General features: G+C 48.2%; 3 protein-coding genes across 4 annotated transcripts in view; 2 read left to right on the top strand and 1 right to left on the bottom strand.

The window, feature by feature from the left end:
• Positions 1-32,606: 32,606 nt before the first annotated feature.
• LOC147729462 (uncharacterized) lies at positions 32,607-38,335 on the bottom strand. The gene is made up of 2 exons (XM_086953999.1): positions 35,444-38,335; positions 32,607-32,662 (listed from the first exon to the last, which is right to left on the bottom strand). The coding sequence occupies exons 1-2, from the start codon at positions 38,208-38,210 to the stop codon at positions 32,607-32,609; spliced, it is 2,823 nt and encodes a 940-aa protein (XP_086810125.1). The 5' UTR covers positions 38,211-38,335.
• A 28,409-nt stretch (positions 38,336-66,744) lies between these two features.
• LOC147729461 (uncharacterized) lies at positions 66,745-220,308 on the top strand. The gene is made up of 8 exons (XM_086954332.1): positions 66,745-66,864; positions 68,675-68,780; positions 79,886-79,972; positions 112,689-112,796; positions 114,416-114,490; positions 148,694-148,792; positions 190,986-191,081; positions 214,295-220,308. Exons 1-8 carry the CDS (start codon positions 66,841-66,843, stop codon positions 215,392-215,394), a joined length of 1,695 nt encoding a protein of 564 aa, XP_086810458.1. The 5' UTR covers positions 66,745-66,840; the 3' UTR covers positions 215,395-220,308.
• A 25,099-nt stretch (positions 220,309-245,407) lies between these two features.
• The window catches only part of LOC147729460 (uncharacterized), a 229,076-nt gene continuing 186,125 nt past the window's right edge, over positions 245,408-288,358 (top strand). The window contains exons 1-4 of one of the 2 annotated variants that reach the window (XM_086954330.1): positions 245,408-245,943; positions 252,701-252,827; positions 267,279-267,371; positions 280,576-280,686. In XM_086954330.1, coding sequence (XP_086810456.1) covers positions 245,920-245,943; positions 252,701-252,827; positions 267,279-267,371; positions 280,576-280,686 — 355 coding nt within the window. In that variant the 5' untranslated portion in view covers positions 245,408-245,919. The remainder of the gene's footprint in view (positions 245,944-252,700; positions 252,828-267,278; positions 267,372-280,575; positions 280,687-288,358) is intronic. The other variant, XM_086954331.1, reaches the window with a different exon arrangement.

The raw sequence follows: 288,358 nt of genomic DNA, 5'->3' as shown, positions 1-288,358 counted from the left end.
GGTACCATCCAGCCCTCGACCCTTGCTTTGTTGCAGTTCCCGCCGGAACTCGAGCGACAGAGATCAACGAGATCAAGCTTGCCTGCCTTCTACCTGCCCGATCCACAGTCCCTGCAGAGCTGAGACCAGTGGAGGCGACCAGAAGCGTGGGGCACGCCATCTTGAAAAGGCCACGAGACGCTGACCGTGCAGCCCACGAGTGATCCTCGAAGCTGTGCACCGGGGTTTGAGAAGCCCCCACCCCGAGCTACACTTGCACCAAAGCTACCCCCTCCACACTCGACGAGTGCTGCGTGGGGCCCTTCTGCTTGTGGCGGCTCGACGCGTTGGCCCGGTCACTTGCCAGCTGGGTTGTGGCCCCTGTGCCGACGAAACTTGAAATACGACTTGCTTTTCTGGTTGCTCCAGATCTGCACCAGCTCCTGTGAAAAGGAGCCCCCACTCTGACCCTCCTGGTTCGAGTGATAAGCAATCTCCCGGTTACGCGTGGATTGCTTTTGCCAAGTGCTGTTTGCTGCAATCTTGAAGCCGACGGTGCTGACGGCGAGAGCCTATGTGGGACAGATCGTGACCCGCTCCTGGACATCGCAGATGCCCCAGAGCCCACGTGACAGCAGAGAGAAGCATATCGACAACCACCTGATTGCGCCCGACATTGCCTGGTTCCGTCCTGGTTCCACCCTGGTAACTGCTGAGTGACCCAGACTCTGTCCCCTCTGCTTTCAGGTACTTTTCTACTTCGATCCACCCTTGGATCGCACCGGACACTTCTGCTTCACATCGCCTGCAGCTGCAACAGCTCCAAGCACCAAGAGCCTGCGTGTCAAGACCCGACGCCACTTCGACCCTGTGCACTCACGGCCTGTGGGTGAGGTAACATTGCAACGCCGGTGTACATACACTGGTACACACCTCTAGGGTCTGTGTCTAAAGTTTTGTTCCTCTAGGTTCAGCGGAAGTATCTTTTAATTCACTTTATCTAACTTTTACGCACCATTGACATTGCATTGGTGCGCGCTGCACTTTCCGTGCTGCACCCGTCTCCTGTGGGCTACTCCCGACTTCAGCATTGCTAGTCCTGACTGCTCCCAGCGAATCTCTAGGCCCTAGGCCTAACCACTGTTCGATAAGTGTTCCTTATACCACTTTTTTAGTATATGGTCTGAGTGGCCACCCGCCCTCATCCATAATTGTGCAACTTTACATGTTTTACTGTGCTTTTGATTTAACGCTTGTGCCCCTTTCCTCATAAAGAGTACTGGGGAGTAATTTAGAAATAAATACATATATTTTTATAATATATACTTGTGTGGTGTCCTTTCATTTGATTACAGGATTGTATGTGGTAAAACAGCTCGCTTAACACGACCTCTTAAGTTAAGCCTTTAAGGCTGCTTAGTCCATGCTACCACTAGGATAGCTTGTCTAACAAGGTTGACTTACAACCAGACACCTTTGGGGTTTGTTTGGACTGATACCAAGTGGTTCCAGAATTGGAAACACTACATATCAGGCCAACTTCTCACAAACCGTATCGCATACCGGCAGCTAGAAGACAAGCAGTGCGAGAGGAAGTTAGGAGTATGTTGGATTTAGGGGTCATACGTCCATCAAAGAGTGAGTGGTCGTCCCCGATTGTCTTGGTACTCAAGCCAGATGGGTCGACTCAATTTTGCATGGATTTTAGGGGCCTTAATGCCATATCCAAGTTTGATTCCTACCCCATTCCCAGAATCGATTAATTGGTAGAGAAAATAAGAAAGTCACTTTACATCATCACGTTTGACTTACCGAAAGGCTACTGGCATGTCCCCCTCAGAGAGTCCGATAAGGAGATCGCATATGTGACTCCTTATTTTATTTTATTTATTTTAGAAGTTTTATATAGCGCTGGCCTGACCCGATGGTATCGGAGCGCTTTACAGAGGATATATTGCAGAGATTACATCAAACGAGACAAGAGAACGACACAATAATAATGCAGGGCGCTGTTGAAGGGTCTGCTTCGTAGTCAAGGGAACATCTGTTTCGTAGTCTCACGGACATGATGTTGGAGCAGTGCTGGGTGTCCTATCCTATTCCGAATGCTCCTATCGACTCCCTAGGGCAAGATTGAGGAACAGGATTTTGAGTTGGCTTTTGAATTTTACAAAAGAGGGAATAGTTCTGATGTGAGGGGGAATGGAGTTCCAGATTTTGGGCGTGCTTCCAGCGAAGGATCGTGCCGCAGTTTTTAGTTTTTGAGTTTTTGGCAGAATGAGAAGGAGGGAGTTTGAGCTTCTGAGGTTTCTGGCCTGACCGGCTTTTTTGAGTTTGGCCGCCTGTTTTGAGGTGTTTATTGAAGTGCATTTTAGTAATGTGAAATATTTGGTGCGTCGCTGAAGGAAAGTGAAAATAATGTACTAGTGGGGAAAGCCTACATGCTACTTGCTTGGGCTACACAGACACAAGCCACTAAAATCAATACAAATTAGATGTAAAGTTCTTTTGGCCTTGTTCTAGTGTTTTAACAGAAGAACGTGTCCTCTTACCCAACAGGGTTCTTTTCAATGGCATTCCCTCTGCTTTCTCTTTCGTCCATTCTCCTCTAATCTCTTCTTCGCAACCGAGCTTCCCACTCCCTCCCCTACTCCTCCCCTGCCCCATTCTTCTCTAACCATCCCTTTCTCCCTGTCACTCACACACACTTCTCTCTAAACACGTTTTTGCTCTATCTGTCTCACACAGCATATCCTGTTCTGGTATTTATTATTTATTTTATTTTAAGAATTTGTAAAGTGAAAACTGTCGCCATTGCAGGCATCCTGGCGCTGACAGAGCCTGAGGAGGGTTAGGGGGTGGGACAGAGGGGACTTGGGCTAGCCCGGGAAGAGCCAAGTTTTAACTTTTTTTCTGAAAGGTAGGAGTTCGTTGGTATGTCTGATCTCGGTGGGGAGGGTGTTCCAGAGTCTAGCGGCGGTAACCTCAAAAGATCTACCTCCGGATCTGACCTTCTTGAATCTGGGGGTGACTACCAGTTTGGCATCCAAGGAGCGGAGTTGTCTAGTAGGGGCGTACCACACAAACTTGGATTGTAAAGGGGCTGGGCCGGAACCGTGGAGGGCCCTAAAAACAATACAGAGGGCCTTTGTGGAACGGAAGCTGCACCTACCTCTTTACGGCGGTGTCCGAGCGGGGGACTCCTGTCTCCCTCGCTCGGCCAGTTAACGTCCCGGTCACCCAGGACACCCTCTCTTTCTCATCCCCTGCAGGTGCCGACCCCTGAGCGCGGAGAACCGGAAACCCTCACCAGCGATCCCGGAAGCGGAAACAGGACGACCTCTGTCAACCCGGAAGTACCCGCCCCTGACCCCGGAAGTGGACGGACTGTCAACCAGCCGGAAGATAGAAAAAGCCCCGAGGAGAGAGGAAAGGCGTTCGGAGCAACCGACTCGTGGCAGGAGGCAGCGGAGAGCGACGAACCCCCGACTGAGAGCGGCGCAGCACGGCTAGATCGAAGCGAGGAGGAGGACGAGGACGTCTGGACGGAGGACTGGTGGCGTCCTCAGGAGGAAGCTGGAGAGCGGCCGCAACTCGGACGAGAGTTGCGGCGGGGCACGTGAGTACACGTCACCCTTTCTCAGTGCCCCTGTACATAGAATTGTATATAGATACCTGTAAATATCGTAGGATTCACGAGCACCGAGTCACTGTATATATATTAATAACCCCTGTTTCACGCACACTGTATAGAGCCCAATCACTGCCCAGCACCTGGCACCTCTTTTCCTTCCCGTCTCTTCCTTGCCTCTTCCAAACCCCGTTACCGCCCCTCCCTCACCGTCCTCTTTCATACCCCCTCACGCCCGGGTGTAGGTGGCAGCATTCCGACTGTGTTACACGGACTAAAGCCCTTACGCTTCTCTCCCTTTCTTCAAGCCTCCGTGGAGCCCCAGCGCCATCCCGAGGAGACGAAAGGCGAAAGCGGGAAGCAACACCTGATCCAGGATCCCCCTCATCGAACCGGGTCATCAACCAAATCCATCATCCCTAACTGCACAGTGACTTTGTATTTCCATCCATCTGTTGAATAAAAACCAGAGACATAGCTCACTATATTCGGCCTCCCCGCCTGTTATTCCGGTCCGCACGTTCCCCAAGTCCACAGCCTTGAATTGCACTCTCTGTCTAAGAAAGAGCCAATGCAATTGTGCCAAGGCGGATGGTCCATGGGATCTCCTCGGGAGCCCCAAGGCCAGCTTTGCAGCCGCAGATTGGACTATTTGGAGCCTGTCGAATAGATAATCCGGGGCCCCGAGCAGGAGGGCATTGCAGTAGTCCAGCCTGCTCAGGATAGTGCATCTAACTACTTGGGCGCGAGCCTGGGTGGGTAGGAGGGACAGAACTTTCCTTAAAGAGCGCAGAATGGCTTAGCAGCAGGCAGAGGTTTTCTGAACATGGGTCTCCATGCTGAGCTTGTGATTAAGCATGACCTCTAAGTTGCGAACAGAGTCTGCAGGCTGTACATTAGAAGCAGTTTCCGGGGGCCAGAAGTTGCTAGGGAACGGACAGGGGATCCTCGAGCCACTGTTAAAAAGCACCTCAGTTTTCCCTGCGTTGAACTGTAGTGAATTGTTCTTCAGCCACCTTGATGTCTCCCGCAGGCAATTGTGTAGGATCTCTATGGAGATAGAGTCCTCTCCTTCCAAGGAGAGGATCATCTGCGTGTCTTCAGCGTAATTAATGGTTTTGATGCCGAAGCTTTTGATCAGAAGAATAAGTGGCCTGAGGTAAACATTAAAAAGTATTGGGCTAATGGCAGAGCCCTGTGGGACTCCGTGCGTTACCGGAGAAAAAACAGATTGGAAAGGAGGTAGAGATACTGCTTGTTGCCTGTCCAGCAAAAAAGAGTGGAACCAATGCAATGCCGTATCCCTCACTCCTGCCTCCCATAGGCATCTCAGTAAGATCTTGTGGTATCACGCTCTTGAGGAAAATGAAATTTTACATGGCCAATGTGTCCCCTGCGTGTACCCCACGTTTAGTGTATGTGCATATCGCCCATGCATTTTCCCTTTGTGGCCTGAATAATGAGGCCTCTGCATTTACGTCCCACATTAGAATGTCAGTCACCAAGTCTTTTATGAAAGAAATGTTAATTCTGCACTGAGGCCCATGTTGCCCATGTGTTTGCATTGTGCACTTTTAAAATCGAGATGAACCCATTTTGTGGGTCAGCCTGAGCCAGTCTCCGAATTAAGGTTTCAAGGTTTCAGGCACTCTGAGAGCTGCAGCTACGTATCCCTGACCTCGCATACTTTTGTCTAAGCCGAGAGGGGCCCAGCCCGGGGTGCCAAGACTGTATTTTGCACAACAGTTATCTGCTTGTTCTACAGAATCACATTCCTGCCTGGTGAAGAAGGTAAACAGAACCCGTCTGCAGAGATAGGGCCTAGCCTTTCTGTCTCCGTTTAAGTGATTTGCAGCGCTCGCATCCATAGAAAGCCCAAAGCCCCCACGCAATGAACGAAGAAATATATGCCCACACTGGCTCTTGGTGATGAGCGACCTTTTGCTTCAGATAATACATCCCCGGACCTAAGATATCAGATAATACCAGACGTGCAGGTCGTCCTGACACTGAAGGCTTCCCTACTAGACCAAAAGTCAGCTTCCCCCCAGTTACACGTCAATTGCACGTCATGATCAAGTTGCGCACACAAGTAGGGCAAAGGTTCCAGCTGGCCATGCGACCCCCTCCATGTATCCACCCACCTATGACTCACCTATGACTCCTCAAGTGAACGCCCTCATGCACACCCACATGCTCTTATCTCTATCTTTCTCTTGCTCTGCCTGGAGCGCTCCTCCTTCTCTATGCAATTGAATGTATAAATATTGTACTCTGTGAATAAAGTTTAGAAGACCCTTCCTGAACCTTAGTGGTAATGGAACCGATTCTCCCTTAACTCGAGTTATTGAAATAAAGCCCTTTTGAATCGGACACCACGGACTCTGCCTCTCATTTAATGCATGACCCTTTGTTTAAGTATAGAAATTATGACAGGGTAATACTTTATTTACCACATAAATCTGGCGCCCGAATAGGGACAAACCCCCTTCCCCACGCGCCGGAGATGTAGGTCCAGCCCTTGCCCCCTTCTACAGCCGTGACGGACTTCAATGTGCACACTCCAGCGGGACTTCCTGCTTACTCCCTCAGGCCCACGAGGAGGACGGACTGCGACCAGGCATCCACACGAGGCGGTGAGGATTGCGGATCATCCCAACCAGAGCCCAACCCGTGAGAGAGCAAGGTCCGAGGTTTCCGAAGGTCCACCTGTTCCGCGGCGCATGCGCAGTATCAAGTTTCCGAGGCCTTCAAGTTCTGCTTCCCGGTGAGTACCACTATTGGGAACGCATAAAGTTCAAGACGGGTTCATTTATTTGAACTCGGTAAAGACGTGTCCGTTCACACGAACACGGTAAAGACGGGTTCACGGTAAACGTGGGCACGGTAAAGACGTGTCTCTTTACGAGACCGGTATGGTTGTACTGTATTCCAGTGCATAAAGTTAACTGTTTTCAATTACATGTATCAGGTTAAACTGTATCTGTTTTAGTGTGTAATGTTTTAGTGTTAATGATTGTTTCAGTCAGTCTGTTTTTGTGTGTATTGTGTTTTCCTGCTTTCCCCCGCTTTTTGTGTTTTCATTGTGTTGGTTTCAACATGCCAATGTTTTCAAAGTTACGTCAGATAGGGACCAGGAAAGGAATATTAGAAGAGTCAGTTAACATCCCGCCTAGAGACACACCTGGTCATTATATGTATAATAAGCACGGGCTAGATGCCATATTGTTTTTAGACTTATGGGTAGATTACACGAAGGATTTAGAGGAGAAATACAGATGGCCTGCCTCGGGAACATGGGATTCTGAATGCATTATGAGAGTAGAGGAAGCGCTATGGAAAAAGAAATCAAGCCCTCTCAGAAAGATGCCATTGAATTATGGCGCAAAGAGTCACATAGGAGAACAGAGAAATAATTCCACCAAGCAGAGAGAAGTAAACAAGCAGCAGAAAAAGCCAAAGAAAAAGAACTGCGGGAGGAGGGGGAATGGGCAGAACAGGCTGATAGAGGAAGAAATGCCGTCGTTGCTGGTATTTATCCCGTTCTCTCAGAAGAACTAGCTAGAGTGACCCCCTCAGAAACACCCCGTAGGTCGCGAACGCCACCACCTGTACCCTATAGAGTACGTAGAATAAAGCCGACAGCATCAGAGGCTTTTATTTCCTCCTATCTAGAAGAGTCCGCACCGGACTACGTAAACGCAGATTTCCCTCCGCCCCCACCAGCGGATCAGCTCCAGCAGCTCGTGAAAGACGACGTAGGACAAGGGGCCGTAGGGGGAAGGGGGCCAACACCTACTGTGGATGTAGCAATCCCTCACTGTAAATACGATCCAGAACCAGGAAAGGGCTCAATGCTCATGATTTCACTAAGACTAAGACAGGCCGTCGATTATTTGGACACACTACCAGACATGAAAGAGCACCTAGATAATATATATCGTTTCATTAGGACGGGGAAGGGACCCGAGAGTATAGAACAAGCCATGGAACACAGAAAGGTGGGGGTCAAGAATCACATTCTCCGTTTTATTATTAACTACCTGATCAGGGAACAAGATGAAGGAGACGGGGATGTAAAGCCTGGGTTGATAGAATGGAGTGATAACATAGATGCCGGTCGGCATGATAAACAGGGACAGACAGATAGCATGTACAAGAAAGTACGAAAGGAAATATTAGCAATACACAGAGTAGAGTCTGACGAGAAGAATGGGTCATCAACGGAAGAGTTAGAGGTAAACGAGGCGAAGGACAAAATGAATTATGTAGGCAAAGCACGACAGTTTGACAGGCCCAAGTGCCTTGACTACCGTAAACAGGGGTCGGCTATAAAAGAAAGATATTCCCTTGAGAATCTATTTCGAGCTACTGAAAAAGCCCTGAAACGACGGATAGAGAGCGAGCGATTGCACACCCCACACGAAATGGAATTGGCCCAGTCAGCCACCCAGTGGGTGTCCAATTCTAACATATATAAAAATGACATAGTGGCCCAGACTTTCTTGAGCCTTCCGCCGAACGAACAGCGTTTGGCCGGTATTTACATGGTCCAACATTTAATAACGTTGTATGAGCATCAATATTCTGATCCTGCTCCATTGTATAAATTACTGAACGACATACTTCTAGAAAGATGGACAGGCCTGGGTACTGACTTAATGAACGTCATCTTGGATCAACGACATAAGTACTTCAATTCAATTCAAATTCTTTTATTCGATTAAACGTTTTGTTAATCATAAAAAGTACATCATAGTTTTTAAAACATAGTCTCATAAAAAAACACGTTATTGTTATTACAATGTTACAGTACAATTAAGAAGCATAAAAAAGGGAAAATACACTTTACATCAACTACGTAATTAATACAAAATTTCAAGGATTTAGGTCTTCATTTCTTATTGCTTTACGAATTGTTAAACATGATTTCAAATACATGGCTAAATTCTTTGCCACGTATTGTGATTCGAGCTGTTGCAATGCTAGAAACGCCGGTCGGCAGGTCCTCAGCCCCATCTGACGCAACACTGGCAGAACCCAGCGTTTGCGTATTATGGCGTAAAAATGGCAGAAAAAGACTACATGCATGGTAGTTTGGGACGAGACCTTGCCGCATGGGCATTTCTCCAAGTCATGAGACCAATTTAATGGGTTTGGAAAAGTCACCAATCGAAAAAACAAATTAAAACGGAACCTGGTTAGTAGGTATTTTTCGTGGTTGGACAAATGGTATGTGAGATAAGGCTGTATACCTGGTGACACTTGGACCATCAAGATGTGAGCATTTGTTTGCTTGGGTACTTCGCCGCTCAAACGAAGTTCCCTGAGATGGTTAAGACAGTGACACTTGAGGGTTTTTCTGCTTAGCTCACTGATTAGTGATGGCTCTATGACATATTGGTTAAGATCCAAATCTTTCAAAAAGTTGACAACATATGCCAACCATGGAATATTTTTCCAGGATGTCAGCCCTAAGCAATCTAAGATCAAGGCACGAGTGAGATGGCATTCAGGCTTAGACCAGATACGGTGCCATAGGAGCATTGGTTGACATTTGATGTAATCAGCTAGATAGTCAATCCCAAGCTCAATGTGACATCCATAAGTGGGGGCGCTCTGAGGGAGGGCCAACAGGTATTTTGCAAAGCCATTTTGGATTTTTTTGGAGTTCAGTCGTGTTTACATAGCCCCATACACCGGCTCCGTATGTAGCAATGCTCTGGCATTTGGCTTGGTGAATTTTAAGTAGTACGGGGGGGATGGTTTACCCATTTTTCTGGAAAATGAAACAAGGGCAGAGGTGGCACGTTGGTAAAGCAATTTTCTAGTTACCAGTGCCCTTTTCCACGTTAACTCCTCATCTATTAGGATACCCAGATAGGGGTATTCCCTAACTCGTTCCAGTTTGGATTGCTCGATGCAAAGATGTTTGGAGCTTTTCACCTTGGGCCCTGTTTGCATGACAAAGGTCTTGGTCTTATTCACCTTTAACCCAAGTGAGAGCATATAATTACAATATTTGTCCAACTGTTTCTGTAGCTGTACTAGGGACCTAGCGAAGATTACTGAATCATCAGCATAAAGCAATGCTGGGATAGGGCGGTGGTTAATGGTAGGTAAATCCTGACTCCCTTCAAGCATGGCTGCTTCCAAACCATTGGTGTATAGATTAAACAAGAAGGGAGCCAGGACACAGCCCTGTCTAACTCCGCGAGTTATTGGGAAAGAAGATGTTAATTCGCCACCTGTTCCAAATCTTACGCAAGCCGAAGCTTCAGAATAAAGCTCGCGCAGAAATTTGATGAGCGGCGGATCGACTCCCAACTCCTCCAGGATAGACCACAGCTTAGCGTGAATTACACAGTCAAACGCCGCGCTAAGGTCGACGTAGACCATGAATAGGTTACCCCGTTTGACTCCCACATACTTTCCTATTAGAGGTGTCAGGTTTAAAGCCTGTTCTACGGTACCCAGTCCCTCCCGGAATCCGTACTGGAGGTCGGTAAAGATGTTATTTTCTGCTGCCCAATCCTGTAAACGATCAAGAATTAGGCGGCCCGCGACTTTACCCAGTGAATCCAGGAGGGAAATTGGCCTGTAGCAGGCAGGGTTATTTCTATCCCCTTTTTTAAAAATAGGGAGAAGTATGGAGGAGGACCAGGAATCCAAAAGGCCAGTGCTTAACACTGCCGCCATTAGCTGGGTAATGATTGGGGACCATAAATCGATGTTAGAGACAAATATATCTAGTGGGACACCATCCGGGCCGGGAGCCTTTCCAGTTTTTGAGGAGGATAATGCACTTATAACCTCCCCCAGGGTGAAAAATAGATCAATTGGATACACCCCTTTTCTTGGGCACCCAGTTGCTTCGTTGCGTTGCGCCGCGCTAACCGGGGGGAGATCACTAAAGATCTTGGAAAAGTGAATCACCCACTCGTCCGCGGTCACTGCTACATCTAGGTGTTGATGGTTGTTGGCCTCAAGCATAAATGGAGATTTGACTACCTGCCAGAACTGGGAGCTGTCCTTTGTATGGCAGCTCTCGTGTAGTTGGGCCCTCAGTTTTTTCTTATGCTCTTTTTTACATCTGATTTGGGCCTGCTTGTATTCAGATCTTAACTTGGCTACTTTGTCCTTGTCTCTAGTTGGGTTATGGAGTTCTTTCTTTAGGGCGGTTAGTGCTTTCCGACATGCCGTGTTGAACCATCTTGGGTCGGGATGAGTTCCTGATTTGTGGGTTCGAACTAACTCGTTCTGAATAGTTTTAAGGATTTCCCCAAAACTGGAAATAATTTGCTCGGGGGTAGAATCCTCATCAAGACAGGTGTTTATCCAAGGGAGTGCCTTAGTTACAATCTTACTTGATGTTACTAGTGGGTCTACCCGTGACCATTTCACGGAATAACCATTGGTTCTATCCATAGTTAATGCTTTTTGGGTCAGTAAGCTCTTCCGTGAAGAGTGAGGAACATTCATAGATAGCTTTAATACAATGCTGTTAGGGAAGTGATCGCCTAATACTTCTGTTCCTGTAGTGAACTGAAAAAGTGTACCCTTTAAAGAATAAGAACACAAAATAAAATCTATGGTGCTAAAACAACCCCTACAGTGAAAAGTAGATTTGAAATCCACGGGAGGGTCTACAAGTTCATTAGCGTACAACATTTCTAGAGACATTAAACTTTCATTAAGGGAGTCTCCTACCGGGGAGTGGGTAAAATGTGTCAACGGGCAATCATTTTCGTCTAAAAGGCCACAATCAGTTTTCTTATAGTTTGGACACAGTTGTACATTGAAATCACCATTACACAATGTAGATGAATGTTTAGCGCGTTGTTCACTTATAGACATGGTAATTGCTGACACAGTTTTCATACATTCTATCTGGGATAAATTGTTGTAAAAATTAATAATACTGTATGACGTACCATTTTTAAAAATAACCAGAAGAATTTGGTAATTCGGGGTAGTACATAATATGGAGATTTTTCTTACTGCGAGGGTAATTGAGATGTATATGTCGAGGCCCCCCATTGGTCTGCCATGTATTGATGGGCAGGCCGGAGAGTGGAATGTTAGGTAGCCCTGTATGTGCAGTGGGTCGATTGTCCAAGTCTCTTGCAAACAGATTATCTGATGTGTGGTAACAAAGTCCAGCCAGGATGCCAATAGAATCTTGGTTCGGAGACCTGCCACATTCCAAAACAATATTGATACTAAATGGAACGACAAGGTTTCATTAGTGGGTACAGATCTTCCTTTCTGTGCTGGAGTTTTTGGGGATGCACAGGAAACGGTATTAAGGGGGGAAGGCAAAGTTACACCTTGATTGGAATTAGTAACAATAGTGCATGGCAGGGTGAGGTCACATTGGTGGAAATCTTCAACCTCTGTGTCAATTATATCTGTTTCAATTATATCTGTTGTGGTTGTTGAAGTTATCACTTTGGCCAGTGGACTTAAGGGTTGAGAGAGGCTTGATAGCATTGAAGGTGATAAGCCAGGTAAGGGTGAGATCCCATTATCCGGTCCCTGGACTGCTGGTGGTCAATCCACCATCTCCAGACAGTCAAACCTGTTATAGGTGGAAACACCCCTCCAATCTGGAAATGGCATGGTTTCCCTGCCTCCTTGTCCTGACCAGGTTGACCAATTCATTTTACTGTTCCAGTTGCCTACCTGGGTCCAGTTCCACTCGGGGCCTGGTGGTAGGGATTTAGCTGGGGGGTAGAAAAAGGCTAATCTTTTTGTGGAGATTCCTTCAGGAGAAGTTTGAGGCCCCCATGAGGAAATAAGTTCCACAGTTTGGGGATCTTCAAAATTTATTATTATACAGTCCCCTGGGATCAGTTTTGGCTCCTTCCCTACCCAGGGAACTCTGCGAACTGAAACAACTCTATTGTTAGCATAGGGGGGAAGTGGTCGGTTCATTGACAGCCAGTGTAGTACCTTGTTTTTTAGGGACCATCCAGGCTCATCGGAGTTAATGTGTAGCTCTGGGACCCCAGTCATAATGATAACATATGGTGTTGCTTCTGGGGGGAGGTAAGCTGGGGGCGCTCCATTGCGTCTAGTGTTATAGGCTGCGTTCTTTGGGGCAGGTGTCTTTTTAGGAGCTGAGGTCTTTTTTGGGGCTGGTGTCTTTGCTGGAGTTGGAGTGGCTGATAGGTTGGTGGGTTGGCCCTCTGATGCAGGTGGAGCAGGGAGGGAAGAAGTAGCAGAAGTGGTAGGCTTTTTTGCGGCTGTATTGGCTGCTGTATGCTGCAGGTTTGCGGAAGTTGTATTTGCTGGTTTTTGTTGGACCGCCATTGTGGTATTCACCACTTTGGGGGCTTTGAGTGTTTGTGGAGGATTTATTCCCCCAGGGTTTTTTTGCTTTGGGTTATGTATTTGGGCCACAGAAAGTGAGGGCGTAGGGATCGAGATTTTCTTAGTTTTTAAGTCAGATGTTAGTATAGCTAAAGATTTTTCGATTTTTAATGGAGATGCTGTTTTATTAGAGCCTCTATAGAGGCCAGTATGTGGGTATCATGTGTATTTGGATCCTACCTAATACATGTGTTGCCACTCAAAATAAGATTGTGCATGTCAGATGAAAGGTTTATCATTTCTGACGTTGAAATAGTGGTCGGCTGTTGGAACTTAGCCGAGTGAGTTAAAGCTTGGGCTAAAGAAGGAGAGTTTTCAACAAGTTGTGGCGGGAAATCCTGTCGTGTATTACTATTATTTTGTAGGGATTTCTTATTTCCTTTTTTTTTGCCCTTACTCTTTTTCGGGATAGCACCTTCTCTCTGGCCCCTCGTGGTGGGGGAGGGAAGGTCCTCATCTGGAGGGTTTATGAACAGAGTCGGAGTTCGCTCAAGTGATGGGGGAAGGTGAGATACAGAGGATTGGGATATTTGTGTTGTGGAGAGGTCGATAGACACCGAAAAATCTACAGTCCCAGGGACCATTGGGGTCTCTTGTTGTGTACCAGGGTCTAAGATGCGTTGAGGTGTTACAGCGAAGGCCAAAAGTCCCAATGAGGAACGCCTGGCTGCAGCTAGGTCCTGCGAGACCCTCCTTTCTAATAGGAGGACACCTTGATTGATAGCATCGTTCGCCTTGGCAATTAATTGGTCTATTGGCCCTATAACCTGGGCAGTGTGAGTAAATTTGCTATTTCAGGTAATTCTGGGTGACATTGTAACAGAATCGAAGGACTCAATACCAGAGTGCAAAGGAACAACACCCGGGTATTAATTTTAGTAGAACCACAATAAATGAAAAGAAATGTCAGGGGGGTGGCCCAGTCCAGTCTTACCCGGGCTTGAACGGGATTAAACGGGCCCGCCCTTGGCCCGGGCTTCGCCCGGCGTCCCGCGAGACGGGGGTGACTGGTAATTTATGCGCCTTCTGGCGCGCAATTGACGCGGGTTGCGTCCCGAAGGCTCTTGGGAGTTGTAGTTTTTAGCCACCCCGCACTCCGCTCGGTGGCCTCACCCCGAGGTGGGACAGGGGTCAGGCGGCGGGAGGCGGGTGGACAAGAAGCACAGCAGGTTGCAGGGTCAAGAAAAGGCTTTCAGTTCAGCCAAAGGGTCCAGGCAGCAGCGGATCGCCTCACAGTAAGTCCCCCACTCGACCGGGGTGACTGGTAATTTATGCGCCTCCTGGCGCGCTATTGACGCGGGTTGCGTCCCGAAGGCTCTTGGGAGTTGTAGTTTTTAGCCACCCCGCACTCCGCTCGGCGGCCTCACCCCGAGGTGGGACAGGGGTCAGGCGGCGGGAGGTGGGTGGACAAGAAGCACAGCAGGTTGCAGGGTCAAGAAAAGGCTTTCAGTTCAGCCAAAGGGTCCAGGCAGCAGCGGATCGCCTCACAGTAAGTCCCCCACTCGACCGGGGTGACTGGTAATTTATGCGCCTCCTGGTGCGCAATTGACGCGGGTTGCGTCCCGAAGGCACTTGGGAGTTGTAGTTTTTAGCCACCCCGCACTCCGCTCGGCGGCCTCACCCCGAGGTGGGACAGGGGTCAGGCGGCGGGAGGCGGGTGGACAAGAAGCACAGCAGGTTGCAGGGTCAAGAAAAGGCTTTCAGTTCAGCCAAAGGGTCCAGGCAGCAGCGGATCGCCTCACAGTAAGTCCCCCACTCGACCGGGGTGACTGGTAATTTATGCGTCTCCTGGCGCGCAATTGACGCGGGTTGCGTCCCGAAGGCTCTTGGGAGTTGTAGTTTTTAGCCACCCCGCACTCCGCTCGGCGGCCTCACCCCGAGGTGGGACAGGGGTCAGGCGGCGGGAGGCAGGTGGACAAGAAGCACAGCAGGTTGCAGGGTCAAGAAAAGGCTTTCAGTTCAGCCAAAGGGTCCAGGCAGCAGCGGATCGCCTCACAGTAAGTACTTAAATTCTCTGAACACATGCATGCTTCCCGCCCCACACCACGACAGAAAGCGCCTATACATAGACAGACAGAACCCCCTACAAGAGGTACATCCTGTCAAAAATGCAAACGGTGAGCTTCAACGAGTGTATGTTTACACCCCCTTGACGAAATTTGAAATACTGGAAATGAAGAAGATGTTGCCCTGCCATGATAAAGATCCGAGGGGGTTTCACTGAGAATTAAAAGACATTCTCCACATCGGAGATTACACGTACGCTGACATTCTGAAACTATTGAAAGTACTGTTGCCTGCAGGTATTTATGAAAAGCTTAAGGAAAAAGATTGGGAGGTGGGAGAGAAAAAGTTAAGTTGGACAGAATTGGAAACAGAGGATAAAGCCAGGCTTCCGGGGGTTGGTCTTGGGGACAAAGCTAAAGAACTACCTGAACACCTAATACAGGTTTTGCCGAGATTATTGATTACTAAAAAGGAAGATTGGGATGCTATTTCAGCCTGTAAACAAAAACAAGACGAGGACACAAGTGATTTCTATTCTAGATTCGAGAAATGCTTTGCTGTTAATAGTGGCCTTAAGCCCAGTAGCGAACCATACCCTCATCTTTTCGTGAGCAAATTAGTAGAGAATTCACTACCCCAGATCAAGAATAGAGTACTGAAGGTTGAGAGTACTTGGCAAGCAAACAGCCCCTCACAAATGTTGCAAATGCTACAATATCACCAGAATAGGATTAGAGAAGAACAGGATCAGGAAAAGAGACGCATGAAAGAGACAAAAATGAAAGTGCTGGTTGCCCAAACGGTACCGGCAAACACGAACAAAAATGGCACGATACCTGTCAAGGGGAACTGTAATTATTGCAAACAACAAGGTCACTTTGTAAAGGATTGTGCTGTCCTGAAACACAATATAGCTACAGGCAAGACAAAAGAACGACCACACATTCCTAGGCAGAATGGTACGCAAAATAGCACCCAACAGAACACCCAACAGACAGTAGCGACTTTTCCACCGCCACCACCGCCTGTTCATGCCACACAGCAAATGTATCAGTGCACACAGTCAGACTATCCAGAATACCAACCGTTCTCATGAAACAGCCTAGAGAGGGAAGTTGGCTTGCCCCTTATTGAGGTTCCTGTAGATCAAGAGGGTCCTTATGTACATAGTCGTGTACTGGGACAAGACAGAAAGTTTCTGATTGACACAGGGGCGAGCAGAACTACCATCAGCCATGACGAGGTTCCAGGGGCACCTCTCTCGGGCTCACAGAATGTTTCCCTGGGATTTTCAGGAAAGCCTATTGTTAATGAAGTATCGAAACCAGTCTCCTTGGGGTCGGTCCACTGTCACGTACCACAGACTTGCTACTTACTAAATCATATCCAGAAAACTTGCTTGGTATAAAGACATTGAAAGAACTAGGAGCAGTTATATGTTGTTCTCCGGAAGGAGTACGACTGTTCTTACGTGATTTTAAGGGACATTATGTGTTGACAGATTTTGACCACAGACTCCAGAATGTACCACAGCATCTATGGGCACAAGGTCCGACTGACGTAGGTTACATGAACATAACACCACACCGTGTTACTCTCAAAGCAGGAGTAGTACTACCACGTATACGCCAATACAAGTTACCACCTGAGGCCGAAGAGGCCTTATTGAAAATTATTGACGAACTCATTGCACAAGGGGTGGTGGTGGAGACTGACTCGAATGTATGTAACTCACCTGTCATTCCTATCCTTAAACGATCAGACCCTGATGCACCATCAGTTTACAGACTAGTTGTCGACCTTCGAGAATTGAATAAATGTGTAGTCCCTCAATACCCAGTGGTCCCAGACATTTCTTCATTACTGACTGCTATTGATTCTGAGGCAATGTTCTTTACAGTCATTGACTTGAAGAATGCTTTCTTCAGCGTTCCAATTCATCCTGATAGCCAATATCTTTTCGGATTCAGTTTAAATGGACGCAGCTTTAAATTCACGAGAGCACCACAAGGTTTTACAGAGAGTCCTAGCATTTACAGCCAAGCATTAAAAAGACAACTGGACAGTATTAATATGCCTACCAACACTGCACTGCTCCAGTACGTAGACGACATCCTAATTACAGCACGTTCAGAAACAGAATGGTAAGATGCATCACTGACGGTTTTACACTTTCTGGCAGACAAGGGGCACAAAGTGTCCCCTTCAAAGTTGCAATTCTGTGCACAGAAAGTGGTGTACCTTGGACACTTGCTGTCCAAGAGGGGTAGACAGCTGACACAAGAACGTATTCAGTTAATTGCTAACCTTACACAGCCCAAGACACAAAAGGAAGTGCGGGCCTTCATTGGCCTCACTTCATACTGCAGACAGTGGATTCCCCAGTATGCCTATCTAGCCAAACCACTCATGCAGTTGAGAACACAGGAGGCAGCGTCTTCGACTGTCCTCCCTTGGACACAAGAACATACCCTGGCATTTGAAGAATTAAAAAGAGCCTTATGTCAAGCGCCAGTTTTAGCGACTCCTAGTTACAGCAAACCTTTTATGCTTTTCGTAACTGAACGGGATGGAACAGCATTATCTGTCCTCACACAAGATCAAGCAGAAAAACACAAGCCTTGTGCTTATTTTTCTAGTACACTGGATCCAGTGGCCCAGGCTCTGCCTGCGTGCCTGAAATCAGTTGCAGCAACAGCCCTAGCCATAAGACAAAGTGATTCGATAGTGTTGGGACACCCCGTGATAGTACAGGTACCACATGCAGTGGAAGTTCTCTTGAACAGGACACAGACACAACACTTGACTGTAGCGAGACTGACAGGATATGAACTGACGTTATTTCAGCCACACATAGAGATCAGACGATGTAACATTCTGAACCCTGCTACACTTTTGCCCTCAAGTACAGTAGACACCGCACCACATGACTGTGTGGAAGTAATGAATATAGTGACGAAACCAAGACAAGATCTGACAGATGTTGCACTTCCAGACCCTGACCTAACACTCTATGTAGATGGATCATGCATGAGAACGAGTGAAGGAGAGTTAGTGGCAGCATATGCCGTGACCACTGCTACTGAAGTCATAGAGACACAAAGAATAGACATACTGTCAGCAGCATCGCTCTGACACAAGCCTGCATAAGAGCTAAGAACTTGAAAGTGAACATTTATACAGATTCGCAATATGCTTTTGGCGTAGTTCATGACTTCGGAGTCCTGTGGAGTGAGAGAGGTTTCTTGACCTCTCATGGTGCCAAGATTCAGCACGGTCCGCTTATTCAGGCCCTGTTAGAAGCAATACACTTACCTGCAGCCATAGCCATCCTGAAATGCAAAGCACTCACCAAAGTTACAGACACCATTTCCCTGGGTAATGACCTAGCAGACCGAACTGCTAAACTTACAGCCCAGATACCAACAGATACGACAAAGACAGTGGTACCATTACTGACAAAAAGTATGACAAAAAGTATGACAGTCAGGGATCCTTCTCAAGATGTACTCGACATACAGACACATGCCACTTCAGATGAAATAAAGAAATGGACTGAACAAGGAGGGGTCCAGACTGAGCAAGGTTGGATGACTAAGGGCAAAGCTACATGGTTTCTTCCAGATTCTATGGTACAAGTGATCATAAACACAGCACATAGTCCAGCACACTTGGGAGAGAAGGCAATGTTAGACAGCTTACAGAATATCTGGTTTAACAAGCACCTGCGTGCAGCAGCGAAACAGAAAGTACAAACATGTATGATCTGTTGCCAGTTCAATCCAGGTAAAGGCATTTCGGTAGAACAAGGCGGATTTCATCCTCCTGACCATCCTTTTGAGGTCCTCCAGATGGATTATATCCAAATGGACAGATTTAGAGGTTACAAGTATGTCCTGGTAGTTGTGTGTGCTGTGCACTGACTAGATGGACAGAAGCGTATCCAGTCCCAGATTATACTGCTGTGAAAACAGCCAGGCAATTGGTGCGTGAATTCTTCCCTAGATACGGATTGCCTTGTGTCGTGTACTCAGACAATGGTCAGCCTTTTTCTTCTGAATTAATGAAACAAGTGTCCCTTCTGTTAGGATATAGTTGGAAGTTTCATTGTGTACGACACCCTGAAGCAGCAGGCCTTGTAGAAAGGCATAATCAGACGATAAAGACGAAATTAGCAAAGATCTGTGCAGAAAAAGGCGTGGATTGGATGGTAGCCTTGCCGGTTGCCCTCTTTTACATGCGTATGGTAGCTCATTCCAGAACAGGCCTATCACCATATGAAGTGGTTTTCGGTAGACCGCCGAATATGTGGGGTACGCCTATGCCTAAGAAAATAACTGATGTTGACAGTAACATGCTGACAGATTACCTGGCTTCCTTGATGTCTGCACTACTCTCTTGTCGTTCACAGGTTGCCGCCGCCTTTCCTGATAACACCCAGGTCAAGGAGCACGCCATAGTCCCTGGTGATTTCATCCTCGTCCGGAATTTTGATCGATCAAGCCCCCTTGAGCCGCGTTGGAAGACACCGAAATTAGTGTTACTGACCACGAGGACAGCGATCAAGGTCGAAGGGAGAAAAGGATGGCTCCATGCTCATCATTGCAAAAAGTACTTTGGAGACTCTGGAACTTTGATAAAGAACAATGACATTACAGACTTTGAGCCCCCTTTGCTAGAAAAGACTCCACAGCAAGAGTACAGGTCCAAATTACGATCTAGAAAGTCAGACAGCGTTTAATTGTTTAAGTCCACTAGGTGGTGAATCGGTTAGACAGGATTTCTGACATGTATAGGATCGCGGACCAGAATAGTAAAAAGAGCAAAATGAAAGAAAAATACTGCAAGATATTACGTAGTAGATGTATAGTAACTCTGATTTTTCTGTCTCTTCTGTGCATCACTATAATCTGTATAAGCTTAATACTACATGTTTTCTTTCCTCCTATTGCCTCACGTATACACTCTTCCATTAATGACACCATAGAGCATACATTTAGTGATCTGCCACCCCATGAACTGTCATATCGACTGGCCCTGCGCAACAATTCTTTTATTCGGATGTTGCACCGTTCTCATCAGACCAGCAATGCAACAGATTGCTGGGTATGTGGCCGACTGCCACCTTATCAGAAGACGAAGGGAGTTCTGCCCCTCGTCCCTTTTCCGTTCTCCCACAATGGTTCGTGCGGAGCATGGTTTGCCTTAATGTCATCACTAGACAGAAAGTCCATAGTTTACCAGGGTGACTGGATATACGGAAATTTGAATAAAGTAATGAATGAGGCATGTTTTCCAGACGAAGACGGACTCCCCCAAAGGAAGGGGACCGATCTAGAAAATGAAGAGTACGAGCAAGGAAATGTTTCCCTCAGCTTTATGATTCTGAATGTTCAGCCCATGCAAAATGCAGGTCCACCGACTATTTCAGTCCTACCAGTCAAAGGTGATTTGTGCGTTAGAAAGAAAGTATCAGTACATATGGGACACAGCGAGTGTAATGCTGTAGTCAAGTTTAATGATAAAGGAAAGTCTTCTTTCAAAACATCTCGCCATACCTATTTCATTTGCGGTCAGACAGCCTATGTACATCTGCCCTTAGACTGGGAAGGGACATGCTATATAGCGTTCCTGCTGCCACCCGTCTTTCTGGCCCCATCCAATTATCATCGAGATTCACAACTTGTTAGACACAGGAGAGAGACCGATTCCCCAGTGATTGATCAGACTGAGACAGCCTGGGAGCAATATACAGATTTCAATAGAGGATTCTTTTTCTTCATAGGTCCCGTCCAAAACAGTAAACTCATACGCAGGTTAACAAGAACTCTGGAAGCAGTAGTGAATGAGACTGCATCTGCCCTGGCGAACTTGACCCAGGAGCAGTCTGCCATGAGACTTGTCATTCTTCAGAACCGCCTTGTTCTTGACGTCATCCTGGCGGATAGGGGTAGGGCTTGTAGAGTGATCGGCTCCAGTTGCTGCGTTTTCATTCCTAATAACGCGCCATCTGTGTACGCAGCAATAGCAAAGCTCCACAAAATTGCTCATGATATACATCAAGACCCAGGCACATGGACTTGGTCCAGTTGGCTCTGGAGTGTAATATCGGCATGGGGATGGAAAGTGTTGTCGTTCCTAGGAATGATACTGATTATGATATTCGGCTGCTGTCTCTGTCTGCAGTGTGGCCCGGCCATTTGCGGCCTGTGTGCCACTGCCTGTGTTCCACATCCACGTATACAAAAGATCAAAGAGGAACAAATGATGCTGTATGATCAAATATACGGTCTCATGAAAATAGATGTGTCCTGAAGGGTACAGTAGGGGACAAGGAGGGAATGAGGAAAATGAAATTTTACATGGCCAATGTGTCCCCTGCGTGTACCCCACGTTTAGTGTATGTGCATGTCGCCCATGCATTTTCCCTTTGTGGCCTGAATAATGAGGCCTCTGCATTTACGTCCCACATTAGAATGTCAGTCACCAAGTCTTTTATGAAAGAAATGTTAATTCTGCACTGAGGCCCATGTTGCCCATGTGTTTGCATTGTGCACTTTTAAAATCGAGATAAACCCATTTTGTGGCTCAGCCTGAGCCAGTCTCCGAATTAAGGTTTCAAGGTTTCAGGCACTCTGAGAGCTGCAGCTACGTATCCCTGACCTCGCATACTTTTGTCTAAGCCGAGAGGGGCCCAGCCCGGGGTGCCAAGACTGTATTTTGCACAACAGGTATCTGCTTGTTCTACAGAATCACATTCCTGCCTGGTGAAGAAGGTAAACAGAACCCGTCTGCAGAGATAGGGCCTAGCCTTTCTGGCTCCGTTTAAGTGATTTGCAGAGCTCACATCCATAGAAAGCCCAAAGCCCCCACGCAATGAACGAAGAAATATATGCCCACACTGGCTCTTGGTGATGAGCGACCTTTTGTTTCAGATAATACATCCCCGGACCTAAGATATCAGATAATACCAGACGTGCAGGTCGTCCTGACACTGAAGGCTTCCCTACTAGACCGAAAGTCAGCTTCCCCCCAGTTACACGTCAATTGCACGTCATGATCAAGTTGCGCACACAAGTAGGGCAAAGGTTCCAGCTGGCCATGCGACCCCCTGGATGTATCCACCCACCTATGACTCCTCAAGTGAACGCCCTCATGCACGCCCACATGCTCTTATCTCTTTCTTTCTCTTGCTCTGCCTGGAGCGCTCCTCCTTCTCTATGCAATTGAATGTATAAATATTGTACTCTGTGAATAAAGTTTAGAAGACCCTTCCTGAACCTTAGTGGTAATGGAACCAATTCTCCCTTAACTCGAGTTATTGAAATAAAGCCCTTTTGAATCGGACACCACGGACTCTGCCTCTCATTTAATGCATGACCCTTTGTTTAAGTATAGAAATTCTGACAGGGTAATACTTTATTTACCATACTCTCTCCGTGCATGCATTATCCCAGACCCTTGACAGCAACTCAGTCATGATTTTTTAAATTCCTTTTCCCATTGGTGTCACTTATTTTCCACCACCCTTCCCTCGTAACCCATTCCCCATGTTCTGGTTCTCCAGCACTGCAAATACATATGAATGTAAACAGCACTATGCAAATATGATCACTCCACTGCGAACAAAAAAAACAAAGAAAAAAAACTGTAATTTACAATGTCAACGGGTCTAACTTTCACAAATGCCAGACCTGATTGCATTGCAAATACTTGTTGACAGTTTAGGTCAGGAGTTTCCTACATCCGTCAGTGAGAACTACGGTATTCCTGTTATTAGCTTACCCATGCTGGTGCTGGGGGTGGATTCCCTGCTGTGGCGTGCAGCGAGAAGCAGCTATGAGGAGTTCTGAGTTTAGAGCTCACAGGGTGAATGTTTTAATCTCCCTGTAGATAGAAGCAGGAAAAGGTGGAGCTAGGTGGGTCTAAAGTGTCTCGCGGAGGGAGGGTGTGGTGAAGCGAAGGGTTGATGGTTAGAGGGAAAAGTCGAGAATGGCAGCAATTAAGCAGCACAAAGGAATGCATTTAATATTTCCACTCGCCAGGCAGCCGCTGCACCTGTGCATTACTTTAAAAATGTTATAAGTAAAGCGCGGGTGCCGCGATTATACTAAAATGAAAGAAATAGATGTTTTTTCTATTTCTTTCATTTTGGTATAATCGCGGCACCCGCGCTTTACTTATAACATTTTAAAAGTAATGCGCAGGTGCCACGATTATACCAAAATGAAAGAAAATAGAAAAAACATCTATTTCTTTCATTTTGGTATAATCGCGGCACCCGCGCTTTACTTTTAAAATGTTATAAGTGGGAGGCGTGGCCAAGATGGCGGCGTAGACGGTCGCACTCCTCGGAGCTCCTGCCGTCGGCCCTCCAAAGCACAGGCTCTGGAGCCGCGGAGCCCCTACTCAGCGACCCCAACGAGCTCGCCCGGTGTTCCGGCACGGTGGGGAGCCAGCTGACCAGCCTCGGACCAGAAGGGACCGCCCGGGAGACGGGCCGACGAGCGGCGTGCACCGCGGCCTTAGCCCGCGACCGGAGCTGGGGGAGGAGCGGCCAACCAGAGACGCCGCGGCCGAGCTGGAGGCGCGAAACAGTGCACGACCCCCCCGCCTCGCCTGGTGAGTCTTCGGCGGGTCTGACCCGCGCCTACATTGGCGCGAGGCATCGGTCGTCTCCAGGACCGAATGCTTCTGCAGACCCGCTGCCACAGTGCACATGCGGAACGTGGTGGGGCGGCTGGCGGACTCTGGGCGTTGGAAGGCGGACAAGGCGGTGAGCTCCCCTGTCCCGCGCTGCCTGCGGAACGCATACTAACTTTGGGACTCAGCGGGGCCCGGGGCCGGGGTTACTGACAAGGGACCCTACTGTAGAGGCACGAGGAGCTAGGGGCCCACGATTCGAGGCGCCCCCACACTGTTGTGCGTCCATGGTGGGCCCGGCCCACACAGGAGTGCTGTGTGAGGCGGCAGGCGGGAATTGCGCCTGTTGCTGCTGCGGGCCTGCGGCAGAGACCGCCACGTGAACGGGGCGGCCGTAGCGGCCTGTCCGGGAGCTGGATGCAGTGGTGTGTGCCACGTCGCTGCCCGTGCTACTGAACGGTTTACGCTTCCCGGGGAGCAGGAGTTGGGCCCACAATAGGAGACACGGTCCCGGCCTGGTGCGGTGGGGAATTGTGGGAGTTAGAGCGGACCCACCTCCGGAGGACAGCTCGGGCTGCCGCAGCCTTACGAGATAGGGCCTAGCCGGGTGCCATCTTGTTGAGAGAGGCGAGGAGGCCACAGACACGTGCTCTACCGGCCGGTGAGATCTATACACGCTAAACCGTCGGCCCCGGCTTCGCCCAAGAGGTGAACCCGCCACGGAGCCGCTATCATGTCACAGGTCACGAAAGCCCGTAAAGACAGGACTGTGAAAGATATGTTCGCGAAGACCCACTCGCCCACGACGGGCAAAGAGGCCTCTGGTGCCGGCGCCAAACAGGGCACGTCAGAGGCGGATGGCGCAGAACCCATAACAAAAGCCTTCCTCGAGTCCCTCTTCACATCCCTGCGGGAGGACATCCACGCTCTCAAGAAAGAGTTTGCGGCGGAGATTCGGACGGTGCGCTCAGACCTGGACGGCGTTGGAGAACGGGTGGCAGAAATTGAGGCCAAACAAGATAGACGGGACACAGAAACAGAGGCTCTCCAACAAGAAATTATACGCCTCCATGACCAACAGGTAGATTTACAATCGCACCTAGAGGATTTGGAGAATCGCTCCAGACGACACAACATACGCATTCGGGGAATGGCGTACTCCGATGAGGACAAAGACCTGTTCAAGTTCACGAGGGAGCTCTTCAATCACATACTGGACCGACCGGAGGACACGGTACTCCCGATCGACAGAGCACACCGGGCAGGCACCAGACGTACTGGGTCAACTTTCCCTGCGGACATTCTGGTCTGTGTCCAAGATTTCCGCACCAAGGAAGACATACTTCAGAAAGCGAGGCAGAAGCAGTCCATCTCCTTTCGTGGTACCAACCCGACGCTTTTCCAGGACCTCTCCGCGCTTACACTGCAGAAACGTCGCTGCTTTAAACCAGTTACGAGCCACCTCCAACAGCAGTCTATACCGTATAGTTGGGGACACCCCTTCAGGATTGTATTTAAGCTGAACAATAAACTCTTATCAAATTCGCTCCCTGAAGGAGGCCTGTCAAGTGCTGGACATAGAGCTGCCGGCAGAGGACGAAGAGCAGCCGTCCCGTACAGGAAATTCGGGAGAATCCTCATCTCACTGGCGCCAACAGCGGAGTCGGCGCCGCATCAGAAGGCCTCCCAAAACTGAGATTGAAAGTGGTCGCAGGGCAGCAGTGGAAGCGGTCTCTGCGGACCTATCATCACAACAGCCGGGCGGTTGATGCCCTTGAACCTTTCAAATGTGGGGTCTCAAATGTTCTTTTGGAGGGTCGGCGGGGGGGGGGGACGAATGAGTGAATGGGCTTCATTTTCCCCCTTGTAACAGTGTGACCAGTCATCTGGGAGAGATGATGGACAATGGTGTACTTTTCTGGCACGTTGCCTTTTTGGTTTCTAACTCTGGGATGCTGGGGAGGGAGGGGGGAGGTGGGGTGGAGAGGGCGTTGGGGCTGGGCTGGGGGTCGGGGTGAAGTAGTACGATGTTGCGGGATGGAGGGGGAGGAGTGCCAGGTCCGGGAGGGTCCGATACGACAGTCTATTGAGCACTTCAGGCGCCCTGTGGCAGGCCACGATTGGACACGACTTAGAATGCCGGGAGGGCCATCTTGGAGCGGGGTGGCGGGCGGCCGGGGCCAGCGCGGAGGCATGGAGCGGGAGGGGAAGAGGGTGACTCATGGCTCCCACTGAGGTACGCATTCTCTCCCTAAATGTACGGGGGCTCAACAACCCCATCAAACGGAGGGCGGTGCTATCCTGCCTCGAACAGGCACAAGCTGACATCTGTCTCCTACAGGAGATGCATTTACTTCAGAAAGATTGCGCGAGGATGAGAGCACGCAATTTCCCGTAGCAGTTCTTCTCATCCGCCCCGAACAAGAAAGCCGGGGTCGCGATCTTAGTGGCACAGAGGTTCCGGGGACGGGTGTTACGGAAGGGAGCGGAGATAAAGGGGAGGCTGTTGTCATACCATTTCTCTCGGGGGGGGTCTGAGTTCACGGTTTGCTCCGTATATGGCCCTAATGAGGGACAGGAAAAATTCTTTCATGAAGCGCTTAGTGTAGTAGCGGCATCTGAAGACAGGCATGTGCTTATGGGGGGTGACCTTAACCTTGTGTTTGACACCACACTAGACAGGTCAGCGCAGCGCTCCCCACAGGCTGGGTCCTTGTCTGAGGGGGGACTGGCGAGACTAGGGGAGCTAGGTTTAGTGGATCTCTGGCGCAGCTTTCATCCAGGCACTAGAGCATACTCATACTTTTCGAGCGCGCATCGCACATACGCCAGACTGGATTACTTCCTGGCCTCTACCTCCCTACAAGCGCTGACATCCAACGTAGAGATAGGTGTAGCGTCCCTTTCTGACCATGCTCCCCTTTTAGCGACCTTCCTTTTCCCACCTGTGCGGCGACCCACCCGGTGCTGGCGCCTCAGGGACACGCTCCTACACAGCAAGGAAGCACATGAGAAAATAGTCAGCGCGATCACAGTTTACCTACTACATAACAGCCCTTCTGACACTTCCCCGGCTACACACTGGGCAGCGTTAAAGGCGGTGCTTAGAGGAGAATTCATAGCTTTATCCTCGGCGGAAAACAGGGCGCGGGCGGAGAAAAGGGAAGAGCTGACACAGAAAGTTAGGGAGTTGGAGGGCATGCACCAAAGGACATGCGCCCCGAGGATTTGGAGGCAACTAACTCTGGTTAGAAAACAACTGAGTGCACTAGATCAGGACAGAGCGGAGTTCGCAGCATTGAGGGTCCGCCACATGTATTACACCGGGGGAGACAGGTGCGGGCGTCTGTTGGGACGGGCGCTTAGAGAGAAACGTCGGCGTCAAACAGTGAAAGAAATTAGAACGCCCGAGGGAAACCTGGCTACAGAAGATGGTGAGATTGCGACCGCCTTCAGCGATTTCTATACCTCTCTATATACAGGGGAGACACTGGATCCGGCAGCGGGTGAAACATTTCTCGACTCTGCCCCACTCCCATCGCTCACAGTGGATCAGGCTGCGGCCTTGGACTGCAACATTAGACCTGAAGAGGTCATCTCAGCCATCTCCAGGCTCTAGCTGGGGAAGGCCCCGGGGCCTGACAGCTTCACTGCCCTGTTTTATGAAAAGTTCTGTGCGCAGGTAGTGCCGCTGCTTACCACTCTCTTTAATTACTTTTCGGAGCCGGGCACGATCCCGGAGGACCTTCTGGACGCCACCATATCAGTGATCCCTAAGCCGGGTAAAGACCACTCGAGGTGCGAGGCGTATCGGCCCATCTCGCTACTCAATATAGATCTGAAACTCTACACAAGCATTCTCGCCGCGAGACTCGGCCCGCTAATGCCAGGATTGATTGTCCCAGATCAGGCGGGGTTTATCTCGGAACGTCAAACCGTTGATAACACGAAAAGGGCACTACATCTTATAGAGAAGGCCACGCGTACGAAAGGGGAATATATGCTGCTTTCGATTGACGCGGAGAAGGCATTTGACCGTGTCCATTGGCCGTACCTGGAGCAGGTCATGGTAAGGGCCAGAATGGGGGATCGGTTCCGCACCTGGGTCTTGAACTACTACTCGAGGCCCTCAGCGACGGTTCGTGTCAATGGGTACTCCTCGCCCCGCTTATCGATAGATCGGGGCACGAGGCAGGGATGTCCACTTTCTCCCTTGTTATTTGCCCTTTACAAGGAGCCCCTGGCACAAGCGGTGAGACTCGCCCCAGGAATTCACGGAATCAAAATGGGGGCTTTTGAACATACCATAAGTCTATACGCGGACGATGTTCTGTTGTCACTGTCCTCCCCCCGCGTGTCGCTCCCGGCCTGTGTTGCGATTAGGGAGGCCTTCGCAGAGGTGGCCGGTTTCAAAGTCAACCTCAACAAATCGGTAGCACTCGATCTCTCCCTGGAAGAGTCCACGAGGGCACACTTACAGGGACTTCTCCCCTTTCCATGGGCGTCTGAGGCTGTCCCCTATCTGGGTATTCAGTTAGCAGCTACCCTGCAGGACACGGTCCGCCTTAACTACGCGAGACTCCGGCGAACGATCGGGTCGGAACTGGGCAGATGGAGACACCTTCCACTATCGTGGCTAGGCAAAGTAGCGGTGATCAAAATGACAATCCTACCACAAGTCCTCTATGCGTTCCGTGCCATCCCTATGAAACCCCCGAAGGGCTGGATCCGTCAGACCCAAGCTGAATTAGCACACTTTATATGGAATGGGTGACGCCCACGAATGAAACTCCGCTTGGCGATGTTGCCTCCTGAGCACGGGGGACTGGGCCTCCCAGACTTGTTGTTATACTACCAAGCAGCGCAACTACGCACGCTAGTGGAGTGGAGTAAATGGGAGTCCGAGAAGCACTGGCTCTTCCAGGACCAGGCAGTGGTGGGCCGCACCCTTCAGGAGGTTCCTTTCCTGCGATGGCGCACCGACCCCCTAATCTCTATGCCTCATTCATCACGAGAACACCCTTGGAGGTGTGGGACCGGGTGAGCACAGCACACGAACTGACGTCCTTCCCTTCCCCACTGACGCCTTTGCTGACCAACCCGGACTTTGGTCCTGGATTGGACATAGCGGCATTTGCGAAATGGGGCCCGGTGGGATGTAGGGTTCTTTTCCACATTTACGCGGAGGGAGGGGCCATTCCCTTTGACGCCTTTCGTCGTGAATACGGCCTGCCTGAGGAGGAGCGCCTCCGTTACCTCCAGGTGCGCCATTGGGCACTCCACCCCACTACCAGGGACGGCGCAGATCGCAGACTCAGCAAATACGAGTATTGGCTACTCTCAAGGAAATCTTACCGCAAATTAATCTCAGATGTTTATCGTATGTTGTTGGGGAGGTACACACATGTCCACAACGCAGGGAGGGCAAGATGGGAAAGGGAATTAGGGCGCACGCTCAGCAATAAGGAATGGGAGGGCATTTGCTATAGGGCCCGTCATTCTGCTCATCACATGGGCCTGACGACACCCTCACTAAAATTGCCACATACTGGTATTATACCCCAGAAAAGCTACACGAGATGGACCACACGCGAGACACACTATGCTGGCGGGGGGTGTGGGGAGAAGGGTACACTAGTACACATTCTATGGGACTGTTCTCGTCTACAAGATTACTGGAAGCAGGTGTTAGACGAGGTAGACCTACACTTAGACACCACCCTTCCAAGATTCCCCGCTTATGTGCTGTTGGGTTCACCCAATCCCATTACCTACCCGCTGCGTTCCCACCGGGGTAGACTGATCGCCATAGCCCTGGGATCTACGTTACAAAACATTCTCACTTACTGGCGCACCGCACACATCCCCAACTTTCAGGGCTGGTTGCACCGTCTCTGGAACGTCCTGGGTATGGAGAAACTGTCGCTGATTGCCAAGGGGGAGGGAGACAAATACCCGGAGTTGTGGCGACCATTCTTAGCGCTCTTGGCCACTGAGTTCAGGGAGGTGACTTGTCCTAGATATCTACGCCTGCTGCGACTGTTGAAGGACCCACAAACTGAATGATCATTACTATGCGGAGGGCAATTGGACCTGGAACAGGGGTGGTGGGTTGGTAGGTTGGGGGGAGGTGGGGTTGGGGATTTAAGTTTCAATGCTGTTTTACTTCACGGACATTGCTATAAAGCATTGACACAGACTCAAAAGACATAAGCATAGCCTTGTTAGTATATTCTGCGACTCTGAGCCAACGCCAGCGGTACTCAGGAGATCTTCTCTTCGCATCTGGTCTAAATATCCGAGTCTGAGAAACGCACTTCACTATGCATGTCTATTCCTTACTGCTGTGGTTTGGGTTGGTTCCTAAAAGCTGTACCGTCGCTGGGTAGGCCGAATGTTGACGCCGAACCAGCTTGTAAAGCATGATGTATATCAGATTGATTGTGCAGCGCAATAAACACAATTTAAACATAAAATTTTATAAGTAAAGCGCGGGTGCCGCGATTATACTAAAATGAAAGAAATAGATGTTTTTTCTATTTCTTTCATTTTAGTATAATCGTGGCACCCGCGCTTTACTTATAACATTTTAAAAGTAATGCGTGGGTGCCGCAATTATACTAAAATAAAGAAATAGATGTATTTTCTATTTCTTTCATTTTGGTATAATCATATCCACACAACCCAAACCACTTCAAGCAGAACTTCTCACCTTCACTTTTCAGTCCGCCCCTTCCTCTGCGAATGCCGCTCCAACGCCGGCTACGTCAAGCGCAATTCAGGAGATGGTGATTTGCAACTCCTCAGTTAAAGTAAACGCTGCCAGTAAACATGTTCAAAACAAGAAAGCGGCGAGATCTCTCGAGTCCCGGCGTGAACCTCCTCATGTAATACCACCGATTAATGGGCAGCGCCAGGCACTACTCTGATCGGGGGATTAGCGCATAGAGCTGACGCCCGGGTTACAATCACGCAGCGGAATCTGGACGTCAGCAAGCGCGAGGAGGGGGAAACAGAGTTCTTGCGAGGAGGGAGCGTTGGGGCCGAACTTACTGCTGGAGTAAAAGGTTCCTTATCTTCCTTATGGGGCGAAACAGATAGCCCCTTAAAGAAGATAAGAAAGATTTTACGCCACCAGTAAGACAAGTAAGACAATCTGAAAAGGACGGGGCTTAAAGAGAAAGAAGAACATCACTGGAAACTCTTCTCCAATGGCTGGACGCCGTTTAGCATGAACGGTGACGCCAGCCAATGGAAAAGAGGGGCGGGGTTTGACCTAGCTAGTGAAAATCCCTCTATCTCATTAAATCTCGCCAGCTCGACTGCGCATGTGCGCAGTCTTTCGCAGGCCGAGACCTAAAGAGCGTATAGAAAAATAAAACCCGCTCTACATTATTCTCATGTGTCGGTCTCTCCTTGCCCATCCTTACACAGTGATAAAATTCTTACTCCACTGACCATGCCCATGGTTTGTCGCAACTTCCCTGATAGTCCTTAGCAAGACATTGCCATAGACATTGTTGGGCCACTTAGTGGAGAGCATATTACTCCCTATTTAATAGTTTTGATTGATCTTTACTCAAGATGTGTGGAAATAAAACATAGACTGTGGAATCAGCACCCATCAACAAAAATTTACAATAATAGTTAGTGTCCTTCAATCAATAGTTAAAGTCCATTTCAAATGAACAGGTCCGAACTTGATAGTCGTGTATTTTCAATTCTTTATTGTCTTTTTCAACAGTAGAAAAAAATGGTCCAATTCACAGCAGATTTTCTTTTCTTAGCCAACGCGTTTCGTCTCATCAACTGAGACTTCTTCAGGGCTAAAAAACATACAAGATTCCTTTATAAATTCACTTCTATATACATACACATAATATTTACAAAAAGACATTTCAACATCTATATACAAAAAGTTTTTTTTCTCTAAGACAAACTAAATCAGTCCAAGTTATTCCAAATACAAGGTGGACTGTATTGGTTCCTTTTAAAAACAAAGCTCATCTTTACATTTAAAAAAATGTATTACATACTTGGGACATGAATGATTTTCTGCACAAAACTTACATGTCATTTTCTAAATTCAAGGTGGAGTGTATTGGTTCCTTATAAAACAAAGCTCATCTTTACATTTTAAAAAATGTATTACATACTTGGGACATGAATGATTTTCAGCACAAAACTTACATGTCATTTTCTAAAATAAGCATCAGAGAAGAGAACAATGCAACGAATTGGAAACAAACATTATATGTAGATTGCAAATTAACCACGTGTTGAAAACCATACCTCAAACACCTGTCTTTGTAGAATATAGTGTGAGCAGGAAAGTTTCATTGATTCACGCATACTTTGGAAAGGTCTGAAAGTGTATATAAGTTATATTAAAATAATGAGTCTATCACAGGTTTTGTAATCACAAAATCAATATTACAGTGATTTATCTAACAAGCATATTTACGATTTCAAAAGTTGATATTTACATGTTTCTACCAAAATAATATACTTTTAAAGCTGTCGAGAGAAGACAAAAAATGTGCACAAGCATATATACAAACAAGTAAACCAGATTTCAAAGTGCAACTTTTCTATCATATAATCCTATGTGGAATCAGAGAACTCATGGCCTAAGAGGCAAGAATCTGTCGTCTACCCAAAACACTATGGACATACCTTCTCAATATGGATTGTATCATTTTTATTACAAATGACGTTTATTTTTGTATTGGATAAGATTCTCTTATTATTCCAGAAAGTTCTATTGTAAAGAAATCATCCTAAATCACCTAAATATAGAAATAGCGATTGCAATGTAGCACAGATATAGAAGTAGCGATTGCAATCTAGCACAGATATATACCAGCCATACATTTAACATTATCAAGATCAAAAAGCACAGCTGATATGGAAAAATGTTAATGAGCCATGTAAAACTATTGTTGCAAACATATTGAGAAAGCAACTGCATCTAAATGCTATAGGAAGCAAAAGTACCTGTCAAATCCGATGAATATTCAGAAGGGACTGTTAACAAAAGAGAAAATATAAACATCTATCAATGTGTACTAGTGAAAATAAAAATAAAACAACCTAATATCATAAATAATTTCCCTGAAATCAACTTGGGTAGGTGGACAGTTTCTTATAGGTTATGGTTCGAAAATATCTCAGTTCTTTGCAGGTTTAGAATAAACGATCATGTATAACTGGCTAGAAACTCAAGGAGATTGTTGGACACATTTTATATAATATAGGGCATAGTATTATGAAGCCTCAATCTAAAAGAACGTTCATTCCAAGGGGAAACCTTTCTCATTGCGCTCACTCAAAGCTCATAAAGGCTGTCGGCCAACTAGTGACTGTTTGCTCACTCACATAGAGCAGCCTAGTATGGTGAGAGTCATTTAATCAACGATTCTAAACTATACGAGTTTAGAAGTGTGAGGTGGGTTCTACAATCCAAAAGCACCGGCTTGCGAAGAATTAATAAGCAGCTATGCAAGTCATGCAGCGTTATATTCTAAAACGGCACTGAATGTAACCCTCGTTAGATCCATGGGAAAGCCGATCAATATAAACCGACTCAAAAACCCACTTAAATTGTCGGACATCTTGTAAAGGCTTGTTAATCAACACAGTGCCTCCATAGAGTTAAAAGGACATGGGAAAACGCTTGAGAATATTATTAAATCCAAAAAATCAAGAAAGATAATTAAATTACAGCAACAATATGTGCAAGGGTGAACAGAATAAAATTAAATTAAAATCTGTCCTCGTAATATTATGGTAGAGCCTGTAGTCAAATTTACCCAGAAAACGGCATGTTGACCTGCGAAAACGAGCGGTGTGAGGTTTAGCAGTGACGAATAGCTAATGGGAAAACCACTGGTTTATATAGGGGATGAAAAATTGTCTAGCAGACGCGACAAAGAATTTTCAATTCTATTAAGGACACGGAGGCGAGGATTATGCTTCTCTTCACTTTACTGACATAAACAGCAGCCAATAAAAAACTTTAAACTGGCATGACCCCGGAAGGACAACCCCCTCCAACAGTATGCACCAATCACTATCAAGTCCACTGTATATCTGTCCATGTTTATCAATACGACCTCCTCTTTCTTTGCGACACATCATCAGTCCAACAAGACCGGAGGCCAACGTGGCAACCATCGCATCCATCGTCGAGGAAGGCACCTCCTGCACCACGTCACAGATTTCCAGAGCATAGACTGTTCACCTCATGTCTGCTTGTGCTGATCTCCTGAAACAAGAACATAAGTCGTAATGGCCATTCCCAAACTTGGAAAGACAACAAGCCAATAACAATCATTCGGGTGGGTACAAGAATTCATCAACCATATAACATTGCATGAAATACAATCCTGCAAGCCCGGGTGGGATAATCCTCGCCTCCGTGTCCTTAATAGAATTGAAAATTCTTTGTCGCGTCTGCTAGACAATTTTTCATTCTATGTCAGTCCACGGAGGCTCAGATTATGCTAGTTTAAAGTTTATCCACCACCACCGAGGCCACATCCACAATAGGCTTATGATAAAACACTTTAAAGGTGGAATCAGAAGACCAATCTGCCGCAGTCATGATATCTTGAAGCCGGGAGCCGGCACCAAAGGATTTTGAGGCCATAGCCCCTCTCACAGAATGAGCCCCAAATATAGAGGTATCAATACCCGCCAGGCCCAACAACCAGGTAACCCACCTGGCCAGAGTTGCACTGGTGACTGGGCGGAAAGATTTCTGTAATGAAATCAACAGTTGACCAAAACCAGTTCTAAATTCCCTAGTACAATCCTCATATACCTTCAAACATTTGACCACACATAATTTACTGTGATGAGGAAATGCAGGATATGCAATACATTTTGTATGCGTTTTTGTACGCCTAGAGATCGTAAAAGAAACTCCCGTGGGCGTGAATACTCTACCTGATAAATCCAAGGCCCGAATATCCGACACTCGCCTGCATGAAACCAGGCAGAGGAGAAGTGTAAGTTTAGCTGAGAGCTGTTTGCGAGACAGACCCTCATTAGCCGGCCAGGCCGCCAAAAAACGTAGGACCACTGACACGTCCCAGAGTTCAGTATACCTGGGTTGAGGGGGCTTCACTAAGCGGACCCCCCTGACTACCCTGCACACCAAAGGGTGTTCCCCAACGGGCTTACCGTCAACATGCGGGTGCCCCGCGGAGATCGCCGATCGGAAGTTATTCACTGTGCGATAAGCCAGACCAGACCGCGCCAGTTCCGATAAGAAATTCGCTATGACAGTAATATCGGATCCCATCGGATCCCCCTGCCGTTCGTTACACCAACCAACCCATCGTCTCCAAGCTGACTCATATCGCTTGTGGGTGGAAGGTGCCCATGCCTGAGATAGGAAAAAGAGAGTGTCCTCTGAAACTCCCGGCATTTGCCAACGTCGCCGGAAAGTCTCCACGCCATGAGGGACAACTGATTCTGAAGGACCAGCGGGTGGGGAAGACCCACCGGGTCCGTGAGAAGATCCGGGAACGTCGAAATTTGCACCGGCGCTGCACAGGTGAGACTCATTGCCACCGGGAACCACGCTTGTGCTTTCCAGCACGGTGAGACCAAGACCAATTCCGCTTTCTGCCTCCGAACCTGAGCCAGAACTCTCGGGATCATGATAAAAGGAGGAAACGCATACAGAATGCCCGTCGTCCACGATTGAAGGAAGGCGTCCGAGCTGATCGCCAAGGGATCCGGGCGCCAGCTGTAAAACTGGGGAAGTTGCCTGTTGAGCCGAGAGGCAAAAAGGCCTACCACACACGGACCCCATTTGTGGTTCAATGCCCCGAAGATTCGAGGGTGCAGTCTCCAATCGCTCGCATCTCTCAAGTATCGAGAGTTCCAATCCGCCGTCACGTTGGCAGACCCCGGAATATATTCCGCCGTCACCGAAATTTGATGGGCCAGGCAATAATGCCAAAAGTCCTTGGCTATCTCCGCTAGGAGACGCGACCTGGTGCCTCCCAGGCGATTTATGTAGCGTACCGCGGACACATTGTCCATGCGGAGGAGAATACAACACGAAACTCCCTGAGGGGACAGAGTGCGGATCGCAAAAGAACCCGCCAGGAGTTCCAGACAGTTGATGTGGAGACTCAACTCCTCGCGGGACCACCGGCCCCCGGTCTCCACCGAGCCGCAACGGGCTCCCCAGCCCCACCGGCTGGCATCCGACTCTATCACCACTTCCGGGGTGGCCGCGAAAATGGCTCTGCCGTTCCACGCATCCATATGCTCTAACCACCAGTTTATCTCCGTACGTGCCTCCGCAGAAAGAGAAATCTGTTGGGCATAGGTCAGTCCCTTGCGCAAATGCAAGGCCTTCAAACGCTGCAGGGCCCTGTAATGCAAAGGACCCGGAAAGATCGCCTGGATCGAAGAAGCCAGAAGCCCCACCAGGCGTGCCAACGTCCTCAACGAGATTGTCGGAGAGACAAGCGCTCTCCTCAACTCCTTCCTCACCGCCACCCTCTTCTTGAGGGGCAAGAGTAATTGAGCTTTCACCGAGTCCACCTGGAAACCCAGGAACTCCATCACCTGAGAAGGCTGCAAGATCGACTTCTGTATGTTCAGGAGAAAGCCCAAGTCCTGAAGGAGGTGGATCGTCCACGACAGATGGAGCGACACCACCTCCGGTGACTGACCTAAGATCAAGATGTCGTCGAGGTAAATAATGAGGCGAACACCCCGTTCCCTCAACGTCTGCACGATGGGTTTCATCAGCTTGGTGAAACACCATGGGGCGGACGACAGTCCAAAGGGCATGGCGGAAAATTCGAACCACCGATCGCGCCATTGAAACTGCAGGAACCGCCTGTGTGGGGGATAGATGGCCACTGCTAAATAGGCGTCCTTTAAATCCAGACGCACCATCCAATCCTGTTCCAATAGTATATCTCTCAGGAGGTGTATCCCCTCCATTTCGAAGTGTCGATAAACGACCCAGCCATTGAACTCCTTGAGATTCAACACCAGTCGATACCCTTGGTCCTTCTTCGGGACCACAAAGACGGTGCTGACGAAGCCTAGCTCGTGTGGGGAGGATTCCACAATCGCCCCCTTCTGGATCAAGGAGCATATCTCCGCATCGATGAAACTCTGCTCTGCTTGGGAAAAACACAGTGGACCTGGTCTCCGCCGCTGCATCGGGGAGGCATAAAATTCTATGTGGAAACCCTGTATCGTTTGTAACACCCAAGGGTCGTTCGTAAGTTGGCGCCACCTGTGGAGAAAAAGTGACAGTCTGCCCCCCACCATATGCTCTGATGGGCATAGAAGTCGTACCTGAGTAGGAGTAGTCTCCTGAGTTCGCCTGTTGTCCACGATAGTCTCCTCTTTGCCCCTTGCCACGACCTCCTCTATCACGGGAGGGGTAGAAGTTGGGGCGTCGATTACCTCTGCCCCTCTGCTCTGCTCCACGTGAGGTCTGTGCATAACCTCGGCCGGACCCTCGACCTCTTGGGCGTCCGGCCCTATCAAAAACACCACCATGGAGAACCCTCTTGATGTTGGACTGGGCCCTGTCTAATGCGGAGAAGGTGGCAACATATTTGCCCATCTCCCTGACAAATTTGTCTCCGAATAGCATACCATTAGCTAGGACACCAGGTTCGGAAGGGGCCATCTCCGCCAGCTGGGAGTCAAGTCTCATAAGAAAAGAGCGCCTCCGCTCTGTAGACACGGCCACATTGGCATTACCTAAAAAGCACATGGCACGCTGTGCCCATTCCAGAACCTCCGACACATTCAGCGGCACATTCCTATCCTTGGCTATCACCGCCGCGTCCAGAATCTTCGTTAGGGGACCGGCGACATCCAACATTTTGTCCTGGACACCTCTCCATGCTCTATCCAGCCCCTTCTTTGGATCCTTCGCAAACTTGCGCATAAACGCCGCCATTGTGGGATCTAAATCCGGTGTGTCAGCCACCTTCCCTGTCAAGGATGGCCTGGGGCATTCGGAGCGCAACGTGGCCCTCACTCCATTATCGAAACCCTGACGCAGGTTGTTGCTCACATATTGTGCCACCTCAGGGCACGGTATCCACTCAGTGGACCGAGGGTGCACAATATTGTTTGGGTTAAAAAGAAGATTCCTGGGTACCTGACCATCGTCCGCCTTTTGGGTGTGCTTCACCTTCCTAGATCTCTTTCTGGGGGCCACTGATCCCACCTCCGAATCAGATGAATCCGGCGGAGTCGGGGAAGAATCCCCAGACGTGTCATTCGCCATTGAGCCATGGTCCTTCAGGACATTCCTGGCCATTCGGGCCAACACCTGGGCCGAGGACTGAGAAGAGGTACCACCCATCCCGGCAGATTTGAACTTTCTCTTTCCATAATTTTTAAGGGGCTTAGCAAAAGGCTTAAGAGCCTGGACTAGTGCAGTCTTCACTGACCCCTGGACGTGGGAATCCAGGGCCTCTACCAAATTCTCCTCCAAATGCTCTTCCTGTGGCTCATAGTCTACATATTCATCGTATTCTGCCCACTGGTTATCCTCCTCGGCGTAGTACGCCATAGCTCTGAAGCAGGGAGGTGTGGAGGAGCTTCAAGGGGGGGGAGTAGCCCAGGGGAGCCTCCAACACACACACAAACTTAAATAACCAAAATCACTACAGGCAATGAGGCTGAATATTAGGTGGAAGGAGACCCCTATTTTGCACACTGTAAGCTCCCCTAGAGCAGAGCTCTAATGCGGATGCGCTCCGTTTAGCGTTCTACTGAGGCCAGGATTGATGCAGTCTGAAAGCGCGATGCGTGAGGAGCCGGTAAAGTGAAAAACGAAAGTCGGCTCCTCGCGTATGCGCAGTGCGTGTGGGGGCCGGGTTCGACTGCCTCCTGCGCGCGAGCGTCTCGCGTCTGCCTCCTCCTGCTCCACCGCCCCCTACCGGTACACCGCCGGTCGCGCTACGCGCTGAAAGCAGAAAACGCCCGCGCGGGCCAATAAACAATAAAACTTGAAAAAAGGCAATAATCACAAAGTCACCAAAACACCTCAACCACGAGCGGAGGTCCGCTCAGCACATATCATCACTGACGCGCGCGCCGTCTACAACCACCGCCCTTACACACATTACCCCCAAGAAAGAAGTAAAATAGAAGGGCACTTAACTCGCTGCTGCAGCAGCAAAGAAAGAGGAGGTCGTATTGATAAACATGGACAGATATACAGTGGACTTGATAGTGATTGGTGCATACTGTTGGAGGGGGTTGTCCTTCCGGGGTCATGCCAGTTTAAAGTTTTTTATTGGCTGCTGTTTATGTCAGTAAAGTGAAGAGAAGCATAATCTGAGCCTCCGTGGACTGACATAGAATTAAATGAGTTGATTGATTAAACCTGTGAGACACGAGTTCTCGAACATGCGAAACTGGAAATGAATATCGGTATGGGTTATAAAGAGTAAACCCAGCGGCCATCTTATAACGTCAATTTGGCGGATTTGTATCATTCGTTTTACTTAATTATATTAGACGAAAGAAATGAAAAGAGGAAAAAATGAAAAAAGAAGGCAAGCCGAATGAAAAAGAATTCCAACAAGTAATAATTGAAAACAAAAAATGAAAGATTCCTTTAAATTCAAAATGCCTCGATTTAACAAAAGATAATAACAAGAAATGCTGTCAAAGTAGAAGATGGAAGGGTTTGGAATCTGAGTCGTGTGGAGCTACTCAAATCGAATCTGGAAATAGAAAAGAATGGAAAAGATAAGTTTCTCAGAGAGGTTATCACGTCCTGATGTTAGACGAAGAGGGCGTACCACCATCTTATCTTAAAGATTATATTAATTAGTTTTCTTTATTGTTTCACCCAGTCTCATGGTTCTCTTTTCTTTAAACATTGTAATTTAGTGCGTTATTCTAAAACAATATATGGTACATTTCATTCTTGCTTATATTAGATTTCCATATATTTCAATATAAGAAGGGAGTGGTGTGATGTCCGTCTTCATTACATGCGGTTAGTTCCATGGAATTCTGGCAGTTGTTGGTGGAGGTGCTTTCAATAAACCGCTATTTGGATCCTATCTTTGTGTGCCGCTTCATCATTAAGAGGATCTTTCAAGGTGTGCAGAGACCCCCCCCCCCCCCCCCCCCCGGTCCATGCGTGAGTAGGCCCCCTTACAAGTGTAAGCCCCTCTATAAAGCCTCCTTGTGATCATGATACTTGGGCGCCGCCCCGCTTCTCCTCCTGCCCTGGGGATAACGGCCTGGTTATTCATGCCCCGCTTCTCCTCCTGTCCTGGGGCAGGCGGCCTGGCTTTTCATTCCCTGCTTCTCCTCCTGTCCTGGGGCAGGCGGCCTGGCTTTTCGTGCCTTGCTTCTCCTCCTGTCCTGGGGCAGGCGGCCTGGCTTTTCATTCCCCGCTACTCCTCCTGTCCTGGTGCAGACGGCCTGGTTTTTCGTGCCTTGCTTCTCCTCCTGTCCTGGGGCAGGCGGCCTGGCTTTTCATTCCCTGCTTCTCCTCCTGTCCTGGGGCAGGCGGCCTGGTTATTAATGCCCCACTTCTCCTCCTGTCCTGGAGGAGGCAGCCTGGATTTTCATTCCCTGCTTCTCCTCCTGTCCTGGTGCAGGCGGCCTGGCTTTTCATTCCCTGCTTCTCCTCCTGTCCTGGGGCAGGCGGCCTGGTTTTTCATGCCCCGCTTCTCCTCCTGTCCTGGGGCAGGCGGCCTGGATTTTCATTCCCTGCTTCTCCTCCTGTCCTGGGGCAGGCGGCCTGGCTTTTCATTCCCTGCTACTCCTCCTGTCCTGGTGCAGACGGCCTGGTTTTTCATGCCCCGCTTCTCCTCCTGTCCTGGGGCAGGCGGCCTGGCTTTTCATTCCCTGCTTCTCCACCTGTCCTGGGGCAGGCGGCCTGGTTTTTCATGCCCCGCTTCTCCTCCTGTCCTGGGGCAGGCGGCCTGGATTTTCATTCCCTGCTTCTCCTCCTGTCCTGGGGCAGGCGGCCTGGCTTTTCATTCCCTGCTACTCCTCCTGTCCTGGTGCAGACGGCCTGGTTTTTCATGCCCCGCTTCTACTCCTGTCCTGGGGCAGGCGGCCTGGCTTTTCATTCCCTGCTTCTCCTCCTGTCCTGGGGCAGGCGGCCTGGTTATTAATGCCCCGCTTCTCCTCCTGTCCTGGTGCAGACGGCCTGGTTTTTCATGCCCCGCTTCTCCTCCTGTCCTGGGGCAGGCGGCCTGGATTTTCATTCCCTGCTTCTCCTCCTGTCCTGGTGCAGGCGGCCTGGCTTTTCATTCCCTGCTTCTCCTCCTGTCCTGGGGCAGGCGGCCTGGTTTTTCATGCCCCGCTTCTCCTCCTGTCCTGGGGCAGGCGGCCTGGCTTTTCATTCCCTGCTACTCCTCCTGTCCTGGTGCAGACGGCCTGGTTTTTCATGCCCCGCTTCTACTCCTGTCCTGGGGCAGGCGGCCTGGCTTTTCATTCCCTGCTTCTCCTCCTGTCCTGGGGCAGGCGGCCTGGTTATTAATGCCCCGCTTCTCCTCCTGTCCTGGTGCAGACGGCCTGGTTTTTCATGCCCCGCTTCTCCTCCTGTCCTGGGGCAGGCGGCCTGGATTTTCATTCCCTGCTTCTCCTCCTGTCCTGGTGCAGGCGGCCTGGTTTTTCGTGCCCGCTTCTCCTCCTGTCCTGGAGCAGGCGGCCTGGTTTTTCGTGCCTTGCTTCTCCTCCAGTCCTGGAGCAGGCGGCCTGGATTTTCATTCCCTGCTTCTCCTCCTGTCCTGGGGCAGGCGGCCTGGCTTTTCATGCCCCGCTTCTCCTCCTGTCCTGGGGCAGGCGGCCTGGTTATTAATGCCCCACTTCTCCTCCTGTCCTGGTGCAGGCGGCCTGGTTTTTCGTGCCTTGCTTCTCCTCCAGTCCTGGAGCAGGCGGCCTGGATTTTCATTCCCTGCTTCTCCTCCTGTCCTGGGGCAGGCGGCCTGGCTTTTAATGCCCCACTTCTCCTCCTGTCCTGGTGCAGGCGGCCTGGTTTTTCGTGCCTTGCTTCTCCTCCAGTCCTGGAGCAGGCGGCCTGGATTTTCATTCCCTGCTTCTCCTCCTGTCCTGGGGCAGGCGGCCTGGCTTTTCATGCCCCGCTTCTCCTCCTGTCCTGGGGCAGGCGGCCTGGTTATTAATGCCCCACTTCTCCTCCTATCCTGGAGCAGGCGGCCTGGATTTTCATGCCCCGCTTCTCCTCCTGTTGTGGGGCAGGCGGCCTGGTTTTTCGTGCCTTGCTTCTCCTCCAGTCCTGGTGCAGGCGGCCTGGTTTCTCGTGCCCTGCTTCTCCTCCAGTCCTGGGGCAGGCGGCCTGGTTTCTCGTGCCCTGCTTCTCCTCCAGTCCTGGTGCAGGCGGCCTGGTTTTTCGTGCCTTGCTTCTCCTCCTGTCCTGGGGCAGGCGGCCTGGTTTTTCGTGCCTTGCTTCTCCTCCAGTCCTGGTGCAGGCGGCCTGGTTTCTCGTGCCCTGCTTCTCCTCCAGTCCTGGTGCAGGCGGCCTGGTTTTTCGTGCCTTGCTTCTCCTCCAGTCCTGGTGCAGGCGGCCTGGTTTTTCGTGCCTTGCTTCTCCTCCAGTCCTGGTGCAGGCGGCCTGGTTTTTTGTGCCTTGCTTCTCCTCCAGTCCTGGGGCAGGCGGCCTGGTTTTTTGTGCCTTGCTTCTCCTCCAGTCCTGGGGCAGGCGGCCTGGCTTTTCATTCCCTGCTTCTCCTCCTGTCCTGGGGCAGGTGGCCTGGTTTCTCATGCCCCGCTTCTCCTCCTGTCCTGGGGCAGGCGGCCTGGTTTTTTGTGCCTTGCTTCTCCTCCAGTCCTGGGGCAGGCGGCCTGGCTTTTCATGGCCTGCTTCTCCTCCTGTCCTGGTGCAGGCGGCCTGGTTTTTCGTGCCTTGCTTCTCCTCCTGTCCTGGGGCAGGCGGCCTGGCTTTTCATGCCTTGCTTCTCCTCCAGTCCTGGGGCAGGCGGCCTTGTTTTGAAGCAGTGTTCGCTTGCATCCTGCCCCTAGTCACCCATACAGATGGGATCCGCCCTCCCGTCACCCCACACGCTCTTCCTTCCTTCTTGCAGCCGGTGCACCTGACCTCCATCAGGCACGCGCTGATACGAGTTAATAAGGTTGGGGGCGGGGCGAAAGGAGACCTGCTGATGCCCGGCTCTGACTCAGTTATATCTGCCGGTGTTCTAACTAAATTCGCACCCCCGTCGTTTTGTACACCCCCTACGTCAGAGGGGTGCCGATTTATGCAGGTTCTGCCTGTATATTCGCGCTGCCCCATCTGGTTGTGCACCCTCTCCTTGCGCATCCGTGAACATGCCTGTAGCGCTCTAGTGCTCCGAGGGTCTCAGGTTGAGCCCCCGGAAGCACTCCGCACAATGTATCACTTTCTGGCCAGGCGTGGCCAGAAAGCTTTAAATAAAGGGACCGAAGTGGCACGGCACTTCCGGTCCACACCAGTGCAGTAACGTGTGTGTGTCCACTCATTGCGCTCCACGAGCATTGCAGCGCTGCAGGCCTAGCTGGGCCCCCAGGGCCTCACACTGGCGACGAGGGTGGGATACCCATAAGTTAAGCAGCGCCCACCAGCGGCATTTACCTGCCCGTTCACCAGCTGACTCGATCGCCCAGCCGCGACACCGGAGAGGAACGTCAGCGACGACGGCCACCACCACCGAAAGCAGAAGCTACATCCCAGAAGCTACACACACCGGTAAGCAGCGTGAGCAAGGAGCTGCGTGTGGCACCGGCGGCAGCGACAGCAGGAAGGCCCAAGACGAAGACGCGCGCCGAAGGAAGCAGCCCGGCGGCAGGCCCAGCGGTGCGCGCATGCGCAGAAGGCGAGGCGCCGTCACCAGAGGAAAGAACCCGGGGAGAGCGCGAGGCCGAGAGGGCGCCTCAGACAAATCGAGCGCGAGGCCCCGTGGACACGAGGAAGACCCGGCGAGGCCAACCACACCACGAGGTGACGCAGCAACCCCCAAGCGAGCGCAAGCAGCACCCCATCAAGCATTGGCCAAGGCAACAAGGCGAACCACACAACAAGCACCAACAAGCACAAGCAAAGTCAATCAGCCACCGATTACACACCGGACCACACAAACGAAAACAAGCACAAGCAAGTGCAACCAATAGCCAGACAATCAGTGACTCACACAAGCACCAACAAGCACGAGCAAGTACAACCAAGCACACAATAAAGAGACGTTCAAAAGGCAAGCGCCCAGTCACCGCCCAGCGTCAAAATGACCACAAACCCTGGAGGGGCGTCTGGGGGAGCCAGCCAAGCTCAACAAGCGGCACCACCAGCAGTAAACCTCGGCACTCAACCACCAACGTCGTCAGCCCACTCACAAATCCAGGCACTACCACCTTTCAGCGAGCTGATAGACCCCGGGACAGCGGCCCCCAGATGGGCTGTGTGGCTAGGGCAACTCAACAACTACTTCACTGCCACCAGGGAGAAAGATAATGAAGTGAAGAGGTCCCTGCTGTTACACTTTGGGGGCACAGAACTGTATAAGCTATTCAAACATCTCCCCGACACAGGAGATGACAAAGACTATGACGCTGCGGTCAATGCGCTGAACGCCCATTTCGACCCCCAGCTGAACCCTCACTATGAGCGCTTCAAATTTCGCCAATCCAGACAAAGGGAAGGAGAAACCATGGATGCGTTCCATGCACGACTGAGGGATCTCATAAGCACGTGCACGGACGACGACGAAAAGAAAGAAGTGACCGCGCAGCTCATTCAAGGTTGCCGCAACAAACACCTAAGGACACTCATTCTAAGGTAACCACGAATCACCCTTGAAGAGATACTGATCCTGGCCAGATCCCACGAACTATCGGATGCACGCGCAACAGCAATGGAAGCAGCTTTGAACCCACGGGCAGAGGCAGGAACCGTGGTGAAGACAGAAAGGGTGGATGCAGTTCGCAACACCAGCCGAGGAAGCAGAGGAAGATGGCCGACCAGGACGCCACGCCGAGCGTCGTGTGGATACTGTGGCCGAGACGAGCACAACCAAGATGGCTGCCCAGCACGTGGCAAGACATGCTCAAAATGCGGAATACCTAACCATTTCGCAAGCGTGTGCAGGGGTGGCTCCCGAGGAAGAGGGACGTCAGGAAGAAAACCAATCACAGGAGCAGTAAAACAGCTGTCGCTAGACGACGCGACGTCATCTCAACCACACAGACCGCCGAGGTGACCCCAGTTTGATGACTCTCCCTCAGAGGATGAAGATGAATGCTACTACGTATCATTCGTAAGTGAACTAAAAAAGCGACGGAGACCACAGCCCAAGTGCCAAATACACATCGACGGGTCCCCAGCATATGGCGTCATCGACACAGGAGCCACCATAAACGTCATGGGAATCCAACACTATAAAGCACTGAACCCAAGACCCAAACTAGTACCTTCAAAGGCGCGCATACTAACGTACGGTAGCCAGACACCCCTCCCACTACGAGGGAAGATGACGGTCCAAGTAAAAGCAGAAGACAACGAGGTGACGACAACGTTCCACGTGATAGACAAGGAAGCAGACCTACTTGTAAGCAGCAACACGGCAGAAGACCTCCGCCTCATTGCGTTCGCAAACGCCGTCAAAGCGCTACAAACAGAAGACATCCTGGAAATGTTCCCCACACTATTCGAAGGTCTCGGCACAATCAAACGACCACCAATCAAACTACACATCGACCCCGCAATCCAGCCAATAGCCCTAAGACACAGAAGAATACCCTTCCACTTGCGCGCAGCCGTAGAAAAAGAACTCAACCAACTTGAAGAACAGGGGGTAATCGAGAAAGTATCGGGGCCGACGCCGTGGGTATCCCCAATGGTGATAGCCGAGAAGCCGCGCCAGCCAGGCAAAATCCGCATCTGCATAGATATGAGGATTCCCAACAAAGCCATTAGACGGGAGCGGCACCACCCCCCAACGGTAGATGACATCCTGACGGATCTGAATGGGGCCCAATGGTTCTCTAAGTTGGACCTTAATGCAGGATATCACCAGCTCAGGCTAGCAGAAGAGAGCCGCTACATTACAACATTTTCAACACACCTAGGGCTGAGACGATACAAGCGACTAAATTTTGGCATCTCATCCGCAGCCGAAATTTTCCAAAACACAATAAAAGAGATCCTAACAGGACTCGATGGAGTGCTGAACGTCAGTGACGATATTTTGATTCACGCCAAAACCAGTGAAGAACACCACCGAAGACTGAGGGCCACTTTACAAAGACTCGCGCAGTACGGCGTCACTTTACACAAAGACAAATGCCAGTTCTTCAAGAAATCAATAGAGTTCTTCGGATACGTATTCGACTCAGACGGAGTAAGGGTAGATCCCCGCAAATCGCACGCCATCAAGAACGCTCCAGCACCGTCAACCGCTTCCGAAGTAAGAAGCTTCTTAGGAATGGCGCAGTACTGTGCCAGGTTCATACCCAATCTGGCCACAATCGCAGAGCCTCTGAGAAACCTAACGAAGAAAGACAGCTCATGGAAATGGACGGCAACAGAAGACAAAGCATTCCACCGGATCAAAGAAGCCCTGTTAGATAGCACAACGATGGCGTACTTCAACACTGCAAGACCCACCGAAGTACTAGTGGACGCCAGTCCAGTAGGCCTGGGAGCCCTCCTGTCGCAAGAATCCGAACCCGGGGTGTGGGCCCCGTTAGCGTTTGCAAGCAAAGCCCTGACAGTGACAGAGTCACGGTACTCGCAAATTGAGAGGGAGGCACTGGCAGTAAAATGGGCGTGCGCCCATTTTCATCTTTACATCTCCGGCCACCCTTTCAGAATGGTGACAGACCACCAACCGCTGATCCCGTTGTTCCGTGGAACTGCTCCACACCCCCCGCCAAGGATCGAACGCTGGGCAATCCAGGTTCAACAGTACCAAATGGACCTAGTGTACCGACCAGGGGCGAAAAACCCGGCGGACTTCCTGTCGCGCCACCCCCCCGCAGAAGAATCTGGCAATGCAGACCCAGAGGTCCAGACCGAGGAATTCATCAACATGCTAGCAACGGGCGTGTGCCCCTGTGCACTGACCGCCGACGTCATCATCTCCCTCTATGACAACGATGCAGTAGTCGGAAGGGTGAAGGAGGCCATACAATCCGGAACGTGGACAAACTTCCTGAAGGATACCAACGGGTGGAACGAAGCAGACAGAACGCGCCTACAACAGTACTGGAAGGTTCATGACGACCTCAGCTGCGCTGACAATGGCCTCCTACTGAGAGGGACTCGCGTGGTCATTCCCAAAGCACTACAAGAGAGAGCAACCACCCTGGCACACGAAGGACACCAAGGCACCCGCAGAATGAAAGCGAGGATGCAAGAGAAGATATGGTTCCCAAACATGGAGGAGAACATCGAAGCCTGCGTACGAGAGTGTCGAGCATGCCAAATCACAAGCAGCCCCGAAGTACCAGCCCCAATAATCACAGAGGAACACGCCCCATCACCATGGGCATGGCTAAGCCTGGACTTTGGCAGCTTCCCGGACGGGAGAGTCACAGTAGTGCTGGTGGACAATTACACTAAATACCCCATCGTGGAAATGGCGGCGTCAACCAGTTTCGCGAACATTCGCCCCATTCTCACCAAAACCTTTGCTCTGTTTGGCATCCCAATGGTCATCAAAACGGACAATGGGCCCCCATTCCAGGGGAGCGAGTTTAAGGAGTTTCTAGACAACCTTGGCATAAAGCATCACCGAATCACCCCACAATGGCCGCAAGCCAACGGTGAGGTAGAACGCTTCATGAGGACAATAAACAAAATACTGAGAATATCTTCAGCGGAAGGGAGTGACCCGGAAGAAACACTGCAAGCGTTCCTAAGGGAGTACCGCAGCACGCCACACAGCACCACCATGCAATCACCATGGGCACTGATGCTGGCCGGCCCCAGAAGAGATCTGTTACCCATGGCTGACAGTTGGACTCCCACACCATACTCACCGGCAAATACCCAAGAAAGGAGAAGGAGAACAAACGAGAAGGCAAGTTGTAAGAGAAGAGCCCAAGCAAAGACCCTGAACCCGGGAGAGACGGTGCTCATCCGGACAAGAAGGCCCGGAGGAAAATTCAAGACCCCATTCGAACCGGAGCCCTGGGTCATCAAGGAAACCCACGGAACAGCAGTCACTGTCAGCCGAGACGGAGAAGAAGTGACTCGCAATGTATCGTGGTTCAAGCAGATACCTGCTCCGAAAGGACAAAGCCCAAGTGGCGGCACACCTGTAACGAGGGAAGAAGGAGAGAATGCAGCCACAGATGATAACTCGTGCCTGGCCCCGGACACTGCAGAACAACCATCCCTGCCATCACCGGGACCTCCTCGGGACCAGATCCCTCCGAGAGGCAAGTGGCAGTATAATCTCAGATCCAATCCACGGCCCAATCACAGGCTGGCAGATTTCGCATGTTGAACTGACTGTTATAGTTTGTTTTGAAAAATCCAAGTTGGGAAGGGATGTAGCGCTCTAGTGCTCCGAGGGTCTCAGGTTGAGCCCCCGGAAGCACTCCGCACAATGTATCACTTTCTGGCCAGGCGTGGCCAGAAAGCTTTAAATAAAGGGACCGAAGTGGCACGGCACTTCCGGTCCACACCAGTGCAGTAACGTGTGTGTGTCCACTCATTGCGCTCCACGAGCATTGCAGCGCTGCAGGCCTAGCTGGGCCCCCAGGGCCTCACAATGCCCACTACCACCACGGGGCATGGAAGCCAGGATGGCAGAGCATGCAAAGGCAGCGCCGCTGCTGAGGAGGTGGAAAGAGGCCTCTTCAGCAGCGCACCTGGCCGTACTATGCTTTAAAATGCCCCTTGGTTCAGCTCCCCCTTCCCTAGGGGGGGGGCAGGAGGGTAGTGATAGGGAATGGAGGCAGGGAAGGAGCTGGACCAGCAGACCACAGCACGGGGTCTGCTGAGTCATACATTTCATCTTAGGACTTCGGCAGGGAGGGACGGTGGGTCATTGAAGCTCAGGCGTCGGTCACAGGGCCCTCTTCCTCCTGGGAAGTGTCCCAGAGAAGAGAGGGGCTGCGGCTGCATACTGTGAGGAGAGGAGGGGGTGGGGTGGGATGAAGGGGGAGGAGCAGGGTGAAGGGGTGGGAGGGAAGTGGACAGCTTGCAGGGGGGGCTGTGGAAAAATGTGCAGAAAAAAGCGCCTGCCACAAACTGCACTTTCATATCACAAAACTGACGTTTGGTTGTCAACCTTGAGGACTAAACTTTATCTATGTTTTTATAATTAACAATTGAACTTTGTGAGGACATCTTCCTGTGGGAATTAAGTCACCGCTTGCCCAAAAATCAGGACAAGAAGCACAGTCATTTTAATTTCCTCCAAGATCTTGAGGTATCGTGCAATAAAAGCATTGTTGGGAAATAATAACTGTAACATGGTTGTCACATGAAGACTGCAATTGGGAGCCCAGCCTTGCAAGCAGGGGCTGTCGTCATGAAGTGAACAATGGCCAAGCTGAGCAGAGGTGAACTGCAGTTCGAGTGCAAAGCAAGTAACTCAGCGCCATAAAGAGATGGCACCTACCATGGTGTAGAGATGGGTGCTGAAGGTGGCACCTACCATGGCGTAGAGATGCGTGCTGAAGGTGGCACCTACCATGGCGTAGAGATGGCTGAAGGTGGCACCTACCATGGCGTAGAGATGGCGTGCTGAAGGTGGCACCTACCATGGCGTAGAGATGGCTGAAGGTGGCACCTACCACGGCGTAGAGATGGCGTGCTGAAGGTGGCACCTACCATGGCGTAGAGATGGCTGAAGGTGGCACCTACCATGGCGTTGAGATGGCTGAAGGTGGCACCTACCATGGCGTAGAGATGGGTGCTGAAGGTGGTACCTACCGTGGCGTAGAGATGGCTGAAGGTGGCACCTACCGTGTGGCTCTCTTGTTTCCACAACTGTAAACCAGGATGACTAGTACTGTGGGGTGGGGGGAGCTGGAGGGCTCTTTTCTGCTCTTTACATTTCTGGTCCTGACAGGATTCCGCGGAAGCGTCTGATCCTCACATGCGGTCGGTCTAACACCGCTTACACATCAAGTTTGTCCAGAAAAGGGCAGCGTGTGCAGTATTTTTATTTCTACGTCTCGTTGCTATGATGAAGTCTGTTTTCGAAGGGGAAAGTGAGCGGCTGTCCACATCAGACAGGACCCCTCCCAAGTCCAGAGGCCGCCGTGCCTTCGATGGTACAGATTCCTAGGTGATGACAGGTCCCAGGCTGGGACTTCTTGCAGCCACAGGTGTAGTGACGTTTGGACACCACTCTCTCTCCTCAAATGTCTTATACGTGATAACGCGCCCGAGTCGGGCGGGAGACTCCCGATTTTTACAGCAGGAAATACTAAACTTTTTGTTGCTTCACACCTGAAATTGCCTTCACTACAATGGAAGTCAGTGGAAAAAATAAACTCCCCCGTATTTTCTACAAAACTTTCCTCTTCTCAAATGTTGGCACATATGTCAGGTGCACGATTTTCTGGTTGCAGGAGAAATCTAGTGTTTGGTCTGGTGGCGCCTCAGGCAGCGGCCACTATTGCCATAGAAAGGGGCATGTATATGGCTGCAGGTGAATTTAACTGGTTTTCGCCTAATGTGGGATGATGAAATGCGGAGGGTGGTCGACATAGGGGTTTAACCCTTTGCAGACATCTGTGTGCTACTTGGAGGTCACCGGCTCCACATATCTGGTGGTCCTCAGTCTGAGGTGATAGCGTGCCACTGGGGGTGTAAAGGCAACACCTGTTATTTACAGCATTACAAAAACGCCGCATCCATGATGACAAGCATCTTATGCCGAATCAAACATTTAGTTATTCGTCACAGGAGGTCATGTTGAGTTTTTTAGTGTAGGAGTATATAAGAATATTCAGAATCTGTAACTACTACTTGAGGTACACCGGCTATTTTACTCAGCTGAACATACTCTTAACCCCATTGCGTCCAAAAGGTGGACCCCATTTTATTCTGAAATTGATAAGGAAACAAACCCTTAGAAGCTTTAAAGGCAGCTTTTTGGGGCGCCTTTTATGGCTACGAACCCCTAGAGGTCATATGGTGGCATAGAGTTGTTACCTTGGCTAAGGCAAGCCTTTAGCTGTATCCAGGCCCTAATGTGACTGTGTCTGGCCAGCATCATGGATCCTTTTGTGCACCTTAAAAACCAGCATTGCAAAAAGCCAATGCCAATAAATCTTAAAAGTTGGGGCATTCCCTCCTTGCTGCTTCCCTCACAGAGGGCCGGCTGCTTTTATGAAGCTCCCAAGACACGTGTTCCCCTGTTCTTTGTTTTAGCTCCTGTGTATCAGTGCACCGTGTAAGCACACGCATACCCTGCTCTCTCTGGAACACTCACTCTGCAGAGTCACTCTCACTCTGCAGTCACTCTTACTTTGCCGTCCCTCTCACTCACAGACGGCTGGTGGTGTGTGTGCCTGGTGAAAGCGTGCAATGAAGGCTGGTGTTGTATGTGCTTGGTGAAAGCATGCACTGACGGCTGGTGGTGTGTGTGTGTTCCTGGTGAAAGTGTACACCGACGGCTGGTGGTGTGTGTGTGTGCCTGGTGAGTGTGTGGTAATGAGTGTTTGTGTGGTGTTGTGTGTGTATGATGTTTGTGTATGTGTGGTGTTGTGTTGCGTGTGTGGTGTGTGTGTGTGTGGTGTGTGTGTGGTGTGTGTCTGTGTGGTCTTGGGTGATCCTCTGTGAGACACCGGGGTCTGTCGTGTGGAATGGAAGCTTTGGTCAGATGGGGGAGCATGGAAATGTTGCGCTACTGTGAAAGAGCTGGCAGGTGATTGGGGTCCCCCTTAGTAGGCAAAGACTCTGAAAGCAGTGCCCCTGTCTTTAACACCACCACACCAGTGTGCCTCAAGTAACATGTGCCAGGTACAACCCCCAGAGTTTGGTTGTGCTATTGAATGGTCAAAGATCCTCTGTTCAATGGTACTCATTTTATCGACCTCAGAAGGATGAAAAGCTATGTAAAGTCATGTGGAATCAAACAAGTGAACATGTGAGTATAGGAGAGCAAACACAGATCCTTGGAGTAGGCACATTAGCTCCTTGGGCCACCAGTGTAATACATAACTGTTACCATACCACATGTCCCAGTAAGATAGCGGTGTTCGGACAGTGTAGTGACACACACAGTAGAGTGTTTTACTGCTACTGCCTGTCTTCAGAGCAGCCTGTGACCGAAAAGGGGGCTCTCTGTAAGCTATATAAGCTATATAAATATTCCATTGAGGTCCTAATGGAAGCAGATCCTTTGAAAGTCAGCAGTATAGTATTATATTGATATAGCTCTCCCTACCAAGTGCGCCTCCCTGAACCTGCGGCGCCGGTATATAGTAGTGCAGCTGACTTGCTGTGGCTGATATTAATAAATACAATGAATGCTTCAATCGTTCTGAGCTGCCTGTTCCTCTGCCTTTAGTTTACTGTGTTGGAGAGCTGTGCAGCCGCTGCCTGGCTCCCTTCTGCTCCGTTTTCAGTTACCTGCCTTGGCTGGCAGTTATGTGGTTAACGCTGCTCAAGCAGGAGTAGTGTTCGCCGCTGGATCTTGAAAGCGCATGTGTGCAATCACACGCATGTGCAGTAAACGGCCAGGAGAGTGGGGAGCTTAAAAATTCATGCAGCCAAGACATGGGGTTTCCACGCATGCGCATAATGCGTGGAAACGCGGGGGTGTAAATACAGATGGGGTGGGTCTATTGATAGTACACCCCTGTTCTAACTATATTTCCACCCCCGTCGTTTTGTACACCCCCTACGTCAGAGGGGTGTCGTTTCATGCAGGTTCTGTCTGTGTATTCGTGCATCCTCGTCTGGCTGCACACCCTACGAGTGTCACTCACTGTGCGCATGCGTGCGTCGGTTGATTGATTTTATTTATGCGTTTTTCTCTCGTGACATTATTCCCATTTGTGCGGGGGAAAAATAACCCAATCTGGCAACACTGGTTGCAGCGGAATTTATAATTTATTTGGGGTCTACTGTCACTGAGTGTCACCAAATAAATTATAAACGATAAATGCCGCCGCAACGGACCTCGAGTGCAGCGCGGCCGCCCCTCAATTGTGCCGCCGGGGGCGGACCGCCCCCCCCTAGCTACGCCGCTGAGAGGATGGTTGTGGTAGCAGCGGGTGCGGTGAGGCAGGGCTCCTTGTAATGTCTTCATGTTTTATGGGGCCACAGAGGGTAACACAGTCACGTTTTGAATAACAGGCAGACGTCACCTGCACCAGGTGTTCACTACAATCCAATGAGTCTCAGTAACTGAGTGTTTACAAGACTGATGCAACAAGATGAGGCATTAAGTATGTTCACACAGAGAGCACGTGTGCAGAGATGTCAGGCGGTGAATGCAGCTGAGTGCCACAGTCCTGCGTCCTGAGTTCCCGAGACCCCCGCCTATCACTCCTGAAGACCTGGTGTGCAGGGCTCACTCAACCAATACTTCACAATAGGAACAGAAGTGAAGCATGAGGAGAAGATTACACGCCAGTATGTTACAAAAGCAAACGTTACATTACTTGAGACAAAAGTGACTATCGTGAGCAAACAAAATACATGAGGAGCAAACGGTGCACAGGAGGAGAAAGTGACGTGTGCAGCGAACACAGTACAAGCAAAGGCATAATACTGCACCAGAAACCGACGGCTCGACCGCTGTTGTCCACACATACTGAAGTGCTCGGTCAGTGACACAGGGTGGCATCTGCTCATGTATCTAAACATAGCTCACTCAATCCTGACTCTCACTCAATCCTGACCCTCACTCAGTCCTGACTCTCACTCCTGACCTGGCACTCACTCACTCCTGACCCTCACTCAATCCTGACTCTCACTCCTGACCTGGCCCTCAATCACTCCTGACCCTCACTCAATCCTGACCCTCACTCAATCCTGACTCTCACTCCTGACCTGGCCCTCAATCACTCCTGACCCTCACTCAATCCTGACCCTCACTCAATCTTGACTCTCACTCCTGACCTGGCCCTCTCTCACTCCTGACCTGGCCCTCACTCACTCCTGACCTGGCCCTCACTCAATCCTGACTCTCACTCCTGAACTGGCCCTCACTCACTCCTGACCCTCACTCAATCCTGACTCTCACTCCTGACCTGGCCCTCACTCACTCCTGACCCTCACTCAATCCTGACCCTCACTCAATCCTGACTCTCACTCCTGACCTGGCCCTCACTCACTCCTCACCTGGCCCTCACTCACTCCTCACCTGGCCCTCACTCACTCCTGACCCTCACTCAATCCTGACTCTCACTCCTGACCTGGCCCTCACTCACTCCTGACCAAATGCCTGTTTCATGTTGAAGAAGTTGCCTTCTTAGGTGTAGGAGTACAAGGAAAGAAGAAACACAAGCAGAGAGGGAGGGCGAAGGGCTAGGTGAGGAGGAGGAGAGAGGAAGGAGAGTGAAGGGGAGAGCAGAAGCGAGAACCGATAGGTGGAAGATGAAAGAACTGAGCAAAAAGAAGGCAAAGAGGGCAGGTTGAAAGCAAAGGAGAGTTAAAGTGTGACAGAGGGCAGAAAAGGCAGAGAGAGGAAGAAGGGTGGCAGGAGCGAAAGGAGCTGAAGAACAAACATGGCGAGGCAATCGGAGAGGGAGAAGGGCATAGGAAGGGAGAAGAAAGGAGACGAAGTAGACGGGTAAGACGTGACGGGTCAAGATAAGAAAAGGACGAAGAAAAGATTATGATGAAACTGACGAAGAGGGAAGGGGAGAAGGGAGGGGGGAGTGTGAGCAGAGGAGCATTCACAGCCATAGAAGACACAAATGAAACTGACGAAGAGGGAGGGGGAGAAGGGAGGGGGAGTGCGAGCAGAGGAGCCTGATTACAGCAATAAAACACAGATGGCAGCTGTGCATGTGCACGCGCTCGTGAACACAAGCTGGAGGCTAGCAAAAGCCTCTGGTGGCACTTTTCAAACCCACTTACTAAATGTCTCGAAGAGACAGCATGCGCTGTCTCAGGCAAGACCTAACAAGGAGAAAGTATAAAGAGAACAAAAACTACATGGAAAGAAAACTGAAATAAGAAACCAAAGTTTAAGTAATATAAATTTCAAGATACTTAGGTTTGAACCTTTGTCTGGTGCAAGAGGTATCCAAAGTATTAGAACAGCTAGGTACGGAGGATCCTTCAAACCTGCACGTGGCTTCCTTTGACAACATTTATTTGGAAGATTATAGGTTAGAGTCTGTTTGCTGTAAGACATTTTCTTGCACATTCTCTTGCTCAACAACAACAGAAAAGTCATCTGCAAGCTTAGATAGATCATTATGAATCAGAACACTTTTCTGTAAAAGATCATATTTTTGTACAGAGTCAGGATCTACAGACACCTTCACATCAAAAGGAAAATTAGACATTCTTTTGGGACCATTTGTAGAATTAGCGCTGCAAAGAGAATCCGTAGAAGTAACAAGGCTAGTTTTGGGATTCATACTTTGAAAAAAGCCAGTGGAGGTAACAACTCCACCTTTCACTTAAGCAACATTCCTTTTACTCCACCACTTCCCACCAGAGACCATAACAGCATGTTTACTGATTTTCCCAATTTGTGTATCAGGATAGAATGTTGAGCCTCTTGTTTTAAATGGTCTCCTTACTCGGACACGTTCAGCCACTGTGAAATGATCCTCTTTAACATTGTTAGATAAGTCATACCTGATTTGGGATTTGGGTGGACTCTCTTTAGCTCTTACTTGATCATAATGAGGAACGTGGTTGAGACTATCAGTATTGGTAACGACCCATTCAGTAGAGAGTTCATTAAGTGATTGTCTACCCCTTAACATGGCAAAAGGAGTCACTCCAGGAGTGGAGTGCGGAGTATTATTATAAGACCAAACTCTATCAACCAACAACTCTTGTACATGTAGGCCAGAAGAGGAAGCAAGTTCAATGGACTCTTTCAAAATACAACTAACCCTTTCCACCAAACCATTGCCTTGTGGACTATAGAGGGCAGTAGTGAGATGTTTGACTCCAAGATTGTTAAAAAAACTTCTCATATTGTGTGATATGAATTGTACACCATTATTTGACACCAAAAATGCAGGTATACCTTCAGAACGAAAAAGTTGCAGCAAACATGTAATAACATTTTCAGTGTTGGGATCTTTCATAAATTTAAATGAAACCCACTTTGAAAAGTAGTCCACAATGGTTAGAATATATCTGAAACCATCATTAACTCCACTAATGGGACCTACAAAATCAATGCCTAGTTTTTCCCAGGGTCTCTGGGATGGTTAACCGGGCGTAAGGGAGAGTTGTGAGTACGAAGAGCTTTCTCTGCTTGACTACATTGACTGCAATTACTTAAAATAGTTTCAACCAAAATGTCCATTCCGGGCCACCAATAATATAAACGTAATCTTTTTTTCGTTTCAGTGATACCTGTATGTCCTTTATGTGCTAAAGTAATGAGTTTACCTCTTAGGATAGCAGGAGGAACCAGTGAGGAAGCTCTCATAATGAAATTACCTTCTACACTTAGCTCATCTTTAACCTTGAAGTACGAGATTAACTATTTTCCAATTTGACCTTCTCTGGGCCAACCACAAGAAATAAACTTTTTGAGGGTGACCTGGCAAGGGTCAAATGTAGAAGCTTTTTCCCAATCAAGCTCAGAAATAACTTCCTTAGTCAGGACCAAACCATCAAGAAACCTGTAGGAGAGTAGGGTCTGCTTTCCTATGGTCACCCCACTTTTTGCTTTTTGCTTCACTGGTTTTCGACTTAGATGTGGCTGTGGGCCTGCTAATCAGAACCACAGCCCTGCTGTTCTCGCTCTAAATTCACACCATGTACTTTAGGTACATCATCAATTGGGAATTGGGTCACTCTTATGAGTCCCTGTACAGTGTACCATAGGTACCCAGGGCATAGGTGCACCCAAGGCCTACCAGGGGCTGCAGCATATCTTTTGCCACCCCTGGCTGGCCATCCAAACTGACACAACTGGCTGATCACTCAGCTGGGGCAAGGTCGTGTAATCAACCCTTGCTTAGGTATAATATTCCTATATCTAACCTTATATCTAGACACATATACACCTATAAGTCACTCCTATGGCAGGCCTTAACAATCCTGAAGGCAGAGTGCTTGGTTTTATGTGAGATGAGGCTCTAGCATGAGCTGAGCCAGTCTGCAGCTTTCGGAACCATGTCCTTATAGCTGTTCTAGGAGATTGCCATACCATATACTCTTAAGTGCATTATGAACCTCGCGGTTAAATGCTAACTTTGGTTTGGCTTTATCAAAACATGTCGTGTAAGGTGTCATATGCTTTGGAATACTACCCCCTCGCCAGTTCTGGCGACAGGGGTAGCATTCCACCCTTCTAGAGGGAGAAGACATGTTGATCCTACTAATCCCGGTTAAAGTTAACCAGAGCCTCAGCATCACAAAATGGATGCTGCTGCCACAGACACAAGTCTGACCTCCTGCTGCTGGGAGTCCTCCCAGTGAGGGAGGCTTGGACAATAGGTTTCCTGTCTTGGGAGGTGCTAGCACCACCCCAGACAGGCCATAGTGTATTGGGGCAGGGAGGGCTGAATTAAGTGAGACACTGCCTGGGGCACACAAGGTGTCCCATGCATAGTCCAGCTCAAACCGGTGCTGGGGCACTCCAGCCCCAGCTCTGGCACGAAACTGGACAAAGGGAAAGGGGTGTAACCACCCCCTTCCTGGGTCCCACCCATAGGAGGGACCTAGCAGGTAATCCAGCCCCTAAATTTGGTATATAGGTAGGAGCTGAGTCCCAGGACTTTAGATTTATCCTGACTGAAACTTGAAATGAAACTCTGGACCTTTGACGTTCTACTTGAAGATAGAAGACTGAAGAATCTCCCTTGTGGTCAAGGAGTGACCACCCTGGGCAAGCAGGCACCATCAAGCGATCAACGGTTTGCTTTGTCGACGCTCCCGCTGGAGCCCGAGTACCGAGCCTGACAAGACCTGGACTTCCAGACTTCCAACAGCTTGATCCACAGTCACAGCAGAGCTGAGTCCCAGGTCCCCACAGACTGTATCCTTCCTGCGCCTGTCTCTTCTCTCTCAGGCCCCCACAGACTGTCTCCTCCCTGCGCCTGTCTCCTTATAGGCTCCCACAGACTGTCTCCTGCCTGCGCCTGTCTCTTCTCTCTCAGGCCCCCACAGACTGTCTCTTCCCTGCGCCTGTCTCCTCACAGGCTCCCGCAGACTGTCTCCTTCCTGCGCCTGGCTCATCTCTCTCAGGCCCCCACAGACTGTTTCCTCCCTGCGCCTGTCTCCTCACAGGCTCCCACAGACTGTCTCCTGCCTGCGCCTGTCTCTTCTCTCCCAGGCTCCCACAGACTGTCTCCTCCCTGGGCCTGTCTCCTCACAGGCTTCCACAGACTGTCTCTTCCCTGCGCCTGTCTCCTCACAGGCTCCAACAGACTGTCTCCTTCCTGCGCCTGTCTCCTCCCAGGCCCCCACAGACTGTCTCCTTTCTGCTCCTGTCTCCTCCCTGCGCCTGTCTCCTCCCAGGCCCCCACAGACTGTCTCCTTCCTGCTCCTGTCTCTTCTCTCTCTGGCCCCCACAGACGGTCTCCTGCCTGCGCCTGTCTCTTCTCTCTCTGGCCCCCACAGACGGTCTCCTGCCTGCGCCTGTCTCTTCTCGCTCAGGTTCCACACAGACTGTCTCCTCCCTGCGCCTGTCTCCTCACAGGCTTCCACAGACTGTCTCTTCCCTGCGCCTGTCTCCTCACTGGCTCCCACAGACTGTCTCCTGCCTGCGCCTGTCTCTTCTCTCTCAGGCCCCCAGAGACTGTCTCCTCCCTGCGCCTGTCTCCTCACAGGCTCCCACAGACTGTCTCCTCCCTGCTCCTGTCTCTTCTCTCTCAGGCTCCCACAGACTGTCTCCTCCCTGCGCCTGTCTCCTCACAGGCTCCCACAGACTGTCTCTTCCCTGCGCCTGTCTCCTCACAGGCTTCCACAGACTGTCTCCTGACTGCGCCTGTCTCTTCTCTCTCAGGCTCCCACAGACTGTCTCCTCCCTGTGCCTGTCTCCTCACAGGCTTCCACAGACTGTCTCTTCCCTGCGCCTGTCTCCTCACAGGCTCCCACAGACTGTCTCCTGCCTGCGCCTGTCTCTTCTCTCTCAGGCCCCCACAGACTGTCTCCTCCCTGCGCCTGTCTCCTCACAGGCTCCCACAGACTGTCTCCTGCCTGCGCCTGTCTCTTCTCTCTCAGGCTCCCACAGACTGTCTCCTCCCTGCGCCTGTCTCCTCACAGGCTTCCACAGACTGTCTCTTCCCTGCGCCTGTCTCCTCACAGGCTCCCACAGACTGTCTCCTTCCTGCGCCTGTCTCTTCTCTCTGAGGCCCCCACAGACTGTCTCTTCCCTGCGCCTGTCTCCTCACAGGCTCCCACAGACTGTCTCCTGCCTGCGCCTGTCTCTTCTCTCTCAGGCCCCCACAGACTGTCTCTTCCCTGCGCCTGTCTCCTCACAGGCTCCCACAGACTGTCTCCTTCCTGCGCCTGTCTCTTCTCTCTCAGGCCCCCACAGACTGTCTCCTCCCTGCGCCTGTCTCCTCACAGGCTCCCACAGACTGTCTCCTGCCTGCGCCTGTCTCTTCTCTCTCAGGCCCCCACAGACTGTCTCTTCCCTGCGCCTGTCTCCTCACAGGCTCCCACAGACTGTCTCCTTCCTGCGCCTGTCTCTTCTCTCTCAGGCCCCCACAGACTGTTTCCTCCCTGCGCCTGTCTCCTCACAGGCACCCACAGACTGTCTACTGCCTGCGCCTGTCTCTTCTCTCTCAGGCCCCCACAGACTGTCTCTTCCCTGCGCCTGTCTCCTCACAGGCTCCCACAGACTGTCTCCTGCCTGCGCCTGTCTCTTCTCTCTCAGGCTCCCACAGACTGTCTCCTGCCAGCTCCTGTCTCTTCTCTCTCAGGCTCCCACAGACTGTCTCCTCCCTGCTCCTGTCTCTTCTCTCTCAGGCTCCCACAGACTGTCTCCTCCCTGCGCCTGTCTCCTCCCAGGCCCCCACAGACTGTCTCCTTCCTGCGCCTGTCTCTTCTCTCTCAGGCCCCCACAGACTGTCTCCTCCCTGCGCCTGTCTCCTCATAGGCTCCCACAGACTGTCTCCTTCCTGCGCCTGGCTCATCTCTCTCAGGCCCCCACAGACTGTTTCCTCCCTGCGCCTGTCTCCTCACAGGCACCCACAGACTGTCTACTGCCTGCGCCTGTCTCTTCTCTCTCAGGCCCCCACAGACTGTCTGACCCCACGTCCATAAGAACTCCATCCGCATCTCTACCAGCTCAGACGTCAACCTCGCTAGCGCCGAACACCTTCACTTCCAGATCCACACCGACCCCAAGACCACACTCAGAGGCACTCTCCTCTACAGACCTCCAGGACCCCGTGCAAAATTCAGCGACGTTATCACTGACTTCATCACCCCACACGCCCTCCCCTCCGAGGAATACATCCTACTGGGAGACCTCAACTTTCATTTGGAAAAGAGCAACGACAGCAACACCACCTCCCTTCGGGACAATCTCGCCAACCTCGGACTCAAACAACTTGTCTCTACGCCTACCCACATCGCAGGTCACACACTCGACCCCATCTTCACCTCCAGCAAACATGTCTCCTTCAGGCACACCACTACCCTCCAGTGGACGGACCACAGCTGCGTTCACTTTACCTACAACAAGACCCCTACCAACAACCATCCTCAACCCACTCTGCGTAGAAACTGGAACAAAATCACCATCGACCAGATCTCCTCATCGCTTCTTCAAAACCCCCCTGCCCACTCCTCTCACCCCGACCAAGCAGCGATTAACCTCACCCAATGGCTATCCAACAGCGCCGACATCCTAGCACCGCCGAAAAAACGCCAAATCAAACTTGGCAGCAAAAACGCCTCCTGGTTCAACGATGATCTTAAGAAATCGAAGAAACTCTGTCGCTCCCTCGAGAAGGCCTGGAAAAAAGACCCAAACACCAGCACCAGGGACGCCTTCAAAAACGCCACCCGCATACACCACCAACTAATCCGGTCTGCAAAGAAAGCCGCTTTCAAAGACCGACTAGACAACAACGCCCACAACAGCAAGGAACTATTCAACATCATCAAAGAATTCACCAACCCCTCAGCCAACTCCAATGATATCACCCCCTCTCAAGCTCTCTGCGACTCCCTAGCCTCGTTCTTCCACAACAAAATCACAGACGTCCACAACAGCTTCGACAACCAACCCAGAGACCATCCCACCCAATCTTCTGCCGTACCTTCACCCCCCTTGAACATCCTTAACGACTGGAACCCAATCTCCACAGAGGACACCATCCGCCTGATGAACTCCATCCACTCAGGATCCCCCACAGACCCGTGCCCTCACCACATCTTCAACAAAGCTGGCTCCATCATAGCACCACACCTCCGAGACGTCATCAACTGCTCCCTCAACTCCGCCACCTTCCCGGAAAGCTGGAAAGACGCCGAACTCAGCGCCCTTCTGAAAAAACCCACAGCGGACCCCACCGAACTCAAAAACTACCGCCCCATCTCGCTCCTCCGATTCCCGGCCAAAGTCATCGAGAAAGCCGTCAATAACCAGCTCGCCGCCTTCCTCGAAACCAACAAATCCCTCGACTCCTCACAGTCCGGCTTCCGAGCCAAACACAGCACGGAGACCGCCCTCATCGCAGCAACAGACGACATTCGTACTCTACTGGACAATGGAGACACAGTCGCCCTCATCCTCCTAGACCTCTCCGCAGCCTTCGACACAGTCTGCCATAGCACTCTTCTACAGCGCCTCAAAAACATCGGGATCCAAGGAAAGGCACTGGAATGGATCACCTCATTCCTCACCGGAAGAACCCAGAGAGTCCGCCTCCCACCATTCAAATCCGAGGCCACTGAAGTCATCTGCGGCGTACCCCAAGGTTCATCACTCAGCCCCACCCTCTTCAACGTATACATGAGCCCCCTCGCGACAATCGCTCGCCAACACAACCTCAACATCATCTCCTACGCAGATGACACCCAACTGATCCTATCACTCACCAAAGACCCCAACACCGCCAAAACCAACCTACATGAAGGTATGAAAGAAGTAGCAGAGTGGATGAAGCACAGCCGTCTGAAACTTAACTCAGACAAAACAGAAGTCCTTATCTTAGGCACCTCCCCCTCCGCTTGGGACGACTCTTGGTGGCCAGAGGCCCTTGGAAAAGCACCCATCCCGACGGACCACGCACGGAACCTGGGCATCATCCTGGACTCCTCACTCTCTATGAACAGACAAGTCAACGCAGTCTCATCTTCATGCTTCAACATCCTCCGCAAGCTCAAAAAAACATTTCGCTGGATCCCCACCGAAACCAGAAAAACAGTCACCCATGCACTGGTTACAATTTGCCTGGACTACGGGGATCTATGACAGAATTTCGACAGACAGAATTTCGACCTACACAAATATCGGCGTAATTATATCGATAGCAAAAATATCGACGCCCTATGTACAACATGGTAAGTACCAAAATATCGAAAATTTAATATCGATGTAAAAAATATCGTTGTTAAATATATCGATTTTTTTTAAATTTAAAATAACATAAAAAAAACTGTAAATAATACATAATAATTACTTAAACATATTTAAATATATGTAATAATTGTTAAAAAAAATAATAATGCATATTTAATAAAAAAAAAAAATCATATATAATATATAATTACTTAACAATAATTACTATTCCCACTCCAGTGGGTGCAACAGTAGGGAAAACTGACCCTGAACACTAAAAATACCCCTTTACCCAAAAACCTAAAACTGACCCTGAACCCTAAAAATACCCCTTTACCCAAAAACTGAAAACTGACCCTGAACCCTAAAAATACCCCTTTACCCAAAAACTGAAAACTGACCCTGAACCCTAAAAATACCCCTTTACCCAAAAACTGAAAACTGACCCTGAACCCTAAAAATACCCCTTTACCCATAAACTGAAAACTGACCCTGAACCCTAAAAATTCCCCTTTACCCAAAAACTGAAAACTGACCCTGAACCCTAAAAATACCCCTTTACCCATAAACTGAAAACTGACCCTGAACCCTAAAAATACCCCTTTACCCAAAAACTGAAAACTGACCCTGAACCCTAAAAATACCCCTTTACCCAAAAACTGAAAACTGACCTTGAACCCTAAAAATACCCCTTTACCCAAAAACTGAAAACTGACCCTGAACCCTAAAAATACCCCTTTACCCAAAAACTGAAAACTGACCCTGAACCCTAAAAATACCCCTTTACCCAAATACTGAAAACTGACCCTGAACCCTAAAAATACCCCTTTACCCAAAAACTGAAAACTGACCCTGAACCCTAAAAATACCCCTTTACCCAAAAACTGAAAACTGACCCTGAACCCTAAAAATACCCCTTTACCCAAAAACTGAAAACTGACCCTGAACCCTAAAAATACCCCTTTACCCAAAAACTGAAAACTGACCCTGAACCCTAAAAATACCCCTTTACCCAAAAACTGAAAACTGACCCTGAACCCTAAAAATACCCCTTTACCCATAAACTGAAAACTGACCCTGAACCCTAAAAATACCCCTTTACCCAAAAACTGAAAACTGACCCTGAACCCTAAAAATACCCCTTTACCCAAAAACTGAAAACTGACCCTGAACCCTAAAAATACCCCTTTACCCAAAATTAATTAATATTACAAATAAATTACTTCCCACCCTATTCCCCTATAAACCCACAACCCGCTCCAGTAGTAAAACATATAATTTAGTTAAAAATACACATAAATTATCAATTAATTAATCAATTAATCAATTAAAATAAATAATTGCCAATTAATATTTAATTGCAAAATAAATTAATAATTGAAAAATAATTATTTAATTACAAATAAATTACTTCCCACCCTATTCCCCTATAAACCCACAACCCGCTGTGGTAGTAAAACATAATTTAGTTAAAAATATACATAAATTATCAATTAATTAATCAATTAATCAATTTAAATAAATAATTGCCAATTAATATTTAATTGCAAAATAAATTAATCATTGAAAAATTAATTATTTAATTACAAATAAATTACTTCCCACCCTATTCCCCTATAAACCCACAACCCGCTGTGGTAGTAAAACATATTATTTACTCTTTTAAATTATAAAAACATATTAAACACATATTATAACAATTAATTTAAATACTTAACTTATATTTCTAACACATATTAGTAAATCGAAATTACTTACATCGATATATATGCTATCGATATTAGTAATTTCGATATTACTTACCTTAGGGTCGATATTCTGGCCATCGATATTCTGGACATCGATATTCTGTCCCATCGATATTAGCAACTCGATATAAGTGTAGGTCGAAATTAAAAACTCGATATTTTGACTGTTTACCGGACTACGGAAACACCCTATACGCCGGTATCACGCAAAACTCCAGAAAAAACTCCAACGCATCCAGAACGCATCAGCCAGACTAATACTAGACATCCCCCGTAAAGACCATATCTCTAACCACCTGAAAAACCTCCACTGGTTCCCCGTCAATAAGAGGATTTCCTTCCGCCTCCTAACCCACGCTCACAAAGCACTCTACGAACTCGGACCCGAATGCCTCAACACACGACTTTCCTTCTACACCCCCCCTCGCCAGCTACGATCTTCCAACCAAGCCCTTGCTACCATTCCTCGCATCAATAAAACCACCATGGGAGGTAGATCCTTCTCCTATCTCGCAGCTAAAACATGGAACTCACTCCCCACTCACCTACGTCGCACTCAGAACCACCTAGCATTCAGAAAGCAACTTAAAACCTGGATATTCGACAAGTAATTCCCATCCCTTCCTCAAGCGCCTTGAGACCCTCTGGGTATGTAGCGCGCTATATAAATTTCTGACTTGACTTGACTTCCCTGCGCCTGTCTCCTCACAGGCTCCCACAGACTGTCTCCTCCCTGCGCCTGTCTCTTCTCTCTCAGGCTCCCACAGACTGTCTCCTGCCAGCTCCTGTCTCTTCTCTCTCAGGCTCCCACAGACTGTCTCCTCCATGCTCCTGTCTCTTCTCTCTCAGGCTCCCACAGACTGTCTCCTCCCTGCGCCTGTCTCCTCCCAGGCCCCCACAGACTGTCTCCTTCCTGCTCCTGTCTCTTCTCTCTCTGGCCCCCACAGACGGTCTCCTGCCTGCGCCTGTCTCTTCTCTCTCTGGCTCCCACAGACTGTCTCCTGCCTGCGCCTGTCTCTTCTCTCTCAGGCTCCCACAGACTGTCTCCTGCCAGCCCCTCCTTTCTTGTTTTCCTGAAGCTGTTCTTCTCTTTGTCACTCACTTCAATGTATTATTTCTCTATTTCTAACTCTTCCACTTCCTTCTTTCTTTCTCATTGGTGAGACCTTCATATGTTTTGAGTACTTACTACCTAAGGCTTTTGAGAGTAACGGCCAAGCCATACCTGCCTCCAGTCCCCCCATCTCTCTGCTCCTTGTCTCTCTTTCTTAACGTTATTTATTTCAACTATTTAAAAACTGTGCTTTCAGCTTTGGCTGCCTGAAAGTGCTGTAAAGAAATTGGTGACAAAAAGGTTGTACTGATAAAGTACGTGTTTCCGCTTGAAAATAACTTGCTGCTATGAAAGGAGAGCCTTTGAGAGCAAAGCTCCCAAGGAATGTAAAGGCCTCCTGTCCTATCTTTTGTTAGTAATATTAACAGGATGAAAACAAACACAAATCAATCAATTAGCATTTGTATAGCGCAGCACTGTCATCACTAGGGGTATCTGGGCGCTGTGTGTTGTTGAAAAAGCCAGGTCTTCTTTATTTAATTTTGATTGATTTTGTCAATCATAACCCATACAAAAGTACATCACACTGCTCTTACTGTACTCGGGGCGGTTACACAACATATTGTTTCTTATACAGCATAGAATATTCATGGAACTGGCCGAAAGATCAAACGTTGGGTAAGCCATCAGGTGAATTTTCGCATTGATTTGCCAGCAAATATGCACTAAAGGGGGCCCAAATGTCCTTCGGTCTGGACGGTCCTGGGAGCCCCTCCACATACTGGTTAACTGATCCCTACACCATGTGATATCCACTAACGAGTGCTGCAATTTGGGGACACCTCTGCCCTCGCAGTTTAGACCACTTTCCTCTTTGCTAGCAAAAGTGCACCTGCCAGTCCTGTGGTTTTAAGTGTCCAATAAGTCCCAACTGACACAATAGCAGGTGCAACGCACCGCTTCCAGGATCGTGCCCAAAACTCTTTCACAATACCACGTCAGGTGTGTGAGCATCGCCTACAGCGGCCAGCTCTCTCAAACCAGATCTGTGCAGATGCTTGGTCATATAGGACAGCTCAGCTGTATATATTTAATATGGATAAGACGTAAATTACAGTTAGCTGTTAAAGCGCAGCAGTGTTCCCAGTTCTCTCCTGCTCGTGTAGGCCGTCTCTGCCTACATTGCGTTATATCATTGTGTTTGAGTTTTTCTTTTTAAGTCTGCTTCCTGCGAAAGGGTGACTCCGGTGTCTGGATCTTGAAACTGAAAGTGCAATCACGAGCATGCGCACTAAACCGGCAGAAGAGTGGGGAGCTTAAAAATACATGCGGCCAAGACATGGACCATAGTGCGGCTGCGCAGACTTATGCGCATGCGTGGAAACGCGGGGGGTGTAAAGACAGATGGGGTGGGTCTATTGATAGTACACCGGAAGCGGAAGCAGTGTCCACCTCTTTGCGCACGCGCATATCCGCGCACCTTTGACACATGTTCATCACGAGACCCGCGCATGCGTCCGTAGAGCGCTGTGGTGCACGTACGTCAAAGTGGCTCAATACCTGAGAGCGCGCAGTGTGTCTGGCGCGAAGAACGCATGCGCGTGGTCTGACATACCTTTGTGAGTGCGCATGCGCTAATGATCGCACTTCACCTCTGCGCATGCGCAGTAGTCTCTCGTACTCACCCTGCACCGGCTCTACTGGGAGGAAGGTGTTTTTGTCTCTCGGGAGCTGCAGGAACCTCGGACCGTGGGCCCCCTCGGAGCGAGCGAGAGAGCACCCGAGCACAGAGCAGCCATGCCCCGGCAGGACCCAGACTCGGTGAGTGTCAGCTGCTCTTCCCCCAGTCTCCAGAGTCATCCACCTTTATGAACTATAAGGAGCTCCTTTGGAGATTTCAAGCCTGGTTTATCAGTCAACTTGAACAGGCCTCAAACAGTGCGAGAAACCCGGTCTTAGTGACAATAGCTACTTGTCTCCAGGTGCTTCGGTCATCGAGATGAATCCAGACACAGGGCATCGTTCAAACCAGTTCAATTTTAGGGACGTTCATAAAAGAAAGTCTTGCACTTGTTGGTGTTTGGTACATAGACCATAATGTGGGCTTGAAGTGACTTGCAGTTAGCTCCAGCTCATTTATAAACCGCACATAGCCATTCAATCGCTTCTGAAGGCCGAGTGTAGTCCTAGCAGTTGAAACTGCATCGTCTGCGAAGAGTACACATCATCTTTGACATCAACCAGGTGACGCTCAAGACTGTTAGTATAAAACATCAAAAGGGGCGCCAGTACTTAGCCTTGTTGTACACCAATGGAAAGTAAAAACCTGTTGGTGTCCCCCCCCCCCCCCCCCCCCCTAGACCGACCTGACTGTGTGTTTGATTCAGTGGCCCAGTAATTGAAATCTCCCACTATGATCCATTTGCAGTGATTGATAATCATATCCAGTAAGGTATGGTATGGGGGAAATCGCAAATATAATATGGAAACGAGAAGAAAAGTGAAGGTCAGTGTCTCTGATCAGTTCAATTGACCACTCTGTTATGACAAGGAGACTGTTTCGGAATTGCTTCGCCTTCCCCCTCCTCCTTTATCTGTGGGGCGATTCTCATTCAATCTGAAGTACCCTCTGATCGCTGCTAATGGCAGAGGAGTGGATATGTAAATTGTGTACTAAAGTCACTGAATGTAGTTGTAATGTAAATTGTGCAGTAGAGTCGCTGAATAGGGTTGTAATGTAAATTGTGCAGTAGAGTCGCTGAATAGGGTTGTAATGTAAGTTGTGCACTGCTGTCTCTGAATTTAATTGTTATGTACGTTTTGCACTATTGTTGAATGTAGTTGTAATTTCAGATTCGCACTAGAATTTTTTAATGTAATTGTAATGTAAGCTAGTTGTGCACTAGAATTGCTGAAAGTAGTTGTAATGTAAGCTACTTGTGCACTAGACTTGCTGAAAGTAGTTGTAATGTAAGCTAGTTGTGCGTTATGGTTGAATGTAGTTGTGCAGTAGAATTGCTAAATGTAGTTGTAATGTAAGCTAGTTGTGCACTAGAATTGCTAAATGTAGTTGTAATGTAAGCTAGTTGTGCACTAGAATTGCTAAATGTAGTTGTAATGCAAGCTAGTTGTGCACTAGAATTGCTGAAAGTAGTTGTAATGTAAGCTAGTTGTGCACTAGAATTGCTGAAAGTAGTTGAAATGTAAGCTAGTTGTGCACTAGAATTGCTGAAAGTAGTTGTAATGTAAGCTAGTTGTGCACTAGAATTGCTAAAGGTAGTTGTAATGTAAGCTACTTGTGCACTAGAATTGCTAAAGGTAGTTGTAATGTAAGCTACTTGTGCACTAGAATTGCTGAAAGTAGTTGAAATGTAAGCTAGTTCTGCACTATGGTTGTTGAATGTAGTTGTAATGTCAGTTGTGCAGTAGAATTCCTAAAAGTAGTTGTAATGTAAGCTAGTTGTGGGTTATGGTTGTTGAATGTAGTTGTGCAGTAGAATTGCTAAATGTAGTTGTATTGTAAGCTAATTGTGCAATAGAATTGTTGAAAATAGTTGAATTGTAAGCAAGTTGTGCGGTAGAGTTGGTGAATATAGTTGCTAAGTATTGTAACCTTTCTGTTCATTCACAGGTTTCCACTTATTTCTCCAACGAGGAGTGGAAGCTTTTGCACAAGTGGCAGCGAGATCTGTACAGGAACGTGATGAAGGAGATCCACCAGGCCTTGATGTCCCTGGGTAATGATACATTATTGTTGGTCTTTACCAAGTGTTCTTTAGAGTCTCAGAAATGGACTGTGTACTTCAGATGCACAGAATGGGGTCAGACCTCCTATCCCTGGCATGGCATAACACATTGGCTCACACAAGAAGCCTTTGCTTGTCACACCTTCATCTAGAATAGGTGCCAGCGAGTGTTCTGGGCAGAGGGAGCAGCTGCGTCAGATGGGCTCTGAGGGGAAGCCTGCGCTTATCTGCGAGAAGAGTAGGTGTAGAAAGTGTATGGGTACTGAGCGGTAGCTTGGGTTCCATAGGAAAGCTGTCCTTCTAACAGTAGTCTGCAGGGTACGTAATCAGGAGTGTACTGTGGAAATAGAAGGTGAGGCGGTGGCATTGCTTCTTGGGAAAGCCAGCCTCATCACATCTGTGCGAATGGAAAGTGTTAGGTGATGTCCGGCTGAAATAAAGTAGCATTGTCAGGATTGTCTTGAAGTAAAAGCTCGTGCCATTGTAGCCTTGAGTGGAGTAGAAGATAGGGAATGTACTGCTACCGGGAAGGAATTGGAGACTAGACTGTCTCCACGAGGATCTGGTGCACATCAAACATCTGTAGAGCTTGGATGATGGGCAAGGATCTGTGGAAATGGTGGTATCAGGGACCAAGAGGAATCTGGCCTATTACGGCTTTGTAAAGAGTGGATGATAGCGAGAGAGTGTTGGGATAGTGTCAGAGATAAAACACTTCTTCATCAGAGCTATGTGTAGCGTAGGTGGAGGGGAGTTGTTAGACTTGGTATCTTTTGGGATGTTTCCCCTGTCTTTTTGCTTTCTGACCTCCTTGCCGGGTTTTTGCTGGTTTAGTGTCTCTGCGCACATTTTTACTGCTGATCAGTGTTACCCCTGACCCTGCTTGCAGGCCAGGTCACCTCCCTGCTGCCCAGCAGCTCCACTTGCACCACTGCCAGCCCACTCCTGAGCCGATCGCGCCAGCAGTGTCCTGGTTTGATTTGCCTGGGCGTGAAGGGCCACGGACTCCTTGGAAGTAAAGGGCTGTGCGTGAAGGGCCACGGACTCCTTGGAAGTAAAGGGCCTGTGCGTGAAGGGCCACAGACTCCTTGGAAGTAAAGGGCCTGTGCGTGAAGGGCCACGGACTCCTTGGAAGTAAAGGGCCTGTGCGTGAAGGGCCACGGACTCCTTGGAAGTAAAGAGCCTGTGCGTGAAGGGCCACAGACTCCTTGGAAGTAAAGGGCCTGTGCGTGAAGGGCCGCAGACTCCTTGGAAGTAAAGGGCCTGTGCGTGAAGGGCTGCAGACTCCTTGGAAGTAAAGAGCCTGGGCGTGAAGGGCCACGGACTCCTTGGAAGTAGGGCCTGTGCGTGAAGGGCCACAGACTCCTTGGAAGTAAAGGGCCTGTGCGTGAAGGGCCACGGACTCCTTGGAAGTAAAGGGCCTGTGCGTGAAGGGCCACAGACTCCTTGGAAGTAAAGAACCTGGGCGTGAAGGGCCACGGACTCCTTGGAAGTAAAGGGCCTGTGCGTGAAGGGCCACGGACTCCTTGGAAGTAAAGGGCCTGTGCGTGAAGGGCCACGGACTCCTTGGAAGTAAAGGGCCTGTGCGTGAAGGGCCACGGACTCCTTGGAAGTAAAGGGCCTGTGCGTGAAGGGCCACGGACTCCTTGGAAGTAAAGGGCCTGTGCGTGAAGGGCCACGGACTCCTTGGAAGTAAAGGGCCTGTGCGTGAAGGGCCACGGACTCCTTGGAAGTAAAGGGCCTGTGCGTGAAGGGCCACGGACTCCTTGGAAGTAAAGGGCCTGTGCGTGAAGGGCCACAGACTCCTTGGAAGTAAAGAGCCTGGGCGTGAAGGGCCACGGACTCCTTGGAAGTAGGGCCTGTGCGTGAAGGGCCACAGACTCCTTGGAAGTAAAGGGCCTGTGCGTGAAGGGCCACGGACTCCTTGGCAGTAAAGGGCCTGTGTGTGAAGGGCCACGGACTCCTTGGAAGTAAAGGGCCTGTGCGTGAAGGGCCACGGACTCCTTGGAAGTAAAGGGCCTGTGCGTGAAGGGCCACAGCCTCCTTGGAAGTAAAGGGCCTGGGCGTGAAGGGCCACGGACTCCTTGGAAGTAAAGAGCCTGGGCGTGAAGGGCCACGGACTCCTTGGAAGTAGGGCCTGTGCGTGAAGGGCCACAGACTCCTTGGAAGTAAAGGGCCTGTGCGTGAAGGGCCACGGACTCCTTGGAAGTAAAGAGCCTGGGCCTGAAGGGCCACGGACTCCTTGGAAGTAAAGAGCCTGGACGTGAAGGGCCACGGACTCCTTGGAAGTAAAGAGCCTGTGCGTGAAGGGCCCCAGACGCCTTGGAAGTAGGGCCTGTGCGTGAAGGGCCACGGACTCCTTGAAAGTAAAGAACCTGTGCGTGAGTTGCCATGGACTCCTTGGAAGTAAAGAGTACTGAGGAGGTCCGCGCTAATAATAACAAGCATTTGCAATGCAATAGGTCTCGCAGCATTAAAGTTTGAGTTACTGGCATTGTCTCTGACCATGCTTTGCATAACTTTTTTTTAAAATTTACAATTGGTGAGGCCCTCTGTAAGGTAGGCCTCAACTGCACATCAGGAGTGCATGGGCCCTGGGCCCTATGCATTCAATCAGCATTGCAGCCTTCCGATTTCAGTGCAAATTCGAGTATATGAGCCGTGCAGTGCTCTAGGTCTGTGAGGGTGTCTGTTAGCAACAGCTAACCACTCACAAACAATGTTTATATACCAATTGTAAATTTAAAAAAAAGTTATGCAAAGCATTGTCAGAGACAATGCCAGTAACTCAAACTTTAATGCTGCGAGACCTATTGCATTGCAAATGCTTGTTTTGGTAGTATCTGAGACCAAGTATTAGTAAGGGAACCAACTGGAACTCGACCTGCTTCAGTACTCCCAAACCAAATAGGTCTCTAGAAGCAAGCATATTTTGGCTCAGATTTCCGTCTGCAACCTTAAGGATTGCTCCTTTATTAGCAACTGCATTGAGCCCCTATGTGAGTGGGGTAAATGTACATCATCACAGAGGACTGAGCATGTGTAGTCTTTCTTGGACGTATTGCTTCACCATTCTACAATTTGCAGTAGTGTTACTTGGCACCCAAGTCTTGGTGGAATAGCCTTACCGTCCTGGGCCATATATGGACAGTGTAAGAGTAAAACACTCAAGAGACCAGATTTCATCCACATATTTCCCACTCTACAATTTCTCTGCTCAGTCACCTACTACTCACAGCTGGTGTGTGACCATTTAACCTTAAGGATGTTGTTAGACCGAGACCTGGAGGGTCGGCCGAGTACAGGGGGAGAGGCCTCCGGTGAGGACCGTCTCCTAGCGATCGTACACACAGGTAACTTCCCCCCCACAAATGGACACCACACAAGGATGCGATCTGCACACTTTATATAGGTTTCTTGAGGCAAGGTTATCAACGATACAGTGGGGGCAGGACACGAGGATCCTCCCAATTCTAGTCTCTGTAGGATAAGGGGTAGCGGGACAGTCTTGGTACCGGTGTGGTACAGGGGCGGCCAGAAGGAGCTCACAATCCTCGAGCTCAGGTGTCGGCAAGGTCGGGCCGCGGCAGCGCCAGCAGGCTTGGATGATAGTTCTCAGCACGGAGGGCCGCACCAGCGCCAGCAGGCTAGGATGACTTCACGTTGCAGAAGGCAGCGGCAGCACCAGCAGGCAGAGCGATGATTCTCAAGGATGGGCCGCGGCAGCGCCAGCAGGTCCCGATGAAGATGCACGTTGCAGGGGGCCGCGGCAACGCCAGCAGGCAGAGCGATGATTCTCAAGGATGGGCCGCGGCAGCGCCAGCAGGTCCCGATGAAGATGCACGTTGCAGAGGGCCGCGGCAGCGCCAGCAGGCTTCAGAGATGGTTCACAAGGCAGGGCTGCGGCAGCGCCAGCAGTCCGTCAGGGATGAGTTCTTCAAGGTGTCTCTCGACTCCAGGATACAACTGCCTTCCTGCTCTGGAGCTGCCACAGTTATAGGTCTGGTCTCCTTTGATGTCCGAACCCTCGTGCTGGGCGGTCGGGAGGTCCGGGATGAGGGAGTCCAGACACCCAGCAGGGGGGTGGAGCCAGTGCCCGGGGAGGCCGGGGGCGATCGGCACCTGGCGGGGGAGAGCCATCGACACTCCTTTCTCCCATTGACCTGCCAAGTGGTCTCTTCACCTCCTGGGTGGATGGTGGTGCCTCGATGTCAGGGCCTGGCCAGGCCCCGGGTTGGGGTCGAGCTGAGGCCACGCGGCCTCGTGGTGCAGTGTCCAAGATGGCGGCTGGGCCGGGGCGATGGTGCTGAAGGAGGCCCGGGACAGCCGATGCTGGGATGTTTGGGAGCAGGCGTCCCGTTGGGGACTGCTTGCGGGTTGCTTCGGCGGGTTGCCGGGGTGGTTCTTTCAGGGGGTACAGTGAGAGCCGGTGTCCGGGCCCTATCATGCGGGGAGGGAGCGGGCCTTTCACGAGGCCTGTCCAACAGATGTCCTCATTTTCCATCCGGGTCAGTGCGCATACTGACTGTCTCTCAGGCAGAAGAATTCAGCCACTATAGATAGTCTGTCTGCTCTTCGCTGCAGTGGTCTTTCACAAGGGCCTGCCCCTGCTTTACCACATGCAAGGGTCTCAAAGGACATTTCTTCCCCGGTCATGAGAAACAATCAGAAGGTAACCCTATGGTAGAAGGCAGCGTACTAGTGACATATATGACTACAGTGCAAACAACACTGCTTCCCAGGCATGAACCTCGACGAGCCAAATGTCCAGATAAAGGTACATCAGCACTAATAGCAAAAGTAGATGTGTGTCTCCTTTATTTCCGCAACTCTAATCACTTTTGTGAGGTGTCATTATGAGGCTAAAAGACAGAATGTTGACTTAAAATGTCTGCCTTCCATGATAAAGTGAAGTTACAGTAAACCAGGATTGAAACCCCATATTACATTCTTCTCCAGCACTTCTTCAACGGAATATACTTTAGGTTATTTCAAGGCCTCTCTATTCCTGAATTTAGTAGTTGAGGCAAAGCAGAACAAAAACTCCTGAAATTAAGCTTTAATCGCTTTTTCTTTATTAGTAGGAAGACCCACCGGATCAGGATCAGCTCTTCACATAAAATATATTAAGTATTTAGGATATGGACATAGCATTCCCAGAGCCACACCGGATGTTGTTCCCAAAGCTTAGGCCACTGTATTTTGTTTAGCCAGCTCTCTACAAGTTAAAGGTTTTGTGTCCCTGGCATTCTCCCAAAAACATGATGCCTACAAAACTTAAGACATAAATCACTAGGCATCAATCTATAAAACTGCACAAAATAAAAGGGCTCAGAAGTAGCCAAAATACCTAGCTCTGCATGTACTTCTACATTTCTGGGTTTTAGGCATTTTGCCACCAAGCAATTTCTTTTTGTCCTGCAACCTGTCCCAAATTAAAATGTTTATGCCCTTGTAAACTATTACAACCACAGCTAAGAGGCGTCCATCCTCTTAATTATCAGTCAACAATGACAAGACCATACTCAAAAGTAATACTGGTATTTTGTGAGTTACTGGCTGTGTATCTGGATGTTAGTGCCAGTGACTACAACACAAAAAGACTTGATAGCCATGAAGTCTCTTCTGTTGGACTCTTAGAATGGTTGTGAATGCATTAGTTATGAACCGGACACTGGCTGCAGGAACGACTAGTGGTTGAACAGTGAACGTGCAGAAAGGTTCAACTTGCATAGGCCGCTTCTTCTGTCAAGGTGTATGTCAAATCACAGTTAAAAAAACGGTTTCTTCCATGTGTCAGCGATCAGGACCTTGAAAGCCTCAATTAAGGTATGAAAGGGTTTCTTACACCAAGGACTCTAACGTAAAAATGTTATAAATTTGTCAAGGATGTTCATAGATGGTCCTATCTGCAATGTAGAAGATGCACTCCGCAGGACAAAAATCTATGAATTGTTGTCATATGAAGATGTAAGCACTATCTAATTTCTCATACTACCTGGATCAGTCCTGAAGTACTTGCTGGATGAAATCCCTGCTAAGATACATTCACCTAATCACTTTCTTCCCCTCTCCTCTCTCTGTTGTGCAGTGTAGAGGTATTTAGATTTTTTTTAAAGGACACACTCTTATCAAAATTATGCTTAGAGGCAGAGGAGTTATCTCTAGGATAAGGCACAAACTTTGGACTTGACTTAGGCTTGTACATTTAAGACGACGGTCAAAGGTGTCAGAAACAGGATATGTTAAGTCCACAAAAAGCACCACAAGATGCCGCCTCATGGCTGCAGCTCTGTTGCCCTGTAACAGTTTTCACTATTAAGCCTGAGGCTCAGACTAGAGCCAGTCAGTGGAAAGCCTCTGCAACTAGGCAGAACTCGGATGACCCAGTGCTTCAGCCGTAAAACCCACAGAAGACATTCATTTGAGCCACTGCGGAAAAGGATAATTCTCAGAAAGACCCAAAGGGTCCCACTAAGGGTGAAGAATTCAGACTGGACCTGATACTCCCAAGTACATGCACCAAGTGCTGCAGTTTAAAGTTATTCACCAAATTGCTCCAAGACAGGCTCGGTCTTCCCCATAGTGTGTATGAAAGGAGAACCCATTGTCCTAATCTAGTCAAAGGAATCACTATGCATACAAGGCCGCAATTCAATACATGTCCAAGACTTCTTGTTATGATTACTTGCCACCGCCTTCTTCATCCCGACCCCCTCCTCAACCAGGTTTTCTAAGGAGGGATTGCAATGTTCTGCCCACTGGGGACGAACTAAGTGCTATTACATTTCTCTCTCAATTGCATCTTATCTTCAATGTCTTGCTGAGGAGACTATCACACACTTGACCGATACTCAAGCACCACATAAAGCAGTTATTAGCGTTAGTTTTAAAAATCACCTTTTGAGTGGAGATACTAGGGGCGGGAATGGAGAAGGTGTTCTCAATTTTTTCTTAATACTCGCGGGTCACGTAACGTGCTCCAGTTTCTGGGCAGTGGAGGTGCGCGCGCAAAACGAAACCTATCGTGGGGCGGGACTTCCGTTTTGTGAAGCCCGCGCCCACGGCGTGCCTGGAGGAGCACCGTGGGAGGGAGGGGGAGCACTGAGGGAGGGAGGGAGGGAGGGAGGGAGGGAGGGAGAGGCCAGCGGTCGGAGGCTGCACAAGTCCGGAGTGCCGGTGAGCGGGGAGGGGGGGGTGCCTGTATGTGTGCGCGTGTGTGTGTGTCTGTGTGTGCGACGGCGGGGGGGGGGATGTCTCTCCGTGCGTGTATGTGTGCTTGTGTATGTGTGTGCGCATGCGTGCAGGGGAAGGTGTGTGTGTGTGTGTGCGATGGGGGTCTCTGTATGTGTGCGTGTATGTGTCTCTGTGTGTGCGCATGCGTGCAGGGGGAAGTTGCCTGTGTATGTTTGTTGCGCTTCCCAGGAGACAGCCAAGGCAAGCGCGTTCGCGCGCGCGTGGCCTGCGCTGATCGCCTTTTGAGAGATGCGCGCGGCCAGGTGCTGTCTCCTGGGAAGCAGAGTCAGTACAAATAGATCTCGGCGAGTACAGCGCTTACGCGCTGTATCGCTACGAGACCTAAAAATTAAGCTGCATTTTACATGTCTTGTGAACTCTTCTGTCTTAAAAGAACACCCCGCCCCTCCCCCAGATATCGAGGCTAGTCTGCACTTTTTTTGAAGAAATACTTGTTTACTGACATAGTGGTTTAACAAGCTTCTTATATTTATTGGACAGTTTACCCAATTAACTTGTGAAAGAAATACATATTTTAATTATTTAAATGGGAGACTGTGTGAGAGATCTATACAGACAGAGGCTTAATTACCAAGCAGTGGGGGGGAGAGGAGGCAGGTAGGAAAAGAAGCTGACTGATTGCCTTGGATTTCCTGCGCACCATAAAAACGTGCCCGCAGGAGACTTCGGCACTAGGATGGGAAGCCCATAAACATATGTGCGCGTTCATAGAAGGATAATTAGGGAGATAAAGCACATGAAAGCAGGAACAACCTTAACACACCCATACCGGCCGGCAGTGCAAGAATCCTACGCTGATGCATGTAAAGACCAGCGTGATGGTCACTCATTTTCACTTAAACATGTAGGCTGCTTCCAGCCTTTCCAGTCGGTCTTGTGAAATCTGTTATGTACTTACTTACTACATTATATTTCTGGATTCAGAGGAAGCGGCTTTGAATGAAGGAAAGTCTGAGTTGTTACTGAAATTGTTAATCTTCCTGAAGAGCTTTAGCCCAGGACGGAGCAGGATCTTAGGAGTGGGGGGAGGAGGTGGAAGAGCCTGGAAGGGCTGGTGTTGAAAAAGAGGACTAAGGGGGGCGGGGGTGGTGAAGGGAGAAAGTCACGAAGTTCGGCTGTTGCTGCTTTAGGGACTGGGACATAAGCCAGGAAATCTGCATCTGAAAACGCTGGGGCGCAGAGGAAGAAAAACAAAAAGAAAAAGCATACAAGTGCGTACTAAATAAACAAGCATTTGCAATGCAATAGGTCTCGCAGCATTAAAGTTTGAGTTACTGGCATTGTAAATGACAATGATTTGCATTAATTTTTTTTAATTTGCAATTGGTATATAAACATTGTTTGTTAGTGGTTAGCTGTTGCTTATGCTAAGCTAAGTTGGCAGTAATATAGAGTGCTAGTCTTGCTTGTTATAAGCATGCTGATTTAAAGCGCTCTGATACCTGCGGAGGATGTGAGCACTCGTCTGGCTTCTGTCACGACTGCAGCAAGCTCCTATCAAAGGGACCGTGCACTCATCTGGTCTGTATACGCCCTGAATGTCAAACCAGCTGGCCAATAGCCATACAACACCATGCCCTATACGCGCCCCCCTGCCCCCCGTAGCCATACATATGAATGGGAAGGTGTCCTGCAGATCTGTGCTGTGCTGCAGTGCCGCATAGAAGGTCCTCGGAAGCGTGGGTGTCAGTGGTGCGGCAGGTGCAGTGACACCGGGGACTTTCGGGGCCATCTGCACCACCCCTTTCACTACACAAACAGGTTTGGAGGGGTCACCTTCCTCGCTTGCACTAGTGCTCACTGTGACACCCTAGTCACTACGACAAAAAAAAGAAGGGACTAGTACATCGCGAGGTCGCATGCTTTCTGGACGGTGAATGAATCCCAAAGCACGTGCACAGTTTGCAGCGCCCACTCTTTAAAGTTACCAGGAGACGTGTTTTCTGCTGCAGGCTCTCGGTGTATAAATGACGGCACCCAGGCCAAGGTAAGAGTGCAGCTGGCTGCACAATTATTGGGCGGCTGTGCCCAGGAAGCAACTGACAGCGTAACGTATTGAGTGGACTTGCCATGGTGCTATTTAAAGTACTTATGGTATGTTGACATGCTCGAGCTGCCTGTAAGTGTACGTGTGGCACTAGAGTTAAATCGAGGCAGGATCCGCACTCACTCATAAATACACAACTTAAAAACTGAATTTGCAGCGACTGGCTAAGTAGACAGGCTGTATACATCCCAGCCACCCTCTTTCATTGGCGGAAGGCATCCCTGGTGTGAGGATCCCTCTAAGACTGCTGCTGCACCAGAGACAGGCGCGACCTGGGACTGCTACTGCGGAATAGACCGCAGCTGCTGCACCCGAGACTGCTGGCTGCACCGGGCACTGCTACTATGGAAGAGACCTCATTTGCCAGCACCAGAGCCAGTAGCTACTTGGGCCAGACTGCAATTGCGGAAGAAACCTCCGCAGCTGCACCAGAGACTGCAGGCTGCACAGCTACTGTGAAAGAGACCGCAGCCAGTTGCCGCATCCAAAACTGCTGCTGCTTGCACCACGCTGCTATTGCGGAAGAGACCCCAGCATTTGCACCCGTGACGGCAACTGCAGAAGAAAACGCAGCTGTTCTACCCGAGACTGCTGCTGCACCAGACACAGTCTCTGCCTGCGAGGAAGGAGCGGGGTTCTGGCGAGATTCAGAGGCGATTGCTGCCCCGTGACCGCCGATATGTAGAGCGGGATGGGGCTACCGCACCTCATGAATGTTTGGAAGGGAGGGGGGAGGGGTTCAGCAGAGAGAGCCGGTGGAGGAGCGAGGTGAGAGAGATGGCAAGGAAAGACAAGCCGCGCGTCGTAAACTCTCTAGGCAGAAGCACACGCGCGACCCAATCCCAAGGCGCGCGTCGGAATCCGACTCTGCCATGCTTGTTAATGGTGCGCGTGGCCAGCTCTTGTCTCCACTCGTTGTCGGCTGAGCCGACAGCTATAGTCCTCGCAGCGAGAGCGCGCTTTCGCTAAGGCTCGACCTAATAAATGAAAGGCCATGAGGATCACCGCTCGATGCAGTTTGGGAGGTGGGAGGGGTGTACTCTGTAGCCTGGTAAGCATAAGGGCGCCGTATCAAATAAATAAATAAATAAATAGAGGATACAGCGATCGCCCCTTGATGGTGTTTGGGAGGTGGGAGGGGTGTTCTCTCTAGGCAGGCAAACAGGGATAAACAAAAGAGTGCTTACCAACTAATTGAAGGAGACAGTCTAATGCCGCAGTTAAATTATCCAGTCCTGATGGGCAGTCCCAAAAAGAGACAGGGCAGTAAAGAGGCTGGACTAAGAAGCCTAATTTTCAATTGGAAGCCAACGTTTACCATGGAGGATGATGCCAGCCAATGAAAATATGGGCGGGGCTTCCACTCCACTTCTAAATCATACCCTTCTACAATATGCCTCGCAGAGCGAGCAGCGCATGCATGCTGAAACGCTAGGCGGGATATACAATTATGAATCTCTTATCTTTGTTAATGGATGTTTTATTTGATGGTGGGCTGTATTGTTTACAATATTTAGTAATCAGCCAGTACCTTGTACTGAAAATATTCTTTTTCCATTGTTTTAGGTCTCTCCCTGCATTATTCTATTGTTTAGTTTTCTCTCTGTCTACTACTGTGTTTCATTTCCATTGTTTACCACAGAAGACACTTCGGGTGCTTGTGCTGGATAGTACAGGCTCCGGTTGGCTCTGCTCTCTCGTAACAATATTTGACACATGAGTAACAAAGAGATCATGATTGCTGTTAACAAACCTGTAGAGTCTAAAAGAATTTGTGTTCTTACATTTTCAGGACCTCTGATTACGCACACTGTGTTTTCATTAAAGGCAAGTGAAAAGGAAGAGGTGTGCTTCTCCGACAACCAGGAGTCCCCACAAAGTAAGCAAGCTGTGCGATGTCCGTGACGTGCAATATTGTTTTGTTACCTTGCTTTCTTTTAAAAAGCATGATCTCTGCTTTTTTAGAGGATCTTGTGCTACAGGATGGCTCATCGCCTTGTGATGGGCAGGCCAAGCTTGAGGCTGTTTGTTTGTTTAATATTTGTTTTTAATTCTATTTAGGTTTTCACACTAAATTAAAGAAACACCTTTACATTGCTGCTTATCCATAGCATAAACGGAGTGACATTGAGGATTGCTCGACTTCTTACTACTGTTTTCACATTTCATGTCATACCAAGCATACACGATTACTACTATTTCTTTTCATTTATGGTTTCCATATCCATCAGTGAACAAGACCAGATGCCTTGTAGTTGCCACCTTACTCTAAGCTGAATTTCGTTTTTTGCATCTTTTCCCTGGTCTTTGAGACTTGCTTTTGGAGGTATAGTGATAGTGGTCTGCATACATCCAGTGGGTGCGCCGTTATCGGGGTCAGTGTTGCATAGCCTTCAGCTGCTTCATTTCAAAAGATCCGATTTTTAAGTCCTGCCTTAGCAGTTGGAAATGAGCCTCTTCCCCAGTGTACTCAAGGGGATGATGGACGGAGCGCTTGAACAAATCAAACACTCGCCCCCAGTCAACTGATCTGGGTTTAATCCATCACCATTCTTTAGTTCACTCAGCCACCCCAGTTCAGACATGGCTATATGCAAATAAGTCTGACCCTGTGCCTCATGGGAACAGTCCAGCCCGAACTGCCAAGCCATGTCTTCCCTGGACCGGAAACCAGCATCCCGAGACCGGTTTCGGATTCAAAATCCTCATCAGCCAGGCTATCTTGAATCCAGTGGCCAAGTGAACAAGGGACTCTCGTCTGAGCATACCCTGCCACACTTAGGGCGAACAAAGCGATACAAAAGGGGATGATGGACGGAGCGCTTGAACAAATCAAACACCCCCAGTCAACTTTTCTGGGTTTAATCCATCACCATTCTTTAGTTCACGCAGCCACCCCAGTTCAGACATGGCTATATGCAAATCAGTCTGACCCTGTGCCTCATGGGAACAGTGCAGCCCGAACTGCCAAGCCATGTCTTCCCTGGACCGGAAACAAGCATCCTGGGACCGGTTTCGGATTCATAATCCTCATCAGCCAGGCTATCTTGAATCCAGTGGCCAAGTGAACAAGGGACTCACGTCTGAGCATACCCTGCCACACGGCGAACAAAGCGATACAAAAGGGGATGATGGACGGAGCGCTTGAACGAATCAAACACTCACCCCCAGTCAACTGATCTGGGTTTAATCCATCACCATTCTTTAGTTCACTCAGCCACCCCAGTTCAGATGCTCCGTCCATTACCACCCCCATTTGTACCGCTTTTGGCCGCCATAAGTGTGGCAGGGTATGCTCAGACGTGAGTCCCTTGCTCACTTTGCCACTGGATTCAAGCAAGCCGGGCTGTAGACGGCTGGAATGCCAGAAACCGGTCCTTGGAAGCTTGTTTCCGGTCCAGGGAAGGCATGGCTTGGCAGTTCAGGTTGGACTGTTCCCATGAGGCACAGGGTCAGACTGATTTGCATATAGCCATGTCTGAACTGGGGTGGCAGAGTGGGCTTAAGAACGGTGATGGATTAAACCCAGATCTTTTGACTGGGTGTGAGTGTTTGATCGGTTCAGATGCTTCGTCCACTACCACCCCCTTTTGTACCACTTTTGGCCGCCATAAGTGTGGCAGGGTATGCTCAGACGTGAGTCCCTTGCTCACTTTGCCACTGGATTCAAGCAAGCCGGGCTTAAGACGGCTGGAATGCCAGAAACCGGTCCTTGGAAGCTTGTTTCCGGTCCAGGGAAGGCATGGCTTGGCAGTTCGGGTTGGACTGTTCCCATGAGGCACAGGGTCAGACTGATTTGCATATAGCCATGTCTGAACTGGGGTGGCAGAGTGGGCTTAAGAACGGTGATGGATTAAACCCAGATCTTTTGACTGGGTGTGAGTGTTTGATCGGTTCAGATGCTTCGTCCACTACCACCCCCTTTTGTACCACTTTTGGCCGCCATAAGTGTGGCAGGGTATGCTCAGACGTGAGTCCCTTGCTCACTTTGCCACTGGATTCAAGCAAGCCGGGCTTAAGACGGCTGGAATGCCAGAAACCGGTCCTTGGAAGCTTGTTTCCGGTCCAGGGAAGGCATGGCTTGGCAGTTCGGGTGGACTGTTCCCATGAGGCACAGGGTCAGACTGATTTGCATATAGCCATGTCTGAACTGGGGTGGCAGAGTGGGCTAAAGAACGGTGATGGATTAAACCCAGATCTTTTGACTGGGTGTGAGTGTTTGATTGGTTCAGATGCTCCGTCCATTACCACCCCCTTTTGTACCTCTTCCCCAGTGTACAGCTAATCTTCTCTTTGCTAGAAGTAGGGGCTGAGAACCACGTAATTGAGGCTGACGCATCCTTTACATAACCCATTGATACAATAAGTGGGGAGGGTGTGATTTGTCATTTCGCATATGGTACTGAATTTGATTTGCTAAAATATCACTTTTACCAGATGTAATGGCTGGATTTTCTGTTTAGATGGGATCAGCCCCCAGGGGCCCCTGTGACCCAGCCAAAACGTACTCACCTTCCCTTCTTAGATCGTATTCACAATGAGTAGATATACAGATAAATATACAGATCGCACCTAAGAATGGGGAATGACAATATACATATATGGATTTTCTACAATATCTTATTCACATCGGTTGGCCTCGCGGTCACTCTGACCCAGACCGTTCTACCCCAGGGCAGATCTGACACACAATCCGGCGTGTCTACACACGGGCCTGCAGAACCCAATGCTCCCTTTTCCAAATCGTTCGCGATCCTGCGAAACCTACACGTCAGTGTCCCTCCTGACGCTCTCATTTATTTTAAGCCACAATCTGGTGGATTTACACGACGGTGTCCCTCCCGTCGCTCTCATTAACGCCGCATATCAACGACGACCACATTCCTATGAAACATTATTGGGATGATATCTCAGCAATCTACTTAGGATAAAACTAAAATAATAACTTTGGATATGGATTCAGATTGTATAGTGTACTCCGTGCTCATGACATCAAAGGTCCACTCACTTCCTCTTTATTTGGTTACCATTCGTCTGATCGGGATTTCTCATCCGTTCGCCTAAACAGTGCCCAACTAGAAATGCCATTTACCAAGATCGAACACAAGCACCAGGTACACGATAATTCTATATGAATTAGGATATTTATTAACAATAAACATAAGTCACATTACTATGTAGCATTACATTTGCAAAGGGAATAAAAGATAAAGGTTAGGGTGCACATACTATAAGAATCGGTCGGACTTCACCTGGTTAATGGGAAATCGGGACTCGGCAGTCATCTAGGCTCCTGTCTCGTCTCTGGGTCCTGGCTCGCCTTGCAGTCACCCTCAGCCGTCACAAGTACACGTCTGCACTGCTAGGCTCAAACTCGTCTGCTCTCCCTCAGGACCTCGGAACCTTGCTGTTAATTAGCTACCGTCTCTCTCTCTCTCTGCATTAGTGCGCTCCGCGCCACTTCTCGTTCAGTCTATCTTCAGAGAGTTTCGGTCTTAAATCTTTCTCCGACTTCAAAGATGGCGACTTGTCCACCATGAAAATGAATAATGGTAGAGATGCTAACGGCTAGATGCCGCCTACGGACTAACTGACTGAAAGACTAACACCTTCGCTAATATCCAAGCCCGTTCCTTCATGGAAATTCACGGCCAGTAACCTGCCGCCCACCAAATTCTTGTACCTCCCCGTACCAAGGACACTTTCCCAGCCGGCCGGCCTGAAGTTGTGTCTTCGGAGTGGAGAAAAATACATTCCTTCAATAAGGGTCAGCCTGAACCGGTTCTCTCCAAGCGAACAACAGCTTGAAACTAAAACATCACTCTTAACCTAGAAAGCCTTCTCGAGCTACCAGGCAGAAAGCAAAATGGAGTCTGTCTCGCTTAAGGCCTACGGAGCCCATAATATGCATAGCTCCATGAGAAACAGATCGGCATGTTAGCAAATGAGTAAATCATGACTAATACTTATATATCTAACCCCTCACTTAAATTCATAAGCCTTACTCTAAGGGAAATGGCACGAAAATGCCCTTATATCTGTAAGACAGGGTCCCTGTCTATCGGCCTAATCCCTATGCTATGGGGGTGATAGGCTGGAGTCACTCTCCATCATTCTCCTTCTCCAGAGAGCTGGCAAAAAGACAGCCATAACATTACACCCCTTGACTCCAGTCTATTAACCAGTAACTAAATGGAACTAACGTCAGTAGACGAATAATATGAAACAAAACTAACTGATCTACGACTCTTCGTAAGTCTAAAAAATTGTAGCAGGGAAGGGATACACTGAATAAAGCAGCAAATCGCTATAAGGATGCAGACAATAATAATAACCCCTCCCAAAATTTGTCGTAAAAAATGCATGTCAGGGAGCCAATTAAAAAGCCAGTTAAAGAAACCCTGATCTATGTGTTCTCTGATTTCTGTAGTCAAGTCGTGGAGTTTATTAATATGGGACTGGATATCTTTAGAATGGTCAGACAAATTAAAACAGCACAGACCTTCAAATTCAGAGCATTCATGCCCGTGTTTTAACAACAAATAATCGATTGCTGCACGGTTTTGCAAAATAGCTCTACGTTCACCTTGGGAATCTAATAATAAATCTGACAAAACAGTAGAAGTTTGGTTGATCGATTTGACCATCCAGCAAGCCATTTTGCCGATTGTTTTGGCATTGTAAACGGCCAATGCTGGAACACCAATAATAGAAAAAGCTAAACCAAGATATTCTGATCTGGAATAAAGATGAACAGAGGAATCACAATCTTCATGCAATGACATAGAGTCTCGAACAATACGGGAATGGGAAGGAGGATGTGAAGAAAACATTAGCAAACTTAATCTAGTGATGGCACATGGGCCACCAGAAATATTCGCAGGAATATAGGGCCAAGATGAATTCCCGCAAGAAAAGAGCCATCCAGCTGGTAACAACATTGAACGATAATGGCTAGTGGCTACAACCAAACTTTTACAAGTCATATTGTTCTTCACTGAAAGGCATGAGTTAGGAAGTCTTTTTGAGCATAGCAAACGTTGATGAAATGAAAAACTAGTAGCGGCTTGAAGTTTCAACCGCAGACATTCAGAGATGGCTTTAGGATTGCACGTCATGATAAAACAAAGGTCACCAGGGGTAATATTAAAAGTAGTAATTCTGGAATTAATGAGGACATCCTGGTCTGGAAGAAGAGTACATGAAGGACAAAATTCATGGGCCAAGAAGTCGCCCAGAATAACATTAGGTCGGGCATTGGATACATTGAAGATATGGTGCAGAGTTTCAGTAGATGCAGGGACAGCAACCAAACAGGTCGATAAAATGTCAGTGACAGACTTCATGGGGGTAAGGCAAAAATGCGGAGAGTTCGTCACTCGCTTAGCGAGTGTGATCCAAAAGTTAGATGATGTCCGCCACGCAGATCGCGCAGCTCTTGTTATCCCATCACTCGGCGTCGGTAGATCCTCTCCTCTCCCGGCGTAGCAGGCCAAAAGGAGTCCAACGCCGACACATCCTGCAGCAGCAGTCCAGAGAATGATCTGAAAGAATACAAACACAGGCCTTAATCATTCTCGTAAGTAACATTTATCAGCTGGGACAGCTTCCCAGCCATCTTTCCCTGGCTTCATCACCAAAACGGTGTTGTCATGACCGGTCGCAATAATGTCAGCCTGTTCAGGAGGATTTTTAGGCGATTGCACCCATATTTTAGCTCCAGGAAGATCAGATGAACCGAAGCCTTTTTGTCCTCGCACAGTTAGCAACGTTGGGGCAGAGCCTTTTTTGATCTCACCACTGAAGACAGGCATAATCAGTAACTGAGCAACACGGTCAGACTTTTTGATAAACAAATCCGTCTCACTGCTATTAAGCAAGAGAACCTTAATCTCTCCCTGATAATCACTGTCGATCACTCCTCCGAGTACTTGAACACCTTTCAGGGCCAGGCCAGATCTAGGGGCAATTAATCCAAAACTACCGGCAGGTATAGAGACACCGATGCCAGTTTCAACAATTATTCGATCCTTTCCTGGGAAGTGAGCATCATTTAATGCATGCAGGTCAAGGCCTGCGGAACCTGGGGTTGCTCTACATGGAGCCATAGCACCGGAGGTAATTTCCCAATATGTGACAGTAGTTCCAACAGAATTAGGTTTCGCATCAACATGTGGAGGAAACAAACGCATCAAAGGAGATTCAGAATGTAACAAGGGACGATTGTTCAAAATAAGTAAAGCTTGAAGTAGGACATCTCTCCACTGGCTGTAACGATCATCAGTCAACTTGCGCAACTGTTCTTTCAACAAGCCATTCATTCTCTCAATCAGTCCTGAAGCTTGTGGATAATATGGAATATGAAACACCCAATCAATATTGTTCTCCATACAGAATTCCTGCACCAATCTTCCACGAAAGTGGGATGCATTGTCTGATTGAATTTGGAATGGGACACCATAATACAAAATAATTAGCTCCAGGGTTTTAATTGTATTCACTTGGGTAGCATTCTTGCAAGGGAAAGCGACCAAAAGGCCACTATAAGTATCAACTACTGTACAAATGTATTGACAATTTCTGCTCATGGGGAGCGGACCAATATAATCAATCTGCCAAATTTGGGCGGGCAATTTACCTCGATGTAAGTGGCCTCGAACAATTTGAGGCACCTCTTTCTTTCTAGAATGCTGGCAAATGGGACAATGTAGAATGGCATCTTTAATTAAAGAAAAGGGAATATGAATTCCTCTATCAGCAGCCCACCTGTTAGTGGCTTTCTCTCCAAAATGTCCTGCTTTCTGATGGGCCCATTTCGCCAATCCCGCCAAATCAGAATCTTGCATGTCAACCACTGCCTCAGAAATTTTAGACTGTTCATCTGCAATGTTATGGAAAAATTTGTCAAGGGAGTCGATTGGAGTATGAGCATCCACGTGAAAGATTGTTACAGTACTCTGCGGAAGCAGTTCCCAAATTTCTTGCCACAATTCTTTACCCCACAACTCTTTGGAGTGCAATTCCCAATTATGCGAGTGCCATGTAGGCAGCCACACCGCTAGTCCATTTGCAGTGGACCAAGAATCAGTGAAAATATGACATGTACCTGGTAACTCCTGTTTCAAAACTTGGTAAACCGCATAGAGTTCAGCATATTGACTACTCTTACCGTCTCCAGTTGTGCTCAATAATTTCTGTGTAATCGGGTTATAGGAGACAGCTTTCCAATGTCTCTTGTCACCAATGAACTTCGCAGAACCATCCGTAAACCACACATGTTTTCTATCCTCCGCGGACAGATCATCAAATGATTTACCCCACCTCACGGGAGACTCCTGCACTACGGGAACCGAACACTCACTTTCAGCCTCATTGGAGGGCGCCTGCGCCACTCGCTCATGTAAAACCGCCACACCTTTCGGACCCACACGTGCCCTGTCCTGAATGTACCATTTCCATTTAATCACACTAGCCTCCTGAGCATGTCCAATTCGATGGGACTTCGGTGAACTCAAAACCCACTGCATGATGGGAATTTCAGGCCTCAAAATCACAGCATGGCCTAAAGTCAATTGCTCGGTATCCACCAGAGCCCAATAACAAGCAAGCAACTGTTTTTCAAAAGGTGAGTAACGTTCACCAGCCTCTGGCAACTTTTTGGTCCAAAAACCTAATGGCACTTTTTGTCTGCCCTGCTTTTGCCATAAACTCCAATTGGCATACAGACCTTCCACGGACACATTCAAATCAACATCACCGTCACTCACAGGCCACAAATCCAAAGCATACTGGATAGCTTCTTTAGCCAAATTAAAAGCAGTCTGTTGAGGTTCACCCCACTCAAACGCATTCTTTTTACGAGTGACTCGATACAGTGGAGCCAAGATTTGACTCAAATGGGGAATATGTTGACGCCAAAATCCAAACAACCCAATAAAGGATTGCGCCTCTTTCCTATTTCTGGGAACAGCAAAATCAAGTATTTTACGTTTAACTTGTGGGATCACCTCTCTGTGACCCTCATGCCAATTAATTCCTAAAAATTTTACAGCTTGGGATGGAGTTTGTAATTTGTCAGGATTGATCTCCCAACCTTTTGCTCGCAAACAGTCAATAATCTGATCTAAATGAGACTGTACTTGGTCTTGCGTTTTACCTTGAATCAAAATTTCGTCAATATAATGACAAATCTGAACTTGTGGAATCGTAGGCACTTCAGATAAATGTTCCGCCACCAGCCGGTGACAGATCGTAGGGCTATGCACATAGCCTTGAGGAAGACTCCGGAACGTCATTTGACGTCCATTCCATGTAAAACTGAATTGTTCCTGGCATTCGGGGGCAATTGGAATCGAAAAGAATGCATTAGCAATATCGATAGAAGCATACCATGTACCCGGATGCTTTTGAATTCTCTCAATCAGTGTAACAATGTCAGGCACTGCCACAGTCAATTTAGGTGTATGTTTGTTCAATTCTCGATAATCAACAGTCATGCGCCAAGAGTTGTCACTTTTGCGCACGGGCCAAACAGGATTATTCCAAGCAGATGTGACCGGAGTAATGACTCCTGCGTCAACCAAATCCTGAATCGTAGCTGTAATTTCTTCATGACCACCTGGGATGCGATATTGTTTCTGAGAAATCACTTTCGTTGCTAAAGGGATCTTAATAGGTGGCATGCGTAAACGGCCAACCCGTACGGGTCTGGTCGAAATGTACTGTCTAGTACCAAATTGATAGTAACCATCATCCAAATGCAAAGTCATACCTTTCAAGATGTCAATTCCAATAATGTATTCCAAAAGTGGCACAACCAACACAGAGTATTCTCTACGAGGAATCCTACCAATTTTAATTTCAAGTGCAGTTTGAACTGCGGGTGTTTCCTTACCACCCAGCCCGGTAATTGTGAAAGACTGTCCATGAAATTTTCTTGACTTACCATGAATTAAAGTGGCCTCCGCCCCAGTATCAACTAACGCTCGGGCCCTTTGGATATTACGATGTTTCCAAAAAATCTCAATATCTACATATGGTCTGTAATCTCTGTGGGCCCACCTGCGTACCGGAGCTTGACCTATTTCCTAGTCATTTTTCCCGCGTTCCGTCAACCAAGACAGATCAGGGTAAATGTTTTCAGTTTTCTTTGGTATTAGAATTTCTTGTTCATATCCGTCTCCAGTACGAAATGGATTAGTGTCAGGTTCAAAAAGTTGTGAGTTACGGTCAGAGAGTCTGTTACGATCCTCCCTCCTTCGTACATCAGGGGAAAAACTCCTTGCATCTCTACGTCTGCTAGAACCACGATCATCTCTTCCCCTTTCACGATCATCCTCTCTCCCCCTCCCATCACTACGACGGGGGGAACCACCGCGTTCATAGCGCCGATCATCACGGCGATCAGAATTCACACGTCGTCTCTCATAACCACTGTCATCCGAACCACGATCATAATCATTCTTTCGCACACGACGGGCACCTTCCTTTCGATCCAAACCACGCTTACGAAACATATCCCATAGGATATTATTAGGTTCACCATCGATCTCTTCCCTTTTGACACCATCAGCAATGAGAGCCAGAAACATGTCACGTCTAGAGAACTTATAGTCCCCACCAGTACGACCCTCAGGTCGGGATTGTCTTTCAGGTTTAAACCATTCACCCAGCTCACCAAGCTGACGAACAGACTCAAGCACAGCAGACAAAGGGTTGCCAGTTTGGTTAATCAATAATGTCATCATGACCTGCTTGTAAGCAACAGGAGAAGTACGTATAATGCGGTTACGCACGGAAGATGTTAACAAACCATCCAATAACCTGTCAGCAGTACTAAGGAAGATACACGTTTTCATGACTTCTTCCTTTAAACGTTGCGACGCATCGCGCAGAGTGTACCACGGCTTTTCATCAGAGGGCCAATCAGACTCTGTTGGATATTTATGATTACAGCCATCAGACGCAAGCTGGAGCAAAGAAGTTTGGACATTACCATTAAAATTCCGAAAATGGTCCTGAATAGTAGAATCAGAACTCAAAGAGCAAAATCGTAAGCAATCAACAGCATCGAGCATAATACCAGAAGCGCCAAGCTCATAAAGACGCACCATCCAGGTAAGCAAGGCCTCACCAGGCCGTTGTTTAAATCGTTGCAGGATGTCACTAATCTCCTGCTGAGTAAAATCTTCAATACAGTCAAGAGGGATACCACCCGGATTACCAGGGGCTTGTTGTAATTTCCGTCGAAAGATCGGGTGAGCAGAAACTGCGGGAAGAGCTTCCGAGGAGGCCCGCATCTTAGATTTAACAGAACAATCAGGGCAAGCTACGTCATCCGCACGGGAAGAACGAGCACGGTCACAATCGGGAGTCAAATCAATGCAAGAAGCAGATTTACAATCACGTCCGGAGCGAGAAGCCTCGCGCTTGTCACCCTCCTCTGCCGAGGAGTCAGAAGTATGAGAATCCCAGATATTACCGTCCCACTCATCGGGGTTCCAATCCATTCCAGCTTTAGCTACAATCATACGCACTTTGCGTGAAGACACACGTCCACGACGATGTTTATACTTATATCGTGCAATACGGACCGCAGCTCTTTCGGCAATGGTCTGATATGTTTCAAGTTTGTCGGCAAGCAGTTTATTTTGACAACGCAAAAGAGTATGCGCATTTTGCAACTCAACACACTGTCCTTCCGTATCTTTAAATTGTTTCTGTAGTTGAACAAACTTCTCATGCAATATTCTGTATGCATTAAGAATAATCCACCCTCTGCGTCCTAAAATAGGAAGCTCATCACCCTTCACTATTGGCGCTTTCTGTAAGCATGAAATCACATCGGCAGGCTCCGCCTGCTCCAAGCATGAAGACCAATTTTCACTCAAACCAGTAGAATCAGCCCACTCGCGGGCTAAGGCCTCGTAAGGCGTAGACTCCCAGCCGGGAATCTGAATCGGTAATTTAAAAACCGACGATGATTTTTTCGGAAACATAATAACACGCAAAAAATTATATACAAAATTATAAACAAAATTTTATACGTACAAGCCGAGCGCAAACCAACTAGATTAAAACAACACAATGCACACAGGCTTCGTAAACAGTTCGTGACGCCAGATGTAATGGCTGGATTTTCTGTTTAGATGGGATCAGCCCCCAGGGGCCCCTGTGACCCAGCCAAAACGTACTCACCTTCCCTTCTTAGATCGTATTCACAATGAGTAGATATACAGATAAATATACAGATCGCACCTAAGAATGGGGAATGACAATATACATATATGGATTTTCTACAATATCTTATTCACATCGGTTGGCCTCGCGGTCACTCTGACCCAGACCGTTCTACCCCAGGGCAGATCTGACACACAATCCGGCGTGTCTACACACGGGCCTGCAGAACCCAATGCTCCCTTTTCCAAATCGTTCGCGATCCTGCGAAACCTACACGTCAGTGTCCCTCCTGACGCTCTCATTTATTTTAAGCCACAATCTGGTGGATTTACACGACGGTGTCCCTCCCGTCGCTCTCATTAACGCCGCATATCAACGACGACCACATTCCTATGAAACATTATTGGGATGATATCTCAGCAATCTACTTAGGATAAAACTAAAATAATAACTTTGGATATGGATTCAGATTGTATAGTGTACTCCGTGCTCATGACATCAAAGGTCCACTCACTTCCTCTTTATTTGGTTACCATTCGTCTGATCGGGATTTCTCATCCGTTCGCCTAAACAGTGCCCAACTAGAAATGCCATTTACCAAGATCGAACACAAGCACCAGGTACACGATAATTCTATATGAATTAGGATATTTATTAACAATAAACATAAGTCACATTACTATGTAGCATTACATTTGCAAAGGGAATAAAAGATAAAGGTTAGGGTGCACATACTATAAGAATCGGTCGGACTTCACCTGGTTAATGGGAAATCGGGACTCGGCAGTCATCTAGGCTCCTGTCTCGTCTCTGGGTCCTGGCTCGCCTTGCAGTCACCCTCAGCCGTCACAAGTACACGTCTGCACTGCTAGGCTCAAACTCGTCTGCTCTCCCTCAGGACCTCGGAACCTTGCTGTTAATTAGCTACCGTCTCTCTCTCTCTCTGCATTAGTGCGCTCCGCGCCACTTCTCGTTCAGTCTATCTTCAGAGAGTTTCGGTCTTAAATCTTTCTCCGACTTCAAAGATGGCGACTTGTCCACCATGAAAATGAATAATGGTAGAGATGCTAACGGCTAGATGCCGCCTACGGACTAACTGACTGAAAGACTAACACCTTCGCTAATATCCAAGCCCGTTCCTTCATGGAAATTCACGGCCAGTAACCTGCCGCCCACCAAATTCTTGTACCTCCCCGTACCAAGGACACTTTCCCAGCCGGCCGGCCTGAAGTTGTGTCTTCGGAGTGGAGAAAAATACATTCCTTCGATAAGGGTCAGCCTGAACCGGTTCTCTCCAAGCGAACAACAGCTTGAAACTAAAACATCACTCTTAACCTAGAAAGCCTTCTCGAGCTACCAGGCAGAAAGCAAAATGGAGTCTGTCTCGCTTAAGGCCTACGGAGCCCATAATATGCATAGCTCCATGAGAAACAGATCGGCATGTTAGCAAATGAGTAAATCATGACTAATACTTATATATCTAACCCCTCACTTAAATTCATAAGCCTTACTCTAAGGGAAATGGCACGAAAATGCCCTTATATCTGTAAGACAGGGTCCCTGTCTATCGGCCTAATCCCTATGCTATGGGGGTGATAGGCTGGAGTCACTCTCCATCATTCTCCTTCTCCAGAGAGCTGGCAAAAAGACAGCCATAACATTAGACTACGAATTCGCAATATAAAATAGCGCAATTTGTTATATCAAGAGATTAGGGTTAACTGCATCGAAAAACGAGGAATCTTCTTTTGCACTATAAGGAATGCAACAAAAACTATTTCTGATAGATAATGGCAAAACACAATCCAATCCAGTTATTTTGTCCCGAGGAAGACCTGTTTAAAGTCTTACTGTGGGTCAACGTGTCGCTTGATTAGCTCTTCATCACTCATTGATTGTGGACAATATATACCCCAAAACCGATGTCTTTATTGAAGGAGTCATATGTCCAGTATAAGATCCCCACCAGGAGCAGGCAGCATGCTGCTCAGCCCCATCACAACTGTCACTTTCCAGTAAAGACACTCGACCTTCTATATGACATCAAACTACGATTCAAGAGGCAGGGCATAAGATGAATCCAGGCGATCCCGTGACAAGTAAGTCAGGGCGCGCTTTAGAATGCTTGCTTCTGATTTTAAACTGCGCAGTGACAGTTTAACCAATCTTGTCATAAAAAAATTATTAGTAATAAAAAAATTAACTCACCAAAGCTGGCTCCTTGAAAAATGAAATGACGCTCGTGAAGACACCATAGAGGGTCAAACGTCACATAACACTCGCAATTGAATACATATGCAAACTCCGCGTTTGCATAACGCCGGGTTGAAAACACAAGCCCTGGAGATAACTTGAGTACTTGACACAAGAACCAATGAAAGTTAGAATCTCATCCTCTTGAAGCAAAACATAACCCGCAAACACGGACAAGTGGCGTCCTCGCGTCAATGCGTTGAAGATAGATTGATAACATGAGCACTACGATGTGTACTGGTATCTTCCATTTACAACCAACATGAAAATGACAGTGAGCTTGTGAAGTCCATGGCATCCAATACAGTGACGTTAGTCAGGTTTGAAGAGATGTTTGTTGTGACTGAACCATCGATTGTCACCAGGCTTGTGAAAAAAACGTACTTTACTTGAAGACAAAAAAAGAAATTGGCTGAAATCCGTAAGAGTGTCAAGACACTAGTGAAACACCGCCCCGTTGTTGAAAACAAACTCTTGTCCATGCCACTCCAGCACTGCAAGTCACTCCTGACTACACTTGTTCCCAACAAAACACAGCACGTAGGAAAGCAGCAGGAACTAGTAGGCAGCGGGAACTGGGAGCTATCAAGAAAATTTGGTTGAACTTGATATGCGCAAAACTCGAACACCTTACTACGCACATGACACACTCTGGCAACCTCCAGTTTCCTTCCTTGTTGAGGTGCTGCTGTTGTAGTGTTGAGGTTGGAGTAGTGTAGAATTCTCTTGAAGTTGAAGATGTTGAGCACAACTTGAGTTGATGAATATAGTAAATAGATCTGGCATGTGTAAGTTGAGGGCGACCGGTGTTGTGGTCACTGGGGGGGCTCAGATGCCAGAGTCTTTGCTTGAAGATGGATGAGCTTATTGAATATCTTGCCTTCTTGAAAACGGACTTCTTGAGTTGAGCACGTTGAGGGTAAGATCAAATCGTCACAAATAAAATGTAGTAATTTACTCCAGGCTGGTAGAGCTATTTTTGAAGTATTTATTGAAGGAGTCCTATGTCCAGTGTAAGAGTTCCACCAGCCCCATCACAACTGTCCCTTTCCAGTAAAGACACTCAACATTCTATATGACATCATCCCTGTAAGATTCTAGAGTCGGGCATACGATAAATAAAGATATACAGACATGGACAGTAGTGTGAGATACTACACACTCATTGATTGTGGACAATATATACCCCAAAACCGATGTCTGGCTGGGATCTTGATTCATTTGTTTCTGTGATCATTGTATATTTTGTATAATTGTTTGTGCACTCTTCACTTTCTGCGCTGTTTCCTTTGCATGTCTCCTACACCAGGCAGCTTCAGTTAAACATTTTTTTTAGTGGGGTTGATTAGTCCTGCTGCCAGCTTCTGTACTGTGCAGGGGTTTAATGGGGGGCGGAGGGAGGAGTCATAGCTTTGTTGATAAGCTCCTCTGTGTCCAAAAGTTGCAACTTCTTAAACTTGGACCATAGAATATCTTTCTTATCTTCCAGTTCAGCTTGGTTAGGAGGCGAGAAGGGTCTTGATTTCTGTTTTTGTGATGAAGATCGAGCCCCGCATTCCTGGAATTGCAGACTGGTGCTTACTAGGTGAACAGGTTTAGTAAAGGAAGATATTACTTTGAAGCTCTGACTTATTGAGTTAGCGCCCCATGAATTTTATTTTTGTAAAAATTAGCTGTGGCTTTTTTGATTGCGTGGTTGTACTTGTGCACGGGAGCAATGAATTTGATTTTGTTCTGCGTCTGGCTCATTTTTCCTCTACTGACATTCAGCTTTACTCCGACACAGTTTAAGTGTTCTAAGGGACTCTGAAAACCATGAATTGTGGGGTTTCTTGGAACTTTTAGTGTTGTTTTTTTTGTTTTGATTTACTAGAATTACTTCCTTGAAAATCTTACTCAGAAGATAAGTGAGGGAGCATACAATTTTATTGGGGACTATCTTCTACACATGGTGATTGTCACCTTGGCTGAGAAGAGTCTCCATTGTCATATCTGTGTTGAGGGAAGCACATTCTCTCTTTTTTGTCCTCATTCTGCCATCTCTCTTGTTTGGACTCCTCTTATCACTCTATACCAAATTGTGGAGACCCTTGGGAAGAGTGAGAGAGCGGAGATTCCACGCAAAGACAGTGCTGTTTCCACTTGCATCTCCTGTTCACTTGTGGGGGCCATCGGAAAAGTACTGGAGAGGCCAGGACCAACAGGATATTTGCCTTATTTATTGGACTCACTTGTCTTCTCCCTCCAGTCCACCAGTGCACTCCAGATCTTACCTCTGCTTCTTGGGTCGCAAGCCATGGCTCATTCGCTTTGTGGTAAATAAAATTACCGGGACTATTTTTCTATACATTAATAACAACAAGAATAGCTCATAGAAATGAGTGGCAGAGTCCGTGGTATCTGAGTCATACGGGCTTTAATTAAGATGACTCGAGTCAACGAGAATCGGGTTCCATCACCCCTAAGGTTCAGGAAGGGATATCCAACGTTTTATTAACATCACACATTATATATAGTAAAATCGTGCAATTGCAATGAATACAGTAGGCGTAACAAGTGCAGAGAGAGATAAGAACACATGGGCGTAAAAGAAGGCGTGTAAGGAGGCGTACACGGAGGTGTGTACCAGATGAGTCACAGAGGTGTCATAGGTGGGTGGATGCATAGAGAAAGTCTGCAGGGTCAGCAGAAACCTTCACCCTACATGTGCGCGCAACTGAACATGACGTGAGATTGACGTGTAGCTGGGGGCTTGACTTTAGCACTAGTAGAGGAGTCTGGAGTCTGGGATGTCAGAACGACCTGCACCTTTGGCATATCTGATATCTTGTGTTTGGAGGATGTGTTGTCTGAAGTAAAAGGTCTCTCGGGCAGAGGCCGTTCATCACTGAATGCTAGTGGGTACATATGTTTCTTCGTGCAATGCGCGGGGCCATAAGCCCACTATGGCAACGGTTCCAGTAAATTACTTGCAAGGAGACAGGAAGGCTGGGCCCTATGCTCTGCAGGCGGAAATATGTTTACCTAGCTCACTAGACTGGAATGTGTTTTTGCGGAGGCTGAGCAGATAACTGTAGGCAAAATACCGTCTTGGCAGGCAGGCCAGGCCAGGCCGGGCACCGCTCGGCTGGGCAAGAAGTAAGGTAGAGGTCAGGGATGCATACCTAAACTGCAGCTTTCAGAGACAGAAAAGGCTCGGAGCCTGAATTCAGGGCCTGGCTCGGCTGAGCCACAAAAACGTGTGCTTCGCGATATTTAAAAGTGCACCATGTAGATGCATTGGAAACGTAGGCCTGAGTGCGGAATTAACATTACATACATGGAAGGCCTAATAGCTGACATGCTAACATTGGACGGAAATGCAGGGGCATTACTATGACAGGCACGGGAAGGGAATTACATGATAACAGGGACATACATGGGGCATAGGTACATGGATAGGGTGCGAGGGGGGGACACACTCACTACCTAAAAATTTCTGTTTCCTGTGTAAATAATGTTCTTTAAACACTCAAAGGCGGGGGGATTTTCAGATTTCCAGAGCCTATATATCTCCAGTTTCGCTAATACTATCACATAAAATATAAGCTTTAAACTAGGTGCATTCAACAGGTAAACATGTGTAAGTCCAAAGAATATCAAGCAGGGGCTTACCTCAATTGACTTCCCAAGTATTTCCTCCAAAAAGTTGCACACCCCTGCCCAGTAAGGTTCAATTTTTGGACACTCCATAAACAGATGCATATAATCTGCTACAGGATACTTGCACCTTGGGCAATTATATATATTTCCTGTGATCTTTCATAACTGCTGGGGAGACCAATAGACTCTGTAGATAGTATATAGATGATTTCTCTAAAGCGATGCAAGCTTTACTACTGTCTGCGACATACCAAAGGAGTCAGACCAGAGTGTCTAAATATCTTCATCCCTGAATTCTCTACCCCATAAGCTTATAATTTCGGTTTCTATGTTGTATTCCGCTTCCAAAAAGGCCCAATGCCAAATTTCTTTCTTCCACTTATCTTTTCTTGTTGCTTGGTCCAGTTTTGAGTTCTCCTCCTGGGGCCAATTTTGTGTAGCCCACCAGGAGCATAGCTGGTAATATTTGAACTTGGTCTGACTACCTCTAGTAAGGTTATTAAGCACTTCCCAGCTTTCCAAACTGAAGTCCTTTTTTAGGTCTTCCCAGTAGTATATGCCTCCTGCTTTCAAAGGCTGACTAAGTTGATCTCTCAGGCATTCAGGAGTGCACGGAGATTCCTGCCATGAGTAGCATGGAATTTTCAGTCTCTTCTTTATGTGAACCCAGGTTTCTAACGCAGACCTTAAAATCTTCATCCTTACTTTTTTTTAAAGTTTGGATCACTGTATTTATAAAGAAAATGTTGCTGACCTTGGCAAACGTCCCCTAACATAGCTTCAAATAATAGTCCCAGTTTATAAGCGGCACCTCCTGCTCTTAGGTCTCACGCTAGCGAAAAGGGATACCGCCAGGGCTCAGAAGGCACCCAGGGCTCCGTCAGTGGCCGCATGAAAAAATGGGCTAGATTTTTGTATGGGGCTCGAACAACCTGTTTTCCTGGCCAGAGGGTGCCCGCGCAAACATTACAAGATATGGAAGAGGTGGGCCGACTACCGGGTTCTAGAACTGGACCCGCCACGCGAGATGGAGGCATGCTTACTGGACTGATTCATATGCGGTTTTCATGTTTAAATGGTGGCGGTGCGGGACGACCTGGAGGGTCTGTGATTTCCGGGTGTGCAGTTGCTAGGTGGATGGAATTTTGTGACAAGGGCGCAATCTGCAGGGGAGGGGGAGTTGGGGGGGGGTGTGGGGGGGCGGTGTTTGTTAGAATTTTATTTGTCTATTATACATAAAAGTATTTGATGTGTGCAGTGGCCTCTGGAGTGCAGAGCCCTGCAACTTATGTAAGACTAGACAAATAAAATTTGTTTAAAAAAAAAAATAATAGTCCCAGTGATGATCTATCGTACTTATTAGCCAACAGGCGAAAAATTAAAAAATGGAAGGCATAACAATAAGTATGTAGATCCGGTAAAGCCAATCCTCCCACCCGAAGCCCTCTTCCAAGCTATTTCCACGCAATTCTTGGGTCCTTCAAGGACCAGATAAAGCTACCGATTTTACCCTGTAGCTTAGCTATGTCTTCTTTTCTAAACGATAGGGGGATACAGTTATAGAGGAAAGGTATTTTAGGGAGAATTATCATTTTTAGGTTTCGCCTGGCGTTCACTGCGCAGCAGTGTTCGCGCAGGCGAAATCTTATGTTTAGCAGTACGGTGCTTTGTTCCGCCTCTCTGTTCCATTGGCTAGCTCCATAAATGGAGGCTAGCCATTGGAAAAGAGATCTGTCCGTAATTGTCGGAGCAGATTCGTGGGCGATCCAGTGATTTTTTTTCGCTCTCCGCCCCTCTGTGAACGTCATTGTGGCGGTGGTTTATTTATTTTTTTAAGGTTTGTTTTGGTCATTTCTCCGAAGATGGCGGCTGGGCAGTAGCCTACTTGAGAAGCTCCGCAGTACCGTCTTAAACCAGCGGACGTGGCCGCTCCGGGATGCCGTTTTGAACGTTTTGAGTTCCTACGCCGTGGGCTTCTGTCAGCTTCGATAGAACGTGCCCAGATGATATTCTGGGCTGACCCAGCTGTTTCAGGCGTGTGGTATTGCTAACATCGAGCATAGCTTCAGTCTGCGATGCCCGCTGTCCGTGTGCCCGTTCCCAGCTCATTACATGCCTCTTGTGTTTAAAATAGGTTCTGCTGAAGTTTCCTCATTTGCTCCGGGAAATGTCCTTAATACACCTCGGAATTCATCTCAGGAACCCTGAGTGCTCGTGTTTGCTAATCATAAGTCACAGTGTCTCACGTTGATACCTCTCAGAGAGCGGCTCTAGTGGGGTGGCCCAACATCGCCACTTTAATGAGCACACTGCAGCAAGCGCAGGAAAGTTCATCTGAGGACACGGCGCTGATTCTCAGAAACCGTGTAGCTGCTGGAACATTGAGCTCTCATTCAATGCTGCACGTGAGCAACCTGCCCCGGATTGAGGAGATCCCGCCTCAATTTTTGCAGACACATAAAATGGGGGTGGGTGTGTTTGGTGGGGAGAGGGCTGTGCCAGAATAAATCAAAACATTGCCTGATAATGTGGAATCTTATGAACACGCTGCTTCTGCTGTCATGCGCCCAGGCATCACAGTGAACATATGTGGACTGCAATCGCATTACGTCACCCATCCAACGTTGTGTAACAGGACCTATTGGCGTTTCATTTGTTATGTGAATAAACAAATAACATGATCAATGTCGAAGCCATTTCAAAAGCCACCATATGTCTTTATAAGGGAATGGCAATACATAGTATATGGATTTCACCGGTATTCGATACATCGCGTTTCGAGTGAGGAGACGTATTCAGAGCGCTGCAGCAAGTTAAACTGCCTCTATGCGCTTGCTGCAGTGCCCAGTGGCACGTAATCCTGGCGTTCACCCTCTTTGCAAGTACTCCCAAATGTTGGTATCAATTGGAAAATAAATGAAGAGAGAAAACGTAATTTACCCAAGATCACACAATTTGGTCTGGTGGTTAAACTGGGAATAGAATTCACATTTCCTGGTTCCTATAGCTACTGGACAGCATTTCTTCTTGTGCGAGGAAGTGATTTAATGCATTTGCAGTATCTGGGTCTGGGCAATGCCCTGGTTAATTGCTGTGGAAAAAAGAATTAGGCGTGAGGTCCAGGGGCCTCTTCAATGGGTAAAGGACCAGTGGGGTTAGTCATTTAGTTTTTCACACCTTACGTAGTGTATGGACAAAATAGAAGACCCGTTCCCAACCCCCCCACCCCACGTCCTTGTGTAATAGGCACATAGAAATGTAATTAAACCTCACCCAACTTCTACTCCTGAATGCATGCCATCCCAATAAACGTTTTGAAGGCATACTTCCCCGCCCCCCTCCTGCTGTCTGTGTGCCCGTTCCCGCCCCCGCTCTCCGTGTGCCTGTTCCCGCCCCCCCCTCCTGCTGTCCGTGTGCCCGTTCCCGCCCCCCCTCCCGCTGTCCGTGTGCCCGTTCCCGCCCCCGTCCCGTATTCGATACATCGCGTTTCGAGTGAGGACACGTATTCAGAGCGCTGCAGCAAGCTAAACTGCCTCTATGCGCTTGCTGCAGTGCCCAGTGGCACGTAATCCTGGCGTTCACCCTCTTTGCACGTACTCCTAAATGTTGGTACCAATTGGAAAATAAATGAAGAGAGAAAACGTAATTTGCCCAAGATCACACAATTTTGTCTGGTGGTTAAACTCGGAATAGAATTCACATTTCCTGGTTCCTATAGCTACTGGACAGCATTTCTTCTTGTGCAAGGAAGTGATATAATGCATTTGCAGTATCTGGGTCTGGGCAATGCCCTGGTTAATTGCTGTGGAAAAAAGAATTAGGCGTGAGGTCCAGGGGCCTCTTCCCTGGGTTAAGGACAAGTGGGGTTAGTCAGTTAGTTTTTCACACCTTACGTAGTGTATGGACAAAATAGAAGACACGTTCCCAACCCCGACCTCCCCACCCCCGTCATTGTGTAATAGGCACATAGAAATGTAATTAAACCTCACCAAACTTCTACTCCTTAATACATGCCATCCCATTAAACGTTTTGAAAGCATACTTCCCTGTCCCCCCTCCCGCTGTTCGTGTGCCCGTTCCCGCCCCCCCCCTCCCGCTGTCCGTGTGCCCGTTCCCGCCCGCTGTCCGTGTGCCCGTTCCCGCCCCCCCTCCCACTGTCCGTGTGCCCGTTCCCGCCCCCACCTCCCGCTGTCCGTGTCTCCTGGATGTGCAGTGGATTGCAGTTCACAGCACTTGCCTGGCCCAGTGTACTGTAGTGATGACTGTGTATGGTGGGTGACAGCTGGCTGTGTAATTGGACTATAGGTGACAGCTGTACTGTGGACGGCGGGTAAGTGTGCTGCTTATGACGATTGATTGTGCACTGTTGGAAGATGGTTGGGAACAGTTACTGTAGGCAACTCCTAGTCGTACATTTTACAGGTGACAGCTGGCTGTGCGGTGTACTAGGAGTGATAGCTGATTGTGCACCATTAGTGACATCTGTCTGCACAGTGGTTGTCATCCAGCTGTGCATACTATGATATGGGTGACACATGGATGTACATAAAGTAAAGTAACAACTGCTTGCATTGTACAGTGCATAGCAGGTTCCTGTGCAAAAATAGTAACAACTGGTTGTGCACCGCGTAGAAAAGTTAGCAAGAGCAGGCTGTAGTTTGCTGTAAGTCACACCTGGATTTGCGTGTATCATGTATGACAATTGGATTTGGTTAGTTTGCGACAGATAGCGAGCAGTTTACTGTATGTGATTGCATTCTGGTTTTGTACTCTAGGTTGATATGCGTAATGCCCCATGGCTGTAAGCTGAGTGCTCAGTATGACACAGATGTCAGCGTGCTCAGAAAAGTATTGTGGTTGGCAGCTAGGTTTTTGTTTTCCAGCTGGTGGAGCTAATTTTGCACTGTGTATCGTGGGTGACGGGCCTGGGCATGCAGTGTGTTTTGGTATAAAGCTTCATGTGTAGGGTATGGTCGTTGAACTGCACATCATAGGCTACATAGGTGGGTGCTTGCAGTGTGTTTTGGTGACATAGGTCTGCTCAGCATAGGTGACATAGCAGAGTGCTTACAATATGTGAACGAGCTAGGTTGAATATATATGTACAAAATAAGCATGCATTCTTTACAGTGTACAGCTGCCTGCAAATGTGTACTCATTACAGAGCGTTGGTGCAGTCCTCAACTTATTTTCTGTACTGTGTGTGTTGGGTCTCTGTGTGTTGGGTCTCTGTGTGTGTTGGGGCTCTGTGTGTGTTGGGGCTCTGTGTGTGTTGGGGCTCTGTGTTTGTTGGGGCTCTTTGTGTGTTGGGGCTCTGTGTGTGTTGGGGCTCTGTCTGTGTGGCTAGCTTTTTTTTGTAGGTGGCTCTGTGTGTGGGTGGCTCTGTGTGTGGTTGGCTTTGTGTGTGGTTGGCTTTGTGTGTGTGTGGGTGGCTTTGTGTGTGTGTGAGTGTGGGTGCAAATGCAGTAAGTCTCGCATTTGCGAGAGATTAAGCTATTGGCATTGTAAATGACAATGCCATTTATTTATCTGTTTTCAAAACCAACACATAAATAAAAAATGTGTCATTTACAATGCCAATAGCTCTAACTTTTACAAAGGCGAAACCGTTGCATTGTAAATGCTTGTTACAAGGTGTACCCTCCCATAGATGTTTAATGGTAGGTTCGCCCATCGTGACAATAAACTTGTTATCTCCTTACTGACTTTCTTCCAATTCACTATTGGAATATCCTCCAATCTCTTGAGATATCTGTACACCTAAGTACCTCATTTTGTTTTTGGCTCCCAGGCTCATTCACCTCTGATTCTATTCCATTATTTCTGTTTTTCCCATATTAACCTTCTAACCAGAGATTTTACCAAAACTTTCAGCCTTCTTCCTTAAATTGGGAATTGCTTCTTGAGGGTTTGTAGAATACAGAATCCGGTCGTCTGCATATAGGGCTAGTTTTACTTCAAACTCGCCAGAGCTAAAGGGAGAAATTGAGGGGTCCGCCCTGATCCAATTAGCAAAGGATTCTATATACAAATCAAACAAAAGCGGGGACAGGAGGCACTCCTGCCTGGTCCCCCTTGTAATACTAAACCAATCTGTTAATTCCCCATTGACCAACACCTTTGCCCTGGGGCTCAGCTATACATTTTGAACCACCTTAACCATGTTTCTCGGGAAGCCGAAGCCGTTTAAGGTCTCCCACAGATATGGCCAGTTCACTTGATCAAAGGCTTTGGCAGCATCTATTGCCGCGGTAGTTAATGGGACCTCTCTAGTTTCTGCCATAACTATAGCCCCCATTATCTTAAAGGTTAGTTCATTGAGCTGTCTCCCTGGTATAAAGCCCCTCTGGTCGGAGTGGACAACCCCCTTTATGACCTAGCAACGCGTGATGCCACGATGCTTGAGAATATCTTAAAATCTATATTTAAAAGAGATATATGTCTATAAGAGTCTATCTTCTGCGGATCTTTATTTGGTTTTAAGATTAGCATGACCATAGCCACAAACTGGCACCACTCTATCTATGACACACCGATTTATCTCCACTGGCAGACCTTCCGGTCCGGCTGCCTTTCCCCTTACCATTTATTTTTTTGCACTGTGCCCTGACTTCTTCTTCTGTAATGTCTGCTTCTAGAGCTTTCTTCTGTTCCGTTGTTAATTGGGGGAGTATTATAATTTTTAGCCAATTCTCTATGCTCTCTCGACCTGGTGTTACGTCTGCACTATACAAGTCGCTCATAAAACTTCAGGCTTCTTTGCAAATGTCTATATCCGCATGAAGCACTTCTCCAGACCCTCTTTTGATTAGATTCCTTATTATATTTCTGGCCTTATCCAAATTCTTTCACTTTCCAAACCAACAAGGAACTGCGCGTATCCCCGTATGCGTAATGCTGAAGCTTGCTTGCTCTCCATCTTTCTAGTAGCTTTTTATCTAGTTGCGCCTGAAACTCAGCCTGCCGACTATCCAATTTCTTCGCCAACACTGGCACATTACTTAGGCCTTCCATCAATGCTTTCTGCAATCCCCTTCTTTTTCCTTAATTTCTGATTTTTCTCTCTTCACCTTGTTTCATAGCCTTCCGTTTTCTCCCCGATATGGAACTGAGTATCCACCTTAAATATGCTTTAAAAGCATCCCATATTATCTGATCTTTAGCTGAGCTCATATTGAATTGAAAGTATCCAGAACTGTGCGGCCCGTCAACTTCTCCAGATTCACCGGAGACATTCTGCGAAAACAGCGATAAGGAGCCTCCACTGGCTCCCAATCTCGGCCAGGATACAGTTCAAAGCCATGTGCTTGGCTGATAGGGCCCTTCTGAAGTCCGGTCCAGTCATCACTCACTCCCTTGTCACCCCCTATCACCCTGCCAGGAATCTCCGTTCAAGCCTTTCCGTCCTGGCTACTCCGGAGAAAATACGAAGAACCAGATGGGGGGGCCGCTTCTTTTCCTTGAATGCAACCAACGTTTCGAACACACTCCCGTCCACTCTGCGTAGGGAAACTAATTTGCTGGCCTTCCGCAAACTCTTGAAAACCCATCTCTTCAAGGCATCGCTCTAACGTTGCTGTTCCTCTGCCTGTTGGGTCCATAAGCGCTGTAAGGCCTCAGGGTAGTTATGCGGATGTTGAGAGTTGAGGGGTCGGTGTCCGTCGGGAGTAGCAACAAGCCGTGGCAACTGCAAACAAATTGGAAAGTGAAGAAGTTGCAGTGTCGGGACCAGCAAGGTCCAGGAGACTCACCACAAGCAGGGGAGTCAGGACGGACCCGAGCAATCGGGGGAGCCCAAAGTATAGGAAGATGACCCTCAAGAGGGCCCACAGGCCAGAGGCACTGGAGCCAAGAGAGGACCTCAAGCAGCTCACCAAAGAAGCAGGCCCATGGTGCAAGTGTTGCGCTGAGGACGAAGATCTTGGTCACTGGAGATGCTTGAGGTTGGGGCTACTTGGAGCCCAAAGATCTTGGTGGAAGGAAGTCAACAAGCCTTTGCAAATGCAAGTTGACACAGTGCACAGAGATTCGGTTCCTGCGGCTCTGACGAGGGATACTGGCCTCAAACTTGGTGAGAGGACAGGGAAAGCCTTGAGGAATGTGAAGAACCACCACCTGTGTTGCTGAGCCTTTCCGAGTCCGTGGAAGCTCAGGATCAGCGAACCAGTTAGTTTAATTGCGTTGCGTTGCCTGCAGATGCAGGGAAGTGACTCCTTCACATCAAGGGAGATTCCTTCAGGTGTCTTGGTTGCCCACATGCCTTGGAAGGTTACTGTATGGTGCACTGGTATGGATGTTGCAGCAGACTAGCAGAGCGACTAAATCAGGAGCAGCAGGAGTCTTCCTAGTTGCAGCCTTGATGTCCAGAGCGAAGTCCAGAGCGCCAAGACAGTCAAAGAAGAAGTGGTATATGAAATGAATCTTATCCCACAACAAATCTAGGGACTCACCCTCAGGTAAGCCCTTAAGTACCCTAAAGAAAGGGTTGGGATAATTCAGGGGTTCCTCCCTAAGTAGGGACTGGACAAGGGGGAGGATTCTCTCCTGTCCTTTGTCCAATTTTGAGCCAAAGCATGAGCCAACGGCTCCCTGAACTGGTTTGAACTGCACTAAGCATGGAGGCACCCAGTGTGCCCTGCACGCAGACTATGTGGCGCTGGTGAGCGCTCCTACCCTGCCCCATTACACTAAACCCTCTCTGGGAGGAGGTCACACCTGTAGGATACCTATTGTTCTGCCTTCCTCTGCCCGAGCTTCGCTCCGCAGCAGAGGGCAGAAACATGTCTCGGGTCGGAAGCAGCCCTGGCTTGCTGTTCGAGTCTTGGGAGCACTGAGGGCCTCCCAAAGGAGCTTTACGTTGCATGGAATCATACCTCCCACACAGTGGTGGGGGGTATGATTCCAACAAGTTTGATAACAAACAGGACCGGATTTGTTACAGCCAGTGTTGAGATGGCCACCGCGTAATTACAAATCGCCCCTCTGTATGTTATTTGGCTGTCCTACTTACAACCCGGGAGAATGGACTCCGTAGGCTTACGGAGTCCATTCTCCACTTCATGCAGGGGCACCCTGACACATAGAATTAAGCACGCTGCCTTCAGGATTGAAAGGCCTGCTTTAGGGGTGACTTATACGTTTTAAGTGCAGTGACCTTTGTAGGAAGCTGGCTCTCTATATACCATACCAACATGAGGTATTGTGTGCAGAGTCCAGTGGAACCCCAAAGATAGGCAGAAGTAAAGTTAGATAGAACCGTGCTCTCTATTTGTGGTAGTGTGGGCGAGCAGTAAGGCAGTATCAGAGGGCAGTGTTAAGCATTTCTTGTACACACTCAGTCAGCAAATAAATTCACACACTCAAAAACTGAACTTCAGACCAATTGCTTTTGTATAAAAATATGCGTGTAGGTATTTTATTTCTTGAACCAAGCAAGCCTGGCACAAGTAAGCAATAAATACTATACAGTAATAAATGCTGAATGTTATAGAGTTGTATTGCAATTGTAAATGTATTTTGGTTTGACTTGCAGTATTGTTTCAGAGCAATGCAATTACTTGTAAATACAGTACATGGCCTTCAATGGGATTTTCAGTAAAATAGCAGGTAAGTTACTTTGGGATTACTTTTCTTACTCAGTGCTATATGCTTGGATGCAATACTGGGACATTTCTTATAAACAGGTGAATAAAAGTGTTTTTGTTAAATCGTAAAATTTTAAAGAATTTCTTAGGTTTCAAAACTCCACTCAAAAACTTTTTCAGGAAAAAGTGTCAATATTACCCTACGGAGGAAATATGGTTATCGTTTCTTTGGTAAGTATTCGGTAGTGGGAGTTGAGGTTCTGGGGGTAGACTCAGGGGTTCCCCATGGTCAGTGATGCACTCTTGTTATACCCTCTGAGGCACTAGGGTGCAGAGTGTTGAAGCCCAGTGTTATCCAATGGGGGATAGGGGGCCTCCGGTTAGTGACTGCTGACAAGCAGTCCACTTGGTTGTTGGAGCAAAGCTCCTGGACTTTAGCTCAGGGCAAATGGGGAACAAATTAGCACCAAAGGTGCATCCTCAGCGGCACTAGGGCGGCCAGGTGCAGGATGCTGTTTTGACGTCAGGTGCCCTGTTGTTTGGCTAATGGCAACACTCCCTACCTAGAAATAAAGGAACTGATCCTGGACCACATGGGTATGGATGTAGAGGCATATAGGGTGAAGTTTAGAAAAGAGCGGGGCAACACATCAGACAATCCTAAGACTCTGTACTTTAAGCTAAAAGCTGCAGCAGACAAGTGGGTAAAACCACAGTTGCATTCAAAAGACGAAATCATGGCTATGATTTACTTAGAAGAATTCTTGGAGGCCCTCCCTACCCTATCCAGAGGTGGCTGAAACAGCATAAACATCTAAGCCCTGAACAAGCGGTGGAAATGGCCACTACATTCTATAGGGCCCAGCCTAGGGCCTTACCCTGGGACACCGACAAAACCACAAAACAGATGGGTGTGGTAGTGAAACCAGAGAAGAAACCCATAAAACCTATCTTAGAGACAGCGAAACCCAGACAACCCCGACTAGAACCTCCTCCACTGCGTAATCCACAGTGTTCTGATTGCTGCGAGTGGGGGCATATCGCACGGAACTGTCCCAGGAAGAAACCCCAAGAAGAACCTATGGACATTGGATGCATTCCTCGTTCCATTTTGTACTCTGCAGAATTAGGACCCAGCTTCCAAGTAAGTGTCCAAATAAAGGGCGTACAAGTAAGGACATTATTCGACTCAGGGTGCAACCAGTTAGTAGTCCTTCGGTCCCTTGTAACCCCAATCCAGGGTATAATCAAAGAGTCCGTGCCCATAAGGTGTGTACACAGGGACATCAAGGTATATCCTATCATACAGGTTCCAGTAATGCTTCCCCAGGGGTAGACCTTAGACGTTAGGCTTGGGGTGGGCTCTAACCTACCTGAACAAATGATAATAGGACAGGATAACCCCTCTTTTCTGATTATGCTACAGGACAAGCTTCAGCGGGTCAGTTCCTTGTTCTCTACCCAACCAGCTCTAATTACCCAAGCTACCTGATTAATCGACAAGAGCTTCAGGTATGCCCAGAAAAATGATCCAACTCTACAGTCCGCATGAAATCAAGCCCAACTAACACCTCATAGTAACCCTGCCTTCCAAGTAAAAAACAAACTACTGTATCGCATTGGAAAGCAAGGGGAAGACCCTCAATTGTTGGTACCACAAGCATTTCGTGAACAGGTTCTTTTCTTTGCTCACTTGCATTTGTTGGCTGGACATAGGAGGGCCCAAAAAACCATTCAGATGCAGCTACAGCATTTCTATTGGCCTGGAATATTTTCGCAGGTTACCCGATTCTGTCAGGAATGCGAAGTGGCAGAGGAAAAATCCTTACAAGCCTCCAGCAGTTCCTTTACAGCCTCTACCGGTGGTCGGTAACCCGTTCGAGAGGGTCGGTATGGACCTCATTGGGCCTCTTCCACGTGACAAGAAGGATCACCTCTATGCCTTGGTCTTGGTTGATTATGCCACAAGATATCCAGAAGCCTTCCTTTTACGGACTCCCACCACTCTGAACATCTCGGAGAAGCTGCTGGAACTGTTCTCCCGGGTAGGTTTCCCCCGAGAAATACTCATTTATCAGGGGGCTCCCTTTGTTTCTAAGTTAATGGGGCAAGTCTGCAAATCCCTAGATATCTCACTCATTAAAATTTCTGTCTATCACCCCTAGACAGATGGGCTCTGTGAGCGTTACAACGCCACCTTGAAATTGACTTTAAAAAAACTCCTAAGTGTAGAAGGTAAAGACTTGGACATGTTACTTTTCTTAGCCTTGTATGTGGTACAGAGCCAGGTTCAGACCAGCCCAGGATGCTCCCCGTTCCAACTCATATATGGCAGAGTATCTCGGAGTCTGCTGGAAATAACTAAGGAAGTTTGGGAACAGGAAAAAGAGGAAGACACTAAGTCTTTTCTTGATTACACCCAGAGCCTTCGCTCCAAACTACACAAGCTGCGGGAATTTGCTGACTCCAATCTAGAGAAGGCTCAATTAAAGCAACAGCTGGTATACAATAAGGGGAAGAAGTGGACGCCATCTCAATGTGGGAGACTGGGTGTTGATTCTTCTACCTTCGGCCATAGCAAAAACAAAGTCAGGGTGGCAGGGACCGTATAAAATCACAGAAAAGGTAGGACTAACCTCCTATAGAGTCCATATTAACCCTGGAAGACTCAATTGTACCATATAAATCTCCTTAAAAAGTGGCTAGGTCCCTCTCCCCGGGATGTACATCACATGGAAGGACTATCCCCGAATGAGACTACTCTGGCAGAGCTAGTTGTCAATCCAGAGTTAACCAAAGAGCAGGGTAGGACGCTTCCTGATACTCTGACTCCCTTTGCACATATTCTTTCGAATATACCAGGGAAAACCACACTAGCCGAACATGCCATAGAAACACAAGTAGGGAAAATAGTGAAGCAGAAGCCCTACCGTATACCAGCTGCCAGAAGGCAAGCCATAGAGGAGGAAGTGATAAGCATGCTACACCTTGGCGTTATAAAACCATCCAAAAGCGACTGGTCCTCCCCCATAGGCCTCGTGCCTAAACCAGATGGGTCTGTTCGCTTTTGTATTGATTTTCGCGCAGTTAATGCCATCTCAAAGTGTGACTCATACCCTATTCCCAGGGTCGACGAGTTGATAGAAAAGCTAGGGGGGGCACAGTACATCACAACCCTTGATTTGACAAAGGGCTATTGGTACATGCCTCTAAAACCAGAAGATCAGGAGAAGACCGCCTTTGTTACACCCACGGGCTTGTATCAGTTCACTGTCTTACCGTTTGGGTTGCATGGGACACCTGCCACGTTCCAACGGCTCATGAACAAGGTATTGCGACAACATCAACATTATTCCTCAGCATACCTTGACGACTTAGTCATATTCAGCCCTGATTGGGAAACCCATCTCCAGCATTTCACCCAGGTTCTTACATCCCTTCAAGACGCAGGGTCACATATTAATGCAAACAAATCCAGGGCAGGATTTAGAAAAGTGAAATAGCTGGGATTCCTTTTGGGTAATGGGGTTATTGAACCCCAATCCGAAAAAGTGAAAGCCATAGTCGAGGCCCTTTTTCCATCAACAAAGAAAGAGGTCAGGGCCTTCTTGGGGATTCTTGGTTATTATAGAAGATTCATACCCCAATACTCGGAACGAGCTGCACCACTGACTGACTTGTTGCAAAAGAACGTTAAAACCAAGGACCTCCAACAACCCAGCCTAAATGCCAGAACAGCCTTTACGAATTTAAAAACGGCTATAACTACTGCCCCTGTTCTACGTGCTCAGTCTTTTTCAAAACCCTTCCTGTTGCACACAGATGCCTCAGAACATGGGTTAAGGGGGGTATTGTCTCTGTCTCTATCTTCACCTGAGGGTATAGAACATCCATTCATTTTCATCAGCCATAAGCTCTTTCCCCTTGAGCAAAAGTATCCCATAATAGAGAAAGAGTGCCTGGCCATTAAGTGGGCAATAGACCAACTAAGGTACTATGTGGAAGGGGCCCACTTTCTCCTTTACACAGACCACGCCCCATTACTCTGGATGAGCCGCAACAAGGGGAACAATCCAAGAGTGCTATGGTGATTCCTTTCCCTCCAACCTTTCTCCTTTGAGGTAATCCATCGGAAAGGAGCGGGCAATGGAAACGCTGACTTTCTCTCCCATCTTCCCTTGTTCCCCGAACGTGAACAAACTGGGGTAGGGGTGTGTGAGGATTCGCAGTTGCTAGACGCCCCAATGGAACATTTTCCACATTATTTTTCTCCCTCTTCCCTTCTTTCTTTTCGGACTCACCCGAGGACTACTATCCCTTTAAATTTCCCGTCTTGCCAAATCATGTGACTTCGTCATATGACTTCCAAGGATTCAAGACATAAGGCGCCGGATATGGAAGTTGTTCGTTGGGACTGCCTCGTGCTGTAAGGGAGGAGGAAACACTCGTGGAGACTTTCACGATACCACCTTGGGACGCTGCGAGGGCTATCCGGGACAGTGAAGGAGGAACCGCCCTAGGTCGAAGGAAAAAGCACCCAGGGGACAGAGGAAGAAGAAAGAGACTGGTAGCCAGACCCTACCTGGCAACGCGGAGACTCCAGCCAGGGCCCAGGAAGGTCGTGGCTAAACAAGGTACCAGGCCGCCTTGGGTTGGTTGTCGGGGGCAGTGTTAATGACCCGGAGGGTGGGGGTGTGAGAGGAGAGAACCCTTAGTTTCACAACCGGGCTCAAGATGTGCCGACGCTACGCGCCTGCAAACACTGGTGACCATAGTGGTATTATATCCCTTTCACTCCCCTTGCTACCCGCGACAATCGCTGGAAGGAGAAAACCCTTCCTTACCACTTCTATATTTTTTTTCTCTTTCCCTATGCTTCTTATCACCAACGAGGTAACCGCCTGCCAAGTACCACAAGAAGGGGGGAAACACAGGGGCCTACCCGACTCCACATCACGAGGATTAAGAGCAAGAAAGGAAGCGGACTACGACTCCCATAATCCCCTGCTTGGACCCCAACTCAATTGAATCTTTAGTTGGACTTAATCCTGGCTTAAGGACTGAACTCCCATTTCCACAATCCCTTATCCTGAGCAGTTTTGTTTACAATAAAACCTCAACCCTGTTGAAAACTCAGTCAGTTGTTCGGGTCTGCTTCTCTCCCGCGCCACAACAAGCTGCAATGGCAGGCCATTAATTAGAAATTGAGTGGTCTCTCATGGGTGGCATAATACGTGCTTCAGCCAATGGGTGACCCCTGGTGTACCTATGTCCTGGGTACCTTAGTACCGTACACTAGGGACTGATACATGTACACCAGTGTCCAATTTGGGATGTACCTAAGTACTTACCAAACCAATTTAGGGGAAAAAGCAGGATCCCAATCAGGCTAGTAAAAACAGCCGCATATGAGAAAAAGTGGGGGTAACCATATTAGCAGATCCTGCTTTCCTACACAGAGCATGAGTTTAGTTTTGACCTGTAAATTCGGAACCATAATATTAATAAGCCAAACCTTAACAATGCTATTATTGTGTTGAATTTTGAGAATAATGTTTGCTGTGTTGTATCATATGTATATTTTGTGTTGTCTGCATTATGTTTCTTTTACAGTTTCTTATATTTGCGGTTTTATCTAATGTAGGATTATTTTATAGTATTACTTCATTTTGTGGTATTTTCTTTGTTGTTTGTGGTTTTTTGGCTAATATCTGTTGTGTTGTTTACCGTGTGCTTTTTGTTGTTGCTGTCTATTTTTTTGTTTAACTCATGTTTGTTATGAGGCACACATGTTTTCTTATGTTTGTTTCATTGTTTATTTTGTACAAAGAGGCAAAGGAACTTTTTACTGACACAAGAACTCTTAAAACAAGTCGAAAGAATGGTAGCAAGGAAGTCATTTCTTATGAGTGTAAACCACGTATTATCCTTTTACAGGTGACACGCCTGTCAGCCCTAAAGAATCATTTCACTCGGACAGAGATGAAAAGCTGAACATCCCTCGGAGCCTGGATGGAAGAGGGAGAAATGGTCATGTCGTGACAGGTGAAAAGGAGGGGACATGATCTGCTCTGGGTAGAATACACCTCACACGGTCCCTGCACACCAGAGAAAGGGAACTTTCCCATCAAAGGAAGGGTGAACATCCCCAGATCCCCCCTGAGAACCTCATTTCTGATATTTACTTACAACAATATAAGATGGTGAAGAATGGTTGATGTGACTCTGGGGTGGAAACACTGGCCATTGAATGCAGATGTACTCTGCAGCTTTATCATTAGATCACCATTGGTGTTTACAGGATTGTTCAACACATCCATTTTATGCTGTTTTGTTCTTATTGCTCAACGTAAACCAGACCAAGTCTTTGTACATCCCCTTTCAAACCGGAGGGGTCTTCTGGACGAGATGATGCTGATGCCATCTGTGCATGTGGGGTCATCGCTACTGGCGCTAATTATCAGCACCTCCCTTGTAATATTCTTTATTAATGACACCTTAGAACATAGTTTTACACACAAACCATCCCCAGGATTTCTATAATGGAGTGGAGAAGTGTAGCTCACTGGTTAGAGGAGGCAGACCTGGAAGCAGAGGTCAGCCTGGGACCAGGGTTCAATTCCCGGCTCGGCGGGGTCTTGAGTCCTAAAAATGTCCATGGACTCGACAATTCTCTCTCCGGTGCCTACTCGATTCACGGGTTCACACTCTGCGACTCTGGGCAATAGCTTGCTTAATCTCCACAACGGCCCCTCGCGGTGGGATGCCTGGCTTTCACCTTGCGGATACCCTGCTGGGGTTATCTCACAGGGGAATACCAGGACGGGTTCCCTAAGCAAGCGCTTAGAAACCGCTCGGTGATTTGCGCTATATAAATTCCTGTACATTTACATTTACATTACTCAAAGCCTCCCGAAGTCCGAAAGGGTTGCACACAAACGCAGAAAGTTAATGTTCGCATACTTTGAGTTTTGGGGGCATATGTATCAAATACTGTTATTGTGATTCTCAAATAGCGATTTTTAGAGAATCACTATTTGGGAATCGCAAAACGGGATGTAATAAAAAATTTGCAAATATTTTGGGATTCCTTGGCATTCCTTAATTGCAATTCGCAAATTTCGAATCGCAATTAAGGAATTCCTTCCCATTTCTTCCCATTCTTTCCTATGGGCTTAGAGGCCCATAGGAATGAATGGGAAGGCATGAGGTACTCGCAAATTGTGAATGCTATTCCAAGGGTGCAAGGGTGTCCTAACGACACCCTGTTGCACCCCTGAAATGAGAATGTGTGCACATGTGGTGCACATACATAGCCCTAAGGGCATGTATGCGTGCCACCTTGCACTTTGGAAAATGCCAACTTGAAGTTGGTGGTAATTTGCGATTTCGTAAGGAGAAATTGCACAGCTTCGATGCTTCCTACATCGCATTTAAGGAATCGCAATTTGTGATTCCTTAAATGCTGACGCAAAATAGGGAATTTCAAATGTTGCGATTCCCTATTTTACGAGATCCTTTTGGGATGATACATTCCTTAAGACTTTTTCCCGTTTGCGAATGGGAAATGGGCATCATACATATGCCCCTAGATATGCAAAAGCATGTGTTAATTTGTACTTTGTGATTTTCTTTTCTCGGTTCTGATGGTTGTTTGGCGATAGAAGACAAACCAGTCACCAGTTTCCTGGATCATCCCAGTGAGGAGGTTACAGAAAGCCGGACCGACCCCAACTCAGGTAAGTCACAAACATCCATGGGGGTGGGAGTGGGGGGGGGGGCAGTGATCCCTGTGAGGCCGTTACTACGGCCTCTTCTTTCCAGTGCCGGGAGCGGATGGAGTGACCCCAGGCTACAATCCCAATGTTTCACTCTTGGTCCTGTTAAAAGTGGGTCTGAGGCTTCTGAGCCTCTTGTCGTCCTGCTTCCTGCTAGTCGAGTAGACCAGGTGGCATATGTGGGCTCTGCACTGGAACCTGAAGTCCTGGTGAGCCCTGCAGCAGGGGAACCTATTGAAATCTATCCAGGCTTCTGAGGAGACTTCAGTGGTGGCTGCTTTAGCACAGTTAGATCAGTGGCAGACCCCTTTCCCTTCCCCTTCCCCATGGTGGTGACAGGTGCATTGTTACTGATTAAGGGTGGTCACCTTGGAGGTGTGGAGATCAGAGGAATCTGGACACCAGCAGAAACCCACCCACATCAGTCTGTTGGAGTTGTCGGCCATTTACCTGGTGCCGAAGACTAGTTTTGATTGTCACTTTCTTGAGGCTCAGCCGGAAAAGCTAGGTTTATAAACTGTAATTTTTAAAATACTGATTTTAAAATCACTGATTTAGCTTTTGTTTTTTGTGCACTTATCTAACGCGGTGTTTGCCTTCACCCGCAATGCCATCGCGAACCCTGCAGCCGAATATGTGCTGTACAGGGACTCACGCAGCCCAGACGCCATATTGGGACGAGTTTGGGGTAGCGGTATAGTTATCAATCTCTCACCCTCCCCTCTCCTCTCCACTATCTATGGCTGCCATTAAACGCCCGCGCAGCGGACGGGCGCGCCAAAGGCAAGCCCGTCTGTGCCCGTCCGCGGCATACCGGGGCCATGGGCCACAACCCCTACTCCTTCCCTTGATCAAAGGAAGCATTACAGCTCAGGGTCTCTTCACAAACTACGGACCTCTGTAACAACAAGTTGCTGTCACTCTTTCCACCCCCTAGAGCTACCCCATGTCGCCCTCACTGCAATATAGAGCTCATCATCCCGCGAAGCAAGGATGACATGCTGGATTTCAAAATGTTCCTTTTAAACTGCAGGTCCTTGCCCAAACATGGCCTGGAAATGTCTTTGTTGTTGGATGAATATACACCGGATGCTAACCCAAGACTCCGAGCCCGACCTGGTGCAAGCCCTCCCACCAGGCTACCAGATTACCCGCATAGACCGCGCTCACGGGAAAGGTGGTGGGCTCGCAATTATTTATAAGGACATATATACGTGTCGCTGCTCCTGGAAGATCATTGCTGATTGCGAAAGTATGCCCTTCGGTATTGAATTTTCCCCTAATGACAGCTTCACGGGCATTCTTATTTATCGCCCCCCTGGGCCACTCAGACCGTTTCACACAGACCTACCCTCCGCCGTGGCCGAACTGGTCTCTTCCCCCTCCAATTTTACGTTGCTTGGCGACCTTAATATACATTTCGATAATACTTCGGACAACGTTGCCATAGAGTTGACGGCGAGCCTGGCTGCAGTCCAGCTGGAACAACTTGTTCCATCCCCCACTCACGTTAAAAGCCATCTTCTGGACCCTGTATTTAGTAACTGCACGCACCTTAAAGTAGGTGCCATCAGTCATCTCCCCTGGACTGATCACTTTTTGATTCCCCTCACTTGGACCACACACAAACCCCTACCCAGTACACCTACCCCGCGGAAAATGAGAAACTGGCCCAGACTCCCTTTGGACCAGTGGACTAGCATTCTTACAATCTCTAGACCCTCATTCACTCATGACCCCCCCCGTCAACAACAAGGAGTATGACAATTAGATTACGAAGTCACTTGACTCCATACTACCCCTCCGTAATACCAGCCTAAAAAGGCAGCGGAAAACAGCGCCCTGGTATTCAGAAGCGCTCAGAGGCAAAAAACGTGTATGCAAGAAGCTGGAAAGGACGTGGCGCCTGGGTTATGCCGCCACGGACAAAGCTATATACAGGGAGGCTATTAGAGCCTATAAATCTGAAATAAAAGTAACACAATCGGCTTATTATAGTGAGAAAATCATGTCGGTCAGATCCAACCCTAAAGAGATGTTCCAAACAGGCTTCCACCACCCTCGGCTGCCAACTACAATCAACTCTCAAGATTGCAATGACTTAGCGGAATTCCCAGGTGGAGAAGTGTGGCTCACTGGTTAGAGTGGCAGACCCTGATGCAGAGGTCAGACCTGGGACCAGGGTTCAATTCCCGACGCGGCAGGGTCTTGAGCTCAAAAATGTCCACGGACTCGATAATTCTCGCCTCGGTGCCTACTCGAATCATGGGTTCACACTCTGCAACTCTGGGCAATAACTTGCTTAATCTCCACTACGGCCCACCGCAATGGGATGCCTGGTCTTCACCTTGGGGATGCCCAGTAGGGGTTATCTCGCAGGGAAAGCCAGGACGGGTTCCCAAAGCTAGCGCTAAGAGACCTGACGGTGATTTGGCGCTATATAAATCGAAATTAACATAACATAACATAACATTCTTTTTTCAAAAAATAAATAATATTTACTTATCCTTCTCAGATATGGATTTAGATCCCTCCTTCCAAGAACCATATCACCTCATAGAAGCTGAGGACTTCCACCAAAACACTTTAGATCATTTATCCCAGTTAGAGTTAGAAACACTTGAGCCTCTGATGCACCAAATAAAGTCAGGCTCCCCATGTGCCTCCTCCCCGAGCACGCTGGTTTCAGCTGGCCAGGTCGTTCTTCCCACGATCATGGAGCTACTTAATTCCTCCATAGTGACTAGCATTGTACCGCCCACCTGGAACAAACACGCCATGGTACGAGCACTCCTGAAGAAGCCCACCCTTGACCCCGGCAACCTTAACAACTACCGCCCGATGTCTTTGCTCCCACGGGTGAGCAAAATCCTCGAGAAACACATTAACATCTACCTAACCATGTTTCTCGAGAGCAACCATCTACTTGATGTCACCCAGACGGGTATCAGGAGAAGCTTTGGCCTGGTTCAAGTCCTTTCTAAGTGATCTTTGAAGGAGCCTCTGTGTCTGTCAAATATAACAACCACATATAGCAAACGTGACACAAGTGAGGCTAACAAAAAAACATGTCCTTTGTGCAGGTAAATACCCCAATTTTGAGACCTGAAGTATACTCGAATTCAGGACCGTGACATTTTTAAGAAAAATATGGGATGACTTTGTTCACCCCCTTGAGTGTCGTGCTTAGTCATTAGTCACCCCGCTCTCGCGAAAGAATCCTCTTATAGCTGGCATGCCCTCGGATGTATCAAGAATACTTTGCAGGGAAGTGCTGGATGTTGGAGAAATAATCTCTCCTGCACATCCAGTCTATTGTTTAACTATCTCACTACCACCCCATCATTAAAGAGGAAAGCTCCTAGGGTAGATAGTCAAGATATTTACCTTTTTTTTGTCTGCATCCTCTTCCTCACTTCCCTCTAAAAGCAGAGGTCTTCAAACTTTAGTCAGCCGAGTCCCCCACCCCCCCATCTAAACCTTTTTACAGGTCGAGTCTCCCCCCCCCCCCTGCCCCCCCCATCTAAACCTTTTTACGGGTCGAGCCCCCCCCCCCCACCGCCACCACCACCTGACAAAAAAGTCCTGGGAGCTGGTACTCTGCATCATTGATGCCGTTCCCTCCCTCGGAGCCCGGGTCGTAAAGGGCAAATCATATTAAATCAAGTCAGAGTGATTAGTAAACTGAAGTTTTTGTAGTGCATGTGCTTACTCTAAAGTTAAAATGCAAAGTCTCCAAGAAAAACATTAGCACAAAAAATGACATTGTTGCTTTATTTTTCACATTAAACACAAAATTAGGATAGATTGGCAAAAACACTCCCAAAACACAGGGGTGGGAGTGCTTGTTTTTCTCCAAAGAGACAATATGTGGATGGATTCTTGCTTCTGCCATCCTTTTGAGCAGTGCCTGGAAACGGGAGTGCTCACAACATTTTGCAATATATTTTTTGTAGTTTCATATAGGGCGAACATGACCCAAAGGTACAGGATCCTCTTTTACATTACACAGGCACACATTCATTTTTTGTAAGCACAGGGAGATTAAGTGATTTGCCCAGAATCCCAGGATGTTGAGCGGACATCAAGGATTGAACCTTGTTTCCCAGCTCTACATTCATCAGCTCCAGCTGTTGTGCCACATCCTTGCCCCTAAACAAGATATCAGAAAAAGAAGTTCTACAAAACATGCTTTCTGACACAATTGAAAAATCCATGATTATGTGGAGTATGGCCAGGTGTTGCCAAGTCAGTAGGAGGCCAGCCGCAGTTTTCCAAGAAGGCCTAGGGGACATTTACATCATAACATGTGATATAAGTGGTTCAAGAGGATATATACATCTTTATTCTCCAGCAGCATCAAGAGTCAATTTGTTAGCATATTTGGCTTATAAAGAAGAACGCCTTCCAAAGCTTCAGAAATAGCTGCACAAGAAAACATTTACATTTGGTCTACGAAAGAAGCGAGGACAGAAGGTAGGCGCACTTCATATTATTTGTTATATTTGACTTGTGGACTCCGCTCTAGGGATTGGAACATGTTAAACAAGCACCAGCGACTTCAATCAAGGTCAAATTCATTTTTCGTAAGTCACTGGTAAATTAAGTGATTTTCCCTGGATCACACGATGTTGAGCCGAACCCATGACTCGAACCTCCCCAGAACCAAAGGCAGAACCGATGGCATTACTGTCAAATCCACTCCTCCTTGAAATATCCAATGTTCCCACTAGTATTAGGACGAAGGGGAAAGGAGCGAGGCTTTAAAACGAAATAATACAAAAAGCTCTTCACTTTTACCTGCCAGAGAATGGAATCTACAGGAAGGATGTGACCGTTGTAAATTCCTTGCAGTGAAACGCATTCCGACGTGGGAAGCAACATGGGTCGCAACTAGACAGAACTTCGGGCGGGGGGGAACTAAGATTACCAGCCAGGGCTGGCCCTAACACTGATCGCGCACATGAGAGGGACAGGTGAGTGAAGTGTCGCATGAGCAGTGTGAGTAGTGTGCTTGTGTGACTGCAGGGTGAGGTACAGGGTGAACTCGTGTGACTGCAGGGTGAGGTACAGGGTAAACAGCGCAAGAGTATTGTAAATTGTTGTGTCTTGTAAAGCGCACTGCTACCCGGAGGCCTCGTAGCGCTATAGACCGCTGGGGAACCCGTCCTGGCTTTCCCTGTGAGATAGTCCCTCCTGGGGGTCTCCAAGGTGAAACCAGGCATCCCCGGCGTTTGTGTGGGGCCGTTGTGGAGATGAGGCAAGCTAATGCCCAGAGTTGCCGAGTGTGATCCCTGGTCGGAGTAGGCACCGATGCGAGAATTATCAGTCCGCTGATCCTGGTCCAAGACCCTGCTGCGTCGGGAATCGAACCCTGGTCCCGGGCCGTTCTCTGCACTCGGGTCTGCCGAGAGTGATCACTGTGAGTGCAGAGTGTGCGGTGTGCTCATGTGACCGCAGGGTAAGTAGAGCTAGAATGGTGTAAGTTCATGGTGAGTGGCATAAGTGCAGTGTGGTCAATGTGAGTACAGGGTGAGAGGGTGGGTCCAGTGCAAAGTGATCAGTGTGAGTACATGGTGATCCCTGTGAGTGCAGGGTGAGTGTGAAAGTGAAGGACGAGAATGAGGAGTGAGTTGTCTGAATGCAGGGTGCATTCCCAGACACAGTTGAAGTTACTCAGCATGTTATTGAGGCTTGGCATAGGGTTTCAGATATAAGTTAAACTATTGCTTTTATGGCAAGGTCCAGGGTTAGAGGGTGGGGGAAATAAATATTGTGCTCATCCTGCAATAAACTTCCAGTCTTGCGATTCGGGTTGCCAGCTCATTATATTGATGTCCCAGGAGGTACAAAAGTAAGCCGTCCCCTAAAGCCGATTTTCAGCACTGATTGGTGCACACTTGGAACAGCAAAAATACATAGAAAGTATTTTTAATTGTGTTCTAAGGCTGCCTGAATGATCTATGACTGCTAATTAAAGGGAACAAAGATTTGAAACGTCACATTACAAAGGAATACATACTATTTTATTTATAACCCTATTTAGTGTCAAGACAGGCCCTTTCAAGACTCTTTAAACAGCACATGGCTGGCATTTCTAACCCTACTTTATATTCCTTTTCATGAAATGCATTCTCACATTAAGGCAGTAAAAAGTAAAATGTAAGGAATAGGCAGAGTGGGGGCACAGGGGGTACTGGAGCCAGCAGACAAACAGCCTCTTTAATCATTTGACATGTGTAAGCCCCATGGTTTTTAACAGGCGCACAACACCCATGGGCTCAAAAGGCTTCAGCATGCCTCCCCCCGCCCCACCCCCACCTGTTGTGTGTGTCAGCCCGGGCTGAGACAGCTTGGGCACAGACACAGACACTTTTGGAGCTGTGCACCTGAGTACTTCACTGGTCTTTAAAAGACCATTTAAGCGTTAATGAGGCTTTGTTCCACCCTTTCTTAAAGCCCCTGCATCTCCATGAGAATTAGCCCCCTACCCCCTCCGAAATCGTCTTGCCTCTGGCCTTTAAAGACCTGTGACTCTTGACACTCTCAGCCGAGAGGGCCCCCAGCAGCTGCAGCAGCGCGGGCTGAGAGGCACGTGTCGCGCCTGGAAACAACAGGTTGGGGTGAAGTTCGCGCCCCCCCTGAAGGGATGCGGCGCCCCCCCAGGGGTTGCGCCCACAGTTTGAAGAGCTATGCTCCAAGGTTCTCTAGCTACATCTGAGGGCTCACTCTTCATTAGAGGACTTTGCGACCATGGCCATGGGGGCCACAGTTTTCCTACACAGGCATTCTTTGCACTCCCTGTGCTTCTTAGGGAAAGTGCAATTTAGTCACATGCGCATATGCCATATGATTGCTCTTGACTATTCAGCAACTGAGTGGATTCTGCCCTGGGGCAGTTTAGGACTGGAAGAAGACCGGCCCGATCTTTGGGCTTGGCATCTCCAGCCTATGTCTTTCACAGGCAATACATAGATTCGCCGACCGCAGCTCACCCAACAACCAAACCAGTCTCCCAGGCACTGCAGAGGCAAAGGCAGAAATCCAAGCAACCCTCTTCCTGGCCTCCCCTGCAGGCCCGGAAAAGCCGCTTTACTTCTTCCAAAAGGGAACAGGCGCAGACGGATAGAGAGAGGGGTGTCCTCTTTTCTGCATTCCTGGAAGACCTATACGACAGACCACTGCGTCCTACGGGGGGGGGGGGGGGGACTTCAAACAGGCCCCTCCCCATATCTCTCACATCAGTTCCTTCAGTCAGAAGGCCACACTCCGATTCTCCAACAAGAGATGGCGCCTCTTTTACAGAAGGAGGAGCTGTGAAGTTGGTCCCTGGGCAGGAAGTTGGACAAGGAGCTATTCTTGATACTTCTTGGTTCTTTAGAAGGATGGCGCTCTGTGTCTGGTCATGGACCCTCAGGATATTTAACTTTTACTCACGCAAAGAACATTTCAAGCTGCTGATCCTGTATCAGACGACTGGATGGTGTCCCTGAGCTGGACGCATACTTTCATGTACCAACCTGCAGATATGTGTGCAGTGCCTGCAGTTCGTGGTGGGCATCACCTACTACCTGTTCATGGTCCTCCTGTTTGGAATAACATTGGCACCCTATGTCTTCACCAAGGTGGTTGCAGCACACCTGCACAGATCGAGAATCTCTGTGTTCCCGACTTAGTCTTATTCTTCAAACTGTCAAGTACCACTTTTTTTTTTTTTAAATATATTTTTATTGCAGAATTAGAAACAAGACCTCAAAATAGACCAACCATTACACTTATGGCATCACGACGATTAAAGTGACACAAATACACTACACAGCCATTTAGCCCACATACCGGAGGCTGGGCGGCGCGCCAAATTTCCGTTCCCCGAAAAATGCCTTAGTGTGTGCCCTACACTGGCGTCAGGTCAGTTGCACCGTGTAGTATCTGCTTTTACCCCCCGAAAGCCCACCCCCCCCTTTGCACCATCGAGCCCCAGATTGCACCCTGGGTTGTTTTCAACAGTTCTCGTCCACATCATTCCAGGCCCATCTGGATCTACTAAACTATGTCGCGGTGCTTAACTACCTTTCTCAAGAACACTCCACCCCACCCTCAACTGCTGCTAATGCGGGCACCCATAATCCGTCCTAGCGCCGAGGCACGCCACCCATCAGGATCCACACGCAATCATTCGATCTACATGGAGCACTGTCCTATCTCTACTCTCCTTCTTCATCGTCCGTCATATAATCACACAGCGCTTGTACCACCATCTCCCAGGCCCTCGCCAGCTCCTAGTAGCCTGTCGCATCCTGATTACACTCTCGCAGCCCGACCACTTCAACAGCTCATTCATCCATCTCCTCACTGATGGGCCTTCTTTAGACTTCCAATGCCAAGTTAGCTCTCGTTGTGCCAGCATGATTCCCAGATCAATAAATGTACTCGTTATTTTTGTCTTCTTGGTATGAGGGAACCAGAGGAGCAGACACGCCGCCATATCAAAGTCTACCTCCCTATCCGTTACAGCATTCAGGAGTTCCCCTACTTCCGGCCAGTATGCCCCCAACTTCGGGCATCCCCACAATAGATGATCCAGATCCACCTCTGGTGCCAAGCATCTCGGGCACATGGCATCTAGCACATGGAAATGCCGTTTCAACCTCTCCGGAGTCCGGTAAAACTGTCAAGTACCACTTAGAGACCTTTTAGAGCTTTGATATTCAAAGCACGGCCCGGGGGTCACATGTGGCCCTCCTGACCTTGACATGCGGCCCTCCTGACCTTGACATGCGGCCCTCCTCACCTTGACATGCGGCCCTCCTCACCTTGACATGCGGCCCTTCTCACCTTGACATGCGGCTCTCCTGACCTTGACATGCGGCCTTCTTGACATGCAGCCCTCCTGACCTTGACATGCGGCCCTCCTGACCTTGACATGCGGCCCTCCTGACCTTGACATGCGGCCCTCCTGACCTTGACATGCGGCCCTCCTGACCTTGACATGCGGCCCTCCTGACCTTGACATGCGGCCCTCCTGACCTTGACATGCGGCCCTCCTGACCTTGACATGCGGCCCTCCTGACCTTGACATGCGGCCCTCCTGACCTTGACATGCGGCCCTCCTGACCTTGACATGCGGCCCTCCTGACCGTGACATTCGGCCCTCCTGACCGTGACATGCGGCCCTCCTGACCGTGACATGCGGCCCTCCTGACCGTGACATGCGGCCCTCCTGACCGTGACATGCGGCCCTCCTGACCGTGACATGCGGCCCTCCTGACCGTGACATGCGGCCCTCCTGACCGTGACATGCGGCCCTCCTGACCGTGACATGCGGCCCTCCTGACCGTGACATGCGGCCCTCCTGACCGTGACATGCGGCCCTCCTTACCGTGACATGCGGCCCTCCTGACCGTGACATGCGGCCCTCCTGACCGTGACATGCGGCCCTCCTGACCGTGACATGCGGCCCTCCTGACCGTGACAAGCGGCCCTCCTGACCGTGACAAGCGGCCCTCCTGACCGTGACATGCGGCCCTCCTGACCGTGACATGCGGCCCTCCTGACCGTGACATGCGGCCCTCCTGACCGTGACATGCGGCCCTCCTGACCGTGACATGCGGCCCTCCTGACCGTGACATGCGGCCCTCCTGACCGTGACATGCCGGCCCTCCTGACCGTGACATGCCGGCCCTCCTGACCGTGACATGCCGGCCCTCCTGACCGTGACATGCCGGCCCTCCTGACCGTGACATGCCGGCCCTCCTGACCGTGACATGCCGGCCCTCCTGACCGTGACATGCCGGCCCTCCTGACCGTGACATTTCGGCCCTCCTGACCTTGACATTTCGGCCCTCCTGACCTTGACAGTCAGCCCCCTGGTCAGCAGCATCACTAGGCTATTGTTTACTCCACTCAGCACTTAACCCCTTTCGTGCGTTTGTCGGCCAATGGCCGTCGCGAGCACCACCTCCGTAGTGCTGCGGACTTCCTTTGGCCAACGCGGCCACGCCCACTCCTTTAAACTGCCACTTGCCGCAGTGGTTAAGTGGTTAAATCAAAAGGTAAATAAGCGGGCAATCATTTATTTAAAGGTTAATTGAAGTTGAAGAAGGAAGTAAATAGGGAGTTCTACACCGCTTAACTTTGGAAACATCTTCATTTTCTAAGACATTTTTCAGCAAATGTGCAAAAATATGATAGTCTCTTTAAATTCAAAAAGTGTATTCAATTAACATGCAGAATCTTTTCACATTAGTAGATCAGATTATAAAAGTGCATTGAGAAGTATTAATTTAAAAGTGATCGTTTTCAAACATGAATTTAGAAACCTCCCCCCGACGACAACGCCAATGGTGAAGTAAGGAGGCAAGTCAGTTGTAATGTTCACTCTTTAGGTGGCCTGGGTACCTACTATATGCGAACAACATTAAAGTTTGAGTCAAACGCAGAAGGCTTTTTACAGCGCTATTCCTGAAGTTATGCATATCAAGGGCCTCTAATATGTGATAATGAAGAAAAAAGAAGGAAAGTGAAATAAAACAATTGCCTAGACTCACACAATTTGTTAAAGTAGGGAAGCCGGGATTAAATTCATGTGTTCTGGTTTCACTCAGTTTAATTCATCCACCAGACGTATATGCTTCACTTACCCTACAGCCACCTTGCCAATAATGTGCCCTCTACACATTCCCCAAGACTGTCACCCCACTGGCGTCCGTGCTTATCTCAGTCACTTCACTGACCAAACTTTTTGGCTCCTGGGAAAATGTTTGCGAGTACCCATGTCTTAGAGCCTCCTGATCATAGGGACAGTATTGGAACCAACTGCTTTACAGACTTTCCTCTCCTTCACAGCTGACGTGGGACGTTTGGGATATGATTTCGATGCTTTGGGAGGGGAGGTAGATTAAGTGTCAGTCCTGATGGTTCTTCCTGGCCATGAAGGCTCTTCAGCTGTGGAGCCAACACCGGGATCATCTGTGAATCTTCAGATTTCCCTTGAATGCTGCTGGTCTGCCCTGGTGGTCGGTAGAGGAGAACCTGGCATAAGGGAAGCCCATTTGCCCTCCACCTTTAGTGGTCACTGTAGTAACAGACTCCTCCAACTTAAGGAGGTCCTTGAGGTCAGAAGCCTCTGTTTTCGGGTGGAGCAAGGTTTGCAAATCAGTGTACTATTACTGCGGATGATTCACCTGTCCTTGAAAGCTTTCCTGCCTTCCCTTCATGGTCAATCTGTCCAGATCTTGACAGATGGGATGACTGTGAACAAGTAGGGAGGAGTTGGGCTGCATCTTCTAAGCCATGTATCTCGAACACTCTGGCCCTGGGTGCAAGTGCATGAAGTCTGCCTAGTCATCAACCATCCGGCAGGCTTATTGAAAATGAGAGCCTTGGAGGTGCTCAAGATGCCGTCGTCCTGTGAGGCACGCCTCAAGTGAACCTTATTGTTACTCACAAGAATGTGCACTGCCCACAGTTTCCATTACAGGGAGCTTTTGGGGATGCGTTTTGGTTGATGCAGAATTTCCACTTAACTATGCATCCTCGCCGCACCACCCCATTCCCTTCAATCCTCAATTGTTAAGGAAAATGTGCCAGGGCCGGGCACAAGTCATTCTGATTGCATATGACTGGCCAAGGTGGGTGAAGTGTGTAAAACTGTAGCAAAACAAGGGTTACATGGAAATCCTATTGTCTTGTAGTTGTCTTCTGGATGAACCCTCTTTGTGCACATCCCTGACTTTTAATATTTCTGAAACACACACCGCCTACAGAGCAGCCACCACAGCACATCACCTCCTCATCAAAGCCACAAAAAAGAACTTCTGCAAGACCGAATCCTCACCAACGCGCACAGCTCCAAAAAACTCTTCTACATTGTGAGAGGCTGGCTTGGTATATGACACACACTTATGTAAGTGGACACCCTGCACCAATCCAGACAACCCTTCTAGTGATTTTAGTGATCTCAGACAACCGTAGAAGGCTCTCTAAGTGGTAGCTGTGGAGAGCAGCCTCCAGGGTTAGTCCAGAAGGAGTGTAAAGCAGCTTGGTTTATCAGAATGCAATCTTATGAGTATAGATTAAATGAACAAGAACCACACAGTGTATTTACAAAAATATGTATTTATTATAAGATACTAACACATTTAGATATATTCTAGCCGGAGATACACCCAATACACACAATACTTTGCAATAGAAGCAGGTAATTAGCACTGTATACACAGTGGTCACCTGGGGGGGACCGAACCATACACTAAAATACTGGTATGGGAACCACAACTCGAGTCAAGACAATATTCAGAGGACGTAGAAGTGCTGGGGACCCAAGGAACCACCCAAGGTGAGTATCTAGGAGCCCCACAGAGGTCATGTGCAGTGTGGGAACATGACCGCGTTCTCCGTACAAATCAACGTGTAAGTCGTGGTTGCAATTTTAAAGAAGGACCTTTCCCAGTGGACCCTGAATAAATCCAGTGGAAGGCAAAAGGTTGGAGAGTCACTCCTCCCGTGGATACCATGAACCAGGCTGCCTGCCCGCCCTAGTGGAGCCTGGTGCATAGGTGTGAAGTGGTGTCGGGAACCGCCGTCAAACCCAATGGAGGACTCTGCTGGAGAAGGTGAAAGTGTACGGTGGGACCCAAAGGTGGATTCAAGTCGAGGAATACCTGAAAGCAGAGGGGACAGAGTCTATGCCACTTGGAAGTGACCAGGAGGCACGGAAGATGAATGTCCACCAATGTCGGGTGCTGTAAAAGAGTTGGCGGTGACATTGGAACTGCAGCCGTGGGGACCACGCAACGCTATTGAAGTGTGAAAAACCAGGAGCCGTACACGAGCTGTTTCACGTTGGAAGTAATAATAATAATAATAGGGACATTTATAAAGCGCTGAGTTTCGCGCACCGGCGTGTCCACGCGCTGAAAAAGTGGGAGAGGCGGTAAGCAGGGACTACAGCTGCCGAGCAGCCAATCATTTGGCGTAGAGGTGGGTTTTTAATTTCGCTCGGAACCTCGCTTCCTCAGGTTCCAGGCGCAAGTCCACTGGGAGTTTATTGCAATAGTTTGCCGCTAGGCACCTGAAGGACCTGCCTCCCATGCGGGCTTTCTTAACCCTGGGGATCCTCAGTAGACCCCCACCCGCGGATCTGAGCGCTCGAGCAGGTTCGTACACTTCAATCAGTTTCTTCAGTGGACGAGGTGCCCTGCCATTCAAGATCCGGTGACAGGTGCAGAGGGCTTTATATTCCACTCTGCTTCTCACAGGAAGCCAGTGTAGTTTCTGCAAGGCCGCCTTCGACGGTGCCCTTTTGGGCAGCCTGAGGATCAAGCGTGCTGCCGCATTTTGCAGCACTTGAAGGCGTGCCATGCTTTTCTCTGGTGCCCCCAGGTACAGCAGGTTCCCGTAATCCAACCTGGCTGTCACCAGAGCATGTACCAGGGTTTGACGGGCTTCGATTGGGAGTAGGTCCAGGACTTTCCTCAATCTCTTCAGTACCCCAAAACATACTCCGACCACCCGGTTGATCTGGGGGCCGAAAGTAAGACCCGCATCAAACCATACCCCCAGGTTTCTAGCCTCCTGGCAGGGGGTGGGAGTTGGTCCTAAACAGGGTGGCCACCATGCCGACGACCAGGCAGACTGGGCTCTCCCTACCACCAACACCTCTGTCTTGCTGCCGTTGAGTTTCAAACAATTGATGGCCATCCAATCGGCGAGCTCTTTCATGCACGATCGGAAGCCATCTGCAGCAAGACAGGGCGCGTGTGACAGGGAGATCACCAGCTGCGTATCATTGGCATACGAAACCAGTTGGAGTCCATGGCTCTCCACAATGGAGGCTACAGGCGCGACATACACATTAAAAAGGGTCGGGCTCAAGGACGAGCCCTGAGGCACGCCTTGGCCCAGATGAACCCCTTTAGAATAGCAGTCGCCTTGCCTTACTCGAAAACTTCTCCCCGTAAGGAAGGCCTGAATCCATCTCAGCGCGGTGTTAGCGATGCCACCTCTGTTCAGACACTGTAGCAAGATGGTATGTGCTACAGTGTCGAACGCCGCGCTGAGGTCAAGCAAGATCAGGGCCATAGTTTGGCCTTCATCTACGCCCTGTCTCAGATGTTCTGTTGCCATGAGAAGGGCGGACTCAGTAGAGTGGCGTGGTCTAAAGCCAAACTGCGTGGCGTTGAGCAATCCCGTCTCCTCCACATGCTTCATGATTTGGGTATTTACCACCTTCTCCGCCACTTTGGACAGAAAATGCAGGAGTGAGATGGGCCTCAGATTTTCTAATACCTCAAAACCAATGTGGGGTTTCTTCCGGAGCGGGAGCACCACTGTCTGTTTCCACTCCTCGGGCAACATTGCCGATCTAAAGGAGGTGTCCAGGACGTGCCTTATATAGGGCTCCAGTACTTCCAGGCTGTCCCCCAGACGTTTAGGGGACACCGGGTCCAAAGGGGAGCCTGATTTAACAGAGAGGCATACCCTGACTAGGTCCTCAGGAGGGGGGGTACTAAAGTTTGTAAGAAGCCCCGCAGTCTCTGTGCCCTCTGGTGCTACCTCAAAATCAGCCCCTGTAGGGGGGTTAGGAAAAGTCGAGTAAATTTTCTTGACTTTGGTGGAGAAGTATTCAGCGATACGGTCACATGAATCCGTCAAGCAACTCTCCGGATCTGCAGATGAGTCTACAGTGGTCAAAGACTTATAGATACCGAAGAGTTCTTTGGCCGAGTTTTTCGCCCCTAAAATTTGTCCTGCGTAATAGGCTGCCTTAGACTTTTTAATAAGCCTGTGATGAAGGCGCCTTTTTTCTAAAAACAGTTCCCTGGCCTGATTGTCATAGGACACCCTCCAAGCTCTTTCGGCTCGCTTGCATTCCGCCTTTGTTTGCCTCAGCTCTCCACTGAACCATGGGGCTGATCTTTCCTTGCGGGCACATGCGGATGTGCGGCAGAGTGGAGCGGTCTGGTCAAGTGCTTCTGTGATGCGCTTATTCAGGTTAGAAACCGCAGTTTCTATGTCCTCACCTCCAGGCTGGCCGTCCCTGATTAAAGCTTGATTAAAATCCTCCAATGAGAATTTGGCCCACTTCCTCCTTAAATAGTTCAGGGGTGCCTGACTAGATTTAGTGGTTTTGGGGCTGTGTATAGAGAAAGCCACCAAAAAGTGGTCTGTCCAGGGGATCGGTTCAGTTGCAGACACCTCAACCCAGTAGAGGGGTCTGTGTCCGGCGGGAGCCCCAACAAGCCTTGGCAACTGCAAACAACTTGGAAGGCGAAGAAGGTGCAATGTCGGGACCTGCAAGATCCAGAAGACTCGCCATAAGCAGGGAAGTCAGGGCATGCGCCGAGCAATCGGGGGAGCCCAAAATAATTCAAAAGTGACCCTCGAGAGAACCCACAGGCCGGAGGCACTGGAGTTGCAGAGGACCTCGAGCAGCTCACCAAAGATGCAGGCCCACGGTGTAAATTAAGCGGTGAGGACGAAGATCTTGGTCACTGGGGATGCTTGAGGTTGGGGCTACTTGGAGGCCGGAGATCTTAGTGGAAGGATGCCAATAAGCCTGTTGAACTGCAAGTCGATGTGTTGCACAGGGGTTCGCTTTATGCGACACTGACGAGGGACACTGGCCTCAAACTTGGTGAGAGGACAGGGCAGGCCTCGGGGAATGTGAAGAACCACGACCTGTGTTTTTGAGCCTTTCGGACTCCGTAGGAGCCCAGGATCAGCAGACCGGTCAGCTTAGTTGCGGTGCCTGCAGATGCAGGGAATTGACTCCTTCACTTCAAGGGAGATTCCTTCAGGTGTCTTGGATGCCCAAATGCCTTGGAAGGTTCCTGTATGGTGCACAGGTACAGATGTTGCAGCAGACTAGCAGGGCGACGAGACCAGGAGCAGCAGGAGTCTTCCGAGTTGCTGTCTCAGTTCCCACAGCGAAGTCCATAGTGCCCAGATTGTCAAAGTTGAAGTGGTGTCTGAATTGTATCTTGTCCCACGACAAATCTAGGGACCCACCCACAGGTAAGCCCTTAAGTGCCCTAAGGGAAGGGTTGGGATGATACAGGGGCCCCTCCCTAAGGAGGGCTGGACAAGGGGGAGGATACTCCCCTGTCCGTTGTCCAGTTTCGCACCAGAGCAGGAGCCAACGGCTCCCTGAACTTGTTTGAACTGGAGTATGCACGGAGGGCACCAAATGTGCCCTGTAAGCAGAATATGAGGCGCTGGCAAGCGCTCCCACCCGGCCCCAATACACTAAACCTTGTCTGGGAGGTGGTCACTCCTCCCTGTGATATGAAACCTATTGTTCTACCTTCCTCTGCTTGAGCTTGGCTCAGCAGCAGGAGGTCTTAGATATAAAGAAACCTATATATTTCATAAGTGGTGCCAGCACCATCGTACACAGGCTGCAATGGCAGGCCTGTAGTGATAGTTTGAATGGTCTCCCTTAGGCGGCATAATGCATGCTTCAGCCTATGGGGGACCTCTGGGGTACCTCTGCCCTGGGTACCTTAGTACCATATACTAGGACTTATAAGGGTACCCCAGTATCCAATCTGGGATGTACCTTTGTACTTACCATAACAATTTAGGTGAAAAAGCAGATAGACTGGGATCCTGATCAGCAGGATCCCAGACAGACTAGTCAGAAACAGCATTACATCAAGCAAAAAGTGGGGGTGACCATAAAAGCAGATCCTACTTTCTTATCATCGAGGAACTCGCCAAACCCGGCAGCCTGCCAACATGGCTTAAACAAAACAACTTTCATGACCCCCTTCGGCAACCAGGAACGTAAAATCACCAATGTACTGATATGTAAAACTGACCACGTTATTTATGTGTTGGAGTGTTCCTTTGATTCCGATATATAGGCAGCATTAAGCTACAAGCCCACAAAAGAATACTCCAACACATGCGGGCAATTACCACCCAAGAAGCCTTATATCCCGTGGCACGTCATTTTAAAGACAACCACAACTCAAATGTAGAAGACCTCACATATTACCTCATTGGCGCTGTGCCACCAAGTAGGAGAGGGGGTAACGGGGAGAACACTCTACGCAAATTGGAAACACGCTACATTTTAGAGTTAGCGTCCAAACACCCAGGTGGTCTTAATACAACAGAAAATCTTAATACTTGCCTCCAAAAACAACTAAATGAAATTAATATTTTAAAATCGGTATTAATTGCAATAACATTAACGACTGTGCTGCCTGTAGTGGTATCGATAAATTGAATAGATTGTTCAAGTATCGAGTAAAGATTGGAGGAATAAGTTACCCACATACTCTAGATCATGAAAATTATTGATTTTGATACATTGCAATAGAAATGTCCAAAAGAACGAATGATGAAGACTACTATGAATGTATGAACCGATGATCATAGAACTGCGAAAACCCATGTTTTTATATCAGGAACAACCCAATTTTAGCCCTTGAGCAGTTTATATATTGCTGGAGTTGACAAAGCACATTCACTTTATAGAATATTTTTAGCACTTGCACTTTAATCGGTCTTACTGTTTACATAGAAAAATAACTATGCTATAGGAGCAGTTGAAATCAATCCCATGGAATCATTGTTGTGATCGAAACCACGAACAGCAAAGAACATAATGATATTTGGCAATACATAGTTTATTGAATTCATTTTATTCGCACGATATCCATATCCTGAAACCACACACGATGTATACTTGTAAAAAGAGTGTATTTAAACAGCAATAGGTGATCAACTGTATAATTTGTGTTATAAATTGTGTAAATATGATTAGCAAATGATAAAATAAAAAAACACAGAAAACAAGAATCAAAAAAAGAAGAGAAAAGACAAATAATGTTAACTGTTTTTTCTATGTGTATGACTGCATTCTTTGCACTTTGCACAAGTCTTTTTAAAATGGTCAAATTGATGCCGTGGCGTTTGTCATGTGATCAAGGCCTGCAAGGGCTGAAACGCGTAATGGGTGTACACAAATAAACAGCTTACCTGCACTGATTCTGTGGTCCATGCCCATGTGTGAGAGAAATTAGAAAAAGCAATGGAGTATTCTGATTATCAACATAAAGAAATATGCCGCAGACATAGCCGATGCATCTTAAACCAGGAAATCGACGTAGCTATCCTAACAGAAACATGGCTTTCGGAATCATCCTCCCCATGCCTTGATCTATTAGTCCCCACGAACTACAGCATTGTGAGACTTGACAGGCTAAACAAAAGGGGTGGAGGGATCTCCTGTATACATAGAGCTGACATTGCCATTATGAAAGTACATTCAGACCCCCTCGAGTCATGTGAATACCTTGGTCTGTTCCTAAAATCCGTAGATAACCAACTTTGCAAACTTCACGCGTTTTACCACCCACCAGGCAAAAATACCATGTTCATAGACCCGCTGATAGAAATCATCACAGCAAACTCTTCTCCTCAATCCAATGATATTTTCACAGAACACGCAGGGGACGCACGAAAGTAAGCAGACATTTCTGACACTTGTTGCACTCGCTTAGAATTTGCTTTTTGCTCATTACTTGTAAAACTGTCTAAACCTATTTTTAACTACACTGATTTTAGATGGGTTTTTAAAAACTGCCTTATTTACCTAACAGCAGCAAACTGCCTCTCCCCGGTCAACCGCGGGATCATCCCGTTTGTGGAGGGATTGGGGTAAGTTCTAGTTTCAAGGGAGGTTGGCGTCTTAGCGGCTCCTGCCTCCCTCGATAAAACCGGATGCTTCACAGAACGCGCAGCGGGAAGGCCGAAGGCGCACCAAAGGCAAGCCAGTCTGCGCCAGACCGTGCCCAGTGGCCAGACCCCTGCAGGTCTGGAGGACCAGTAGAGAATTAAATATTCAGGGGTTGGATTTGTTTAGACTGGATAAGCCTATCTCACCAAAATGCAAAAACAATGTGAATGTTGACAGGAAGCCATTAAAAGGGGCACCTTGTAATTATAACCTAACGAGCAGGAATCACTCCAAGAAACAAGCTAGGAAGTTGCTATTAATGCTATTAAACGGTCGATCTATGACTTAACATAAATATGAGATTTGAGATATTCTAAAAGGAAAAAAATCAGATATGTTATTTCTAACAGAGACCTGGCTCAATGACAGCTCTGCTCCTGATATTTTAGACGCACTCCTGGAGGGTTCTGAGATACAAAGGCAAGATAAGGAACAAAGAGGAGGGGATTTACTATAATTCATAAATCCTCCTTGAAGTGTAGTGTAATGGAAGCAAACAGAAGACTGTGAAGCACTCCTCTTTAGACTCTCAGTGGCTGATGATATGACCATAGCAGGCTTCCTAATAGAACGTCCACAAGGCCCAGCTGCCCAATTTATAGCAAGCTTCGGAGAAAGGACTGTCCAACCAGCCTTACGCTTTAAACAGTTCTTTATATTTGGTCATTTGAACTTGCACTTCAATAACAAAGAGAACAAGGAGGCCTGATCCCTATGTATGGATCTTATGGCAATGAACCTTATTCAACAGGTGAAAACAGAAACGCATCAAAAGGGCCATATTACTAACCAAAAGGAAATGGAAGTGGAACACCATGGCCTATCCCTTGGACAGACCACTACCTAATCCCTTTTTCAATGCCTATGCTTGGCTCAAGGATAGAGAGACCGGGGCCGATAGCCACATACAGGAAATGGGCTGGCTTTAATCCCAGTTCCTTCTCACAGGCACTGGGCAAAAATAAACCGATATTAAGTACGGATATGAACACTGCCAACACCCAATTCGAGAGATGGGTAACAGATGCCGTAGATGAGATGGCACCATGGAGTACTAGGAGTCCCAAGAGACAGAAGGCATCAGCACCATGGCATAATGAAACTCTTGCTAGAACAAAGAAGGAGTGTAAGAAGCTGGAGCCGGCTTGGTGCAAAGTTTTTTGTAACAAGGCCAAGGACTGTTATAAAAAAGAACTAAAATCTTACATTAATTAAGAAAACAAGGTGCGAGTTTTACAAGGAAAAAATAGAAAGAGCGAGGAGTTCCTCCAAAGAACTGTTTTCTATATTAAAGTCGCTCAAATCCTATGAAAATCAAAAGGAGGAAGAAACACCCTCAGTAGAAAACTGCACTAAAATTGCTGAATATATTGCAGAGAAGGTGGCAAAAATACTTGATGTCTTCCCAGCAGAAGCATGCCAGGGGAAGAGCTTAGGACCTGGGAAGGAGAAGAAAGTCACAGGAGAAATGCTCAATGAATTTAAAATGTTAGAACTAGATGAACTACAAACTATTGCCAAAGGAATAAAATCTGGCTCCCCACGAGATCCAACTATTGATGGGAGCAGATCTTATCATGCCCTATATCTCTGAGCTAGTTACAACCTCCTTCTAGAAGGGAGAAGTTCCTACTTGCTGGAAACAAGCGATAGTTCGTCCGTTGAAAAAAAAAACCTTAATAGACCAAGCAATCAACGCCAAGACCAAGAAAATCTACGCTCAATCTTGCAGGCTACCATTTGTCGCGAAGATTGCGGAAAAAGTAGCAAATAAACATCTAACCAACCATATACAGAACAAGTATTTGCAGTGCAATAGGTCTCGCAGTTACAAGAGTTTCAGCCATTGGCTTTGTAAATAACAATGACTTTCATTTATGTTTATGCAGTAAGATTGTTGATCTAACCCTTGCAGTGTTGCGGAAACGGAGGCCGCGTCTAAAGACTGAAGGTGAATTGTAATTTATCGCCAACCCTAGCCACATATGACCGGGGCAGTCTTCATGTATATGCAGAGGGCAACCTTAGCCACATATGACCGGGGCAGTCTTCATGTATATGCAGAGGGCAACCATAGCCACATATGACAGGGGCAGTCTTCATGTATATGCAGAGGGCACCCCTAGCCACATATGACAGGGGCAGTCTTCATGTATATGCAGAGGGCAACCTTAGCCACATATGACAGGTGCAGTCTTCATGTATATGCAGAGGGCAACCATAGCCACATAGGGGCAGTCTTCATGTATATGCAGAGGGCAACCCTAGCCACATATGACAGGGGCAGTCTTCATGTATATGCAGAGGGCAACCATAGCCACATATGACAGGGGCAGTCTTCATGTATATGCAGAGGGCAACCCTAGCCACATATGACAGGGGCAGTCTTCATGTATATGCAGAGGGCAACCCTAGCCACATATGACAGGGGCAGTCTTCATGTATATGCAGAGGGCAACCCTAGCCACATATGACAGGGGCAGTCTTCATGTATATGCAGAGGGCAACCCTAGCCACATATGACAGGGGCAGTCTTCATGTATATGCAGAGGGCAACCCTAGCCACATATGACAGGGGCAGTCTTCATGTATATGCAGAGGGCAACCCTAGCCACATATGACAGGGGCAGTCTTCATGTATATGCAGAGGGCAACCCTAGCCACATATGACAGGGGCAGTCTTCATGTATATGCAGAGGGCAACCCTAGCCACATATGACAGGGGCAGTCTTCATGTATATGCAGAGGGCAACCCTAGCCACATATGACAGGGGCAGTCTTCATGTATATGCAGAGGGCAACCCTAGCCACATATGACAGGGGCAGTCTTCATGTATATGCAGAGGGCAACCCTAGCCACATATGACAGGGGCAGTCTTCATGTATATGCAGAGGGCAACCCTAGCCACATATGACAGGGGCAGTCTTCATGTATATGCAGAGGGCAACCCTAGCCACATATGACAGGGGCAGTCTTCATGTATATGCAGAGGGCAACCCTAGCCACATATGACAGGGGCAGTCTTCATGTATATGCAGAGGGCAACCCTAGCCACATATGACAGGGGCAGTCTTCATGTATATGCAGAGGGCAACCCTAGCCACATATGACAGGGGCAGTCTTCATGTATATGCAGAGGGCAACCCTAGCCACATATGACAGGGGCAGTCTTCATGTCCATGCAGAGGGCAACCCTAGCCACATATGACAGGGGCAGTCTTCATGTATATGCAGAGGGCAACCCTAGCCACATATGACAGGGGCAGCCTTCATGTATATGCAGAGGGCAACCCTAGCCACATATGACAGGGGCAGTCTTCATGTATATGCAGAGGGCAACCCTAGCCACATATGACCGGGGCAGTCTTCATGTATATGCAGAGGGCAACCCTAGCCACATATGACAGGGGCAGTCTTCATGTATATGCAGAGGGCAACCCTAGCCACATATGACAGGGGCAGTCTTCATGTATATGCAGAGGGCAACCTTAGCCACATATGACAGGGGCAGTTTTCATGTATATGCAGAGGGCAACCATAGCCACATAGGGGCAGTCTTCATGTATATGCAGAGGGCAACCCTAGCCACATATGACAGGGGCAGTCTTCATGTATATGCAGAGGGCAACCCTAGCCACATATGACAGGGGCAGTCTTCATGTATATGCAGAGGGCATGACCATGAAAAAAATAGAAGTTCAAATGATCAAGCCCCCTCTCAGACACCGAGGTAGAGCTGACACCCTATCCCAAAACATCAACATCCTTTGTTTTGGCTGAATCATAATGTGCAGCTGTAGCCTCCAATGCCGAGGTATAGCGCCAAGAAGCAAAGGCAGAGTTTCCGCATGCCTACGCCAAATCCATGTATGCCCAGTCCAGCACCCACCCATACCGCAGTGCTGCTGCATTACCACTAATAGGCTGGCCTGGGCCGAGTGGTACAAACATGCAGGTTATCTTTGTCAGAAGCAATCTGCACAGACCTCCTCCGAGGCAGACACCGTTCACACACACACACACACACATGTCCCAAACCTTTACTCTTTCACGTCACCAGTGCCTGCATGCACAGACAACCTGGGTGCCTATTCTAACGAAAGGAAGTTTAGTTTAAGCACGGATTAGTGTGGCGCACACCTGACCTGTAAATGCTATCAATTGTCATGGTCTTTATTTTATCTCCAGCAGGAGCACCCAATAGGGGTGCTACATCCATAGCAGACCTTTGAGATAACCCTGACCAGTGTGGATTTGAGCCCATGGTTGCCACTGGGGGCCCCCCCAGGGCGTATTGTTCCTTCGCCAAACATATCCCTAGAGCAGCAGAGGGAAAACACACCCGAACGGAAAAGGAGGGGAAGACAAAAATGGAAACCCTATCACCAAGGGAGAAAGCATGAACCTGCAAGAGTAAAGGGGGAGCAGGGTATGACTGGCAGTGGATAAGAGGCCCGAGGTGGGTTCAGGTGGTATGTGACGCTCGGACATGTACTGGCGCCGGCTGCGGGCTTCCGAGCAGCTTCAGTCACCAGCATTCATTTGACAAATTAAGCACTGTCCCCGACTATCCGGACTTGCTCTTGGATAAATCCCATCAATTGTTTACGTGAACATGCTGGACACCTGATAGTCGCGTGTAAACTGTGTATGCATAATGACCCCCTTCCCTCTCGTGTCCGCCTGTAGACCACACTCTTATTTGTGAGTCCCTAGCCAGGTATCGCTGGTGATTACCTGTGCCCTTGGACCCTTACAAGCCTGGTCCCTTTTCACTGTTTGCGACCACGCACTCTCACATAACCACTTTTGCCTAGCCCTCATCTGCATGTACCTGGCACTCTCACCCTTGTGCACTTACCCCTTCTCACATGAGTGCACAGAGCCACTCCAGCTACTCCGAAATACATGAAAGCACTGGAGACTGCTGGGATCACAGAGCCCCTCTCCAGCCTCTCTCCCTTGAGCACCTAACCCCACTCTCACACATGGATGCAGTGACTGCTTCCCTCTGTGCTCCTAACCTCCTGTCACATGCTGGCCGTTGGCCCCTCCAATGCATACAGCTCCATCTAACCCACTTACAGCCTGCTGACCTCACCCGTGTGCACCAAAGCCATCACTGGTGCACATGACACATCACAGCGTCATCTCAGCTTTGTACACAGAGCTCCCCCCCCCCCCCCCCCCCAATCACCTGTTGGCACCTTGGACCCGATCATGTCTACCTCTAGCCTCCGTCCTGTCGGCACGGCCCCCTCTCTTACCCCCTAGCCTCTGCGCGCCCATCTCTAGACCTCCCTCTCATATCCCCTAGCCTGTGCGCGCCCGTCTCTAGACCTCCCTCTCTTACCCCCTAGCCTGTGCATGCCTGTCTCTAGACCTCCCTCTCTTACCCCCTAGCCTGTGCGCGCCCGTCTCTAGACCTCCCTCTCTTACCCCCTAGCCTGTGCGCGCCCATCTCTAGACCTCCCTCTCTTACCCCCTTGCCTGTGCGCGCCTCTAGACCCCCCTCTCTTACCCCCTAGCCTGTGCGTGCCCATCTCTAGACCTCCCTCACCCCTAGCCTGTGCGCGCCCATCTCTAGACCCCCTTTCTCTTACCCCCTAGCCTGTGTGCGCCTCTCTAGACCCCCCTCTCTTACCCCCTAGCCTGTGCCGCCCGTCTCTAGACCTCCCTCTCTTACCCCCTTGCCTGTGCGCGCCCGTCTCTAGACCTCTGTCTCTTACTTCCTAGCCTGTGCGCGCCCGTCTCTAGACCCCCCTCTTACCCCCTAACCTGTGCGCGCCTCTCTAGACCTCCCTCTCTTACCCCCTAGCCTCTGCGCCCCACTCTCTAGACCTCCTTCTCTCGCCCCCTAGCCTGTGCGCGCCCGTCTCTAGACCTCCCTTTCTTACCCCCTAGCCTGTGCACACCCGTCTACAGATCTCCCTTTCTTACCACCTAGCCTGTGTGCGCCCGTCTCTAGACCCCCCTCTCCTACCCCCTAGCCTGTGCGCGCCCGTCTCTAGACCCCCCTCTCTTAGCCCCTAGCCTGTGCGCCCGTCTCTAGACCTCCCTCTCTTACCCCCTAGCCTGTGCGCACCCGTCTCTAGTCCTCCCTCTCTTAACCCCTAGCCTGTGCGCGCCCGTCTCTAGACCTCCCTTTCTTACCCCCTAGCCTGTGCGTGCCCATCTCTAGACCTCCCTCTCTTACCCCCTAGCCTCTGCGCGCCCATCTCTAGACCCCCTTCTCTTACCCCCTAGCCTGTGAGCGCCCGTCTCTAGACCCCCCCCTCTCTTACCACCTAGCCTGTGCGCGCCCGTCTCTAGACCTCCCTTTCTTACCCCTTAGCCTGTGCGCGCCCATCTCTAGACCTCCCTTTCTTACCCCAGCCTGTACACTCCTGATTCAAGACCTCCCTCTCTTACCCCCTAGACCTCCCTCTCTTACCCCCCTAGCCTGTGTGCCCGTCTCTAGACCCCCCTCTCTAACCACCTAGCCTGTACGCGCCCGTCTCTAGACCCCCCTCTCTTACCCCCTAGCCTGTACTCGCCCGTCTCTAGTGCTCCCTGTCTTACCCCCTAGCGGCTAAGGGGTAAGAGAGGGAGGTCTAGAGAGGGGTGCGCACAGGCTAGGGCCTAGCCTGTGCGCGCCCCTCTCTAGACCCCCCTCTCTTACCCCCTAGCCTGTGCTCACCCGTCTCTAGTGCTCCCTGTCTTACCCCCTAGCGGCTAGGGGGTAAGAGAGGGAGGTCTAGAGAGGGGCGCGCACAGGCTAGGGCCTAGCCTGTGCGCGCCCCTCTCTAGACCTCCCTCTCTTAACGCCTACCTGTGCGCACCCGTCTCTAGACCTCTCTCTCTTACCCCCTAGCCTGTGTGTGCCCCTCTCTAGACCTCCCTCTCTTACCCCCTAGCCTGTGCGCGCCCGTCTCTAGACCCCCCTCTCTTACCCCCATAGCCTGTGCTCGCCCGTCTCTAGACCTCCCTCTCTTACCCCCTAGCCTGTGCGCGCCCATCTCTAGACCTCCCTCTTTCACCCCCTAGCCTGTGCGCGCCCATCTCTAGACCTCCCTCTCTTACCCCCTAGCCTGTGCGCGCCCCTCTCTAGACCTCCCTCTCTTACCCCCTAGCCTGTGCGCGCCCGTCTCTAGACCCCCCTCTCTTACCCCCATAGCCTGTGCGCGCCTGTCTCTAGATCCCCCTCTTATCCCATAGCCTGTGCGCGCCCATCTCTAGACCTCCCTCCCTTACCCCCTAGCCTGTGCGCGCCCCTCTCTAGACCTCCCTCTATTACCCCCTAACCTGTGCGCGCCCCTCTCTAGACCTCCCTCTCCTCTGCCCCTTCAGGTGGACATATGCTCTTTACACACATGTTCAGACAGAAGCTCCCACGACGGCCACTGTCCGACTTGTATTCGTTACACATCCAGTCGCACATCCTAAAGCCCACAACAATAGACACACATACGCATCAGAAATATATTGGCACTACAGAATGCACGGTGCAATGCATTGGCCTCCAGTTCACCATTCTATACATTATTAGTGTCAACACAAGGCCCGGCTTGGTAATGTAAATGTTTTTGTACTTGTATAGCGCACAGCTACACGCAGTCAATCAATCAGGAGTTTGTTATCAATCAGGAGTTTGTTAAAGCGCAACTACTCACCCGTAAGGGTCTCAAGGCGCTAGGGGTGGGGGGGTGCAGGTTCCATTCCATCAAGGAGGGGGTCTGTCGAAGAGCCAGGTTTTGAGGTTTCTTGCGAAGATGGGGAGCGATGTTGTCTGTCTTAGGTGGAGCGGAAGGGCGTTCCATTCTTTGGCCGCGAGGAAGGAGAAGGAGCGGCCTCCCGATCTGGTCTTTCTGGTGCGGGGGACCTCGGCGTAGGAGAGCTGGGTTGATCGTAGGGTCCTTTGGGGTGCGTGGAATTTGAGCCGGCTGTTCAGGTATGCTGGTCCGGTGCCGTGGAGGGCCTTGTGTGCGTGGGTGAGCATCTTAAAGGTGATTCTCGCCTCGACGGGGAGCCAGTGGAGTGTGCGCAGGTGCTGGGAGATGTGGCAGTGTTTTGGCAGGTTGAGGACCAGTCTTGCGGCGGCGTTCTGGATGTTCTGTAGCTTGCGGATGAGGTTTTTGTTTATTCCGGCGTAGAGTGCGTTGCCGTAGTCGAGTCTGCTGGTGACCAGGGCGTGAGTGACTGTCTTTCGGTGTTCGAGGGGGATCCATTTGAAGGTCTTACGAAGGAGGCATAGGGTGTGAAAGCAGGAAGATGAGACCGAGTTGATCTGGCGGCCCATTTTGAGCTCGGAGTCCAGGATGATTCCCAGGTTGCGTGCGTGGTCTGTGGGGGTTGGCGGGTTTCCGAGGGCGGTGGGCCACCAGGTGTCGCTCCAGGCGTCGGGGTTTGGGCCCTTGATGAGTACTTCTGTTTTGTTGGTGTTTAGTTGTAGGCAGCTGTTTTTCATCTATTTGGCGACGGCTTCCATGCCTTCTCGAAAGTTGCGTCTGGCGGTGTTGGGCTCGTTGGATAGGGAAAGAATGAGCTGGGTGTTGTCTCCGTATGACACGATGTTGAGTCCGTAGGTTCTGACGATGGGGGCAAGTGGAGCCATGTAGACGTTGAAGAGCGTCTGGCTGAGGGAGGAACCCTGGGAGACTCCGCAGGTGGTAGGTGTGGGGTCGTAGGTGTGGGGTCTGAGAGGAAAGGGGGGAGTCTGACCCGTTGCGTCCTGCCGGAGAGGAAGGAGCAGATCCAGTCGAGGGCCCCGTCCTGTATTCCTGCATCGTAGAGTCTGCATATTAGGGTGCGGTGGGAGACTGTGTCGAACGCCGCTGATAGGTCTAGGAGGATGAGGGCTACTGTTTCTCCTTTGTCCAGTAGGGTGCGGATGTCGTCTGTTGCGGCGAGGAGGGCGGTTTCCGTACTGTGGTTTTTTTCTGGAGCCGGATTGGGAGGAGTCGAGGATGTTGTGTTCTTCAATGAATATGGCGAGTTGGCTGTTGATGGCTTTCTAGATGACTTTCGCTGGGAAAGGGAGCAGGGAGATGGGTCTGTAGTTTTTGAGGTCGGTGGGGTCCGCTGAGGGTTTCTTCAGGAGGGGGTTGACCTCGGCGTGTCTCAAGTCGTCGGAGAACGAGGCGGTCGCCAGGGAGCGGTTGATGGTGTGGCAGAGCATGGGTGCGATGGTGTCAGCGGCTCTGTTGAAGATGTGGTGGGGGCAGGGGTCCGTGGGGGCCCCTGAGTGGATTGACTTCATTGTCTTCAGTGTGTCTTTGGTGGTGAGGGCTGTCCAGTCATCAATCGCTGGTTTTCGGGGGTGGTTGGTGAGGGTTCAGTGTGTTTATTGTCTTCGTCGAAGTTGTCGTAGATGCTCTTTATTTTGTGGTGGAAAAAGGTGCTGAGTTTGTTGCAGAGGTCTTGTGAGGGAGGGATGTCGGTAGACTCGCTGGTGGGTTGGGCGAACTCCTTGATGATGCTGAAGAGTTCCTTGCTGTTGTGTGCGTGGGTGGAGATTCTGTCTTCAATTGATTTTTTCCTCGTTTCTCTAATGAGTTGATGGTGAGCGTTGGTGGCGGCTCTGAAGTTGTTGTGGGCTTCTGTGGATTTGGTGTTTCTCCAGGCCTTTTCGAGGCGGCGGCATGTGCGCCTGGACTCTCGAAGTTCGGTGGTAAACCGTCTGGCTTTCTTGGCACGGGTATTGTTGTTTTTATTGAGGGGGGCTATGGTGTTGGTGCTGTCCGAGATCCATCTATGCAGGGTTCGGGCTGCGGTGTTGGGGTCGTTGTTTTCCGCGATGGTTGGGGTGGAGTTGTTGAGTGAGGAGATGAGCTGGTCGTCGGTGATTTTGGTCCAGTTTCTTTGTGGAAGCAGGTGCTGGTGTCTGTGGATGGTGGGTGTTCTGAAGGTGAAGTGGACGCAACGGTGGTCGGTCCATGGGAGTTCGGTGGTGTGGCTGAAGGTGATGGAGTTTCCTGTAGTGAAGAGGGGGTCGAGGGTGTGTCCTGCTGAGTGCGTGGGCTCGGTCACGATCTGGCGGAGTCCAATGTTGTGGAGGCTGTCCAGGAGGCATGTGGTGTTGAGGTCCAGTTGGTTGTCTAGGTGGAAGTTGAGGTCTCCCAGCAGGGAGTAGTTGGTGGATCCGATGGCCTGCGGGGAGATAATGTCCGTGATGGAGTTGGCGAAGGGTCCGCGGGGTCCAGGGGGTTGGTAGATGATGGTTCCTCACAGGGCGGCAGTGGGGCTGGCCAGTATCTTGAAGTGAAGGTGTTCCATCAGTTCTGTGGACTCGTCAGGGAGTGTTCTCAGGCGGGGGCTGGATTTGTGGACGATGGCGATTCCTCCTCCTGGGTGGGTGGGGCGGTCCTTCCTGTAGATCTTGTATCCTTGGGGGATGGCGATGGCGATGTCCGGTCCTGAGGTGGCGTTAGTCCAGGTTTCGGGGAAGAATGCTACGTCCGGGGTGGTGCTGTCGAGGAGGTCCCAGATTTCTGTGGCGTGTTTGTGGAGGGATCGGACGTTGAGGAGGATGCATTACAGGGTCTTCGTTTCGGTTGTGTTCTTGTGGGCGGGTTGTGCTGGATCCGTGTTCTTGGCGGTGTTGCAGGTGTGCCGGCAGCGGTGACAGCTGAAAGGCCCATGGGTGTCGGCTGGTGATGCTAGCTTGCAGTTGTTGTTGCAGCCTGGGTTGAGTGAGTGGAGTGCTGCTGGGTCGTAGCGTTGGCGGGGTGGAGGTCCAGGGGTCCTGGTGCTGGTCGCGGACGGGCGCAGACTTGCTTGCCTTTGACGCGCCTTCGGTGCACCAGCGGCGCCCCATTAAGTAGGGGTCAGGGAGGGCTGGACAGCTGGGAGCGGGGAGAGGAGCTGGATTGGGCCGGTCGCGCTGGGGAGGGGGGGGGAGGGGCAGCAGCGGCGGGGAATGTAAAGGGAGGAAAGAAGGGATAAAGAAAAAAAAGAAAATAAGCCGAAATAAGGCACAAAAGAGCAGAGATGCAGAAAAGGGCAGAAAGGTGAAAGATGGAAAGGGTAGAAAAACGAGTGAAAACGAGTGAAGGAGCAGAGGGAGAGAAAGGGAAAATGGGCAGAATTAAGGCAAAAAAGAGCTAAGGTGCAGAAAGGTGAAAGATAGAAAGGGTAGAAAAACGAGTGAAGGAGCAGAGGGAGAGAAAGGGAAAATGGGCAGAAATAAGGCACAAAAGAGCAGAGATGCAGAAAGGTGCAGAAGGGTAAAAGATAGAAAGGGTGGAAAAACCAGTCAAAGGGGCAGAGTGAGAGAAAGGAGACAGAGGTCCACTGGACCACCAGGGATGAGGCGCAGGGAAACCTGCGGGTGGAGGAGGGCCTCGATCACCAACACTGAAGAGTGCAGGGGCAGGGGCACCTCACTTAATGGTGGAGCTGCGAGGGTGGGAGAGCAATTTCACTGATAATGAGTCAGTGGTCTTGCTCGCCTGTCCCCGCAGTGGCCGCCATTAAGTAGGGGTCGCGGAGGGCTGGACCGCTGTGAGGCGGGAGTGGGGAGAGGAGTGGGTTTCCCGGCGCTTGTACGAATACCGCAAGGGAACCCTTCCTGGCTTTCCCTGTGAAGTGTCCACTCCTGGGCACTCCCATTGTGCAGACCAGGCATCCCTCGCGTTGTGGGGGGCGTTGTGGAGACTAAGCAAGCTATTGCCCAGAGTTGCAGTGTGGGACCCATGATCAGAATAGGCACTGAGGCGAGAATATCCAGTCAGGGGAATTAATGAGCCTGAGACCCGCCGAGGCGGGAATAGAACCCTGGTCCCTGGCCAGAGCTCTGCATCGAGGTCTGCCTGCTCTAACTATTGAGCCACACTTCTCCACTGGCAAGGATGGGGCAAACATGCAGGAATGGCTGCAGATGGCACACACTCCCCTAGGGCACCTAGAAGGCCCGCCACTGACTATACAGCGCTCAACTGGGAAGCTCGCCATCGAAATGTAGCACAAAACAAAATTACAAGTACCGATCCGTACTGCCAATGGAACATGTTTTTAAAATAAACGGGAAACAGCAGCGATGGAGCTGACTCTCTAGAATGAGCAGGCAGCGATGGGTAGGAGGTGGTGATCGTGGGGAGTGTGATGGCACAGGGAACTTAAATGACGGAAAACAGGATCTGAAGCACAGAAAAGTAAAAGCCAGTGAAGGGAGGGATGGGACGGGGCGGCAGAGGGGGGAAATTCCCAAAAAGAAAGCTTTACAGACATGTTTTCAAGCCGGGGCCAGCGCTCACACAGCTTTGGTTTTGCAGCGTGAATCTTTCTGGATTCACTATGCTGTGCATTATTCCGCGGTCTTGTGGTTGGGTCCGGATTCGTAGTCTTTTCTTTCTTTTTTTTTCGTAGCCCAGGTGGGCGTCGACGTCTCACCTCTGGTGTATTTCCGGTGACGTTGGCACGCTTCCCGCGGAAGCTCCCACTCCTGGGCGCCATCTTCAGATTCTTTTTTCCGTGGTTGGGTCTGGATCGTTCCCGAAAGGGCTCCAGACATTTTTGGAGAAGAAGAAGAAAAATACGCACGTTTGCCACAAAAGAGCTTGAGAAGACTACAGGAGAATACATCATAGAAGAGGACGACATAGGAGAAGAAGAACTTCAAGAACTTCAAGAACTTCGACGTCCATCGGAGAATGCAAGCTCAGGGGGCCCCCTGAACGCATGAGATGGACAACACTCCTTTCAAATTCTGCCGTATCTGCCACCACAAGTACGCACAGAAGGACCAGCACCCGGTCTGCAACCTTTGCCTACCGGTCGACTACGAGAGCGAGGACTGCAACACCTGCTCCGCCTTCACGCCGAAGACTCTTCGAGTGAGAAAGAGACAGAGGATAGCCAACACCGCCATGCAGGGCAAGGGACAGCCACCGTCCCTTCGAGACCTGGGGCTATCATCAGACAAGGAGGACAACGCGCCGCCGAACACGACGGCTACACGGTCGTAGAGACCGATATTTCGAAGACTCCAAAGACGGTAGGAAACTCTACGGCCCCTAGGGCACCAAGAGACCCCGAGTCTCGAAAAATTGAGGGCAAAACCTCGAAAGCGCCGACGCCGAAAACGTTGGCGTCTGCGGCTACACCAAGGCACAGCGGATCCTCTGAAAAGGACTCCCAGGCGCCGAGAGCTGGAGAACCGCAAAAGACGTCAAAAATCACCCCCGAGAAGGAGCGTTCGATGCCGAGGGAAAAGGACCCGAAGGGCGCTTCAGCGCCACCAAAGGACCCGAGAGCCAGCTCGGCACCGAAACCTTCGACGGCGAAAGTCGGCTCGGCGCCGAAAAGAGCGGCCGATCCATTCGAAGCAGACCACACGGCCGAAATGGAGAAAAAGAAAAGACGCCTCGGGCCGAGATGGAAAACATCCTGCGGTGGAAAAAAGATTTCGACGCCAGGATGAAGGAATACACAATCCCGACGAAACCTAGGCTACAGGTGGTCCAGGAAACGGAGGAGGAGGACTACGACGTCGAAGGACAGTCGGTGGGCGTCGAGACCTTTGACGACCAAGAAGAGGAGGAGGCCTCCTACTACGAGGAGGAAGGAGACTACGACCGCAGGACACTCCTCGGGTCTGCATCCTCGGAGACTCAGGATGTAGATTGGCAAGACGTTGACACCGAGAGCCCAGAGGAAGCCGTCGACACGTATCCCTCGAGGCCCTCGCCGCCAGATGACATCTGGGTCTACAACACAGTCATCAGGAATGTAGCTGCCCTGGTATGACTCTACAGGTGACATGCACAGGGTTGTTGATACCCTATCTCCCAGCTCTGGTACGGCTCTGCAGTAGACATGCACAGAGTCATTATTACCCTTAGTATCTCCCAGCCCTGGTACGACTCTGCAGTGGACGTGCACACTGTTATTGGTACCCTTCCATCTCCCAGTCCTGGTACAGCTCTGCAGTGGACGTGCACAGGGTCGTTGATACCCTTACTATCTCCCAGCCCTAGTACGGCTCTGCAGTGGACGTGCACACCGTCATGGATACCCTTCTCATCTCTCAGCCCTGGTACGACACTGCAGTGGACATGCACAGGGTCGTTGATACCCTTACTATCTCCCTGCTCTGGTACGACTCTGCAGTGGACGTGTACACAGTCGTTGACATCCTTACTGTATTCCAGCTCTGGTGCGACTCTGCAGTGGACATGCACACGTTGTGGATTCCCTTACTATCTCCCAGCTCTGGTACCACTCTGCAGTGGACGTGCACACGGTCATAGGTACCCTTCTATCTCCCAGCCCTGATACAGCTCTGCAGTGGACGTGCACAGGGTTGCTTATACGCTTAGTTTCTCCCAGCCCTGGTATGACTCTGCAGTGCTCCTGCACAGGGTCGTCGATACCCTTACTATCTCCCAGCTCTGGTACGACTCTGCAGTGGACGTGCACAGGGTCGCTGATACCCTATCTCCCAGCTCTGGTACAGTTCTGCAGTGGACGTGCACAGGGTCGTGGATACCCTATCTCCCAGCACTGGTACGGCTCTGCAGTGGGTATGCACAGGGTCGTTGATAACCTTACTATCTCCCAGCCCTGGTACGACTCTGCAGTGGACGTGCACAAAGTCGTTGATACCCTTAAATAAATAAATCCGTATTTGTAAAGCGCAAACTATTCACCCTTACGGGTCTCAGGGCGCTGGGAGCAGTTGTGAAAATTAAGTGAGCTATTGCCCAAAGTCACATGCTACTGAGCTGAGCTGCTGTAGGAGCTGGGGATCGAACCGTGAGCGCTGTGCTCCGAAGTCAGCTGCCCTGGCCGCTGCATCACACCTCTCCTCTGCAGTGAACGTGCACATGGTCATTGATACCCTCCCCATCTCCAAGCCCTGTTATAACTCTGCAGTTGACATGTGCAGGGTTAGTGGTTGTATCGCTCAGTGCATCCAGCTTGTGAGTAGAATCGAATTCATATTTCTCGGTGTACCTTCTACACTTGCTGAGACCCTTTGGAAGGCTTGTACGTGGCTATTGATTGCGTCTCTCTACACTTTCCACCCTTGGTAAGAATGTTTACCAGACATGTAATGTGCTATCGATTGAGTCTCTTAGTACAACCCAGCCACTGATCACATCCTCCAGTCTAAATGTACAGGTCATTAATACTGCCTGTACCCCCCTCGATAATGTCCTTTAATTAACTTGCACACTGTAATGCATCTGACATTAGGGCCTCTGATGGATCTAGGACTGGGGACTCTGCAGCCCCAGACTCACTCCGCTCTATTGCATAGGCAGTCCCCACTGTCTAATGACAAGTATGTAAACGTGTTCTACAGCACTTAGGAGTGTTTGTAAATATTTCAGGTACAGCACTTAAAACTGTATGTGTATATTTCAGGTTCAGCACTTAAGAATGTTGATATATATTTCAGGTACAGCACATAAAACTCTGTATATTTCAGGACATGACATTATTTCATTCGCCATAAAAGATGAGGAAGAGATTCAATTAATTGACCGCCCGGACTGTCGGAGGACGGAAAGTGCTGAGATGCCCTCAGGTGAGTAAATAGTGCGTGCTGCATGCTTACAAGTTCACTATTCAGACCCCTGGTGGAAGCAAGCTGTGGTCCTTAATTTTTCTGTTATGGTATGATGACATTTCTTATACAGTGAATACATAATGTTTCATGTTACATAGAATCAAGACCCCTCTGCATTTCTGGGTTTGAGTTGACCGACCTCTCTGCCTGGAGGGTCATTTCAAGGAAATGAGCTCGCCAGTCTTAGACACCATGAGCAACCGGAGCTTAAGGGACTCACAATTAGCTACTTGAACACTTGCTCGATGATGAAACACTAGCTTGAAATATTTCAGCTATTAGATTCTGATAAATCGCATATTTTCCTCCTTACTGAAACGTGACTTACTGAAGAGTCTGTTCCTGATATTCTAGCAGCAGTACCTGATAGCTATTATATCCTTCAGGCAAACAGGACCTCGGGTAAAGCTGGGGGGGGGGCGTTGCAGCCATTATCCGTCAAGAACTTCAGTTCACCTCACTAGGGATTACAGGCCTACCCTCAGTTGACAACCTAGTTTTAAAATTTGAATCTCCTCAGTCCTCTTTTATTTGCGCCTTATTTTATAGACCCCCTTATCACATGCCTTCATTCCCCCATCTTCCAGGCGAAATGATCTCCCATCTAGTTATTAACCATACTAAAATTCTCATAATCGGAGATTTAATTATTGGCCCAACGATGCACGGGAGAGTGCCAGCTCTATTGAAATGGCAGATCTTTTCTCTGGAATGAATTGTACCCAGCATGTGAATGTAGCAACCCATATAAAAGGACACGTTTTAGACCAAGTTTCGACATATAACTTGAAAATCTCTAATTTATTGATCTCTCCTTGTACTTGGTTGGACCATCATTTTATTACATTTATTATCTACAGTGTTCTCTGTACCAAAATCCCCACGAACTGAAAATCATTTGGCTAGAAACTGGAGGCTCGCAAATATTGCCAAATTTTGCTCATTAACTGCCACGTCCCAACAGCTCAGGAGTTACTCCACAATCAGGCACAAAGTATTAAGACATGGTTTGAATCTGCCAGTAATAGGAGCAACACTATCCGGAAAACCAAGTTCATGAGACCCATGATGCCCAACCTTGGTTCTCTGCGGTTTTAAAATCAAAGAAACTTGATTTAAGGCAAGCAGAACGTAGTTGGAGACGCCACTATTCTTCAGATAAAAAGGTTATATTCTTAACTCAGCTTAAAGAATATAAAAACCCTATTCTTCAAACTAAGGCAGATTACTTCTCCATGAAAATCTTAAATTCGGTAAATAAGCCCAAGAATATTTTCTCTATAGTAGACGAGCTTGCTAAACCAGATAGTCATGGCGAAACCTGTCCCTTCGCAATCCTTATGTGACTCTCTCAACTCCTACTTTATTGAGAACATTGCCACTATTAAGGCTAGCATCCCTACTCATACTTCTACGTTTTCTCCGCTCATACACAAAACCCCACCTCTACTTGATCAAATTCCTCTGATCTCAAGGGAGATATTCTTTGATTTGCTTAAAAAGGTGGGTTCCGGTTCCCCTACTGATAGCTGTCCCCCTCACATTCTACGGGAAGTTTTTCTCATTTGCCCAGACCCCCTCTTTCACTCCTGGACAATTCTCTCAAGCTGGGTAAAGTCCCTAATATATTCAAAAGTGCGAAAATTGTTCCGATCCTAAAGAATCCTGGCTCAGACCCTCTGGTCCTCAGAAACTATTGTTCCATCTCCTTGCTGCTCTACTTAGGCAAAATCTTAGAAGCTCATGTAGCAAACTGCCTCAGTTCCTTCGTTGAACACTCACTTTCTTGACTCTCATCAGGCAGGTTTCAGACCTCAACGGAGTCAGTTATTCTTACAGTTATGGACGAGCTTAGAAGGGGGGCTGACAAAGGTATCACCCAGGTCCTGGTAATCCTCGATTTGTCAACCGCATTTGACACGGTCGATCATGATCTCCTGATTAACTGTGTCAGCAATGCCGGGATTCAGGGTCTGGCGTTGAAGTGGCTCGTTTCTTTTCTCAGCAATCAATTTCAAGTGGTTTGCCTTGCCAACTTCTCCTCCAATTAAATGAAATTGACCTGTGGGGTACCTCAGGGCTCCTCCCTTTCACCCCTTCTTTTCAACCTATACCTCCTACCCTTGATTTGCTCTTTGAGAGAAAGAAAGGTTGGAACCATTAACTACGCTGATATTAATTCATCTGTGTTGGAGTTGGCCCTTCTGGCAGGTTCACCCCTGAACTTTTTGCCTAGTGACTTCTGGTCTTTGCGCACTTTGACACTGTGGCGCAGTGTAAAGTGCGTGCGCTCCCTGAGTGCGTGTGTGAGATTGGCCCGCTCTCCCATAGGAATGCATGGGGAATGTCTGTGTCCCTGGTAGTTCCTGATGCGTGAGGCGTGCATGCTCAAGTTTGGTATGTGCGAACTCGTGAGAGTGAATGCTGCGCAATGGTATGTGCGGCGTGTATGTGTCTTGTGCGGAAGCGCCACTTCTAGGAGTTGGCATATTAGTGTAAAATATGCCTGGCGTGTGATTGGCTGGAGCTGGCTGGGATGCCAGGCTCCAGGAAGTCTGTGTGGGTCTGCCCCGGTGGTGAATGGAGAGATTAGCATGCTGATGTGAGGGAGGGGCTGCGCCTGTGTCCTGAATGAGGCTTGGTTTCCCCCACACAATGCTGGCTCCGCCCCCTGTGGTGCGACTGATGACCTTAGCCTGCCTGATGAATGAAAGGGGTGGTTGAGCCATCAACAGTGCTCACAGACCAGCTGCGACTGGTTCTGCCCCCCCTGCACCTACAGACAAAAGAAAAGGTGTATAAAAGAGGGGCTGTGACCCCATGAAAATGTTCTTGTTCTTGTTGACACTTGAATCTGCCAGGGGCCTGCTGCTGCTGGGGCCCAGGGTAAGGCTTGCCCTCCCTGGGCCCTGCCTAGCCCCTGGACTATTGAGGTCCTGGACCCCTGAAGGACTTTACCGTTTTCCTGCGTGCCTAGCGCTTTCCTTTGGCCCTTAGCGCCTGGTAGCGCTTTATTTGGGGCCTATAGCGCTTGAGAGCGCTTTATTTCGTCCTAGCGCCTGGGAGCGCTTTTATGTCCTTTAGCGCTGGGAGCGCTTTATTTTCATTTGGGCCTTTGCTGAAACCCTAGACCAGGGGGAGCTTTATTGCCTGCTAGCGCTCGGAGCGCTTTTCTCACCTTGGACCGGTGCCCACCCGGCAGTTCTTGCCCTCTGCTTCTTTCCCGGGGATTTCCCTCAGCAGCGCGACCAGAGCCGAGGAGGGAGGCTCGTCAGGGAGGCCGCTCTGCTATTGGCTGCCGAGTCAGCCCATGCCCAGAGAGAGAGAGAATGATTCAGAAAAGGGGGTGGTGATGAACAGAGTGTCTGAATTAAGCAGACCACTCTTACCCAGTCCAAAGATCAGGGCTTGATCCATCACCGTTTTTTAGCTCACTGCACCATCCCAGCTCAGAACCTGGCTACATGCAAATTAGTCTGTTCCTGTCCCAGTGCATGATGGGAACAGGGCAAACCAAACTACCAAGCCAATTCTTATACTGGGAAGGAAACAAGCTTCCGGGGACCGGTTTCTGGCATTTCAGCCGTCGTCGGCCCGGCTTGCTTGAATACTGATGGTGCAATGAGCAAGGGACTCACATCTGAGTATACCCTTCCACGATTATGGTGGACAAAATGATTCAGAAAAGGGGGTGGTGATGAACAGAGTGTCTGAATTAAGCAGACCACTCTTACCCAGTCCAAAGATCAGGGCTTGATCCATCACCGTTTTTTAGCTCACTGCACCATCCCAGCTCAGAACCTGGCTACATGCAAATTAGTCTGTTCCTGTCCCAGTGCATGATGGGAACAGGGCAAACTAAACTACCAAGCCAATTCTTATACTGGGAAGGAAACAAGCTTCCGGGGACCGGTTTCTGGCATTTCAGCCGTCGTCGGCCCGGCTTGCTTGAATCCTGATGGTGCAATGAGCAAGGGACTCACATCTGAGTATACCCTTCCACGCTTATGGTGGACAAAATGATTCAGAAAAGGGGGTGGTGATGAACAGAGTGTCTGAATTAAGAGAGAGAGAGGGGCAGGAAGTCTCTCCCAACACAGCCCGGAGCCGAGAAAGGAAGCCTACAAGCCGGTGACTGGGAGGCCGGTGTCAAGAAGCAACGAGGAGGGCGTCGGGGCACTTTGCCGGTGCCCGCCCCTCCAGGCCCCCAAGCGTACCCCTTCCCTTGTCTGGACCAGCTGCGATGTACGCATCTCATGCCAGATGCGTGAGATTTGGTAGTGTCCATTGCCGGTAATCGTACGAAGTGTACAGGAGCGTTCCAGAGGGCCCAGACTTCGAAAACACAGTACCTGGGCCCTAAAGATAGTGCCTAAGCATCAGAGAAGGGGTCATTGCCTTTTTGAGTCCCCAGGAGGGGGACTCCAGCAAAGAGGCTCACAGTTGTTTTCAGAGCCCGGAGAGGCTCAAAAGCGCCAGTTATTCAGGAGCCCTGAGAGGCTCCTAAATTTCAAGGGGCATTTATTGATTTCGAGTCCCCAGAGGGGGGACTCCAACGTTTGTGCCACATTTCTCTTGAGTGCCCCCATTGTTGGTTAAGAGCCCAGAGAGGCTCTTGGGTGACATTGCATTTGTTTAGGGCCACGAGGCCCCCAGCCCACAGTTTGCCAGAGCCTGAGAGGCTCCAACGTTGTCCCCACCAGCATTGCTTTACAACTGCCCAGCACTTTGTGGGCAGTTGCCACGTTTAGGCCCCCTGACACTGGGACACAGGGCGTCCTAGCCCTAGAGAGGCTAGTTGGCCTAGGGACAGTCACAGGTGGTGACTTAAGTGAGTTTGGCGCAATTGTTCTTTTTCTGCACCTCTGAATGTGTTTTTATGCGTCATGTGCCTTGTTCTTACACCTCTGAATGTGTTGTTGATGCATCATGTGTTTTCCTTCCTTACACCGCTGAATGTATGTTATGCATCATGTGTTATGTGCTTACACCCCTACAGGTATTGTGATACTTAGGTGGTTGTTTTTCTCCTAGTGCATGTGGTGCTAGTGAGGTCCTGATTACCAGTAGTTACTGGTTGTGTGCTATTTTGTGCTAAAGTAATTTTACATTCTATATGCTATGTTCTAAGTGCTAATTGTTATGTTATGTTATGTTACTGGGTGTTTTGTAGAGCGCTCAGCTGCTCAAAGAGCGTCCCGGCGCTATAGATCCTCTTCACAAACTACCAGCAACCAACAAGACAGCCAAACGGTACTAGAAATCCAAGGAACAACTTACAGAACAAAGAGATACGTTTTAAGTCCTTTTCTAAAGGCGGACAAATTAGGGCACGTTCGCAGCATCAGGGGCAGAGTGTTCCAAAGATGGGGGGCAAAGTAGCTAAAAGAGCGACCTCCACAGCGAACACGTCTCACTACCGGTACCATGGCATAGGCCTGGGCAGCAGACCTCAAGGGTCTAGATGGAAGATAAAAATTGACCCTTCTCTGCAAATAGCCAGCGCCGAGATTGTGAAGCGCAATTCTACCAAGTGCTAAGTTCTAAAAGTGCTGATTCCTGACAGTGGTCCATGTGGCCCTGTCTTGTACATATCCCCTGTAAATTCTGCCCGTGCCTGTTGGCACATTGTAAAGTGTGTGTTTTTATCTAATGTGTTTTGGTCTAATACAAAGTCTATTTTTATATATAATTTTGTGTGGAGTTTCCTTTGTGGTGGGCCTTGGGTGTTGTTGCTGGGGTGCGTGCACAAATACTTAACTCACATCGCCTCCAAGTTTAGCCTTGCTGCTCTCGCCACTTTACCTAGAGGGTGAGCAGGGGTTATCCTTGCGTGTAACTCCCTTGCCCTGACTTAGGAGTGGTGGTCTCTGACTGACTTTGGCGCAAGCCCTGGCCAGCCAGGGATCCCATTTCTAACATTGGATGCAGCGGTGAGGATAAGGATTTGTGTTTGCGTTGTACCACAGTGGTAACTGGCCGCACTACAAAACTGCATTTTAGATAAATCACATTTTGGGGATTATTGTATGGAGTTTGCTAAAAATGTCATTTCTGTGGAAATGAGTTTCTTGTGCACTGTGAGTTAGGTGTCCCTAGCTCGGGAGGGTAGATCATCCCCCTAAGTGCAGTGTGTTTTCTGGATTCACCAGGAGGGTGGGATCCAGTGGTGGCAGCATTAATTTGTTCAGTGCATGTGTCCCCCGTCCCTGTCCTGGAGTAATGGTACCTGTGTCACGTGTGGTCAGGTTGAGAAATCAGGGGTGGTAGAAACTGTCTTACCACTCTGGGGAGGGGTGTGTGTGGATGATTCGTGTGTTGCACTGGACAAGTGGTGTGAGTTCTCTGAATGGGGAGCTTGCTGAATGCTTGTGTACTCTTGTTTTGCTCAGATACCTAAGTTCCGTGTGTTAAACTTTTCCTAAGAACGTCTGCAGACAGTGGAGCCTGCTTTTGATTTCTGTGGTCTATTTAGAGACAGATGTTTGGAGTTGGTAATGTTCTGGGAGGAGAGAGGCATAGGGGATGGAGTGATTCCAAAAGGAGTGGCTGAGGTGTCTTCCAGCCTAGTGTGGTGGAAGAGGTTGTGTAGCCCAGCTAGGTCTCGGTGTAGGGGCTCACGTCCTGTCTCAAGAGGAGGAGTGGGTGGGACTGCATGTCTCCAGGTGCCCGAAACCCAGTGTCAGGGCCTAGAATGTTTCTGAATGGAACGTCAGGTCGGGGGCCTAGGCTGTACCAATAGGTCATTTGAGGAAGATCTCCCAGAGTGTTTGAAGAACGTAGAACATCAGTGAACAGGATTTCATGGGTGGGCCTGAAGCTCATGGGAGTTTCCCCTGCACCCTGTGCCATTGTGTTAATTGTTGGGGAGTGACCCTAAGGAAAGTTCTGGTCTTCCAGCCCAGTGTGGTGGAAGTGGATCAGAGGAGCACAAGCCTGGTCTTCGTAGTCTGGGTGTTTTTTTTTCTTAGGAACACCAGGTGAGGGAGCCCAGCATGTCCGTATGGAGCGTCCTTCTAGGGAGATCTCCCAGTGTGGAGAGAACGTGGAGCGCCTGTAAGCAGGGCTCTAGTAGTTTTGTTATCTGGCAGTACCGCTCCAGTTGGGAGGGTGCAGAAGTCCAGATGGGGGGGGGGGGTGCGAGGGGGATAGGTTCCCCAGTGGAGTAACCAGTGGGTCAGAGGCCAACCAGAAGGGTTGTGACGCCAAGGAGTGACCAGGGTGATGCCACTTCTGTCCTGAGTGTCAGGCAGACCTGTACACGACACATTAGTTGTGTCACCCTCAAGGAAGTCCTGGTGCGCCAGGCATCTGACCAAAGGGGTACGTCCCTCGTTGGGGAGCCAGTAGCCGGTGTGTCCGATCTGGACGTAAGGGCAACTGTACGTAGTGTCCTGAAGTTACAAGAAGGAACTCCTGCCTGAAGAGAAGGAACCGGGTAAGCTGTATGGGGGATTGACCTGCAGTGGTTGCCTTGCTGCTGAAGGAGGAGTGAATTCGAAACCCAGGTGGTAGACCAGTTAAGGGAGCTGTGACTCTGTCATGACCAGCCTGGTGTCCTGTAGGCACCGCACTGAGCCGGGTCTGCCTTCGGCCGCGCAGCCTATGCCGCTCGCCGTCCCAGTCTCGACGCGGTCCGCGAGCCGCCGCCTGCGCCGCATCTGGCAACCCGCAAAGTGCAACGCCTCACTACACCGTTCTTGTGCTGGTCTGACCGTGGTCACTGCTGCTGAGGGAGTAAAGGTCCTGAACTGGTGGGAGAGTTGTGTTCTGGAGGGTGCTTCTCCTGGGAGAGTGTGCAACCCCAGAAGTAGAGGTAGGGTGGGGTATTCTTGCCCGTGACCTCTGGTCAGCCTGAGGATGCGGACCCTAGGTTGAAGGATCAGTGGTAGTTTGGAACTACACTGAGAAAGGGAGTGGAGAATGGCTTTGTAGGCCAGGGGTTACCACCTCCCACTCTGTGGATTGGTAGGGACCAGTGGTATCTGGGTGGCCTAGGGCCTGGTCCTAGCCGTGGACAACTAAGGAGTACCAGTGGGGTAGCCTAGTTGGGCCTGCTTTTTTTTTTTTTTTAAAGTATGTGCTTGTCTTATGGATAAACGTGGCGTAGAACCGGAGGGTGTCCCTGCAGTGCGGGCCCGCGTCCGTGTTCTATCGCCCCAAGCAGGGAAGTCCATCACGATGGTGATTGTTCTCCCCTGCGTTTTGGCTGGAAGGGGGTTGTGTTGGACTTGGCCCTTCTGGCAGGTTCACCCCTGAACTTTTTGCCTAGTGACTTCTGGTCTTTGCGCACTTTGACACTGTGGCGCAGTGTAAAGTGCGTGCGCTCCCTGAGTGCGTGTGTGAGATTGGCCCGCTCTCCCATAGGAATGCATGGGGAATGTCTGTGTCCCTGGTAGTTCCTGATGCGTGAGGCGTGCATGCTCAAGTTTGGTATGTGCGAACTCGTGAGAGTGAATGCTGCGCAATGGTATGTGCGGCGTGTATGTGTCTTGTGCGGAAGCGCCACTTCTAGGAGTTTGCATATTAGTGTAAAATATGCCTGGCGTGTGATTGGCTGGAGCTGGCTGGGATGCCAGGCTCCAGGAAGTCTGTATGGGTCTGCCCCGGTGGTGAATGGAGAGATTAGCATGCTGATGTGAGGGAGGGGCTGCGCCTGTGTCCTGAATGAGGCTGGGTTTCCCCCACACAATGCTGGCTCCGCCCCCTGTGGTGCGACTGATAACCCTAGCCTGCCTGATGAATGAAAGGGGTGGTTGAGCCATCAACAGTGCTCACAGACCAGCTGCGACTGGTTCTGCCCCCCCTGCACCTACAGACAAAAGAAAAGGTGTATAAAAGAGGGGCTGTGACCCCATGAAAATGTTCTTGTTGACACTTGAATCTGCCAGGGGCATGCTGCTGCTGGGGCCCAGGGGAAGGCTTGCCCTTTTCCTGCGTGCCTAGCGCTTTCCTTTGGCCCCTAGCGCCTGGTAGCGCTTTATTTGGGGCCTATAGAGCTTGAGAGCGCTATTATTTCGTCCTAGCGCCTGGGAGCGCTTTTATGTCCTTTAGCGCTGGGAGCGCTTTATTTTCATTTGGGCCTTTGCTGAAACCCTAGACCAGGGGGAGCTTTATTGCCTGCTAGCGCTCGGAGCGCTTTTCTCACCTTGGACCGGTGCCCACCCGGCAGTTCTCGCCCTCTGCTTCTTTCCCCGGGATTTCCCTCAGCAGCGCGACCAGAGCCGAGGAGGGAGGCTCGTCAGGGAGGCCGCTCTGCTATTGGCTGCCGAGTCAGCCCATGCCCAGAGAGAGAGAGGATGATTCAGAAAAGGGGGTGGTGATGAAGAGTGTCTGAATTAAGCAGACCACTCTTACCCAGTCCAAAGATCAGGGCTTGATCCATCACCGTTTTTTAGCTCACTGCACCATCCCAGCTCAGAACCTGGCTACATGCAAATTAGTCTGTTCCTGTCCCAGTGCATGATGGGAACAGGGCAAACCAAACTACCAAGCCAATTCTTATACTGGGAAGGAAACAAGCTTCCGGGGACCAGTTTCTGGCATTTCAGCCGTCGTCTGCCCGGCTTGCTTGAATACTGATGGTGCAATGAGCAAGGGACTCACATCTGAGTATACCCTTCCACGCTTATGGTGGACAAAATTATTCAGAAAAGGGGGTGGTGATGAACAGAGTGTCTGAATTAAGCAGACCACTCTTACCCAGTCCAAAGATCAGGGCTTGATCCATCACCGTTTTTTAGCTCACTGCACCATCCCAGCTCAGAACCTGGCTACATGCAAATTAGTCTGTTCCTGTCCCAGTGCATGATGGGAACAGGGCAAACCAAACTACCAAGCCAATTCTTATACTGGGAAGGAAACAAGCTTCCGGGGACTGGTTTCTGGCATTTCAGCCGTCGTCGGCCCGGCTTGCTTGAATCCTGATGGTGCAATGAGCAAGGGACTCACATCTGAGTATACCCTTCCACGCTTATGGTGGACAAAATGATTCAGAAAAGGGGGTGGTGATGAACAGAGTGTCTGAATTAAGAGAGAGAGGGGCAGGAAGTCTCTCCCAACACAGCCCGGAGCCGAGAAAGGAAGCCTACAAGCCGGTGAGTGGGGGGGCCGGTGCCAAGAAGCAACGAGGAGGGCGTCGGGGCACTTTGCCGGTGCCCGCCCCTCCAGGCCCCCAAGCGTACCCCTTCCCTTGTCTGGACCGGCTGCGGTGTACACATCTCACGCCAGATGCGTGAGATTTGGTAGGGTCCATTGCCGGTAATCGTACGGAGTGCACAGGAGCGTTCCAGAGGGCCCAGACTTCGAAAACACAGTACCTGGGCCCTAAAGATAGTGCCTAAGCATCAGAGAAGGGGTCATTGCCTTTTTGAGTCCCCAGGAGGGGGACTCCAGCAAAGAGGCTCACAGTTGTTTTCAGAGCCCGGAGAGGCTCAAAAGCGCCAGTTATTCAGGAGCCCTGAGAGGCTCCTAAATTTCAAGGGGCATTTATTGATTTCGAGTCCCCAGAGGGGGGACTCCAACGTTTGTGCCACATTTCTCTTGAGTGCCCCCATTGTTGGTTAAGAGCCCAGAGAGGCTCTTGGGTGACATTGCATTTGTTTAGGGCCACGAGGCCCCCAGCCCACAGTTTGCCAGAGCCTGAGAGGCTCCAACGTTGTCCCCACCAGCATTGCTTTACAACTGCCCAGCACTTTGTGGGCAGTTGCCACGTTTAGGCCCCCTGACACTGGGACACAGGGCGTCCTAGCCCTAGAGAGGCTAGTTGGCCTAGGGACAGTCACAGGTTGTGAGAAGTTGGCCTGATAGGTAGTGTTTCCAATTCTGGAACCACTGGTTATCAGTCCAAACAAACCCCAAAGATGTCAGGTTGTAAGTCAACCTTGTAGACAAGCTATCCTAGTGGTAGCATGGACTAAGCAGCCTTAAAGGCTTAACTTAAGAGGTCGTGTTAAGCGAGCTTGTTTTACCACATACAATCCTATAATCAAATGAAAGGACACCACACAAGTATATATTATAAAAATATATGTATTTATTACTAAATTACTCCCCAGTACTCTTTATGAGGAAAGGGGCACAAGCGTTAAATCAAAAGCACTGTTACACATAGAAAGTTGGCACAATTATGGCTGGGGGCGGGGGGCCACTCAGACCATATATCAAAAAAATGGTATAAGTAACACTTTACGAACAATGGTTAGGCCTAGGGCCTAGAGATTCGCTGGGAGCAGTCAGGACAAGCAATGAAGAAGTCGGGAGTAGCCCACAGGAGACGGATGCAGCACGGAAAGTGCAGCGCGCACCAATGCACTGTCAATGGTGCGTAAAAGTCAGTTAAAGTGAATAAAAAGATACTTCCGCTGAACCTAGGAACACAAAACTTTAGACACAGACCCTAGAGGTGTGTACCAGTGTAAATACACCGGCGTTGCAAAGTTACCTCACCCACAGGCCGTGGGTGCACAGGGTCGAAGTGGCGTCGGGTTCTGTCACGCAGGTTCTGGGTGCTTGGAGCTGTTGCAGCTGCAGGCGCTGTGAAGCAGAAGTGTCCGGTGCGATCCAAGGGTGGATCGATGTAGAAAAGTACCTGAAAGCAGAGGGGACAGAGTCTGGGTCACTCAGCAGTGACCAGGGTGGAACCAGGACGGAACCAGGCAATGTCGGGCGCAATCAGGCGGTTGTCGATAGGCTTCTCTCCGCTGTCACGTGGGCTCTGGGGCATCTGCGACGTCCAGGAGCAGGTCACGATCTGTCCCACGTAGGCTCTCGCCGTCAGCACCGTCGGCTTGAAGATTGTAGCAAACAGCACTTGGCAAAAGCAATCCACGCGGAACCGGGAGATTGCTTATCACTCGAACCAGGAGGGTCAGAGTGGGTGCTCCTTTTCACAGGAGCTGGTGCAGATCTGGAGCAACCAGAAAAGCAAGTCGTATTTCGAAGTTCGTCGGCACAGGGGCCACAAGCCAGTTGGCAAGTGACCGGGCCAACGCGTCGAGCGCACACAAGCAGAAGGGCCCCACGCAGCACTCAGCGAGTGTGGAGGGGTGAGCTTTGGTGCAAGTGGAGCTCGGGGCTGGGGCTTCTCAAACCCCGGTGTACAGCTTCGAGGGTCACTCGTGGGCCGCACGGTCAGCGTCTCGTGGCCTTTTCAAGATGGCGTGCCCCACGCTTCCGGTCGCCTCCACGGGTCTCAGCTCTGCAGGGACTGTGGATCGGGCAGGTAGAAGGCAGGCAAGCTTGATCTCGTCGATCTCTGTCGCTCGAGTTCCGGCGGGAACTGCAACAAAGCAAGGGTCGAGGGCTGGATGGTGCCTGTTTGCACAGGGTGGTCACTCCTTGACCACAAGGGAGATTCTTCAGTCTTCTCACGTCGTGTAGAAAGTCGAAGGGTCCAGATTTCGTTTCTTATGTTTCTTCAGGATGATCTGAGGTCCGTTGGGACTGCTCCCCCTCTTATTCGAATCTAGGGGGTTGGACATCCTGCTAGGTCCCCTCCTATGGGTGGGACCCAGGAAGGGGGTGGTTACACCCCTCTCCTTTGATCCTGGCCGCGCTGGGACAGGGGCTGGGAGGCCCCAGAACCGGTTTGGCCGGATCCTGCAAGGGGCAGCCTTGTGCTCCCCAGGCAGTGTCTGGTTTCATTGAAACCTCCCTACTCCAATCCACTATCTCCTGTCTGGGGTGGTTTGACACCGCCCTGTGACAGGAAACTCTTTGTCCAGGCCTCCTCTGCCGGGTTTCGGTCAGCAGCAGGAGGTCAGACCCGTGTCTGTGGCAGGGGCATCCATTTTGTGGATCTGAGGCTCATTTTAAATCAACCGCGTTTCAGTAAAGTAACATGTCTTCTCCCTCTAGAAGGGTGGAATGCTATCCCCGTCGCCAGAACTGGCGAGGGGATAGTATTCCAATTCGTATGACACCTTACACGACATGTTTTGATAAAGCCAAACCAAAGTTGCTATATAACCGCGAGGATTATAATGCGCTTAAGAGTATATGGTATGGCATTATCCCGGATCAGCTTAGGGAGTTGTTCCCGACAGCTGCAGACAGGCTCAGCTCACGCCAGAGCACCATCTCACATAAAACCACGCACTCTGCCTCCAGGATTGATGAGGCCTTCCATAGGAGTGGCTTACAGGCTATATATGTGTCCAGATATAGGTTTAGATATAGGTATACTATATCTAAGCAAGGGGTGATTACACCCACTTGCCCCAGCTGAGTGATCAGCCAGTTGTGTCAATTTAAGAACCGGCCAGGGGTGGCAAAAGCTATGCTTCAGCCCCTGGTAGGCCTTGGTGGCACCTATGCCCTGGGCACCTATAGTGCATGGTACAGGGGCTGACAAGGAGTCCATTTCCAATTGTGGTATGTACCTATAGCACATGTATTACAAATTTAGAGAGAGAACAGCAGGCTGGGGGTCTGATTAGCAGGCCCACAGCCTCAGTAAGTCGAAAACCAGTGAAGCAAAAAGCAAAAATTGGGGTGACCATAGGATAGCAGACCCTACTCTCCTACACAGGTGGTGACTTAAGTGAGTTTGGCGCAATTGTTCTTTTTCTGCACCTCTGAATGTGTTTTTATGCGTCATGTGCCTTGTTCTTACACCTCTACACCTCTGAATGTGTTGTTGATGCATCATGTGTTTTCCTTCCTTACACCGCTGAATGTATGTTATGCATCATGTGTTATGTGCTTACACCCCTACAGGTATTGTGATACTTAGGTGGTTGTTTTTCTCCTAGTGCAGGTGGTGCTAGTGAGGTCCTGGTTACCAGTAGTTACTGGTTGTGTGCTATTTTGTGCTAAAGTAATTTTACATTCTATATGCTATGTTCTAAGTGCTAATTCTACCAAGTGCTAAGTTCTAAAAGTGCTGATTTCTGACAGTGGTCCATGTGGCCTTGTCTTGTACAAATCCCCTGTAAATTCTGCCCGTGTCTGTTGGCACATTGTAAAGTGTGTGTTTTTATCTAATGTGTTTTGGTGTAATACAAAGGCTATTTTTATATATAATCTTGTGTGGAGTTTCCTTTGTGGTGGGCCTTGGGTGTTGTTGCTGGGGTGCGTGCGCAAATACTTAACTCACATCGCCTCCAAGTTTAGCCTTGCTGCTCGCGCCACGTTGCCTAGAGGGTGAGCAGGGGTTATCCTTGCGTGTAACTCCCTTGCCCTGACTTAGGAGTGGTGGTCTCGGACTGACTTTGGAGCAAGCCCTGGCCAGCCAGGGATCCCATTTCCAACAATCTGCAGCTGCTTTCAACCCACTCTGGATTTCATCAGCGAATGGCTGAATAGTAATCAACTAAAGTTGAATGGGGGGGGGGGGTGGAGGAGCTACGCGAGCGTCCGAGATGGCCGCGTGAGCACAGAGCTCCCGGGACCTTCGCTACCCTTTGCAATTTATCCTGATTTTATCCTGAATTTTCAGATGGGCTTTTGAGGATGAGCCTCTGCTGATCACTTTGCTCTTTTAAAAGTCTGATTTGGACTTTGGGAGCCGAAGTTACGCTTATCCGAACATTTGAGGCCCACCTCTCGGTAAGCCGGGGACTTGGCAAGCTGGCAAGCCGGGACGGAGTTGAACAACAACGGCTGAGGGGTCTTCCCCCAGTAGCCCTGCATCGACTTTCGGTTTCACTTTTGGGTCCTGGCATTGTCTGACGGCGCGACAGTTCCGTTCTGTTGGAGATTCACCAAGGCTCTGATGTATCGGAGTGTGCCTACTCTCCTTTATGCCGCTGTGTTGAACTACATCTTCGCCTCGGCCGCACAAGCCTGCCGTTGAAGATTTTTGGTGACTTGCCCGCCGGCGGCCATTTTCACCAGGTCTCGCGGGCCCCTCCGGGGCTTATCTCCCAGTATGGCGGCGAGGGGCGACACTGAGAAACGGAAAACTAAGGCACCCATTCGCGGGGGCTCGGTCCAAACCAATGTCATGGATCGGTATACACAACCCAAAGGATCCCCTGGTGGCACCAGTCGCACCCCGGAGGAAGCCAAGGACGATCCCACTGTGCCTACTGATCCGTCTCTTCACGACATCATGAGTTCCATCGCTGGCATGAAGGAGACCATCGGCCAGCATTATGAGGCTCTAGCTCACAAAATCGACACGGTTGCTATCGACGTCACCTTGATTAGAGCCGATTTGTCCAAAACCAACGAGAAGGTGAAATCGTTGGATTTGAAGACTTCTAGCTTCACGGCCGATGTGTCCGAACTTCAAACCGAGATTGGCAACCTGAGGTCTACCAATGATCTCATGTCTCATCGACTGGAGGATTTTGAAAATAGGGCAAGACGCAACAACATCCGCGTCATAGGTGTCCCGTAAAACCCTGAGAACCATTCTATGGACCTTCTGGTGGAAGACCTCATTCTGAACCATCTTGCCCCTACGGGACTGAGCAAGTTCTTTGCAGTGGAGCATGCCCATCGCGTTCCGGGTGGAAGGCCGAAACCGGGCGCCCCTCCAAGGCCTATCATCGCCAAGCTTTTTCACTTCAGAGACCGGGATGTTATCTTGCAGGTCTCGAGGGTGAGCGGCCCGGTAAAATTCGAAAACTCTTCAGTCAACTTTTACCCGGACTTCACTCAACTTGTCCAGAGACAAAGGATGGGTTTTCAGGGTGTTAAGTGCAGACTCCGAGACTTGGGATTGAAATATTCGTTGCTGTTTCCCACCAGGCTTCGAGTGGAGTACAGTGACCAGATATATTTATTTGACCGACCAGAGAACGTAAGTGACTGGCTGGATTCTCTGCCTGCCCGGAACGACAGAACTGAGCGCCCTGGTGGTGCCGAGGGTGGTGAGCCGGAGCAGAAACGATGACTCGGCTCTTGAACATTTGACTTTATGCTGCTGGGTCTATAAACTCCTTATTTTTATAGTCTATTGTTGTATGCCCGAGGGTGGCTGGGGGTGGGTCTCTTTCCTCCTCCGGGGTCTTTTTGTAGATTGGGTAATGGTAGGGCGACGGGCACATTGCAGGTTGGGGTGGCTTTCTAGTCTAATGCAGGGCTGCAGGGAGGGGGGAGTTGTAACGGGATTTGTTTGGGGGGTGGGGAGGGTTGTTTGTAAGTTTGTTTTTCTTTTTCAAGGCAACGTAATGTTCTTCTCAATGACTCGAATGTTGTGCTCTTTGTGGGGTGAGTTCTGCATCACTTGTCGGGATGGGAGTAGTGGGTTGAGGTAAATATCTTGGAATGTTAACGGGTTGGGTGACAGGATATAACGGGGTGTGGTGCTATAATTTTTGCGTTGCCTGTCCGCCGATGTAGTTCTTTTACAGGAGACGCACCTAATAGGCAACACGTGTCATGCCATGAATAGGTGGGGCTATCGCCTTGTCGCAAACTCTGGTTTCACCACTTGCTCTAGGGGGGTGGGCATTCTCATTCGGTCCCCTCTCCCCCTGGAGATAGACGATGTGATCCTTGATGACAGGGGGCGCTACGCCGCCCTCACTGACCGATGGGAGGGTAGGACTATTTCATTGCTCACAATATATGTTACCCCGGGCCTCCAAACCTCCACTTTTTCTGATATTGGGCGAGTAGTACTGGGACTTCCTGAGGGTACTTTGATTATGGGCGGGGATTTTAACTCTGTCGTCTCTGGTACCGTAGATCGTCATCCCCCCAGGGATCTTCTCAAATCCCAGTCATGGCTTAGTGGGTTTTTGGACACGTTTGGTCTGGTGGACGGCTGGAGGTTGATGCATCCAACGCAGAGTCAATATACCTTTCACTCTGGGGCCCATGGGAGTCTCTCTAGACTCGATTACATCCTCATGCCTGCTGCCCAGTCCCCTTTCATTAGAGAGATTCGACACCTTGCCCGGGGCATTTCAGACCATTCCCCAGTGTGGCTTTGTATGGATGCTGGATTGAGTAGCGCGGGGCGAGTCGCTCCCATAAACCCTTGGTACTTGCGTAATCCCAAAACCTGCACCAGCTTGGTGAAGTCTCTAGATCAATACTTCCGTGAAAACGAGGGGTCTCTGTCCCTATGGGAAGCCTTCAAGACTGTCATTCGTGGCCAGGCCTTATCCTTGATCTCTGAAGTTAAGAAAACTAAAAATCAAGAGGTCGTGCGTCTTGAGGCCGAAATAGTCGAACTGGAGAATGACTTAGAATTAGGTGTTACCCATGATAAACTCCACGCCCTTGGTCTAAAGCACCTGGATTATAAATCCCTTGTCACGGATGCTGCCAAAACAATGCACAGGGAGCAACAGGGCAGGTTGTATGATGTCGGGGACAAGGCGGGTAAGTTGATTGCGTGGCTGGATAAGAAAGAAAGGGCGAATCGTGTGGTTCCCGTGATTCGGAATTTGAATGACGAATGTGTGACTGAACCGAGTGAGATTGTTGAGTGTTTTGCGGACTATTTTCGTACTGTGTATTCCCCGGTGTCTGATAGGGATGAGGAAGACTCCCATCTGTTGCTACGTGATATCACGTTGCTGTGCTTTTTTTTTGTTTTTTTTTTTTTGGAAAAGACTTTTATTGCAAAAGTTGCCAACTGTCTGAAATCAGATGTCATTACAGTCCGACCATACAATGCATCAACGTGTACACAAGTTGCAGAGACAGATTCGCAGCGCCTAATACACAGCCGGTGTGCTGGCATCCCGGAGGCCCAGCGGCGTCACTCAGTGTCACAACTCAATCAAAAGCAAAGCGATCTTGCACTGTTGGTCCACAGCGTGTCAGCAAGACAGTCGATAGGCAATAAATGGAGGCATAATAGTGCGGTCTTTCATGAACCAGGGAAGGACAAGAAACCAAAAGTAAGGAAAGGGAAAAAACTAACCTAATCTACCCCCAAACTCCCCCCAGGCCCACCCCGTGTGCTATTGAGTACCGTAAAGGAGTCCTAGTGCCTCTTCCTGCTTACGTAATGTCGTGTGCGTACCGTGTATATTCTGCACCCGCCCCCCGCTATCCCTGTCCCCAAGCCATGTCACACCCTCCCCTCCGTCCCCGTCCCGTACCTACACCTTCCCTGTGCCCACCTCCCCCCAGAAGAACATTAAGGCCCCTCCTGCGGCGAGTGACTTCGCTCCAGAGCAGTATCTAACCCCTCATCCCGTGGGTCCACCTCCTCCGATATGTCACTGTCTTCCACCTCCCCCCTTTGTTGGTACTCCTTGTAGAGTTCCCAAAATGACTTCGGTCTACTCCTGGGCGGCAACAGCTCGCTGTACACTTCCGTCTGTGTGCAACAGTATTGGAGATCCCTGAGCCATCTCGCCTTTGTGGGGAGAGGACCACGCATCCAGCACGCAGCCACCACCCTCCTGGCCAGTAGTAACGCCACGTCCACCAATCTGCGCAGCGCAGGAGCCAACGGCTTGGAGAAGCCCAGTAGCGCAAGCGCCGGAGATCTCAACAGCGGTTCCCCTATAATTTGTCCCAATTCCGCGAAAACCTCCTCCCAGTACGCACTCACTCCCGGGCACAGCCACGCCAAGTGCAGAAAATCAGCGGACCCAGTCCCGCAACGCTCACACTCCGGGGAGCCACGTAGGCCATAGCGGTGTAACCGCTCTGGAGTATAGTACACTCTCTGCAGATATTTGAAGTGCACCAAGCGGTGTCTGCCATTGAGCGAGACCCTGCGCGTGTTGGCGCAGCAGTATTGCCACATGGCGTCGTCTATAGGGGATTGCAGATCTGCCTCCCACGCCGCTCTAGGGGTCGAAGTAGGGAATGCCTGATATGAAGGCCCGAGCCTGTGAACCGCAGAAATCAATTTGGCCGGAGTGTTCGTTCTGATGACGTACGTCAGTTCTGGGACCTCTTCAGGCTCCTGAAGTGCGGGGCCCAGTATCACTCTGCAGGCCGACCGTATCCTGTGGTACTGAAACTTCTGCAGCAGCGATGGGGCCGGGGCGACGGGAGGGAGCTGTTCCCAGGTTTTCTGCGTTCCATCCAAGAATAGGTCCTCCATGGTGTGCACTCCCAGGGCCTTCAAAGCCTCTACCACCCCCCTCTCATTAAGCGGATCTAACCACAGGGCCCAGGATACCGACATCCGCGGGGAGTACAGCAAGGGGCACCCCCTTTCTCTCTGCAGAGCTCGCCACGCATGGTTCGTTGCTTTAAGCGAGTCCATGCGCCCGATTGCTCGGTCCGTAGTGAGACAGATCGTGGCGGGTAAGGGAAGAGGATCAGCAAATAGCTTCTCCAGGATGAGATGCGGAATGCGGGCATCCCCATGGACCCAGGAGTGTAAATGGGTCGCTTGTGCCACCCGGTAATAGCGCTCCAGGTCCGGCGCCCCCAGGCCCCCCTTTTCACACGGGAGCATCAGTGTCTCCCATTTAACACGAGGTTGCTTCCCGCCCCAGGCAAGCTTAATCAATACCTGGTTCAGGCGTCTAAAGAACGCTTTCGACAAGACCACCGGAATATTAACAAAGAGGAAGAGAAACCGGGGGAGTACCACCATCTTCATAAGGGCAATCCTGCCCATCAATGAGAGAGGGAGCTTGATCCAGGCATCCACATCCTCCTCAAGCTTGGTGAATGCGACCCCATAGTTATCGCGGATCAGGATCTCTGGGTCCGTGTGGAGACGGATGCCCAGGTATCTCACTGAGTCATCCGTCCACTGTAGAGGATATTCCATCTCGAACGGCTGCGTGACTGGGGTCAGGGGGAAAGCAATGGACTTATCCCAGTTCACCTTGAGTCCCGATAGCGCCCCAACCCTAATCATGAATGGCCATTCGACGGAGTCGAATGCCTTTTCCATGTCTAAGAATATCGCCAAGGCGGGGTTCTCCCGTTTCACATGCTGCATCGTCCCCAGCACCGTGCGGATGTTATAGGTTAGGTTCCTGCTGGGTACAAAGCCCGATTGTTCCGGCGCCACTAAGTTCGGGACCAGCAGCGCGAGTCTGTTGGAGAGGACCTTCGCGTAGAGCTTCGCGTCCACGTTCAGCAAGCTGAGCGGGCGGTACGACCCACATTGGTCCAGGGGCTTCCCCGGTTTCGGGATCGTGACCAGCACCGCTTCCCGCATCGAGGTCGGCATTTCGCCCTCTTCGCAGATCGCGTCAAAGAGGGCAAGCAAGTGTGGGAGCAAGAGGTCCTTGAAGGCTTTGTAAAAGCCTGCCGTTAGGCCGTCAGAGCCCGGGGCGCTCCCCGAGCGCATGCCACTCAGTGCATCCAGAATCTCGTCCTCATGAAAGGGGGCCATCAGGAATTCCCTGTCTGAATTCTTTAGGAACGGCATCGAGATGTAATCCAAGTAATCGTCTATCTCGGCTTCCGCACCTCCCGCCCTAGCTCGGTACAGGTCCGCATAGTATCGGCGGAACGTCTCTAATATTTGGTCCTCCTCGATCACTCGAGTGCCCCCCGGAGTCTGCAGTTCATCTATCACCAATGGTTTACGGGACCCCTTGGCCATTCGCGCCAGCAGAGCCCCCGGTCTCTCCCCCTCTCCAAAAGTCCGGGCCGTGGCATACTTCCCCATATAGAGAACTTCCCTATCCGCAAGCGCGTGATATTCCGCTAGCGCGGGCGCTAGATCTTGTCCCGCCTCTCCCCCCGGGTCCACCAGCCGTTCCCTCTCCAGGGCAGCTATCTTGCCCTCCAGCGCAGAGAGATCTCTTCTAATGGAGCGCAGGACACTGGAGTGTTTGGACATGGCTATTCCCCTAATATAGACCTTAAAGGCCTCCCACACGGTAAAGAAACTGTCTACTGAGTTAGTATTGGTGGCGAAAAACCTTTCAATGTCTTCCGCTAGTTCCCCGCGGAAGGCGTCGTCAAGAAGCGCGTAGGGCGGGAAACGCCAAGTATATGGCGGTATCTCCTTCCTAACAGTGGAGAGACTGAGCAATATCGGGGAGTGGTCCGACAGCGTGCGTGGGAGAACCGCACAGGAGCTGATGCCACCCAGCATTGAGGAGGAGGCGAGCCAATAGTCTATCCTAGTATGTATGTTGTGGTATGCAGAGTAGTGCGTGTAACCGCCCTGCGTAGGGTGCTTTTCCCGCCAAACATCCACCAGGTCCAGCTTCGTCATTTCCGCTTTCATGTAGATAGCTGACGCAACTGGCCGCCTTACGGGGCCCGCCGAACGGTCCCTGTCTGGGTCAAACACAAAGTTGAAATCACCCCCCCATAACATTTTTGTGTGTGTGTGCGACCTACATGCAGCTGACAGCGCTGTATAAAACTCCGGGCTATCATGGTTAGGGCCATAAACATTTACCAGGAGCAGGTCCTGCCCCCTCCCCGTGCACCTGGCCACTACGTATCTGCCCTCAGTGTCCACAGTCAGTGGGGTAAGTTTCAGTCTCGAGGCAGGGTTAACCCAGGTGATTACACCGCGGGCGTGGGAAGTGAAACCCGCTACTGCTATATTTCCTACCAACCCTCTAACCTTTAGCATCCTACTGTGTACAGGCAGGTGTGTCTCTTGTAGCATGGCCACATCCACTCTATGCCTATTCAGGAAGCTCATCACCCTCCTCAGCTTCCGATGATCATTCAGCCCTCTCACGTTCCAAGTTAGCAGGGACAGCGCGCGCCTCGGTTGCGGGTCCCCAGACTCTACAGCAGCAGACATTTTAAATCACGGCACATCGTATTGACTCCATCGGGAGATGTCGGACAACCAAGCAGTACATCATCGCTCAAGTCAGGCAGACATCCACCCAGCACATTCTCACACATCATTCGCCAGTTATCAACAGCAAACCACGGGCCCTCCGGTTCCCAAACAGCAAACCCCTCAACTTTCGCCCATCCACCCTCCCCCCTGAGCCCTCCCCACCCACAGCTGACCACCCCCAACCCGGCCAGACAGCACCCCCCACATTTCCCCATCAACACAAGTGCCCCAAAGTAGCGGGCAACACTAGTCCCAACTCCCTGGTGAGTTCCTCAGCCAAAAGCACAGGGGCAAAGCGTGCCGAGACTACGTAGTCACCACCAGTGGTGCAAAAGTTCACTTATCTCCAGTTCCGTCCCCCCGCATTGCCCCCCGTGTTGTAATACCTCAGACTGGCTTCACCTGGTTCCCCCTCCGCCCCCCCACCCGTATCAATCATATCCCAGTGATCACCACACCAGCTTACGTGATTGGGACCATGAACAACAATGCAGCATGAGTCATTGCGACGCGTCGCTTGCCGTCTCTCGGCCACTGTCTCTAGTCCAGGCCGCAGCCCATAACCGGGAGACTCCGCGTGCATTCATAGTACATCTCTTACTGGGAATACAGTCGACCTGGCGCCTCAGTCCTGTTCTTCCATGGTCGATACTTCCTCCGAGTCCTCCCCGTGTCGCTGTCGGTGTTCCTTGCGTTCCTTGGCCCAAGTTTTCAGTGATTTCTGCAGTTCCTTCGGGTCCGTGAAGAAGTACGATTTCCCGCCGGTGTTAATTCTCAATTTGGCCGGGTACAGCATCGCATAGTCTAGGCCCAGCTCGCGCAACTGCTTCTTATGCGGTATGAACTGGCGGCGTTCCTCCTGCACCTTGGCCGTGAAGTCAGGGTACAACGATATCTTCATGCCGTCCACCTGTAGTTGTCCTTTCTCCCTGGCCAGTCGCAGGGCCGTGTCCCTGTCCCTGTAGTTTAGGAGCTTGGCAATTATGGGCCGGGGTGGCAGTCCGGGTTGGGGTTGAGGGCCCAGAGTGCGGTGTGCTCTCTCCACTATGAACATTGGGGAGAAGGCCTCCTCCCCAAGTAGCGTTTTCAGCAGGCGTTCCACGTAGAGCTCCATCTTGCTTGTCTGCGTTGATTCCGCCACACCCGTAATGCGAATGTTCGATCTACGGGAGCGCGCTTCCAGGTCCTCGGCCTTATCACGGATCACTTGGAGCAGCCTGCCGAATTGCCGACGGTCTTTGTCCCACTCGGTCTGTGCCTCCTCCGCTTCCGTGAGCCTCCGTTCCGCCATGTCTAGGCGTTCTGCATGTTTGTCCACACGTTCCGCCATGCGGTCCATGCGGTACGACAAATCATCGATCTTGGAGCCCACCGCCTCTATGCTGTTCTGAATGCCTTTCTCCATCGCCGCTAGCAACTCTCTAAGGTCCGCAGGGGTCGAGGACGCCGCGGCTCCTTTCGGGGAGGCATCCGCCGCCTGTGACTCCGGCCCCCTCGTTTTCCGGCGGTCGAACGAGAGTTTCGCTTGTGTCGCATCATTTTTCCCCATGTTGGCGGTCCAGTACCAGTGCTGATCTCACCCTGGAAATGTTCGGCAGTAGCCGCGGGCGTAGAGCAGTGCACACTCCGCGGTCCCCGCTAGCGAGCCTAAAATGGCGGCCGCGTCGCGGGAGCGATCTCAGGAGTGCCCCTCGTGTCAGGGTGCGCCAGCCACCCAGTGCAATGACTGGCCCCGATGGCGTACAAATTTCAGGGTCCCTGCAGACGTATCCTCCCTACGCCTGTACCTCCAGATGAGCCTTGGTGGGCTTGCGGGTCGCGCCCCGTCCCAGTATCTGCAGGCTGCGTTCTCCGGCTCCTTCGGGCGTCAGGGCCGCACGTCAGGTGACGTCGTGCGGGCCGCGCCACAGGGCAGGCCGCGGCTTCAGGCCTGGTCCGCACCTCTCTCCGTCGCCAATATTGCGCGGGTCTTTACCCACTGCCACCGGCACTCCGGGCCACACAACCGGGTCAGGGGGCCTCCGGGGGTCACCAGGCACCGAACCCAGTCAATTCGGCATTAAGCAGGATAGTTTGAAGGATTTTGAAGGGGCTTCAGCGAGGAGCCGAAAGCTCACACGTCCGCCATCGACGCCGGCTAGCTCCGCCCCCCCACGTTGCTGTGCTTATCGGAGGAGGAGCGTGATCTGATGGAAGCTCCTTTGTCTGCGGATGAGATTGCGGCCGCTATTCGCTCTTTTCGCTCTGGCAAGGCCATGGGCCCGAATGGTTTACCCATCGAATTATATAAATTGCGCCCTGATACAGTTACACCATATCTCCGAGACATGTTCATGGAATCGCGAGACCTTGGCACCCTCCCTTGTGATCAGCGCTTGGCTACAATTGTTGTGATTCCCAAGGAGGGTAAGCCTCGGGATCGTTGCTCCTCGTACAGGCCCATCTCTTTGTTGAACGCTGAACCTAAAATTCTAGCTAAAGTTTTGGCTAACCGGTTGATCACGGTGATTGCTGACCTGATCCATCCGGACCAATCTGTTTTCATCCCGCACCGTAACACCGCACTTAACCTGCGGCGCTTGCATGGTGTTCTCGCGAGGGCAGGGTCACTTCAGGAGTCGGCCATCTTGGCTTCCTTGGACGCCTGTGGTTGTAGGCCCATACGTGTAACTAAATTTGCGTGCACAATAAAGTTTTTTATAAAAACTAAAGTTGAATGCTGATACAACCAAGCTGATCCTTACGGGTGGGCCAGCCAACTCGTGGAACTCCAACTTTTGGCCTCCAATACTGGGAAATCCCCCATCCCCAGCAGCCTGTACCAAGAGTTTGGGTATTGTGATCATTATTGATCGGTGTATGAAAGCCAGACTGGCTCAGTGGTCTCCTCCTGCTTCTTTCAGTTGCAAAGAATTTGGAAGCTCAGTAGATTTTTGACCACTGAAGCCCTGACTTTGGTTATCCTAGCTCTGATAATCTCCTGTGTTCATTAAGCCAATTCACTGTATGTTGGCATCCCAGCATACCAATTACATGGCTTTAAGCTGGTGCAGAACCAAGCAGCCAGGCTGATTTTTCGTCAGCCCAAAAGATCCCATGTGAGACCGCTGATAAAGGCTTTGTTGGCTAAACGCTGCGCCTTCAATCTGGGATGTACCATCTTTAAAGCCCTCTCTGGTAATAGTCCAGCATTCATCTCTTCTAGGATCCAGCACAATAATCCTTCTCATGACCTGCGCTCTTCCCATTTGAATTTTCTGGCTATCCCACCATTCAAACGCAAGAAGTACGGGGGACTAAGATTTACGATTTTGGCCCCGCAATTTTGGAACTCGCTTCCTGTAGAGCTGAGGTCTGTAACTTCTTATGTACAGTTTAGGAAACAGCTTAAGACCGGGCTGTTCCCCCAGGCATCTGACTAGTTAATTCTCTCGTTGTTGCAGCCTCCCCTTTGACTCCAGCACCATGAAACCGTTTGGTGAACGTACGCTTAACCAGTACCTTTAACATAACATTCTTTTCTAGAGTTCAGCAAGAAGAGGATTGTGAGAAAGTGGCTCTATATATACTGGACTAGAATGAAGTACAGTGTGTATAGAGTCCACCAAACCCCAAAGGTATAACAGAGGTTAAAGTCAGGACTGACCTTACTCTCCAAAGTGGTAGCTTGGTCGAGCAGTAAGGCAGTACCAGAGGACACTGTAAAGCATTTGTTGTACACACTCAGTCAGCAAAAGGTTTCACACACTCAAGGACTGAACTCCAGGCCAATTGTTTTTATATCCACAGACATAGGTGTTTTATTTTTAGAACCAAAAGTTATAAAAATATACTTTTCTTGTTATGAGTTCTCTCATGTAATTTCTTTGCAAAGGAGCAATAAAGTTCGGGTACACAATTAATACAATATTGACAGTAAGCAACACAATCCTAAAACACACTATAGCATTGCTCAATGGGTTTTCCAATGTAAGTATAGTTGATTACTATACAGATTACTTTAGTAGTCCCAGGACTGGATCTTAGATTCAGTCCTGGGGTCTAAGCTGAAACCAGATTAGCAAAAACCTTTTAGTTACTGTAGTGAATTTTCATGAATATAAAGCTGTTTGAAAAGTTCACACTTAGAAACTTTTCAATGGAAATCTGACAATGTTATTCAATAGGAGAAAATTCAGGTTGCAGGTAAAGTACGATTGCGTTACTTTTGTAATCCGGTACTGGTCTCCTAGGGTCAACACTGGGGTCTTAACTCAAAACAGGTAGGTAATTGCATTTCAGTATTTCGTGTGATTTTTAAAGAATATTTCAAGTTTTCAAAAGTAGACACTTAGAAGAAATTTCATAGAAAAGCAGACAATGGGTTCCTATGGAGAAAATACAGATTACTAGTAACCCCGCTAGGGATTACTTTTGCGGTTCAGTACTGGGCTGAAAGGTACAGTGCTGGCATCTCCCCTGATCACAGGTGAGTACCTCGGAATTCGGACTTTGGCTGATTTTATGTGAATATTTTCAGTTTTCAAAACTTCACACTTAAAAAATGTTCGAGTCAAAATTGGTCAATGTTATCCAATGGCAGGTAAGTAAATTACCGGTTTCCAGGTGAGTACTTGGTTGGTGAAGTTGAGGTTCTGGGCAGAGACTCAGGGGTCCCCGAGGGTCAGGTAAGTACAGTTAGTTCAATCCCAGCGACACGGGAGCGGCCGGGTGCAGAGGTAGGTAGGCACAATGATATCCAATGAGGGAAAGGGGGCCTTCGTTTGGTGGCTGCTGGCTAGCAGGCCACGCGGCTCCGGGAGCTGGGCTCCTGGTCACTTGCTCAGGGCAAGAGGGGGAAGTAGGATAGGACAAAGGGATCACAGCCAGGGACAATCGGGCGGCTGGGTGCTTTTGATTAGTCGGGCGCTCAATGTTATCCAGTGGGAAAGGTAAAAAAAGAACAAAGGCTGCAGGCTCGGGGACAGAGACTCTCGAGGGGCGACCAGCACTTCAAGAGGTAAGTTGGGGTCTTGGAGCACAGGTAGGTACCCCAAAGGGAGGCACAGGAGGCTGTAGGGCGCCGGGTGCAGGGGTGTCTTTAGGTGTCGGAAAAGCTTACCCTCTGCTGGTCGCGGTTGGGGTGGCCCCTGGTTCTGAGTCTGCAGGCGTCGGCTGGGTCGTCGAGGAGGGTCTTGGGGCACTGGACTTCGGGTCCCAGTCGCCGGGGGGACGTCCTCGTGGTCTTGGTGTGGGTTGGCCCGGCCCGGGCTCGGCTGGTGCAGAGCGGGCTGGTCCGGAGCTTCCTGGTGGGCACCAGGTGGGTTGTTGCAGCAGAGCCTCTGCTGATGGGAGTCTCAATCTTCAAGAGGGTCAAGGCAGGCATGTCATCTGGGTGTCCCAAGGTTGATGTCCGCGGGGGTCTCCTGGTTAAGGCAGGAGCAGGTTCCAGGGTCAACAGGCCGGTAGGGCTGGGGCCAAGTCAGTTGTTGTTGTCCTGTTGTTAGCAGCTGCATGGCGGGTCTTCTTCTTCGTCTTCGTCTTCTTCTTCTTTCGTCTTCTTCTTCTTTCGTCTTTTTCTTCTTTCGTCTTTTTCTTCTTTCGTCTTTTTCTTCTTTCGTCTTTTTCTTCTTTCGTCTTTTTCTTCTTTCGTCTTTCTTCTTCTTCTTCTTCTTCTACTTCTTCTTTCGTCTTTCTTCTTCTTTCTTCTTCTTTCTTCTTCTTTCGTCTTTCTTCTACTTCTTCTACTTCTTCTTCTTCTTCTTTCGTCTTTCTTCTACTTCTTCTTCTTCTTCTTCTTCTTTCGTCTTTCTTCTTCTTCTTCCTTCGTCTTTCTTCTTCTTCTTCTTTCGTCTTTCTTCTTCTTCTTCATTCGTCTTTCTTCTTCTTCTTCTTTCGTCTTTCTTCTTCTTCTTCTTCTTCTTTCGTCCTTCTTCTTCTTCTTCTTCTTCTTCTTCTTCTTCTTCTTCTTCTTCTTCTTCTTCTTCTTTCTTCTTTCTTCTTCTTCTTTCTTCTTTCTTCTTTCTTTCTTCTTCTTCTTCTTTCTTCTTCTTCTTCTTCTTCTTTCGTCTTCTTCTTCTTCTTCTTTCGTCTTTCGTCTTCTTCTTCTTCTTCTTTCGTCTTTCGTCTTCTTCTTTCGTCTTTCGTCTTCTTCTTCGTCTTTCGTCTTTCGTCTTCTTCTTCTTCTTCTTTCGTCTTTCGTCTTTCGTCGTCTTCTTCTTCTTCTTTCGTCTTTCGTCTTTCGTCTTCTTCTTCTTCTTCTTTCGTCTTTCGTCTTCTTCTTCTTCTTCTTTCGTCTTCTTCTTCTTTCGTCTTCTTCTTCTTCTTCTTCTTCTTCTTTCGTCTTCTTCTTCTTTCGTCTTCTTCTTCTTCTTCTTCTTCTTTCGTCTTCTTCTTCTTCTTCTTTCGTCTTTCGTCTTCTTCTTTCGTCTTTCTTCTTCTTCTTTCGTCTTTCGTCTTCTTCTTTCGTCTTTCTTCTTCTTCTTCTTCTTCTTCTTCTTCTTCGTCTTTCGTCTTTCGTCTTTCTTCTTCTTCTTCTTCTTCTTCTTCTTTCGTCTTTCGTCTTCTTCTTCTTCGTCTTTCGTCTTTCGTCTTCTTCTTCTTCTTCTTCTTCTTCTTCTTCTTTCGTCGTCTTCTTCTTCTTTCGTCTTTCGTCTTCTTCTTCTTCTTTCGTCTTTCGTCTTCTTCTTCTTCTTTCGTCTTTCTTCTTTTTGATATTGAGATCTGAGGAAGGAAGGTTCAGGGAGCCCCTAAATACTAAATATGGGGGCGTTACAGGTAGGGCAAAGGCAGGGACCAATGGGTCCCTGTCCTGGGGTGAGTACACCCCCTAGCCTGCTCCTCTCCTGTGGGAGGGGGGCAGGAGCCTAGCTGGGAATGGGCAGGGCTCCCCATCTACAAGATGGCCGGAGCCCGGGGTCGTGCTTCACCTAGTCTCCTCCACCTGAGGGGTGTAGTTGGCAAAGGTTGGCACACCTTCCTTCCTGACGTAGTTTTTCCCGCCAGTCTCCCCGCCAGAGTGGGGGTAGAGCTGGTGGTGGCCAGTTACTGGGTACAGCAAATGGTCTGGAGTAGCTCTGAGGCGGCATGCCTTTTTAAGCTTCCCCCTGTCTATCCTGGGGGAGGAGACATAGCACCTCGCCCAGGATGTGCATTGTTGCAGGCCCTGGAGAGCAGGGGGATCTCCACCCAGGGGTCCAGCAACATGTCTGCTTTGTGGCAGCCTCTGCAGCCACTCAGCCCTGTCGTGGATTGTAGGTTCGGGTTTTGGAAGGCCTCTCTAAGATGCCCTCTGGTGCATTTTACATTAAATCCCACACTGGCATCAGTGCGGGTTTAATGTGCTGAGAAGTTTGGTACCAAACTTGTCAGTTTTCAGTGTAGCCATTATGGTGCTGTGGAGTTCGTAATGACAACCTCCCAGCACCATATACTCTTAATGGCATCACTGCACTTACAGTGCCCTGGGTACTGTAGGGGCACAGGGCTCATGCACCTGTGCCCTCACCTCTGGCTTAGGGCACCCAGCTAGAGGGGTGACTGAAGTATGCCAGGGCAGTGGGTTCTGTGGGCATGGCACACGGATGTGTGCCATTTCGACTCTTGTTTTAGTTCTGTACTTAGCACTCAGCCTGCAAATGCAGTGTGTGGGTGCAAGGGGACAAGGGCCCCTGAGGGTGGCACAATAGGTGCTGTAGCCCGGAGGGGTCTTCTCTGGTCACCATGCCCTGGGTACCTAGGGTACCATTTACTAGGGTCTGACAGGTGGCCAGAGATACCAATTGGGTCTTTGGTTTCAGTACAGTTTTAGGGAAGGAACACAGGCCCTGGGCACCTGGTTGGCAGGAACCCAGGGCACACTCAGTCAAAGCACATCAGCTATTCAGAAAAAAGTGGGGGCATACCAGTGCAAGAAAGATGGCACTTTCTCACAAGGATGCAGTCATTGTGGCCTTCCAGTGAGTGGCGGCCTGCACTCTTTATGAATCTGCCACCAGTCTTTACCATTATAAGACATGGGAACAATACGTTTGTAGTAATTACTTAATATCAAAGTGTGTGCGGAGTAACAATATATTTTCCTGACCAAAAAAAGTGCTGAATTGTAAAAGCTGTTTGGATGTGGCTTTTGAAATATTTGTTCTTTATAAGGAACCAATGCAGAGAACTAAGAGCCGAGGCCAAGCCTGGGGACCCACAATCATAAGTGCCCTAACTTAGCTGAGGAGTATATGTGTGGTAATGCCTTCTTTAAGATAGAATGTGATGATGTTGGAAGTGACATCACAAGGAGTTCTAAAGGAGAGCAGTTGTAAAATGAAGGTTACTGTTAAGCTGTATCTTGTACTTCTCAATAAACAAGATCTATAATCAATAATTTAAGTGTGATTACTACACTTTTCTTTGCGACGAGGGTGTGAGGACTGCGCAGGGGGCAGTGTGCAGTGACCTTGACCCCTGGATTAAAGCGGTAAACTGAGGAATTCTCCTGGTAGAATATACATATTGAACACATTGAAAACCGAATATTGCTCTAAATTTGTATCTAATCTTTCCGATATGGTTGAACCAATGAGGGCGTTATTGAAAAAAAGAATGGAGTTTGAATGGAGCGAAGATTGTGAATTGGCTTTTAATAAGATCAAGAAATCTTTGGTTTGTGCACCTACATTGAGCCACTTTGATGTCAATAGGAAAACTGTTTAGACGACTGAAGCTAGCAATGTGGGTTTGGGTGCTTTAATGACACAATATGTGGATGGTGAAGTAAGAATAACAGGTTATACTTCGCGTCGTATACAAGGTGCTGAAAGATCCTATTCAGCTATTCAGCTATAGAAAAAGAGGCCTTAGCTTGTTGCTGGGGAATGCATCATTTTAAGTTTTATCTCTGGGGATTACCATTCAAGCTTAGAACAGATCATAAGCCACTTCTGTATATTTTTAAAGGTGGTAAGGGACTAGAAGGAAATGTAACTCCTCGAATCTCTAGGTGGCTTTTGTCTGTCATGGATATGAATTTCACGATTGACTTTGAGGGGAAAGAAAAATGTTGTGGCAGATTGTTTGTCTCGGATACCAATTGATGAGGAGAAAGTTTCCTTTTTTGTTGAAGTGGATGTGATGTTAGAATGAAGCTTTGGAGGGTGATGAAATGTATGAAGGTTTGAAGTCTGCCATAACCAATGGTTGGAAGGATATTTCGAGCACGAGTGATGAATTGAAGCAGCATGTCAAGGTGAAGGATCAGCTGAGTATTTTATCTGAAAGAGTTTTGAGGTGTAATCGAATAGTTCCTCCTAAGATGTTAAGGAGAAGATTGATTAGACTTGTACATGAGGAAAACCTAAGAGGAAGCATGAGCAAGAGAAGGTTGAGAGTTTCTGGTGGCCTGAAATGGACAAAGAGGTGGAGGAAGTCAAGCAATTTGGTAACTGTTAGGGCAAGAGCGCACTGCGGGTAAAGGAATATATAGTGTACACAGTAGGTTTGGTGCTCCAGACAAAAGTTGGTCGGTTACCACGACCTGTAGATGAGCTAACAGTAGCTCAAACAAAAACAAATTATTTTATCGAGCACTCAACAGTCCAAACAAATAATCAGTATTCTGTTGTCTTGCAATGATTTTAATATTGAATCTTTCCAATTGTTATCTTCATTGGATACATCCTTCAGTATTGAGCATTCTTCATACTATACGTAGCCACGCAGTCATGCAGCCAACACGTGTTTCGTCTGGTCTTTTGAGACCTAAAGACTTCCTCAGGGCTGCAACCCAAACAAAGTATAATATTGCCAATAAATTAATAAATTAAGAACCGTAGGGTATCAGCATTTAAGGCATATCTGGCGTTTCTAGGGAAACATCCCAAACCTTAAGGGTGCTCAATAGTAGAACTGAATAAAGTCAATAAAGGCTTGTCACCAAGTAAAAGCTAGAGGCACCATAGTATAGTGTAATCAGAGTAAGTTCTTAGTATTAACCTACATCATATTAGATAGGTATGAAGGTTCATGAGTAAATGATAGTGGGTTAGTAATAATAAAGGCGAGCATGCTGTGGTGTTTCATACCTATATTGCTCCACGTAATAAAGTACTGCACATCCAGTCCTATTACTGTCAGGTTAGATTCTGTATAAAGTAATAGAGCTATTATTGTAAACTGGGTCACTATATAATATTCGTAGTTTTAAAAGCATCTAAGAGTTATGCTCTTACCTATTGCTTCTACAGGTTTGCATGTCTCTAAAGTCTACCCAGTTCAAATTATCAGGTGTCCGTGTTCGTCACCTGCAAATCAAAAGTCCGAATTAGCGAGTATCCTAATTGAGTTGTAAGTGTTATATTAACACTAACAAAGGTCGCGCTTTATCATATAATGGTTCGGAGTAATCTCACCTCTCGTACAACATTGTGTACTTCGGAACGCGTTTCTCTCTCTGTTCTGGCGTCCTAGTGTGGCGCCATCTTGCTGTTCTCATTTGAACTCTCTGAGGTTAGCGGCCGCCATTAAAGTAAAACTCGATCTTCGTATAGCGAAAAAATCGCTATTCCTATGTGTATTAAGAGTGTAATATATTAAATTTAAAGCGGATTGCGTCTATGCAATTTACTTCGTAATTATCGAGAGTAAGATATTTATTGAAAAATAAATCCGTAAACTATTTCTAAAATTGCAAAATATGTTGTTATTGATTAGTATTTATTGTTAATTACATCAAACGTAAGTTAAAAGAGTTGTTTAACCGTCGAAATTCATGTATTATATCGTGGACCTCTGTCAGAGTGTTACTGAATTATCGACGCCATCTTAGAGTGGTCTTAGGGCGATATGTCTGCAAATAGTAATATTCTAATTCTAAGCATAATTACCCAATGTTTTATTCCAAATATTAAGATAAGATCGTGTTATGTTGTGATGTATTCAAATAACATATTTAGCAATAAGACGGCCGGGTTCCCGATTGTTATGTGTGAAGGAACATAGGGATTTATACCCACCAGCATCCCATTTGAGGTATTAGTGGCCGAATACAGAGCAAGGATATAGGAGAGTTAGAGAGGTTATGAGTATGTTTCAGAATTGATATCTACATGTAAGATAAAACATGTGAACTACATTATATTCTCAATCTCAGTAACAGGTAGTATCACATATCAAGTTTAAGTCGCCAAGGGTCATATTACAATTTCTAACAATGAGAGAATACAGTTTCAATAACCTTAAGGCTATAGCAGATTCGGTCATCTCATTAGTCAAAGTATACAATCTAATACATAATAATGCATAATTACATTTCTTGACATTCCAAAATACATTAAAAATTTTATGTTACAGAAACATGTTATTCATTTCCAAGGAAGAATTCATATTCGTGGTCAACATTTAAACCCATTTCTACAGCTTTCAGTTTTATCATCCAGGTTACTTCCTTCCTCCTTAGTGCTGGTATTCTGTTTCCTCCTCTAGGGTCAGATTCTATATGATCTATTCCATGATAGGTGAAACAATGTTTCACACTATCTAAATGGTTTCTGATTAAATGAGCCGAAGTTGGGTACCGGGTATCCCCTTGTTTAATGGCTCTAAAGTGTTCTGACATCCTATCTCTGAGCCTTCTTTTGGTACTCCCAACATATATCTTTCCACAACTGCATGCAATAACGTACACAACAAAGGTTGTGTCACAATTGATAAATTGTTATATATTAGTCTCACCTGTATCATTATAGTTGAAACTTACTACTTTTTTCTTTGCCCATCTGCATGGAGGGCATTTACCACACTTATAGAACCCTTTGAATTTTGATAGCCAGTCTTTGTTGACAGATTTCTTGGGATAGCTAGGGCTAAGTATATTGGCAAGTGTCAATCCTTTCTTATATGTTATAGAAGGATTAGGGGTAATATAAGGTGTGATATCTTGATCTAACAACAATAAGGGCCAGTGTTTCTTGAAAATTTTGTACAGTTTGGTGCTTTCAGTACTGAAGTGTGTAATTAATCGCACTTTAGCCTCAGTATCAGGGGTTATTTTGTCAGATTTAACCTTTAGCAGGTCTGCTCGTTTTGCTTTCTTAACTCTTGATAATGCTGTATTTATAGTTTGTGTATCGTAACCTCTTCTCTCAAACCGTACTGTCATATCTTTGAGATTCCTGTGAAACTCCCTGTCTTGGGAGCAGTTTCGTCTAGCTCTTATCATTTCACCGTATGGTATGCTATTCAGTTGACTTTTAGGGTGACAGCTCTTGGCGTGAAGTATTGCATTACAGCTGGTTGGTTTTCTATACATTCTACTCTTAAGACGACCTTCCTCTACAAATAGCTCAATGTCTAAAAATGTGATCTTATTATAATCATATAGAGTTGTAAATTGCAGATTGTAGGGATTATCGTTTAAATAGTCAAAAAAAACTTTAAATTGCTCAACTGATCCTGTCCATATTAGGAGGCAGTCATCGATGAATCTGCCCCAGTAATGTATATACTGGATCCATTCTCCGTTACTGGGACCCCAGATTCGCTCCGCCTCGTACCATCCCATGAAGAGATTGGCAAAAGACGGAGCAAATCTGGCTCCCATCGCTGTACCAAGTCTTTGACGGTACCATACACCATCGAAAAGAAAGACATTATTTTTCAATACCAACTCTGTCATTTTCAGTAACATCTGCGAGTGGTCATTCAGTTCTGCTGATCTTCTGCTTAAAAAGAAATCAAGTGCTTTAATTCCCTGATCATGATCTATATTAGAATAAAGGGATACCACATCTAATGTAACTAGTAGCATCCCTTCTTTCCACAGCATATCATTAAGTAGATTCAACACGAACTTGGTGTCTTCTACAAAAGAGGGCAAGTTATATACAAATTCTCTCAAAAATATATCTATACAGCTAATGTAACTAGTAGCATCCCTTCTTTCCACAGCATATCATTAAGTAGATTCAACACGAACTTGGTGTCTTCTACAAAAGAGGGCAAGTTATATACAAATTCTCTCAAAAATATATCTATATATTCTGAGAGATGTTCTGTAGGCCACAAATGCCAGAGACAATCGGCCTACCTGGCGGTCTGTCTCGGCATTTGTGGACTTTAGGTAGTGTATAAAGACATGGTGATTTCGGGTAAATTACTTGAAGGTATAGGTATTCGTCACGGTCTAATAGGGATAAGTCATACCAGTCCTTAACCTGAACATTGATAGTCTCAATAAGAATCTTCATGGGGTTTGTCTCAAGTTTAGTGTAATAACGTGTGTCATTAAGCTGAGTAAGGACATCTTTTTTATAGTCTATGGTGGAGGAAGTCATTAAGGATTGTTATGCTTGTAGGAATAGTGACAAGTGCAAGGTGGTTCATGAGCCGCCATTGGGGTGTGTGGAAGTCCCTGATCGTCCGTGGGTGAAATTAGCGTTGGATTCCTTAGGTCCAGTGGAAAGAGTTGGTATCAGAAGCAGATTTTTGATAGTTCTCGTAGATTATCATAGTAAATGGTTTACCATCAAGCCTGTTGAGAATATCACGTCTGTGAAGGTGATTGAGTTTCTTAAAGAAGTATTTTTGGAAGAAGGAATTCCTAGTCCGTTGGTTACTGATAATGGGGTGCAATTGGTGTCTACTGTGATGAAGAAATTTCTTGAGGATTTAGGAATTGAACATATTAAAGTAGCATTGTTTAGACCACAGGCCAACGGTTTGGTGGAAAGAGTGAATAGGATAATTATGTTTATGTTTATGTCGGTTTATATAGCGCCAAGTCACCGACGGGTCTCAGGGCGCTTTTGACCGCAATGACATCACAGCTCGGGCAGCAACAGGAGGCGAGCTAGGTCTATACTGAGCTCAACGCTGTTCTAAATAGGGTTGTCTTTAGGGCTTTCCTAAAGCGAAACAGGTTTCCTTCCTTGCGAAGAGCTTCCGGCAGCTCATTCCACATTTTGGGCAATAGGACCGAAAAGGATCTCCCTCCTTTTGTTGCTAGCCTGAACCGAGGACATACAAGCAACTGAGCCTCGGAGGACCTTAGGCTTCTTTCGGGCCTGTATATGACTAGTCTTTCCTTGATATAGGAAGGGGCTTGCCCATAGATGGCCTTGTGGGCTATGCAGAGGCTCTTGAAAGCCGACCTTTGATAATATTCTGTTATCTTTGGCTAATGGATTGGTTTGGAGAGAAGAGTTGAACAAAATGATGTGGGCGCATCGAGTAACTTCCCATTCTGTCAATGGGATTTCTCCTTTCATTGCTTTGAAAGGAAGGGAACCTACCACTAAAGAATCTCCCATATGGTTGAGAAAAAAGGATCAAATTTGGGTGGATTTCGAGTGTATTGCTGAAAGAATCAAGGTTTCTCACGAGTATAACAAAGAAAGGTATGACAAAAGGAAAGGTGTAAGAGTTGTGGGAATAGATAGTGGTGATTGGGTTGTTGTGAGAAAAGCAGGGTTTGTCAGAAAAGGAGAGAGCAAATATTCCCCGCCTCAGAGAGTGGTCAAGGTGATGGGATCTGTTGTGAAGTTGGATAATGGGAAAGTTTGGAGTGTGGGTAGCTTATGTAAAATCAATCCTCATTCTTCAGATTAGTAGTTATTTGTCTGCTATTGATGTTTATGTGATATTTATGATGTAATCTGATCATATTGTCATTGTATTTTTATATATTTTAGAGTTGTATCATTTGCTATACTTATATTGTAATGAAACTGTGTTCTCTTGTTTTATCATTTGTATTACTGTTATGAGGGAGAGATGTGTGGTAATGTCTTCTTTAAGATAGAATTTGATGATGTTGGAAGTGACATCACGGGGAGTTCTAAAGGAGAGCAGTGTTAAGCTGAAGGTTACTGTTGAGCTGTATCTTGTATTTCTGAATAAACAAAATCTACAATCAATAATTTTAATGTGATTACTACACTTTTCTATTAATCATGATCGGGTGAAGAAATGCTTTTGAGTTCTTGCATAAAGACGGTTTCAAAAGCGTTTCTAGAGAGATGGAACGCTATCCTTAACAAGTGCAGTCTGGACCTGATACTACTAATTGTTGAGGAATTGTCAGGGATCTTAACTGAATTGACGCATGAGATTACCACCATTGAAAACGAGTTAAAAGAATCAATCACCCCTGAAGAACTTACTGCAACCCTCGAAGACATCAACAAACAATTGGATAGACACACAAAAGAAATCAATGAGCGTAAAATACGCAAATTTCGCCGGGACACCTTGGATTATAAATTAGGGGAGGTGTACACGTGGGCGGATGTTTACGCCCAACGCCGTAGGAATAAACCATTCAACCCCAACACTGACACCTCATCCTCCGGGAGTGATAACACCAACCGCCCACCTAAAAGAACTCCAGCAGGAGCACCGACCTTTACCGCTTCATCCAGCGAAACACCCTAGACACACAACATTGATTTAACTACTACTGAGCCTTTTTTAGAGACTGGCCCAGACAGAACCGATGACCCAGACTGGGCAAAAGGGCAGGAAAAAGACAACGAAGGCACCCAACAACCTCCGAAGACCAAACAGAAAACCAGGAAGAATCGCTAGTAATCAACATTTCGGACACCAACCTCACTAGCCACGAAACAAGGATTCTCCAAAAGGGCATGTCATTCGTCCCTACAAGCAACACCAACCTTCTTGAACTAGAAGTGAGCACTTTTAAACTCACTAGAAAACTACGGTTGAAACACTTCTTTGAAAACGTTTTAGAACCTCCAAAGGACCCTAAACCAGACCAACTGTTGGGTCTACGACCTTCCAGCACATTTATGCCTCCTAGTAGTCATAAAAGTATTGACACCTTCGAGACTCTGGTAAGACAGGACATTTCTAAAATCAATTGCAGAAAAAAAAAACGTAAAAACATCACCAATAAAGATATGGATGCCTTAAGAAACCTTGCCAAGAACCCTTCCAATAAATGTTTGAAAGCAGATAAGGGGGGCGCTCTAGTCATCCTCAACACGCAATTGTACAATCGACGAACAACAGAACATGTTATGGATTCCAATATTTACCTACCACTAGATGGGAATCCCACCAGTGAATACAAAATGGAACTGTCTAAAATCATCGACAAAGCAACAGTGGATGGCACCATTGATGACAGGACAAAAAGATACTTGATAGTAGAACACCCCAGGAGCCCCTCTATTACAATGTTGCCAAAAATACATAAGAATCTCATGGATCCTCCATTTCGCCCAATTGTCTCCACCAGAGGCTCGATACACAAACCAACCGGCAAATTCATTGACCGACATCTGCAACCCATGGTTTCATGTTTACAAAGTTACATAAAAGACACCACAGAGTTCTTGAACAAACTTTCATCTATACAATTCAATGAAAACGAAAAACTAATTTTATGTACAGCCGATGTAAAAAGCTTATACACCTCCATTCCCCATGAAGGAGGGATCAATGCAGTTGAACAAGCTTTACTTCAATCCGACATCAGCGACCCTTTGAAATCCTTCATCCTGGAACTCATGATATTTACCTTATATCCTAGTTATTTCACGTTTGAACAGAAATGGTACCTACAAATGTCTGGAATGGCTATGGGCAATTGTGCGGCTCCTACCTACGCTAATCTATACATGGGCAATTTCGAACTCAATCACATCTACATGAATAAAAACTGGATGAACAATTTTAAAACTCTACGTACGTTACATTGACGATTTGTTCTTCATTTGGAAGGACTCCCAGGAAAATCTTGAACTTGCAATGACAGACTTGAACACTAAAGATGATCGCATCGAGTTCACGTGGAACATCAACCACCAGGAGATAGCATTCCTAGACGTCCTCATAAAAATCACCTCTCATGGAATTCAGACAGACCTATTCCGTAAACCCACGGACCGCAATAATGCCCTACTATTCAGCAGCTTCCATCAAAATTCCTTGAAAAGGCACTTGCTATACAGCCAGATGTTAAGAGTAACCCGCATAGTATCTGACTCCGATACCAGAACGAACCAAATCAAATCCATGGCATTGAGATTTCGAAACAAGAGGTTACCCAGATGAAATACTTAAGGAGGCCATCAACAGAACTTCTGCCACTTCTCGTTCTGAAGCTCTTCAGAGCACCACCAAAACCGACAATCAGAGGATGGTCCTTGTCTCAAGATATATCCACATCCAGTAAATCCTATAAGAACATCATATTGAAACACTGGCGCATCCTTTCATCTGAACCAGACTTTGGGGACCTTTTTAAGGAACCTCCAATTTTCGCCTACACTCGACCTATGAACTTCAAAGAAATCTTATCAAAAACTACCACTACCCCGGTTAAACACACCGGTACACAACCATGTCACCACTGCAATAATTGCAATAACATCATTAGAGGCAATAACATTAATCATCCTATGAGAGGCTTTAACATTAAATTAAATGTAGACGCCACATGTGACTCCTCAAACCTCATTTATCTCCTCAAATGTCCTTGCGGCAAAATCTACGTGGGCAAGACCAGCAGGAAAATTAAGATCCGCTTGAACGAACATAAGTCAAACATACGTACAAAAAACACCAAATCCAGCGTGGCCATCCACTTTAATGAGGCCAATCACAACGTGGCCCAACTGAAGTATATGGTCCTTGAAATTGTCCCTAAAACTGAAGGAAGAGACAGCAATAAGACTCTCCTACAAAGAGAAACCGCATGGATGTATAGACTCCAATCACAGAAGCCATTTGGTCTTAACGACCGGACTGAATTATGCTGTTATCTGTAATGCCCAGTGGGGCACTTTATTGATACATTGCATCTCCGTTTTGCTGACTGTTTTTCTTTCACCTGTTATTTGCACCCCCACTCCACTTCAGTGTTTCACCCTTTCCTTCCCCTTTCCAAGATGGCCGCGCCACCTCACTTTCTTCCCAGCAGTCCTTCACCAGTTTCCACTATTCTTCCACTTTCTTTCGGAACTCCGCGTTCACTCCGCGAAGTTCCTGCATTCTGAACCCGACCCTTGCAGACACGCTTTACCAGCAGCGCCAGTAAGTTTCATCCCGACCCTTTCGTCTGGACAGTCTTTTCCTTTGATGCCTTTTCCCTAAACGGATTCTCCGTGATTTTTTCCTTACAGCACCACGCAGAGTTTTGAACATTACTACGTAAGCCTCGACACTCTCGAGCAGTTTGTATTACTTTCGTTCACCTTGTTCATAGTTTCCACACTTTTCACCTCCCTCAATGCTTACTGTATACTGCCGCCCGTTTTCATCACCCACCCCCACCCTCCTCGCATGACTGCCTTCACTCATTTTAATTCTTTATCACCTCCAGCCATTTTCCCCGCGATCATTTTGACCATACACCGACAACGTCTGGAAGACTAATGGAGTTTTTTTGTTATGTTTTTGAGGGTGCATGTGGTTGACCCACCTATACACTAATGTAATACTGCCATGCTGATGTTTTTGCATAATCATTGATTTGGGTCATTTTGTATTCTTTGTTGCAGCGCTCCTTGAGAAAGGACTTTCCAAGTCCGAAATGCATTGGAGCCTTTTCAATTTTATGATGTCGACAAAACTTATCGTTTGATGATTCATATGAAGGAAACATAAAAACGCTAAAATGAAAACCTTTAAATAAACCCTACAACCTGAACATTTGGAACTTTAATTGAACTTTCTTGGAATCTATTGTGTTTGTCAGCACAAAGAACCACACAAGTGTGCCCACAACAGAGATGCGCCTACACCCCAGTAGCGCACTCAACCCCTCGTACATCTGATTAGGTAATGGTGCAGGGATTCTGGTCTATGCTTGGAACCATAAAACATCAGTATGTAAGGACTGAGTCACCAGACCACCTCCGTATCAATGGGCCCGAGTTTGACTAGCTATAGTGCCTCCCTCGTCCTCCTAACCTTACCCGAGAAACAAGTGGATTAGCACCCCCAGAACACAAGACTTTGGACCCTTTAAGGACACACCCTTTCACACTCTCACTTGTCCACAGTAAGATAGCCAGGTGACACGAAGGAAGTTTAGAATGTTTATTTAAACTAGTGTGCTCTAAAATTCTGAGACATGTGCCACAATTGGAAAACAAAAGCATACTAAAAAATACTGTGAGCATGGTTAAAAATCCATATATCGTGAAACGCCGTCATTTTATAGAACAGAGTAAACTCTCCCCCTTCCCCCTTGCTAATGAAGTGAAATGATTATACATGGAGATCTCTGAGATTACTGGCGGACCCTGTACCTTAGCATTCACAAATGGATGTTCTACATCTCAACACGTGCAGTGCTCTTGTCTCGGACTTCTCTTCCATGTGTCTGTTTCTGCTCATCTATTTGACAGGATGCGTGCACATAAACAACAGCTGCATTCTTGTATTATTTGTAGGTGATAGTTCTTGGCCAGAAGGGATAACAAGGGGTATTGTTGTTTGACCTTGTCTGTGGTGTTCCGTGTGAAAGTACTATGTGGCACAAAGGCTAGCATGTTTATCTAGTAACGTGTGTAAAGGAAAAAAAGGCCTACAAAGTGCATAAATAGGCTAACATAAGGAAAACAACAATGGTCCACGCAGGTAGAACACAACAGTAATTGGAGCAAAAATGTTTGCTGAAGTTTCTCTGAGTAGGAGGTGAACTGATGTGCCCAGTGTGTGGACCTGTGATAGAGAAATTATGTTCTTCCGCTAGAAATGCAATGCAGACTCAGTGTTTCAGCCTGGGCTTGAAGGGGTTAAATTGTAGAGATATCTAGACAGTCAATCCATGAAGATCAGCAAATCCGTGTTCATGTACTTCCCGAGAGCTCAAAATTAAAAAAGATATTTAAACCTGATTGGACGAGAGATCTTTTTCTCCAGACCATTTCTCTTCCGTATAACCCAAATCCAGGTTTACGGACCCCCAAGGCTTGGATTGGCTAGCAGCGCAGAGAAAGATCTGTGGCTGCCGCCTTCACACCATTCAGTACTTGAGTCTGAGAGTCGTAGGAAATAGATTGAAAAGAGAAAGAAGAGGGCTAGAATAGCAATATCCTGTTCCCTGGTAGAGGTGGCACGATCCCCAAAAATAACATGTTTTAAAACTAGTCTGGGCCGCCTCCAGAGGGCTGGGTGTAGGGCTTGGTGAAGCCTCGCTGTGACCAATCCCCTCGGCCAGCCTCAGCCCTGTTCAGTGGATGCACCATATGAGCTAAATAAAAAAAACACATTCACTGGAAACAAAACAAATGTAACATGAAGTTATGTTTGGTTTTGGTTTTAAAATGTTAAGGTGTTTCAAAAAAACCTGTTAAAATCACTAGTTAACTAACCGGAACTCATCACGCAGTGCTTATGATCTCACATATGACATCATTCATGACATGTAAAATAACATTGAAGCCATCTCAAATTATATTACTGATGACAAGATGTATTAAAAGTTACTATAGTTTGTCTTGTTCTATTTTGGCAGCAATTTTTCATGTAACTATTTATTATTTTTGTACCTCTTTTTAGAATACCCCGCCATCTCATCTGCATTAGCACAAACCATTAAAGCGGAGGAAGACCTATGTCTTCAAGAGCAGCGAGTACCTGGACGAAGAGCCTCAGGTGAGCAAGAGCAATCTTTGAGAAAATGGTAAAGGACTTGGAAAGATCCCGGAGGGGGAATCTAGTTGTAATCTGCTGGATTCTCTAAAGTCAATTGGTGTTACATCTGACGTGTAAAAAAAATTGATTTGTATTTGGGGTTGGTGACTACCGCCTTCAAAGAATAATCACTAGTCATTTCAGAGTATATGTATATATGTATATGTATAAATTGTTTTGTAACACGCACTGTTACTTGGGAGTATCCTGGCGCGGTGGGAAAGAACAGAGGAGAACATACAAGGATCGTCTTATGTCACACTTCTAAACAGGTGAGTTTTTAGATTTTTCTTGAACTGGGCTACACATTGACTGGAACGCAGATGAAAGGGGAGAGCGTTCCAGACTCGAGCCGCTACCACTGCAGTAGACTGGCCACCTAGCCTGGTTCGCTTAAACCGGGGAAGGGTCATTTTAAACAGCGATGATGACCTAAGTATTCTTGTGGGGGCATAGAGAGTGAATCTCTTCTTTAGATAGACCGGACCTTGGTCATGAGTGGCTCTGAATGAAAGTACTAGAGCTTTGAAGAGAATGCGTTGAGGTACTGGGAGCCAGTGGAGGCTGGACATATGAGACCGAACGCTCTTCCATCTCGGAACGTTAAAAAGGAGACGGACAGCGGCATTCTGAATGACCAGCAGACGTTTGAACAAATAAGCGGGAATGCCGCTGAACAGGGAGTTCGCATAGTCTAGCCTTGCTAAAATAAGTGCTCGAGCAACAGTCTCCCTGGCCTCTCTAGGAAGCAGTGGAAAACATTTTCTGAGCATTCTTAGGGTAGCGAAGCATGTATTGTATTGTATTGTATTGTTATTTATATAGCGCGGTTGCTGCCCAGTGGGCGTCCAAGCGCTGAAGCATGAAGACAGAACTGGGAGTAACGGAGAGGATTAGTTTCTTTATATGGTCCTCAAACCTTAGATCCTCTCCGAACCAAATCCCAAGATTTTTCGCAGGGCCACCCATCACCTTAGGACAAGGGATATTCGGGGGCCACAGTGAATTCTTGAAGCTGAGAGGGAAGGAACCATAGAAAAGGACCTCCCATTTGTCCTCGTTGCATTTTAGCTGGGCCAAGGTTAGCCCGCGAAAAACAGAGGACAAGCAGAGCTGGACCGTTGCAGTGTCCAGATGGTCGTCTGGCCAGGTAAAGAGCAGCTGCGTATCATCAGCATACCCTATGATCTTAGCCCCATACTGTTCCGCTAGATAAACCAGGGGGGTGATGTAAATATTGAACAGTAGGGGGCTAAGAGTAGATCCCTGTGGGACCCCAGTAAGGAGTGATTTTGGCTCGGACGCTTAGGGTGGCATCTAGACCTGTTGTGTCCTGCCCGAAAGAAATGAGGACAACCAGGTCAGGACATTGCCGCCAACGCCAATAGTGGATAGCCTAGCAGTGAGGAGCGCATGGGGAACGGTGTCGAAGGCGGCAGAGAGATCCAATAAAATCAGGACCGCTCTGCCGCCCCCGTCCAGACACTCCCGAATTGACTCAGTCATCTCTACCAGTGCCGTCTCTGTACTATATGCCGCCCTGAAGCCTGATTGGGCTGTATGCAGAGCATTAGAGGTCTCTACAAAACGTTCTAATTGTCGAAAGACTACTTTCTCGCATATTTTAGCCAATGCAGGCAAAAGGAAAATGGGCCGGTAGTTTCCGTGGACAGTGGCATCAAGGCCTGGTTTCTTCAGAAGCGGCAGAAGCTTTGCCTGCTTCCATTTAACAGGAACCACTGCAGAGGAAAGAGAGAGGTTCACGATCTGGGTGACATCCCTACAGACAGTGCTAGCCTCCTCCGACAGTACCCGGGCAGGGCACGGATCGGAGGGAGAGCCTGATTTAAGGGACTGAAGAAGAGGCAAAACATCACACTCAGCTATCAACGAGAAGTTAGTAAGCTGTTGAGTATCAGAGAGGTGTGGCCTAATAGAGGGGTCCTTCCCTAGACTCTGAGCTGGTAACGCAGAGGCGAGGTCCTGCTGAATCTTTGCTATTTTGTCTATAAAGAAGTTAGACAGAACTTCGCACCATTCCGCAGAGGACGGGAGTATGGTGGTTTCTGCGGCTGGGGACACGAAACTTTTAACAATAGAGAACATTTCTCTACTGTTATTTTCCGCTTTAGCAATTCTCCCTGCATAATAAATCCCTTTTGCAGTTTTTATAGCAGCATAATAGTTTTTGTTGGGCTGTGCGTAGGGCGGCCTTTGCGTCCGAACTATACCCACGCCTCCAGACTCGCTCCAGCTTTTTACAACCCAGTTTTAACTCCCTCAGCTCAGGCGAGAACCAGGGTTGAGAGGGGCTGTGTCGAAACCTAGGTGCAGTAGCATGTTTGATGGACGCATTCGCCGCCTGCAGCACCCACCCATTAAAATCATCAACCGCCTTGTCCAACTCGGGTGTGAGCAACAGGTGAGTTTTTATAAGCTCCTGGCCAAATACAGCCAGGTTGATTTTCTGGGGGGTGGCTAACGGGCAGAGCCAGGGCTGATCTGCCTACGTTTTCCACCTCCCATGAGAATCTGACAAGGTCGTGGTCCGACCAAGTGACCTTTTCTACGCCTAGCGCCTTGATGGCAAAATTGGAAAATTAGAGCACACCAAGTCTAAAAGATGACCTCCGACATGAGTCGGAGACGTCACCCATTGTTTAAGCTGTGACAGATCCAAAACTTCCCCCAGTCTGCGCGCTTCCAAAGAATCCATGTCGTCTACATGAATGTTAAAATCGCCGACCAGAAGGAATTTGGGATAACTCAGGGTCCGTGGCACTATACATTCCTCCAAAGTCTCAATAAAGTGGGTGGCAGGGCCTGGGGGCCTATAAATCAGGGACCCCCCCCAGAGTAAAGTGGGGATTAATAATGAGGGAAAAATGGAGAACTCCCCCCTCCACCCCCACCTCTAATTGCTCAGATGTAAAGTGCCACTCATCCTTAAAAATCACCGCTAAACCCCCTCCTCTACCTAAAGGTCTATCCGCTCTGGCAATCTTAAAGCCTCTAGGGACAGCAAGTTCAATGGTCGGAGCACACGAACCATTGAGCCATGTCTCTGTGATAAAAAGGAGCTCAAGCTGGCCATCCACAAGTAAGTCGAAGATGTCAGCTGCGTGTTTTACCACAGACCTGGCGTTGATTAGGCTGGCTCTGATTATTGTTGTGTGGTCCGCACCTGCGCCTGAGCGCGGGGGGAAGGAGAGCTGGGGAGAAAGCCGCAGCTAGGGCATCCCGCCACGGCGCACTCTGGTCCCACCTGCAAGCAGCAACTTTGCTCGGCGGGGCAAACCAGTTTCAGAAGATCAGTGCGAGAATAAGTAATCCTGTGGGGCCCAGATCGCCCGTAAGGAAGACGGGCAGGAAGGCTGGCCCTGGGCCCGTCCGAGGCACGACGGGCCCTCATTTGGCGCTCCTTCGGCGCGCAGACGGCGTGCCCGCTGCGCGCTCGGGGGCTCATCACTATTTGAGGCCCAAGCCCCTCCCCGAGCTGGACCGCTAACTAGAGTCCAGCAGGGGTCCGGGACTACCTAAGATGGCGTCCGACCTAGCCCTCCACGACAATCGGCACTAGCAAGCCGCGGTGGAACGGGGCCCAGGGTGAACCCATAAAGTCACTAAATAAACCTGAGATCAGCCCCCTGGCAGCTGTGGCACAGAGCAGGCAGGCTTCATTTCGAGCAATGTGTTAATTCTTTATGCAGTACCAAAACAACAATAAAGTCAAAATTATGCTAATCCCAAACCAAATTAGAAAAATAGAGTAAAATGTAATAAAGAAAATGACACCTAAACAATAAAAATCCAATAAGGGTAACCGGAGTTATGAATTTGAAAAGAATTCAGGGAAAATAATGCCAAAAAGGTCAAAGCCTCAATGGTCACAGTAGACCAGTACCCAGGCACGATTTCAGGCTGACTGTTATTGAGCCCCAATCATATATATCAACCTGTTTTTACCCGGTCAGAGGTTCTACCGCGGGATTTTTTATGCAAGTAAATATCCTTCAGTGGGGCAAGGCAGCAGGCTGGGTCAGAGGAAATCTTCACAAAGACCGAAGATGATGTCATTTTACTGTATTATGTGTGACTGGTCATATATGAAGAAAGAAAGATAAAGCACATACAGTACTGAAGAGGCATCGAGTAATCACGACAATATTAATTATGTAACATTGTCATTCTGTAGTAGGGGATCTCTGTGTATAGTCATAATCTAGTGAATAGTCCCGCCCATGTGCGTGGACCCCGGCAATCAAAAATAATCTCTTAAGTTGTCAAAAAATGCAGAACTGCAAAGACACTTAAGAGAGAATTTAAAGGCAAATAATGCAGCCTATATCCACAGGCTACACTGTCCAGTATTTCAACTAGAAATTTCACCAAAAAAACCACCCAAACAGCACAACCTGCCCAGTTTCCTCCACAGAGAAACTTGCCTCTACCAGTAAAAGCCTCTGGAATGATAGAGAGGAAGGCATGGACAGACAAGCCCCATAGGCTGCCATTATGTGGCTTAAATAGGATACTGTGCCTTTAAGAGAACTTTCCAGAACTTCTCCCAGTATCCCAGAATGCACAACAGGTCCCTTTTACTTTCAGTTCTTTTTTCCGGCTCCTGCTAACAGGACCCTGGTGCATTGAGCTCTCCCTTTTTCAAGGGTTTATTGGAATTTTGTGCACTTTTGGTTTTAAAAGTGTTTTCAGTTTGTGTACTTGGTGTTTCCCTTCACTCCTGTGTATTTGTTCAGGCTTTTTAGGGCTCTAAAATGCCTGCTCTCTTCGACAAGTGCCCAGCATGTAGAATGAAGAAGTCCAAGACTGATCCACACGACGTCTGCATAATCTGTCTCCCTGATGCACATGTCCCTGAAGAATGTGACATCTGCCAGAACTTTTCAGCAAGGACCCTGAGGGAAAGGCTGAAGATTAGGCTTCACGGCCTAGAGGAGAGACGACTGCAGGCTGCAGGTGGGTCTGGGAGGCTGGGAAAGCTCCCTCTGCCCAGGCCTCTGGGGGGCTCCCCAGAGGCAGGAAGCCCAGCAAACGGTCCGGGTCTCCGTCGGCGTCGATTGCATCAACGACGACGTCGAGAGGGATGACGACGGTGTGTTCCCCATCTCCCCGGGGCTCCGGGTCGAGACGGCGTGAAGGATCGACGTCGAAGGGCCTGGGTAGGCCGCCGTCTAGATCACCGTCGACGGATTCTTCGACGTCCGCGTCGAGCCATCGACGTCGAAGAAGAAGCGACAGGCGTCGGCGATCGCCGTCGAGGCGACACCGCCGGTCGCAGTCGAGAAGACGGCCGGCGTCGAGGGGATCCTCGACGTCGAGGACCTCTAGAAAGCGGTCGGCGTGGAAAAGGAGTCGACGCTCATCGTCGAGGACTGAACGTTCGACGTCGCGGGGACGGCGTTCGACGCCGGAGTCTCGGAGGCGACGTTCGACGCCGGAAAAGCGATGCTCGGCGTCGCGAAGAAAGAGATCGGCGTCTCTGAGACTTTACAACTCTCCTAAGCGGCGCAGAAGGAGTTCTGGCGCAAGAAGTCACGCTGGGTCTGGTGGAGGACGCCAGAGACGGCAATCGCCTACTGGAGGGGCTGGTTTGCAGTCCCATCCCCCGAAGAGGTCACCGGGCTCGGTGTACTCGGTGGTTTATACACCACCTCGGCCGAAGACGCCCCCACCTCCTGTACCTAAAGAGGATCCTCCCATCAACCCTCCGCTTCCACCACTTCCTCCCTCTGGACAACCACCGCCTCCTCCTCATGGGCCCGCTCCTCGGTCGGAGATACCTCCTGTTCCTCCGCCAAGGTCGGTGTCACTGCCTCCACCGCCTAAGGGGACGCCTAAACCAAAACCCCAGGATAGGCCACGGAAGACGCCTCCACAGAGACCTGCGGAGCGTCCACGAACTGGGAGATCACGATCTCGTTCCAGGAGGAGGGAACGATCGCGCAACAGGTCATCCACGCGGTCGAGACGACGCCACAGGAGGCGCAGGTCTCGTTCCCATACGGGATCTTCAGGGACCAGGGACTATTCTCCGACTTTGTCAGAGTCACCGGAGACGAGGGTGTCACCGGTCGACGATCTGGTGTCCTTCCATGATGTCCTGTTAAGAGGTGCAGCAAAATTGGGCATTTCGTTGACGGTGCACACGCCCAAGACATCGGTGATCTTCGAGACGCTGCACCAGAAACATCTGTCTCGGCCATTACTACCACTGGTACCGGGCCTGGAGGATCCGGCCATGGACCTTTTTCTCACCCCGGCGGTGACCCTTCGAGACTACAGAAAAAATACCGGGCTCCCGACTCGGATCCGGCTTTTCTACGGGTGGAACCTCCTCCAGACTCTGTGATAGTGACGGGGGCTCGAAAACAACATGCCACCACTCCGTCATCCACAGTCCCACCAGATAAGGAATCTAGGTGGCTGGATTCGGCTGGGAGGAAGGTTTGTGGCACGTCGGCGACTTCCATGAAGGCTGCGAGTGCCACGGCCTGGTTGGGGCGGTATGACGAGCCCTCTGGGAATCCCTCCAGCAGTTTGTAGAACACCTGCCTCGTGACAAGAGAGAAGATTTCCAGGAGGTGTTGTATGAAGGGATGTTGGTGGCGAATCAGGTCATCAGTGCTGCAGCCGATTCTTCCCTCCTGGCGGCGCATGGTTTCTGCCATGGGATTGATCAGCGAAGACACGCCTGGCTCCGCCTCACGGAAACCTGACGCACAACAAAGGGTTGCCAATTTACCATTCTCTGGCGAAACCCTGTTTGGAAAACATGCGGATGGCGAAATGGCCTGCATGAAGGCGGAGGCCGAAACACTCACGGCTGTGGGTCTGGAAAAGCCCCAGGATAACAAGAAATCGTACCGCCCGTTTCAGAGACGGTTCGGTGGACAGGGCAGAGGGCGTGGCCAGGCTTCAGGACTGCAGCAGCAACAACAGCAGCAGTTCCGAAGACCGTTCCGGAAGCGCCAGAAAGGCAGAGGCGGCCAACAGTCGACACCAGCAACCAAAGGCCCGGCCGGGTCTAGGCCCTGTGCGCTTACTTCCCCTGCATCCGTTACCCACTCCGGTGGGGGGAAGCGTTCAATTTTTTCTGGCAGAGTGGAGAAAAATTACTCAGAACAAGTGGGTGCTGAATATTGTTTGCAATGGATACAGTCTTCGGTTCACCAGCCCGCCTCCGGCAATTCCACCGGTCAGCTCGCAGTTTCAGCTGCGCGAGCTCCAGGCGGAGGCCGATATCCTGTTAAGGAAAAGGGCGAGAGAAGACGTACCTCTGTCTCAAAGAGGAAGAGGTCTGTACTCCAGGTTCTTCCTGGTTCGCATGAAGGACAAGAACGGGTTCAGGCCCATTCTGGACTTGCGACAGGCAAATAAGTGGATTCGCAGAGAGAAGGTTCGCATGCTGTCGTTGCATCAGATTTATCCTCAGTTGCAACAGGGAGACTGGCTATGTGCTATAGACTTACAAGATGCGTACTTCCATGTGCCCATTGCACACAAACACAGGAAGTTCCTGCGATTCCAAGTCGGCGCCAATCATTATCAATACACAGTACTGCCATTCGGACTGAAGTCTGCGCCGAGAACATTCTCGTAGTGCATGGCGGTGGTAGCAGCACACCTGAGGAAGAACAAGGTGTTCGTCTACCCGTACCTGGACGATTGGTTGATCAAGGCCTCCTCCTTCTCGGAAGCTCAAGCACACTTCCAGAAGACTTGCGTTCTCTTGAACAAGCTGGGGTTGCACATCAACATGCCCAAGTCTGTCCCGACTCCGGACCAAAGCATACAGTACTTGGGAGCCTCCATCAATACGCGATCAGCAAGCGTGTCTCCTTCGGAGGAGCGACAATTATCACTCCTTCGGAAGGCTCAGGCTCTTATGACCACTCCATCTACAACAGTGAGGACGGTGTCTTCTCTACTGGGATCAATGGCCTCTTGTATCTTCCTAACGCCACACGCACGACTGCACATGAGACCGTTGCAGGAGTGCTCGGAGGACCAGTGGGATCAGAGGAAAGGATCTTGGGACGACAAAATACGACTATCTCTGCATGCTCTTCAGTCTCTGAAGTGGTGGTGTTCAGCGGGGAATCTCCTCAGAGGGGTTCTCTTCCACAAGGACATTCCCACTCAGACGGTCGTGACGGATGCTTCTCTCCACGGTTGGGGGGCGCACTCCGGAGACTTACAGATTCAAGGAACGTGGTCCCCGATGGAGGCCACGTATCACATCAATTTCCTGGAACTTAGAGCTGTTCACTTGGCACTGAAGGCCTTTCATCCGTCCTTTCAGACCAACTCTCTGCTTGTACAGACGGACAATACGACCACGATGTATTACCTCAACAAGCAGGGGGGTTTGAGATCACTCACTCTGTCGCAGGAGGGGCAGGCGATCTGGCACTGGCTTCTGCCAGAGGACTGACGATAACGGCTACCCATCTGCCAGGTGTGCAGAATGTTCAGGCAGACGCACTGAGCAGACTGATTCAGGAAAACCACGAATGGGTCATAAACAACAAAGTACTAGGAGAAGTCTTCGCAAGGTGGGGGACTCCAGACGTAGATCTGTTCGCCACCGCCGAAAACAGCAAATGCCGAGACTTCGCCTCCAGGTACTACCAGCAGGGGATGCTGGGGAATGCGCTATGGATCAACTGGTAGAACAGCTTTCTGTACGCTTTTCCACCCATTCCCCTGATTCCGGCGGTGCTCATCAAGCTGGCCCGGTCCAGGGCTCGGATGATACTTATTGCCCCGGAATGGCCCAGGCAGTGGTGGTTCACGGACCTGCTTCACCGGTCTCTCCTTCCTCACATACGGCTGCCGTGCAGGCCGGACCTTCTCTCAAAGTTCGGGGGGCAGATGTTGCACCCCAACCTCTCGTCTTTGAGTTTAGCGGCATGGCTCCTGAGATAGTGCAATATGGCCATTTGAATCTGCCCGAAGATTGCATGGACATACTGAAGGAGTCTAAGCGACCCTCCACTCGGACTTCCTATGCTTACAAGTGGAAGAGGTTCTGTAATGGTGCAAGTCCAAGAGATATGATGTGACGACGTGCAAGGAAGATGTCATCCCTCCTTACCTTCTACATTTGGCGCAGTCTGGCCTTAATGTTCATTGCATTAAGGTTCATCTTGCTGCATTGACTGCCTACAGGAAAGGCCCTTCACAGACTTCCTTTTTCCAGATCCCTGTGATCAAAGATTTTCTGGAAGGTTTGAAGAAAGTTTTCCCTCCTGTCAGGCTTCCTTCGCCTTCATGGGAATTGAATGTGGTGCTGTCCAGGTTGATGAAGGAGCCTTTTGAACCTATTCATAAGGCTTCGTTGCAGCACCTGTCCTGGAAGGCGGCGTTCCTCGTGGCCATTACATCGGCCCGCAGGGTGAGTGAAATTCAGGCGTTGTGTTGCCAAGAACCTTATACTGTATTTCATGCTGCTACGGTTGTTATGCGTACTCACCCTAAATTTCTTCCCAAGGTTATTTCTGATTTTCACGTCAACCAGACCATAACTTTGCCTACATTTTTTTCAGAATCCTTCATCTCCAGCTGAAAGGTCTTTACATTCCCTGGATGTTAGGAGGGTGTTGAAATTTTATCTGGATAAAACCAAAGATATTTGTAGGTCAGACCAATTGTTTATCAATTATGGATCGGTCAGGACGGGTCTTGCTACCTCTAAGCAGTTCATCTCTAGGTGGATTGTGTCCTGCATACAGCTGTGTTATCAAAAAGCTAATAAGACCTTAGGGGGTATACCTAAGGCTCATTCCACCAGGGGCAAAGCTGCCACGTCAGCTTTGCTCCGTAATGTTCCGATTGCAGAAATCTGCAAGGCGGCCACTTGGAAGTCGGTCCATACCTTTGCTAAGCATTACTGCCTGGACACTGATGCCAGGGCAGACGCTCAGGTTGGGCAGGCTTCGCTGCGAAATTTGTTCGCACAATAGTGGTGTTAATTCTCGTTCTCTACCGCCGCTTGGTGTGGGGATGGGCTTGCCATTCTATTCACTAGATTATGACTATACACAGAGATCCCCTACTACAGAAGGAGTAGTTTCTGTCCTGTAACTCCAGTTCTGTAGTAGGGGTATCTCTGTTATAGTCATAAGCGCCCGCCCTCCTCCCCGGTGGAGAAATATATTCATGTAAGGAATGCTACAGGTCTGGCGTGTTACGCCTTCAAAAAGAACTGAAAGTAAAAGGGACCTGCAGTGCATTCTGCGATACTGGGAGAAGTTCTGGAAAGTTCTCTTAAAGGCACAGTATCCTATTTAAGCCACATAATGGCAGCCTATGGGGCTTGTCTGTCCATGCCTTCCTCTCTATCATTCCAGAGGCTTTACTGGTAGAGGCAAGTTTCTCTGTGGAGGAAACTGGGCAGGCTGTGCTGTTTGGGTGGTTTTTTTTGGTGGAATTTCTAGTTGAAGTACTGGACAGTGTAGCCTGTGGATATAGGCTGCATTATTTGTCTTTAAATTCTCTCTTAAGTGTCTTTGCAGTTCTGCATTTTTTGACAACTTAAGAGATTATTTTTGATTGCCGGGGTCCACGCACATGGGCGGGACTATTCACTAGATTATGACTATAACAGAGATACCCCTACTACAGAACTGGAGTTACAGGACAGAAACTACTCCTTCTATAGCACAAATATTCTAACTCCAGCTTTATTAACAATAACAAAAATTACTGCCCTTTATTGTCCGTACATGTGCAGTATGCACCTTCGTTGCATGCTTAACCAGGCATACGCCCAGCAATGTACATATACATGGATGCTGCTTATATGGTAGCGCTGCGTGTGTGTGGGGGGGGGGATCCGTATCTGGTGGTGTCGCCAGTCCCTTGTCCCCCATTTTTTTGCCCCTTTCTCATGGTCCCCCTCCCTCAGCCTCTGTCAAAAGCCTTGGTATTAGAGTCAGCAGTGACCTCTCCATGCACAACCAAGTCAGTGCGGTGGTCTCATCGTGTTTTCTTAATTTACGTATTATATGTAAAATTTCCCGTTTCTTTTGCAATGAGGCACTTAAACTGATCTTGCTAGCCATGGTTATATCACGTCTGGATTACGGAAATGCTCTGTACGTCGGAATTCCGGCGTACGAGCTTCTCCGTCTCCAGCTAATCCAGAACCAGGCTGCAAGGCTGGTTTATAAACTTCCCAAACACCACCACATCACCCAGCTTCTAAAAGGTCTACACTGGTTACCACTCACTGAATGTTCCTTTTTTAAACTTGGTTGATTTTCTTTAGCCGGCTCAGCTCCGGCTTTTGTAGCCGCCAAACTTAAGCCTTACGTTCCCGCCCGTAAGTTTTTCCTTCTTGGCCCCCTCTTTTTGGAATTCTCTACCCCTCAGCTTTAGGACCACAGCTCTCTATATGGACTTCCAGAAGGCTTGGAAGACCTGGCTTTTTCTGCAAGCTTTTGCCGAGTAGGCACCTTTCCACTCACTCCTGTCCTCAGCGCCAAGAAACCGCTTGGTCTACAAGCGCTTTATAAGTCTTTTAACTTTAACTTTAGTATTGTTACATCTATCCTCGCCTGCGTTGACCTAGGGTGTGCAAGTGCGTGCAGTATGAAATGACTTCAAGTACAGTGGGTTTGTGGATTAAAAGTAGTTTATTCAAAGTAACAACCCCAGGGAGATCCATACATCTACTTTTGTGACTATCTCGATCGTGATGTCTCGCTATGGGAGCGCAGTCCTTTGTATGACTTATGATATGTCTAGGGTCGCAGTGCATAGCTTTGTTTCTATGGCTGTTAGGTAATATTGCCATTGTGTGGGGTTTGCTGATGGGAGCGCCGCATGGCGTTGGCCCACTGGTTTTCGTGCTCAGCAACCAGCGATCTACGGAGGTCTAAGAGCCATGTATGTGTGCTTGGACCCTTGGGTGACTTCCAAGACATAGCCAATCTGCGCTTGGCCAATCCCAGTGCCAGTTCCAAAAACCTGTTGGGTTTTTACGGCAATGGCCACTCGCCCCATAGGAGATAAAGGCAACCTGGTCCAGAATGGTAGCGCAGTACGAGCACTGGCAAGTACTTTGTCTAGATTGCCTTCTATTAGGTTTGTCTGAGAGTGATGAATTTGGACTTCTAGGTATTTGAAGGAGTCAAAGACCTATGCAAGTGGAGTAGTGGGCAGATGTTGCCTTTGTATCGTGGAGAGGAGCTTCATTGGGAACTCTACTAATTTAGACCAGTTGACTTTCAGACCGGATATATGGGTATGTTCATCCAATACCTTCACTAATTCCTGTAGGACCTTGCTCTGGCCTCGCAGGTAGACCAGTGCGTCATCAGCATAGAGACCATGCGTGTACGCCTGGATGCCCCGAATCAAGGACATGGCTGCGGAGCACTCTTGCTGGGGGCTCCATGGCCAATGCGAAGATAATGGGCGACAAGGGGAACCCCTGTCTCGTGCCACGTTCTATAACGAAAGAAGGAGAAATGATGCGCCCTGTCTTCATTCTGGCCAGCGGATTAGTATGCAGTATCTTTACCCAACGGAGAAAGTTCGGGCCCAGGCCGAACTGTGACAAGACTGCCATTAAGTAATCCCAACCCAAGGTATCAAAAGCCTTCTCCTATCTAGAGAGGCAATCTAAGGTGTCTGCTTCTGTCTGCGCCCAGTCCAACAATTTAAAGAGCCAGCGCAAGTACATACTAGTTTTCCTCCCCAGTATGAACCCGTTCTGATCACTATGAACTAGTAGCTGTGCTGCATCTATTAATCGGTCCGCTAGTATTTTGCTCAAGATTTTATAATCAGTAGTGATAGAGAACTGTATGAACCCATTTGTAATGGATCCCTCCCCGGTTTTGGCAGTACCGCCAATATGGCTTCTGGAAGAGATGGTGGGAGCATGCCATGATCGAACGCCTCACGGTAAATGTTGCATAAGCAGGGTATTAGCAATTCCACGTACGTCACATAGAACTCAGATGGCCAATCATCTGCCCCTGGTGTTTTGTTTCTTGCCAACTGTTTAACCATTTCAGAGATTTCGATTTCAGATATATGAGCCTCGAGCGATGCATATTGGGCCTGAGTTATTTATGGCAGGGTAGCGCATGACAGAAATTGCTGAGTTTCTTGTGATGTTATACGCTGGAGCTTTATGGAGGGAAGCATCGTATTTATAACAGGAGTACTTAATCTGTTCTTGTGTGTTCACTAGTTGCCCATCCTGTGTGTGTATGGCTGTGATTGGAGACTGTGAAGAGCAAGATTTAAGCAGCCACGCCAGTGTCCTGCCGCTTCATCAACGTCAGCATGTTGCCGGGCCAGGTATTGTCTGTAGTCTAGGGCACAGAGCTTGTCTTGTGTCTCTTTATGGGCCAAAAGCGGTACAAAAGGGGGTGGTAATGGACGGAGCATCTGAACCAATCAAACACTCACACCCAGTCAAAAGATCTGGGTTTAATCTATCACCGTTCTTTAGCCCACTCTGCCACCCCAGTTCAGACATGGCTATATGCAAATCAGTCTGACCCTGTGCCTCATGGGAACAGTCCAGCCCGAACTGCCAAGCCATGCCTTCCCTGGACCGGAAACAAGTTTCACCACCCCCTTTTGTACCTCTTTATGGGCCAGGCGGGCCCTGGCTAGTGTGGGCACAATGTGTGTGTCGGTAGGGGCAAGGAGCTCGCAACGTCTTACTTTGGACTCTTGGTCCTGTAAGTCTTTCAAGGTCGTCATTCGGGAGCCAGTTACAGCTTTAATTAAGAGTCCGCTCAACACCACCTTGAATTCTATACTGTGGCAGTGCCTGTATTGTTTGGGAAGTATGAGGTGATAGATTGTGTTATGGAGGAGCGAAGTGGTGCCTCTTTAAGTGCCTCCATGGGTTGGGATATTAGCTCTGTGCGTGCCCAAGGCCAATCGCACCTAGAGGGGGGCTATGATTTGATGGTGTGCGGGCCAGGTACTCTGCATGCGACACCCTGGCCAGCACCTCTGCTGAACAGAATATTGCATCAATTCTGGTGTTTCGGTGAATAATGTGAATATGTGCACGTTGTGGGGTGCTTGCTGCTCCAGGCGTCACTTAATTTGATATCTCTGGTCCAGACCTTCATGTGATGTGCCAGGCCTAGAGATTGTGCACCTGGGAGTGGCGGGCGTGATCTATCTAAGTTTAGATCTTGCCCACAATTGTAATCTTCCCTCCAGTACATTGATGCCGACTGATCACTTAGCAAGGACAGGGCCATGGTTTGTAGAAACGTAGCCTGCCCGAGTTTGGTGCGTATGAGACAAGTGTCAATGGGGAGCCATCTAGGAGACACTCAAGGATCTCATATCGGCCTTTCAGATCTACCCGAGTGTGTAATGACTGCAGTGGAGTCCCAGGTGGCTCCCATATCAATGTGCCCCTGGCATAACCCGAGTACGCGGTCCCTATCTCCATGCCCCTCCACCGCGTGCGCAGTGATGAGAGGGTTTGCTGGGTGAGGTGTGTCTCTTGTAGCATCGCCATTGAAATCTGGTGCCTATGCAAGTATTTTGTATACCGTGTGTCGGTTAACACAGCCAGCTAGCCCCAGCTCGTTCCAGGTGAGAAGGAGATAATTATTACTTGACATCTTTGTTTAAGGAGTGGCAAATAGTAGGGGGGCATGCCCACCAATGTAGAGCAGCCAGCGGTCACTGAGTTCCACCTGTGGTGAATTTGTCCCGAATATCGCCTTGGTAGTGTTGCACCCTTTGAACATGGAGTGTGCCAGTACAGATCAGACAGATTGTATAAAACATTTACTATACCCAACTCTCCATCCCAGGCACGTTTGCCAACGGGCAACAGGCCATCTGCACTGAAATGCAAATCGACAAAATATCAAATAACAGGTTAAATATTGGAACAAAGGATATCTTAAGGACGGAAAGAATAAAGGAGCGGAGGGAAAAAAAGGAAACGATAACAATGCTGTATCAGCCACTTATCGTCTGCGTGGGGGCGTAGTCGAGCTGCATGGATGTTTGAGAGGTGGCCACCATATCTATGCATACTTGTCTTTAGCATGGTGCCAGTGTGTGTTTATTGCACCAAAGTGTCTTGTACTGAGGTGGCTGCAATGGGAAGAGTCCCCTCAAAACACAGTTAAAGTTCTTTGAGAGACGCATGAGGGGAATCATCCGAGTTCTTCTGCCGTTTGCGGTGTTACTGTAGGGCCTCCCCCATCGGTGTTGAGCGATGCTACTCGGCTGATATAATTGTTCTGGTACGGTGTCTGTTTCAGACCCTGATCTTGAGGGCAAGTCTGGGTTGCTAAGATGTTCTGTCTGCTTAATGGCTTGTTCCCTCTCTCTTGCATCCTGAGCCTTGGTGGGGCGCAACGTGTGTGCTTTATTACGGCTTTCCCGTGTGTTTACAATGTTCCACTGCTGTCGGGGAGCCTCCAACGATGTCGCAGGGGTTCCAGCAAGGATGTACAGGTCTCTGAGGGGTTCGATCAGGGGGGGGAGAAGCTCTTGTAGAACATAGCGCTAAACCCATCCGGGCCCGGTGCTTTCCCAGTTGTAAGATTTTTGATTGCTTGCTCAATGTCTTCAGCGTATATGGGGAGATTAAGCTTGGCCTGGTCTTGTAGAGAGAGAGAGAGAGAGAGAGAGAGAGAAGGAAGAGTACATTTTTCCAAGTACTTCCCTATTTTTGAGCTATCAAGCTCTCTGTTTTTCCTATACAAATCCCGGGATATGCAGACCTGGATTGCTATCCGGTAAGAGCATCCTGCAGATACCACACCTCTTACCATGAGGTGATCCGTAGGGGGAACCACCTTCAACAAGGTGGATATGCATGTCCTCTTGGAAGACAAAGTGGCGAGAATATCTTTGTCCTAGAGGACGATGCAGTTCTCCACAAGCTGATTGCATGCAACCTACATAAAGAAAATGGCCTCCCTACTGGTGCCCGATCGGGCACCGTCTGGGACTCTGCACTTATCACAACGCTGCCATTACAGGGTTGTGATTGGCTTACAGGAGGGGAGGGAGCTGCAGCTTGCCTGTCCCTCTTTCTGTTCCTGTTCAGAAAGCGGGATCCTGGCCCAGGAACAGAGAAGCGGCGCGTACCCGGTCAGGTAAGTTTTCTTTTAATTTTAAACCCACACCCGCCCGATCCCCCTCCCCCCGATCGCCTCCCTATTGTTATCAAAGGGTTAGAAAACTACATGGCTCTGAGACTTTTATGTACATGAAATCTCACAAACCTTGTCTACAGTGCAGTTCTAGAATATCCCAGGGTAGGTCTCGTATGTCTGAGCCTAGCTGGAGAGTGCCCCCTGGCTGCCAGTCACAGGAAACGGCAAAGAAATCAGAGATGCAAGTGTTTACCACAAGCCCCTAGAGCAGACTGTGTGAGATGGAAGAACAAGGACAGGGCAGATATGTAGCAACTGGTCTTACATACAGGCATGATTAACAACCACAGGGGCTGTCCACAAACCCCGAACAAATGCTAATTATATCAAACAACAAGGCTCAGGGAGAAAGAAAAATTATTATTAAAACAAAAAAAAGGAACACCATAAACATAAATACTGTGTCCTTGTAATAACTTAAGCCACAGAAAAGCGTCAACGGCGTTTCGACCGATACGTTATTTGGCGGTCATCTTCAGGACTCAAAAAGGTATTCTTGAACAAGAGATCTTCTGTATAAAAATGTATAAGGCATAGACCGATAGACATTCAGGTCCTCCAGCATCAATATTCAATATCGTACTGCAATAAAATCACTGCACGGTGAGGCCTTGCTACTTAATGGTGTAGTAAGGAAAATATCAAAAGATCTTTAGAAGGGCCACCTAATGACCACGGTGGTGATGTATACAGATATATTCACCAACACATCGTTTTTGGGCGCATATTATTTCAGAGACGCCAACTCGTTTCCACGTGCATGAAGCCGAAGTTCTTGCTCGGCTTCATGCACGTGGAAACGGTCGAAACGCCGTCAACGCTTTTCTGTGGCTTAAGTTATTACAAGGACACAGTATTTATGTTTATGGTGTTCCTTTTTTTGTTTTGTGATATGTATTGTTGTTGCCACCTGTCTGGTTTATATGTATTGCTTTTTTGTATACCAGCGTCTTTCTTGCATGAGATTATTTATATGTCAAAAAACTAAAAACTTTTTCAATTGGTAAAATAAATAAATGTACAAATTTTGATACTATTGGGCTTCTCTGACTATCATATTGGATACTCTTCCAATGTTTTAATAATAATTTTGCTTTCTCTCCGAGCCTTTTTGTTTGATATAATTTACATACAGGCATGGGCACATGCATGCACATTAACTAATATTTAATGACACTGCCAGCAAGTTTATATTACTTTAAACTAATAATGGTCACCGGTACAGCACATAACAAAATATAGGGAAGGTGACGGTAGCAGTGTCCCCGACCCGCTGCCGAGGAAGGTTGGCTATCCTGCGCTCCATGCGATTTGAGACTTTTTAATGATTACATTGTCATATTCTGTGTTTTTAAACTCACATTACCTGTGCTTGCTGAGATTCACATCGCACCGCACTATTAGGATTAGAATTAATATCGCCACATAGCCGCTTCACATAGCCGCTTCCCTACCTGATCACGAGGAGGGTGAGCAGTAGCTGTATTTGTTTTATTAGACTTTTGATTTGCCAAGGCTCTACTTCCTTCCTGCCCGCGTCGTTCCGACAGGGTGACTAGCACCGTTGAGCGGAGGGCGGACAGGTGTGAGCAGGCACTTCCGGTAGCACTAGGAGCGGTTAGCGCTCTAGTGCTTCAACTCCTGGGGCTATTTAGCCCTCGCCCCTCCCCGAGCGCGCAGCGATCGCGCGCAGCCAAAGACACGCCGAAGACCAGCCAAAGAGCTGCCCGTCTGCGCCAGTCCGCGACAGGACGGGGCAAAGGGGCAATGGGCTCTATTCCTTCGGACCCCGCTATCACAGGTATCAGCAAAATTAAATACGCCGCTCAATCTCTATTAGAGTTAAAATCATCTGGAGAATGCTGCACTAAAATACCCTGGCAATGTCTTGAGGGTTGTTTCTCATGTATGAAGTGTCGGTTCCAATCATCTTTAGTCAGGGCGATTACGAAGGAAAATACACCTAAAATTGCACCTCCAGAGGGACTGAAGAGCTTTCTTTTAAATGTTCGCTCTTTTCCAAAGCATCAACATCAGGTATGGGATCTAGTTCACACCATACAGCCAGATATTTGCTTCCTAACCGAGACTTGGATGAAACCCCACACGGTTACAGCTATAACATTAGGGGTTCCATCAGGTTACAAGTTTCTACATTTTGATCGAGCCAATAAAACAGGTGGTGGCCTAGCCATCATATATAAAGATGCACTTAAAGTCACAATTCTAGAACAAAGGCACAGTTCACTACTTGAAATAATGGTTTTTAAAATTGCCTCGGCAGGCCACATCTCTTGGAAAGGTGCTTTAGTTTACCGTCCACCAGGATCTAATCCGGAATTTGCTCTCTCCCTTTTGGAGCTACTAGCCCCCCATTTTAAATCCAAGGAAGACTTCATCCTCCTAGGAGATTTTAATGTGCACATGGACAACCTGGTACACCCCGAAATCTCATTAATCGCGGATCTTTCCACTTTGGGACTAAAAGCACAGAATAGCGGTGCTACCCATATAGGTGGCCACACTCTAGATTCACTTTTTTCTAACTGCACTAAAGTAAGATGCTCACCTGCTAAAGAAATTCAATGGTCAGATCACTTTCTGATAGAGTTCATTTTAACGGGCCCGGCAAAATTATTAAATAAAGCGCCACTCCCGCCAATTTGGCGTCGACAGTGGCATAAAGTATCGGTGGAAAAGCTGCTGGAAAGCTGGATACACCCAACTTTCACAGATGAGGATTCAGCAGATACTGCATTAGCCAGATTAAATGACTCACTTAAGCAAGCCATCGACACTCTGGCCCCACTAAAGCTACATAAACAATATCCCTCCTCCAAGCAAGAAACCTGGTATACACAGGAACTCAGAATAGAGAAGCAGAAATGCAGACGAGCGGAAAAAGTATGGAGGAAATTGAGAACTGAGGAGAACAAGAAAATATATCAAGAGGCCCAGTCAACCTACTATAAAAATATAAAACAAGCCAGGAAAAACAGTCTCACCCAACAACTCGCCGAGGCGGGTAATTGCCCAAGGGAGCTGTTTAAAATACTACAGAGCTTTGTGAAACCCACAGCCTGTGAGAGCCCCAATGAATTCTCTCAGACCCTCTGTGATGAGATCTCGGTGTTCTTTGAAAATAAAATCAATCTCATCTATGATAAAATAATGGCCTCTAGTAGCGCTGGGAATAAGAATTTTCTCCCACATAACTCATCCAAACAAAACAAAAATCAATTATTATCCTTCCCGCCAATCTGCGACATAGATCTTCCCCCTCTTATCACCCACATAAAATCTGGGTCCCCCAATGACTTCCTTCCTGCCAAAATGGTCGCCCCTCTGATCACCCTCTTAGGACCTTCCATTCAGTCTGTGATGAACATCTCACTGACAGAAGGACAGGTCCCAATGGAATGGAAGAAGGCGGTGGTGAACCTAATAAGGAAAAAAGCGGCATCCCCATGGACAGATCTTTCGAATCTCCGGCTCATCTCCCTCCTGCCGTACATCAGTAAGATGACCGAGAAGCACGTGAACACCCATTTATCCAAACATATCGAAGCAACGGAGGGCCTGGACTACTCACAATCTGGGTTCAGGCCCAACCACAGCACCGAATCAGCCCTCCTAACAGTGACCAATAACATTAGGATGACGCAGGACGGAGGGGGGTCCATGAATCTGGTGCTGTTGGATCTATCCGCTGCTTTCGATACGGTGTCACATGAGGTGCTCCTCGGCCGTCTGAGGGATGTGGGATTAGGGGGTGCGGCTCTGTCCTGGATGGAGAGTTTCCTCTCGGGCCGCTCTCAAGAAGTCAGACTGGGCTCCCACAAATCCATCTCTAGGGAGCTCACCAAGGGAGTGCCACAGGGCTCATGCCTAAGCCCCACATTATTTAATGTGTATGTGGCCCCCTTCGCTGACCTAGTGAGATCCTTTGGGTTCACCCCGGTGTCGTATGCCGACGACACCCAACTTCTGTTCCCTTTTAAGACCTTCACGCCTGCACTAAAACGTTTGCAGATGGAATGAGGGCAGTGTCAGAGTGGATGGCTAAGAACTGCCTACAATGTAATGTAGCAAAAACAGAAGTAATGTTGTTCGGGGAGGCAGCGACACTATGGTCCCCCGAGTGGTGGCCCTTGGAACTGGGACCTGTCCCCAGTCCTAAACAGACCGTTAAAAACTTGGGGGTGCTATTAGATCAAGCACTAACATTGAAAGGTCATGTAAACCAAGTGGCTGGCACCTGTTTTCGTGCCAATGGACTGCTGAGAAGGGTTTTTCCATATTTACCTGACAGTCATAGGAAGACACTGGTCCAGGCGTTAGTCATCAGCAGATTGGACTATTGCAATGGTCTTCTCTTATCCGCTAATGAAGAACAGCTCAACAAATTGCAAATAGTCCAAAATACTGCAGCGAGGCTTGTCCTTAACGTTCCACCTAGGACTCCCTCCCGCCCTCTGCTGACTAAACTCCACTGGCTCCCAGTGCGGCAACACATTAAGTTCAAAATCTTATGCACTATTCACAAATGTCTGTCAGGTACCGGTCCCAAGTATCTGACAAAAGCTTTCTTACCTGGACGATCCTTACGTTCCAGTAATCTGCAGTTAATACAGGTACCCAGAATTTAAAAATCCAGGCAGGGAGGCCGCGCCCTGGCCCACACTGGACCTGTCCTCTGGAACTCACTGCCTCATATATTGAGACAAATCACTAACCACCTAACCTTCCGAAAATCCCTCAAAACTCATTTATTCATAAACATCTAAACCACATAATCAAAGTCTAATTATCTCTCTGACCATGGATCAGCACGAGTTATATTCTTCCACTGGCAAAAGCGCGGAGATACCCCTTCGGGGTCGAATCAGGCGCTATATAAGAATATAAAATAAATAAAATAAATAAATAACTCTTTTCCAGAAACTAATACTATCTATGATGTAACACACAACAAACAAAACCTACTGCTCTGATTTCCTTTGACAAATGGTGTCTCCCTCATTGAGCAAGGGGTGAATGGAGCACAGTAAAATTCAAAATCCCGGTTGTGGCTGTTCTCGCATTCTCTATTCTGTCTTACTTGTGTCTGGCGCACATTTCTTATAACAGTCTGCTGGTGAAATAAGCAAATATTGTCCTCTATAACTCTTAAAAATTGGCAATTTCTTAAATGATAAATATTTATTGCTTTATTAAATGTAAAATGTAAATGTATGTATACTTGTAAAGCGCACTATCACCTTTCAGGCATCCTGGCGCTGTATACCGCTGTGGAACCCTTCCTGGCTTTCCCTGTGAGATGCCCCCTACTGGGCACCCCCAAGGTGAAGCCAGGCATCCCAGTGCGTTCGGGGCCGTTGTGTAGATTAAGCAAGCTATTGCCCAGAGTTGCAGAGTGGGACCCATGATTCAAGTAGGCACCGAGGCAAGAATTATCGAGTCCGTGGACATTGAGCCCAAGACCCGGCTGCGTCGGGAATTGAACCCTGGTCCCGGGTCAGACCTCTGCATCAGGGTCTACCGCTTCTAACCAGTGAGCCACCCTTCCCCACTGCTTCCTCGAGTTTGCTTGAAAATGCACCATTTGTCCACTCTTTATTTAAAAATTGTCTTGGGGGGAGAACCGCCCTTAAGTTGTTCGAGCTACGCCCGCATGCCATAGTGCAGTACGGCAATACATTTACGCCTCACCACTTTCAAATGTCACCAGCCGCCACTGTATGTGTACATGGATTCTGTTTGCTTGCTTCTGGCTCAGTCCTTTTCAGTTTTCAGAACTCATCCAGCTATGAGCAAGATCCTTCTTCATTGACTCTTCCTTTCTCAACTAATGGACCTTATGCTATATCCTTAGCTACAAGTGTGCATCCCTGACTCTTTGCTCCTGGTGATTTAGTTGATGTCTGTGTTGGAGCGATTTGGGAGTTCTTCAAAAGGCCAAGAAATGCTTTGTTTGATCCTGTAACATGATCGAGTGAGACATGTGTTCTTGTTGGGCTGGCACTAGAAGACCAAATAGTAAAGTATCGACTTCCCAATGCCTTGAGTTTTGTGTCTCAGCTGACTAAGTCTCGTGTTGCGTTTAAGTTCTGTCAGTCCTGTCCACCAGCTATTGACGGCTGCGTTTGAGACTGGATTAATTGCAGGGGCTCTTATAAAGCCTGACTTAAACAGTTGGACATCATAACAGAATGTGCCCTTGCATTTTTGTGTCTTATTTACTTATATTGGGAGATATCTGTCCCCCACCACACCAGGCTCGCGACTTTCTAACCTCTTTATAGAAGTGAAGACTGTTCATTGAATGGATAACCTTTAGATCTGCAGCATGCATGTTAGTGGTGTTCCAAAGTTTGCAACACTTGTCTCTATCCTCTGTATTCTGAAGTCTTATGTGGTTACTAGGAGCCTTTCCATGTTTGTATAAATGTACATCCAACCACAACAGTGCCCATCACCTTATTATGTATTGTACACTTAAAACTTCAGTTATAGAGTAGCAACGGGACCAACTTCTACAGCTTCCTTGTGTGTGTTCAGTGCTGGTGCTATCAGCTGGTGCTCTAGCTATCAGCTCGTAGTTCGAGGCTCGGTAGCGCCAGTCTGTATTTTAGAATGTGTTCTTACATTTGATGAGCTGCCTCTCCATACTTGGAACTAAAATGATTTAAAACTTTCTCACAAGTCTAGACCAATGAGGGTTGGATGGAGCAGAAAAGACTGAGGTGCAGAAAGCCATTTGGCCCATCTGCGGGTGGGAGGGGCAGAGGCAAGATGCACCATGGACTGTCTTTGCAACACTTTCCCATGCTGTGTAGAAAGGTTTGTGGTCCCTTGCTGTGTAAATGAACAATTAGTAGCAGTTCAGATTCAGTATGAATAGCAAATTTGATTTAAAAAACATAAATTAGTGATGTGAATAGACATGGAACATTAATACAACATACTTTAAACCCTCAGGTGAGAGAAGCAGGAAGACTAAAAGAAAATACAGATACAGTTTGAAAAGCGCTACAGAAGAAACTCCCGACATTGTATCAGGACGATCCAGCACAGACATGTTCCAGAGTTCGAAGAAAGAAACGCTGAATGAAGAACTACCTGTAATTAAAATGGTTTCTGCTAATGAAATACATTCTAATGTACATCACAGAACATCCAATGTGGAGGGGTCAGGCAGCTATAATGATGATGATGATGATGATGATGATGATGAAGAAGATAAGAGCAGCCCAAAGAATGCAAAACTCTTACAAAGCCAAAAGGACACACTGCTAAATTCTAAAAGCTATGACAGCATGGAAGATGTGCATACCTTCACGGTACAGGGAGATGGCGATCCCCAAGAAATGTACGTTGGTGAAATCCCCTGTGCGTCGAGAAACTCAGAGAAAGGCTTCAATATAGACGTGTATTTTAAGAGCCAGAATAAGTGTGAAGAAGTTGGGCACACAGTTGTAGGGGCGTATGCCTGCAATGTATGTGCAAAAACTTTCAGCCAGAAGGGAAGTCTTACAAGGCACCAGACCATCCATACCGGAATAAGATATGCATGTACCGAATGTGATAAGAGTTTCACTCGAAAGGAAATGCTTACAGTACACAAGAGAAAACATACAGGTGAAAAACCTTATCAGTGCAATGATTGTGGTAAAAGATTCAGCCACACCGGATACCTTTTCAGTCACAAGAAAAAGCATACAGGTATAAAGCCGTACAAATGCACTGAATGTGGAAAATGCTTCAGTTTTAGAGCAAACTTTGTCATTCATGAGAGATCACATGGCATTGAGAAACCAGGTGATAAGAGCAGCCCAAAGAATGCAAAACTGTTACAAAGCCAAAAGGACACACTGCTAAATTCTAAAAGCTATGACAGCATGGAAGATGTGCCTACCTTCACGGTACAGGGAGATGACGATCACCAGGAAATGTACCTTGGTGATATCCCCTGTGCGTCGAGAAACTCAGAGAAAGGCTTCAATATAGACGAGTATTTTAAAAGCCAGAATAAGTGTGAGGAAGTGAGTTCACATGGCAATGAGAAATCAGGTCCATGATCTAAATGTAAATTTTGTGTAGTCTGAAATGGTATCCTAGTATCCTTGGAAATGCACATACAGGAGAGACACCCGACTAGTGCACTAAATGTGGAAAAGGCTTCAAGAGTACGACACATCCTAATCACCGAAAGCACTGACAAATGAGAGCGGTATCTACAATTCCAAACTACAGTTAAAGAAGTTGATGAATATACATTTTAAGTTCATCAGTACTACCTTTAAAAGACTTAGTAAAGTAAATAGGGTTAATAGTATGTATTGCAAGGTTTATCTTTAATCAAGCATTGACACTAGAATAAAGTTTGCAAGAAAAATCTCATTGGAAATGCACAAATTTTTCAAACAAGATGATCGAGGCATATGGGCTGCAGAACACACACTATTGCATTAGATCACTATCTGGTGGTGGGCCCGGATGATTACACTTTGTTGTTGTCTTGGAAGAGTCTTTGTCTGTTGGATGTCTCCTCCCTTAGATCGTAGTGCGCTTGGGCATCGACTCCATCTTCAGATTGTTTTTTTCCGCCATCTTCGACAGTAATTCCGGTTACCCGGGTCGAAGAAAGGCTTTACTTCTCAATTCCAGCGTTCGTCGAGCCGTAGGGCCCAACTGAGCCATTGAGCCTTTGGCTCATGGAAAGAACACCCTTCAAGAAGTGCCTTCGGTGTGGACACAAATTCTCTCACACCGATCTTCATGAGGTTTGCAATCTGTGATTATCTCCAGAGCACGGGAGTCGAGACTGTGAGGCCTGCGCTTTGGTCCGGTCCAAGAAAACCATCAGGGACCGTCGAGCTAGAAGAGTAATGGCGCAGTCATCTTCATCGACACCAGGCCTCATCATAGACGAGGCTCCAATCGAAGTAGACGCCGAAGAACAGTGGCAAGAAGACATTGCTTCTGAAGCAGAGGATTCAACTTCTGGAGCTGAGGATCAATCCGAAGATGAAGATCTTCCAGCTGGTCAACAGGTTGTGAGTACAAGCGTCGACCCTGTTCACCCAACCATACCGGGATAGGCTTCGGTTCCACTTCCACCTTCGGGTCCAGGTGCACACCGACCAAAACCTTCCGACGCCCCGCCTTCTGGCTCGGCAGCGAAGAATATAAAAAGGTCTCCAGTCGACTCGGGCTTGAGTCAGTCTGTCGGTCCCGAAAAGTAGAAAGTCCTTAAGCCAAAATGAACACCTGCACCAAAGCTTCCATCGGTACCGAAAGCGGTCGAGCCGAAAGCAAGTACGGCACCGAAAGACGTTCTTAAAGCTACCGAACCAAAGTCCACCCCGGTTCCGAAAAAAGTGGACCCGAAGACGGTTCCGGTACCGAAACATACTTCGGCTCCGAGGGTAGACGAGTCCAAACGTACCCCGGAAACAAAAATGTTGGATCCAAAGAGCACGGATCCTAAGAAAAAAAGATAACAAGTCTTCCGAACCGAAACCAAAACCTGCTCCGAAGACAATAGACACTGTAAAAACTAAGAATTTCGGCCCCAAACCAGATAAATTGGCGCCGAAAAAGGATTTTCCAGTAGAAGAGCTTTTCCAACCTGACCCAAAGCAAAAGACTCTTCATATTAATCCAAAGATTGGACATATCAATACAGTGCCTGAAAAGAGGAAAATGGACTATCCTAAACCACCGCCAGTTCCTCTAAAAAGCATGCTCAAACTTCCCCCATAAGGTTCCTTCAAAAGAAGTAGAAATACCAATAGATATTTCTCCTGTACATTAACCATCTAGTACACATAGTCTTATACAACAAGATGAGGCTGACGAATATAGATACTCACAGGGGGTAGAGAGTGAACATCACAAAGACGACATTATTGACCCAGATGATATTCCTGGGCCATCAGGTGACCCATGGGAAGATTATAATGCGCCAGATCTGCCACAAGACGATGCATACCAGTCTATACCATCTCCCCCAGATGACACCATTGGGTTCATGCAGCTCATTCATAGAGCAGCCACTTTCCATGGGGTGGACCTGCACACAGATCCAGTGGAAGTAGAATTCCTAATGGACACACTACTGTCGTCACATAAGCCCACAACCACACTTCTAATACTTAGTGAAGTGGTAAGACATGCACCCGAGATATTTAAAGATCCAGTCAGAGCTAGGGTAATTAACCCCAGCCTAGAAAAAAAGTACAAAGCAGCTCCAACTGATCCAGCATACATTAAAGGACAGTTGCCATTGGACTCACTAGTAGTGTCAAATGCGAGAAAGAGATCTAACTTGCAGACAACAGGGGGTGCTCCACCCCCTGACAAAGAGTCTAAGCTTTTAGATGCTTCAGGAAAACGCACCATCTAACAAGCAGCCAATGTCTGGAGGATTGCGAACACTCAAGCTTTGTTAGAAAGATATGATAGAGCTCATTATGATGAGTTAGAGTCACTCATGCAACACTTGCCAGAACAATACCAGGGCTTCTGACCTAATACAGGAAGGCAAGGTTATTACAAATACCTCCATACGCTGTGCACTAGACACTTCAGACACAGCCTCTAGAGCAATAAATACAGGGGAACTGTTGCGTAGACATGCATGGCTACGCATCTCTGGGTTCGAACCAGAAGTACAAGCCAGTATCTTAAACCAACCATTTGACCAGCAACACCTTTTCGGTCCAACAGTCGATAATGCACTAGAAAAGATGAAAAAAGATACAGATACAGATACGGGAAAATCCATGGGAGCTTTACAAACGCAAGCCCATAGACCTTGCTTTCGTCGCTCCTCATATAGGGGCGCCTCTAAAGGCTTCCAAACTGACAACACCTCCTCTACTTACAAAGCGTCCAACTAAACCTCGCCCAGTAAAGGATATTATAGAGGAGGGTATAGCGGAAAAAACAATAAGGGCAGAGGTAGAGGCAACAACAATCGCAATGCCTCTACTCCCAAACATTGACTTCCCTTCCATCACCACAGACAGGTGGGTAAGACAAATAATTCAGTCAGGTTATTGCCTGGAGCTCACTTCCACTCCTCCAACAATACCACCCAGACAACGTCCCATGTCACAAGAACACCTCATACTGCTAAGGCAAGAGGTGGCATCTCTACTGCAAAAGAATGCAATAGAACCAGTCCCAAAACAACATCAAAACACAGCAGTTTATTCTCTATACTTTCTCATACCCAAAAAGGACTGGTCCCTCAGACCTATTTTAGATCTAAGGCCCCAAAACCTGTACATACAATCAGACCACTTTCACATGGTCACACAACAACAGGTTCTACTGTTGCTAAAGAAAGGCGATTTCCTTGCCACATTGGATCTCAAGGACACCTACTTCCACATTCCCATCCATCAATCGCACAGAAAGTACCCAGGGTTCATACTAGACACAACCAATTCAAGGTACTCCCTTTCGGAGTAACTACAGCACCTCGAGTGTTCACAAAGTGTCTAGCAGTAGTAGCGGCACACTTAAGAAGAGACAACATTCATGTATTCCCATATCTGGACAACTGGTTAATAAAATCCAAGTCATACAACCAATGTGTACAGCACACGCATCAAACGATATGCCTGCTACACAAACTGGGATTCACAGTAAATCAAAAGAAGTCACATCTCCAACCGTCCCTGTCTCAGCAGTATCTAGGTGCCATAATAGATACCTCCAAGGCAATAGCGTACCCCAACCCAACAAGAATACAAAACATGCAGGATCTTATCAAAAGATTCCAGCCACAACACTCACTACCAGCTCGAGTGTTCATGCAACTAATAGGAATGATGGCATCTTGCATTTTTATAGTACCACACGCAAGACTACAAATGCGCCCCATACAAGAGTGCTTGGCAAGTCAGTGGAATCGGGCTCCGCAACAAATAACAGATCTGGTGGTGGTAGACGACCGAACATATCGCTCTCTGCAATGGTGGAACACCAAAAACCTTTCCAAAGGGCCGGCCGTTTATAAAACCTGTTTCACAGATAATACTAACCGCAGACCCATCTCTCACAGGATGGGGAGCGCATTTACAAAAACACACAGTACAGGGTACATGGACAATGCAGCAAAAACTACTCCACATAAATCATCTGGAGTTACTAGCGATTTTTCTAGCTCTAAAATCGTTTCTGCATTACCTATCAAACAAAGCTGTACTAGTCTGGACGGACAATATGACAGCAATGTACTACATTCAAAAACAAGGAGGAACACACTCCCTACAGCTCTCCCAGCTGGCGCAGAGCATAGGGATGTGGGCCATTCCTCAGAACATTTTTTTGTTAGCAGAACATCTACCAGGAGTTCACAATCAAGTTGCAGATCTGTTAAATCGTCAGAGACAACAGATACACAAATGGGAACTTTATCATCAAGTTCTTCAGCCATTTTTTCAAAAGTGGAGTCAACCAGAGATAGATCTTTTTGCTACACACCACAACTCCAAATGCCCAAGCTTCGCCGCCAGATACCCACACCCATTATCCAAAGGCAATGCGGTATGGATGAACTGGTCAAACAAATTTGCGTACGCTTTTCCACCTCTCCCACTAATTCCATTAGTGGTACGCAAGCTACAGCAACATTCTCTCACATTGATTCTCATAGCACCAACGTAGGCAAGACAACCATGGTACCCCACGCTGCTAGAACTATGGGCCGGACCACATCACAAATTAAAACTCTCCCCACATCTACTGACACAGAACCATGGAGAGATTATGCATCCAGACCCAATGCAGCTCAATCTAGCGATTTGGCTACTGAAGTCTTAGAATTTGGATACCTAAATTTACCACCTGATTGCATGAATGTCATAAAAGAAGCAAGATACCCTACCACTAGAGCATGCTATGCAGCGAAGTGGAAAAGGTTTGTTGTGTATTGCACAAATAACAACATCAACCCCTTAGATGTTTCCATACAAAACATCATATGCTACCTGTTACACCTATAAAGATCTAACCTGGCGTACTCCTCAATCCTGTTACATCTTGCTGCTATAGCAGCCTATCTTCAAAACAGACAACATTTGTCATTGTTTAGAGTATCTGCAATCAAAGCGTTTATGGAAGGACTCAAAAGAATGGAAGGACTCAAAAGAACTCCCAGAATACCACCCTCTCCAGTATGGAATTTAAATATTGTTCTCACAAGACTTATGGGTCCTCCTTTCGAACCATTACATAAGTGTGAATTACAGTTCCTTACATGGAAAGTTGCTTTTTTAGTAGCTGTTACCTCACTTAAAAGAGTAAGTGAGATCCAGGCATTAACAATTCAAGAATCGTTTATACAACTTCATCACAATAAAGTGGTTCTTAAAACAAATCCAAAGTTTCTGCCAAAGGTCATTTCACCGTTCCATCTCAACCAATCGATTGAGTTTCCAGTATTCTTTCCCCAACCGCAAACGGTTGCAGAAAGAGCTCTACATACATTAGATGTAAAACGAGCACTTCTCTACTACACTGATAGGACAAAACCATTTTGTAAAACTAAGCAACTGTTTGTGCCCTTTTCTCATCCACATAAGGACAATCCTATTTCAAAATCAGGCATTGCTAGATGGATTGTTCAGTGCATTCAAACTTGTTACCAAAAAGCAAAACGCACTCTATCCATTCCCCCTAGGGCTCATTCTACCCATAAGTTAGGCGCATCTATGGCATTCCTAGAAAATGTACCATAAGATTACATCTGTAGAGCAGCTACATGGTCTACTCCGCACACATTTACAAAACACTACTGCGTAGATGGCAGGCAAAACAACAAGCAAGTGTGGGCCAGGCTGTACTCAAAACATTATTTCAAACTACTGCAACAGATGCGGGTGGTCGCCGCTAAGGGAGAAACTGCTGTGCAATCTATGCAATAGTGTGTGGTCTGCAGACCATATGCCTCGAACGGAAAATGCTACCTACCAGTATGCATCTGTTCTTGGCATTTAGGGCTGCAGAACCACACACGCCCACCCGCCTCCCCGGCTACCTGTATCTGTTCCAGTATTATCTTATTTAGATACACAACACATGGTCATCTTTATATGTACTCATACAACTCCATCATTTGCCCAATGGCGAAAACAATCTGAAGATGGAGCCGAGGCCCATGCGCACTACGATCTAAGGGAAGAGTCATCCAACAGACAAAGACTCTTCCAAGACAACAACAAAGTGTAATCAACCGGGCCCACCACCAGATGGTGATCTAATGCAATAGTGTGTGGTTCTGCAGCCCTACATGCCAAGAACAGATGCATACTGGTAAGTAGCATTTTCCTTATAATATATGAATTTATTTATTAGTTTGTGGTAGAATGAACACATAGATTTATTTCTCTTATGCTTGCCTGTGAACAGAGCATCGTATAACAATCCCTTCTAGTTGACGCATACTGATGTATACTCATTTGCATCCGAATATATTTTATGCAGCAAATTGAGTTGAAAGGTTGCATTGTTTGTGTATCTCTTTGCATGTCTAAAAATTGTTCTCTTTATTTAAATTGTGAATCATTCCATAGAGTTTCCTTAAATGACAAGAAGTCCCTCTGTGTTCGAACATTAACAATAAATTCATGAAGTTTGTTATTTGTTTTACCGCTTCCTGGAGTCATGAACAGCTCACAGGTTGGCTCTTAGAACAGATGGTTTCTGCTACTTCATGAGGATACTTTAAGCAGTGCAGCCTGTATGTCCCGTCTATCAGATGCATGTGTTTCTATGTTTTATGGCTTTACATATCTAACCAGAGCTGTGCTGACATTGAGGCTTTCTTTTTTCAGTATGAAAAGAAATGTATAACCACATGCTAGATTTGTATGTCATTGCAACAGCACATTGGGTATATATTCAAATTCCCAAGTACAGTGATATAAAGTTTTTTATTTATTGGAATTAGACGATTAATTGTACACTATATGATAGCATATATGTGGTATAAGCTTTTGCAGATTCGCAGGAGCCTTTGTCACATATGACTAGACAGAATCAACGAGAGGGGTGGGGAGATTTCAAATAGCGAACTTAAACTGCTGTTTATAAAACACACAAGATGCATGGGATGCCTTACGAGCGGAACTGGACCGCTTACAAATATTTGTTTGGCATGCTGTATTTGTCTATTTGCCTGGCACAACAGCATTGTTTGAATTCTTTGTGCATGGAGGAGAGGATTTAATTTCTGACGTCTTTGTCAAGACATATTTCTGGGCATATTTTGATATGTCTGAAGCAGGGGTGTGGAGTTTAATAAAATATCTACCTGTCAATGGGGCAGGTTGCTTCATAAATCTACTTGTCCTGTAACATAATCCACTTGTCCCTTTTGTGCTATGTAATGCGGAGACAAATTATGGTAGCAATCTTATTATAAAAGAGCTCTGAAATCGCCTCTGATTATACCAGGGCTCTTTCCATAGTAAGGTTTGAATACTAGCAATTCCTTTATGTTGCCACGTTTCCACAGATCTACATACTGGGGCTGAAGGTAATAGTAAGGAATAGTTCCACGGTTGGAATGCCTTTTTGAGTTTGTGCAAACCTACTAACTTGCATGTTTTAAGGGTTTTCGCCAACTCTTCTCAAATTCTTTCCCATACTGAGAAAGGTTGGAAATGTACTCCTATCACTGGCAGACATACAACTTCTTCCAGGGTTGGGAAAAAAGTGGTTGGAGTGAAAGTAAACTTGCAAACACTCAGATTTTTTGCATGAGCAATTCTGCACCTGTATATTTGCTCATGCTAAATGCAGTTCACAAATATTTTCTATGGATACTATTTCTTGGCCTGCTTCTGTAAAGTCTTGTGAATTCACGAAACCCATATATCTGCACTTTCATGCAACTGCATTGGTGCACTTATGAAAATTTATTTTATTAATTGGGCCTCTAAGTATGTCTGGCGTTCAGCATGACCTTTTGTGTTTATTAATATTCTCTCGCTCTCTCTTTCTCTCTCGTCACTGTGAGTGACAGCATTCTGTTCTTTCACAAGGAGCATATCAACACACAGTTGTTTTGTTCTTTTACAAGGAGTATATCAACACACATTTGTTTTGTTCAGTGCCAGGAAGGTGTGCTTTTTGGGACCCAAAACAGTTTTTGCTTTTGCCAATGGTTGTTATAATTGTGAGGTCCCAACAGCTCCTACACCAATAGGGTTTCACAAAAAGCATGCCAAATTCAGTCCCGTATTGATAAAACTAAAAGGTTGAGCAACCATTTCGGACCTACTGGCTTGACCAATATTAGTTTATTTTTATGTTTCCCATAATCCTATCAAAACTGATTAAAATGATTTTTCATTATGAATATTTTTGGGAAATACTGGCATACATCAACACATTTTACGAAACGATGATGTAAAGAAATGGTACCTAAACGTTTACAGTAGTTTAGCAAAATGTTTTTTGCATTTGTTTGTGAATGTTTTATTTTGAAAGCAAAGAATTATCAATCTTGCTTTAAAGCTTCTGCACATATTTGCATCTAATCAGAGAGCATGCTGGGAACATTAGACATAGCCTCATATTGCTAAACTTTGAAAACATTTGTACACATTTGTATACTGGAACGACTGTCAGTAGTGCAGTCAGAGCTTACAACATTTACTTAGAGTGCGCACCCTAATAAAAAAGGATTTGCATTAATGAACCATTAATACAAGTTCGGACAGCATTAGCATATGGACAAAAATATTACCTTAACCGCAGACAGTGGCCTTCCCTGCTCCATAATGTGGTCTGTAAACTGGCAGCCAAAGGGTTTGTGCTGCAGGGGGTTCGGCCTCCTTGTCCCAAGGACAGAATACACATGAAAACGTGTTGCCCTTGACCCCTAACAATTTGTCCCGGGCGTCGGGCTATAGGAATTCCACATCCTGGGAAGGTGTCAGATTCTTTGTGTCGTTGGATGAAAACTGTTGCTGTGTCATGGACAGATTTTTAAATTGGAATTTTTCTGCATATCCTGTTTTATGAATACATTTTTTCCAAGGAAAGTAATTGCACTGGTAAAGTGTTATGAGAAGGAGGTTGGCAAAGTGAAAGTTTCTGTTGCAATCAATATATGTTCAGAGGTTTATTATAGATTGAGGGTGAAAGATAGTTGTGCGTTCTTGTAGTATCGAGCTCTTCCATTTGGTCTAAGATTCACAGTTTTTTTGGTGTTTCTTAGAAGCACAGGGTCTGGGAGACAGCAAACTTCCGGAGCCTGACAGTCCAGTCCTCTGCAAAAATAATTCATTTGATTCTTACCCATTTTTATGCTGTGTTATGTACACTCTGATTTAGGACGAGCCTTTCTGCCTGTGGTCAGTGGACCCAGCTCAAGGTAGGTTTACCAATCTGTCAGATGAGGGGTGGAGGAAGGATCCGCTTGCCTCCTAGGCGAGCTGAGTCTGCGCAAGCCGACTTGGAGTTGAGAGCTAGGAGAATGAGTCTCTTCGGGCGTTGAGGATGAAGGACATGGAAGCTCAGTGCTCGCTGTGACAAACGAAGGTGCTGCTTGCCCAGTTGATCCACCAGCTGTGCTTCTTGCTGGTGAAGGGCAGACCTGAGATTGGAGCCAAAGTGTCTTGGCAGCCAGGCCTTGTTTGGAGGCCTATCTTGGTCTTTGAGGAGGGCAGGGCAGCTAGTTTAAGCTATTCAAGCTTACCATCTAAGAGAGGGAATTCGAGACAGCTTAGTCCGGGTCTGTCTCCTTCAAAATGGAAGTAAGCGAGCAGCATTAAATGCTACACCACTGAATAATATGGTTCTAAAATGAAAAATTACTTGATAAAAATGGAAATATTTAAGATACAAGCAAAGAAGCATGATAGAGCAAATACCGCAACATTTGTCGCTGACTGTGTTAACAGCTTGAGTAGGGTTAATGTTAACACATTGACCCGATGGTCTCCCATCTCTGGGAGAGCAGGGTTCCTAGACTACAGAAACAAAGATCCTTAGGTAAGCGTAGCTCTAAAACTACTCAACCAAACATCCCTGGGAGAGCAGGGCTCCTAGACTTCAGAAACCAACATCTCTGGGAGAGCAGGGTTCTAAGACTACTCAACCAAATATACCTGGGAGAGCAGGGTTCCAAGACTACAGAAACAAACATCTCTGGGAGAGCAGGGTTCCTAGAACTCACCGATGCGTAGAATTTTCAAGACATCTTTTAATGCTTCAGAAGCATGGAAGAATTAAACGAAGCTTGAAGAAGAGTGTTATTTCACTGGCTGCCGATTACTGATTCCCAGGGTCCGGTCTTCTCCCTTTACTTTCCGAATAATATTTTGCTGGACTCATTTAAAGTGCTAAATCAGTGTAGACATAAAGTGGAAGTGTTTCAACAAATGTTCACCATTGTTGCAGCCGACCTAACTATACATAATTGGGCATTCCGTAAAAAGAGAATGGAGTGTGAACATTGTGGTACAGTTATGAGACTTTAACTCCCGCACTTTAGGCTGTGTTGTTGGCTTTCCCGTTGGTAAATCCTGTTGTATCAAGTCAAAGTATTTGCACCATGGACCAAACACAGACACCTTGTAAACTGCACACAAAAGGTGCAGATGAGGGAGAAACCTTCACAAGTTCAGCCTTTGCACTCTCCACATTGAGCACTGGGGCTGAGCACCACTCTGTCGCGAGGATTCATACGCACTCTTCCTCCTGCTGATGATGGGGCGTTACCGTGGACCCCTTCACATATGTTCTATCTTTTCCTAAGTTAGATCATTGAGCACTGGGGCTGAGAACCACTCTGTCATGAGGATTCAGATGCAGATGCACTCTTCCTCCTGATGATGATGTGGAGTTACAGTGGACCCCTTCACCTCTATTCTGTGGCTGAGCACCACTTTGTCGTGAGGATTCATACGGACTCTTCCTCCTGCTGATGATGTGCCGTTACCGTGGATCCTTTCATATCTCTACTATGGTTTCTAAGGAAGATCTGAAACCTGGGCCAGTTCTGGAATGCACATTTTTATATTTATTGTTTTCTGCAAGTCACACTTTTATATTCAGCAATTTGCTCACAAATCAACTGTTTACATTTGATTTAATCTAAACAGGCCATACCCAACTACTTACTCCCAATTTCTACAAAGTAAGATCCTACCCTCAGTATGTTTCCTTCTCCGATCTTGCTCTTGGTTATTAATGCCATAGAAAATTAAAGAGGTCTCATTGCTCATGGCAGCAAGATCCAGTTATCATTCTATTAGAATGTTGTCAGTTGGTGTCTCCGAGAGCAGATCCTCAGATTTTGCTCCGGTTATGTTGGCGTGATTCTACAATGTTTAGCTATCCCAGCTCTAATCAGCATTGAAGGACTATTCTGTTTCCCAATGTTTTAGCCTTATCTAGCAGAAGTAACAGTAGGTACTTTAAGGAAAACTCTTGGATCACCTAGCCCTTCATCAGTGTTCTCCCCAGGTTTACTGTGTTTAACACAACTCACGGCCGCGATGGTTTCTATGAAGTAGCAAACTGGTCGTATCCGAAGTGTTTAACCTGAAACAAACACATGCTGCCGCCTACACACACAAACAAGGAAGTGGAGCGCTTCCAGTTTCATTGCAATATTGCAGTGAGCTATCTTTCAATTACTAGATAAAGCTTGTTTGAAGTTGTTGCCCCTTCCTGTTGTATGCTACTATTCGAGGCATATGAGCGGCAGATTACACACTTTGGCATAGATGGCCACCCATTGTTGGGCCCGCTGATTTTGCAGTTGTTTTTGTCCTGAAAGTCTTTGGAAGTCACAAGATAGGTGACTCCTCCTTTGGATCATATTGCGCATGGGAATCGGCTCCATCCTCAGATTGTTTTTTTTCCACCACCGGGCTCGGATGTGTTTCCTGCGTTCCAGTTTGGAACCGAATCTTCTTCGGTGCACAATCCTCACCCTTTTCGACGGTATTGTCTCGAAAGCGTTTCCAATCAACACGAGTCTTAACAACTATCGACGTCTTCGATTCCGGTCGTCGACGAAGGCCTTCGGGCCTACCTAGGCCTTATCTTCTAGTTGATGGAAAGGACGCCATTTAAAAAGTGTCCTCAATGTGGGTCGAAGTTTCCTCACACCGATCTCCATGAGGTGTGCAACCTTTGCCTCTCATCGAAGCACAAGGCCAGAGACTGTTCCACTTGTGCCTCCTTCCGCTCCAAAAAGACAATTCGGGACCGACGAGCTAGAAGCAGCATGGCTCGCGAGCCATGCTTCTTCTAGCTCGTCGGTCCCAGACGACCTCTTCGAAGAAGGCGTTGACATGCCAGAACAACAGCAAGCCGAACTTGGTATCGTCCGTGACTATGAGGCCGGGGACTCAGATGTCGAGGACATCACTCCGGCATAGCGGGTCGTAAGTACACACGTTAACCCTGACCCTTCCTCAACATCCTTAAAAAAGGCTCTGGTCACACCTTCACCTTCGGGCCCAGGTGCACACCGACAAACAGCTTCCTATGCCTCGCTTCCGGGCCCGGCAAAGAAGCCTAAGCATTTAGGGCACTCGGGATCGAGTCAGCCTACCCCCGGTACCTGCGCACACCTACCGGCACCGAAAAAGAAGCCATCCTCTTCCTCAGCCACGCCAGCTGCTTCCACATCTAAGCACCCGGCGCCGAAGACTGGCTCCGGCTCCTCGCCACCCAAACCACCCTTGGAGACGAGCAAAAAACTGCCACCTAAAGGCCCCGATTCACATGCCTCGGACCCGAAAAAGGCCTCGGAACCGAAAAAGTATCTATTCCACCGACCAAAGACACTGCAAAGGGGCACGTTTCAAAGCCAAAAGATGCTATTGGTTCGGGGCCGAAAAAGCCTACGGAACCAAAAACCTCAGCACCGAAGGATTTTCTTCCCCCAGAAGAACTTTTTCATCCAGATGCTAACCAAAAGACACTTGTAAAGGATCCTAAGACTAGTCAATTGACTCTTAGATAACCCTAATCTTCCTGCCTCACCGGATCCTTGGGACGATTATAGTACCCCAGACGTCCCTAACATGCCACAGGATGAGATATATCCTTCTAGGACTTCCCGACCAGAGGAAAGTATGGGGTTTAACCAACTTGTCCATAGAGCTGCCCAATACCATGGGGGTTGACCTACATTCAGACCCAGTGGAGGAAGATTTCCTTATGGATACGTTTGACACTGCACAAAAGTCCACAGCAATTTTACCCATGCTTAGGGGGATCATTAAGCATGCCACAGAGGTATTTAAAGATCTGGTTAGGGCTTGTGTCATCAATCCCCGAATTGAGAAAAAGTATAAGGCTGCCCCCTCAGATCCTGCCTATATTAAAGGACCCGCACCATTGTACTCCCTTGTAGTTTCCAATGCAAGGAAAAGAGCCAATTCCCAAACATCAGGTGAGGCTCCCCCACCAGATAAAGAGTCTAAACTTCTGGACCCTCCAGCAAGCGAACAGCGTCACAGGCAGCAAACATATGGCGCATCGCCAATACTCAGGCACTATTAGCAAGGTACGACAGGGCACATTATGATGAGCTGGAATCTATAATGCAACACCTTTCCGACAAATACAAAAATAGGGCCAATGAACTAATACAAGAAGTTAAAACCATCACCAATACCTCTATTCGATGTGCCCTAGATGCGGCAGATACTGCTTCAAGGGCAATTAACACTTGTGTCCTTCTGCGTAGACATGCCTGGCTATGCATTTCAGTTTTCAAGCCTGAAGTACAAAGTGCCATCCTCAGTCAACCCTTTGATGAGCAACACCTATTTTGCCCTAATGTGGATGTATCCCTTGTAAAAAATAAAAAGGATACCGACACAGCATCTATGGGAGCCTTGCAGCCGCAGGCTCCCAGACGCTCCTTTCGTATCTCATCATACAGAGGCACCACCAGAGGCTAATCTTCAGACAGTCCCTCTACTTCTTACAAAGCCCCTACACAATCCACCTACAGTAGGGGCTACCAAAGAGGTGGTTACAGGGGTAACAATAACCAAGGCAGAGGCAAAACTAGCACCTCCAGCTCTGCCTCCACCCCTACCGAATGACTTCCCTTTGCTTCCTCCACATCATTCCACTCCAGTTGGGGGAAGACTACAACAATTCCTTCCTGCTTGGACCAACATCACATCAGACAGGTGGGTGCTTCAAATAATTCAATCAGTTTACTGTCTCGAACTAACATCTACCCCCCACACATACCACCCAAACAGCATCCAATGTCACAAGAACATTTGCTACACCTCAGGCAGGACGTAATATCCCTCCTACAAAAGAACGCAATAGAACCCGTTCCACTGCATCAACAAAACAAGTAATATCCCTCCTACAAAAGAACGCAATAGAACCCGTTCCACTGCATCAACAAAACAAGGGAGTGTACTCCCTATACTTCCTTATCCCAAAAAAGGACGGCGCTCTAAGGCCTATTCTAGACCTCAGACCATTAAACCTGTACATACAATCAGACCACTTCCTCATGGTCACACTCCAACAGGTCCTGCCTCTTCTTTCACAAAACTACTTCCTTGCCACTATAGATCTCAAGGACGCCTATTTCCACATTCCCATTCACACAGCTCACAGGAAGTATCTCAGATTTGTACTGGACGGTTAGCACTATCAATTCGAGGTACTCCCATTCGGAGTCACAACAGCACAAAGAGTGTTTACCAAGTGCCTAGCGGTGGTAGCAGCACACTTAAGGAGACAAAACATTCACGTCTTTCCTCATCTGGGCGACTGGCTCATAAAAGCCAGCTCATACAGCCAGTGTGTACAACACACTCACACCACCATCCAATTACTCACGACCTGGTGTTCACAGTAAACCACACCAAGTCTCATCTGCAACCGTCCCACGTACATCAATACCTAGGTGCGACAATAAACACCTCAGTGGCACTAACTTATCCCTCTCCTGCCAGAATAGCAAACATGCAAGCTCTTCTAACAAAGTTTCAAACACAACACTATTCCAGCCCGAGTGTTCATGCAACTCATAAGGATGATGGCATCTTGCATATTTATAGTGCCTCATGCAAGACTCCCAATGAGTCCACTTCAAGAGTGCTTAGCACGCCAATGGAACCAGGCTCAGGGTCAATTAACAGAACTAGTGTTGGTGGATGGTCGGGCTCACCACTCTCTGCAATGGTGGAACACCAAGAACCTTTCCAAAGGGCGACCGTTCCTGGAGCCAGTTACTCAAATAGTCATGACAGCGGACCCATCGCTCTCCGGCTGGGGAACTCACCTACTGCAACACACCATGCAGGGCAGGTGGACACCGCAACAAAAGTTAATACACATCAACCATCTGGAGTTACTAGCCATATTCCTAGCCTTAAAAGCTTTTCAAAAGCAAGTATCAGGCAAGGCTGTCTTAGTCCGCACGGACAACATGACAGCCATGTACTATAAACAAACAAGGCGGGACACACTCTCTGCAACTCTCTCAGCTAGCACAGAGCACTTGGAGGTGGGCTATACCTCAGAACATCTTCCTCTTAGCCCAACATGTTCCAGGGGTACAAAACACCATGGCCGACGCAATAGATCCACGAGTGGGAACTTTATACACCAGTTCTTCAACCGTTCTTTCAGATGTGGGGACAACCTCAGATAGATCTTTTTGCCACCCACGAAAACGCCAAATGCCCAAGCGTCGCCGCCAGATATCCACACCCATTGTCCAAAGGCAATGCGATATGGATGAACTGGTCAGACAAATTTGCGTACGCTTTTCCACCTCTTGCACGAATTCCACTTGTGGTATGCAAACTACAGCAACATTCCCGAACACTGATTCTAGTTCCTTCAACTTGGGCCAGACAACCGTGGTACACCACACTGCTGCAACTTTCTGTAGTACTGCACCAAAAACTGTACCTATCCCCACGCCTCTTAACCCAGAACCATAGAGAGATCAGACACACGGACCCAGTCAAGCTCAACCTTGCGATCTGGCTCCTGAGGTCCTAGAATTTGGTTACCTTAATCCTCCTCCTGATTACATAAACATTATTAAAGAAGCTAGACGTCCCACCACTAGGGCATTCTATGCAGCCAAGTGGAAACGTTTTATAATATATTGTCAAAGCAACAACATCAATCCTCTAGATGTAACTTAGCCTACACATCTATTAGACTGCATCTTGCTGTCATCGCAGCATACCTACAAAATAGACAACATTTATCACTTTTCAGAGTACCTGCCATTAAAGCCTTTATGGAAGATCTCAAGAGAATAATTCCTCCCAGAGCACCCCTTCACCTGTGTGGAATTTAAACATTGTTTTCACATGACTAATGGGACCTCCTTTTGAACCTTTACATAGATGTGAGCTTCAATTCTTAACTTGCAAAGTTGCTTTCCTAGTGGCTATTACTTCTTTACGAAGAGTTAATGAATTACAAGCACTAACCATTCAGGAACCTTTTCTGCAAATGCATCAAAACAAAGTTGCGCTCAGAACAAATCCTAAATTCCTCGATAAAGTCATTCCTACTTTTCACCTCAATCAGTCTGTGGAACTGCTTGTATTCTTCTCGCAGCCACAAACAGTCGCAGAAAGAGCTCTTCATACTTTAGATATCAAAAGAGCATTACTTTACTACATTGAAAGAACACAACCCTTTCGTAAGACCAAACAACTTTTTGTGTCTTTCTAACCACCACACAAGGACAATCCCATATCAAAATCTGGAAAAGCTAAGCGTACGCTATCTGTTCCTCCTAAAGCCCACTCTACAAGAAAGATAGGGGCTACAATGGCATTTTTAGGGAACATTCCCTTAGATGATATATGTAAAGCAGCTACACCGCACACATTCAAAAAACACTATTGTGTAGATGCGCGAACTAAACAACAAGCTACTGTGGGCCAGGCTGTACTTAAAACACTGATTCAATCTAATGCAACAGATACTGGTGGTCGCCGCTAGGAGGTGGTACTGCTATATAGTCTATGCCCAAGTGTGTAATCTGCAGCTCATATGCCTCGAACAGAAAATGCTACTTACCAGTATGCATCTGTTCTTGGCATGTAGAGCTGCAGAGTGACACATGCCCACCCGCCTCCCCAGCTACCTTTATCTGTTCCAGTATTATCTTAATTAGATACAGCTTACATGAGCATCCTTCCTGTTTTCTTACAAAGCTCTATCATTTCCTTGCTGGTGAAAAACAATCTGAGGATGGAGACCATGCCCATGCGCAATATGATCCAAAGAAGGAGTCACCTGTCTCGTGACTTCCATAGACTTTTAAGGACAAAAACAACTGCAACATCCGGGCCCAACACTAGGTGGCCATCCATGCCAAAGTGTGTAACTCTGCAACTCTACATGCCAAGGACAGATACATATACAAAAGTAGCATTTTCCTACCTCCGATATTGTGTAGGCAATGCCACCGTTACTGATTGCGTAGTGTTTTTAGTAATTTGAGGTTTTCTTTTGGCATTTCAAGCATTGTTTGTCAATTACATTTCCTCAATGGTTGTTGAACATTTGTGTATCTTGCCACAGTGTGTTTTCCATGACATAACATTGCTGAAACTCTAATAAAAATATTTTTTTGAAGATGCATTGTGTGAAACGCCCTTTTTAACCTCGGTCTGCAACAACTGTTAGCTGGTTATTATCGAAAGACCTGTTGTGTACAATACCAATACTTCTAGTGGGCTATGGATCAGCCTGTTTATCACTGGGTAATGTTGTTGTTACCTTTGCTTGCTTGTTCAGTGTTTCCTTCCTGTTCTTATGTTTTTACCTCCCCTGGGCCATACCTTCTTTACCATCATATTGTTTAGTGTTGTGTACTTCCACGGTTCACATTTAGGGAACTCCAGTTTATGTTGAAACTGTGACTGACATAGTACTGAAGGTATGTGTTCATTATCATGTCAATAAATGTACCAAGTAGCAAAAATATGGAATTACTGGATCAATTTGTGAAATGATTTTCAGAAATATGAACAATCGCCTACCCTGAAGAAGTTCCATATTGTCAAAAAGGAATGAAACCCATTGGTTGCTATGTTTTGATGAAGAATAAAGAGAATTTTTAATTGACAATGTGTACTTTTTGTCAATCTGTTACATTTTGGAGTCTGCCCTTCCCCAATTGCCTGAGTGGACTATTTCTGCATGGGTTTGCTGTGCTATTCGCAGCAGCTGGGTCCCAGGAGAAGGAGCCCCTGATGATGAAATCTATATGAAGGACTAATTGGGTGACCGCCTCGTTTTGCTTTTGCCACAGCCGTTTAAACTGTGTATCTAAAAGACCCTCTGTCTCCTAGTACCTGATATCTTATTCCAGCAAAATCCTTTTGTCATAGTGCAGCAGTAGGGTGTAAATTATGGATCCTTTGGGATTAAACACCCATCATACTCCTGAGACACTTACACCATTGACTCAAGCCTAGCTTCTGGGCTAAGAGGCAAAACTGCTGTTGCAGTGAAGGGGCAAGCCCGTCTCTCCTTGATGCAGTACTGCATGTCCACTGGGTGGATATTTAAAGTCCCTCTCCTTTCATGGGAAAAGGCATGGGGTGCACATGTCAACCTCTTAACTAGTCAAGTCAAGGAAAGCTTTATTCGATTTGCTTTTTTAACAATCATAAAATCACATAAAACACACAATGCATTTACAAAGATTAAGAAAAAAGATATACAATAAACATGAAAAACATCTTAATATTTGATATTAAAATTCAGAATAATTAAACTCGGGCGATATTAAAAAGACTGTGTACCCAAACAGTCTCACTCCTTAGATTACTATACTCTTCCTGTGATAGAGCACTTTCTTCAAAAACGTAGATCTCCTCCTCCAGGCTGTGTGCTCGTTTTCTAAAAACTGGAGTTTAATTTGTGCCGGGCGACACGGTCTCAACCCCTGAACTTTTAAAAGTGGAACTCACCACACCTTCCTTAACTCCGTATAAAAGTTACAAAATAAAACTAGATGAATAGCAGATTGAATCCCTAAACTAACTCCACAGACTTTTATTGGTGATTTGAGACCAGCTCCTCCTGGTGATCACCTTTGTCACAGTCACAATGTAATTTAAGTTCTCTCTAGTTCCTCCTCCACAGTCAACCTGTACCTAGAACCGCTTACCGAAGTACTACGCACCACTAATATTTCCTACCATATGTACGCTGACGACACTCAGATCTACATCAAAACCTCCTCTCTCGAGGAGATTCTCTCCCTGAATGAGGCCCTGAAATCGACTGTCCAATGGCTCTCCTCTAATCACTAAAACTTAACGCAAAGAACCAAGAATTTCTCCTTATTTCCCCCTCAAAAATCAATCCTGAGATGCAGGCATGGATTAAGGCCATCACAGCCTTAAATTGCCCACCGACCATCGTTGACTCGCAATAACCCTTGACTCCAACCTGAACATGCGGGACCACATCAACTCGATGGCCAAATCAGCCATATTCCACCTGAGCTACCTAAGGAAACTGAAACCCTTCTTTGACGCGTCCAACCTAAAAATGGCAGTCCAAGCACTGGTCATCTCAAGATTGGAATACGGCTGTTCTACCCTCTCGGGCCTACCCAAGATCTCCTTGGCACCTTTAAAAGTCTGCCTCAACGCGGCCGCCAGACTACTTACCGGCACTATGATATTCAACCACATTTCCCCAAACCTAAAAGCGCTGAACTGGCTTCCTCTTGAGGCCAGAATACAGCTTAAACTGGCATGCATCACACACTAAGCCTTATACTCTAACTCGCCTGCATATCTTGCTCAGAAACTTGTGGTATCAGAAGGAAGCAGAAACTCCCGGTCTTCCAGAGACCTCTTGCTCCAACCTGCACATTTTCGGAAGAAAAAAAACGTACAATCAGGCTTTCTCCAAACAATTTGGAACTCTCTACCACCCGCTATCAGAAGAATCCCTTATCTGGCACGCTTCAAAAAGAATGCCAAAACCTTCCTCATGGGTAAATTCCTCGCTTAAAATTCGTCTCCAACCACCAAAGAGACCCTGAACAACTCCAGACTATTGCCTCCCCCGGATTACCAGCATAAACAGCCAAGAAACTTGTGGCCTGCTGGAGCAATTGTAAATGCAAACTGTACATACGTGTTCTTTTATCCCTTGCATACCCACCCCCCTCCTAATCGTTGTGTACTCTTTGATTCTAAGCCTGTTGTACATTGCTATGTCTCCTGTAAACCGCTCGGATACCCTAACGGGCTGGTTGATCTCCGCTCCTGTGCAGTATAAAATGCTGTTAAGTGACTGCATCACCCATTCAGCAAGCAGTGAAGCTCCGCGTAGGAAGAAGCCCAGGAAGGAGGCCTCCTCAAATGCTTGGACACAGAAACCACTCCAAAGTACAAGAATTAGAAGTACTTCCCCACTGTTTAGCTTGTTCTTGGAGATGCCCAGGCACCACTACAGCAAAGGTGCACTATACCAAAGAATATGTAACCCTGCCACCTGCTCTGCTAGTCCTCTTCCTCTAGGAGAAGGACATGCCGCTCTTATCCTCTGGGTGTTCCACCTCAGAGCTTGTGGACACCATTGCAGACACATAAGATGTGTCTGGTCCTTTAGACTAGGACCAGCTGAAGGAGATACCATAACTCTCCAAGATCTCTGCGTATTGGTCTGTACGTTTGCATCTCTGCTGCCCTCCATACTATCGTCACTCTTTCCTGTGCGATTGAGCATGAAGTTGAAGTTGAAGTCCAGAGAGACCCCTGCTGCCCCTTACCTGCAAGTCCTAAAGCTCTAGGGACTCCGCCCACAGTTGACACTAGCAGCACATATTCTGTAAATGCGTTTTAAAATAAGACAGCTTTATGATAAAATAGTAACTGTGTGTTTCTTTTTAGAACTGGTCCTGAAGAAGGTTTTTATTGTTACTCCCAACCGAAATGCCGCGTCGACCCCTGTTCTTGCGAACATTTTAACCCAACATTGTATAATAAAAATTCTAGTATATGTTTCTGATTCCATATGCTTTTTAATTGATTGTATAACAAATTGTTTTTAAATGTATTTGATATCATTGCAATAACATTACTATTTTGAATAAACGCATAAACGAATTTTTTAAACATTTCTCCTGTTTTTCTTAATCTAATTAAAAGTGGATATTATGTGTGACATATATGTGTATTAAGTTATTTTACAGTTCTTCCATAGTGTTGGCCTATATCTAGTTTAATGCCTTTGTATATTTTTTGAGGTTTTGATTTATTGTGTGATTGGTATCGTCAAAAAAAGACTTTGGGCACTACCAGAATAACCATAACCACCTTTGTGGTTAACCAGTGGGACTTCCTTTGTTCCTCAATACTATTCCCCTGTCCCAGACTGAGAAGATAAGGGGGCCTCCTTTACTTTTTATGATTTGGACCCAGCTTGTTAGCTGAGGAGGCACTAACTAGGTGCACACACTGATATCCAGCACTACAAACATTGTTTCCCCTTTTCTTTATTACACCTTTCAATTTTCAAATCTTCTAGCCAGGTAGTATGGAAGGTATAAAAATACTTAGTTATACGGAAGATCAGTTCAATAAAATTATAAATGGCCCTCCCGTAAAAAACATCTCCACAGTCCGCCTTGATAAATCAGATGAAGAACAGTGGCGTGTTCTATGGAATCTAAAAAAGAAGGTAGTTAGGGCCGAGTTACATGCAGAATTCTTGGTAGAATATTGTAAGAAAGGAGTGATCCCTAAAGGTCTACAAGTAGTAAATGAACCGGGTATTTTTATAAATAATAGAAAATTTATAGAGAATTGGACATTGGTGGCAAATCGCTGCAGTCGCGATTGGATACTTCTCATCATCGAGACTGCAAACGAGGTGTTAGTGGTGGAACGAAAAGAAATAAAAGATCTTGAAACTCTATTAAACAACAATACAGCTCTTCTAGAAACTAAACAAAAACTAGAAGAAATAGAAAAAGATATCTCTGGTTACACCGACTACCTAGTGAATAAGAAGAGTAATAAATTACGCAAAGACATTTCAAACTATAACCTCGAATATGTTTACCCATATTTGCAAAAAGACTTCTATGAGAGATCTAAAGAGAACTACCCACAACGTAGACCCTGGCAAAATCAACCTCGTACCTTCCAAAAGAGAAAAGTGAGGTTCTTTGATACCTCATATACCAGTTCCGAGTCAGAGGGAGAACAACAACATGATAGTAGAAATACAAAGGATAGGGAAACATCAAACACCTCTAACCCCGATAGCCTTCCTTTTTTGGAACAGCGCCAACAGAATTTCGGCCCCCCGAGAGGGAGAGGCAGAGAACGCGGGAATTACAATGCGACACCCCAATTCCTACGACGTCCACATACAAGGAGCAAAAAACATTGGGAATAGTCAGTCATAACAAAGCACCCATTATTAACCTTTCTAAACATGTACTTACAAACCAGGAAATCACATTGTTAGAAAAAGGCTTAGGCTACGCCGTTTCGTCCGAAATTGACAGATACTCCTTAGAAAGAGACCTCCAAAGTTTTTTTAGGAAAATCAGACTAGCAATTTTTTTTGAGGGTAAAGAAAGGCATCCTTGTCAGAATAAATCAGGCCTTAAAAATAAGTCAGTTTGGACTCCTACCATTAGTATGCTACCAAAAGACATCGAAGCTTTCGAGCGTAGCGTAGATAAGAGTGTGGATGACCTACTGAAACACAAACATTGGATCAATCACAATCTTAGCAAAGATGAGGCATTAGCAATACTTACATTGCAGAACAATGCCGAGCTGACCATCAAACCGGCAGACAAGGGGGTAGGAATTGTGGTCATGGATACCCCCGACTACAACAACAGAATGCATAGCCTATTACAGAATAAAGAAAGTGGCAAATATGGATGAGTGGACATCCCTTAAATCATCCATTTCCACTCTTTTAAAACAAGCTAGACTTCCTAAGTCCACTTTATGGACTTCCTAAAGTCCATAAGGATATTTCCAACCCCCCTATGAGGCCCATTGTATCGAGCATTGGCTCGCTCACAGAACCACTTAGTAAATATGCAGATGTTTTTCTGCAACCCCTGGTAATCACACAAAAGGCATATATTAAGGATACATCAGACATTAATCAGAAAATAGAAGGTTTAGAATTCAATCCCAATTCCCTGCTTCTTGTAAAGCTAGACATTGAAGCGTTATATACAAATATACCGCAGAATGCAAATATAGAAATGATTACATCCATGCTCAACAACGACGACAGGGACCACACGGCCCATGAACTGTTTATCATAGACTGCATCTCCTTGGTACTGAAAAATAACCTGTTTTTATTTAATAAACAGCTATTTAGACAGACCAAGGGCACCAGCATGGGGGCCACCTGTGCTCCCAGTCTGGCCTGTTTATATGTATCCAACTTTGAAGAACATCATATCTATAATGCAGTATCACCATTCTATGAAAATATCTCTATGTGGTCTCGTTATATAGACGACGTCTTTTTCATCTGGACTGGCCCTATTGATACCCTTAGAGAGTTTATCACGTGGTTAAACCTCGGTGATAACAACCTTAAGTTCACCTCCCATATTGATAATTACAGTTGCGAATTTCTTGATCTTATCATTAAACACACTGATGGCTTTCTAAACGTAGAACTCTTTACAAAACTGACCAACAGGAACACTATGTTACATCACAACAGTAACCATCCCCCCAGTCAGGTTAATAACATCCCATTTGGTCAATTTCTGAGATTGAAGAGAAATTGTACTACACCTCAGGACTTTGAAAAACATGCTAGTGCCCTGAAAACCAAGTTCTTAGAACGCAGCAACCCAAAACGGTTAATAAGACATTCTTACAAGCGTGCCAAATACTACAACCGAGAGAATTTATTCCTGCCCAAAGAAAAACAAGAGGTTACCCCTCAGCCCATTATATTTGTTACTAATTATAATCCGATAAGTAACAAACTAAAAAACATTATAAACAGAAACTGGCATTTAATTAATAATAAACAAAACAAAAGACTGCCTAAACCTATGTTCTCCTACAGGAGGAACCGTACAATTCGTAACAGCCTTGTACACACATATAGGGAGACCAAAATCGATAACCAGCCCTGCATTGATAATGCACCCTTACCAACTGGCACATTCCCGTGCTCAGGATGTGGCAATTGTAAAGACATTATCCGAGGAAACATCATCACTATAAAAGACGTAGTCATTAAACCAACTAGTTTCATGAACTGTCGAACTAGAAATGTAATTTATCTCATCAGCTGCCCATGTAACCTCATCTACATTGGGGAAACATCGAGAGAGGTCCGTATCCGTCTCAATGAACATAGATCGGCTCTACGCACCAACAAGAAAGGGGCACCCTTAACTGAACATTGGAGAGTAGCTAAACACGAGATCAATGACCTTCGCTGGTGCTGCCTAGAGACTGTGACCATCAACACAAGAGGAGGGAACTTGACTCAAAAAAGAAAAAGACGTGAACAGTTTTACATGTCAAGATGTAACAGTGTCCGCATTGGACTAAACAGTAGAGAGGACTGGGAAAAGATAGTTTAAACACCATATAGCACTCTGTTTACCAAGTAACCAGTACATGACAAGATACCTGAGCCTCTCAAAATAATAATTTTCAAAAAATCTTTTTAAATTTTAATACTTAATTTTTTTTTCATTCAATGCCATTATTAATATCTTTGCTCTAGATGCAACTAATATCCAATACCCCTTTCTAATACTGTACACATGTCAAATCTGGATACATATCAATACTAAGCTTACGATTTATCCACTGATATAATACTAAGTATATCTTGCCTAAAAGAAGAAATACGCTACTATCGGCATGCCATTAATCATCACCGACACTAAATAAACATAGATCCTGCAATGGCGCTCAGAGGCGTGATAAAGTTATTCCGGTTTTGAATAACATAACATCACGTGACCGGCAGCGAGCCTATCAGTAGTCTGATAGCTTACACCCAATCACGCGACACGTAACATAAAAAGGCTCGAAACAGCATCTATAGCACATATTCAAGAAACACAGAACCCCCCGAAACGCTGCCGGAATAGGAGCAGGGAGGCCGAATTCAAACTAAAAGGTAAGCTGCACGCGACATTTGACCTTGTTTCTTGCGCATCGGACCCGCATTTTGCTGAAAAGTATTACCTAGATTAATTTAAAACATGTCGGCAATACACCCGCCCTAATTTTACTACCATGACCGGCATACTAACGTTAGTCAATTGCTGCTTAGAATTCTAAGACAAGCTTCATAATATGTAACTAGATCCGATCCATAATGGTAGGCTTCGGTGAGCTGAAGCAGCCACACGTTCCGACCGATGCAACAATCTAAACACTCGTTGCCTCTATATAATCAGTAAATCGAGCGGAATAGAATGGTCAAACTTGACGCTCGTAACAACGTCTTGAACGCTTCATATAAGTAATGCCAGACAAGTATTCCATATAGCAAAACCAGGAACATTGCATATATAAATTCCGGACATAAGTATGTGTCAAATAGAGCCTAAGCAACCATCTGAATGAAGTCACCATAGTTATACGTTCTGCTTAACGCAACGACTTATATACCCGTTGCCTTTGTAATAATTAGTAAATTAAGTGGAATACAATGAATAAACTCAACGCGTATCACAATTGCAAGCCCTGAACGTTTCAAACTGCTAACGACTAGCCAAGCATCCTAGATAGCAAAATCAAGAGCACTTTGTATGCATACGTGTACGCAAACACACGTATAATAAAGCTAAAGCGAACACCTAAACCCTTGTCCAAAGCGCCATCTTGCTGAAAAGAGAATAGTTAATATGTGATACACCATAAGGAATAATATTAGTATAATATCAATATACGTGAGTGTGCACCGCTATGCGAATGTAAGAGTGACATCACATCTGCGACTCCTTCTTTTTCTACTTAACAGTGTGAGGATAATCCCCTACATTTCACAGATACCGAAGACAGAATAAGCCAATTGAAAGGGCTTTCACTACAGCGATTTGCCAGTTAATAAATTCTGGGTAAGTGTTAGCAGTACAATTTTTGTGAACCATTAGGAATCACTCCATTGAAAACAATATGGTATATGGTAAAAAATGCCTTTTTATCTGCAGCCAACTAAACAACCAATATCGGTGGCTCCTATTACCAGAGCGTGAGCTTGTCCATTAAGAGTAGAAGGTAAAATCTCTACAACCTCTTTTTTCTGAAAAAGCTAAAATAATAGGCATGTTTGTGAATGTTTTATTGTCATTCACTTACAGACATCAGAACTGTTTCCATTACATTCAGATTCGTGAAATACGCAGTTCATCCAAACCTGCATCACATAATCGGGCCCCCGTTCTTCTATGATTTATCTGGAAGAAACAATTAATCTCGGGTAATAATGCCATCGCTATACATCACACATGAAGTGATAACATTGCGAAAATATTCCATTAGAACTAGAGAGTCTGGTACCTATTAACTGTGCCTTCAGTATAAGTTTGTGTTTTGACAATACCAATAGAAGAAAAAAACCTACCAATAATTTGGTCTTGACTAGAGCCAACTTTTAAGTAGTTAAAACAAATTTTATATTTGTAGAAAACAGGGAATGTTCCTGTAAATGCGTTTTAAAATAAGACAGCTTTATGATAAAATAGTAACTGTGTGTTTCTTTTTAGAACTGGTCCTGAAGGTTTTTATTGTTACTCCCAACCGAAACGCCGCGTCGACCCCTGTTCTTGCGAACATTTTAACCCAACATTGTATAAAAAAAATTATTGTATAGGTTTCTGATTCCATATGCTTTTTAATTGATTGTATAACAAATTGTTTTTAAATTTATTTGATATCATTGCAATAACATTACTATTTTGAATAAACACATAAACAAATTTTTTAAACATTTCTCCTGTTTTTCTTAATCTAATTAAAAGTGGATATTATGTGTGACATATATGTGTATTAAGTTCTTTTACAGTTCTTCCATAGCGTTGGCCTATATCTAGTTTAATGCCTTTGTATATTTTTTGAGGTTTTGATTTATTGTGTGATTGGTATCGTCAAGAAAAGACTTTGGGCACTACCAGAATAACCATAACCACCTTTGTGGTTAACCAGTGGGACTTCCTTTGTTCCTCAAGGAGCAAAGAGGACACAGCAGAGTGGCCCAAACCCATACACAGTGGTGGACACACGAACCAAGTAGTGATGGAGAAACAACAAGATGACCCATCTAGCGGCTGCAGCAGACAGGCACATGGTCAACAGGGGAACAGCTAGAAACACTAGAGCTCCAGTCCATAGACACAGACACGGCAAGAACTGGCACACGTGTTTGGGCCGATCGATCTTAAGGTCACTGGTGGGGCTTTGGGTTGCCATCTTGCTGTACTGTAGATGCTTCTTCAAGTTCTTCTTGCATTTCCAGTTATGTAATGCTCAATAGTTAAAAGTCCATTCAGGTAGCACACGCAGGTTCTTCTCATTAAATTTGTCGCCAAAATATGTAGGGAATAAAAATGATGATCCGGTTCCAGGTAAATTGATTACGTAGATTTATTCAGGATCAGATGTTAGATGTAAAGCAGAGCCCCACCAGGGGCAGCCTTCCTGCGGCTCAGCCCATCCACAAACTGACTGACAAACTCACCAGCATTACACTCACCAACATTGTCGTCACTTTAACACTGGTTGAGCAGCAGGTATAACAGAGGGCTTGCCAAGCCACTCTAGGCAAAGCCTATGCTTATTATTACCACCATGCTGAAGCTCGACAAGCATGGCATCAGAGGGAGCAGCCACGAGAGTCCGGTATTGCTTGGAGCAGTTATACGCGGCTCCCGTGTTCAACTACAACCTTCTGCCTCATGAAGGCACTCTAAAATGGCTGCTGCATATGCGTGGTGCCGACCACTCATGAGAGATAGAAAGATGACTGTGCATCAGTCAGACACGCGTCCTCGTTCCTTTCTTCCTCTCCACTGAATGTAGACATGGGCGCAGGGCGCCCCGTCGGGAGGCAATGTGCTCCCATCAACAAAACCCTTCGCTGCAAACTGCAAACAGTACAGAACACCGCAGCCAGACTCGTCCTCTGCATTCCCCGGCATGAACACATCAGCTAACACCTGCAGCGACTCCACTGGCTCCCCGTGGAGAAGAGAGTCACATTCAAAATCCTCATTAACGCCTAAAAATGCCTGCACAAGAATGGACCCAAGTACCGGAATCACAGAATAAACTTCCACGTACCCAAAAGAAACCTGCGATCATCCAACATCACAATGGCTGAAACCCTGCGCATCCACAGAGCCAGATCAGGCGGAAGATCCTCCTCCCACATCGCAGCCAAGATCTGGTTTGAGCTACTGGCAGACATCAGATGCGCCCCCTCCCTGAACACCTTCAGGAATACCCTCAAGACCTGGCTCTTCGGCTGAAACGGAGTGGCATATCCTCCTTCCCCCTCAACGCCTTGAGACCCTCACGGGTGAGTAGCGCTCCTAAAATTCCATAATTGATTGATTATGGTCTCTGAGAGCGCCGCTCGTCAAATGGAGACGTGTGCCGTGCGAACTCTACAAACACAGGGCAACAAACTAACAATTATCTAAAAAATTCAACCAATATAAACAATGGAAACAATTCAAACAATGTTCAAACAACACGTTAGGTGTGGGAGTAGCGCAACAATCAGCTGTAATCAACAAAAGTCGTTAGCATATCAAGCTCACACACAAGGCATGAATAGCACTTAACTGGCTGCGGGACAGCAAAGAAAGAGGACACAGAGTCGTTGTATAAGGTTTATATAGGGCTGCGGCTCTGTTTAGTAACTTAACAAAAGTTGGTATCATGGGTAATGTAGTACTGCTGTAACTTTACTTTGATTGGCTGCTGAATTTGTAGTAAAGAAATGAGACGCAGCCAGACACTGGGGTGGAGCAGCCTGCCCTGCATTAGCAGAATGGTGCAGAGATATGGACCCCTTTTGTAACATGCACACGCCACTTTTCTCTTGTAACACACTGTTTGCTCCTCTCACATTTTGTTTGCTTTTGATACTTTCACAAGTGCCACCATTGCCTACGTAACGTTTGTTCTTGTGCCTCTGTGTCTAGCATATACTGCAATATATTACCTCTAAATGTATTTTGTTTTCTCCTGTAACCTGCACACTTGTCACTCTTTCCTCCTGTAATGCACTGTTTGCTACCTCTTGTATTTCGTTGGCTCACAATTGTCACTTTTGCCTCATGTAATGTAACGTTTGCTTTTGTAATTTGTTCATTTGTAATTTTCTGTTCCTTTTGTGAAGCGCTCTGACGCCTTCGGGTAAAGTCCGCGCTATAGAAAAACGAATAAATACATAAAAATAAAAAATGGTGGCGAAGAGGACGGTGTTTGAGCATAGGGGTGCCCCAAAAAATGGAGGGACTGGAATCCATACAGAGGTGATACTTGTGATCTGCCATCCATGCCTCAGGGATGGGAATTCTTGGATGTGACCAGCACTGTTGATAGGAATGCTGTAGGAATCAAGGCTCCAACGAAAGGGGTTGTGGTGCGAACAGACTGTGTAAGTCTAAACAGATCATTCAAATGTAACGTGTATTACGATACATTGATTTTGAAATTAAAAAAAAAAGTGATTTTTAAATAAAAACAAAAAATATGAGACGCATAATCTGAGCCTCCGAAGCCCTCCTTCCTGCTGCTGAATATAACCCCCCCCCCCCCCCCACTGGATAAACACGGGATCCGGAAGCACCTCCAGTGAGTAGTGTCCCGAGCTCTGCGCATGCGCCCTAGTGAGAGCGGGACCTGCGTAGGAGTAACAGGGGTGAAGAACGCATGCGCAGAGTCCGGTAATAGCTGTGGCGCATGCTCAGTAAAGCAGTCCGTCCCCAGCTCCCCGGCCAGGGGGCGGGGCTGTTCGTACCTGGACCACAGTGACAGCTAGGTGCAACCGGACGCGTGCAAACACTTCCGGGTCACCTGTAGTTCGTGTCCTGCGCATGCGCGGTGGTGGCGGCGGTCATCTTTGTCTCCATAGGAGCCCGGCACCGCTCTTTTCCCGCCCCAGGTACACCTGCAGCCCCGGCCTTGGCACAGCCCGTAGTCCCGCCCCCGGCACAGCTCGAGGCCCGCCCCTTTTACAGCCCGTAGCCCCTCCCCCTGCACAGCTCTTTGCCCAGCCCCTGCTCGTGGTCCCGCCCCCGGCACAGCTCGTGGCCCCGCCCCCGGCACAGCTCGTGGCCACGCCCCCGGCACAGCTCTTGGCCCCGCCCCTGGTACAGCTCTTGCCCCCCCCCCCTGGCACAGCTCGTGGCTCTTGGCCCCGCCCCTGGCACAGCTTGTGGCCCCACCCCTGGCACAGCTTGTGGCTCTTGGCCCTGCCCCTGGCACTCCTCGTGGCCCGCCCTCAGCTCCCTGCACACCTGTCGTCCATCGCTTGCTCTTATCTCGGTCCTGCTCGCGGCCACTGAGAGAGGCTCCTGGATCAGCAGAACGATGCCTCCGCAGTGGCCACAAAAGGTGAGAGATGCCCTGGACCTGGGCTTTGTGTTTTTAGCTTGAACACACATACCTGTGTCAGTGCCCCCAACACTGGTCTTTATTTCTACAGAGCTCTCTGCTCCAGGAGGGGTGTGCCTCATTCTTTAACCCGTTCTATGCTCATGACGGAGCTGCTCCGTCATGAGCCTCGGTTGAGCTGTGCTCATGACGGAGCGGTTCCGTCATGGCCCGCTCGGCGCGCCTGCGCGGCGCGTTCCATTGAGCGGGCGCGTTCGTGATGGAACTGCTCCGTCACGAGCACAGCTCAACCGCGGCTCCGTACGGGGCGGCTCCGTCACGAGCATGCGAGCGCTGCTCGACCCCCCCGCCCCCTTAGCGCTGCGGCGGGAATTCACACACATAAGTAAATTAATACGTGACTTTACTGTTTTCAGTGTGATTTGGGATAGGTGTTTTTAGGTTCTGTTGAGTCACGTATTAATTTACTTATGTGTGTACCCACAGTCCTAATTTTCTGTTTGTGCACTTATCTGTATATGAAGTGATTTCTTTAAAAAAAATTTGGATAAAATTATATTTTTCTAATACACCTTGTGTTGTTTTTTGTATGTTGTGTCTTGTTGAAACAAATTGTTTAAACTGAATTGAAACTCCAGTGTTGGATTGATTCTTAATAAGGATCACTAATCGATCCTTCCTAAAATTAGTTTAAATAATTTAGCACGCATAAAATAAATTCCCTTGAAGGCATCTTCACCCATTCATCTTCATTACCCAAGCCCTCAAGGGTATTCTTGGGTTGCTCACTTTTTGTAAATCCTTCTTAGGACTACTCATCAGTTATGGTTTTAATGCTTTCCCACCCAAACTGTCTCTGCCTAACTCTGCATACGCAGTCTCAATAATTTTAGGTAGTTTATGCTCCTGTTGTACAGGACTGTACTCCCTTAGGCTTTAACGGATTGCCACTGATGCTGCTTCCTCTTTAATATTTGCTAATATTATAGACAATACCTGGGCATAATTACCTAGTAATTTCATCCCTAAATTCAGAGCAGGTTAAATAATACTAATAATAATAATACTGATATTTGTAGAGCGTGAACAGCTACCTCATGAGGAGGTGTTCCGGCACTATGCGAGCAGTAAAGCAGGGCGAATAGCAGAGGGGAGGCTTAGATTTTCTGCAAAAAGAGCCAGGTCTTTAATTGCTTCCTAAATCCAGATTCAGTCGTAGCAGGTTGGATGGAGGGCGGTAGGGCGTTCCACAATTTCACCGTGCCAGCAGAAAAGGACCTGCCTCCGAGTCGAGCTTTTTTGACTCGTGGGGCGAGTAGCTGAAGCAGGGAATTAGAGCGCAAGAGCCTCTCCTGATGGTAGAGAGGGAGTCTGAGTTTTAAATAATTAGGGCAAGTTCTGCTCCGTACTCATTTTGTATTTGTCTTAATGCATCTGGTATTACTGCTAATGACGGGATACCATGTGTTCTAGTATATATGGCAGCAAAAACTGTACCCCAAGAGGTACAATCCTCTACTTGTGGTGTTAGCCCCATGGGCAAGCAGATTGTAGTATTCTGTGTTTTCAAAAGGGCTGGTATTCGGGAATACTGCTTCTAGCTGTGTTATTTTTTGAGCAACCCAGAATGGCATTTGTTTGCGTTTTGCAGGCATTTTAACCATTACTGCATGTAAAGTTTGTGGTGTAATTTTAGTTGCTGTATTTTGACCTGTATTAGTGTTTGTTGTAGCCGTTGCTGGCTGCACCGTAAGTGTCCTCATGACGAACTGTGTCATATTTCTGTAAAGTTTTGTATCTAGGTTAAAGGTCAGTCCATGTAAACCATTATAAGTTTAATGTAGGGAAGAATGTAGGTGAAGGGTTACAGAGTTATGTGGGCATATATCAGGTTGCCTATATGGAATATAACAGCTTGATGGAAGGGACGGCCGGTAGAGCGCCCTCTACCTCAACTGGCTGGTGCAAAAACACGAGGGTTAATATCTTCTTAATGGAGGTTTGAGCTCCATCCAACGAATTAAAGGTGTTGACAAATTTGCCCAGCTCACAAATAAAGGGATCCCCGAAAAGGTTGCCCTCTGTTATTGTACCTGCCTTAGAAGTGGAAAGTTCCCCCAACTTGGGGTCAATCTTAATCAGCAGCGATCTGCGTGGCTCGTTAAAAATCACGCAGTTTATGTACCCCAGAAAAATAAAGGCTTGTTGAGCCCAGCTGGACAGAGTATCAGGAAATATGAGTGAGCCCAGAGGCTTTTGCATCCTCTGCCTTGACCATAATCTTCGTCAGGGGCCCTGCAATGTCCAGGAGTTTATCCTGGCATGAGCGCCATGATCTGTCCATGCCCTTCTTAGGGTCCTGGACAAACTTAGTGAGGAAGGTGGCCATCTTGGTGTCTCTCTGGTGTGAGGGCCACCTTCCCCTTTAAAGATGGCCTAAGGTACTTCACCTTGAGGCTGCGCCTCACCTCCTTATCAAGAGGTTTCCACAAGCTGCCTGCAATGCAGGCGGCAACTTTGGACACAGGGCACCACTCCGCTGAATGCGGGTGTAACAGTCTAGCAGATCCGCTTCCGGGTGCTGTATCATGCCAGTGGAGGAGTCTGCGCCAGTTAGGGGCGTAGCAGTTGGGCGCTAAGGTCTGTAAGATTCCCATCCCCGTCACAGGTGTTGAAAGAGTCATCTGATGAAGACAACAAGGACCCCCTGGGTAGTATATAGACTCCTAGGGCAGGGTAGCAACAGGTGTGAAAAACTTCCTAGGATGTCTAAGTGGACAGTGTGAACAATCAGGTAAGGTCAGAGGTCAAGGAGGAATAATCATAAGATTAACAATGTTTATAAAAAATATATATTTTTAATGAGTATTCTTTAAAAATCATATTGTGTATGACCAAGGGGTCAAACCATATGATAAAGATAAAAAGTATTTCAGTTACATACAATTAAATCAACATCTAATATCAAACTTAAATACAATGAAATTCATACACAAAAAATATATACAGTAAATCAAATAATAAAAAAGCATAAAAAACTCATATTAGATGTTGATTTAATTGTATGTAACTGAAATACTTTTTATCTTTATCATATGGTTTGACCCCTTGGTCATACACAATATGATTTTTAAAGAATACTCATTAAAAATATATATTTTTTATAAACATTGTTAATCTTATGATTATTCCTCCTTGACCTCTGACCTTACCTGATTGTTCACACTGTCCACTTAGACATCCTAGGAAGTTTTTCACACCTGTTGAAAGAGTCATCCCCATCCCCGTGGTCATTCAGAGGGGAAGTGGCTAGGGGGTTCCCTGAAGGACCCGGGAACTGAAGGTCCTGCAAAGGCTGTGAATCCATAAACGCCTTCCTGAGGCGTGAAAATGCATCTAAATCAACCCCAGGGTCATCATCTGCACTTGCTCTTCTTCAGGACTAGCTTACCCGTCGCGCGTTGCTGCGATCTCAGAAGAAATGACATTTAAGGAAACTTGTTATGATAACATTCAATTTACATGGTGTCATTGTTATTGAAACTTATTCATTTTATTTTTTAGAACATTTCTAAGTGCGGCTTGAGCAGTGCATCCACAATTGGCTTCCAATCTTGATTCTGGTTGCTCTCCTGTTTCAGTCGAGCGGGCTTGAGCAGTGCGTAATTGATCGTTTTCCAATCTTGATTCTGGTTGCTCTCCTGTTTCATTCGAGCGGGCTTGAGCAGTGCGTAATTGATCTGTTTCCAATCTTGATTCTCGTTGCTTGTTCGTTTGAGAAGAAGGGGCTTAAGCAGTGCGTACTCGATCTGCTTCCAATCTTTATTCTCGTTGCTCGTTCGTTTGAGAATTACGGACTTGAGCAGTTTGTATTCGAACAGCTTCTAATCTTGCTTTCCGTTGCTCGTCTGTTTCTGAAGCTCGTAATGCCTTTTTCTTTCGTGCTTCTGATGTAGATTGACCAATCGATTTCCGTTTGGGGGTCATAACTGTCGACGATGCTCGCAAACTCGCTGTCTATTTCAGTATTCGAAAGATTATGAGGGCCCTGAGGGGGCCGATTAAAAACATTTTTTTGGACAGAAACCTTCGCAGTAGTGTACTCAACAACTTCCCAAAGTTTCATGGCGATTGGATGAATGGTGTAGTAATGCATAAAGGACAAACAGACAGACAGACATACTTTCGTTTACATATATATATATCTGAACGTAAGTTCGTCAAACTGGAGCAGCCGCCCCAGTACACAGCTAGACAATGACGAAAGAACAGACCCAGATTCAGTGCTCAATTGAAGTCTTTATTCTCCAGCAAGCCTGCCGCCGCCATATATATATATCTATATATATATATATATATATACTAGCTTACCCGTCGCGCGTTGCTGCGATCTCAGAAGAAAGAAAATTTAAGGAAACTTGTTATGATAACATTCAATTTATATTGTGTCTTTTTTATTGAAACTAATTCTGTTTATTTATTCGAGTGCTTGTGGATACACTTTTTTTTTGTTTTTCCGTCTGGTGCGTACACAAATAAATCAGAAGGTTTTCCGACGCGTGAGCTGGCCACATACAGTTGTCCATGTGAGAAGCACGGATTCTCCAAATGTAGTCCACACACTTGCAGCGATTGTCCTTGTGCTTTGTTGATGGTCATTGCAAAAGCGAGTCGCACCGTAAACTGTAAACGTTCAGTATTGGAAAGATTATGAAGGCCCCGTGGGGGCCGATATTTAACACATTTTTCTTTTCTTTTTTTTTTGCCAGAAACCTTCGCGGGAGTGTACTCAACAACTTTTAACAAATTAAAAAATATATATATTTTTTTGCCAGAAACCTTCGCGGGAGTGTACTCAACAACTTCCCAAAGTTTCATGGTGATCGGATGAATGGTGTAGTAATGCATAAAGGACAAACAGACATACTTTAGTTTTTATATATATAGATTTGAGTTGGGGTAGGAACAGGGGTAACTGGCTGACCTTGAGGTAGGGGGGGCCGAGGGCCCAGTAGCGTCTTCCGTCTGGTTAAGGGTTTTTTGGCATTGCGCCCAAAGAGCCATGGTTTTATTTTCCAGGGGAGCTATCACCTGTGAGACGGCCTTAAGGATGGAGGCATCAAACATCTCACAGAAATGCTCATCAATTGGGAGGTAAGTAACCCTTCCTCCTCCACATAATCCTCAGCACCTTTAAATTCCATAGTGGGTGCGGTGAGCGCCCGGGCTCTATGGCAGGTCTAGGACCTTTAGGAATGATAATCCCCATGTAGGAGGAGATTTAAGAAAGAGATTCCACTTGGGACGTGCACCACTTAATTTAATGGGAAAATAGAAAGCATGGGAATTTCCAACAATAAAGCACCTCAGGGGCTGCTAGTCGAACCCACACAGATATTGGTTCTCCAGGCGGTGGCTCGCTGAGCAAACAGTAATAAATGCCCGTGGGAACTAACCTTTTCAAAGAAACTGTCTCGTTTCACTCGAGCGGTAACTGACAAAAGTAAACTCTTCCCCGTTATTAATACCGCAGCCGAAGCACTTTGCTGCAAGCCGTCAGTGAAACTGATGTGCTCCAGCTGCCGGGGGGGGGTGCTCCAGCTGCCGGGGGGGGGGGGGGGGGGGGGGGGGGAAGTAAAGACGTGCAGAACGCGTAGTGTGAATGCGCGGGGCCCCCTGAAATGTTCCTGGAGCAGCAAAGGAAGGAAACTAGAGAGTCTGCGAGGGCCGTGATACAGGCAGCAGCACTCTGATTGGACATACTGTTGGTAGTTTTTGTCCCAGTGTCTCATGGAAAACGTAGTTTATGTTCATGACAATAGTTTCTTTGTTTAATATCAGTTTATTGAGTTCAAAGAAATACAAAATTATACATGGCACAGAAAATGAAAGGCAGAAAATAGTTTCTTTGAAAGACTGCTGGCAATAAAGCGAAGACAGAAAAGCCTAATCCTCGCCTCCGGGTCCGGGTAAGAGGGCGGATTCCCAACTAGCTGCAGTCAGTTTTGACCAACAGCGACCTCATCTTGACTGTTGTAGAGTTACAATTTTCTTTCCTTCTCTGTAAAGGTAGAATGGAACAACAGAGCATCTAGCCAAATATAAGCCCTATCTGGGTAAAGGTGAACCTAAAAACTGGTAGATTGCTCATATTTTATCTAGATCATGTCACAGTTGCCCAGAGAAGGTTGAAGACGTAACATATTTTCTGCTTCTTTGTTCAACATTTGCCAACGCAGGGGTGAAACGGCTCATGTAAATATGAAAAACCAGAGTGTTCGAAGGGTGAATCTGCGAGTGGATTTATTTTAAGCGGATACTTCAAGACCTGTGGTCTTTGCGGTGTGACATTATTTATTGGTCGCGCAGAAATGAGGAACCTGCAGTCCCTAAATAATTTGGCTTTGCTCAACCTCTATGTGAAACCGGCCATTCATTGTTAGTGTTCTATAATGCGCAACCATTCAAGCTATTATTTGTGTGATAATCAGTGCCTGCCGTTTTAATTTTTTTATGTTATATATTTATATTATGAACTGTTTGTATTGTTTTCAAGTTTTTTAGGCATTGGCAAAAAATTAAGTAATTCTGACCATCTCTAGATTTAGTATCGGATAGCCCCAATAGTTCCGAGGACAAGACACGTGTGTACGAGGCTACTGTTAGGGAAGATGGGGACACTGCTGAAGGAGAAGAGAGATTATCAGGTACTCTTGATTGGGGACATTTCACTGACTCGTCCAATTTGCTCTTCTAGGACGCCGGAACATTCCAGGATGTTGCTACCTGTTTCTCTGACCAGGAGTGGAAGCTGTTACATGAATGGCAAAAGGGACTTTACGATAATGTGATGAAGGAAATACACCAAGCCTTAATCTCATTGGGTAAATACTGTTTCAGTTTTCAAGGTTTTCTAAATATGTGGCATGCAGTGTAGGGTTTCTAAAAAATGTCTGCATGGATGTCAACTGGCACTTTTACTGAACATAACACCATACACGACACTATACTCTACAGACCTCAGTACAACTTTAGATGTATTTTCCATATTTCATCATACTTACTCAAAAAATAATATATTTGTGTATGGTTAGTACACTTTTATTAGCATTTCTTCCATTACTTATTTTTTTCATCTACTGTTGAGCATAGTCTACATGTTTCGCTCTTGCTGTTTAGTGCCAAGGGTTTGCTAAAGGCTACAAAATAAAAATTTTACTGTATTTAAATTGGTGATACTGCTGTGAAACACAGCACACAGTGCATTATTAAGTGGTGATACAATTCTTTTAGGTGTAATAGTATTGTGTTCCTTATGTCAAATATAGTGAATCGAGAGATGGGGCTTTTTCATACCACTGGGCCCATCTACCCATTAGATTTTATCAGTTCATTGTAGCTGTTGCCTTATAATGAGTAACATCTCTTTGCTTATTTTTTACTTCAAAGATGTATTTATTGTGTTTTACCTTTAGCTTGTGTATTGTGTTTTAATATATCGTTTGGTGACAGGTCTGTAGAAACCAAACTTTCTAACAGATACTTCTACCTGCAGATTCCTCACCTTTTGAATCCTCCCAGGTGCTAGACTTGAACTAGAAACATAGCTCCTTTAAACGTGTAGGTGGCACCATCAGCCTTCGTTGGACTCCAGTCCACCCCAGACATGACGACACAGAGCTGCATGCTCCACACCCTGTGATCCAGATCGACAGGTCTTCTTCTACAGATGTATCCCAAAATGTGACATTCTAGCAATGTACCAACTGAAGACTACAGGCTCCAAACTACGCCTTGGTTGTCTGGAGCAATTGCTAGTCACTGACACACTCAATGTCTTTCTCGAGTGTCTGAGGGCTACACTCGATTCAGCGTCTTTCAGCAAATACTTCCTGATGCAACCGAGCTCAAGAAACAAGGCAGTTCCCATGGCATGTCACTCCTTTTAGGCAATTCAACGTTGAAAGACAAGTCAAAGAAAAAACTCATTGACGTCCAGGGTCCAGTCTCGCTCACAGGGGTGCGCATGTAGTAAGCATTTACATATCCTGACGGCTGCTTTGTCTTCCTTTTCGAAGCTCATTCCAAACCTTGAACTCGTGCGCCCGAATTCCGTGGGGCGTTATCAGCTCTGCATCAGTTGCTGTCTTCTGTTAAGGAGTTTAAACTGCAGATCTTGAACTTTGCTCCGGCTCCTTACACGCCTGTAGCCTGTGGAGCTCTTGGGACCTTCAGTTGCACTTCTGCCAGTGGGGCCTCCCGTGGCATGGAGTCTGTGGTCTGCCACCTTCGCAAGCCTGTTCTTCCATTCATCTGCTGTTGACTTATCAGTGCTGTCACTCGCTCCAGGGACATCAACGCCAAATCCATCGATGCCAGCCTCAGGTTGGGATCCTTCGTCTGCAAGAGCTCACCCATATCCCATTATCTCAGCAGTACAACCCTCTGTTGAAAATGAACCCCCAGTGGCTCCTCTTTCTTGACACCAGTACCTGCATGGAAGCGGTTTTGGCTCTGATTCTGATTCCATTTATATTCCGAACATAGTTTTACATACTGATGATGATGATAAAAAGGCTTAGACAGCTTAGCCCCTCTGCCCTATACTGATGGCAGTCCTCACCTACATGTATAGAATGCAAGTTGCCTCGACACCTCTCCCGGTTTGAGTCTTGATTTGCCTGCTGCTCCTGCTCAGGAATGCCCTTTGGGGAATTCATTAGGAGAATTGCAGACGCGTTGGAAATCCATCTTCCATCTTAGGGGACAAAAGCTAATTTGCTTGCAGAGGTCCGCAAGCCTGGACATCTACTTCTGAGGCTCTTGTTGATCCCATCTTGTCTAAGCTCCTTTTGTCCCAGGCTGTTAGCTGTTTAATTGCCAGTTGGCAAAACTGGCACCTGGATGATGGGTAAGTGGCAGCCACACTATCTGGAGGAAAAGAAACATACAGGGCATGGGTTTGCTCAGGAAAAGATGGAATACATTTGCAGGTATCAATGCTTGTTATCTGTCCAGGGAAGAAAGCTCCTCATCAGAGTCTTCTTCCCCGAACTCTTATTGTCACATCTTTATCCAGGTTACATCACAAAGATAAGTGTTATCAGATGTATGGGAATGTTGTGAGCCGAGAAAGGGAAGACATCACTCATGGAGAGAGATGTTATAAGCAGGTTTGCGGTAGAAAAGGGAGGATTCGGAGTAATAGGTGATGGAAGCGGCTTTGGACACCCCATGATGAACGAGGCCTGTGCTTGGGAAGAGGAGGACAGACAGCAGCTCTCGGGACCTCCTTAGAATCATTGGCAACACATGGGAGGAGTGAGTACAGAGAGTGGAACAGTAGCAGCCTTTTTCAAAGAGAGAGAGAGAGAGCAGGGAAAGCTCAGTGGGTTAGTTCAGACGTTGTGGCATGACACTGTGTATCTACGTGTTGTTTGATCTTCCTGTTTGCGTCTTGCCTCTTTCAGCAATGTCACTGTGTTCAGGTGGTGCTTTTGCTTCCAGTTGAGGCAAACGAGTTCTGCTTGTTCTCCCCATTACCAGTTCGCCCAAGCATCATCCCGTGGAATTATGTGAGGTGTTGCGGTAGTCACGCAGTATTTGGCACAGTGCTTGTCCCACTGACATTTGTGCCAATGTTACTCGTTGGGTGGCCTTTTTTATGTTGCCCATGAATCTTTCCACCACGCCGTTTGCTTGCGGCCACAGAGGTGTGTTTTCCTGTGATGTATTCCCAGATAAACCATGAACTTGCAGAGTACTTCTCCTGTGAATGGTGGTGCATTGTCTGTCTTCAGTGTCAGTGGGGCACCCTATGCTGCAAATATGTTGTCTAAGATTGATAGGTTGGCTGTTGTGAAGCATTTTAGAATCAAGCGTAATTTACCGATTCATGCCCTTATATAGGTATAATTCACATTGCCCTTATATAGATATAGAAATCATGCCCATATTTAGACATAACCCATCCAGTCCAAATACAGGCATGGCTACTTCAACTAGTTCCAAAAAGCCACAACGATTTTTTGGAAAACTCGGCTTCAGCAGTCAGGGACATCCCCTTACTCGAATATTGATTTGTCCTAGAAATCATGGCGTTTTCAAAGAACTACCATTTCCTTGGGGTTCTTTGGTGACGTTATAATGCCCGACTTTATGTCAAACCAGGCACCTTCAAGGTATAAATATGCCTGCACTTGCCCTAGCAAATACACGGTTGTTCGGAGCAGCTCAACTATCTACTTGCCCGACGCAGCTCGCTACAGCAAGTGCCGAAGGAAGCCGACCCTCCAGCTGACGCACTGACAGAGAAGCTGTCCTTTCTCTCGCTGAGAATCCAGCGCCAGTGTTTCCAAGCTCCCCTCGCGGGTTGTTGGGAAATCGAGTCCCGAGACAGAGATACCAGACCTCCTTCATTCTAAAACCAAGGTAGGGAGCTAATTAGACCCTAAAGAGAAATCTTGGTTAGATTCTTGGCAAAGACAAACTAAACTTATGCTACACCTCACTTACTTCTTCCCTCATACTAGACTTAGGTTAGGTACATCGGGGTAGGCGTATTTTAGAAGCACCAGTTGAGTACGTTTAGCTTTTGTTATTTATTTATGTATTTATCTATGGTCTAGGAACCATACAATGCTTTTATAATATTATTTTATAATACTCTTCTTACTGTACGCATTATACTTTGCAACCAGTATTACGATTGTAGCAGTTCATTTCTTTTGCATAAGAAAGAAGACTGTTCAATAAATCCTTTTATTGAAAACGCCTGTCTTTCTATTTCTCTGCACCTCTGATGAAATGAAGCATGCATGACTGACTGAGTACCATATCTATCTATTGTTTCCACGACTCTGAAGATTAGTTTTATCTTGGGGAAACAAAGTTGTCATGTTTATGCGGTTGTCAGAAACGAATCCCTTCTTGTGTATTCGAGAAAGTTTCTAGTGACCTCTGAGCTAGCTGGCACTCACAATTAAGTCTAATATATTCAATAGAGACCTAGTCGACCTAAGTCCTACATCAAATCTATAGGATATATTATTCCAATGCGCAGAGCCTATTGGGAACATAGGAGCTACACTACAGGCAGCTGCTGATGTTGACGACATTTGGCGTATTATGGGGAACTGGGAGTATTTGTCGATGATGTGTAGCAGGTAGCTTTTGGTGTCCAGCGGCCCATAGAAGTCAGTGGCCAGTGTCGTCCACACTGCCTCGGAGAGGTCAGACATGCGTAGTTACTCTGGTTTTGGTGGTCATCCTATTATCTGGCATAGGTGACAGCTCATGATCATGTCTTCTACCAGAGGGTCAAGTCCCTGGAACCATAACTTTTCCCATAGCATTTTCTTTGTTGCGACTATGCCTCTGTTGGGCTCATGTGCAGGGCTTACTGTCTGCAGTCGAAGGGTTTTTGGTATCACTATCCTTGTTCCTCGAAGTAGTATTCTGTTCTCCTTTTCACACAGCCACAGCTCTTCCTTTGTGTGTCTGAATGTGAGTATTTCTTCTCTTCTGACCCCTTCTTTTATTGAACTGCTGTTGTTCACATGTCTCCGCCTCTGTTGCTGTATTGTTGCTTTGAATGTTTGTAGTGTGACATCACTCATTGTGTCTTGCACCAGTTCCTCTATCGTTATTGGAGCAGGTGTGTTTTGTCGCAGCACCAAGTTGAGGTAATCCTCTGCTGTGCGAGACATAGGGTGCCGCAACATGTAGTCGGAGGAGTCATGCTCCTTTCCTGGTTTGTGCACTATTTTGTAATCCTAGTCTATTATTCATATTCCCCATCTTTTATTACGAGGGAAATCTTTGCGTTTGCTTTCTTCACCCTAAGTTGGCAGGGTATGCCCAGACGTCGGTCCCATGCTCTTTTTGCCACTGGATTCAAGCTAGCCTGGCTGAAAAGGGGTGTTACCCCAAAACCGGACCCAGGATGCTTGTTTCCCGTTCAGGGAAGACCTGGTTTGGCAGTTCAAGCTGCACTATTCCCATGAGGCACAGAGTCAAGACTGATTTACCTATAGCTGGGTCTGAACTGAGGTAGCGAAGTGAGCTAAGGAACAATGATGGATTTACTCCAGATCTGTGACTGGGGGTGAGCGTCTGAAAAGTTTCAGCGCTCCGTCCATCATCTCCTTGTGTTTGCTTTGTTTACCCTTAGTTGGCAGGGTATGCTCAGAAGTGGGTCCCTTGCTCACTTTGCCGCTGTATTCAAGCTAGCCTGGCTGAAGATGGACCAGGGTGGGCTCCTGTCTCTGTCCTGTTTGACTGCAGGGCCACGGAGCACATGCGTTGTGGTGCATCGGTTCGGTATTCACCACCGTCGTCTCAGATAACAAGGAATGAATAGTGTGCCTGGACCTCCAGGATACACACTTTCATGTGCCGGAGCTGCAGCTCCACAGAAAATACCTGTAGTTTGTGTCTGGTTTTACTCAGCACAAATTTGCAGTCCTCCCTTTTTGCTTACATTGATCCCTCTTGTCTATACAAAGGTCATGTCTGTGATTGTGATCCAGGTACACTGGTCAGGATCACGCTTGTCCATCTACCTCTATGCGAAGGTCATGTTATCGATCATGGGCCAAGTACACTAGTCGGGAGTACCTTTGCCCATCTACCTCTATGCGAAGGTACTGTCGCGGCCCAGGTACACTGGTCGGGAGTACGCTTGCCCATCTACCTCTATATGATCGTGGTCGAGGTATACTGGTCTTGAGAACGCAGTCCATGTACCACAAGTGTCAGTTGAAGACTGGTTTGCCAATTGCTAAGCACAATTTTGCTGCTGTTCTCCACTGGGGGTTCTCCTCCAACAAGTCCAAATCCCACCCCACACCCAGGCTTCCTTTAATTGGTGTTATCTTGAACACAACCACTTTGAAGGCCTTTCCGCTCTCCGCAACAAGTCCAGGACATTCAGGCCATGACCCCAATGTTTCAGATGAAAGCTGTTCTTCCCGCCTTGTGGTTTTGAAACTGCAAGCCCTGTTCTCCTCAGGCATCCTGCTGTTGCCTTTTGCGTTGTGGCTAGTGCTGGCCCTCCAGTGGAACTTAACCCTGTAGTGGGGCCAGCATTGGGAGAACCTTTTGGATAAAAGTCAAATTTTTGAGGAGGCATTTTGTAACCTACAGTAGTGTGTGATAAACCCCAATGTAATGTACAGCAGACCATTCTGCCTTTCCCCACCAGTAGCTGCAGCGTTTCTTGGCAGATGAGGTTACCTGGACAAAGTGGAGACTCAGGATCTCTGGACCCTGTCAAAGCAACGTCCCCACCTAAACCACCATTGGCAGCCCCTCAATGGGGTCAGCAGCAAGTCAATCCGATGCTCACCAACAACACACCCACCATGTGATATTGCAACAAGCGGTGTGGTGGGGACTCACAATCTTTTTTTTGGAGGTTTTGAAGTTAAGGACCTAGATAGTGCTCAACTGAATCTTGCTCCCAAAGCAGGATCTGTCAACATCAGTACAGACTCTCTCAGTAGGCGTCCTCTTGCCGACCATTAGTGGTGCGTTAACCCATGGGTGAATTAGGAATCATTTGCCCTTTGGCTTACACTTTTGATGGACCTGTTTGCCACTTCTGAAAACGCTCAGTGACCAGCCTTTTGCATCTTCACTTTTCAATTTTCCCTCTCTGGAGGATACATTGTGCCTGAAATCGTGCTTTGGCCTTCAGTACAAGTTTTCACTTTTGTTTTTCCCAGGGGATCAAGCATGGGTCAGTCTTGTGGCCACGTATTGGCTTGGAGGGTTTAGTGCAACTCTACCACACATGAGCTCAGATGGGAAAGTGAATGAGACCTGTGCCTGTACCGCACATGAGCTCAGATGGGAAAATGTGTGTTAACTGTGGCTCTACCACATGAGCTCAGATGGGAAAGTGAATGAGACCTGTGCCTGTACCGCACATGAGCTCAGATGGGAAAATGTGTGCTAACTGTGGCTCTACCACATGAGATCATATGGGAAAGTGAATGAGACCTGTGCCTGTACCGCACATGAGCTCAGATGGGAAAATGTGTGTTAACTGTGGCTCTACCACATGAGGTCAGATGGGAAAGTGAATGAGACCTGTGCCTGTACCGCACATGAGCTCAGATGGGAAAATGTGTGTTAACTGTGGCTCTACCACATGAGATCAGATGAGAAATTGAATGAGACCTGTGACTCTACCACACATGGGCTCAGATGGGAAAGTGAGTGAGACCTGTGACTCTACCACACATGGGTTCAGATGGGAAAGCTCTACCGCACAACTCGTCAACAGCTCCCACCCACGCCTCCGGCCACGCGCTTGACCCCATCTTCTCCACCAACACCCACGTCTCCTTCGACCACACCATGAACTCCACTGGACCGACCACCGCTGCATCCATTTCACCTTGAACAAGGTCACCAGGTACCACCGCACCCAACAGCTGCCCCGCCGCTGCTGGAGCAAAGTCACAGAGTACCATTTGACCACCTCCCTCGCCCAGAACCCACCCACCGACCACACCGACCCAGAAGTCGCCGCCCGCAATCTCAGACAGTGTATCAAGGACTGTGCCAACACCCTCGACCCGCTCAAGAAACCCTCCAACAGCCTCACCAGCAAGAAAGCCACCTGGTTCACCGAAGAGCTCCAGACCTCCAAACGAGCATGCCGAAAACTGGAGAAGAAAAGGCTCCACGAACAAACACCAGTCAGCCACACAGCCCACAAGGACGCCACCCGCAGACATCACCACCTCTTCAGACTCGCCAAGAGATCTTCCTTCAAAGCCCGCCTAGACTACAACGCTCACAACAGCAAAGAGCTCTTCAGCATCGTGAAGGAACTCTCCAACCTCAGCGCCAATGCCAACGACATCCCGCCCTCACAGGAACTGTGCAACGCACTGGCCATCTTCTTCCACTGCAAGATCGTGGACATCCACAACAGCTTCAACACCCCGACCGCCCCAATAACGACAGGCCGCACCCATCCGACAAACACCACCCGCATCAACGGCCTGACCTCCTGGACCAACGTTACCGATGACGAGACACGCAAGGTCATGAACTCCATCCACTCGGGATCACCATCAGACCCCTGCCCACACCACGTATTCAACAAAGCAGACGCAGTCATCACACCCCAACTACGGAAAGTCATCAACATCTCCTTCAAGACATCTACATTCCCGGAAAGCTGGCAGCACGCCGAGATCAACGCCCTTTCAAGAAGCCCAAGGCGGACCCCAAGGACCTCAAGAACTTCCGGCCCATCTCCCTGCTCCCGTTCCCGGTGAAGGTCATCGGGAAAATCGTCAACATACAACTGACCCGCCACCTCGAGGACAACAACATCATAGACCCGTCCCAGTCCGGATTCAGAAGAAACCACAGCATTGAGACAGCCCTCATCGCCGCCACAAACTACATCAGGCACCAACTAGACAACGGCGAAACATCAGCCCTCATCCTCCTGGACCTGTCAGCCGCCTTCGACACGGTCTGCCACCACACACTAAAGACACGCCTCCAAGAAGCCGGAATCCAAGAGAAGGCCCTCAACTGGACCACATCCTTCCTCACCGGCAGAACCCAGAGCGTCCGCCTCCCACCTTACCGTTCTGTAGCCACCGACATCATCTGCGGCGTTCCCCAGGGCTCTTCCCTCAGCCCGACACTGTTCAACGTCTACATGGCCCCACTCGCACAAGTGGCCCCCCAGCACGACCTCAACATCATCTCCTACGCCGACGACACCCAGCTCATCCTCTCCCTCACCAAGGACCCGTACACCGCCAAAACCAACCTCCACAAGGGTATGAAGGCCGTCGCCAAATGGATGAGGAGCACCCAACTGAAGCTGAACTCAGAAAAGACGGAGATCCTCATCCTCGGACCAACCCCATCAGCCTGGGACGACTCCTGGTGGCCAACCACGCTGGGAGCAGCACCAACACCCACTGACCAGGCACGCAACCTAGGAATCATCCTCGACTCCTCCCTCTCCATGTCGAAGCAGGTCAGCGCCATCTCCTCCTGCTACAACACCCTCCACATGCTCCGCAGGATCTACAAGTGGATCCCTACCGAAACAAGAATAACAGTGACACAGGCCCTCGTCAGCAGCAGACTAGACTCCGGCAACGCACTCAATGCAGGAATCTCAGGCAAACACCTACGACAACTAAAACGCCTCCGACCGTCTGATCCTCAACATCCCTCGCTGCAGCCACATCACCCCCCACCTGAGAGACCTACACTGGCTCCCTGTCGACAAAAGGATCACCTTCAGACTCCTCATCCACGCACACAAAGCACTACACAACAACGGACCAGCCTACCTTAACAGCAGACTCAGCTTCTACACCCCCACCCGCCAACTCCGCTCTGCCAGCCTCGCCGCTGTTACTCGCATCCAACGAGCAACCTCCGGCGGCAGATCCTTCTCCTTCCTCGCCGCCAAGACCTGGAACACCCTGCCCACCCTCCTGCGGCAGACCCAAGACCTGCTCACCTTCAGAAGACTCCTCAAGACCTGGCTCTTCGAGAAGTAGCAGCATCCTTCACCCTCCCCAACCCCTCAGCACCTTGAGACCCTCGCGGGTGTCGCACACTTTACAAGTAGATTGAATGATTGATTGAATGAGCTCAGATGGGAAAGTGAGTGAGACCTGTGACTCTACCGCACATGAGCTCAGATTGCAAAGTGAATGAGACCCGTGACTTGTAACACACATGGGCTCAGATGGGAAAGTGAGTGAGACCTGTGACTCTACCGCACATGAGCTCAGATTGGAAAGTGAATGAGACCCGTGACTTGTAACACACATGGGCTCAGATGGGAAAGTGAGTGAGAGCTGTGACTCGTAACACACATGAGCTCAGATGGGAAAGTGAGTTAGACCTGTGACACTACTGCACATGGGCTCAGATGGGAAACTGAATGAGACCTGTGGCTCTACCGCACATGGGCTTAGATGGGAAAGTGAGTGAGACCTGTGACTGTACTGCACATGAGCTGAGATGGCAAAGTGAGTGAGACCTGTGACTCTAACACACCTGGGCTCAGATGAGAAAGTGAGTGAGGCCTGTGACTCGTAACACACATGGGCTCAGATGGGAAAGAGTGTGAGACCTGTGACTCTACCGCACATGAGCTCAGATTGCAAAGTGAATGAGACCCGTGACTTGTAACACACATGGGCTCAGATGGGAAAGTGAGTGAGACCTGTGACTCTACCGCACATGAGCTCAGATTGGAAAGTGAATGAGACCCGTGACTTGTAACACACATGGGCTCAGATGGGAAAGTGAGTGAGAGCTGGGACTCGTAACACACTTGAGCTCGGATGGGAAAGTGAGTTAGACCTGTGACACTACTGCACATGGGCTCAGATATGAAATCGAATGAGACCTGTGACTCTACCACACATGGGCTCAGATGAGAAAGTGAGTGAGACTTGTGGTTCTACCACACGTCAGCTCAGATGGGAATGTGAGTGAGACCTGTGGCTCTACCACACATGGGCTCAGATGGGAAAGTGAATGAGACCTGTGGCTCTACCACACATGAGCTCAGATGGGAAAGTGGGTGAGACCTGTGACTCTACCACATGTGCTCAGATGGGAAAGTGAATGAGACCTGTGACTCTACCACACGTCAGCTCAGATGGGAAAGTGAGTGAGACCTGTGACTCGTAATACACATGAGCTCAGATGGGAAAGTGAATGAGACCTGTGGCTCTACCACACATGGGCTCAGATGGGAAAGTGAGTGAGAACTGTGGCTCTACCACACATGGGCTCAGATGGGAAAGTGAATGAGACCTGTGACTCTACCACACCCCAGCTCAGATGGGAATGTGAGTGAGACCTGTGGCTCTACTACACGTCAGCTCAGATGGGAATGTGAGTGAGACCTGTGGCTCTACCACACATGGGCTCAGATGGGAAAGTGAATGAGACCTGTGGCTCTACCACACATGGGCTCCGATGGGAAAGTGAATGAGACCTGTAGCTCTACCACACATGGGCTCAGATGGGAAAGTGAATGAGACCTGTGGCACTGCCACACATAAGCTCAGATGGGAAAGTGAGTGAGACCTGTGGCTCTACCACACATGGGCTGAGATGGGAAAGTGAATGAGACCTGTGGCCTCGCCCTCGCCGCTGTTACTCGCATCCAACGAGCAACCTCCGGCGGCAGATCCTTCTCCTTCCTTGCCGCCAAGACCTGGAACACCCTGCCCACCCTCCTGCGGCAGACCCAAGACCTGCTCACCTTCAGAAGACTCCTCAAGATCTGGCTCTTCGAGAAGTAGCAGCACCCTTCACCCTCCCCCACCCCTCAGCACCTTGAGACCCTCGCGGTTGTCGCACACTTTACAAGTATATTGAATGATTGATTGGATGAGCTCAGATGGGAAAGTGAGTGAGACCTGTGACTCTACCGCACATGAGCTCAGATTGCAAAGTGAATGAGACCCGTGACTTGTAACACACATGGGCTCAGATGGGAAAGTGAGTGAGACCTGTGACTCTACCGCACATGAGCTCAGATTGGAAAGTGAATGAGACCCGTGACTTGTAACACACATGGGCTCAGATGGGAAAGTGAGTGAGAGCTGTGACTCGTAACACACATGAGCTCAGATGGGAAAGTGAGTTAGACCTGTGACACTACTGCACATGGGCTCAGATGGGAAACTGAATGAGACCTGTGGCTCTACTGCACATGGGCTTAGATGGGAAAGTGAGTGAGACTTGTGACTGTACTGCACATGAGCTGAGATGGCAAAGTGAGTGAGACCTGTGACTCTAACACACCTGGGCTCAGATGGGAAAGTGAATGAGACCTGTGACTCGTAACACACATGGGCTCAGATGGGAAAGAGTGTGAAACCTGTGACTCTACCATACGTCAGCTCAGATGGGAAAGTGAATGAGAACTGTGGTTCTACCACACATGGGCTCAGATGGGAAAGTGAGTGAGACCTGTGACTCTACCGCACATGGACTCAGATATGAAAGTGAATGAGACCTGTGACTCTACCACACATGGGCTCAGATGAGAAAGTGAGTGAGACTTGTGGTTCTACCACACGTCAGCTCCGATGGGAATGTGAGTGAGACCTGTGGCTCTACCACACATGGGCTCAGATGGGAAAGTGAATGAGACCTGTGGCTCTACCACACATGAGCTCAGATGGGAAAGTGGGTGAGACCTGTGACTCTACCACATGTGCTCAGATGGGAAAGTGAATGAGACCTGTGACTCTACCACACGTCAGCTCAGATGGGAAAGTGAGTGAGACCTGTGACTCGTAACACACATGAGCTCAGATGGGAAAGTGAATGAGACCTGTGACTCGTAACACACCCCAGCTCAGATGGGAATGTGAGTGAGACCTGTGGCTCTACTACACGTCAGCTCAGATGGGAATGTGAGTGAGACCTGTGGCTCTACCACACATGGGCTCAGATGGGAAAGTGAATGAGACCTGTGGCTCTACCACACATGGGCTCAGATGGGAAAGTGAATGAGACCTGTAGCTCTACCACACATGGGCTCAGATGGGAAAGTGAATGAGACCTGTGGCACTGCCACACATAAGCTCAGATGGGAAAGTGAGTGAGACCTGTGGCTCTACCACACATGGGCTCAGATGGGAAAGTGAATGAGACCTGTGGCACTGCCACACATAAGCTCAGATGGGAAAGTGAGTGAGACCTGTGACTCGTAACACACATGGGCTCAGATGGGAAAGTGAGTGAGACCTGTAACTCGTAACACACATGGGCATGGGAAAGTGAGTGAGACCTGTGACTCGTAACACACATGGGCTCAGATGGGAAACTGAGTGAGACCTGTGGCTCTACCACACATGGGCTCAGATGGGAAAGTGAGTCAGACCTGTGGCTCTACCAACATGAGGCTCAGATGGGAAAGTGACTGCACCCCATTTAGGAGGCTCTTCCGTCCTAAATCTGACCCTCCACAATCTGCACTCTTATGCGTGGAGATGGAGTGGAGCGAGCGGAGTGGCTTGGATCTTTCAGCTGAAGTTGTGGATGTTATTCTGGCATCTCGCTGCCCTTCCATCAAGTCCATCTATTAGTACTGTTGGGCTTAATTTGTCTCCAGGCATTTTCTATTCATCCTCTTTAGTCAACCTCCCCAGACTGTCTAGTTTTTTTTTTAACAAAGACTTCTTTTCTGTTCAAAGTCCTGCCATCCTTTCATATGGAACAGTCTATTATTACTTACTGCCTCACATCCAATCAGGGAGGAGAACAAATTACTGTGGTTGGACCAACAATGTGCCCTTAGCTTCTGTATTGATGGGTCTAAAGAGTATCCGGTTGGTGTTGAGCTTTTCATTGGTTTTGCCAGTGTGAAGGAGAAAAGGGCATTCTGGGAGCAAACCGTATCCCAACGGATTGGGCTCTGCATCAAACTCTGTTATGCCTTGGCCAAAAGGTAGACTTCATAGGGCCTTGGGGTTATTCCACCAGAGCTAATGCTGCGAAAACAGTTCTAGCTCAAGAGATTCCCGTCTTGGACATCTGACACCACTGTTCCTTGGTACTGATCCAACATATGAGGAATCTGCAGGCATAATGATTCATAAAAAAACAAGGTAAGTCCCTTCAGTAGCACCGTTTCTGGAGGACTAGTGGAGTGGATCTTTGAGGTAATGAGGGTCCATGGTATTCCACTCACTGCTGGTTATCACAGCAGTCTCTTCAACTGTGCCCTGCGCTTGAGGGTATGAAACAAGGAGGAAAACTGACATCAGGGTAGAGGTGTGGCGCCTATATGCATGCTTGGAGCAGGAAGGAGTCGGGATAGAGGCTCATAGCGCCACATACCAGCACTACAGCGATATTACAAGCTTCTCCACGATCTTAGCTGGTGCCTGCGAGGATTCACAACATGAGGAATGTGAGAATAGATGCACTATCCACCAGAAAGATTGTTACTGAACCTAAGTAGCTCATTTGTCTGTGCCAGGCCATTAGTTCAATCTGCAGTGGCAGGCCTATAAGAAAGAGTGTGTTTGGGGGTGCTGTCCCGTTTTCGATTTGCACGTTGCGCTACTTTCTTCAGTCCTGTCTTCCTACCACAACTGGGGTCTGTGTGTTGCTTGTGCTTGTCTGTCTATCCTGTATCGTTGGGACAGTGATGGGGGGGGGCTCTGCTCCCAGAGGTCTGGTTGTGGTTACCCTCCTGAAAGGTCTCGACATTGCTCAAGAGGCTAAGTTGTAACCCATGCTGTCACCTTCACGAGTTTTATAATTGCAGCTTTGTTTTCTTTGTTTTTCTTTTTAAACAGGTCCCCTTATTTCCAGCTACATCTTTTCATTAAAACAGAAAGAAAAAGACATTCAGGTATTCAAGGACCACTCGGACACAGAGCACAGTGAAGGTGAGTCCCCGGAGGATTATGACTGCACCACAGGTGGGATGGAGGACGTGTGACGTCAGACCACATGATAAGTGGGATCTGATGGGAACGTGACCTGTGACTGCACCACGGGTGGGATGGAAGACGTGTGACGTCAGATCACATCATAGGTGGGATCTGATATGAACGTGACCTGTGACTGCACCGACTGGTGGGATGGAGGACGTGTGACGTCAGACCGCATGATAAGTGGGATCTGATGGGAACGCGACCTTTGACTGCACCACGGGTTGGATGGAAGACGTGTGACGTCAGATCACATCATAGGTGGGATCTGATATGAACGTGACCTGTGACTGCATCGACAGGTGGGATGGAGGACGTGTGACGTCAGACCGCATGATAAGTGGGATCTGATGGGAACGCGACCTGTGACTGCACCACGGGTGGGATGGAAGACGTGTGACGTCAGATCACATCATAGGTGGGATCTGATATGAACGTGACCTGTGACTGCACCGACTGGTGGGATGGAGGACGTGTGACGTCAGACCGCATGATAAGTGGGATCTGATGGGAACGCGACCTGTGACTGCACTACGGGTTGGATGGAAGACGTGTGACGTCAGATCACATCATAGGTGGGATCTGATATGAACGTGACCTGTGACTGCATCGACAGGTGGGATGGAGGACGTGTGACGTCAGACCGCATGATAAGTGGGATCTGATGGGAACGTGACCTGTGACTGCACCACGGGTGGGATGGAAGACGTGTGACGTCAGATTACATCATAGGTGGGATCTGATATGAACGTGACCTGTGACTGCACCGACTGGTGGGATGGAGGACGTGTGACGTCAGACCGCATGATAAGTGGGATCTGATGGGAACGCGACCTGTGACTGCACCACGGGTTGGATGGAAGACGTGTGACGTCAGATCACATCATAGGTGGGATCTGATATGAACGTGACCTGTGACTGATCGACAGGTGGGATGGAGGACGTGTGACGTCAGACCGCATGATAAGTGGGATCTGATGGGAGCGTGACCTGTGACTGTACCACGGGTTGGATGGAAGATGTGTGACGTCAGATTACATCATAGGTGGGATCTGATATGAACGTGACCTGTGACTGCACCGACTGGTGGGATGGAAGACGTGTGAAGTCAGATCACATCATAGGTGGGATCTGATATGAACATGACCTGTGACTGGACCACAGGTGGGATGGAAGACGAGTGAAGTCAGATCACATCATAGGTGGGATCTGATATGAACATGACCTGTGACTGGACCACAGGTGGGATGGAAGACGAGTGACGTCAGATCACATCATAGGTGGGATCTGATATGAACGTGACCTGTGACTGCACCACAGGTGGGACGGAAGACTTGTGACGTCAGATCGCACCATAGATGGGATCTGACATGAACGTGACTTGTGACTGCACCACAGGTGGGATAGAGAACGTGTGACGCTAGACCGCATCATAGGTGGGATCTGATATGAACGTGACCTGTGACTGCACCACAGGTGGGATGGAAGACATGTGACGTCAGACCGCATTATAAGTGGGGTCTGATATGAACGTGACCTGTGACTGGACCGCAAGTGGGATGGTAGACGTGTGAGGTCTGTGACCTGTGACTGCACCACAGGTGGGATGGAGGATGTGTGACGTCAGACCGTATCATAGGTGAGATCTGATGGAAACGTGACCTGTGACTGCCCAACTCGTGGGATGGTAGATGTGTGACGTCTGTGACCTGTGACTGGACCACAGGTGGGATGGAAGACGAGTGACGTCAGATCACATCATAGGTGGGATCTGATATGAACGTGACCTGTGACTGCACCACAGGTGGGACGGAAGACTTGTGACGTCAGATCGCACCATAGATGGGATCTGACATGAACGTGACTTGTGAATGCACCACAGGTGGGATAGAGAACGTGTGACGTTAGACCGCATCATAGGTGGGATCTGATATGAACGTGACCTGTGACTGCACCACAGGTGGGATGGAAGACATGTGACGTCAGACCGCATTATAAGTGGGGTCTGATATGAACGTGACCTGTGACTGGACCGCAAGTGGGATGGTAGACGTGTGACGTCTGTGACCTGTGACTGCACCACAGGTGGGATGGAGGATGTGTGACGTCAGACCGTATCATAGGTGAGATCTGATGGGAACGTGACCTGTGACTGCCCAACTCGTGGGATGGTAGATGTGTGACGTCTGTGACCTGTGACTGGACCACAGGTGGGATGGAAGACGAGTGACGTCAGATCACATCATAGGTGGGATCTGATATGAACGTGACCTGTGACTGCACCACAGGTGGGACGGAAGACTTGTGACGTCAGATCGCACCATAGATGGGATCTGACATGAACGTGACTTGTGACTGCACCACAGGTGGGATAGAGAACGTGTGACGCTAGACCGCATCATAGGTGGGATCTGTAGGAAGGTACATCCTGACTATGGTTGCCCCCAACTTTTTGCCCTGTGTTTTAGCTGGTTTTGGACATAGTCGACCTGGGACCCTGCCAATCAGGACCCCAGGCCTACTGCTCTCTCTTTAAAATGGATTCCATGTACCCTAGGTGCGTTTACCAATTGGTACTGGGCCACCTTATCAGACCCTGTAACTCAGGGCATAGGTGTACCCAGGGCCGCCAGGGACTGCAGCATGTATTATGCCACCGCTGGCTGGCCTCCTAAATTTGACACAACTGGCTGCATGACAGCTGGGGCGAAGTCGTGTAATCACCCTTTGCTTTAGGTATAGTAGCTCTATATCTAACCATACAATGGACACCCGAGTTCCTATCAGTCACTCCTATGGCAGGCCTTGACAATCCTGAAGGCAGAGTGCGTGGGCTCGTGTGAACTAGGTTCTGGCCCGATCCGAGCCCGGTTGCAGCTTGCGGAATCAAGACCCAATGGCTGTTCCATGATAACGCGTACCACATCGGTAACTTCGGTGTCGCGTTATCAAGGCATGTCGAGTAAGGTGTCATACGAATCGGGATGCTGCCCTCTCACCAATTCTGGCGACGAGGTTAGCATTCCGCCCTTCTAGAGGGACACAACATGTACGTAACTGTGAACCCCGGTTAAAGTTAACTAAAGCCTCAGCTCCACAAAATGGATGCTGCCACCACAGACACGAGTCTGACCTCCTGCTGCTGGGAGTCCTTCCAGCGAGGAGCGCTTGGACAAAGGGTTTCCTGTCGAGGGCGGTGTTCGCACCGTCCCAGACAGGGTTTGTGTATTCTGGGTAGGTAGGGCTTTTGCGAGAAGGTGACTGCGGAGTGGCACCCCGGTGCTCACTACGCATCTTCCGGTCAGAACCAGTTCCAGGGGCGCCAGCCCTGGCCTGGGGAAAGTCCGGCAGGGGAGAGGGGTGTAACTACCCCCCTTCCTGGTCCCACCCTTAGGGCAGGACCTAGTCATGTACCCACCCCTTTCTTTAGAATAAAGGCCGGAGCGGGGACCCTTCCAAATTAGATCATCTTTGAATCAAGAACTACTTTCTACGAAAGGACATTCGAGACTCTTCTCAAGATTTCTCCCTTGTGACTAAGGAGTAGTCACCCTGCATCAGCGGGCACCATCTAAGAACTCTGCGGTTTGCTGCAAGTCCTTCCTCAAGGATCCGACAGCCCAGCTCGACGAGAACCGGCTTCCCTGGCACCTCCGACCTCTATCCACGTCATCAGCTCAGCTGTGATCTGTGGGTGCGACGAGACCTCGAGGGACCGGCCATCATCAAAACCTGCACGCTTTTCTTAACCAGCACGACCATCGAAGCAATTCTCTGGTGAGTGCTCTGGGGTCCGAGAAGCCCGACCCTGAGCAGCTCCAGCACCGAAGTGCAGTCTCCCAGCATCTCCACGATCTGCGTGGGGCCCTTCTGCTCGCTGCTCAGCACGTTGTCTGGTCACTAGCCGCTGGCTTGTGCCCTTCCTTGACGACATCCGACAACCAACACTGCTGGTCTGGTTGCTCCCTTTTTCGAGAGGAGCACCCCGGACCCACCTGGTCCATCCAAAGACGCCATCTTAGGCCCACCACGTGGCCCGAGATCTGCCAAGGCTTGTTGCCCCAATCCTGGGCCCAGCGACGCCGACAGCATCATTCTTCGTGGGACAGCTCGCACCTCCATCCTGGTCGCCGAGAACGCCTCCTGGTCCGTGAGACTGCAGAGCCTAGCGTCGCCCACTCACCTGGTCGAGGTGACGGCCAACCGGTGCCCTCCTGGCACCCTCTGACTACTGGCTAGTAGTACGAACTTGGTCCCCTCTGCTTTCAGGTATCATCGATCTCTGATCCAGGCTTGGATCTCTACGAACTATTCATCACTGGTCGCCGGCCAGCAACTCCTTTTTCTTCCGGCTCCTGGCTCGTCAGCGAAGACCCCCGACGCCTGTAAGACTTGTGCAGCCGCAGCCCTCGTGGCTAGGTAACTTCGGCATTTCGGTGCCTGCATAGCCTCTTTACTCTAGGGTCCCGAGTCCCTCGCTTCCGACTTGCCTTATCGGGTCCGCCCGAGACCACTAAACTTTCCGTGTCCTCGGACACTTGTTTAATTGTGCACTTGAAGTATTTTCCTAAGAGATTTGGTTTGTGCTTAGTACCCTGTCCTCATAAAGAGTACAGGGCTGTTGTGATTCTTAATAAATATACTGTTTATTTTCATAACACTTGTGTGGTGTCCTTTCACTTGGTGTTCAAGGGGTATGTGATGGTATAACAGCTGGCTTAACACGCCCTCTCGAGTCTTTAGCCTTAGACTGCTCGTATCCACGCTACTAGGATAGCTGGTCTGTAGGTTGACTTACAACCAATCACCATAAGGGTCGTTTGGAACGATACATAGCGGTCGCTAGAATAGCGAACGCTGCATATCGGGCCAACTTCTCACTTTGGTGGCAGCGGTTGGGATTTGAGCTTGCTGTTGTTTTACCACGCGTATCCTAAGAATATCTTGTTGAAAGATCACATAAGTACTGTTAGTACATATAACTGAAGCTTAGAATACTCTGAGTTCTACTGAACCAGCTGTTGTAGCTCCTCAAGGCTTAGCACACCTTGGCTGCAACTCTTAGCAAGGGATCAGTAGGTAAACACATAGTGTAGGTAGGTGCATCACTTACACCACACTAGAATCAGTATGTCGGACAAAGGAGGAAACTCTGAGTCTCCCCTTGTGTCAGTTGACCCTCCACAGGTCATCCCTTCAAGATATACTGTGCTGAGCTTCAAGGAGTTAAGACAGGTGTGTCACTCCAGGAAGATCAAGCAGGGGTCTAACCCCACAACGTCCTTTCTGATTGGTCTCTTGGAGACTTATGATGCCAGAAAAGCTGAGACCCGTCTTAGCTCTTCTAATCCAGAAGGAGACATGCCTCCCCTCGAGGGAACCAGAGACGATCCTGACCTCATCCACCTCTCAACTGAGACTGAAGATGTAGAGGATGATGAGAATGAGGATCCCTCTGGGGATGAGGCAGATAAGGGACAGGTAGAAGTCGTCAGACTAAGCAGGTCCAACTTAAGCAAACATGACAGTGGTACTGGGGGACCCCCGGGGCCACTATCAGGTCAGCTTAACATTGGGAATGGACGAGCCAGATCTCTGTCAAGAGACTCTGGCAGATCCCTTCAAACCAATGGCTCTCACAACTCTTCTCAAAGAGGGATGACGTCCCCTCAGAGGAGAGTGTACGAAGCTAAAGAAAGGGCAGCTAATCTGAGGATTGAAAGGGAAGAACTTGCCCTGGCCAAAGAGAGGCTTGCCTTTGCTAGAGAGCAACAGTTAGGTGGGGCAGTCCCCACTGGTGGCAGCATTGTACCTAGCAATAGGGAAAGGAGTTTTGATATGAAACACCTTGGTAAGATAGTGCCCCCCTTTAAACAAGGGGACGACATCCACAAATGGATTACTGCTTTGGAGAGAGCCTGCACTGTGCAGGGTGTTCCCCAGAGTCAGTGGGCAGCTATCTTGTGGCTCTCCTTTGACGGTAAAGGTAGAGATAAGCTCCTCACCACAAGGGTGGAGGATGCTAACAATTACAAAATCTTGAAGAATACACTGGTTGATGGGTTTGGTTTAACCACTGAACAATACAGGATGCTGTTCAGAGACACCCAGAAAACTCAGTCTCAAGATTGGACTGACTTTGTTGATTGTGCCACTAAGGCTTTTGAAGGCTGGCTACTGGGTAGTAAGGTTACTGATTTTAAAGGATTGTATAATCTAATTATGAGGGAGCAAATCTTAAATAATTGTCAGAACCAGCTATTACATCAGCACCTGGTAGACTCTGAGTTGACCTCTCCACAGGAATTGGGTAAGAGGGCAGACAAATGGGTCAGAACCAGGGTTAGGCCTAAAAACCAGGGTGGTGACCAGAAAAAGGAATCAACCAAGCCTCAAGAGAAGGGTGGGGATACATCCACAGAGAAGACTTCCCAAGGGCCCCAAAACTCCAACAAGGGTGGTGGGTCCCAGAACACTCCTTCAGAACAGAAGAAACCTTATTGCCATACCTGTAAACAGGTGGGTCATTACAAAAGTGATGCCAGTTGCCCTAAAAATGGTAATAAGGGAAATGTACCCCCAGGTAATACTCCTAAACCTCCTGTTACCACTAGTGGTAATCCCCCAGGTGGTGGGAGTGCCCCCAAGAATGTGGTGGGCATTACTTTGGGCAATCAGGAGGACTATGGCTTAGCCAGGTTCCCTGACCACACTCTTGTCTGTGAGACTGGCATGGGGTTTGCCAACTTCACTACTGGACCCCACATTTTGGGAAAGTATAGACAAGAAGTTTTATTGAATGGTCAGAAAGTTGAGGCATTCAGAGACACAGGGGCCAGCCTCACCATGGTGAGTGACCATCTGGTCCCCTCTGCTCAACTGACCCCTGGTTTTACTTATCAGGTGACAGACATTCATGGAATGAAGAGAAGGCATCCCATGGCAGTAGTCAAGCTCAGCTGGGGTAATGTCACAGGGCCCATGAGAGTGGCAGTGACAGATAACCTACCTGTAGATTGCTTACTGGGGAATGACCTGGAACTCTCAGCATGGGCTGAGGTGGAACAAGAAACTCATTCCAGAATGATAGGCCTATCCAGACAGGTTAGTGGGGCAGTAATAGCTACAGCCCCAGTCCAAGCATCATTCCTCCCTGAAAAGGTTGGAAGGGCAGTGGTAGCCACTGCCCAGGCTCAGACAGACTTTTCAGAACAGGATAGGAGGGCTGTGACAGTCACAGCCCAAACACAAACTGAGTGCCCTCCTGAAAAGGTTGGCACAGTTGAAATGGTCTCAGCCTCTACTCAAACAGATAGTGAGGTTGTGAAGCCTGAAACAATGGATCACTCCACTCAAACAGAGAGCATTGAGGAGGAAGAAAAGTCTTTCCCCTCCCAGACACTAGGTGAGAGCCAGCCTCCTCAGGGAACTGACTCTACCCCTGTTGAAGGAACTGCCCCAGAGGTAGTCAGGCCTAGCCTGGCAGAGCCCCTGATGGCAGTGGACCCTTCCCAGGTGGGACCCAGTCTGGAGCAGGTAACCTGCACCTCTCTACCCTGCCTCAGTCAGCCCAGGGCTGAAGAGGCCAGGGAGGCCAGTGGTGGACCCCAAAGGGCCTCCTGTCCAAAAGAACCCCTTAATCAGCAGATTAGGATCACTGAAGCTGGTAACCCTAGCCAAGTGAAAATAGAACAGACTCCTGAGGGATCCCCCTTAAAAGTAGTTAGGGAACTCCCACAGCTGGACACTGTTGGGCACAGCCAAACATGGGGCCTAAAAACCCCAGACCTGACCTGTCCCTCCAGTAAGCCAAACAGAGGGACTCAGCCTCCAGCTTTAGGTAGCCAGAGGCTGACCCTGAGAGCTCAGTGCATCTCAGCTAAAGAAAGAAAGGCACACATGATGAAGGGTGATTGGAGGAAGTTGAGCCCAAAGGTAGAGGAGCCTCACTTCAGTACTCCATCCCAGCATCAGCCTTCTTCTTTCCCAAGACACACCAGAGACAGAGATTCCCTATGGTGGAGACCCTCAGATACCCTTAGGGTGAGGGGTTGCCTAGTGGACCATGACACAGGGGGTAACCAAGCCAGAGCTGGTCCTTCCTTATATGGCCACTTAGGTAATAGAGGCTTACCTGGACAAGGATAGCCTTATCTCCTTTCGTTTGGGGGGGGGTTGTGTAGGAAGGTACATCCTGACTATGGTTGCCCCCAACTTTTTGCCCTGTGTTTTAGCTGGTTTTGGACATAGTCGACCTGGGACCCTGCCAATCAGGACCCCAGGCCTACTGCTCTCTCTTTAAAATGGATTCCATGTACCCTAGGTGCGTTTACCAATTGGTACTGGGCCACCTTATCAGACCCTGTAACTCAGGGCATAGGTGTACCCAGGGCCGCCAGGGGCTGCAGCATGTATTATGCCACCCCTGGCTGGCCTCCTAAATTTGACACAACTGGCTGCATGACAGCTGGGGCGAAGTCGTGTAATCACCCTTTGCTTTAGGTATAGTAGCTCTATATCTAACCATACAATGGACACCCGAGTTCCTATCAGTCACTCCTATGGCAGGCCTTGACAATCCTGAAGGCAGAGTGCGTGGGCTCGTGTGAACTAGGTTCTGGCCCGAGCCGAGCCCGGTTGCAGCTTGCGGAATCAAGACCCAATGGCTGTTCCATGATAACGCGTACCACATCGGTAACTTCGGTGTCGCGTTATCAAGGCATGTCGAGTAAGGTGTCATACGAATCGGGATGCTGCCCTCTCACCAATTCTGGCGACGAGGTTAGCATTCCGCCCTTCTAGAGGGACACGACATGTACGTAACTGTGAACCCCGGTTAAAGTTAACTAAAGCCTCAGCTCCACAAAATGGATGCTGCCACCACAGACACGAGTCTGACCTCCTGCTGCTGGGAGTCCTTCCAGCGAGGAGCGCTTGGACAAAGGGTTTCCTGTCGAGGGCGGTGTTCGCACCGTCCCAGACAGGGTTTGTGTATTCTGGGTAGGTAGGGCTTTTGCGAGAAGGTGACTGCGGAGTGGCACCCCGGTGCTCACTACGCATCTGCCGGTCAGAACCAGTTCCAGGGGCGCCAGCCCTGGCCTGGGGAAAGTCCGGCAGGGGAGAGGGGTGTAACTACCCCCCTTCCTGGTCCCACCCTTAGGGCAGGACCTAGTCATGTACCCACCCCTTTCTTTAGAATAAAGGCCGGAGCGGGGACCCTTCCAAATTAGATCATCTTTGAATCAAGAACTACTTTCTACTAAAGGACATTCGAGACTCTTCTCAAGATTTCTCCCTTGTGACTAAGGAGTAGTCACCCTGCATCAGCGGGCACCATCTAAGAACTCTGCGGTTTGCTGCAAGTCCTTCCTCAAGGATCCGACGGCCCAGCTCGACGAGAACCGGCTTCCCTGGCACCTCCGACCTCTACCCACGTCATCAGCTCAGCTGTGATCTGTGGGTGCGACGAGACCTCGAGGGACCGGCCATCATCAAAACCTGCACGCTTTTCTTAACCAGCACGACCATCGAAGCAATTCACCGGTGAGTGCTCTGGGGTCCGAGAAGCCCCGACCCTGAGCAGCTCCAGCACCGAAGTGCAGTCTCCCAGCATCTCCACGATCTGCGTGGGGCCCTTCTGCTCGCTGCTCAGCACGTTGTCTGGTCACTAGCCGCTGGCTTGTGCCCTTCCTTGACGACATCCGACAACCAACACTGCTGGTCTGGTTGCTCCAGACCGGCCCTTGCTCCCTTTTTCGAGAGGAGCACCCCGGACCCACCTGGTCCATCCAAAGACGCCATCTTAGGCCCACCACGTGGCCCGAGATCTGCCAAGGCTTGTTGCCCCAATCCTGGGCCCAGCGACGCCGACAGCATCATTCTTCGTGGGACAGCTCGCACCTCCATCCTGGTCGCCGAGAACGCCTCCTGGTCCGTGAGACTGCAGAGCCTAGCGTCGCCCACTCACCTGGTCGAGGTGACGGCCAACCGGTGCCCTCCTGGCACCCTCTGACTACTGGCTAGTAGTACGAACTTGGTCCCCTCTGCTTTCAGGTATCATCGATCTCTGATCCAGGCTTGGATCTCTACGAACTATTCATCACTGGTCGCCGGCAGGCAACTCCTTTTTCTTCCGGCTCCTGGCTCGTCAGCGAAGACCCCCGACGCCTGTAAGACTTGTGCAGCCGCAGCCCTCGTGGCTAGGTAACTTCGGCATTTCGGTGCCTGCATAGCCTCTTTACTCTAGGGTCCCGAGTCCCTCGCTTCCGACTAGCCTTATCGGGTCCGCCCGAGACCACTAAACTTTCCGTGTCCTCGGACACTTGTTTAATTGTTCACTTGAAGTATTTTCCTAAGAGATTTGGTTTGTGCTTAGTACCCTGTCCTCATAAAGAGTACAGGGCTGTTGTGATTCTTAATAAATATACTGTTTATTTTCATAACACTTGTGTGGTGTCCTTTCACTTGGTGTTCAAGGGGTATGTGATGGTATAACAGCTGGCTTAACACGCCCTCTCGAGTCTTTAGCCTTAGACTGCTCGTATCCACGCTACTAGGATAGCTGGTCTATAGGTTGACTTACAACCAATCACCATAAGGGTCGTTTGGAACGATACATAGCGGTCGCTAGAATAGCGAACGCTGCATATCGGGCCAACTTCTCACAGGATCTGATATGAACGTGACCTGTGACTGCACCACAGGTGGGATGGAAGACATGTGACGTCAGACCGCATTATAAGTGGGGTCTGATATGAATGTGACCTGTGACTGGACCGCAAGTGGGATGGTAGACGTGTGACGTCTGTGACCTGTGACTGCACCACAGGTGGGATGGAGGATGTGTGACGTCAGACCATATCATAGGTGAGATCTGATGGGAACGTGACCTGTGACTGCCCAACTCTTGGGATGGTAGATGTGTGACGTCTGTGACCTGTGACTAGACCACAGGTGGGATGGAAGACGTGTGACGTCAGATCACATCATAGGTGGGATCTGATATGAACGTGACCTTTGACTGCACCACAGGTGGGATGGAAGACATGTGACGTCAGATCACATCATAGGTGGGATCTGATATGAATGTGACCTGTGACTGGACCACAGGTGGGATGGAAGATGTGTGACGTCAGATCGCATCATAGGTGGGATCTGATATGAACGTGACTTGTGACTGCACCATAGGTGGGATGGAAGACGTGTGACGTCAGTGACCTGTGACTGCACCACAGGTGGGATGGAAGACGTGTGAAGTCAGATCACATCATAGGTGGGATCTGATATGAACGTGACCTGTGACTGGACCACAGGTGGGATGGAAGACGTGTGACGTCAGATCACATCATAGGTGGGATCTGATATGAACGTGACCTGTGACTGGACCACAGGTGGGATGGAAGACATGTGGCGTCAGACCGCATGATAAGTGGAGTCTGATATGAACGTGACCTGTGACTGCACCATAGGTGGGATGGAAGACATGTGACGTCAGATCGCATCATAAGTGGCGTCTGATGGGAAAGTGAGTGAGACCTGTGAATGTACAGCACATGGGTCCATGGGATAGTGAGTCAGACCTGTGGCTGTACCGAATTCAACAAGGGTCATATGTGTAGATCCCTCAAAGTTTTCCATAAGAAACTAACTGATGATATAAAGAAATATTGAAATGAGTAGGAAAAAACAACCATTTGTGACAACGTTTTCCATTCATAACTTTTTGTCACGATGTTACAAAAGTAATATATTATGTCCGCTAGACCCTTCTGGTTGCAGGGATATGTAGAGTTTGTAGCTTCTCCAAGAACCTGAGGAACCCAGAGCCAACCACTGAGCTGCACATTACAAAGTTTTTTCATTGTGTACCGAGTATAGCCCACCTTGTTGGTAAAATAGGTAGAGTTAAGAATGGGTAACAAGGAAACATATGTATTTCTGAAGTGGGCAGCAGATACGTAGTTTAGGATCAGTGGTTGAGGAGAAGTGGTTATTTGTACATCTCGGAATTTGTGGGTACACATGTAGGAGAGTAGGATCTGCTTACTATGGTTACCCCCACTTTTTGAAGAAAGTTCAGTGGACAGTCAGCTGTCAAAAGGCATTTGATGACCTGAAGCAGGCCATGTGCACTGAACAAAATCTGCAAAGTCCTAACTAATCCAGAGAATTCATTGTCCAAACAGATTCATCTGAGTTGGGGGTAGGGGCTGTGCTGTCACAATTGAATGATGAAGGTCAGGACCAGCCAGTAGCTGTTATTAGCTGAAGGATGACCCCTAGAGAGAAATGTTGGTCAGCTATTGAGAGGGAGGCCTTTGCAGTGGTTTGGGCTCTGAAGAAGCTGAGGCCATACGTGTTTGGCACTCACTTCACTGTTCAAACTGCTCATAAGCCCCTCTTATGGCTAAAACAGATGAAGGGTGAAAACCCCAAACTTTTAAGGTGGTCCATTTCCCTACAGGGGATGGACTGTACAGTGGAACATAGACCTGGGAGTAACCATGCCAATGCAGACGGACTCTCCAGATATTTCCACTTAGAACATGAAGACTCAACTGGTCAATGTTAGTTTAATGTCCCTGCGTTTGGGGGAGGGGGGTGAGGGTTGTGTAGGAGAGTAGGATCTGCTTTCTATGGTCACCCCCACTTTTTGCTGGTGTTTCACTGATTTATCGACTTTAGTCTGGCTGAGGCCCTGCGAACCAGGACCCCAGCCTAGCTGCTTCCTCTCTAAATTGATTGCATGTACTTTAGGTGCACTCCAGATTGGTTACTGGGTGACCCTTTTGAGTCCCTAGTATATGGTACCTTACGTTCCAAGGACATAGGTACCCCAGAGGCCTACCAGGGGCTGCAGCCTGTATTATGCCACCCCCGGGAAGCCTTCCAAAATGACACCACAGGTCTGCTACTGCAGCCTGGGTAAGGTGGTCCTTGTACCCCTTACTGAGATGTAGGCTACCTTTAAATAGTAGAGAAGATAGAGATTTTGTTATAGTCTCTACTCTCGCTTGTCACTTCTTCATACAAGCTTCAGACAGGGTTGGTTCCATACACCAACGTGGTAAAAAAGTCTTTTATGTGGGATGAAAAAATCACCAGGGTTGTTACCAGTGCAGACGCAATATAGTAATACCTTGATGTTTCTTCAATGCAGGGAGTGTTTTCAGCATGCAGGCTGCCTCGTGCCATGTTAAGGAGGAGGGATACCATATCTATGTGGACCAGCAGGGCTCCGAGAGAGACAAAGCTATTGTTGCGCCCATACGTGAGTAATTTGCGCATACATGAAATTCGTTTTACTATAAGAAGTTGTGTTCATTTCAATCAGATTAAGCACAATTTACAGTCACTTGATAACACCTGAAAAAACAGAAAGCTACTGAGTAATTGCTATTCTGCTACTGTAATGTCGTTTGCACATCAGCCTTTTTTAACCTTCAGAAGCTAGAATGTGTCTGAACCTGCAGCATCGCTACCAGATAAAACCAGCTTTAAAACACACACTGCTGCCTCCTAATAAATGTCAGAATAAAATCCAAAGGGCCTGGTTTAGGGTTAAGTGGGTGGAGTAAAGACAGACTGGGTGGTGTAGGAGTTTACATCTGCCACCCTGCTTTTACTCCACAGCCAAATCGAGAGATGCCTACTGGTCCATGACATCTTTACATATTGGCAGGAACCACAGTTATGGCGGTTTCTGGAAGTGTTGGTAACCTTTAAAAGGGTCTTCTTGGTGAAACAAAGACGCCCTCTCCAAACCTTTGCAAACATTTGTAAAGCTGGAGTTTGTTTTTAAAAAATAAAAATCGAATGACCCCCCCCTGCTCCCCTCCGAGGGGCAGGAAAAAACGACCTCCTGCCCTCCACCCTAAATAGGGGGGCAGTGTCATGGGCTTCTTTCAACAGCCCCCACTTAATCGGGCCGTCGGAGGAAGGTTTATGCCAAACCTGGCAGTCTACCCAACTCAATTTCAGGCCCAAAGATCTGTGTAGCATGTACAAGGCACACGGTGACAGACACTTAAAGCGCTGTCTGCCCCATACATGGAGAACTGAAAGCAGCGGTGAGGAATGACCAACCTGATCTCCCAGTGGCTTCAGATTAACATGGAGGCAGCTCTCAGGGAGTCTTGGAACCCACTGTGGAGCTCACTCACCGCAGCCCTCAGTGCTGAGCCAAACCACAACCTGTCAGAATGGCCCAAAAATGTAGATGTTTCTTCTTTTCGATCCAAATTAGTAATGTGAAACCACATTTTTACTCCATAAATTACTGAAGAACTGATTATGGATTAATGATAAGAGTCGAAGCTTGGATTACAGCGAAACTCATGTTGTGTAATAAGACTGAAAATTGGTGAAATCGAAAAGATTGAAAAGAAATGTAATCACACTATGGGTGATGAACCACTTTGAATCTACATCTAGAAAGTTCATTTAAATAAACAATTTTCTGATGGATACTTCTGACTCTGGATTCAAAATCTTTAGCGCATCTGTGGGCGCCATCCTGGATCCAGAGAATTCTTCTGGCCGTGCTCCAGCTAACTCCATACCACCCTGGAATAAAAATGTCACACCCGCACTGATGTCAATTCCTTTCTTTCTGCTCCCATTGATGCAGATTGTTCCCAACTTCATTGATTTTCAAAAACTTTTCATCAGTATTCTAGAGAATGGTATCCCCCCTTCCCTCCCCTCCCCAAAGAACAGCAAGATTCAAACCGTACCAAGACTACAGGAAGTAGATGTTGTTCACGGGCCGTGGTGCTTAGGCTGAGGGCATGATTTTAAGTTCTGCTATAAGTGGGCCTTCATGCATCTGAAGGCGATTTGGACCATGATAGGCAAACTACGTTTGTGCAGGTTCCACTCCCTCTCCTAGTAGCAGTTCCGGCCTTGAAGCTGCTGCCACAAAAGATGAAGGATCGAAGTCTTCTGTTAAGTCCAAATCGAAGTCGAAACACAAGTGTTAGATGGCCAAGCTCGACTCAAAGTCTAGCAAGAAGGTGCAAGAACATCAGGTTAAAGATGGCGGTCTCTTGAATCACAACTAGTCCTGCAGTTAGGCGCAGTGCACCCTGAATTCCCAGGGTCATCGTCAACCCTTTAGCAAAGAGCGACCTTCAGTCTGCTTGTGGATATGCCTCGACAGGGCCTTCCACTGGGCTCGTTCTAACTCTGGCACTGACTGCTACATCAATAACAAGGTCCATGCTGACACAGAGTGATGATTCAAACCAGTGTCTTTCTGATCTAGGTCTATGTCATGCTATGAAGGTACGAAAGAGCAGCAGATTCTGATCAGTACCTCTGTGCCAAAGCCAGTACCAACTGAGGATTGTTTCTAATTTGGACTCGGTGCAAGCAACAGCTGATGTCCCTCAGGACACTGATGATAGGGAGGTAACATGTTGTTCCCTCTCTCATTATACAAAGGATTAGTTGTATGCAGAGTTACAAAATGCCAGTGGGCTAGTGTTAGAATTGGGGGTCTCTGGTTGGCGCAAGTATTCTCTTGTGACAAGCAGGGACCCTCTCCTCTAAGTCAGGGCACAGGATTCCCCTCAAGAAATAACCCCTGCTCACCCTCTAGGTAGTGTGGCACAAGCAGTCACGGCTAATCTCAGGAGTACATGTAGCTAAGCTTCTCCAGTATTGGGGTGTCTTTCATAGATTCACATGCATGAATATATTCCCCGTCGTCGGAGTGGGAGTCCCACGGTAAATAAAATAGCAATAAATACTAAATATATAAAAATATATAATAAATATATATATACATAATAAGGAAAAACCCAAAAAATGCATACAAGAAGCATCTGGTACCTAACCAAAAATTTCCACATAGGAATGCATGGGGAAAAAGAAGTTCCAATGCAGCCTATCCTTGTCATTATGTTAGTCCAAACTGCAGCCAATCAGGCGTCAGCAGCCCTCTAGAACCTTCTCCTCAGAGCTCAAGCCCTCAGATTTTCTACCGCACGTCGTGTGTAAGGGAGTCTCCCTGAGCTCTGCTCAGTTTTTCCTCTTCAAGTGTTCCAGTTTTCTCCAAAATGTCTTCAAGTAAGAAGTCTCTCTTCAGAGCTTGTTCCTCCTGTGGAAAGCTGAGATTATTTCATGATGACCCACACAGTAAGTGTATTTACTGCCTTTACCCGGACCATGAAGTGGGCACCTGTAAACTCTGTAGAAAATTCTCAGAGAAAACTCAAAAGGACAGAGAAGGCCGCTTACTTGTCTGGCTTCAGAGGCTTAAGGACAAAGACAATGTACTTTCTGACGCTGAAAGTCTTGAGTCAGGCCGTTCTAAAGCAGCTTCTAAACGTGGTAGTGTGCAGGAGGTGCCTTCACCATTTCTTAAAAAGAGGAAAGTTTCCCTCGCTTTGACCCCTGCGGTGTCTTCACCTTTACCTACCACGTCTGGGCCCACGAGACAAAGCTCTCAGGCTCCTTCTGCTTCAAAGTCCAGTTTTTCTGTGAAGAAAACGGATTTTCCGTCGACGACGGTAGTTTCAGCTCCGTCGACGAGAATGGCTGTCTCTGGATCAAAATCGACGACGACAGTCACGACGACGCTGGCCTCTGGATCGTCGTCAGCTTTAGCGTCGACGTCTTCGTCGTCGATGAGAGTGATTCTCAGTTCCAAGACCGTGTCTTCTGTGATTCCTATTTCGTCTTCGACGACGACGAAGAAAGTTCACTCGTCGACGACCCGGTCGTCGTCGACTAGAAGTTTGAAGACTTTGACTCCGTCGACGCCCTCGTCGATGAGCACACCGTCGACGTCTGTCCCGTCGACGAGGGGGCCTGTGCCATCTGCCCCGTCGACGACCGCTCCGTCGACGACGACTCCGTCGACGACCGCTCCGTCGACGACCGCTCCGTCGACGACGACTCCGTCGACGACGGCTCCGTCGACGATGGCTCCGTCGACGAAGACATTGAAAGTGAAGGCTCCGTCGACGATGGCTCCGACGATACCAATGAAGAATGTTCCGTCGACGGTCTCCTCGTCGACGATGGCATCCAAGTCGATTCCATTGCAGAAGTCAATTGATGTCATGCCGTCGACGCGTACGCAGGACACAATTTCGACGCCGGCCTCTTCATTTGCTACAATGCCTCTATTGCCTTTACAGTCCAGCAAACCACAGTTCGAGACTCTTACAGAGCGAGAGATGATTAATCCTCCATCTCCGCTGTTTGCTACTGATTCTGATCAAGAGTCTGATGACCAAGCGCACAGTCTTTCGGATCTGAATATTAAATGCCAAGAATTCAGTAACGACGAGGAAGATCAGTATGGCCAACATCAAACAACTCACCCTCAAGTTCCAACTGCGATGTTGCCTATATCAATGATATCGAACCTCCAAAGTATGTTGGAAGATTACAATCGGCGTTTCCCACCAACGCCACAAGTTACAACTGTTCCATCGGTGCTAAATCCAGTTTCTGACCCGGTTCTGGCTCCTCCTCAACCGGCGTCGCCTGTAACTGTTCACCAAACTACATCAGTTCGTGTTCACACTACCATTTATCCGGCGGATGATGATGACGAGAATCCTCCAGAGCGTGAGGATGGTGAAGTTTCTGAAGTAGATGAGGATGGTGAAGAACATTTGGCGGAGTGGGATGACTATCGTGCTCAAACACCATCTCCTTCTCAGGTGCCAACAGCGGATTCTCCTCCAGTAGACATCGCGGGCTTCCACCAGTTAATGGACAGGGCGGCGCAGCGATTCAAATTGCCACGAGCACACCGTGAGGAAGATTGCTTCCTATACGATTTCAAGAATCAGCCCTTGAAACAGATCCACACAGTCCCGATTATAGACTTCATCTGGTCTGAAGGGGAGAAAATAATGAAGACGCCAAACTCTCTACCAGCATAACTGCCGAGGTTAGAGAAGAAATACAAAGCTCCTGTAGGATCTCCAGCATGCCTTACAGGTCAACCTAAGCCCGACTCTGTCGTCACGCAGGCAGCTCAACGAGGTTCAAAGAATCCGGCGTCTACAATCACTGCTCCTCCGGACCGTGAGGGCCGTCGCCTGGATGCTATTGGGCGAAAATTTTCCTCCATGTCCTCTACAACGGTTCGAGTAGCTAACGCAATGGCCATATTAGGTCGTTATGACCGTCAGGCTTGGGCCGACATGTCCGCTTATGTAGCGTTAATCCCAGATGCTTCCAAGGCAGAAGCACAGAAAATTCTGCAAGAAGGAGAAAGGACGGCAGAAGAACTAATAGATTGCGCAGTGGACGTAGCCTGCACTGGTTTTCGCCAGCTCGCTGGAGCGGCCGTCCTGCGTCGCCAGGGTTGGTTACGCTCAACTTCGTTTCGTCAGGAAGTTCAGGCAAGAATCCTAGATATGCCATATGACGGCGAGTCATTATTTGGAGCGCATATTGATGAGGCGCTACAATCCATTAAAAAGGACACGGACACTGCACGTGCTTTGGGTACCCTTCAGTTTAAGAAGCAGCCCTTTCGGGGTGCTCGAGGACGTGGCACTACATCCACTTTTCGTGGAGGAAGCAGTCAATATCGGTCCTTCAACCAAGGTAACCAGCGTTTCACCGGAAACCGCCAGCAGTCTTCCCGTCAGCAACCTGCCAGAACTTACAGAGGGAAGTCTAATTTCAGAGGACAATCCAACAAACGTCAATGACTTGTCTATCGAACGGAGAATTGGAGGTCAAATCTCTCTGTTTGGTTCTCAATGGTCCTCCATTACTACGGACCGTTGGGCACTCGACATTGTGAAGAGAGGCCATGCATTGGAATTTGTCGAGGTACCTCCTCCAACGCCAGCTTCCGGACCGCCACCTCCGCACCTCAAAGAACTATTTCATCAGGTTCGCCATCTCATTCAAAAAGGTGCGGTGGAAGTTGTGCCAAAGTCGCAGAGAGGGAAGGGGTTTTATTCCCGTTTTTTCCTTGTCATCAAAAAGAACGGAGAATGGAGACCAATACTGGACTTGAGAGCACTCAATCATTTTCTCAAGGATCAGACCTTCCGTATGCTCACGCTTGCAGAGATCTTGCGTCTGCTCTCAGTCGGAGATTTCATGACTACCATCGATCTCCGAGACGCCTACTTCCATGTCCCGATTCTAGCGGCTCATCGCAAGTTCCTGCGTTTCAAGGTGGGGCACCTTCATTTCCAATTCAGGGTCCTTCCATTTGGCCTCCGTTCGGCCCCCCGAGTCTTTACAAAAATGTTGGCTCCGGTCATGGCTTTTCTTCGTCTCCAAGGCATACAGATATTCCCATATCTCGACGACTGCCTTCTGAAATCACAATCCCGCGCACAACTTCTACACCATACTGCAGTCTGTCAGACAGTATTCCGTTCCTTGGGTCTGTCCATCAATCTAGAGAAATCTCAATTGCAGCCAACAACTTGCAAGGATTTCCTAGGAGCAACGCTGGATACCAAGCTAGCCAAGGCATTTGTCTCACGGGAACGTCAGCAAAGGATTCTCCGACTAGTTTCGCTACTTCTCGCAAAGAAGTGCGTTTCAGTCCGTTTGTTGAAGTCCTTTCTAGGGATGGCTTCGTCGTGCATCGCTCTTGTCCCTCATTGCCGACTACGAGCACGACCTATCCAACAGGCTCTGGACAAGCAGTGGCGTCAAGTCACCGGTTCCTTCAACGATCAAGTTTCCATCACCATTCCCATGAAGAAGGCGCTCAAATGGTGGGCACAACCACACCAGCTAGCGGCAGGCACGTCTTTTCTGTCCAACACCTCAGATCTGACACTAACGACAATTGCCTCCCTGGAGGGCTGGGGAGCTCACCTCCAAGACCTGTCCGTGAAAGGGAAATGGACTTTGCATCAAAAGACCTGGCACATCAACAAGTTGGAGCTTATGGCTATCTTTTTGGCCCTGAAATCATTTCAACCAGTGCTGCAGGGAGAGTCAGTTCTCATACAGACGGACAACACGACCTGCATGCATTATATAAACAAGCAGGGCGGAACGAAGTCTCCGGTGTTATCCCGCCTGGCAGAGGCGATTTGGGACTGGTCCATCAATCATCAAATCCAAATCACCGCAGTTCATCTTCCGGGGTTGTCCAACCTCCTGGCGGATTCCCTAAGCAGGTCCCGATCATCCAACCACGAGTGGGAACTCCACCAGCCAACACTCGATATGGTCTTTCACCGTTGGGGATTCCCGGCAATCGACCTCTTTGCGACTCCAGAGAACCGCAAATGCCCCGCTTACGCAAGCTGGCATCCCCACAAAGGATCCCAAGGCAATGCCCTTTTGATGGATTGGTCGAATCTCTTCGCCTACGCTTTTCCTCCGATACCTCTAGTGCCTCGAGTACTTTGGAAGATGCGGAGAGAACCCTGCCACATCCTTCTGATTGCTCCCAGGTGGCCACGACAGCCGTGGTTCTCAGAGCTGCTACTCCTGTCTCAATGCAAACCCATTCTTCTTCATCCTCGAATGGATCTTCTCTCCATGAACAGGGGTCAAATCTACCATCCGGACCCCTCTTCCCTGAGCTTGTCAGCCTGGAACCTGAGCACTGTGAATTTGCGCATCTAAGCATCCCTCAGGAGTGTCGTAACATCCTCGCTCAGGCCAGGGCTCCATCAACTATAAAGACTTATAAGTTGAAATGGAAACGTTTTTGCCACTGGTGTGCAGACGCCGGAGTACATCCTTTGCGTGCCACGCCCGCTGAGCTCCTCCCTTTCTTTCTCCATCTGGCTCAGTCGGGTTTGTCACATGCTACTTTAAGAGTTTTTCTGGCGGCAATATCACGCTTCCGCCATGATGGCTCCGCCTCCTTATGCTCATCCAGATTGATACGTCAATTCTTCAAAGGACTTCTTCGGACTTTTCCTCCAGTTCGGCGTCCTCCTCCAGAGTGGCGCCTCAACATTGTCCTATCACAATTAATGACT

This window comes from Lissotriton vulgaris, chromosome 2_1 (genome assembly GCF_964263255.1).
Source record: "Lissotriton vulgaris chromosome 2_1, aLisVul1.2, whole genome shotgun sequence".
Lineage (NCBI taxonomy): Eukaryota > Metazoa > Chordata > Amphibia > Caudata > Salamandridae > Lissotriton > Lissotriton vulgaris.
This window is presented reverse-complemented; position numbering and strand designations above follow the sequence as displayed.

Excerpts from the sequence above, each read along its gene's own strand:
- LOC147729462 (XM_086953999.1), bottom strand. The coding sequence starts at position 38,210 with ATGGCGTACTACGCCGAGGAGGATAACCAGTGGGCAGAATACGATGAA. Across the intron at positions 32,663-35,443 it reads ACAAATGGGGTCCGTGTGTG|TCCCTTCTGAATATTCATCG; the intron begins GTAGGCCTTTTT and ends TTTTGTTAACAG.
- LOC147729461 (XM_086954332.1), top strand. The coding sequence starts at position 66,841 with ATGCCCCGGCAGGACCCAGACTCG. Across the intron at positions 79,973-112,688 it reads CAACCAGGAGTCCCCACAAA|GTGACACGCCTGTCAGCCCT; the intron begins GTAAGCAAGCTG and ends ATCCTTTTACAG. Across the intron at positions 112,797-114,415 it reads AAATGGTCATGTCGTGACAG|AAGACAAACCAGTCACCAGT; the intron begins GTGAAAAGGAGG and ends GTTTGGCGATAG.